General features: G+C 34.8%; 1 protein-coding gene and 1 pseudogene across 2 annotated transcripts; both read right to left on the reverse strand.

Moving 5' to 3' along the window:
- Positions 1-66,843: 66,843 nt before the first annotated feature.
- On the reverse strand, positions 66,844-191,048 carry BMP5 (bone morphogenetic protein 5). Of its 2 annotated transcripts, XM_518553.6 has the most exons (7): positions 189,819-191,048; positions 135,115-135,307; positions 107,298-107,446; positions 87,074-87,268; positions 73,481-73,557; positions 72,016-72,126; positions 66,844-68,690 (listed from the first exon to the last, which is right to left on the reverse strand). In XM_518553.6, exons 1-7 carry the CDS (start codon positions 190,306-190,308, stop codon positions 68,541-68,543), a joined length of 1,365 nt encoding a protein of 454 aa, XP_518553.2. In that variant the 5' UTR covers positions 190,309-191,048; the 3' UTR covers positions 66,844-68,540. The 2 variants fall into 2 exon arrangements, with proteins under 2 accessions (XP_518553.2, XP_024213008.1); XM_024357240.2 differs by lacking the exons at positions 72,016-72,126; positions 73,481-73,557.
- Positions 191,049-253,492: 62,444 nt separating this feature from the next.
- On the reverse strand, positions 253,493-254,330 carry LOC112209418 (nucleophosmin-like; annotated as a pseudogene).
- Between the last annotated feature and the right edge of the window lie 34,028 nt (positions 254,331-288,358).

Below are 288,358 nucleotides of genomic sequence, written 5' to 3' on the forward strand. Positions count from 1 at the left end.
TCATTCAAATGGCTCTCTCCATCCATGCAAAATAAAAAAGTCTCAAGCTCTCTAACCATGGCTGAGTGTCCAGGCTCCATAGGCACAGTACACAGCTATTCCTCTTTAACCCTGGGAGGGAGGAACTCAGGTTTGGCTTAAGTATTTTCACTTACTCAGTTCCTAGAGTGAGTTTCCCAATGGACTTCATCTTCTATGATACAATCTGTGTAGGGATTATTATCAAGACATTCCCAGAAATACATAGGAGTTCCTATTTTCCAATCCACTAAAACGGCACCTAGAATTCTGAACACAGATCTATACTTTTGAGCTCCTTTAAGAAGGCAAATGTACCTGCCATTTTTTACTGTCTCTGTGGCAACAAAGATGAACCACAAAATAACCTCTCAACATATTACCCCACCATAGAATTTTTAACCGGTTACATGGATGTTTATTTCTCTATCTAAAATGTCAGTGATCTTGTTTGAGATTTGTAATTCATTCATCTTGAGTTATATACTAAACTGCTTGGTTATGAGCACTGTGCTAAATGCTAGAGATAAGAGGGAAAATAGAAGCTACCAATCCTCACCCTCATGATGCATATAATCTGGTGAACAACTCAAGCAAGTAAACAGGCAATTACAATATAGGATCCTGTGATGTGTACTTGAAAAGTATAGGAGGCTATGGGGGTATATGAGAAGGGCTGTCTAACCAAGGTTTTCACCTTTAGAACATAGTGCCTGTAGATAATTGGTGATTAATGATTATTAACTGAATAATTTTAGAAAAAATTTAAAAATACATTATAAATGTCATCACTCATTTTTCAAGGTTGATAGGCCTCTATTGTGAAGGCAATACTTTTAAAATTTATGAAATGGAAAGATAATTCTTTCTCCACTATAATATTAAATTATACTGCTTTTAATATTTATCTTCAGAAAAGGGGAATGCTGTGGGGGTCTACTGCTATTATCTGGACTATGAGAGGAATAAATAATATAAAAAACCACACTGATGAAAAAAATGTCAATGGCATCAGAATTATGTTCAAGTCTCTTGCTAAGAATTAGGAAGACACAGCCTTATGTGCCCAGCACCATTCAGAAAGACTTGGGTTCTTAAGACCTGGAGTCATTCATCTCTAGATTAAGGTCTGATGGTGAGAGGATGTTGAATCCTGGGGCAAATCGATCCTGTGCAAGGTGAGGTGTCCTAAAAGGTGGTGAATATTTGCACAGTACAAATTAGAAGAAAAGCAAGATTAGGTAGAGTCGGGCAGGTAGTACTTGGTTGACAATGGAGAAATCTGACTTTAAAAAATGAGTGTTCCCAGGCCAGGCGCGGTGGCTTAGGCTTGTAAATCCAGCACTGTGGGAGGCGGAGGCGGGCGGATCACGAGGTCAGGAGATGGGGACCATCCTGGCTAACACGGTGAAACCCCGTGTTTTTCTGTCTCTACTAAAAATACAAAAAATTAGCCAAGCGTGGTGGCAGGTGCCTTTAGTCCCAGCTACTCAGGACGCTGAAGCAGGAGAATCGCTTGAACCAACCCGGGAGGCGGAGGTTGCAGTGAGCCGAGATCGCGCCACTGCACTCCAGCCTGGGCGACAGAGCAAGATTCCATCTCCAAAAAAGAAAAAAAAAATGGGTGTTCCCCAAAATAGACCCATGGGTGTACGGGGAAGCACAATTTAACAATGAAATTTTCAATTCGCTATAATTAGTACCAAACTTTGAGAAAAGTTTTATAAAATCATACCACGTTGAATGGTGGTGGTTTGAAGAACGAGACAAGGTAGCAGACTGAATGTGCTATGCCCCACAAAATATTCATGGCTGCTTCTCCTGTAGGACAGAAATATCTTTTTAGAAAATTGGGTCTGGAAACTTGAGGCTGCGACCAGTAATAAAGTGAAAGTTTTTCCATAATGAAGCTGTTAGCACCATGGAAGGCCCAGAGACTGAGGTATATTTTCACAATACACAACTCAGGAGATAAATGAAATAGCCTCCTTTCTCCTCCTAGTATTTCCTTGAACAAAGGAGAGGGAAGCAGGTGATTAATTATTCTGATTAACCTTAAGCAAAATTCACACTTCTCTCTCTCTGTTTTCTAATTAGAAACATGACGATATTTTGCCAGCTTCAGTGGACTGATGTGGAGAAGAAATAAATCAGTAAAAGAAGTATAAAAGTTCTATAAAGACAAAAAAAACTTTATCACTGTACATAGGCTAGATTATTCTCACGATATGTAGCAATGATTGGGATCAAGTTTTAAATTGTAAAAGTTCAAGTGCATCCTAAATCAACTTAACAAGAATGTGTTGACCTGTTAAGAATTTCATACATGTTGCTCTGATTAATAAATAACTAGAAAGAAAATTTATGGAATCTTGCCAAAAATGCTGTAGAAAGATGAGCATATTTGAAATTGTTTTCACCAAAAAAGTGTTCTGAGGCTCAAATGTGTATGCTTTTAAAAATATTATATTAAAAATATATGTTAAACTTACCTCCTAATATTGCATCCCTGCTTGTCTTTCATATTTATTGTTACAGAAGATTTTATGTCTGTTTAACTCCTAATTAGCCATGGTTGGTAGGTCATATGGACTTCTGGAAGAGGCTATTCATTAAGGATATTAAAGAATATGTATAATAGATATTTTTCTTAATATAGCAATAAATATCCTAAAATTTACTATTACAGACATAAGGTTTTTACTCCAGAATTCAAGTATTTCTTCAGAAATATTCTCTAGCTGACTAATTGAAAGTACTAGTGGAATTTCTTCACCTTATTCCTTGCAAATTGGAACCTCTATTATTTTATTTGCCCGTTTATATTAACATTTTTCAGATCAAATAAGAAGGTTGGTACTCAACTCTAATTAGGAATTTATTTTGCATGTTTAAAAATTTATTATGATTCAAAGTGTAATAAAAGTTGCCTCTACCAACTTAAATTGAAGAGTAGAAAAAAAACCTGATTTAAGCTGTGTAACAAAGGGGAAATAGTATCTTCTATTTTGTATACTTTTTCTTACTCTTTGTGGGGAAAGACAATCTTTCCAACACTCCCATCCTTGCTTTTCTCTAGTTTTTGTCTGAATCTATAGAAGGACTGAGGGGTTTGAGCCATCTCAACATGGTGGAGAAGTGAGCCTTATGGCCACAAGTTAGCTTCTGAATCCATGCTGGTTTCTGCTGCAGTCACAGGTCTGATCTGGCCCCTGCTCATTGTCCGTTTAGATACAGTTATGATACAGAAAGACAGGCAAATTTTATTGGAATAAAGTAATTGTCAGGGAAGAGCAAAGAAGAATAGTTTGAAGGGGAATTGTTCACACTTTAAGGAAATGTAATGTGACTTCAGAAAGAAGACCCATTTGAGGATGGTGATCATTAATTTATTGAGAAACTAGCGAACATAGCTGCATTTTTCCTCCATTGATTCTGGGGCAAACAATATAGAGTTGAATCCAAGCAGGGTTGGGTTTTTGCTAAACTAGCTAAAGGTAGAATAGCAGGGTTAAGAGAGTCTCAGTCTAAGGAGTTATTGTTTTGATGGGGTCTTTGCTGGGTTAAGGGAGAGATCAAGACTTGAAGGAGACAGAGAAGAGCAAAATGTAGTGGGGCCGATGAATAGGGAAGCATTACTAGAATTGCAGTGTAAGCTGGAAAGTGGAAAGGAGGCATGATCAAAATTAGATTTATACAGGTACTGCAGTTATAATAATATCTAAATATGACAATGGATGTTGGTGACTGTGGTAATTGATAATTTGACTACATATGAATCTGGAGTTATATATCAAAACAAATACAAAAATTTGCAGCATATATAATAAAGGGCTAATAAATGTACCAAATATCTTTTTCAAATCAATAAGGAAATGAAAAACATCCCAATAAAATTGGGAAATACAGGCTTAGGCAATTCTCAGAATAGAAATACAAATTAATAATAAATATATGAAGAACTATCCAAGCAAATTAAAGCATCTGTCAAACTGGCAACAATATTTGCAAATTGTAGTATCCAGTGTTAGCAGATTTATAGTTATAAAATCACTCTTGTACAATGCTGGTGTAAAGGGTAAATCAGAACAACTTTCTCAAAGTCACTTTGGCAATTATTTTTAAGAATCTAAAAATGTGCATAGCCTTTGACTCACTAATTCTGTATCTAGGAATTTTTTCTAGGACACAATAAGAAATGTGCTTCTGATTTTTATTTCAGCATTTATTTAGCATTATATTAGTGAAACATTGGAAATATCTTAAAGTTGAAACATCTTACAGGAAATGATTAATGATAGAATGAAATATTGCACAATCTTTGAATATCATTTTCAAATAAAATTTAATAACCAAAAAATTATTTAGAAAGTACTAGGTAACAAAAGCAGGCTACAAAATGCACACAGATATTGTTCCCTGAATAATTATGTGTTCCTGTGCTGTGTTCAGGGTGTTACGTGTGTGTACAGTAGCATGCATAAAGCCTGGAAAACAAACTCAGTTGTCCTTTTATCTGGATGCTGGATGACTTAAAAAATACTTTCAAGCTGGTCTCAAACATAGCAAAACCTCATCTCTACACAAAAAGAAAATTAAATAAAAATTAGGAAAATAATTTTAGTAGTATTCATGCCCAAGACCGTATGTGAACACCCAGCTACAGCTTGAGAGCAGTCAAGTAGAAGGAGAGGTGAGATAACAAAGTTAGGAAAAGGAAGTCTTGACATCATTTGGGTTTCTGAATCTAGTCATGCATAAACAGTTCCCTATTATCCTTCCCATGATTTTATTGAATATACAAATATGTTGCTCCCACTTTTTTGTTTTCTGTTTTTCCTTATGTAGATTTCAACTGGGTTTCTATCACTTGAATCAAAGAGTGGTAGACAAGATTAACATAATCACTATTATGAATTACATAACAGTGAATTCTTGGCACATATATCTTTGTCCAATTTTTACCCATTTTCTTATAAAAGATTCCTAGAAGGGACTGAATGTATCAAAATCTTACTGGCTGCTGTGGCAGTTAAAAGAACTGTAGCATAGAGATATCATCCCAGGGCCAGCCAGCCGTATAGGCAGGGGTTCAAAACACGACCATAGGTGAATGTATCCACCAGTTCTTTTTTTTTTTTTTTTTTTCCAGACAGAGTCTTGCTCTGTCACTCAGGCTGGAGTGCAGTGGCGTGATCTCAGCTCACTGCAATCTACGCCTCCTGGGTTCATGCTATTCTCCTGCCTCAGCCTCCTGAGTAGCTGGGACTATAGGCACCCACGATAGCGCCCAGCTAATTTCTTGTATTTTTAGTAGAGACAGGGGTTTGCCGTGTTAGCCAGGATGGTCTTGATCTCCTGACCTTGTGATCTGCCCGCCTCAGCCTCCCAAAATGCTGGGATTACAGGCATGAGCCACCACACCTGGCCAAATATGTCCACCATTTCTAATTTTAAAAGTCAAGAAATTGAATTTTCATTAGTGAAAACAAGTCTCAGAGATAACAGTATCAACCCTAATAGAAGTGCTAAATTATGGAGTCAGAACTATTACCATTATGCCAAGTAAAATATCCGTGGCCTTTGATCAGTGCACCTCTTTCTACAGGGAAGCAAAATCCCCCCACCCACTCTGGCAGCAATATCTGAAGACATGTTTTGTTGTCACAACAGAGAATTGCCACTAACATCTAACCAGCAGAGGCTAAGATGCTGCTAAACATCCTACAAGGCACAAAACATGGTCCCGATGACAAAGAATTATCCAGCCCTAAATGTCCATAGAGCCAAGACTGAGAAGCCTGCAATAGAGACATGTACTTGACAAGTCATTGTTTATCCTAACTGATCATTTTTATAAATGGGAAATGTTAGATACAAATTAATACTTTTTTGACCGTTATTTCTAGGATCTAATTGACCCTATTTCTAGGCTCCATTGATCACTTCCTAATACAAATGCCTCCAGTAAGGGTACAACACAGTTAAACACATTACAAATTTCTTGGTTCCAAACACATTCCACCTCTGCCTCCCTAGAATTACGACCAAGTCAACTTGATTGCAGTGCTTCATTCACATGGACAAATCTTTATCATAGTACATGCATATTTCGGTTTTTCCAGAAATAGTCATATTGGTTGTGTCAGTTTACACTTCTTCCAACAGATTTTTACCCCATAAACTAACCAATAGCTGGCACTTCTGGACTTTAAATATTTGTCAATCTGGATATAAAGTAGTATTTTATCATTATTTTAATAAGCATTTTTTCTGAATTCTAGGGCGATTGAGAGTCTTAGCAATAGTTTTATAACCATTCTGGTTTCTTTTATTAAAATTTATCTGTAATATTCATCTTTTTTTAGTTTTTTAATGTTTCTTATAACTTTATAGAAAACCTTATAATTTCCTGGTACCGAATTATTTTTTTCTGTTTAACATCTTGCAATACAATTTAGTAATGTTTATTTATTTATTTATTTATTTTGGTGTTTTTTGTTCATTAGTTTTTGGTTTTTGGTTTTTGAGACAGGGTCTCACTCGGGTTGTCCAAGCTGGAGTGCAGTGGTGCAATCTTGGCTTACTGCATCCTAAACATTCCGGGCTCAGGTGATTCTCCCATCTCAGCCTCCTGAGTAGCTGGGACTACAGGCACACAAACCATGTTCAGCTTTTTGTATTTTTAGTAGAGATGACGTTTCACTATGCTGGCCAGACTGGTCTCTAACTCCTGGACTCAAGCAATCTGCCTGCCTCAGCCAGACAAAGTGCTGGGATTATAGGCATGAACCACTATGCCCAGGCAGTAATGTTTCTTTATCATTGCAATACTTGGGATTGAAAAGACATTTCAGATTATCTTCATTTTTAGTCTAGGAAAATATATACCTGAGTGTTATCTCCAAAAACACTACTCCCTAATAGTTTACTAATTTCATAGAAGGAGGGGTAATCATCAAGTATTATGTTTGAATAAATTTTTCACTTTTAACAAATATGTTCCAATTGTAATATAATCTACTTTTATATATTTATACTTCAGGGAACTTTAATGAGTTCTTTTTTTAACCTTTTATTTCCTTTCAAATCACAGATCTTGTGTGATGTTTATCAATTATTACTTATATTTATGCCACTTAAGGTGGTCATAAATGTTTCATCTAATGATTTTTAAAAAGAATATGATGTAATTTACCGTTGTTCACTTTTTTTTTTTTTTTTTTTTGAGACAGAGTCTCACTCTGTCGCGCAGGCTGGAGTGCAGTGGCACGATCTCGGCTCACTGCAGTCTCCGCCTCCTGGGTTCAAGTGATTCTCCTGCCTCAGCCTCCTGAGTAGCTGGGATTACAAGCGTGCACCACCATGCCTGGCTAATTTTTGTATTTTTAGTAGAGACGGGGTTTCACCATGTTGGCCAGGATGGTCTCAATCTCCTGACCTTGTGATCCACCCAACTCAGCCTCCCAAAGTGCTAGGATTACAGGCACGAGCCACTGCGCCCGGCCCGTTGTTCACTTTAACAGAGGTTTATTTTATTTTGTACAGAACTGCATGGCACCTCTCTCATTTGCTGGCTCAAAAAAATATTTATTGCATGCACTCTGAGTGCCAAGTAGTGTTTTAAGTACAGGAAATACACCAGGATACAAAACAAATTTAATTCCTGCCCATATGGATCTAACTTAATGGAGAGGGAGGCAAACAATAAACAAGATAAATATATAAAATGTCAGCTAGTAATAGTACTAGTAAGGCCAAAAATGGAGTATCTGCATGGAACATAAGTGAAGGATGTGTGATTTTTCAATGGAATTGCCAGAAAAGCCTCACTGAAGTGATATCTGGGGGAAGAGAGAGGGCGGTGGATATAAGGAGAAAGGGCATTTCACCTAAAAGGTAAAATGAGAACAAAGCCCCTGAAACACGAGGCTTTAGACATGAGGCTTGGATAGCTAGAGATAGGAGAACTAGAGAGAGAAGAATGGGAGATAAGGTCAGAAAAATCATGCAGGAGCCAGATACAGATTTTTAGCTTATACCCTGAAAAAGATGGGAAAGCCCTGGAGAGTTTATAGTAGACAGTAACAACATCTGATTTAGATTTTAATTGGATCGCTAGAACTTCTGTCGCCAGGAAGTCTTCAGGAGGCAAGGGCAAAAGCAAGATCAATAAAAAGATGTTGCTTTCACTTTTCTCTCTACCCTTTATCTATCTATCTATCTATCATTTTAATAGAGACAGGATTTCACCATATTGGCCAGGCTGGTCTTGAACTCTTGGCCTCAAGTGATCCACCTGCCTTGTCCTCCCAAAGTGCTGAGATTACAGGTATGAACCAACCTCCATGCCCACCCACCCTTTCTCTTTTTAACACACTCCAGTGGTGTATTTGCTGTGACTCATTTTCCTATTAAGGACAATAATGATCTCCACCTAGGTAAATTCGGTTGTCCATTCTATTTCATCTTCACAGACCATCAGCACTTTGGCCTTGATACACTTTCTCACTTGGCTTCCAGGATAGCATAATCTCTCCCTTTATCTCCTAACTTACTGGCTTTTCCTTCTCAGTTTTCTTTGCTAGTTTCACCTCATGCCTCCAGACTCTTAATGTACAGAATCCAAGAGTTCATTTTTTGTTTTCTCATCTCCAACTAGACTGACTCCCTGCATGATCTCATCCAGTCTCCTGGCTTTAGATATCATGTAAATGATAGCAGTTCCCAAGATATATTTTTACGGAGACTTTTCTATTGAGCTATAACCTCGTATATCTGATTATCTGAATAAACTCTCCACCTAGATGTATACTAAACATGTCAAAATCACTCTGCCTAACCAAAATCCTGATGTTCATCCCTAGTCCTTCTCTATCTGCAGCCTTATTTATCTTAGTTATTCCAGTTTCATTCTCTAGGTGCTTAGGCTAGAAACCCTGGGTTCTGAAATTAGGGTTTGAAAAGTGAGCTACAAATATAAATTTAAGAATTATCAGTACATAGATTATTTTCAAAAAATTCCCTAAAAATATGTTTTGGCTGGTATTTAACAGGATAGTCATATAAAGTATTTTTGTTTCTATAAGGCACTCTTCAATACAAATGTATTTCTTACCTACATCTTATGTTAAATCTATAAACACTTAAACATTTAGTTAATTAGGCAAATAATTATTATAAATAACATTTATAAAGCATTAATTGATGAATGACTGAACTAATACAAAGTATTTATTATATGGCTAAACACAGATTTTCTGAAGAGGTTTGACTAGCTGGTCCGTTTGAAGCTAACTAAACTAACAACAGTTATTTATTTTCTTTTCTCCCCTCTTTCTTTCAGATCCTGTAATCAATCTCTTAATAATTTTTGTTTAAGGATGACTTTCCCAAAAAAAGTAAAATCATTACTCTCATACAGATAAAAAGTTAGCATCTGTAAGATATCTTATGTAATTCATTATTAATGAAATAAGTGAGCAAGCATTAAACTGCTCAAAGGAGAAGTCAAAGAACAGACACATTTATGGATAAGGAATATTAAAATGAATTTGCAAATAGACACGAAACTGACTTATTACATAGTGGAGCAGGGAAGTCTCTACTTGACAGAATTTATTTGCATGTCTATAGAGAAAAATTATTTTGGGTCACTAGTAAGTGCAATTTAAGGAGTTGTAAAATAGCTCCAAGAGAGTGAAGGGCACAGAGCCCCGCAGAATTAGAATCAGATAAGCCAGGGGAGGAGATTGTAAGTAATGCAGTTTTTCATTGGAGACACCCAGTATTCTTTTTTGCTTATTCCAAATTTTATTCTGTAAATACTTATACCCAGTATCTGTCATACAATAGAATAAAAATCCGAAAACTGGAGAGTAATAACATGAAAAGAGGAAGTTATTATTTTTCATTAATCCATATGTATTTAGCTTCTTCATAAGAAATGAAGTTATGTTAAACATAATAAACATACTTTAGTAACAACCATTCTTCAAAAATTTTTATGACATTAAAACATTGTATTTTTAGTTATCAAGTTTATATTCAAATCTTGTATTATCATAATTCAAACCACAATACCTCTAACAGACTATAACACTATTATTCTCTGTAAAAAATAAAAAATAGCACTTGAGAAAAAATTGGTCTCCATTATCTTAAAGATTATCAATTAAATAACTCCAGTTAAATTTATATATGTGTGATATAATAAAAGATTTCTACTCCTTGTTATCCATTTCTGTCTTAGAGCTTCAAAAAACTTGGAATTTCCTGAGTGGAAATTTTCTGAGTCAGAGTATTTGTTAGGTTAATTAGGTGACTCATTATGGGACCTTACGCAGATTCTGAATGGGAGTTGGTCACTGAAAACACCCACCACATGATTGTGACTAGAGGATTGAAACTTTGGAATAGCTTAGTCTCTGGCAAGAACCAGGGGTACTAGAATTTGAGCTCAATCACATGGCCAATGATTTAATAAATTATGTCTACATAATGAAACCCCAATAAAAACTCTGAACCTGGGATTCAGTGCAGCTTTTGGGTTGGTGAGCACATTGATTTGCTAGGAGGGCAATAGGCCAGATTCTACAGAAGTGCATGGAAGCTCTGTGCCCCTACCCCACCCCAATCTCAGACCTTGCCTATATGCCTCTTCCATTTGACTGTTCCTGATATGTATCATGCATAACAAAACTGTAATTGTAAATACAGTGATTTTGGTGAATTCTGAGTCATTCTAGCAAATTATCAAATCTGAAAGGAGTGGTGAGAACTCTTGATTTTATAACTGGTCAGTCAGGTGTGCCTGTGGCCCTGAGATTTGCAGTTGTATCCGAAGTGAGTGTAGTCTTGTCTTCACAACTGTTTGTACAAACTTGTAAGGTCTGTGCTAACTCTAGGTAGTTAGTGTCAGAATTAAATTGAATTAAAAGGCATCTAGCTGTCAGAGAATTGGTTTTAGAACATATGTAGATACTGAGCAGTGTAGAATATTAAGTCAGCAATAATGGGAAAGTATTATGTTGAAGTTTTATATTTAAGAAACACATAAGGAGTGACTGAACTTCTTACTGAGTCTGTCCATGTGCTATTCGATTATCTGCTCAATTCAGTTAAAATAAATCAAGCCACAAAACAAAGTAAGCTCTTCTATCTATGAGTATTGAGATCTACTGCATATAAGTTACAGTAACCTTTACTAAAGCAACTTTTCCAGAGGGTTTCCTTTTCTACCCACATAAAAACATAAAGAGGAAACTTGTGGGCCAGTTCTTCCTACTGCAAAAAGGAAAATGGCAAGTATCCAATGGTTGTGAATAGTGTAAGTGGTAAGCCTGGATGATGTCGGAAAAAAAACTACTTTTTAAGTCATCATATTTCATTACTTACACAATTTTCTGGCATCAGTGCATCTTGACTTCATCTAACCAATTTTTTCAGCCATCTACAAAATAAAAATGTAAGGCTTTTACAAAGAAATATTGGGTAAAATAAATCCAGACATAAACAGTATGTCTGCAGGATTGTTATAGCAGCTCCAATTATAATGAAAGCAATGTTTTTTAAGCTTTCTTGCATTATGAACAGAATGCTCCCAGTATTACAGAATCCAGGAGTCTATTTATAATAGTCTCAGCCTCCCTCACTATACCAAATCCTTAGCATGAGAACTGAAGCCAGAAAACCAAGGATCCAAATTACACCATGCAGAATGCCAAAGCAAGTTTCTTTTTCATTTCCTAAAGCGTTAAGACTAAGAATGTAAAAAAAAAAAAAAAAAAGCTAAAAATATGCTTATCCTTGAATCTTCAAATGTGTAAAATAAAAAGGATTCAATCTCTATTTCTTTATTTCTTGAATCACATATGCATAAAGCAGCACTGAAAGTATTTTAAGCTGATTTTGTGGCAAAGAGGAAGCTTTGCAAAGAACTGAAACAGCACAAAGGAGTTAAGTCCACATAACACATCATCTTTGTCTTGCAAGACACAGTAGAGAGATCTCACTGATTTCAAAAGAAAAAGAAGTGCTATTATGTTAAAAGGTCTAAGCATAAAACTGCTAGAAAACAAAGTACTACAATTATATCTGCTATATGTAAATCTCAGGTGGTGAAAGGAACAAAATGATTAGATGGTTGATGAAAATCACTGTAAAACTGTGCTCTTGATAATGAGTAAAATTGGTTCCTTGAAAACCTTCATTTCCACATAAGTCATAATGAGAACACTGGTTTCATACCTACATGTTGTTAGGCCATTTTACAAACTAAAACACCCAAACTTCAGAATTTGAGCTATTTTTCTTCTGTTTTCCATTTCAACTATTGAATTAGTAGCAAACCATCACAACTGTTTGTTATTACACAAGTTAAAAGCTATGAAGCTCGGAACATATCCATTATAAAAATGTGTTACTTCCTAAAAGTACTAAAACGTTCTTTAGCCTGGAGATGTCCATAGTTTTTCTAATCCAAAAATGAATTCTGAACTGTTTAATTTCATATTTTCAATTTAGAAACAATAAATCAGTAATATTTTAGCAGACATTGGCTTTTGTTTTTTAAACTCAAGATATACATGGATGGATGACCTTCTCCTGCTCAGTAGGCATAAAACTTATAACGTGTAACACCCAACTGGACTCACATAAGCCCTGACACCTCATGCCTACGAGCAGGAGAGATCCTAGGCAAAACTTCAAGGCAAATGAAATGTCTTCTCGTAACCCTTAAGGTCCTTTTCATAGCACTTCACAGCTTCAGAATCCCTTCTGTTCTATGATCCCATTCTTACCAAGGGCTCTTTTGAGACTTTTTATGTTTTAAAGGGTAGTTTCTGAAGAGGGCAATGCTTAACAAAAAGATATAAATTATGTTAGATACATTTCAAGTATTTCATACTACTTGATCAGCTTCCACATTAGGCTCTTTTCAGCCTCTGTATAGTGGTGGGGAAAACTGTCTTTATAATAGTGAAGCTAATGATTTAAGAATGCTTAGGATTGATCATTTAATCCAGAAATATTTTGATTAAAAAATGCTGTCTTTGGGTAGATGGCACTTATTCTTTATGAAAGCCTCTTTCTAAAGCTAGAACATTTAAATTATTTCCTTGTTCAACTTATCTATTATCTGTCTCTCTTGCTCTTGTTGTATTCCTTTCTCTGCAATTCCATCCTGATTTTAATACTTTATCCTAAACTTCTAACTTTTAAGTTATTTCTTGTAGTATTCATAAACCTAAGTAACCTTGTGAAATTATATTAGAAGACAGTAGGCATTCTTACTGAGAAAATATGAATCTCAAAGACCATTTATTTTAGAAGTAATCATAAACACTACTTTCAAAATTCTCAGTCTTTTTTTATTACAGCACTTGACCTGGGTTAGCCCCAATAAATTCAAAAGTCTTTTAATAGTGACCTAATATTTTCTATTCATTTAAACAATATTTTATTCCTGGTGAATTACTAAGCTTTTCGATCTCTTAAATAATCTCTTGTTTTTTAAACTAAATATTTTTTAAGCGTGTTCATAACACATTTCTGTGCAATTTATTTCTACATAAGTAAATAAAATTCAATTTAACAGTGTTACTTTGTTTTTATTATTTCAAATATTTTCAATGCGTTCCTGAATAAGAAAGCTTTTTAGTTTTTAAATATATTTTAAAAAGATAAGAAAATAAGTGCTATATTTTTCTTTTATGACTCTAGCAAGTCTGTAACCACGAATATTCATGTGTAATGATTATTTTATTTACCAAACTAATTTGGTAAATATGTGTTCTCTATGGGCATATATAAAGTTCCAATAAAAATTTCACTTATTTGGAGGAAACATTTATAGTAATCTCTAAGTATTTTTTTTTTTTTTTGAGACAAAGTCTCTCCCTGTCGCCTTGTCTGGAGTGCAATGGTGCAATCTCAGCTCACTGCAACCTCTGCCTCCCAGGTTCAAGTGATTCTCCTGCCTCAGCCTCCTGAGTACCTGGGATTACAGGCACTCACCACCAAGCCCAGCTAATTTTTTGTATTTTTAGTAGAAAGGGGGTTTCACCATGTTGGTCAGGCTGGTCTCGAACTCCTGATCTCATGATCTGCCCGTCTTGGCCTCCCAAAGTGCTGGGATTACAGGCATGAGCCACCACGCCTGACCAGTAATCTTTAAGTATGTTTTTAATTATGTTATTTGACAAATGAAAAAAGAAACCTATTCCTGTATATCTTAATGTCTACATTAACCTGGCTTCAGTGGTCTTTATGGAATTGTCTTTTTTGTTTACTACTGGAACTTTTGAAAAGACTTATCAACTTTTCAATAGAAGACATAAACAGACAGTTAACCTAACAAGATTCTTTGAACCCCTTGCCTAAAAATCTTGGCATTTCTGCTTGTACCAATTATAGCCTCTTATGTCATAAGAATTTCCCAAAGCTAATCAAGCTTCCTCCTACAACCCCTTCTTCCTGCCCCATTCCCTCCATTGCTTTCTTTAACCAAGTTTCAGAATCTCAATAAAATTCAATCTTGCGCTTCCTAGTCTGAGACATTCCCAAATCTCTGTTGAAGTGGTGTTCTCCCACACTACAGTGAGCAATAAACTTAACTTTGTCTTATCCACAGTTGGTGATATATGAGGAGCTGGCATTCAACATAAACGTAATTGAAAACATTTTTTCTCTCCCTCAAAATACAAATATTTCTAAATTAAACACAATTTTGGACCTATCATTTAAATTGGCTGGAAAACATACTTTTTTTGGAATCTCTTTGAGAAAATCTAAATAAGTGTGTATTATAGCTTTAAAGCTCTGAAATGGTTACCTGAGTAATATGGTAGTAAAAAGTTCACCGAAAAGACAAGGTTTTTCATGTTATAAACGTAGTAATAGAAAGGAATTTTTCTCTAAACTTTTTCCAAGTTATTTTAAAGGTCTGTTTACTGTGTTTTTTATAGAATTTATGAAGTTTTACCACAAAACGCAAAGCATTGAAAAGGTCATTCACTACTATGTTCAAAGCAGTTGGAAAAAATCACATTTGTGAATTGCCCATCTTCTTTTTAGAGAGAAGAAACATACATTAATTCCTTTAAAAATTGTCATGGTTAAAGTACTTGTGGCAAGACCTTTCTGAAATTTAGATATAGGTCTACATTCATGACTCATTCCACTGGACCGTTCCATATTCCCACAGTGTTGCCCTAATGTAGAACCTCATATACTACAGTTCTGTTCAACAGCAATGACAGAGCCAAACTCGTGCTTCTTATTTTGAAAGTCCTGTGTTTCTTAAGGGTAGGATCCCCGTCTTCTACCCATTAAGTAAGCAAGAAGTATTTTAATGAAGCCAGTTAAAGGAATGAGGTAAAGGCAGGCCAAGAAAGTGGAGAGATGTCCAAATGGGGGAAACAAGTGAGAAAGAGCTCCCAGGGTTTATGGACTTCTACTAGAGGGTGAGGAATATGTGGAAACACATGCACTGTTAAGTTCAGTTAAGATGAAACAGGAAGTCAGAGATACAAAGACACACAAGTGTATTTTTATTGTCTAGAATCTTGTAGATCCTTGTCAAGCTCACTTCTTAATTACACAAACACACACAATCATCATATGATGGTCAGTTCACTTATATGCTAATTGGTAAGATTTCTTAAGGATGGTTCTAGTATCCTTTGAAATTAGCTTTAAATTGATGCCAAGGTATGAAACATTAGTTTTTATAATGGCCCATTCTAAGGATGCTTTGCTATTGCTTATTTTGAACTGTGCCTTTATGCTTTATCCCAGGTACAAGTGCCTTTCTTTAAGAAGTATTCAACTTAAACTCCTGTGTGCACACAGGCTTCAGGATATCCTTAAGTGGGTAGATTCCTTCCTTTTTAATTAAAAAATGAGATATATCTCTTAGATCCCCTAAAACTTAACTGTACATCTTTTTCATGTGTGTAGGTAAACATTGGTCCAGAAAGTTTGAAATAAATTTTATTATATAGAGTGTGAAGATAATAGTGGGCTATCCATTTGAAAAGCACGTAACACATTTCTGGAGAGAAATTCTGGCAATTATTTGACAGCAGTTTTTCAATTGCCTGGCACCATCACTGATCTTGTTCTGATGTCTCTTCCGGGTCTGCAAGCCCATGATATTAAAACTTTTAGATTTTTATCTACCTTGAAAATATATGTCATTTTAAAAATTAGATAATGAAAAAAGTCAACTATTTTAATACCTGAAAATTTGATTAAAAAAAAAACAGTGCTACCAATTTTTGTTTGTTTCTGTTGTTTTGTTTCATTTGGAGTGGAAAAACTATAGGAGATTTTGCCAGTCACAGAGCTAGTAGAAGATGGAAAAATTGGATCAAGATTAAATGTAACAATTTATAGAATATGCAAAATTTCTAACACAGTCCATACATACCATAGGCTCTCAATAAGTTTAAAATACTCACTAGGCTCTCAATAGTTTAAAACACTTACTTCCTATTCTGTGTTAATGACTACGTACCTATTTAGTTGCACTGTATAATCCTCGCACTATGAGAAAAATTAGGATATCATTAATCCCATTTTCCAGCTAGGAAACTGAAGTTAGGCAACTTTCCTAAGGACAAAGAGCTGATAAATGATAAAGGGGCTTTTTAATCTGGCAGTCTGGCTCCAGAGTCCCGGCTTTTAACCACTGAATTATACTGCTGTTTCAATTGTTGTCATTAATACAGTTGCTTACAGTGGGAAATTCTTTAAATATTCATTATATTGACAGATGAAGTAAAGAAAAAGTGGAGATGCATAAAATCAAGATATGCCATTTAAGCATATATAATTTTCCTTGTTTGACTTATATTTTAAAATGCTATATGAATAGTACCTTTGAAGTTTGACACTTAGGTTTGAATTCCGACTTTCCTATTTACTAGTTTAAGTTATTGCATCAATATGAGATTTGTTTACTCACATTTGAAACCATTTACATGTAAGGGTTATTGCAAGGATTAAGTAAGTTTTAATGCACATAAAATGCCTAGTAGATAATGCACACTGAGTAAATGGTTGCTGTTGTAGCAGTCATAGGAGTTTTTATGTTCTTCCTACTCACTCTCTATTTTTTTTTTACTCCCTCTTCTCAAAGGAGAAAAGAAGAGGCACATAGGAAGATCCTGGAATGACCTAGTGGCCTTGGGCTATAACGTATTCAACTGTCTGAGGTGGGAAGACAGGCAGAAACTGTATGTGCAAGGGCCTGTGGCCAGAGGAATGATTACTAAAAGCAATGGATTGAAAAGGCAGATAATCTCAACTTTAGAAAGTGAAGAAGCAGATGAGACTGGAGAGGTATCAAGGTACCAGATCACAGGGGCTTGTCAGCAATTTAATGAAGTTAATCTTTATCCTAAGGACACTGGGAAGTCACTGAGAGATTTTTATGCAATAAGGTACATGAACAAATATGCCAGATTCTTATTTGACTGCAGTGTGGAAAACAGAATTAAGAGGCAAAAGTGGCAATCAAACAAATTAGGGTCTGGGTTTTTTTGTTTATTTTTGCAATGTCTAGTCTAAAGAAATACGATCTGGGTCTAGAAAGGTGCTGTGGGAGATGAGGTGCTTGGGGGATCTGCTTCACACTACGTAATAAATTATTACACTAGGAAATGAATTCCGTGGTAAGCATTGTTTTTTCTCATGGCAGCATCATTTCTATCTAAATCAATTATCCCCAATTGTCATCACCCCCACATTCTCTTTTCTCAAGCAATATACTTGCACACTTTTACAAAAGACTTTATATTTCGTTGGACTTAATAAAATAAAAAACCCTCATAAAGAAAAGTCTTTAAAAGAGAGACTAAAAATTATTAATTATAGAATGAACCATAGAGAAAATCTTGTGTCTATATGTACTTGTTCCAGACAAACAATTACAAACATTTGGTGAAAGAAGTCAAATGGCTTTCTACCTACTTGGTCTATTTTTAAAGTCAGCAGGTATTTTTATTTGTTGTATAAAAATTTATTGAATTTATGAAGTGCCTGTTTGGTGCAAATTTCTATGAGTGACACTATACAAACTAAACAAAATTTTTTTCAAAATAAGAAAGGTTCTTTTTGAGAAGATGCAATTCATTCGAAAGTTTATTTAAATAAATTATGTATTATAATGACTCCAGGAAAAAATATAGCCACCTCTAGAAGTCCTACCCTTCATGGATTTTACCCATTTGCAAAGCAACAATTACATCACAATAAGTAAAAACTAAAGATTCAAGGAAGAACAAATCAGGTTTTCTAACCTAGAATGACTACAGAAGTTAATATTAACTTAAAATTAAAAGCAACATTTTGTCTCACTAGAGACCATGTTATATAGCATATAAAGGACTTATTTTGAATTGTAGCAAATGTAAACTGTAATGTCATCCTTATTATTTAAGGGGTCTCAATTTACTTATCTGTAAGTGAGGATAAGCATATTCACTTTGAATTGTGGGGACTGGAGGAAATAATGTATGCTAAATGTCTAGCTTGGTGCCTAACACATAAATGGAATTAACCATAATTAACACACTGACAGGCAGATCCCAAACTAAATCTGCATTTGAGACCAATACCTTCTCTATCTCAAATATGGATTCATTAGAATAAGCAATGTAGCACATTATTGAATGCAGGATTTGGGGTATATATGCCAGAAATGATAAAGAAGCAGGGATGGATTGTTGTGGGGATAGGAATGGGCAGCATTTCTGAGTAGTGTGTCTCCTGACCTGAGATTTTTTTTTCCCTGGGTAGGAAGAAAAAATATAGAAAAAATTTACACATTTAAGATTTTGCATTAATTTAAAATTGTTACAACATCGTGGAGAATTAGACTAATCTCACCTATGAAAAACCTCATCTTTAGAATAAGAATTTCAGTGTAGAATGATTTAATCAAAATGTTAAAATAATGGCAAAGGATTCAGAGTCTTTCATAGAACAGCGCACTGTGTTTTAAAAGTGTGCTGCAGTTGCTGTAGATTTTCCTCTCATTTAGGGTCAGGATGTGAGGCTAGAAAAAAGGGTACAGATGATTCAAAACCACTAGATTAATTTACTTTTAACTAATGATAATTAATATCACTTCAAGACTGTTTACATTTCTGCTGTCATCCATATGCATTAGCACCAGGTTAATGTGATAACCATGAACCAAATAATGGCTTGCATAAATCTCCACTGTATTCAGATAGTAAAGTCCATTGCCCTGTTCTTACTTCCTGGAAACAACCTTTGATCTTCAGATCAACAGTAAAAATAATTACTGGCATTGGCCAAACCAGGATTAGTCATTTCTGTTCTGAGTAGCTGCACAGCTGGAGACAGATGTGCAGGTCTCTCTGCACAGATCTGAAAGGATCATCTCCAAGCATTTATATCATGCTTGTCATTCGTTTATCAGAGGCCAAATGTTTTTCTTTGTAAACGTGTGTAAAACATTCTCAGAATTTTAAACAATAACAAATCAGGGCTGAATGTGGCCAACATGCAAAGAGGAAATCTCCCATCTGTCCAAATCAAACAGTTGTATTATTAGAAACTGAGGGCTAAAAACTGTGCACATACACAGACACACATATTATTTTAATATAGATTTTCAATAATTGGTCTAGGATAAGGATAATATACAGAGAACATGCCAAAAGTTTAAGCAAGAAGAAAACAAAGACTGTTACTATGGAAAAATGAAAATAGATTTTAAAACATGTTAATTCACGTTACTTTTTGTTAAATTTACTTTTCTTCTTTCACTTCTTACCTGTCAATGTTATTAATATTTTTAGGAACAATAAATCACATTAATTCCTTATCTCGTGAAATTTCATATTTATGATTGATACCTTTAAATGTCATTTGTTGAAGGAAGGTTATTCATTTTTTCATTCAATAAATATTTTTTAGAATAATAAGTCCCAGGCACAAGACCAGTATTATGTTCTAGGCATTGGGGATACCATGTTCACAAGACAGACTATGATTTACAGGATCAGATGTGGACTCTCAAATTCGACTGAGAATAAAACAGACACTAAACAAGTAAATAAAGTTAATTTCAAGTTGTAATTGATGCTAGAAAGACAATGAAACAGAGCCATGTGACCAATGAGAGAGATGAGGGTGGCAGCAGCCTGTTTTAGATAAGGTACCTGATTGGTGGGATTGGAAGACCTCTCTGAGATTAGTGTCTTCAGATATGCCTTAATGATATGAAAGAACCATTCATGGGAAGGCCTAGCATTAAAAACCGTCTAGGCAGAATGAGCAGCAAGTGCAAGGGTCCTGGATAGGAATGAGCTGGATGTACTCAAGGAAGAAAGAGAAAACCAGCATAATGAGCAAATTTAGCTCAGGAAAATTTGGCAGGCACTGATTTTCACTGGGCCTTGTAGGCTATGGTTAGCAGCACCAATTTTATTTTAAAGATGATTTGGTGTTTCTAAGCATATTTTGGATCTTTTCCCCTAAAGAGCATTGACAGCATGGAAAAGCTAGAACTCTCTCTTTAATAAGTTAAAGAATAGGAAAGAAAAATAGATAGAATCAGGCCTATTCTAACATTTAAAAAATCACAGACTCCTCTTGTTTTGAAAAAGAAATATATAATCCAGCCAAATTGTTTTCTGCTCATCTCTTTAGGCTATTGTTAAACCCATGACGAAAAGGGAAATTTCAGGTTAGATTTCACACCCTTGGGGGCTGATTTTTACATTTTATTGAGTTTGGCTCCTGGATCATATGATTTGAAAGAGCTGATTTTACTCGGGTATTACACAGACACAGACTAAATAAATTTGCAGCATTTCAGGAAATCCATTGTTTTTATTCTAGTTGGTTGCCAGAGTTGAGCCCCTTTCTTGCTCACTTGAGAAATCGCCATTCAGAGGCCTTACCTCACTTGAAATTAGCTCATGATTGACATTCTCAAAGCTAAGCAATAAGTTCCCAAAGAAATTAATAGCACTTTAAAGAATCATTAACTAAATAGTATTTTAATTTATCTTCCTAAAGTCAATAATTTTATTCTGATTACTGAATAAAATTGCTCCTGCTGTGGATCTGTGCTTTAAGAAGTGTTTCCAAGAAAATGCACTGTTTAAGTAGAATGTAAATACAGGATTACTGATGAACGCACAAGCAGAAAAAAAAGTTTGAGAAGGTAAAATCCTACCCTAAAAACGGCATAACCAACATTGGAAAGTGGGAAGAACAATTAAATAAAATAGGCGATATTACAGGTGAAAAAGGTGGGCTTGCTATAGATTTAAATTGTATAGAAGAGAGTAGAAATACATTGAAATAAAGATATAGAGCAAACTTGTTCAAGCCATGGCCCATGGGCCACATGCAAACCAGGACATCTTTGAATGTGGCCCAACACAAATTTGTAAACTTTCTTAAAACATTGAGATTTTGAATTTTTTTTTTTTTTTTAGCTCATCAGCAATGGTTAGTGTTAGTGTACTTCATGTGTGGCCCATGACAATTCTTCTTCCTGTGTGGTCCAAAAAAGCCAAAAGATTGGACAACCCTGAAGTGAAATATATTCCCTTTTATTTTAGACCAGTTAACTAAATTGCCTGAGCCTGCATTTTCTCATATGTAAAACTAAGGTAATAAAAGCGATACGAGTCTGACTCTATCATAGGAAAGAAAGGAAGTCAACTCTATTTTATGAAAAATTTACGGTACAATCCTGATCTGTCCTGAATAAGAGGAGAGCTAAGCTGTAAGTACATCTAAAACAAGCCACGTGTTTATCAGACTTCCCACTCTTCTTCCCTCCTGCTCCAGTACGTCTTCCATTCATTTTTTTAAAATAAGAGTTTTCTTGAGATACAATTATATATCATAAGGTTGACCGTTTTAAAGTGTTTAATTCAGTGACTTTTTAGCATATTCTCAAACTTGTGCAACCATCACCAATAATTTCAGAACACTTCCATCACTCCCCAAAAAACTTCATACCTATTAGCAATCACTCCCCATTCTCCCTCCCTCCAGCACTAGGCATCTGCTAATCTACTTTCTGTCTCTTTGGATTTACCTATTCTGGATATTTCATATAAATGGAATCATATATAGCCATTTGTATCTGACTTTTCTCACTTAACCTAAAGTATTCAAGGTTCATTCATATTTACCATGTATCATAACTTTGTTTCTTTAATCTCTGCTTCATTCTTCTTTTCTCTGTCAATGGAAGGCCTTAGCTGCAATGGCCCACATGAAGGAAAACATGGCTGCCAATACATCCAGAGCTTAACTTCTTACAGATTCACACAATGAAGAGAATGGTTATACTCTCTGGGATCCAAATGCAGAGAGAAGAGCTCAGGATGGATAAACTTTGATAAGGTTCATCTTTAGATCAATCCATGAGACTAATGTACAAGTAGCTTAGTTTTGGTTCTTCCTTGGTATCAACCAACTGTAACCAGGGAAAAATTTACCAGGTTATAAAATTGTCAGATTTGAGGAAGCCTTGTGAAATAGAGGTGGAATTGGATCTGGGAGGTACATTTTTCAGAATATTTGGGGATAGTTGGTGAGTAGATGAAATAATGTGCTTAGTATAATACATATCTGTCAAACTAGTGAAGAATAATAAAAAATAATAAATTAAATACATACCAGTATAAAACTGTCAATTGGCATATCCAAGAAAAGCTTAGATATTAAAAAGAAATCATGGAAGGATAGTGGGAAAAAAAAACAGTTGCCAGGATTTTGATGAGTGAAGATTATAAACATTTTCCTTTAATGAGCACTGGTAACAACATTTAACTCTTTATCTAGGAAAATGTAGAGTTTTGTGAGATGGAGTCAAAATTTCTAATTTTCTTTGAATCAAAAGAAAGGATGTATTAAATATTGATTAAGGCAGCTTTTTATTTTATTTCAATAACTCAGTTCCTTATTTACCATAAGCATCCTAAAAACAGAGGTGTTTTTAAACACCTTATGATACCATCACTAATAATATTGATCAATTTATAGCACAGATTGTTGACTCACTTAAATATTGTGCTGCAGCATTTTTTTCTCCATAGCCTATAAAATATTTGAAAAAATCCTTGCATATTATAAAATTAGCATCTTTTTATCAGTAGTTTTTCTGGTTGCAAAGGAGGTTATAATTGGAGCTTGCAAATACTGACATTTTAAAACTAAATTTGTTCCATTAAAACTATTCAAATGTAAACATCATAGCTATTTGGTACCTATCATTATAAATTTTAAAAATATATGAGAAGATAATCAGAAATTTTGCATTACTTATTTTGAAATTATACTTCCAATCTAATTCTACCAAAAAATATTATTCATATGTTATAATCTTACCTAAATAGGTTACATATGGAGCACCTTGTCATAACTATAACAAAAGGATATATATATATTTGGAATTAAATAACAGTATTTTCTGTAACTCTAACTGTAAAATTTTTCAAGGTTCAGTTATTCAGATTATTATTGAATAAATATGTTTAATATATTAAACATAAAAATAAAATGTATTTGAAAGTGTGTGTGTGAAAATTGGTGTGATTCTAAAATTAGTTGGTGTATACGTAGATGAATATTTCCATCGCTGGAATGAGACAGGACTCAACATAAATTATACAGTTAGTTTTCACGTTGGGAATATAAATTGTATGAACTTCAGTTACCTATAAATAGTTACATAGAAAAAAAGAAGTCTATCTCTGGATTTATCACTTAATTTTTTTAATACCCCTTCAAAGTTTTGTATTAAAGTTACAATAAAACTTACCTTAAATATATATATGTGTGTGTATGAGTGTGTGCACGTGTGTGTCACCCAGACTGGAGTGCAGTGGTGCAATTATGACTCACCGCAGCCTTGGCCTCCTGGGCTCAAGCAATCCTCCTGCCTCAGCCTCCCACGTAGCTGGAATCAAGCGCAGATAATTTTTCTATTTTTTTTTCTTAAGAGATGAAGTCTCACTTTGTTGACCAGCTTATCTTGCACTCCTGAGCTCAAGTGATCCTTCCACCTTGGCCTCCCAAAGTGCTGAGATGACAAGTGTGAGCCACTGCGCCCGGCCAAAAACATTTTAAATAATATACCAGATTATATCTTATTTAAATTATTTCTAATTTTGTTGCATGAAAACAAGTTGTGTGAATTGCAAAAAGTTTTATTATACAGTCATAAGAGTAATGATCTTTTTAGTTACCCTAAGAATAAGTGTCCCTCAGTTTTGTGCCTGGATGGGGGGTTTTTACCCTTAAAAAAGTAAGAATCAGGATGGGTGAGTGAGATGTGTTTATTTCACAACTTGGGTAAAGAAACGACAATAGTGAAAGGGGTAATAGGGAAAGGAGTAATAGAAAACTATGTTCTCCAGGTAGATCAGTTTTACAATAGTACAGATGGAAGTTGAGGATATGGATCCTGATTCCTTTAAGAATTCTGGGTCTGCTTAAGTCCAGACCCAAAGGTCTGAGTGCCTCGGTTTTAAGACAGCTTGTCTTGAATGGTGGTCTCCAAATGAGGTGCACGAATCCAAAAGGATGCAGAAGACCATCCACAACAACGCACAGGAATAAACCGGCGCTATATTTATATTTTGACCCAAATTAAAAAAAATTTTTTTTTACATTATAAAATATATGCATTCACACTGATATCCCTTGTATCTGGCATTATAGTAAGTCCTGGGGAGAGTGAGTGCCACATGATCACTCATTTGTTTTCAGCATATTGCCACAGATTGAACGCCATTGTTTGCTTATGTGAATTTTGGGCTCTTATTATTATAAGTAACAGAATCTTTATAACTCTGATATGAAATGGAAAACGATCATGAAAAATTTTGTGTATCCCACATAGATTCACCAGTTACTGCATGACAAAATATTTAAAGAAGTTGTTGAATATAAAACTTGACCCAAAAAAGAATTTTAAAAAACATAAAATACTATAATACATTTTACTATGTGAAAAATTAAGAAGGTATACTCATCAAAAATACCATAAAAAGTATATAAAAGCAAGCAACAATTCAAGAACATATATTTCTAACTCATATTGCATATTCTGAATGTACATTTAACTTCTACAGATCAGTAAGAAAGCATAAAATACCCTGCTACCACCATTTTACATAAAAGGAATTAATAGGAATTTAACAGAGTAGGATACAAAAATGGCTCTAATCTTAAAAGATGTCCAATCCTAGTAGTAATTAGGAAAATGAGAATTAAAACCAAAATGAAATACCCTTTCATATCCACAATTTGTCAATACCATGTGCCCATGAGAACGTGAAACAACAAGAATCATTTTACTATTGCTGGCATAAGTAAAGAAGTGGGCAACATATTTGGAATATGGTATGTATCACACAGTAAGGTTGAACATGCATGTAGCATGTATCCAAGAAAGCCTACTTCTCAAGAGTTAGGTGTTAGAAGCTTTTACACGTTTTCCCAAAGGTATGCATAATAAACTTCATAACAACCTTGTTAATAATAACAAAACAAACAACATCCGGCCAACCAAACAAAATACTTTTGAACAATCCTAAAGTCCATCAGCAGTAGAAATAGACAAATAAGTGGTGGTGTATTTATACAGTGGAGTATGATTTGATAGTGAAAATGGGTTAATGAGAATCATAGGCATCAGTACATTAAAATCATGGAGATGTACTATTGGGCAAAAGAAGTCACGAATAAATATATGGTATGATTCTATTTATATAAAGTTCAAAGCCAAATAAGCTACTGTTTACGATTTTCTACATATATGTATGTATAAAATCTGTGAGGAAAGCCAGTAAATTCAATATTATGGTTAACTGGTTGCAGGAGGAGGCATTGGAAGTGGGCAAGTAAAGTAAAGGAGCTTTTAGAGTACAAGGTTTTATTTATTAACTTGGTAGTGGCCATATGGATATACACATTTTTTATTGTTTTAAAATTGTACTTGTAAATTTTCATTCGCTTTTGCATATGTGGCTTATTTTACAATTACAAAAATTATTATTGCCCTCAGGGAGGGAAAGAATATGAGTTATGGATATTTCTTTTACAAAAAGACAAATGTTTCAAATGTGCTGCCCTTTTCTGCAAAAGATGACTGACCAACATTTATATGTTGCCAAAGACATATTTGGGGATGGGGAGTGAGAAACACATTTTATGTAACCTTCAAAGTAAAAATAGTGTTTGTAAAAAGGACATAAGAGAGGATTTTTCAAATTATTTTAGAAAATTTTTATCATTACAAGATTTGTGGTAAAAAATAATGTGCCTCACCTATGAAAATTATGTGTACACATAAAATTAATTTGAGAAAAGAGTATTGTTAACTACTTTTCAAACATTCCAAATGAAATTTTCAATGGGTTTTAAACAAGTTTATTAACATTATTAAAATAGTACAACTTCCCGGTGATGGATGCACCAAAATCTCACAAATCACCACTAAAGAATTTACTCATGTAACCAATACCACCTGTTCCCCAATAACCTATGGATATAGAAAATAAAAATAAAATGGTACAACTTCAAAAGAATATTCAGGAAAAATCAATTGAAATCAAGGAAGACGAAAATTTTCTAGCCAAATTGCAAAAATTTTTGATCTATGTATCATTGTGAATTTTCTAGTTATAATGGCAGCAAAACCAAGCTTGAAAGCCAAAAAAACCCTCAAAATCATAAAATACTCCCTCTGAATGAAGTTAAAAGAAAATAAATCATAAGATATGTTTAAATTGGTGTATCATACATTACTAAACAAATATTCTAAAATTCATGAAGCAAATTTAGTTATGTTGCACTTACTACAATGTTGGTATTTAAAATGGTTTCTACCATTAATCGAAAAATTAAAAATTCCTTAAATATTATATTTCAAAAATACTGATTTCAATTTTATCAATTTATTTCAAAATCATATTTCAAAGCTAACAGTTTAGCTCACCTTTTGAGTGTATATTTAGGGTATGCATAATGAACAATAATTTTCTGCCATTCCAGTGGTTTATGCATGTAATTTATATATGAATAAATATATGCATATTGTATGTTCATGCTACAAAACTATAGTGATAAGAGTGCATGATTCTAAAAAGTTTGGAGACCAATGGTCTAAAAATCTTTCAGCAAATGAAATATTAAATTTGGGTTTCTTGCCGTTCACCATAGACATGCGGCCAGAGGACCAGATTAGCCATCAGATTAAACAGGTATTAAAATTCCAAGTCCTTTGCCATACGAATCTGTATTCTTATACAGGTATCAACTTTGCAACGTAATTGTTTTAAATATTAATATAGTTTGTTTCATTCTTCAGCATGAGTTGCTAATGAGTTGCATAGAGTTTGCAAGTGTTTTCTGGTTTTTCAATATTCAACGTACCAGTAGTTAAATAGTATGTTATATAGACTATATGAGTGATTGAATTTTTAAACAAGCAGGACATGATTCAGAAGGATGAATAATTTCTAATACATGAACTGTATAACTATGATTTTAGGTCCTTTGTAGTTCCAAACATTACAAAAACATTTTATATTTCCCCATGTGAAATGTCTTCTCTATTTCTTCTGGAAAATACTTTGAAAGCGGCAGTGGCTCACGCCTGTAATCCCAGCACTTTAGGAGGCTGAGGTGGGCGGATCACTTGAGGTCGCGAGTTCAAGACCAGCCTGGCCAACATGATGAAACCCCGTCTCTACTAAAAATACAAAAATTAGCTGAACATGGCGATGCACGGCTGTGATCCCAGCTGCTCGGGAGGCTGAGGCAGGAGAATCGCTTGAACCTGGGAGCTGGGAGGCGGAGGTTGCTGAGATAGCGCCACTGCACTCCAGCCTGGGCAACAGATGGAGACTCTGTCAAAAAAGAAAAAAAAAAGAAAGTCAGTCAGCAGACGCACCAACTAATGGAGGAATTTTCCCCTGTTTTCCTCAGCCAGATTCAGTCCTTTTTTCTTTGCTTTTCTCCCTCCTTCTTGTATGTTTCATTAGATTTTTAATCATTCTTATTACTTTTACCATAATGAATTGTAATTGTACGTAGCCAGTTGTTGTCATTTGCATGTGTTTGAATTCATTTATGAATTGTAAATTATTTGAGGACAGACTTTGTCTTATTTAAACTTGTAAGAGATGATTCAAGAATTATTTCTGAATAAATAAAATAGGCATATCTTCAGTATTCCTTAAATCAGTGTTTCATAAAAAAATTCAGAAGAACAGTACTATCTTGATAGTCTCTAGGTAAAAGAGTTCCATTGTCAAATAATCTTGTTTGGTACATAATAAATATTACACTTCCCTTCTGAAAATCAAAAATGCACAATAGTCAGAATTCCTACCATAAATAAACCTGTTTAAATTTCTTAATTCAGTATTTTTCAAATAAATATTGCAAATCTCTTTTTTTTTTTTCCTGGAACACACATTAATGTCCTGTGGAAGTGGTTTTTCTATGTAATAATACTCTGGGAAATGCAAAAATGCTACATTTCAACATTTATATTGTTCAATGTGCATGCAGAGAAAGTAATTAAGGGGGACAACTATAATTATACTTATGTTATTCAGGGGGCCATGCTGCAGCTAAAGGAAAGGAAATGAATTCTAAATAGTTAAATTATCCACGTAGAACTGTGTCTTTTGTTTATATTAAAAACATATGTTGTAAATTGAGAGATAAATTTTATTCCATGTACATTTTTAAAGGAGAAAGATATGACTTTGTCTAAGAATGACTATCATATGAAAATGAAAAAATTAAGCTTTAAATTAACTAAATCAACAGAACTCATAAATTCAGCACAACAAATTTATGCTGCCCTCCATAGTGTTAGCCATCAGAATTGCCATATTTAAAACCATGATGTTAAATATCTCTGAGGAAAGTTCACCAATCACAAAAGGAAATCATTCTTATCTATTAATTTTTGGCATCAAAGAGCATTATGAATTTGATCACCAATTTTATTCTTCAAATTTAGATTTTAATTCTTAGTCTATCTTTCTTAAAGAAATTCTTAAATGGTATAAATTGTTACTGCTGAAGTTTCTCAAAAGGACTTTATTGAGCATATGAAAGTAATTTTAGTCGATAAGATTGATTCCAAAATAAAAATTGACATTTAAATATCAGTTTCATTCCTTCAAATAGCTGCCATGGTAGGAGTGCTTCTAAATGAATTTAGTAATGAACATGTTAAACGTTTGAGATACTCTTAGGATTACATATGTTATTAACTAAAAGAGACTATTTAAAGGAAATATCTTTTAGACAATTGAAATGCTAAAAATTGCAAATATAGGCCGGCGCGGTGGCTCATGCCTGTAATCCCAGCACTTTGGGAGGCCGAGTCGGGCAGATCACGAGGTCAGGAGATCAAGACCATCCTGGCTAACACGGTGAAACCCCGTCTCTACTAAAAATACAAAAAAAAAAAAAAAAAAAAAAATTAGCTGGGTGTGGTGGATGGCACCTGTAGTCCCAGCTACTCAGGAGGCTGAGGCAGGAGAATGGCGTGAACCCCGGAGGCGGAGCTTTAAGTGAGCCCAGATCGCGCCACTGCACTCCAGCCTGGGCAACAGAGCGAGACTCCATCTCAAAAAAAAAAAGAAAAGAAAAGAAAAAATTGCAAATTTAAATCATCTTTATTCATTCTTTCAAAAAGTATTAGTTACCTATGTAACTAAAATGAGTTAATACCACTGAAAGATTAGTTTTAGAATATCTGTGTGGATAGTAAACCAGCATAATGTTTCACTTTTTTTTTAGTATCAGAAAATGCTATTTGATGAACGTTTTTTCACATGGAAAAAAATGAGTTGTTTTATTCAATCTCAAACATGTGATTTACAAGGCAAAAGGGCTGGAATAAACATAAAAACACAAGAATCTGACCCATAAGGCTTTGAAGCTCTTTATACTGCTGATTGGGATCCAGTCCTAGTGTATTAATATACATTCTGCAAACTCTTACTCTTTACATTTGTAGAAATCTTCAACACTAATGAAAGAAGGAAGTAATTTTCAATATCCTAAATATATTATTGTGTTCTTTTGGAGAAGAGGCCAAAGGATAAAAGTCTACTTTCTTCCAAAGAAGCATCAGAATTAAGGGGAATGTATCTTAATAATGAGGAAGCATAACATTTTCTACGCTTTTACATGATTAAATTGTCTAAAGTCAGTACAGGTGTACCATATGAAAGACTGTGAAATCACCAAGATTTAGGAGAAAGCACTGGGCTAATTTTTACCCTTGAACCAAATATCTCTAAGGGATTTTCTGTCATAGAGAAAAAGAAGGAGAAAAAACGAAAGATGGGACAAAAAAGAGAAAACTAACTTTGTACAGACTTTTGGAACACATACTTTTGCTTTTTAGAAACTTCTTTGCATGGAGTTCTCTTTCCTGTGCAAACGTTATTAGTAACACATACGTATTATTAATATAAATATAGACTGGAACTGAGAAGGATATTTAACAAAGAAAAGCTTATGAGTAGTGAGAGGAAGGGATGAAGTTGTTTATAAAAGCTGGAAGATGCAACGTTCTTTCCATACATAGTGGAGTCTTGCATGTTTATTTTAATACTTGAGTTTGTTAGCTTTTTTGAAGTATTTATTAATGGCGCTTACTCTGGTTTTCAATAAAATCCATAGCTGCTTCCTATTTCTATATATACAGCACTGTCATTGTGTGAATTTTCAACAATTTACATATTTTTGCTTAAGTCAAACAAATTAGTTTTATGTTTTTAAATTTGAAAGACTGATGACTTGAAATCACACATTCATTTCTACACATTTACATGCACAGTCACAGTACTAATATGTAGACATGTCTATAAATCATGCCAAAATAGAATGCACTGAAGCATATATACTGCAGTACCTGCAGTCTATATAGTGTGACCCTTGTTTAAAAAATGCCAGTTTCACAAAGGAAAATGTTAACTTGTCTGAGAAATATTCTATTGACTTAAAATTTAATTCTATAATCTAGCCTTTTCTTGCTTTTAAGAATGTCAGCCATAATTGCTAAAGATGAAGTTTTAATCAAACTTGGTGCTTGGGCCAAATAGTCACAATTGGGAAGGGGAGTGGGTCATTCAGTGAATTCCAGAGAATAGGCAGATAGAACAAGTGTTTACCAAAAGATATGGGGGCTACTGAAATAAGAGAAGTTTAAGGAATCAAGAATTGAGCTAGAAACAGAGTTTAGTGAGCTTTAGAGATAAGTCCAAATCAGGAGTCCAGAAAACATATCAGAAAGTAGAGGCATAGAAACTGGCAGGGCAAATTACATGGCTGCAAAGCAGGGAAGGCTTCTGAACAGTCATCTAATATGCAAACTATTGTCTGAGGCTGGTGTTAAGAAATTTATTGAGGGTGGCCTATAGAACATCTGTCAAATAAAGGACTGCCACTTTGGATTGCCTTTGATATTTTCTTTTCAGGGCACATTTTTTCCCCAAGCAAATTAACTTATAAACAATTTGAGAGAAGAAAAACAATCTCTTTTAGCTTTTGTCCATTTAAAGGAGAACAAAACAAGGTGTCAGAAGACCTTGATTTTGGTTTTAGTGTTTGTATGAGTTTTCTATTGCCATAATAAATAACCACAAACTCTGGCTTAAAACAACACAAAATGCTTATCTCTAAGTTCATAAATCAGAAGTCTAAGTTGGCCCAACTCGTTTCTCTGAGTTTTACAAGGCTGCAGTCAAAGTGCCCGCAGGATAGGCTTTTACCAGGAGGCTCTAGGAAATAATCTGCTTCCAGGTTCATTCAGGTTGTTGGCAGAATACATTTCCTTGTGGTTGTAGAACTGAAGTTCTTATGTCTTGCTGGTTGTTGGCTGACGGTTGTTCTCAGTTACTAGTGGCTGCCCACATTTTCTGGCTTGTGCCCCTCTTCCTCCATTTTTCACAGTTCAGTCTCCCCTCCTGCCTCAAGTCTCCAGCCTTCCTTTTCTGCTGCATCTCTGTCTGGCTCTGCTATTTTCATTTCCTGCTTTTAAGAGTTCATGTGTGTATTAGTCTGTTCTCATGATGCTAATAAAGACATAGTTGAGACTGGGTAATTTATGAAGAAAAAGATGTTTTATGGACTCAGAGTGTCACATGGCTGGGGAGGCCTCACAATCATGGCAGAAGGTGAAAGAGGAAGGCACGTCTTACACGGTGACAAGAAAGAGAGCTTGTGCAGCAGAACTCCTTTTTATAAAACCATCAGATTTTCTGAGACTTATTCACTATCATGAGAACAGCATGGGACAGACCCACTCCCATGATTCAGCTACCTCCCACTTGGTCCCTCCCACTATATGTAGAAGCTGTGGAAGCTACAAATCAAGATGAGATTTGGGTGGGGACACAGCCAAACCATATCGATGTGATTGCTTCGGGTGTACTCAGATATTCCATGATAATCTCTCTATTTTAAAGTCACCTGACTAGCAAGCAGAATTCCATCTTAACAACAATATCTACATTAGTGTGTGATTAAGTAACCCAGGATGGGACTCTTGTGGGGACATCTTTAGAATTCTGCCTGCAATTGTTTTTTTTTTTTTTTTTGGTTCCAAGCATTTAATAAAATTATTCAATCATTACACATTAAGCTAACAAAATTGTCAATTCAGTGAACACAAATGCCAAAAAAATACATAATTTACAAAATCAAATCAGAGAAGTTATTAAACAAACAAACATCAAAAATTAAAAGTAGCAAGAACACTCTACAGAGAAGAAAAAACCTGATATCCAGATTTCGCACATCATAACGTTCAAACTGTTCCAAATTCAGCAATACGTATGAGATCTGCAAAGAAACAAGAAAGTATGGCCCATACACAAAAAAGTGATCAAAACTAATTTAATAACCAGACAATTAATTTACTAGACAAATACTTTAAATAATTCCAATATGTTCAAAGATCTAAAAGAAATCTTATCTAAATTACTAAAGAAAAACATTAAAATGTATCACCAAATACAGAATAATAATAAAGGAATATAAACTTTTAAAAGGAGTCAAACAGAAATTATGGAGTCAAAAAGTACAACTAAAATTAAAAAAAATATTTTAGAGGGGCTACACATCAGATCTCCACATACAGAAGGAAGACTCATTAAAGTTGATCAATTGAGATTTTCCATTTGAGAAAAATAGAGAAAAAAATGATGAGAAGATAAAGAACAAATCCTCAAAGACCTATGAAACTCCATCAAGCACACTATTATGTGTGCAATAGGAGTTTCAGAAGGTGTGGAAAAAGGGCAGAAACAAATATTTAAAGACATAATGGGAGAAAACCCAAATTTAATGAAAAATATTAATCTACACATCCAAGATTCTCAACGAGCTCCAAGTAGAATAAACTAACAGAGAGCCATGCCTATACATATTATAATCAAACTGATAAAAGCAGAAACACAAATAGGAACTTGAAAGCAGCAAGAAAGTAGTGACTCCTCACATACAAGGGATTAATACATATAGTAAGATTAACATCTGATTGTGCATAATAAATTATGGAGGCCAGAAATCAATAGTATGCCATATTTAAACTGCAGAAAGAAAAGAAAAATCTGTGAAACATAAATTTTATATTTGTCAAAATGATCTTTCAGAAATAAAGAATAAATTAATACATTCTCAGATTAAAAAAATAAAAACAAAACTGAGTTTGTTGTTAACATACCTGCAGTGTAAAAAAATGCTAAAGTCCTTCAGGGTAAATTTAGAGAAAACTAAACAATAACTTGAAACCATGTGAAGGGTAAAGATAACTACATAGGTAAAAATAAAGAGCAGTATTAATTTTTTGTTTCTATCTCTTCTTGTTTTCTATATATTATTTTCTATTTGCATAACATAATATTTATAAATATGTGTTAATGGGCACACAATTTATAAAAATGTAATTTGTCATAATAATAGAATGAACAGGAGTAAAATTATATAAAAGATTGTTTTATGACCAAAAAAATTGTGTGAAGCTGGCAAAGCAGGCATCTGTTTTGTAACTCCTCTTAGATAGTCTCCCATTGAAAAACTCAGAAATTAGGCCAAATAAATGTTAACTTTCACTTCCGGCTGTCTATACCTAAAATCACTTGACTTGACTTTAATATAATGTCATGTAATCAGTTGCTGCCCAGTGAATATTTGTTTTTTGAGATGAAATAAATAACCTCAATTGTTGAATACTTGAACTTATACTTTTTGGCTTTGTTTTACAAAATTGTATTATATTAATAAAAGTCCACATAATTTGTTATTAATATATTCTATTATATATCTAAGTAAAAGTTCATATGACATTCTTACAGAGAAATACTGGCACAGAGCTTTTTAAAAAAATAGCTCCACTACCAAATTCTCTAACTTCAGGACTGGTAAATCTTGCCTATTATTACATCTTCCAATGCTAGACTTATGACTTCCAAAAATATGCTTTTACTTCTCTATTTTGATGTAGAATGTACCTATTGCTTAGCTACTATAAAAGATGAGAAATTTACCAAAACTGCATTTCTCCACTTACTCACATACTTCATATTGGTGACTGTGGCAGATTGTATTTTCCAAGATAGCCTCATTAAGATCTCCCACCTCTCATCTTACAGCATGATGCTGACTTTCCACTCATCAAGATGTGGGATGTTTTTTCCCTCACCTTGACTCTCACAGACTTGTGAAAACAGTAGAGGTGTTGCTACTTGACTTCCAAGGGTAGGTCATATAAGACAACCAGCTTTCTCCTGGTTCTCTGGGGATGCTTATTCTTGGAATACAGCCAGCATGCTCTGAGGAAACCCAGATCACAAGTATAGGCTATGTTTAGGTGTTCTAGCCAATGGACCTAGTTGAGGTTCCTCCTGACAGCCAGATCCAGCACCAGACTCACCAGAAAGCTTTGGAGATGATTATTGTCCCCATCATCATCTGGCTGTAATGACGAGAGACCCAGCTTGAGAACACCTAGCAGAACCTGGTCAACCCAGAAACATGAGAGACAATAACATGATTATTGTTGTTTTAAGTTATCAGGCTTTGGGTCAGCAATAGGTAACTGGAACAGCTACAGCTGTATTTTATATTCTTAAGTTTTATTGACTCAGCATTCTGTCAGAAGTTCAATTTTAATTTGTTGAATGATTTTAAATATTTTAAAATAAAAATAGGATTTAGTTTATTATGGTTATATATTAATGAATGCAACGTAATAAAGAATAAAGAAATGAGACTAAGTACCTAGGGGAGGAAATGCATGCTTGTCACTAAGTTCCTGAAACCCAAAAATGAATGTCTCAAACACAAAGGTCTGGTAAATTCTCTGCTAATATTTTTATAGTTGTAATCAGCTATCATTCTTCTTGTACCTGAAGACTTCCTCTTTTTATGGCCCTTTTTTATTTTCCATTTTTCTTCCTTACTGTCCTTACTTTTTTTAAGTAACTTTTTTTAGAAATTAAATTACTTAAGGAACTTACTTTTCTTATGTAACTTTTTTATTAGGAATAAATGAGTGGAAATATTCTGGGTTATATACTTTTAAATGTTTTTATTTTATACTCTTGCTTTCTTGATAGAGTGGCTTGATATGAAAATTTAAGTTTAAAATATGTTTTTAATTGGAGACATTGTATTTTTTCTCATGTCCTCTATTAGTCATTAATTGATCTTAATTTCTTTGTATGTAAGCTATTTCTTGATCTCTAATGGGTGTTGGAAATTTTTTTCTTTTCTGTAGATTTTAATTTTTCACCTAAAAGCATTCAGATGTAGGTATCTCTTAGTCTATCCCTTTTGGCAATTGGGAGTCCTTTCAATTTGAAGAACTATGTCTTACGGCAGCTTGGAAAAATATATATATATGTATACTTGATTGATTTCTACCATCTCTTTTCTCTGCTTCTGGATATTTTATAAAATGATCTCCAAGATCTATCATTTCTCTTTTACTTTCTCTCATGCTTTAATATCTCTCTTTAGCTTTGCATTTGGGGAGTTCTTTGTGTTTATGTTGTAGATCACTAGTTTGGTTTTTTAGCCTAACCCATTGTATTATTTAGTTTATTCATTTGTTTTGTCTCATTTTTGGAGATAATATTTGTCATTTTTGTCTTGATATCTAATTGTTTATTTTTAGGAACAAGTTGTTTTTAATTTATTGATATAATATCTCAAATCTCTTTAAAAATACCCTGTGTTTCTTAAGAGAATTCCCCCCAATCCCAAGATATTTGGCAACATCTGGAGACATTTTTGCTCGTCACAATTGTGAGGGTTGCTACTGTTATCTAGTGGGTAGAGGCCACGAAAGCTACTAAATAGCTAATAATTAATTCCTAGGACAGCCCCCTGTAAAAAAGAATTATCTGGCCCTGAAAGTCAACAGTGGCAAAGTTGGGAAGCCCTGGAATATAACTATTAGAAATATGAAAAATTCTCTTTATTCCATATATCACTTTTGATTCCTCTGGATTTGATGGATATATTTTCTTCTTTCTTTTATTTTGTGGTTTTTCTTCCACCAAATATGTGTTGATCTTAGCTCCTAGTTCTCAACATGTACAAAGTTGAGTCATAGAATTTTCTTTCTGGTTGTGTTTACCTGTTTTCCCAAGAGCTTCTCCTTTAAATGAGAGGGCCAACCACTGATTTCTCTTAGAGAGCAGGGTCATGTCAACAAATCAATACCACTGCAGGGTGCTTAGGTATGGAGCAGGTAGGCTAGAGATCCCTTCAATTATCAAATTAAGAAGAGTTTTACTCTGGAGATAAAGTATTTTACTGTATTTCACTACTAGATGAAATTTTTGTTTTCTTCTTTTACTTGATATTTTCTTGGTGTCTGAAGTAAATGTCTGGAGCTATTTCAAATCCTTCTCTACTCTCTCAGGCCAAAACTCATTCTAGAATACCTCTCCAGACAAGTGTTAGGTTCTAGCTTGGAGGCAAATACTACTGCTGTCAGCCATATCATCTGCATATATTCCAGAGGAGGAGAAAGAAAAAGGTCTCTCTAGGTCCAGCTATTAATAAAGCAGTTGTTTAATTAATTAATTTCCATGATGATTCCCAGGACCCTCTCCTATTCTTTGTGTTGATGTCATTGAGTTTAGAATTTCTCATGGGCTCCATCAGGATTGATTGCTCTCACTTCTGGAATCTTGGCTTGAATTCTTCTGCTCTGTTTTTTCCATTAATCCCATTCCACTTACTTTTTGGTTTCCAGGGTTTGTTAAAACTTTCTGGTCCACTGGTAGCACTTTTTTCTGTTTCCCAACACCATTATTGTATTTTAAAATGCTGATCCTAACCATTTTGATGAAACAGTGTGCAAGAGGAGAAATAAACATGGAAACGAGAAGCTACCCTGAATCAATTATAGATCCCAACTTTCATAGATGTTTGTCACTTTTTCATTGTCAGTCCCCCTGTATTAGATCATGTTCCCTGGTAGCACATCTTGAGCATGTCTTGTGCAAGTGATTTATTGACAAATGCTCCTAGGGAAATGGTATGGCAATACAGGGAGCAGGATGGGCGAGGAGGAGGAAAAATGTCAAGTCTGAAAGGCAGAAAACTGCCACACCCAAAGACGTCCAAGTCCTAATCTCTGGAACTTGTAAATACATTACCTTACATGGCAAAATGTACCTTACAGCTGTGAATAAATTAAAGATCTTGAGATAGTGAGATAATCCTGGATTAGCCAGGTAGCCCAAATATAATCACAAGGGCCCTTAAAAGTGAAAGAAGGAAGCAGGAGTATCAGAGACTGAGAAAGAGTTGAAGATACTATGTTGCTGGCCTTGAAGATGAAGCAAAGAGCCACAACACAGAAAGCATATGGCTTCTAGAAGATGGAAGGCAAGGATGGCAAGGATGTGATTCTTTCTGAGAACCTTCAAAAGGAATCCAGCACTATCAACACTTTGATTTTAGCCCAAAGGAACTAATTTTGGACTTCTCAGGCAAAGTCCATGGGAGAACATCTTTGACCTGATCCCACACGAGAGTCCTATGGTGTAAGTACTGCCTCAGAGTTGTCCCACAGATGACAAGGGGTTCAGACTTTAATACTGACACACCTATATATTTTCTGGTTATAGTTAAATTCCCAGGTATTTCTGGCTCTCCACCTGAAATTGGGAGAGCACACGATTGTCAAAAGGGATTCAGAGCTCTGAAATGAGCAGTGACATTATTTGCTAGGCCTCTCTTCACCTAATCTTCCTTTTAGATACTCAGCTATTATATATTCAGAATCATAGAGAGGCGATGCATCTCTAAATGTCCATTTCCAAGCCTAGATCCCCAGCAATCAACTGATTCTCTATAACCCTACTTTCCAGTTTTCTATCCAAAAGAGATTTATCTTGACTAAAATACAATCCATTTCTATTCCTTGCACCATAAAATATGAACAACAAAGAAAATGTGGGGTGGGAAATCATTCTTCAGAGAAATGAAATGAAGTAGAAGGCAGCAAAAGTCTTATTCCAAGGTGGGAATCAAACAGCTTATACCATGAAGTGATGACACCTGATTAAAGATATAATCAAAGGTCATGAGTAATAGAGTGTCCTAGAGAGGAAAACATCTGGGCTATTGTGAATCTGGTGCCAGAAAACAGTATAAATGGTATTAAAAAATCAAAGGCTAAGAGATGGGTAATTAATTCTGGATTTGAAAAGTTAACAACAAAAAAAGATACTCATTTAAATACTAAGTATTAAGCTCAAGGCAAAATTCCAATAACACCCATTTTGATGTCTGAATCTCTGCTCTTAACCTAATAAATGAGACAACCTAAATGAAGTTATTTAACTAATACATCCTTTTGCCTACTAATGCGTTTATAATTTGATTATGTCTATAAAATGTTGGCACCAGTCTAGATGCTAGAAATAAAGAAAAATAGTACTGTACGTATTCACAAACAATCTTTGCCTTCAGATAGCTTATAGTCTCATAGTGTAGGACACTTATAAGAACCTAAATATAAAATATACATATATCTTTGTAAACATAAGATATTAAATATATTATTTGAGTTCTTTGATTTCATTATAAGTCTTATAATAACATAATTCTTGCAATTAGATTATTAGAGATAAGCAGGTTCAACAGGTGCTATGGTTGATTAAATAGTTATCCTGAAAATTTAGGACCGACAAAATGCCCAATCTAACTCACAAATTTCTTCCTACCAACACACTCTTCCTGATTTTGCAAAGACGTTTCCTTCAGTTTTTGTTTGAGAAACTAGATTACATATCATCTTCACCATTAAAAAAGTAATCAGATCAATGTGGTAGTTAAATACATAAACATTTAACCAGCTGTTTATTATTTCACCTATCTTTCATTTTACTCATATTAATATAAAATTCAGACAATTGTGTAATGAGAATTCAAGACTCTCATTGGTATAAGAAATGAGCTTGAAATTTAATTTTCATATTGACACTTTATATAATCTTAGATTTGGAATTGTTGGTTTGAAAATAAGATTCCATTGACAAAATAAAACTATTTTGCCATCCTAGAAACTATTCTAACTTATATTATAATTAAATAACACAATCAAGTTGTATCTATTTATGGTAATTGAGTAATTAAGTTATATTTTTTTGTTAAGAATTTCCCCCGAAGATACTCAAATTTAAATCTTTAAGATATTTATGCTTAATTTTCCTAGGTTTGAAATTGTATCCACAGATTTTGTGGTAAAATGAAAGTTTTAGCAGCCTAACAGAATGCTGATAAATTGGCTCCATGTCTCTGGTTTGTCAATCTAGTTGCTGAAATCTAGAAGACAGCAATCATGATTCAACTAGATTGACCCTTTTCGTAAGCCAAAAATACTTTAGTCAATATTTTAAAATGTTAATATATGATTTTTAAAAGATCCTCATCAACATTCAAGACTAATTGAAATGATTAATATGATCCAATGACCGATATTTTATAGGTCTTTCTCTATTGCTTTTGAAATACTTCTCTTAAGCATTTGTAGTATTCTTCCTCTGCTAACAAAAAAACCTGCTGTGGCATTTATTTGTTTTTGTTTTTGTTTTCACAGGGAGTCTCACTCTGTCACCCAGGCTGGAGTGCAGTGGTGCGATCTCAGCTCACTGCAACCTCCGCCTCCCAGGTTCAAGCAATTCTCCTGCTTCAGCCTCCCAAGTAGCTAGGATTACAGACATATGCCACCATGCCCGGCTAATTTTTGTATTTTTTAGTAGAGATGGGGTTTCACCACGTTGGCCAAGCTGGTCTCGAACTCCTGACCTCAGATGATCTGCTGGCCTAGGCCTCCCAAAGTGCTGGGATTACAGGCATGAGCCATTGTGCCGGCCTATGGCACTTATTAACTCACTTTTCATTGGTTTTATGTGGCATACAGAACTTTTAGCCAATTATCAATAGTTTATTAGTTTATCGTTGCTGCTCCTGTTTCAGAAGTTTGTTGTAATTTTTTTTTTTTTTTTTTTTTAGCAGCAAATGTTGTTTTTGCCATGGAGCTACAGACACAATGCCATTGGTTGGACTTTTATAAGGAAGAACATAGCTAGGGGTTCAAACTCAATATTACAGAAAGTAAATCCTTCAGGATCAAGTCTTGGCCAAGGAAAGTCCAGTAACTGACCCCATTTGTATTTTGCCATGGAGCTACAGACACAATGCCATTGGTTGGACTTTTATAAGGAAGAACATAGGTAGGGGTTCAAACTCAATATTACAGAAAGTAAATCCTTCAGGATCAAGTCTTGGCCAAGAAAAGTCCAGTAACTGACCCCATTTGTATCTCCATGTGACCCAACTGTACAAAAGTCTCTTTCCACTGAATAGCTTCCAAATTTCCTGTTATCAAATGAACCACTTTCAAATTGTATCTGAAATTTGTAACTTCATATTTAGTCTTCATTTTATTGACACCGAAATCTATTACTTGAGGTAAGGTAAAACATTGAACTAATGATCTCACGCTTACAACTTCCCAGACATAAACATACTGAGAGCAGAACCAATCAAGAATGACACCTAGTGATACATGGTATTTGGTTTTTTAAGGAGAATATAGAAGAGACAAAAGGAATTTCTGGCCTCAGAGACCCATGCAGACATTCCTAAACTGGACTAATAAGAAATATGAGCCTTCCAATTACCTGAGAGGGAAGGAATCTGAATTGGTATGCTGTTCTAAGAAAAAATTATTATCTTAGCAAGAGGGCTAGGGGCAGACAAAGAGGAACGTAGTCTTTCTATTCTACATATTTTCCAGGATGAGCCCTTGAAGGATGTCACAAAGTGAATACTTTCCTAATGGATTTCTTTCACTATAGTATACTCTTCCAGAAAAATTTCCAGTTATAAGTGTTTTGAGTTTGTAAATGAAGTTTTAATCTTACATCTCTCACCCAAAAAATAATCAGTCATGTCAAAAATAACCTTATGTTACTTAAAACATAAACAGCCAACAAACAGTCAAATAACTGTATAATACACCTATACAGATAAGAAACAGATACCTGTATATATGAATATATAGTTGTATACAGGTACACAAATTATAAAACAAAATATATTAGCTAGTAAGAGACAATATCTAAGTCTCAGGATTTTTCTACCATGTAATTAAATTATAAACTCTCCTTTTTCCCCCAAGATCTTTACTAAGTATTTACTTAAAAAGAAATTTTAAAAATATTCTTGGGAAATAACTTAATCTTTAGGTCCCCCAAAGTGACATTTTGAGAACTTTCAACAGAAACACATTAGTTGTTCTTAATTGCCATCAGTACTCATGGAAGATAAAGTACATGATATAGGACTATATGTTTACTTTCTGCAAAATTAAAGAATAAGAGATAATGTGAAAGTAGTTTCAACTGTAAGTAAATGTTGTTTGTTTAAAGAATATTATAATAATCACTTGTGATTTGACAACCATAATGAAATTTACTTGATATGAACAGCAAAATTAACTTTAGTTTCTTCCTCTTTTATTATAAATGTAATATGGACTGTCATCTTAAAAGTAGATCTTGAGTTTCATTCCTATGGAAAAATAAACATATATTTATTCTAGAAATAAGCTGTAAAATACATTGATCTCTGTGCTTGCCCAGAGGTAACATTGCTGAGAAATGAGAGCATAGTAATATTTACATTAAGAGCCTTTCTTATATCAACAAAGTGTCAGTCGGTGGAGCCAAGATGGCCGAATAGGAACAGCTCCAGTCTACAGCTCCCAGCGTGAGTGACGCAGAAGACAGGTGATTTCTGCATTTCCAACTGGGGTACTGGGTTCATCTTACTGGGGAGTGCCAGAAAGTGGGTGCAGGACATTGGGTGCAGCGCACTGTGTATGAGTTGGAGCAGGGCAAGGCATTGCCTCACCCAGGAAGTGCAAGGGGTCAGGGAATTCCCTTTCACAGCACCTGGAAAATCGGGTCACTCCCACCTGAATACTGCGCTTTTCCAAAGGGCTTAACAAATGGTACACTGGGAGATTATATCCCGCACCTGGCTCAGAGGGTCCTACGCCCACAGAGCCTCACTCATTGCTAGCACAGGAGTCTGAGATCAAACTGTAAGGCAGCAGAGAGGCTGGGGGAGGGGTGCCCGCCATTGCTGAGGCTTGAGTAGGTAAACAAAGCGGCCAGGAAGCTTAAACTGGGTGAAGCCCACCACAGCTCAAGGAGGCCTGCCTGCCTCTGTAGGCTCCACCTCTGGGGGCAGGGCATAGGCAAACAAAAGGCAGCAGTAACCTCTGCAGACTTAAATGTCCCTGTCTGACAGCTTTGAAGAAAGTAGTGGTTCTCCCAGCATGCAGCTTGAGATCTGAGAACAGACAGACTGCCACCTCAAGTGGGTCCCTGACCCCCGAGCAGCCTAACTGGGAGGCAACCCCCAGTAGGGGCAGACTGACACCTCACACAACTGGGTACTCCTCTGAGACAAAACTTCCAGAGGAATGATCAGGCAGCAGCATTTGCAGTTTACCAATATCCGCTGTTCTGCAGCCACCGCTGCTGATACCCAGGCAAACAGTCTCTGGAGTGGACCTCCAGCAAACTCTAACAGACCTGCAGCTGAGGGTACTGACTGTTAGGAGGAAAACTAACAAACAGAAAGGACATCCACACCAAAAACCCATCTGTACATCACCATCACCAAAGACCAAAGGTAGATAAAACCACCAAGATGGGGAAAAAACAGAGCAGAAAAACCGGAAACTCTAAAAATCAGAGCGCCTCTCCTCCTCCAAAGGAACGCAGCTCCTCACCAGCGATGGAACAAAGCTGGATGGAGAATGACTTTGACGCGTTGAGAGAAGAAGGCTTCAGAAGATCAAACTACACCGAGCTAAAGGAGTAAGTTTGAACCAATGGCAAAGAAGTTAAAAACCTTGAAAAAAAATTAGATGAAGAGCTAACTAGAATAACCAATGCAGAGAAGCCCTTAAAGGACCTGAAGGAGCTGAAAACCATGGCATGAGAACTACGTGATGAATGCACAAGCCTCAGTAGCTGATGCGATCAACTGGAAGAAAGGGTATCGGTGATGGAAGATTAAATGAATGAAATGAAGCATGAAGAGAAGTTTAGAGAAAAAAGAATAAAAAGAAATGAACAAAGCCTCCAAGAAATAAGGGACTAGTGAAAAGACCAAATCTACATCTGATTGGTGTACCTGAAAGTGACGGGGAGAATGGAACCAAGTTGGAAAACACTCTGCAGGATATTATTCAGGAGAACTTCCCCAATCTAGCAAGGCAGGCCAACATTCAGATTCAGGAAATACAGAGAATGCCACAAAGATACTCCTCAAGAAGAGCAACTCCAAGATACATAATTGTCAGATTCACCAAAGTTGAAATGAAGGAAAAAATGGTAAGGGTAGCCAGAGAGAAAGGTCAGGTTACCCACAAAGGGAAGCCCATCAGACTAACAGCTGGTCTCCCAGCAGAAACTCTACAAGCCAGAAGAGAGTGGGGGCCAATATTCAACATTCTTAAAGAAAAGAATTTTCAACCCAGAATTTCATATCCAGCCAAACTAAGCTTCATAAGTGAAGGAGAAATAAAATCCTTTACAGACAAGCAAATGCTGAGAGATTTTGTCACCACCAGGCCTGCCTTACAAGAGCTCCTGAAGGAAGCACAAAACATGGAAAGGAACAACTGGTACCAGCCACTGCAAAAACATGCCAAATTGTAAAGACCATCAAGGCTAGGAAGAAACAGCATCAACAAATGAGCAAAATAACCAACTAACATCATAACGACAGGATCAAATTCACACATAACAATATTAACCTTAAATGTAAATGTGCTAAATGCTCCATTTAAAAGACACAGACTGGCAAATTGGATAAACAGTCAAGACCTATTAGTGTGCTGTATTCAGGAAACCCATCTCACATGCAGAGACACAAATAGGCTCAAAATAAAGGGATGGAGGAAGATCTACCAAGCAAATTGAAAACAAAGGCAGGGGTTGCAATCCTAGTCTCTGATTAAACAGACTTTAAACCAACAAAGATCAAAAGAGACAAAGAAGGCCGTTACATAATGGTAGAGGGATCAATTCAACAAGAAGAGCTAACTATCCTAAATGTGTATGCACCCAATACACGAGAACCTAGATTCATAAAGCAAGTCATTAGAGACCTACAAAGAGACTTAGACTCCCACACAATAATAATGGGAGACTTTAACACTCCACTGTCTACATTAGGCAGATCAACGAGACAGAAAGTTAACAAGGATATCCAGGAATTTAACTAAGCTATGCACCAAGCAGACCTAATAGATATCTACAGAACTCTCCATGCCAAATCAACAGAATATACATTCTTCTCAGCAGCACACCACACTTATTCCAAAATTGACCACATAGTTGGAACTAAAGCTCTCCACAGCAAATGTAAAAGAACAGAAATTATAACTGTCTCTCAGACCACAGTGAAATCAAACTAGAACTCAGGATTAAGAAACTCACTCAAAACTGCTCAACTACATGGAAACTGAACAACCTGCTCATGAATGACTGCTGGGTACATAACGAAATGAAGACAGAAATAAAGATGTTCTTTGAAACCAACGAGAACAAGACACAACATACCAGAATCTCTGGGACACATTCAAAGCAGTGTGTAGAGGGAAATATATAGCGCTAAATGCCCATAAGAGAAAGCAGGAAAGACCTAAAATTGACACCCTAACATCGCAATTAAAAGAACTAGAGAAACAAGAGCAAACACCTTCAAAACCTAGCAGAAGGCAAGAAATAACTAAAATCAGAGCAGAACTGAAGGAAATAGAGACACAAAAAACCCTTCAAAAAAATCAATGAATCCAGAAGCTGGTTTTTTGAAAAGATCAACAAAATTGATAGACCGCTAGCAAGACTAATAAAGAAGAAAAGAGAGAAGAATCAAATAGATGCAATAAAAAATGACAAAGGAGATATCACCACTGATCTCACAGAGATACAAACTATTATCAGAGAATACTATAAACACCTCTATGCAAATAAACTAGAAAATCTAGAAGAAATGGAGAAATTCCTCGACACATACACCCTCCCAAGACTAAACCAGGAAGAAGTTGAATCTCTAAATAGACCAATAACAGGCTCTGAAATTGAGGCAATAATTAATAGCTTACCAACCAAAAAAAGTCCAGGACCAGATGGATTCACAGCCGAATTCTACCAGAGGTACAAGGAGGAGCTGGTACCATTCCTTCTGAAACTATTCCAATCAATAGAAAAAGAGGGAATCCTCCCTAACTCATTTTATGAGGCCAGCATCATCCTGATACCAAAGCCTGGCAGAGACACAACAAAAAAAGAGAATTTTAGACCAATATCCTTGATGAACATTGATGCAAAAATCCTCAATAAAATACTGGCAAAGTGAATCCAGCAACACATCCAGAAGCTTATCCACCATGATCAAGTGGGCTTCATCCCTGGGATGCAAGGCTGGTTCAACATATGCAAATCAATAAATGTAATCCAGCATATAAACAGAACCAAAGACAAAAACCACATGATTATCTCAATAGATGCAGAAAAGGCCTTTGACAAAATTCAACAACCTTCATGCTAAAAACTCTCAATAAATTAGGTATTGATGGGACACATCTCAAAATAATAAGAGCTATCTATGACAAACCCACAGCCAACATCATACTGAATGGACAAAAACTGGAAGCATTCCCTTTGAAAACTGGCACAAGACAGGGATGCCCTCTCTCACCACTCCTATTCAACATAGTGTTGGAAGTTCTGGCCAGGGCAATCAGGCAGGAGAAGGAAATAAAGGGCATTCAATTAGGAAAAGAGGAAGTCAAATTTTTCCTGTTTGCAGATGACATGATTGTGTATCTAGAAAACCCCATCGTCTCAGCCCAAAATCTCCTTAAGATGATAAGCAACTTCACCAAAGTCTCAGGATACAAAATCAAGGTGCAAAAATCACAAGCATTCTTATACACCAATAAAAGACAAACAGAGAGCCAAATCATGAGTGAACTCCCATTCACAATTGCTTCAAAGAGAATAAAATACCTAGGAATCCAACTTACAAGGGAGGTGAAGGACCTCTTCAAGGAGAAATACAAACCACTGCTCAACGAAATAAAAGAGGATACAAACAAATAGGAGAACATTCCATGCTCATGGGTAGGAAGAATCAATATTGTGAAAATGGCCATACTGCCCAAGGTAATTTATAGATTCAATGCCATCCCCATCAAACTACCAATGACTTTCTTCACAGAATTGGAAAAAAAACTACTTCAAAGTTCATATGGAATCAAAAAAGAGTGCGCATTGCCAAGTCAGTCCTAAGCCAAAAGAACAAAGCTGGAGGCATCACACTACCTGACTTCAAACTATACTGCAAGGCTACAGTAAACAAAACAGCATGGTACTGTTACCAAAACAGAGATATAGACCAATGGAACAGAAGAGAGCTCTCAGAAATAATGCCGTACGTCTACAACTATCTGATCTTTGACAAACCTGAGAAAAACAAGCAATGGGGAAAGGATTCCCTATTGAAGAACTGGTGCTGGGAAAACTGGCTAGCCATATGTAGAAAGCTGAAACTGGATCCCTTCCTTATACCTTATACAAAAATTAATTCAAGATGGATTAAAGACTTACATGTTAGACCTAAAACCATAAAAACCCTAGAAGAAAACCTAGGCAATACCATTCAGGACATAGGCATGGGCAAGGACTTCATGTCTAAAACACCAAAAACAATGGCAACAAAAGCCAAAATTGACAAATGGGATCTCATTAAACTAAAGAGCTTCTGCACAGCAAAAGAAACTACCATCAGAGTGAACAGGCAACCTACAAAATTGGAGAAAATTTTTGCAACCTACTCATCTGACAAAGGGCTAATATCCAGAATCTACAATGAACTCCAACAAATTTACAAGAAAAAAACAAACAACCCCATCAAAAAGTGGGCGAAGGATATCAACAGACACTTCTCAAAAGAAGACATTTATGCAGCTAAAAAACACATGAACAAATGCTCATCATCACTGGCCATCAGAGAAATGCAAGTCAAAACCACAATGAGATACCATCTCACACCAGTTAGAATGGCAATCATTAAAAAGTCAGGAAACAACAGGTGCTGGAGAGGATGTGGAGAAATAGGAAGACTCTTACACTGTTGGTGGGACTGTAAACTAGTTCAACCATTGTGGAAGTCAGTGTGGAGATTCCTCAGGGATCTAGAAGTAGAAATACCATTTGACCCAGCTATCCCAATACTGGGTATATACCCAAAGGATTATAAATCATGCTGCTATAAAGACACATGCACATGTATGTTTATTGCAGCACTATTCACAATAGCAAAGACTTGGAACCAACCCAAATGTCCAACAATGATAGACTGGATTCAGAAAATGTGGCACATATACACCATGGAATACTATGCAGCCATAAAAATGGATGAGATCATGTCCTTTGTAGGGACATGGATGAAACTGGAAACCATCATTCTCAGCAAACTATTGCAAGGACAAAAAACCAAACACCACATGTTCTCACTCATAGGTGGGAATTGAACAATGAGAACAAATGGACACAGGAAGGGGAACATCACACACCGGGGACTGTTGTGGGGTGGGGGGAGGGGGAAGGGATAGCATTAGGAGACATACCTAATGCTAAATGATGAGTTAATGGGTGCAGCACACCAACATGGCACATGTATACATATGTAACCAACCTGCACGTTGTGCACATGTACCCTAAAACTTAAAGTATAATATTAATAAAATTAAAAAAACAAAAACAAAAAAAGAAAAACAGTGTCTTTCACCACTGACAATGAGAACAAAGCTCATGAAGCAAAATAATAATTTATGTTTATAGCTCTGTAACAGTAAGCTAAGGCCACAATAAGTCTGTGTAACAACCAACCACAAAAATCACAGCAGAATACACAAACAATCACTTATTACTCACAATCATACAAGTGTTTTTCAAGGCTTTATTCATGTAACACCCTTCAACCTTCCATTGGATAAAGTAAGTCATGTGGTCCAGTACAAAGGCGAGGAGTGGAAAAACACACTTCACCTTTTTAGTGAGAGAAACTTCAAAGTTTCAATAGAAAAGGGTATAGATGCAGGGAATGATAAACAACTGGGTCTATTAATACAGTATACCGTAAGTCTCCCTGGAGCACATAGGAGTCTCCTCCAGCTTTACCTCTGGCTGCCTTTTCTAACTCTATGGGCCCCAAGAGACATCATACTTCCCATTGTTAATTTTTATTTGCTTTTGAACGCATGTAATATCATTTCTCACTTAACGATCTTATGCAAACATTCACAATTAATTTTAATATAATCAAACCTCTCTTGATTCACAAAGGCCTCATTCAGAAAATACGTCTTTCAATCTGCCTATTTGGGGAAGTATTTTAGGAGAATGTGATGTCTGAGGCTCATTCTTTCTAGGAATGTGTGCGGTACTGCAGGCCAACATTCGAGCATCACCTTTTAATGAGGTCCTTAGTAGACACCAGTGCACAACAGTATGAATGCAATAACCAAAGAGCAAAGAATAGCAGGAGGGAGGAGCCAAGATGGCCGAATAGGAACAGCTCCGGTCTACAGCTCCCAGTGTGAGCGACGCAGAAGATGGGTGATTTCTGCATTTCCATCTGAGGTACCGGGTTCATCTCACTAGGGAGTGCCAGACAGTGGGCACAGGCCAGTGGGTGCGCGCACGGTGCGCGAGCCGAAGCAGGGCGAGGCATTGCCTCACCTGGGAAGCGCAAGGGGTCAGGGAGTTCCCTTTCTGAGTCAAAGAAAGGGGTGATGGACGCACCTGGAAAACTCGGGTCACTCCCACCCGAATATTGCGCGTTTCAGACCGGCTTAAAAAACGGCGCACCACGAGACTATATCCCACACCTGGCTCGGAGGGTCCTACGCCCTTGGAATCTCGCTGATTGCTAGCACAGCAGTCTGAGATCAAACTGCAAGGCGGCAGCGAGGCTGGGGGAGGGGCGCCCGCCATTGCCCAGGCTTGCTTAGGTAAACAAAGCAGCCAGGAAGCTCGAACTGGGTGGAGCCCACCACAGCTCAAGGAGGCCTGCCTGCCTCTGTAGGCTCCACCTCTGGGGGCAGGGCACAGACAAACAAAAAGACAGCAGTAACCTCTGCAGACTTAAATGTCCCTGTCTGACAGCTTTGAAGAGAGCAGTGGTTCTCCCAGCACGCAGCTGGAGATCTGAGAACGGGCAGACTGCCTCCTCAAGTGGGTCCCTAACCCCTGACCCCCGAGCAGCCTAACTGGGAGGCACCCCCCAGCAGGGGCACACTGACACCTCACAGGGCAGGGTATTCCAACAGACCTGCAGCTGAGGGTCCTGTCTGTTAGAAGGAAAACTAACAAACAGAAAGGACATCCACACCGAAAACCCATCTGTACATCACCATCATCAAAGACCAAAAGTGGATAAAACCACAAAGATGGGGAGAAAACAGAACAGAAAAACAGGAAACTCTAAAATGCAGAGCGCCTCTCCTCCTCCAAAGGAACGCAGTTCCTCACCAGCAACGGAACAAAGCTGGATGGAGAATGATTCTGACGAGCTGAGAGAAGAAGGCTTCAGACGATCAAATTACTCTGAGGTACGGGAGGACATTCAAACCAAAGGCAAAGAAGTTGAAAACTTTGAAAAAAATTTAGAAGAATGTATAACTAGAATAACCAATACAGAGAAGTGCTTAAAGGAGCTGATGGAGCTGAAAAAAAAGGCTCGAGAACTACGTGAAGAATGCAGAAGCCTCAGGAGCCGATGCGATCAACTGGAAGAAAGGGTATCAGCAATGGAAGACGAAATGAATGAAACGAAGCGAGAAGGGAAGTCTAGAGAAAAAAGAATAAAAAGAAATGAGCAAAGCCTCCAAGAAATATGGGACTATGTGAAAAGACCAAATCTATGTCTGATTGGTGTACCTGAAAGTGATGCGGAGAATGAAACCAAGTTGGAAAACACTCTGCAGGATATTATCCAGGAGAACTTCCCCAATCTAGCAAGGCAGGCCAACATTCAGATTCAGGAAATACAGAGAATGCCACAAAGATACTCCTCGAGAAGAGCAACTCCAAGACACATAATTGTCAGATTCACCAAAGTTGAAATGAAGGAAAAAATGTTAAGGGCAGCCAGACAGAAAGGTCGGGTTACCCTCAAAGGGAAGCCCATCAGACTAACAGCGGATCTCTCGGCAGAAACCCTACAAGCCAGAAGAGAGTGGGGGCCAATATTCAACATTCTTAAAGAAAAGAATTTTCAACCCAGAATTTCATATCCAGCCAAACTAAGCTTCATAAGTGAAGGAGAAATAAAATACTTTACAGACAAGCAAATGCTGACCGATTTTGTCACCACCAGGCCTGCCCTAAAAGAGCTCCTGAAGGAAGCGTTAAATATGGAAAGGAACAACCGGTACCAGCCGCTGCAAAATCATGCCAAAATGTAAAGACCATCAAGACTAGGAAGAAACTGCATCAACTAACGAGCAAAATCACCAGCTAACATCATAATGACAGGATCAAATTCACACATAACAATATTAACTTTAAATGTAAATGGACTAAATTCTCCAATTAAAAGACACAGACTGGCAAGTTGGATAAAGAGTCAAGACCCATCAGTGTGCTGTATTCAGGAAACCCATCTCACGTGCAGAGACACACATAGGCTCAAAATAAAAGGATGGAGGAAGATCTACCAAGCAAATGGAAAACAAAAAAAGGCAGGGGTTGCAATCCTAGTCTCTGATAAAACAGACTTTAAACCAACAAAGATCAAAAGAGACAAAGAAGGCCATTACATAATGGTAAAGGGATCAATTCAACAAGAGGAGCTAACTATCCTAAATATTTATGCACCCAATACAGGAGCACCCAGATTCATAAAGCAAGTCCTGAGTGACCTACAAAGAGACTTAGACTCCCACACATTAATAATGGGAGACTTTAACACCCCACTGTCAACATTAGACAGATCAACGAGACAGAAAGTCAACAAGGATACCCAGGAATTGAACTCAGCTCTGCACCAAACGGACCTAATAGACATCTACAGAACTCTCCACCCCAAATCAACAGAATATACATTTTTTTCAGCACCACACCACACCCATTCCAAAATTGACCACATAGTTGGAAGTAAAGCTCTCCTCAGCAAATGTAAAAGAACAGAAATTATAACAAACTATCTCTCAGACCACAGTGCAATCAAACTAGAACTCAGGATTAAGAATCTCACTCAAAGCCGCTCAACTACATGGAAACTGAACAACCTGCTCCTGAATGACTGCTGGGTACATAACGAAATGAAGGCAGAAATAAAGATGTTCTTTGAAACCAACGAGAACAAAGACACAACATACCAGAATCTCTGGGACGCATTCAAAGCAGTGTGCAGAGGGAAATTTATAGCACTAAATGCCCACAAGAGAAAGCAGGAAAGATCTAAAATTGACACCCTAACATCACAATTAAAAGAACTAGAAAAGCAAGAGCAAACACATTCAAAAGTTAGCAGAAGGCAAGAAATAACTAAAATCAGAGCAGAACTGAAGGAAATAGAGACACAAAAAACCCTTCAAAAAATTAATGAATCCAGGAGCTGGTTTTTTGAAAGGATCAACAAAATTGATAGACCGCTAGCAAGACTAATAAAGAAAAAAAGAGAGAAGAATCAAATAGACACAATAAAAAATGATAAAGGGGATATCACCACCGATCCCACAGAAATACAAACTACCATCAGAGAATACTACAAACACCTCTACGCAAATAAACTAGAAAATCTAGAAGAAATGGATACATTCCTCGACACCTACACTCTCCCAAGACTAAACCAGGAAGAAGTTGAATCTCTGAATAGACCAATAACAGGAGCTGAAATTGTGGCAATAATCAATAGTTTACCAACCAAAAAGAGTCCAGGACCAGATGGATTCACAGCCGAATTCTACCAGAGGTACAAGGAGGAACTGGTACCATTCCTTCTGAAACTATTCCAATCAATAGAAAAAGAGGGAATCCTCCCTAACTCATTTTATGAGGCCAGCATCCTTCTGATACCAAAGCCTGGCAGAGACACAACCAAAAAAGAGAATTTTAGACCAATATCCTTGATGAACATTGATGCAAAAATCCTCAATAAAATACTGGCAAACCGAATCCAGCAGCACATCAAAAAGCTTATCCACCATGATCAAGTGGGCTTCATCCCTGGGATGCAAGGCTGGTTCAACATATGCAAATCAATAAATGTAATCCAGCATATAAACAGAGCCAAAGACAAAAACCATATGATTATCTCAATAGATGCAGAAAAAGCCTTTGACAAAATTCAACAACCCTTCATGCTAAAAACTCTCAATAAATTAGGTATTGATGGGACATATTTCAAAATAATAAGAGCTATCTATGACAAACCCACAGCCAATATCATACTGAATGGGCAAAAACTGGAAGCATTCCCTTTGAAAACTGGCACAAGACAGGGATGCCCTCTCTCACCGCTCCTATTCAACATAGTGTTGGAAGTTCTGGCCAGGGCAATCAGGCAGGAGAAGGAAATAAAGGGTATTCAATTAGGAAAAGAGGAAGTCAAATTGTCCCTGTTTGCAGACGACATGATTGTTTATCTAGAAAACCCCATGGTCTCAGCCCAAAATCTCCTTAAGCTGATAAGCAACTTCAGCAAAGTCTCAGGATACAAAATCAATGTACAAAAATCACAAGCATTCTTATACACCAACAACAGACAAACAGAGAGCCAAATCATGAGTGAACTCCCATTCACAATTGCTTCAAAGAGAATAAAATACCTAGGAATCCAACTTACAAGGGATGTGAAGCACCTCTTCAAGGAGAACTACAAACCACTGCTCAAGGAAATAAAAGAGGATACAAACAAATGGAAGAACATTCCTTGCTCATGGGTAGGAAGAATCAATATCGTGAAAATGGCCATACTGCCCAAGGTAATTTACAGATTCAATGCCATCCCCATCAAGCTTCCAATGACTTTCTTCACAGAATTGGAAAAAACTACTTTAAAGTTCATATGGAACCAAAAGAGAGCCCCCATCGCCAAGTCAATCCTAAGCCAAAAGAACAAAGCTGGAGGCATCACACTACCTGACTTCAAACTATACTACAAGGCTACAATAACCAAAACAGCATGGTACTGGTACCAAAACAGAAATATAGATCAATGGAACAGAACAGAGCCCTCAGAAATAACGCCGCTTACCTACAACTATCTGATCTTTGACAAACCTGAGAAAAACAAGCAATGGGGAAAGGATTCCCTATTTAATAAATGGTGCTGGGAAAACTGGCTAGCCATATGTAGAAAGCTGAAACTGGATCCCTTCCTTACACCTTATACAAAAATCAATTCAAGATGGATTAAAGATTTAAACGTTAGACCTAAAACCATAAAAACCCTAGAAGAAAACCTAGGCATTACCATTCAGGACATAGGCGTGGGCAAGGACTTCATGTCCAAAACACCAAAAGCAATGGCAACAAAAGCCAAAATTGACAAATGGGATCTAATTAAACTAAAGAGCTTCTGCACAGCAAAAGAAACTACCATCAGAGTGAATAGGCAACCTACAACATGGGAGAAAATTTTTGCAACCTACTCATCTGACAAAGGGCTAATATCCAGAATCTACAGTGAACTCAAACAAATTTACAAGAAAAAAACAAACAACCCCATCAAAAAGTGGGCGAAGGACATGAACAGGCACTTCTCAAAAGAAGACATTTATGCAGCCAAAAAACACATGAAAAAATGCTCATCATCACTGGCCATCAGAGAAATGCAAATCAAAACCACTATGAGATATCATCTCACACCAGTTAGAATGGCAATCATTCAAAAGTCAGGAAACAACAGGTGCTGGAGAGGATGTGGAGAAATAGGAACACTTTTACACTGTTGTTGGGACTGTAAACTAGTTCAACCATTGTGGAAGTCAGTGTGGCGATTCCTCAGGGATCTAGAACTAGAAATACCATTTGACCCAGCCATCCCATTACTGGGTATATACCCAAAGGACTATAAATCATGCTGCTATAAAGACACATGCACACGTATGTTTATTGCGGCATTATTCACAATAGCAAAGACTTGGAACCAACCCAAATGTCCAACAATGATAGACTGGATTAAGAAAATGTGGCACATATACACCATGGAATACTATGCAGCCATAAAAAATGATGAGTTCATATCCTTTGTAGGGACATGGATGAAATTGGAAACCATCATTCTCAGTAAACTATCGCAAGAACAAAAAACCAAACACCGCATATTCTCACTCATAGTTGGGAATTGAACAATGAGATCACATGGACACAGGAAGGGGAATATCACACTCTGGGGACTGTGGTGGGGAGGGGGGAGTGGGGAGGGATAGCATTGGGAGATATACCTAATGCTAGATGACGAGTTAGTGGGTGCAGCGCACCAGCATGGCACATGTATACATATGTAACCAACCTGCACAATGTGCGCATGTACCCTAAAACTTAAAGTATAATTAAAAAAAAAAAAAAAAAAAAAGTTTTCAGTATACAGAAAAAAAAAAAAAAAAAGAAATGGAAGGGAGAAAGATATCAAGGTTTGTTCACAGTGATAGACTATGTAAAGCTAATAAATTCAGGAAAAATATTGGAAATAATCAAGATCCTGTGAAAAAAATAAAGAGAATGTAGAATTGGGTAAAAAAAAAAAAAGAATAGCAAAGTGTGTTGGGAATGCATATTCTCCTACCTGGCTTCCTGTCTCCCATCCATTCTCTAATTAAAGCTAGGGTAGTATTTACACTATTTCTTTCTTTCTACATTTTCGGCTGTATTACATCTCCTCATTTTTAAAAATTCTTCCTTACAGGCTATATACATGCAATGTGACAGAAGGTAAACAATGAAGATGAACAAATCTCAATAGTTTTAGCAATTACTTTGAACACATTTAGATGTTTATCCACAATTATCTAAACAATTTCTCCTCCCTGAAATTGTTTAGATTCCAATTCCAGAGTTTCTATAATGAGCTTATTACTTTCACAAGGATCCTAAGAAGAATCAAGAATAATCTTACACTATTAGGGTTTCTGACTTCCCATCTCATGCATTACCAAATAGCGAATAACCAATGTTTGGCTAAGAAAATGTTCAGTTTCTTTAAAATAAGTAATCTATATTTTTAAAGAGTCAAGTAGCTTCATTTGAAGGTAATAAAGTACCATCTCCGTGTTCTTTTCACTGGCCTGATTAATATGGACTTGAACTGTCAGGAATTCAGGAGGAAAGTTGTGCAAACATGTTCAGGATGCTACAGAAAGACTTATCTTCAGAATATCATTATACCCTGATAAATTCAGAAACTCAGGAAACTTGATCAGTTATTCAAAAAATCATCTCAAAGATATTGTACTATTAATTCCATTATTAAAATGGCTTTCTTCAAGGCTGGTTTGTATGCAGTGAACTCTGTTAGCCAATTTGTTTGCCTTAATAACTTCTTGCTTCCTACAGTCATACTCCATGGTAAATTTTAATGGAGTTTGCACAAGATTCTCATGCCATCAGAATTATAGCTACCATTCACTAATTTTCCTCTTTGTGCCAAGAACTATATTTGAAAATATTATTATAAATATTCACAAGAACAATCAGGTAGTTTTTGTTATTATTCACAGTTAAAAATGAGAAAACACACTCCAGGACACTGAGTCTTGTATGTTAGAAATCTAGGATTTTGTTTTTAAATAGGTGATAGGAAGTAACAAGAATTTTAAGCAAGAGAATGACATAATCCGAGTCACATTTTGGATAAATTATTCTGGTGGCAGAACTTAACTAATTCTTGGGTGATCTGCCATGGACAAGAATGAAAATGGATGCTTGTTAGGAGGTCATCATACTGTAGTAAGGGTGATGAGAAACACTACAGGCTAGAATTAAGGTAGTGACATTGTTAGTGAACTTCAGCTTTTTAATTAGTTTTAATGTGTAAACTTACCCTAAGACCTTTCTCAACAGTCTTTCATGCAGCCTTTACAAATATATAATAATTGACATGCATATAAATCATTTTTGTTATTCTTGCCAAGATTTGTGGTTCCCTACTATACACATATGTTTTCACACTGCAGCCTGATTACTTGTATTAGCTACAATGGCTAATGCCCTAATGAAGAGAAGCCAAAGTAAGAAAAAAACTCTCTCACTCTATGTATTTCTCTCTTTCTTTCTCTTTCTCTGTCTCTCTCTCTCTCTCTCTCTGTCTCTATCTCCCTCCCCCCGCTTTCTCTCTTTCTCTCTCTCCACTGACTGAAATATCCCACATTTCAGTAGGAGGGTAGGGAAACAGAAACAATCAACTTTTTTTATCCAAATGAAAAAAATATAGCACACAACACTTCCTCTCCCATTCTTTAGTGAGAACTTAGTTACGGCACCAGAACTAGCTGCCAGGTAAGCAGCTAGTTTCCAATAGGGCAGCTATATGTCTATAATGAAGAGAAAAAAGGGATCTGAAATGACAACTGAAAGTGTACAACAAAATTCTTCCTTAACGTTTTTCTGTGTCATTCTCATAAATACAATTCTTCAATTATTTTAATTGTCGCCCAAACTTTAAACCCTTTCTCCTATTATCCATGTCCTGTTTTATCCGACTCTTTCCTACATACAGGGTATTATTTCCTGTTGCTGTCATTTAAACCTTGTTGTTTTAGTAAAAAAAATAAATAAATAAACAAATCCCCCCTTACTCCTTTCCCTTTTTTGCTTTATCCTTATATTTTCTATTAGATTGCAATTCATTCTGACTTCCAAAAACCCTAAGCCTGCATATCTTCTAATCCCATATTTAATGTTTTCTCTGCTACCAAGCCTGACTTGATCCCACCAACCAGAATAACCCTTCTTCCATTGAACATCTTGAGATCTTGACATATATCACTTCATAGGTGTTAATCATTAGATTTTTAAAAAATTTAAGCACTTTTATTATTGAATATTGCACATATGCAAAGTAATATATAAAAATAAATGTGATAGATTGTTGCAGTAATAACCCTCAATTTGTTCGAGCCTCTTGTAGCTGTGTTTTTGTGTAATTATCTCCCTCTGAGGTAAAAATCGCATATACATTTTTAAAAATTTATAAGATCAGATTTTTAACTGTCATTTATACTAAGAAGTAGCATTATAAATATCTCCCTCACCTATTAAATACTGTGCCATAATTTTGGGATAACCATTATGAATTTTAAAATTTTTAAATCATTCCCTTGCTATCCCTTAATGTACATACATATATGACTAAAATATTGAGTTTTGCTTTATTTTGAGTTTATAAAAAGTATATCATACTATATGTAATCTTCTATGATATACTTTATTTCTAAAACATTATGCTGTGGGATTCATCTATAGAATTGTGACTAATTTATTTTCACTGATATATAATGTGATATATTTGTCCATTTTCTACAGATCAATATCTGTGTGACATCCGTATTTTTAGTTATAACATACATGCATGTATTTATTATTCTCCAAGATAAAGAGTTTTGTCATAAACCTTCTCCCATAATTTCCAGGTTCAGATCTCCAGAATTGTTCCAAGGTAAAAATTTAGGAGAGGAATCTCTAGGTGGTAGGTATGTGAATGTTCTTCTTAACATTATTATATTAATGGCTTTCAAAATTATTTTACCAATTTATACTCCCACCAGCAACATAATAATGCATAATAATATTCTCTTCAACCATGTTAAAACATTCTTTAAAAATTATTTGCCAATCCAGTGTGTATTGTGATATTACTTTGGTCTTTATTTGTCTTTTCATAAATGTTAGTGGAGTTGAACATTGTTTTATATATTATTTGGCCATAACTGGCTTGATAACAATTATTTCAAAACAGATAAAGTATTTTTCTTTCTAATTGACGGTTTGGCACTCTTTATGTCCTTATGAGGAGATGCTTGAAAGAAAAAGTAAGAAAACAGACTTCTTCAATGTGTTCATTCTAGTTTAACACACAGCCATGAAAGAGGATAAGCTCTTTCAAATCAACTCCTACAATATTATTTAGGATGTAGCATTTCCTATGAGAGTTGTTAGAAACCTTGAATAATAAAACAGATAAAATACGAAGCATTTTAGAAGACTTCTTCAGGCTCTAGAGACAAAGTTTGAGGTACTAATGTTTAAAATTAGTGAAGTTGAAATAAGAGAAAGCAGCACAGATTTTAAAAAGTCATCCAAAAATTCTACATATTTTATTAAATTAGTATTGTCAAAGAATACATTATTTGTCTAATAATAACATATTTGTCTAATAATAACATAAACCCAATAATATGTTCCACTTACAGAATGATCACACTAATACTACAACATCTAGAAGTGTTTGGATTAATATTAACATTGTTTCCCCACGACACAAATTCTTCTGGACTAGTACTAACTGTTCTTGGAAAACCAACTTTCTTGATAACTAGGTCTTAATGCAAAAAATATAGCAAGTTTACAAAAAGAAAGCAGATGTAATTTTAGCACAAAGTGAAGCTGTGTAAATCAAGTAAATCTTAAGAATATATAAAGGAACTTAATCGAAAGTAAGGCGAACTATCTTGTCAATGGTGAGAGATGAGGATGATCAAATATTAACATCTCTTCTGCAAAGGGTTTTTCAAAGCCTTTTCTTGGAGAGCCATTTTAATGTTCAGTGATATTTTAAATCAGAGAAACCTTCTTTATGTCTCTCCTAAACCTTTTATGCTACAATTTAAGCTCTTTTTTCTCACCACATATACAGTATTGGTGAAAAATACATATTACTTTTTTTTGTTTGTTTTTCATTAAAAACTCATCTTCATGTAGCATTTACATCAATGAAATGTTATACAAATGTTCCCAGATGTTTAGCTTCATTTTTTTTTCTCACTGCCCTATTCATTTTCCCAAAAGCTCCTTGGACTATCTAAAAGTTTCAGCAAGTGAAGACATTTAGTAACTAGTACCTAGATTTTATTTTCTGAAAAACATATAGAGATTTCCAAATGATCCTTCTTATTAAACAGAGATAATGTGATTCCATAAGAAACATCCCCAGCACTATGCTGATGGACTCCACCTCAATACCTGTTTTCCACAGGTAGACCCTGGTGTGATTTAGCTGAGTAGTAAAAGTTGGAGAAGGGTTCTTATTTACTTCCAGTACTTCGCACCTACAGTAGTAATCTTGCTGAGTGTATGGTTTTAAATGCCATTACTTGCTGATGACTTACAGATTTATATCTCTGGCGCATATGTCTCCTGCAACATCAGGACTTACATTTCTAACTGCTTTCCGGGCATCTCACTCCAACATTAACATGCCCATAACCAAGGTCTCAACTCCTTGGAACAATTCCTTTCTGTCCTATGCTGAACCTAATAAATGATTCCTTCTTCTTTCTAGTTACTTGAGCCTTATTAACAGGAGTTCTTAACTCACTTTGGATGTTTGTCCCCCCAAATCTCATGTTGAAATGTGATCCCCAGTGTTAGAGGTAGAACCTGGGGGGGGGGCGGTTTGTGTCATGAGGGCAGATGCCTCATGAATGGCATGATGTCTTCCAGGTGGTTCTGATTTCAAGCAAGATCTGGTTGTTTGAAATGGTCTGGGACCTTTCTCTCCTCTCTCTTGCTCCCTCTCTTGCCATGTAACACGCTGGGTCCCCTTTATGCCTTCTGCCATAAGTAAAAGCTTCCCAAGCCCTCACCATAAGCCAAGCAGATGGTGCCATGTTTGTATAGCCTAAAGAACCATGAGCCAAATAAACCTCTTTTCTTTAGAATTCACCGAGTCTCAGGTACTTCTTTAGAGCCATGCAGAATGGAATAACACATTCGCTCTCTTCTCACACCCCATTAACTCACCTTATCAACTCTGCCTGTGAAATATTTCCAGATTCCAATTACCTCTCATCACCTCTACCATTACCACACTAGTCCAAGTTACCCTATTCTCTAGGCCTGGGTTATTTCAGTGTCTTCTAACCTGCCCTCCTTTCTTTCTGCCTTTACTGTAACACCAAGTAGTCTCCTCACATGGCCAGATTCCTTTTAAAATACAACTCATGGCCTCTTCTGCTCAAAAACTCCAAATGGCTATGCATCGCTGAGTAAAAATTCAAAGTCCTTCCAGTGGCCTTCAAGATCCTATACAACCTGGCTGCCTACTATCAGCCTACACTTATGTTCTTCCTCTTTTCCCATCAATCACTCTGCATGGCCACACTGGCCTCCTTGCTGTGTCTCTAATATGCCAACCATACTTCTGCAGTTGTTGCTGTCTTTGCCTGAAACGCCCTTCTCATGGATATGTACATAAATCATTCATTTTGTCTCTATGCCCAATTCTGTATCACCACTATGTGAATTAGGCAACACTTTCTACGTTGGTGGGAAGCTTTTTTCCCCTCTTATAATTTAGAAAAACGAAATCATCCTGTGGGTTTCATATTGTGTTTCTTGTTTTATCTAGATTAGCATACTCTAAAAGTGAAAGATACTTGGGATATATTGGTTTTAAAATAAGGAAATTACTCCCCTCACTTTCTCAATTTTGATGATGTTCCTTTTAGATGTGCTATTTGTTTCCCATTAAACAGTAAATTAGACCATTTTCCAGTTATTTCTAAATCATTTATTGAGCATCAACTCTGAGAATATCTTTGTGATAATTTTTTAAGGAATTGATAAATTCATGAACGTGCTAAGATTTCCCTATCTTTCAATGTAGAGGGAGTATATTTCCAAATAACTGTAGTAACTGACATAATGGGATGATGTGAAGCATGTATCAAAATAAGAGTGCTATAGTTATTTATTAGAGGGATTAAATACACATGGTTTTGTGTATTTGGTCATTTTGAAGGAATTCACAAATGAGAAAAGTCTCTAGGAATCAATAGAATATCAGCAGGCAAAACTTAGAAAGGACATTACTGGTGAATAAAAAAATGTTTTCAAGGTGCATTGGGCGATACAGAGTAGTTAAACTTATTTTCACTTAATAACAGCCCTCAATAATAGAAGGTTAGTGTGAGATGAGATTCACTGGACCCCTATGTTCAATAGCCAAGATTTTTCAAATATTTCCTCTTTCTATCATGACATCCTTGGAGAAATGCTTGCCATCTCAAATAAACTAAAGTTCTAAGTAGAACACCTTAGAAAGTCTTATTGCCCTCAAGATGTATTGTTTGGTACAATATTGTTGACTTTCACCTTTAAAACAAGTAATTGTCAAATAACCAGCCACTATGTGACACGTGTCTTTGCTCCTCCATCTTCCTCCATGATAGTGAAGCCTCCCCAGCCATGTGGGACTGTGAGTCCATTAAACTTCTTTCCTTTATAAATTACCCATTCCTGGGTATGTGCTTATAGCAACGTGAGAACGGACTAATACACCTGTCATATTTGCTTGAAAATAATGTATATTCTGCCGTGTTCTACATATGTCCATTAAGTCATATTTGTTAATAAGGCATCTGCTGTATTCTCAGTAATCTTTTTTCTGTTAATCTATCAATTAATAATAGAGTTTGCTAAAAATCCTTCACTAAAATTGTACACTTTTGATTTATTCTTATAGTTCTAACAATTTATAATTTATTCACTTCTAAAACATAGTATTAGGTACACTTAAGCTTATTAAGCTTAAAATAATAATGATGATTGAAAACCTTATCAATATGTGTTGATCTTCATTGTCTCTGGTAATGATTGTTTTGTGTTAAAGTGTAAACACACTTTACACATATGATTAAGTCAGAGTTTTTGTTTCTGTTGTTGACTATTGTTGTCCTGATATATATTTCCCTTCATTTTACTTTAAACTTTTCTGTGGTTTTGGGTCTTTAAATAGCATGTAGCTACTGGTTGAAGTTATTATTTTTAAATCTAATATGGTAAAAGTGACTTTTCAATACACTTAAACATTTAAAATTTCATGAGTTTATCTGGATGTGTGTGGGGGCGGATGCGGTCGGGGGGGCAGTCAGGGTCTTACTCTGTCACCCAGGGAGGAGTGGCATGATCATAGTGCATTGCAGTCTCCATCTCCTAGGCTCACGTCATTCTCCCACCTTAGCCTCCCATGTATCTAGGACTACAGGCACATGCCACAATGCCAGGCTGATTTTATTTTTTTTAAGTAGAGATGGGGTCTCACTATGTTGCCCAGGCTGGTCTCGAACTCCTGAGCCCAAACCATCCTCTCTCCTTGGTCTCCCAAATGCTGGAATTACAGATGCGAGCCACCACACTCAGCCTAGATTTATTTCTATCATACTACTCTATGCAACATTTCTCCCTTTTAATGTGTCTCTTTTATCTTTTCCTCCTTTTTTTTATTTTGTTGAAATAATTGCATTTTATCACATTGCAATTACCGGTTTAGAACAGGGGTCAAAAGTTTACAATTCAAGGACCCAAATCCAATCCAACACATCTTTGTAAATAAAGTTTTATTGTAATAGACCTACACTCGTTCATTTAGGTATTGTTTATGGTTGCTTTCACACTACAGACGCAGAGTAAAGTAGTTGGAACAAAACTACGAAGCCTAAAATATTTACTCTTAGGTCTCTACAGAAAAAGTGTGCTGACCCTGATTTAGAAGATATATATTGTTTTTCTGGTATTTTGTCTTTGCACTTAAAACTTTACCATGAATTCTGAGGCCAAATCAAATTTAATCATCATCATCGAGTAAAATGCAAAACATGTATTTTCAGTTATCTACCTTCTTGCATACATTCCATAGTTTCACTGTATTTTAAACTCTATCTTAACTCTTTTAACACTATTCTAACTCTACCCTGCTTTTTTTAACCATGGTTTTTAGACAATACTATTTATTTTAATCTATCCCCCATGTTTACTATTTTTTCTTATCAGTTTTGCATATATTTCCTTTTGCAGTTTATTTTCTTTCTTCCTGAGGTATAGCCATTAGCAGTGGCTTTGCTATTAATGATAAATTCTTTTTCAATTTTCATTTTATTGTCTCAAAAACATTTTAATTTGCCCTAATTATTGAAGATAGTTTTGCTGGATATAGAATTCTAAATGGCAGTTATTTTTCCTTATCAATTTAAAGACAGTAATTACAAGTTGACTGACTTTTAAGTTGAGAAAAGAGTTTGATTGAGAAGCCAACTGTTAGCCCAAAAATTGTCCCCAATTTTCTGGAAGACTGATTAGATGGATGTTAGAGCTCCTTTAATCCCCATGTACTTTTAGTTCTCTGTTAGATTTTCCATCTTTTTATCTGGCTTAATGCTGCCTTCTGGATAGTTTCTTCAGATCTGTCTGCCAGCTCACTATTTCTCTTGTTCCTGATATCAAAACCACTATTTATCACATCCAATAAAGCTTAAAGATTTTTCTTCTTAGATGTTCGATATGTTCATTTAAAATATGTTTATACTTACATTCTTATTCTTTCTTTTTGAAAAATCACATAAAATATACTTACTTATATTCTATATCCAATAATTCAGTAAACAGGACACTTATGAGTTTGGTGTTACCCTTTTTTATTTCTTATAGCTCTTATGGTGCCTTGTTTGTACATTTATTGTGATAGTTTTTGTTTTGTTTGTTTGTTCCTTTGGTTGTTTTGATGTGAGCTTATATTCCTTGGCATATTTTCAGTGGGATTTCCTTGAGTCCTAGATTGAACGTCAAGTTCCAAAAGATAAATTTCACGTTTGCTTCTCTCAAATGCTTTTTCAGCTTCACTAATCAGATCTGAGACTTTTAAAACTTACATTTATGCCATAACTGCACACGAGTATATGTGTATGTGTAGATGCCATACATAGTGTGACTTCTAGTCTGAAATCTGAGCTCTGATCTGAGCTCCTGCCCTGCACAGACCTAAGGCTTTGGTTCTTGCCCCATGGAATGATCATTGACCAAAGCTCCAGGCTAATAGAAATCAGAAAATGCTACTAATACAGTACTCATTTCTCCCCCATACACACGTGTGTGTGTGTGTGTGTGTGTGTGTGTGTGTATTGGAGAAAGTGATATGTAGTCTAAGCTATCTTATTGGGCTTATGCTCAGGTTTGAGAATTTTTCTCCTACTCAGCTTTTTCTGTAGATACCTGAAAGAAAATAAATATAGTCCCGCTTTTTAAGTAAGTTCTACTAGATTTCACTATATAGTATTATGCACAATGAACTGAAAAATATATTGCTTATATCCCACTAAACTCTTGGGTTAGGTCCTGTTTCCAGACTGATTCTTGAGGCTGTTTATGCAGTATTATCTACTTTATTCTCTTCTCTATAATTTACAGAACTTGAGGCTCTACTGTATCTACCCATCCCCTACCTTGACCCTTCAGATTTGATTTGATTTGATTTGATTTGATTTTTGAGATGGAGTTTCGCTCTTGTTGCCCACGTTGGAGTGCAATGGTATGATCTCAACTCACTGCAACCTCTGCCTCCCAGGTTCAAGCAATTCTCCTGCCTCAACTTCCCAAGTAGCTGGGATTACAGGCATGTGCCACCACATTCAGCTAATTTTGTATTTTTAGCAGAGATGGAGTTTCACCATGTTGGTCAGTCTGGTCTCAAACTCCTGACCTCAGGTGATCCACCCACCTCGGCCTCCCAAAGTGCTGGGATTACAAATGTGAGCTACTACGCCTGGCCCAGAATTGATTTTAGGCTAGCTGCCTTAGTGAAGTTGAAACAAGGATGCAAAAGTTAACATACATGCTTTTAATTTTTGAAATTTCTTTGTAATTTTCAAAGGCTGTATCTGATGTGACTTTTCCTGTCTTTGAAATCTCTGTATTTAAAACAGCCTTTAACAAATATCACAATAGACTTTTAAAATTTTGCAGAGCCTTTGCTGTTTTTTTAAAATTGCTAACTTGGATATAGCATCATTTTCTACTTAAATAAGCATTGACATTGATTGTTACTTTTTGTACTTTCTCTTCAATTATGATCTTAAAGAAACTTGATAAAACACAGATGTATGCCTGTATACCAACAATTTTTATGCTTTATCAGCAAAGGCATCTTCACTTCTAAATTTAAAAAATTCCAGACCAAAAAAAAAATTGTGAAAGGAAAAATAGGTAATCTGAGATGGAAATTAGATAATAGATTGAGCACTGGACTGAATGGTTATGAGATGGTTACTTGTGTTTGGGAATGACGATTTCTTCTGCCTTGAATGGAACTGGAACATAAGCTAATTATTCATTGTAAATGTCTTGGGAGATGATATCTGCCAGCTTGTGAAGTACCCAGTAGACTCTGGCTTGGGTTTGATGATGATGATACTAGGATTATAAAATGACAGTTCTTAGTTGAGAAAAAAATAATTTTGGATTTTCTGCCTGTGTTTTCTTAATTTCTTTAGTTTAATGTAGACTATTTTTGCCTTAGTTTTAAAGAATTTGAATATTTATGATTTATGCCCTTCTATTTCCAAAAAGGATTATGGCCACTTTACAAAGTAAAAACAAGTATAAAACAGAAAAATTAAAAATAAACAATCAAAAAAGTGAGTACATCATTAACGAACTCAAAAGACCTGAATGAAGACCTGTTAAAATAGGTCAAATTATTCTGGTGTCTAGTAAGAGCTTGAGTATCACCAAGGTGATACTAAGAGTTTACTGTAATAGTTATTAGAAACTAATGTGACGAGTATATGTGCGTATTATACTACACATATGTAATTTTAGAAAATGCAAAAGCACTGATGCCAATTACCTCCCTTCTAATATGAAAAAGAACAAATGAGGTATTTCTCCATTCTAATTATTTTTTGCTATTTTTAAAATTTGTTGTTTGAACAGATTAAGAAAATCTTTAATTCATGGATTGTTGCTTTGCACATTTAATAGTGAGATAATTATTAACAACACAAAAAACAATTTTGGCAATTAAGAACAACATAAAGAATCATGTGATCCACAAACAGTTTACATTTGATAAATATTCTTATTGTCTCAATTTATGAAATACTTACATTTTGTATTCCTTTTAAATAAAGAACCAAATCAAGAACAGCAGAAATTAGCATCCGTTTAATATATTTTAAAATATGGAAATATATTTAAACAGCACATTTAAAGAATAAAACAATAGACTTCCATTTCTTATTCTCTCAATGGTACACCATTAATTAAAAATATATTACTTAATGTACCCGTTAATATAGTTACTGTCAAATTTTCTTTAAGATAAACTGTATTTCAAAACAACATTTTAATATACCCGAATTACAAACAAAGCCATAACATTTTTGAAGACATTTTTGGTATACGTTTGGTTTGAAAGATCCAAAAGGATGATTAATAAATGGTGCTTTATGAATACTTTAGATTAACTGTAAATAAGCCTAACCACAGAGTCACCATAAATAGCAAGTTGTCAATCTAAAGATCATTCTTCAAAAAGTCAGTGTGTGTTAAAGAAAGGCCTTAGAGGGCATTCTAATAGATAGAGAAAATAAATTAATTTTAGAGGGAAGAACACACATGCACACACAGACACACACACACACACACACACACACACACACAACAGAACCTTCCTGTTTGGAATTATTTGTGCTTGGAAGAAGGTTTACAAAATCCCTTTACAAAATAAGGTTTTCATTGAGCTCACTCTCAAAGATATGAAAAATGAATTTCAGCTGTTCTTTAGAAATGGCAATTCTGTCAAAGCCATTCTGGGACTTTTGGTAATTTCCTCCAGTTTAGTTTCAGTGCTTTTACTTCTAAATAAAATCCCTTACATCACATCAATCAGCAAACTCAGTTATAAAGGAGAGCTAAAGAAAATGGTTCTTTCGGCATCTTCTGCTCTTGTACATTTTATGCATGCAGTGACTCTTGCCGGTGGGGAGGAAAGTGGAGCACATGTAAATGTTTCTTTATTTTGGACTAGGTTTTTAAATCTGAAAAAAAAAATTCTGCAGCAGTAGTGTTCTAGATAATAGGCAGACATGATTTATTTGAGGTAAGAAGGTTGTACTACAATTAGTGTTAACTTGGAAAGCTATGGACACAGGCTCAAGCCTGTCTCCTGAAGCTTTGAGCTCTTTGCAAAATCTACAATCCACAAGCCAAAAAGGAACATGCTCCTACAGTTACACCACTTCTGTTAAAGCAAACAGTTAAAACAATTCTGTGCAATCTTTCAGCTTCTATGTTCTGCCTACCGTTTATTTATTCAAATCCAGTTCAACATTTCACTTTATCTAATAAAGCAGGAACTCTAAAAGAGAAATTGTGTTTATCCAAGAATTTTTGTTTGGGTTGTTATTTTTTTTAAGTCTTATTTCTAAATAAATATTCTATCATGGTTTTCATTGGCACAATATAACTAAATTATTCAATTTCCTTCCACAATATTAAACAGTCAAAGGAGTTCTGTCTAATCTCAGAAAATTATATAAAATTGTATTAGAAAAAAATGTTGAAATGGAATTGAATGGACTCAGCATAACCCATTGAAAATTAGACTAGATGATCTATTGTATAATGTAGTGGCCTATGAAATAGATTTTATTGATAAAGCCTCCACAAAAGAGAATATATACCTTTAAATAAATAAAAATGACTATATACATGATATTGTACATAGGAAAAGAGTCAAAATGAGCCAGACTAATTTTAGGAAATTCCCCGTTTGTCTGAAAGTATGCTTTTTATTGCAGCCATAAACCTTAATACAGATCTTTTTGTTATTATCAATATTATTTAATATTAGTGGCAGCCACATGAGCGTACTACCATATTTCTATATTTTTTCAAAATGACATTGGAGCTGTCATCAAAGTACAGAACAGAGATGGCATTTAATTTGGTTGGAGCACAACAAGGCTTTGGTACGTGGTCAGGAAACATCAGATGAACCTGGGAAAGAAAAAAGGTTTTGTTTTATTAAGAAATAAAATACACATTCTTTTGCAGTTTTAAAATGGTATGCTTATTTTATCACTCATAATCAGGCACACCATTAAGCTGATCGCCCTTCTCCCATTTATTCCATGACTGGGGTGGGGGACTGAAGGATGTATTTTTAAGCATTAACACCTGGAATCAACCCAGCCAATTCAATTATGTGTTTGAACCTTGAAAAATATCTCACCAAATAAAGAAAACTTCCTCTATAGAATATTCAGTGGAAGTTTTCCTAGGGAAAGAACACAGCAACTAGCACTTTGTTGCTTTTAGTTGAAATGACTGTTTCTATATATATCATGAGGAATATGGAAGTTACAAGAGCAAATCAATGAAAACACATAGTTGCAGAAAGATTTGGATCTAAGAATTATCTTTTAAAAGGAAAATTTAGCAATAAATCATACATTTTATGCCAACTCTTAATTTTCCATGGTAAAAGAAGCATAAAAATCATAATAAAATAAAATCCACATATAATCCAATACTTGCCTTAAAGCAATGATTTCAGCTCTTCATAGAATTTTTTTATCACGTTGGCTGGAGTTTAATATCCATTTACTTTTTTTCTCCCTTGCCTGCCCCCTAGACAAGTGCCAAAAAGCAGGCTAAGCTAAATCAGAAGCAAAGGGCCTAGAGACTTTACAAATGAACATCCACCTCCCCAAAAGCCTAAAAAGGTGTCTGTACATGAAAAGTGAAATGCTTAAGTAAAGGGTTGATAATAATTTTGATCAGACTGGCAGTCTGCCTATGATTTGAAATAATTGAGCAAAGAGCCAGAACACAGTTCCCCCATTTCCCACCCACCTATTCTGGCCCTTCCCCCAGAGGAGTTTATGGGAAATCCCACTGATGAGTCTTACGGGATCCACAAAAAGCAAATACAGCCTCTTACAGTTTTGGCTGTACAATGTCCTGGCTGAAATGATATAGGGGCCTTGCATGTGGACACAAACAGCAGGAAAAATGAGGTGATCTGACATGAACTTGAAATTTCCTAAGACCTCACAAAACTAAAAGTTGGATAGTTTCTACAAATTTCTGATGCTGCTTATGTCCTTCATCAGCTTTATCTTCCATAACCCACACATACATGATTGATAATCCTGCTGTTTCAATGGCCTTGGCAGCCTAATGGAAAAAAAAAAATGGATTGTTCTTGAATGGTTTCTCAATATATTAGTCACAAACATGCTTTCCTCCGTCTTTTTGTTTCATGTCCTTCACAGAACAAACATAAAGCGTGCACAACACCAGGGAAAAAAAATCAAACTTCCCGTGTATGCTCCAGTTTTGCAATGACTTATGTCCTACATCCCAGGGTAGAGATACAGAGCAGACTCTTGTTCCAAGTTTGTGTCAGATCTTTTTTATATTTGTTTTTTGATACTTTACTACAGCCATAAGAGCTGAAAATATGTATTTATTTATTTTAAAAGAGAAAAAATGAGAGAAGGGGGAGTATTTGACAAAGGATATTTTTCAATAAGTAGGCATTGCTTAGCCTGAGGGAATCTTTGATACATTAGATCCATATCTAAGGAAGCAAAAGTCTGCTTTCATAGTCATCAAAATGATGATAAAAAGAGGCAAAGAACTTTCTGAGAAATTAAGTAGTATTACTTCAACTGATAGGAGTTATTCTATGACCTTACAGAAAGACAGTGATCATGAAGTTCTCTTCATAGGATGAAACAATAGTATTCTTCTTTATCTGATATACTTTCATGTCAACATGAATTCTCATATACAAAGAGAAAAGTTAGCTTCTTAAAAATTCTTTTAGTGGTAGAAGTTTGAATGCAAAACATCCATCCTTGCAAAGCCTACCTACACTCCACACTCCTGGAAACACTATTCCATATAAAGAACAGCTTATATTTACAGATAGCAAAGGTGAAGTCATATCAGACTTTAAATCCCCCTAGAAATTTACTCTTTACCTTGTATATGGCACTAAAGTAGGCATTCTCACTGGTCATGAATCAATAAAAAGAAGAATATTTATAAATCATTATTATCAAAATGTATATTTGCTTTATCTTTCTGTTGCTCTCTAGCCCAAGGTTATTTCCAGTCTTTGATAACGTTCATGCTCTAGTTGTTATAGATTGCACTTTTTGGTGTCTAGATATTCTGTAGTATTTTATGAAGTCAATAAAGATGCCAGTAAATATCAAGTCATTCAAGTATTTGCTTTTGCCAGTTCACAGATATCATTGTTTATTCCTTAATTCAGCTTTAAGTTTTAAATTAATTGTGGGGGAAAATAGCAAACTTATGGAGAGTCGAATCTTCACAAATTCTAAGAGTAATTCTTTCTTTTTCCATAAATAAACCTCACTCACAAAGACAGGATTTTCTACTATCTACTTTTCTCTTACTGGCGTCCACCAAATAATTCCACTCCCATCAAGCCTTGATTCTAAAATAATGTGTTCTCTCCCATTCTTCTTAAATACAAAAGTTAAAATTTTTATATTAGCCCAAACATTGATTTAAAATTATGTCACATAGTCTGGTATGTTTTCTAGGAGCCTCTCATTTAGTCTTAGGGAGATTGTTCCTCTGCCAAATCGATAGGCCAGATGCTATGAGGTACATCAGACTCTCAATAGGTTTCATGAGCTCATTAGGTAGAAGGCAATCAGTTAATCACATCAACCCTTCAGTACATTGTTCATAAAAATAAGCCTAGATTATTAGAGATTTAATCACTGCTAAGTTTCTGAGATTGAGGAATAAAGAAAAGGAAGTATAATTTCTACTTTAAAGATTACAGGAGGAGGAGGAGAACAATAAGAAATAGAAATTAGCTTCCTATTTGTATACTACATTGAAGAACTTTTATAATACCAAAGTATGTTATAGAACATTCTTAAATAATTAAAAACCCTCAGACGAAATTTAGTACAGCTATTACTCAATGTTTTTGCAATGATTACTAATGAATTGCTAGGTTAGAAACAGCCCCAGGGAACCTGTGTGCTTAGTCATACTGTGTAATGAACAAACAGTTCAAGATGACCATTTCATGTTATTACTCCAGTTTTCCTAGCTGAATCCTTCTCCACTGTGTAACTGGGATTACTCTAAACCAGCCCGAGTTTCCTGACTATACCCACAGTTGTTACTTCAGCTCTAAAAAGAAACAAATGAGTTTGAGAAGATAAAATAATGCATTAAAAATTGTAAATAGATGCTTTCCTCTAAAACAACTTTATAATATGCTTGCATTCTAAGCTATTTTTAATCCTTCAAAAACAAAGCTTACCAGAGTCTGAACTATAGCATGGTTGGTGGCATTCATATGGGCGTTAAGTGGAAAAGAACATTCTCCATCACAATAAAATGCAGCGTATCCTTCTGGTGCTATAATCCAGTCCTGACACATACACACAAACACACACACACACACACAAAAAAAAAAAAAAAAAAAAAAAAACAAGAAAAAATATCACCAAAGTAAAAATTTAAAAAAACATCTTAAAAGTTATTGAAATATATTGTATCTGAATAGGTTTCTATTCTTGGTCCAACAATTATTCTAATGGAATTATTTTCCCCACACCCTTTAATTTTAAGCTGAAGTTTAGGACAAAAGTATAAATATTTTCACAAGAAATTGTCCTCTCTAATTACTCCCAAGAGGTAGTTATGTAAGATATTCATAGCATGTATTAAACATGTATTCATGAATAAAACTATTATAAGAAAATAGCATTCTAAATATTGTTTAAACAGGAAATGATGAACTCTGGAAAGTTCAAGTCAACCCGAAAGAAAAAGGAGAATCAAGTTAATTGAGATCATTCTCATTACTTCTTAAGAACTCATTCTTAGTTTTATAAGTCTGACAACATCCTAAAGCCTTAATATTTTTTCTGCATGCTGTTTTTCTTTCCATTCATGCATTAACTTTATGGTCTCTTTAGAAAAAATAAATTGGAGCAAATTCCTAAAAACTGAACATGATAAATTTCGGGAAGCTAAAGAATTGGTACATGAATGGTTGCCTTGATATTTTTCCCACAGAGAAATAAAACTTGGCACAAATGTAAGAATTATTGAGTTATTCATGTTGAAAGTTTATCATAAATTTTGAATATATTTACATTTTAATAGTATTTCTCAATACAGGAACTCATATATGAGAATCCATTGTAATAGAATATTAGGAGAAGTCTTAAAATTTCATTTTAAACTGTCACCACATACAGCCATTAAAAAATTACTTTGGTGAAATTTTCCTCCTCATCCTGTTTCTAAAGGCTATCCAAAAGATAGCAATACATTTTTAAGTGCAAGAAAAAAAAAGTCTGTCATCTTCCCCATGACAGGGACATTATAGTTGAGGGCTCTATTTCCTAGCCCAATAGTTGGAGACCCTCAGAGGCTTAGTGGAGTTACTTATACTAATATGAACAAATCTTCTATTTACAATAAAATTAAAAGTTTGGAATACTTAAACAACAGCACTCTTTTTTTCTTCCTAAATATCTTAGTGTTCTATGTCTCATTCAGCGTAGTTTTTTTGTTTGACTGTGACAAATACTAATCATGTTTCCATGGTAAAAGGTTAATTGAGAAATGAAAATAAAGTGAATAAGCCATATTCTAAATGGTCATGTCAAAAATCATTGGGTATTATATTGGAAAATTACTGCCAAAGACTATGACTTATTAAGGATTTATGATAATTCAGAAAAGAAGCACCAAAGTTGACTGAAAATTCCTACCTGCCATCCCAGATCCCGGAAGCTCACATAGAGTTCGTGCTTCTTACAGGCTTGTTTTTGCTCACTTGTGTTATAATCTGAAGATAAAAACCACATTTTGAATAAATGGTTGCTTACAGATATACTAATACTTCTTTTGTGAGGTCACTGGTAAGATTTTTTAAAGGGGTTTTATTTGAAGTTGTGGAAAATGAGTTTCAATCTTAAAGTTAGAACTACTTACTAACCATGTGAACTTCAGTCAGGTTACTTGTCCTGAGTTTCTTCTTCTGTGAGATGTAGACAATATCATTTACCTGATGAAGCTCTAACATGGATTCCGTTAGGCCATCTACTTGACAGGGCACAGCGTGGTGTCTGTCGTTCATTGAGTACCATCTGCTCAATGAATACTTATTCATTAATTCATTCATACTCTAGGGGTACTTAATATATTGAGAGAGATTATATATATATATATATATATATATATTTGTGCAATAACTTGTAACATCTTCCATGAGGCAGATACTGGGATCTTACTTAGCTGATTTTATTTTAATAAATATCTTAACCTCAGGATACCACAAGTTGAGCTTCTAATCATCCCCCAAAATCCTGTCCACCTGTAGACTTCATTCTTGACTAATGGTAGTTGCCTGGGTTAAAAAATAAAAACCAAAACAAAACAACAAGAATCAAAATAGTTCTCTTTTTTTTCTTTCATTTACACATCCAATCTGTCAGGAAATCTCACACACTATCTTCAATAAGCCCAAAATGCACCTGCTCTCACGCCCTTCATAATTGGTCTTGGTCCAAGACACCATCATCTCTGGCATGAATTACTGCAATATCCTCATTGCTAGTCTCCCTGCTTCTGCCCTTGCTCCTCTATAGCAAACTAGTCAAGTGGACCTTTTAACAAGTAAACTTAATTACATCACTTCCCTGCCAGTCCCTCTATGGTCCTCATATCATTAAGAGTGAAATATTCTCAGAGTGGTTACAAGGCTCTTTATATTTTGGTCTTATTATCCCTCTGACTCATTTGATCCTATTACCCCTCTGACTCTCTCTTCTTCTCCTTCACCTTGCTCCAGCCACCATACCTCCTTGCTGTTTCACTCACAGTCAACCTTGCTCCCACTTTAGAGCCTTTTCTCTCACTAGTCCCTCTCCTTGGATAGCTACATGGCTAATTCCTGAATCTTCATGTCCTTGCTTAAGCAACATCTCAACAAGGCCTTCACTACCCTTTTAATATTGCAACTCTCACCCTGATACACCTGATTTCTCTCACTTTGTTCTGATTTTTTTCCATCTCAATTATCACTTTTAGAAATGCTATGACATTTCCTTATTTATTTATGCATGGCTTCTTGTCTGTTTCCTCCCACTAAAATATAAGCTTCATAGGGGCAAGAATCTCGTTTGGCTCTGTTTTGCTCACTGATGTATCCCTAGTGCCAGGAACAGTGCCTGGCATACAATAAACATTCAAAAAAGTATCTGAGGAGTTAATGGACAAATTTCTCATAGTGTTCCATAAGTGATTTGAGGCAAGTGAAATACTAGCATTACGTATTTTGGAATGTAATCTGAATACCCATAACTTTTTATAATTGTTTTAAATTATTAAATACAAATGTAGAATTTCAATCTTGCATCTGGAATAAAGTAAAATACTGAAGAAACACAGAGATTTATGGAACATTTTTCATTCTTGTCTTGTGTTGGGTTTGCTCACATTTTGTACAAATAACATTCGAAAAACTAGTCCACTTTGATTATTTCTAAAATAAAATATTAAAGAAATAAAATTTAAAAATAATTTGTTTTACAGTTTTTGTAAAAGTGTCACCTTCCTGTTTAATTACTCTCAACCTCTAATGAAAGTGTAGGCAAGTTAGAGATCAAAGGAGCCCATCATAGAGGGCCTTGCTTCTCATGGTTACTTCAAGTAATTATTTGTTTAATGTTAATCTAAAAAACAAGCTAATGATTAAATTTTGAAATCAAGGTATTTTTCTTGTAGGTTATTTATTCCTACTATGCAATTAACTTCATTAAAACAGATTAAATAAGTAGATAATGGGAAATGGGGGAGAGAGGATTTATTTCAGACTCTACATTCTGGTTCTTCTTCAGGGAAATATCTCCCTTGCAGCTAACTTTGTTCAGGCAATGGACAAATAACACTTTAACACTAAACATGAAATGGTTAAATTTCCTCATTCGTGTTTAGAGAAAAGAAATAATTGATTCTACTATTGGTTTGTTTTCATAAACTCCTTGATATACAAAATGGGGAAAAACAAATGTTAGCTATGCATTGGACCAGGGGTCAGCAAACTTTTTAAAAGTTTTTTAAACTTATTTAAACTTTTTTTTAAAGAGACTGATAGTAAATATGTTGGGCTAAGTGGTCTCCTTGCAACTACTCAATTTTGCTGCTGTAGTATAAAAGTAACCATAGACAATATGTAAATGAATGGGTGTGGCTATATTCCAGTAAAACTACCTATGGATACTAAAATTTGAATTTCATATGATTCCCACATGCTGCAAAATATTGTCCTTCTTTTCCACGCAAACATTTTCAAATGTAAAGACCACTCTTAGTAGGTCATACAAAAACAAATGATAGGCTTAATTTGATTATTAGGCCTTACTTTTTCAAACTCTGCATTAGGTAATAATGGGAATATTTATCTATTCATCTTTGTCTTAATTAAAAATATTAAATATGAATAACAACATTGTAGCCAATATCACATACATGTTTATAAGAAAAGCCATAAACTACAAATATGGTTATTTGAATTATATGTATATAAAAAATAAAGAAAATAAAACTTAAAAGTCAAAATATATCTGTTCCATATATATGTCTTTTTATGCAGGCTAAGTGATGTATATAATGTAACATCACATAAATGTAACAAGCAATGAAATGTATAACAGAATCTGGTTCCAAGAGTCTGATTTCATAGAGCATTAGGACCATATGCTTATTCTGTCAGAAATAAAAATTAATGGATAGTGAGTGAAGTAAATGTTGTACCCAAACTAGAAAAACCTGCAGTTAGGTTTACTCTAAATGCTTGGCAGAATAAGCTGTGGGAGGAAGGGCAAGGAAGTTAGATTTATGTCTTTTAAAATACTGATGGGCAGCCTTTAGAAGATTAGTATGAAATGGATATAATTCTACTGTTAATGAGCCTGCCTACAAATGAAGAGTCATGGCAAAAATTATTAAAATGTTCTAAAATCAACACTAGAAAAAGTAAACCAACATGTCTTATCCATAGTGCAAGTGTTATCAATAATATTTCTCTGTTTTGTCTCTTAATAGTAATAATATTAGGAAGCCCATGCCAAAATAGTAAAAATATCGCTAAATACTTTAAGCAAATTTCTTTATGGTCAATTTCTAGATATTGTATAAATTTAATCTTTAGTTTGATTTTCTTTAGTTTGATTCTTTTTGTCTTAGAATAAAATCATGAAAAACAAAATAAATATGTGGAGGTAAAAGTTGGTAAAACACAAAAATTCCTGAATATGATAAGAAGAACACTAGTACACTGTTGGTGGAAATGTAAATTAATACAACCACTTTTTTGAGGTTCCTCCCAAAAGTAAAAGTAGAGCTACCATATCATCAAGCAATCTCACCACTGGGTATATATCCAAAACAAAGGAAATCAATAAGTTGAAGATATATCTGCACTCCCATATTGATTGCAGCACTATTCACAAGATACAGAAGCAACATAAGTGTCCATCAGTGTATGAATGGATAAAGAAAATGTGGTACATATACACAACAGCTTATTATTTAGCCATAAAAAGAATGAAATTGGCCTGGCGTGGTGTCTCACACCTGTAATCCCAGCACTTTGGGAGGCCAAGGCGGGCGGATCACCTGGTCAGAAGATCGACACCATTCTGGCTAACACGGTGAAACCCCGTCTCTACTAAAAATACGAAAAATTAGCCAGGCATAGTGGCGGACGCCTGTAGTCCCAGCTACTCAGGAGGCTGAGGCAGGCGAATGGCGTGAACCCGTGAGGCGGAGCTTGCAGTGAGCGAGATGGTGCCACTGCACTTCAGCCTGGGCAACAGAGCAAGATTCTGTCTCAAAAAAAAAAAAAAAAAAGAAAGAAAGAAAGAAAAGAAAAAAAAAGTCAATTAGAGCAAGATGGATGAAACAACTGGAAGATGTTAAGTGAGATAAGCCAGGCACAGAGAGACAAATAACCCCTGTTCTTAGTCATATGTGTAAGCTAAAAAAAAATGATCTCCTGAAGATAGGTAGAGAGTGGAATGGTGGTTACCAAAAGCTGGGAATGGTAGCAGAAAGAGGGGATGAAGAACAATTGGTTAATGAACACAAAAATACAGCTTTTTAAAAAACTTACAGAAGAAATCAGTTGTAGTGTTCGATAATATCACAGTATGGTTACAATGGTTAGCGATAATTAATTCTACATTTCAAAATAACTAGAAGACAAGATTAGGAATGTTCCCAATGTAAAGAAATGATAAATATTTGATGTGATGGATATCTTAATAACCCTGATTTGATCATTACACATTGTATACCTCTATCAAAATATCACATGTACCCCACGAATATGTATAATTATTATGTATCAATAAAAACAAATTCCAGAAATCTGCATGGACTGTCAAAGCTCTGCATACTAGCTCCTGAAAAAAACAAATAAATAAACATGGGATAGACTTGCTGTGAACTGGACAAAGACAATCCAGGCCAAAAACCTTCATATACCATTTTTTTTTTCTTCAGAACATAGTATTAGTTTATCAAAGGGATGAAACACAGATATAGCTATAAAAGCAAAGAAAAATCAGAAATAAAACTTAACATTTAACCATGACAACAGCTTCAATGAGCTAAATATGATGATATGCTGCTGTTTCAAAGCAAAAGAGGAGATGTTAGTTTTTTCACTCTTATTTCCCAAAGAGAAAAATGGAAAAAGGAAGTTGATACCTAAAGCATCAGGACAGAAGACCTTAATTTATTTATAAAAATTTAAAATGATAAATGAATGAAGGTACAAGAGTTGAAAAAGCAGGAATGGTGCTACCATAATGTGAATTTTGATATGACCTTGGGGGTAGAAAAATTCAGGATAAGCCCAAAAATAAATAACAATCCTACCCAAAGATAAGGGGCTTTAGAATGCTACTGTTGCTCTAGCTTAATCATTATCTTCTATACCCAGTGAATTATTCACTTGCATTTACACACAAGCCAGTAGTAAGTACTGTTGTTTATTTTGTAGATATATTAACACAATTTTGTGTTTGTGTGGGTACCAATGTGTGACGCAAGACACCACAAAATAACTCTGTAATGTGTTTGCATAACTCTGCTCAGCAAAGTATCCATGTGGATCATGTAATTAACATCCTCATTTTAGAGCTCCTTGATATAAAAATCTATCCACAAACCTGAATTTGCTAGACACCTCTAAAGGACAGTTCCCTGATGCTTCTTGCTCACTATTTCTACCTCTGACCTCACACTCAATGTTCACTATTTTTGTTAATAGGACCATCAGTCGTCTAGGCCAGAAAATTTAATAAGCTTCTTGATTTTCATTTTTTCCCCTCTGATCCTATATTAAATGGATCCACAAAGCCTCATTAGTTGATCAATTTCACTATTTAATCTAGGTATCCTGTTGGAAGCCCTTTGCACTCTTAGTTGCCTCATACTTCCTCAGTGTCCTCTTCTGCTAACCTTTTCTAAAATAACACTTCATCCCTGCTCCTCTTTGACATCTCTGATATTTTTTTGGCTTATTTTATGGAATTTCTTTTTCTCCTCTGCCTGTACTTACAGTGTTGATGTTCCCCAAGGAGGCTCCATCTTATATTTTTTCTTTCTTTGTTTCCTGTGGCATTTGGTCAGCCTCATCCTACATCTAACAATTTGGCTTATAGCTATGTCTTTTCCCTACACATTCCACTTACTCTCAACACTCCCCTCTCCAGAGTCCTGGGTTATCCACCCTCTTCAAACCCCTGCTGGCCTTGTCCAGTGTGTTTTGGTTCTTACATCTCTCTCTCCAATCTATGATCTTCATTGCTTGGAGTATTATACTAGACCCTAACCATTATTTGAGTTTTCTGTCTCCACCCTTGGCATTCCATTCTGCACTCCATGGCCAAAATTAACTTTTTAAAATGCATATCTGGTTATGATTCTTCTTTTTCCAATTGCCTATGCGAAGACATCACTGCTCCTTATCATCACATACCCTACTCTTTATGATTTGGCCCCTTAATAATTTCCTAGCTGATACCACATTCCTCTCACATAAAAATACATGCATACCCCAGCCATTTGACAATGGCCCATGGCTCTACAACTGTAGAGCCATTTCATTTCTACAACCTGAAATGGTTTCATCCATGTCTGTTAATTCTGGAAAATGTCTATTTATTCTCAGATAAGTCCCTCATGTAGTATTTTGGGCCATATAGTTAATATAGTGCATAGCATATAGTTATATAGCATATAATGCTGTGCCTGACATATAATGGGAGTTTATTTGATATTGAATAAATATTATTTATAAGAAATTATACCCAGATATATTCTTCCTGTGGATTTTTCCTAGAGAGAAATTTAACAACAGACACAATGCCTTAATGTCTACTGGCAAGTCTTTTTTAAAGTGTGTAGTTAATTGCTAATATAGATTAGCCAAATTAGGTTAAAGACTAAAATTTCTCTTGCTTCTAAAGTCTCAAAAGATAAGAAATCCTGTGACCATAGGTATGAGTACTTATAAGAGAGAGTGTGAACTTCTAGTTTTCTCTGATGTAAGAGTCTGAACTCCTTTTGTACCAGTTCTATAAAACCAATTATAATGTTCAACACTTAATGAGCATTTGCCATGTACCACTATTTTAAATTAGTTATATATAATAACTCATTTAATCCTCAGAATTCATGTAATCCTGCTCTGCAAGGCAGGTATAATTAACATTCCCACTTTATACATGAGGAAAAAGTCAGAGAGAGGTAATATATCTTGTGCAAGATTATACAACTAGTAAGTAGTGAAGTCAGTATTAGATATTAAGTGATGGATAGATGATAGATAAATGTATAGATACAGAGAGATAGCTAACGACATATTATATGCATCAACATACTTTTTTCAGGAGGGGTTTCCAGAATTTTTCATGATTCAGGGCACAGATAGCAACTTTTAATATTAGTTACTGTCATAATTATGTGGATTAGAAATATTCTCACTTGTGCAGCATTGCAGGATTTTCAGTACAGCATTTATTTTGAGAGTGCCAACTTGGAAAAAAAGTCTTTTTGGAGTGACATGATTAAATAAACTGATGCCAATACTAAGCTGCGACAGTTGAAAAGAATTAGCTCACATTATTTGAAATATGGCTAAACATTGTTTATAAAACCTGTAAAATATATAATTCATGTAATTAAAAGCATATAACAAAAATACATTCTCTCAAAAGAGATGAGAGAGAGGTTTGTACCCTGTTGATATCAGCATATTAAGGTAATCTATTATGTATGGATTAGGTAAACAAGGGAGAACTTTAGCTTTATTTATGATTTTATTATTTCTAAACACTAAAACACTGTATTAATTATATAATATAAAACATTCAATGGAAATAACTTCAATTAATTATTTTCTTGTTTTGACTAATATCTGTTGTTCCAAGAGGCATAAATTTACATTGTATTTATTAGGCAAGAGATAGTGCCTATCAAATTTGAGAACAAGAATAGAATGTTTCAATTTTAGTAACTATGCATTTTATCTGATTTACAATGCTTTGACTTAAGATTTTTTAAATTGATGATGGTTTGAAAGCAATACACATTCAGTAGAAATCATACTATGAGTACCCACACAACCATTCTGTTTTTCACTTTCAGTAGAGTGTCCAATAAATTACATAAGATATTCAAAACTTAATTATGAAATAGGCCTTGTTTTAGATGAGTTTGCCCAGCTGTAGGCTAACGTAAATGTTATGAGCATGTGTAAGGGAGGCTAGGCTAAGCTATGATATTTGAGCTTATGGTACTGCAAATTTTATTTGGGTTTATTGGGATATAACCCCATTGTAAGTCGAAGACCACCTGTATACCAAAGACTTGCCCTACGAAATCACCATGGATGTAGGCAAGGCCACTACATGATTGGATTATTTTTCAAAGATTCTCAGTATCCAGCATACAATAGCAATCTTTCTTAGCAGTTCTGTAATGATCCAGGACTTGCCATTTGCCCTGTTAATTCTTTTGGATTCTTCATACAGGCATATGTCAGAGACATTTACTGGGGAGATATTGTGAATTTAGTTCCAGACCACTGCAATGAAGTGAACGTCACAATAAAGTGAGTGTCACAATATTTTTTGGTTTCCCTGTGCATGTAAAAGTTATGGTTACATTATACTACAGTCAATTAAGTGTGTAATTGGATTATATCTTTAAAAATGTACATACCTTAGTTAAAAATAATCTGTTGATTAAAAAATGCTAGTGATCATCTGAGTCTTCAGCAAGTTGTAATCCTTTTGCTAGTAAAGGGTCTTGCCTCAATGTTGATACCTGCTGACTGATCAGGTTGGTGATTGCTGAAGTTTGATGTGGCTGTGGCAATTTCTTAAAAGACAACGATAAAATTTGTCACATTGATTGACTCTTCCTTTCACAAAAGATTCTTTGTGTAGAGTGCAAGGCTGTTTGATAGCACTTTACTTTGTGAAGGCCTTCTTTTAAAATTGGAGTCCATCTTCTCAAATCCTGCCTCTACTCTAGTAAATAAACTTATTTAAAATGCTAAATCCTTTGTTGTCATTACAATTGCATTCACAATATCTTCACCAGGAAGATTTTATATCTAGAAACCACTTTTTTTGCTCGACCATAAGAAGCAACTCCTCATTCATTCTAGTTTTATTATGAGATTGCAGCAATCCAGTCATATATTCAGGTTCCGCTTGTAATTCAAGTTCTCTTGCTATTTCTACCACAACTGCAATGATTTCCTCCACGGAACTCTTGAACCCATCAAAGTCATCCAGGAGGTAGGAATCAACTTCTTCCAAACCCTGGTTAATGTTGATATTTCAACCCCTCATAAATCATGGGTGTTCTTAAATGGAATCTAGAATGGTGAATCCTTTCCAGAAGGTTGCCTAGATCCTTCAGGGGAATCACTATTTATGGAAGCTGTAGCATTACAAAATAAATCTTTAAAATAATAAAACTTGGAAGTCAAAATTACTCTTTCATGCATGGGCAGCAGAATGGATGTTGTGCTAGCAAGCATGATAAAAACCATTAATCTACTCGTATATCTCCATCAGAGCTCTTGGGTGATCAAGTACATTGTCAATGGGCAGTAATATTTTGAAAGGAATCTTTTTTCTGGACAATAGGTCTCAACAGTGTGCCTAAAATAGTTAGTAAACCATGCTATCAACAGATGCACTGTTCATCCAGGTTTTGTTGTTCCATTTGCAGAGCCCAGGAAGAGTAGATTAAGCATGATACTTAGGGGTCCAAGGATTTTTGGAATGGTAAATGAGCATTGTCTTCAATTTAATCTCACCAGGTATATTAGCCCATAACAAGAGAGTCAGATTGTCAGAAGATTTGAAGCCAGCCATTGACTCCTCTCTAGCTATGAAAGTCCTACATAACATCTTCCAATAAGGCTTCTTAATCTCCATTAAAAATCTGTGGTTCAGTGTAGCTACCTTCATCAGTGATCTTAGATAGATCTCCTGGATAACTTGCTATAGCTTCTTCATCAATACTTGCTGTTTCACCTTGCACTTTTTTGCTATGGAGACAGCTTCTTTCCTTAAACCTCATGAACCAATATCTGCTACTTTCAGACTTTTCTTCTGCAGCTTCCTCAGCTCTCTCAGCCTTCATAGAATTGAGGAGAATCAGGGCTTTGCTCTGAATAAGGCTTTGGTATAAAGGAATGTTGTGGCTGGTTTGATCTTCCATCCAGACCACTCAAACGTTCTCCACATCAGCAAGAAAACGATTTTGCTTTCTTATCATTATTGTGTTGATGAAGTCATACTTCTAATTTTCTTCAAGTACTTTTCCTTTGCAGTCACAACTTGACAACTGTTTGTTTGGCACAAGAGGCCTAGCTTTCAATCTATCTGGACTTTCAACATACCTTCCTCAATAAGCGTAATCATTACTAGCTTTTGATTTAAAGTGAGAGATGTGCAAATCTTCCTTTCATTTGAACACTTTTAGGCCATTGTCGGGTACTAACTGAACTTATTTCAATATTGTGTCTCAGGGAATAGGGAACCCAAGAAAAGGGAAAGAGATGGGGTAATGACCGATCGTTGGAGCAATCAGAACACACACAACGTTTACTTCCCATCGTATATGGGTAAAGTTTGTGGTGCCACAAAACAATTACCAATAAATATCAAAGATCACTGATAACATAAACCATAACAAATATAATAATAACAGTGAAATTTTGAAATATTGCAAAAATTACCAAAATGTGACACAGAGAAACCAAGTAAGCAAATGCTGTTGGAAAAAATGTCACCAATAGACTTGCTTAATGCAGGACTGCCACAAAACTTCAGTTTGTGAAAAACACATTATCTTTGAAACACAATAAAGCAAAATACAATAAAACATGGTATGCCTGTACTCTATTCTTTTCAACACTGAATATACTCCTTCAAGCAGTATCACGTTCTGGAGGTTTTTTAAAAAATCTTATCCACTTAGTGCCTTTATATCTTCAAGGATAGCTAGCTTAGAATTTAGCTATTGGCTCCATTTTCTTTCCTCTCATACACAAATTCAAAGAAATACCCTTTGCACTGCCTCAACATGAAACAGGAAATATCTTCCACAATGTGTCTGTTCAACCATCTTGCCAAAAACCTGAAGAGGAACAAGCAGTGCCGGGCAGTTTCTGCAGGAAACCTGGAAGTAATGGTTCTATATACCTTTACCTGAAAAACGAAGTTAGTTTTTCCTATGCTGTCAACACGTTAATTTACTCAACAAGTATTTTGGGGACTCCTATTCTGTGCTGGTTTCTGTTCTAAGCTCTCCCACAGGAATATGGAAGAAAAAAAGAACATCGGGAAGTCAGAAGGAAGAATCGTTGAAGTAGAAAAGAAATGTGATAAAGATAGCAGAAATGACTTGGGTTTTAATTCTTCTGTACTAATGGAGATTTTCAACATTTGATAATATGCTTTGCAAAAAACCCAGCAATCAGGCAAACAGGCAATACAACTTTCCTCCCTAACTCCATCCCCATCCCACCCCTTCTTATCCATAGAGCCTTTGCACAATATCTTATTGTAAAATCTTGTTACTATTACAACTTTGTTATTTATATTTGGATAATTTTTAAATTTCACTGGCATTTCAAGTCTCTGAAGTATCAAATTTTCTGTTTATATTAGCATTCCCTTTCCTTAAAGCCTTGTCTTTTAGACCAAATCCTATGAGGATTTTCCCAGACTGCTTTATTACTACCTATTGAAAGGTTAAGTCTTATAGACACAAACCAGCTACTTTCTTTCTTCTTCTTATCAAAATATGAACACACTCCAAAACCATCTACCACATATTTCACAGAAATGGTTGCCAATGACAAAATTTCAAAAAGAAAATATTGGTCTATATTAGAATAATTTTGTACTCTAAATGGTGTTAGGAAACTGGTGAAAAGTTACGTGATTTCTGCTCCATGTGTTTTATTCATCTCTGCTTATAGATGTACATTTGTTCCTTGTGGTTAGGAAGAGAAGATAAATAGAGTTAACCAATAGGGAAAAGGACTTTGATGATTTCAGTCACCGGAACACCTCTGCCAGAGTCATTATGAGCTCAAATAATAAGTATGTGACTTATACTTTTCCCTTTGTAATTTCCTCCAAAATTATTTACTATTCTATTCAAGGTTTAGCAAAACTTTTTCTTAATAAAGTCTGCTACATTAAATTAAAAACATTTCAACCAAACTTAGAACCATTCTACATGAAAAGAAAAATATACAAGTTTGACAGCCTAGTATTTACCAGGAAGAAAAGGTCTTAGAAAGTTATTTTTCTCCATCTTTCATATTAAGTAATTACAGCTTTTTGCCAAACTAAATATCTTGTGAAGATCTTTAAAAAATAGCGTTGTAATAAGGCACTAGTGTCATGCTTTACTAAAAGTGGTTAAATTTCTTTGTTGGAAAATTATTTTAAAACATCACCTTATAAGCAGCATTTAATTCAGTATAATGCAATTCCATACAGAAATCTTCCCTCCTGCTTCTGTTGCTTGCCACACAAATAGGACTTCTAACATGATTCTCCTGGTGCCTACCCTTTAGGAAAAGTCCAATGAATTCCACCTAGTAGTTTTATGGAGCGTCTCTGAGCAAATAAAAACAAACAAATAAAGGTCGTCATCTATTTCTTATCTAAACACTCATGCATGTTTGAGTAATAAATAGCTGCTGTATGACCTGTCATTTTCAAGTAACCTGAGAAAAATGAAGATTTTAGGAATAATGACAAAGACTGTTTGAAGTTAGAATTTCAATTTGCTAAAATAATATATATAGGAATCATGTATCTTTTGCTTATTAGTTCATCCATCATGCCTGGCAGAGTGCTATGCATAAATTGGCCATTATCACAGAAGAATGCATATTTGACAAATAGATAAGTATGTGATACTACATTGAGATGTTCCAGGATGAGTTCCCCCTTCAAATTTATTTTTATACATGAAATCAATTTTTGGACTAAAATAGCCACCATTTTCATCTAACAGCTTACTGTTTGCATCCTGGACTAAACAAGGTACTTCTTGGTATAAATAATACGATTAAGCCACTACAAATTTTGGCAGTTAGATGCTTTCTGATCAATTGAAATTTGATCCCTCTATAATTAACAGATTAATTTGCAAAGACTGACATGAATTGTGCATTCGTAATATTTTGTTGAAAGACTGTGTGTGTGTGTGTGTGTGTGTAGACACACCTGAAGAAAATTATCTAGATAATAGTCCTCCAAATAATGAAAAGATAAATATTTTAATCATTGTCTTCTTATGTCTTTCTCCTGCTAATCTCAGAAAAATAAAACTGAGTAGCATAATTCACATGTATTGACTTAAGTACGAAAGAAAGGATTTTACATTTAATTTACCTGGTTGACCGTCCATTTTTGAAAGGCCCTGAGGAAGTTAAATCAGCAAGTCGTGTAGCTCAGTTCTGGCTAGATTTTGTTGATTAGCCATTTCATAATTTTATTACTGTCATCTTGACTTTAATTTGAACTGAATCTTTCAACATATGAAGGCAACTCATATGTATTTTAAAATGAATTACTGAGTGATTCACTGATGAAACATTCTGGGATGCTAGAAACATCACTGGAAGATTTAATGTACCATCCGAAGGTATACATAGAGGGTAAATTTATTGTGGCTACTTGATTTGCAGCATACGACCCCATAACTCTCTGTGCATAACTGCTGCTCAGGTTTATTCTTACCTCCAACACTGGACATTCTGGAGGAGTCCTGATGAGAGCTGGATTTATTGCGGTTTTGATTTTTTCGTTTGTTGGCTGCTCTCACGGATCGAAGAAGTACCTCACTCGCCTTGAAGAAGGCCACCATGAATGGTTGTTTTGACTGAGGTCCCTGTCTTCCCACGAGACCAGCAGATTTTACGTTGATACTGCGTCCTAGAACGTAATACAAAAGCACTTGGTTTATGAAAAAGAAAGAACAATTACCGATGTGAATGAATTCTGAGGGTACTTTGAAAAGGGGAAAAGTTTTAAAACATTATCAGAATGCCTTCCTTACAGGCCAAGATTCTTATAAATATTGAGGCTTACTATTACAGACAATTATCCATCTATGGTGTTACATCTTGCATCATTCTTCCACCACAGAACACCCTCCAGCTGCTTTCACTCACTGAGAGCTTCTCAGACCTTGAAGTCAGGAATACTATAAATTGGAAGATTTGACTACTCATTCGCCTGGAAATGTCCACATTAAATAACAATTTTAAAAAATATTAGCTATGGGCTCTTCGGCACTAAATGCCCTGTAATTTTCCTTTAAGTTATAAAAGCCGAATACTTGGCAGGGTGTTTCTACTTTCTCCAGCCTATTCGAAGCCTTTCAAGTGTTAATTAGTGCTGATAGCCTTTCCACCTTCACTTCTGGCCAGTGCCCAGCAACCTTTACTAAGCTGCACTACACTTAAAGTTCTTCACAAGTCATTCTGGAAGCCTAGTCTGGGGATGGAGGTCTGCTTTAAGCCGCAGTTATTAAAAGTAGCAGCAAAAACTGCAATTACCTTTGCACCAACCTGATAATTATCACTATGAAGTATTGTGAAATACTTCATAAACATAGAAATTTTGGAATTCCTCCCCTTCTGAGTTTTGACACACCTAAATGTTTACTGAAAGGAATTCAGAAGAGGCAAACCAAGCCTGGAGACTCTCAGAAAGAAGAATAAACAATCCAAGTGAGCTTCAAGACTCAAATTTGCCTATAACTAGCCTGTGTCTCAGACCCTTATGTGTTCTTTGATGTGGTTATATATCAGTGAAAAGGGACACAACAAGTACCAATATAGGAGTGAGTTAAAAGTCAAGGTGCCCTAGAGATAAAGTTAATAAAGTACCTCTCCCATGTGGGTAGTAATAATAATACTTGAAACTATGTCAAATCACTTTGGAGTGGTTGCTGTGCTAGGCATCTTTCTAAGTAGTTTCCATGCATTATTTAATTGGATTCCACAAATGCCCTAGAGTTAGGTATTAATAGTATCCTCTTTTAGTAGTTTTTATTAGGCTCTTCTAATTTAAAATAATCACTGAAAATTATATTTTATATATATGTGAAAAAGAAAACCATTGATATCTGGTTCAATGAAAATCATTCAAAGATGATATTTAACCTTAAATTGTAAATTTGGTTAAGAATTACGTATATCTTATGCAAAGTTGCTACTCTAGATACAGAAGTTAACAATCTTTTAAGAGTAATATATAATGTGGTTTGAAATATGTGCATGATTGACTCTGGCTTGCCCCATGAGAGATGTGCATGTTTTCTTAAAATATTTATTCAGTAAAGACTGTGGAGCAACCTCAGTCCATTATAAAACCTCACCCACCTTAGAAGAAAGGAAAGGAAAGCAAGTCCCCAAAATGGCATCAATGGCATTTTAGCAAATAAACCCTTGCTCTTAACAAAATTTATTTTGGCAGCATAAAAACTTTTGTGTATACTTCCATTGTGCAGAGAACAAGACTGTCAGAAAATGAGACCATGTCGTATAAGGCTGTGCAGCTGTTGAGAGGGACGGACACAGGGGTTCTTCAAATGTGGAGGTATTGGTTAAAAAAAAAAAAGGCTGCATCAATTTAGACAGCATAGGTATCCTCCACAGTTGTCTTACAACCTACTGGGAAAAGTTGTCCAACTCCTACAAGTATTAAAATGGCCATCTGCCTCACAAATGCCACTATACTCAGTTCTACAAGAGAAGGGACTTACAAATAATCAAAGCAGTAAACCTTAAACAAATAAGCGTATAGATTTCTCTTTTAAATGCAAACTTACAGTGGCTCTATGCCAGAGTCTATATTTTTTAGAAAAACTCTATCACTGGCATAAATGAAAGAGGCAGTTTGATTTGTGGTCCGAGCAGTTTCCATTCTACTTCCACTGTAACAAATGTATTAATTCAGCTCAGACTTCCTCCTTCTGGCAGCCCTTTCACTGTAAAAAGAGAAATTAGAAGTTCCAGCCAAATACCATACCTTGAACTGACCCACTTCAATACATAAACACTTTTACAACATGTTTATTCAGGTGTAGCACTTGAAATTGGTTTAAGATGTTTCCAGTGACAGAGAGCTTAGCAAAGAAAAAAAAAAGAACTGAGAAACTTAACTGTTATAGAATAGAATAACTAGCAATCTGTTCTTTAAATTTTTTCTTTTTTTTTTCTGTCTTGGAGTACGACATAAAAAAGTATTTGTCGAAGCTTTTATTTTGATATTTTAATGAAGTGTTAATTTAACAGGAGCTAAATTTTAACTTGTATACATTGATGACTGCAGAAATCATTTTTAATGTATGATCTTTCTAATACTGAAATAGGTTGCTGAGAGATGTTCATAAATGGAATACAATAAAATCAATTTTCCATTCATTACAACACACACTGACTCTTTTATAGTTAAATAAGCACTTAACAAGAAGTTCCAAGTTTCCTTTGGGTTGCCAGGGGGTTTCTTTTGTTATTATTCCAAAGACTTTCAATATTTTAATTTTTATCTGTGGAGAAATAATACGGGTCTGAAGATTTATGTTCTAAAAACTGAAAAGATGTGTGTATGTTACAAATACGGGTTTCTTGGGTTTTACAAAGGTGGATATTGTATGTGAAGCAAAGTAGCCTCCAAACCAATGTGAACTCCCTTTAAAATAACTTTTAATATTATTAAGTTTCCTCTTGGTTTCCTTTTTACTTCAGCAATGGAGTGACTATTAAGATTTCATAAGTTAATGCTTGCTCAGTTACCCTTGGTCTTGAGCTACACCATAGATGCATTAACTATTTGACCTAGTCTTTCAGAAACAATACACTTATATTGATTATGTTGACTAAACCTTTTCAAAGACTGAATAGTTGTTTTAGTAGAAGTACTGAGAGAAACCCAGATTACACCGCATGTATTAAAAAAAAAAAGTAAATTCTTTATAAAACTTTATTTGAACTTTTTAAATGGTATTATTAAACATACAGTATGTTTTAGATATTGCAAATATATAACTGAAGAAGCCTACCTAAAGCATTTTGATTTAGAAACACATTACCTTTACATGTGTGTATCACCATGGATTTAATTTTCAAAGCTGATTCTTGTTTTAGAGTAGTTTCTAGTTGAAAAACATACATAAAGATGAAGCACTGAATATACAGTGGAAATGAAAATGGGGGTGAGGTAACAAAAAGGACATTAAAATAAAGTATGGTAAGGATACCAGCTTGAGCCCAAGCTTAGTCACCTTAGGATTCAGAAACATCCAGGCATAGCTAGAACAGTGATAGATTTGATATCCCAAGGATATATTTAAAGAAGATTGAGCAATTTTGTGGGCAAGAAGTCATCTTAAGAAAAAGATGATCTGCAGTGATTTTTTTTTTAAGTCTATAACTCAGAGTTACTTCTGGCACAGCTTCAATAGATGCATGTTTAACTCCTAGAAAGAAAGGGAATCAAAGAAAATCTAATACATCCCTTTTACCCAAAGTCTCTAAAATACTGGGAAGACAAGGCAGCACTACTTTGGAACTTAGTTAACAGACTGTGACACAAGTGGTGAACAAAGATTCTCTCTATATGAGAAGAATGGCTTCTGAGCAGTTCCACATTGGGTCAGGATGGCAGCAACAGAATGAGCTCCAAAATTATCTTCTGTATTAGTCATCAGCATTGACTTCAAAGAGTAGTACCAGCTCAAAGCTGAGCGGAGCAGCAATCTGACAACACTGGGAGTTTTAATGTGCATCAATAACTATACCAAAGCAAAGCAAGAGACAATGCCAGTGATGGGATAAAGTGGCTCCAATTGCAAGAGAAAAATTCCCTTGTATGATATCCATGTCTTGATGTGGACACTGGAAAGAGGGTAGGGATGTGATCTGCTAAATGGATAGGGTGGTAATAGGAGGTAAAAAGCTTGGTTGCTGGAAGCTGTTCAAGCTTAAACACACAAATGGGAGGGAAGAAGAGACAGCAGAGAGGAGATTGAAAGGGTTCTTGAAGGATGTGCCAACATTTCAGTGATCTTGCTGGTGGCAGTTAGACCCAAAGAAACATTGTTTATTCCTAATTATTTCAGGTTTGGGTATCATATAACACTTGGATTATGAAATGAAAGTGGTAATGACTATAATTGTAGGCATCCAGAGTTTGTTATTGGCATAGATATTGTCTTTTTGGATTTACAAAAACAAAACAAAACAAAAAACAAAAACATTAAATATTTGCTCATGAAAAGTTTTTTTAAGAAATATTTATACCTTGTCCATCTTATTTTCTCCTCAAAATTATTGTACCGGAATCATAAAGAAATAATTTGAGCAGCAAATATATGGGTATATTATTTTACAGTTTTATTAACTCAGTGAACAAAGATAGGATTGGACTGATATCTTCTAAGAAATTATTATTCTATTCATAAAGAGATCAAGAAGGATGTAGATGAGGCTGGAGTGCTGAACTACTAAATTTTGTCATAATTGGGGCTGGAGATTCAATCCTTCTAGATCTGCTACTCTAACCCAAATGACTTCATATAAGTACTGAGGTCAGGGTATTGTGGTCACATTTGCCTAAGAACACAACTGAAACTATTTCAAATTTATAGTCACAGGGAAGGTAGACTGGCAAACCAAAGCTCTATCCCAGACTCACCGGTTTTGTATTTCAGACCACTCCTTTTGGAAAATATGATTTTCAAAATGTTTATTTCTTTCAAAACAGAGTTATTAAAGGAGATTCTGACATAAAACAGCTCTTCAGACACATGTTGATGTTATAAGGATAAGTGGTTCCAAATATGATCATTGAGTTTCCCTCTAGGATACACAGTTTGAAAAACATTCATTTGAGGATTTATCAGAGTCTAAACGTTGATATCACTTTGAGATGTTAGCATGCATTCCAGTTTGTTTTTTTCTCCTCTAAACCCACGGTAATTGACTGCTTAACCCAAAACACCTGTGATGGACCTTGTGCACAAATTATCTTTTCTTCATTTCAAAAAAGGCTCTTGCAGTATCTGTTATGGACTCCTTAGCAGTAGTCAAATCAGTGCATTGTCTCACATCCACACATCTATCTGATCTTCACTTATTTTCAACCTGTGATTAACTTTGATTCTGGTACTGTGAAATTATGGATTATATGACTCTAAATTATACTAGAATTCTACCCTTTTTAGAAACTGATCATTTAAAACGTACAGAATTCACCACCCAGCATACAGAATAAATCATTTTTATATGAGATTTTAAGGAATGTGAGGAAGATAGAATCTTGTCTACTTAAATTCTATATATACTTAAATTTACTATAATCTTAAATTAAGTATATTGTAATCTAGCTACAAATTTCAACTTTGTTATACTTTGATGAAAAATTTGCATCTTTTGTAGTTTTATTGTAAAAGCGCAGACCTGTTGCCAGAGTTAAGTACACAGACTTGAAGTATCACAAACAGAAATTTAGCGTTCCTCCTTATTACTTTCTTGTTTTTCAAATGGTTTACATTGCTTTATAAATTCAAACAAAAATAAGGAAAAGTTGGGATTTTAAACTATTTTTTAAGTATTAAAATTTTCTTTTAACTGTAGAGAACAGGATAAGATTTTTGAGTGATTCTTCACAGTAATTCTGGGGTTCTGTTTAACAAATGAGGTTTGGCGTACAATACCTTGGCTGGACTTTTCTTGTCTCTTCTTTTTACTGACATTTAAAAGAGTAATCTAAAAAAGAAGCCACTTTGCCAGTATTATATATTGATAATTATATATTATTGGTAATGTGTGAAAATCAAAGGAAGGGACAAATGTAATAATATGTACAAACAAGCATAGGATTCTGTGGCTCATAAGTAAAGGGGAAAAAAAAGACGGACTGGAAAAATGAAATCCAGGAAGGGCTATTATTAGTAGAAGTACCCTGACACACTGATATGAACTATGAGTTGAGAGTTTTCTGTGGATAAGAAATGTGCTTATGGCCAGGAATAGTGGCTCACGCCTGTAATCCCAGCACTTTGGGAGGCCGAGGTGGGCCAATCACGAGGTCAGAAGATCGAGACCATTCTGGTTAACACAGTGAAACCCCGTCACTACTAAAACAAAAAAAAAAAAAGAAAGAAACGTGGTTACAACTCCTGGTAACATATAGCAGTAGAAGAAATCCATTTTTCTATATGATTTGGGTATGTTAGGGATAAAGAAGTTTAAAGGGGATAGAGATTTTTTAAAGTGTTGACATTCTTTCTAAAAATTTTGCAGAAGATACTGTCGTGCCCCACAGTTTGATAAAGTAACGGGGCTTAGAAAAGAAACGGGATATTTGGTCAGAAACATTGGCAGGATAACTAAAGTCATGCAGGGGGAGAAACACAAACCCTTGAGAACCCAAGATCATGAGGCTCCAGGAAGTAGGGCCTGAGGACAGAGAAGCTGAGAACTGCAAAGCAGCATGGCCAGAGGTTTGTGCCCAGTTGTGGAAGCTGTCCAGAATGCTGAAATGTTTTATTGCATGGAGGGCAGGACTGAGGTGATGGAAAATGATTAGTTTCCTTCCATGGGACATCACTCTGAAATGAGGGGCTTGCTGTCTCGGGCATGACAAGCCCAACAAATGTGTTTTACTTGGTCCCTATTTTCAGCTGCTAGAAATATGAATCTCACGCTAGGGATTGTAGTTTACCTCCACAAAAGCACTTACTTTTTAATAGCTCTTGTCTTTATATATAGCACCTTTCCCCTGAGGTCCTATGAACTTTACAGACATCATCTGTCACATGCCCCAAAAAGATTGGTTAGCCGTTGGTCTTATAGCCCTCATTTATTTTAAGAAAGTAGAAACATTCTTTTCACAAAATCATGAGAACAGTGAATTATTTTTCTTCTTCTTCTCCAGTTATTATGTGACTTTTTAAAATAAAAATTATACATATCTTAAATGAAAGAATCTTTTCCTTCAGAAGCCTGGGGGATTTTAGTAAAACTATAGGGAAGCAGAATTTCAGCAGAAATCAACCAAAAACTTTAAAAACTCTTTCTTTGTGTTACAACATCAACGACAAAAAGCTTTTAGATGTCAAACACATTTGAGTTTGTTTCACAGCAGTGAAATTTTAGTATTCTGCATTTTACCTATAGTAATTAAAGTGGTCTTTGAAACTTAGTTACTTGGGAAACTTACTGAGTATCTAAAGGAGATATTCTTTTACCAGCTACTATATTATTCCAAATTTTTTTTTTTTTTTTTTTTTTTTTGAGATGGAGTCTCGTTCTGTCGCCCAGGCTGGAGCGCAGTGATGTGATTTCGGCTCACTGCAACCTTAGCCTCCCAAGTTCAAGTGATTCTCCTCTTTCAGACTCCTGAGTAGCTAGGACTAGAGGCATGTGCCACCACACCTGGTGAAGTTTTTGTATTTCTTTAGTAGAGACAGGGTTTCACCATGTTGACCAGGCTGGTCTCAAACTCCTGACCACAGGTAATTCACCCACCTCGGCCTATCATACAGAAAATCGTATTTGTTAAATATTTGACCTTCCCTTTTGATTTGTACATGAACCTATCAAATGATCATAGGCTACTTCCAGGATCTTTGGATCAGTCTAGTACCAGCAAAATAGAAGAAAAATAAATTATTCGGCACCTAATAAAGAAAGTGAAAAAAAAAGTGAACTATATTTTCTAAAATATGCAGTAGAGAACTGATACTGAGATACCTAATGTAATATGCCATAGTAACTACTTCTGCAGGAACACATTTTGAATGCTGCTACCACAAAGAAATAATAAATGTTTAAAATGATGGATATGATAATCACTTTGATTTGGTCATTACACTTTGTACACATGCATTGATACACCACATTGTACCGCAAAAATATGTGCAATATTGTTTCAATTATAAATAAAAAGTAAATTTAAAAATGTGGAGTTTTAGTATTTGGGGCTTATTTTCTTCACATATGAAGGCTGATCATAAAGCATTCTTCTGAGTAGAAGCAAGCAGAATTTTTCTTCACCATTTTTTCATGTATCTGGCTATGGCCAGAAGGCCATCTAGCCTGCCCCACATAAGGGACGAGTTACAAGGTGAAATCTTACACCACCATGATTCCTTGCTGGCCCCCAGAACAAAAGCATCCTGAACCATTTGCATGCAAAATAATAGCTGGTTTCCAAGAGTGTTTTCTTGTGCTCAATCTAGGTCAGCAGTGTCATCTGACCTCATAGCATAAGTACAACTTCCATATTTCTATCAGTTGTGTTACTTCAGAGAAAAATAACGTGAAGAATACTTCTACATATAAACATAACTGGTACCTGAGAGTAATAAGAAGCGTGTCTCAAAGGATCAGGGACATTGGGAATTGAAAAAGCCAATTCAACATTTCTGAAATTAAGAGAGAAGCAACAGCTGCCATGTACTGAAGACAACTATTTTACCAGTTGATTTGTATACATCTTATTTACTCCTCACAGCAAAGCAACTGTTATCCTCTTAAAATAAGCCTCAAAAAAGAGTCAGATTTTTAACTCAGCCTTGTCACACTACTAAAGTAGTATGCTTTTCCTCTAAGTACACAGTAGTCCACTTTTTAGAGATTGGTGGATACTTTCATCTTGGGTTCCTGTATAAATATTTTCACCTTGAGAAGAATGGAGGAAAAATAGCATGTCAGTGGCATACGTATTGTAGTTTCCAAGAATAATGTTATAGCTGCTTCTTTCGTTAAGTTCAGGATCAGACTTTCCTTAGTAAGTAAGTAGGAAGATGAAGACTCAATACTTCTTATTAGCCACAAGAAGGCAGGTGGCTTCCCCAGTTCCTATTCCACTCTAATTGAAACTTAGATTCAATTACTGTCACACTACAGAGAAATTAGCATACATTTTTAAGGAGTGGGGATATATAATTTAATTGTCAAAGTAGTATTAGTCTAATCCAAATTTTGATTGCCACTTCCAATATATACTACTGGATTTGATGGTTAGATGCCTTTGTTTTTTGTTTGTTTGTTTCTGCTTTGGTTTTCCTCTCTCTCTTATAATCTTATTACCGGCATGGCAAAATTTAACTCTCAGCAGTATAGATACACTGTGGTTGCTCATGCCTTATAAGGATTAAAGGTACTCTTTTCTTCTCACTTGTGCTCTCTGCTCAGGATACAAATACCAGCACTACTGCTAGTTTTGCAATATATCTTTGAGAGATATGTCAACAATAAGTTAAACTTAAGTAGAAAGAAAAGAAAAGAAAGAGTCAACTCTAGTGTATGATGACAATAAGTAGTATTTTATATTTTTCATGATCCTAAATTGATATTACCATGAAAATATTTACCCCACAGATCATCAGTTTAGCTAGAGTCTAGAAGAGAAAATATGACAAACAACAAAAACTAAAAAATATTTCTGACTTTGGTATTTGTTTGGTAAGACTGGTGCTCTATAGTTACTGTTCTGAATTAGGGAAAATCAAAAACAGAAATACAGATGTAGCCAAGCACTTCTGAACCCCTTTTCATTAAAAGAAACCTTAAAAATTAGTAAAATATATATTTTGCCAGATAGTGAACCACAACTAACTCCTGTTTGTAACTGCTTACTTTAAATCAATAATTTTAAAACCTTTTTTCATATATGTTTTTTAGTTGCGATGCTGAACTTTGGATAAGCAAACTATGTTAACCATATGGCTCTCATTCAAATATAAATAAACTAAATTAAAACAAAAGCTAAGGCTTCCGAATTAAGTTATTGTGATCTGCCAGTGTAAGATGTTCTTAAGTATGATCAAACCTGCAATTCTCCCCTTACAAATGTTACCTGCTTTGGGACTTGAAGAAGAGAACTGTTGTTTCTTAGTAACTAGACTATGCCAAACGTTTCAGATATTATTCTTTTTAAAATGTTTACTGCTATGTAATTATCCTAAGAGGACATAACAAAGAGATGCAAGTCTTCAAAAGAAAAAAAGACTATTTTTAAAATATTGTTTATACAATGTACATGATAAAACAGCAAAATTTAGTCTTTCAATTTATTATTGAATATATTCTATAATCAATAACTATAAAGAGAAATTATTTTCTACCTAAGAATCATCATACAAGACTAAATTAAGAAGAGGGGGTTTGTTATCAAGTTCTAAATAAAAAGATTAAATTTGACTAAATTACATGTTGAAGTGAATCATCAGCAGATGAAAAGTTTCTTTTTCTCCTTTCCTATTTATTAATTTATCAAATTATAATTACACAAAGAGACAAAAAACATTGAAAAGGTTGATTTAGAAAATAAAAAATGTGACAGAATTACTGTTACATATTGTGGACCACATCACAATTAAACTCCAGGCAGAAAATATAAAAACCCAAAAATAATTCCCAACAGATACAGCAAAAATTCAATTCTCTCCCTTATAATCATTTTTAATGGCATTGTTTTATTTGGAAATTATAACAATACAATTATTTTTCAGTTCAGAATTTATAAAAGACTAATTTAATTTGTAAGAGTCAGCATATAAGAGGGTGGCTCTGAAAACAAATCATTTTCAGATTTATTCTTAAGCTACATTTACTCGTGTACAAAATGGGTTAAGAAGAAGTAGATATTTCATTTAAAGAGCTTAGCAAAATGGTTAACACTGAGTAAGCTCTCAGCAATATTAGTTTCCACTAATGTTATTTATTTGATTTCAGTTGTCCATCACAGGAAATGCATGGTTTAAATTCTTACTGAAAATGAATTAAAGATATACCTAGAAAGTTAAACCTGGATTAACTATGTAGAATTTAAAAATACTAAATATTAGCATGAAAGAACAAATTGATATTGGCAAAAGGTATTGCTGAAATCAGCGTATAAAAAAGAGGATATTTGTGTAGACAGAAAATAAGTTGATAAGAAGAATGTTTGAAAATACATGGAGTATATTTTATGAAAATTCTATATGGCTAATAAGAGAATTAACGAGATCTCTGGTTGAACCAAGTAGAAATTTAACAGTGATCTGTTATTTATGTTCAGTTACTCCTGCCATGAAAGACATTTTGCTCATTTGTATGCAGTGGGCAAATGACAAAAAACTAAAGCATACAGGGAAGATTTATGTTCTCCGATGTGCTTTAAGACATTACGCGAGTTAGAAAACCCATGGGTCACAGCATTTGTGGGTTTGGAAAATTAACAAATACTGATTTCAGACCCCAAGGGAAATCTATGTCATATTTATTTTCAGTAGAAATCTAGTCATGTTTACCATAAATGTACAGGAATTCTCAATGACACTTTTGCTAAACATTCACATTAAAATGACCAACATAGTTGTTTCTCTTAGCCACATCTTTTAAATATTTCTCCAAGGCTTGATTTCTTGAAAAAAAAAAAAATTCAGAAAGTAACACATGGCCATAGATAATTTATGTTTTGATGTTTTTGAAATTTGATGAAAAAATTTGATAAAAGTAGAAGGCACTCTAAAATGTTATGGAAAAATTTAGATTGAGTTTTATGTTTTGCTATGATACTAAAGCATTTAGTATGGCACTTAAAAAGAAAATACAATCCTGCTAAATGCTGTAAAAAGAACTCTCTAGAAATCTTATTATAGATTTTCAACTATGAATTTATATTTGATCCCTAACACAATTACTTGAGAATGTGTATATGCCTGGGTATTCCATGTCTACACACCCATGCATGCGCACAGAAAAACATGTCTAACTTTCTCGCTTCTCTTTACCAGTTTCTCCATCACTATTTTTATACCATATCTTAAGTTGGGGTTTGAATGTAACTGTTTAATACCAGCCTCCTCTAAGACAATGCATTTCCATTCACTGTACCCTCTCTACATATAGTGTTTTTTTATACATGAATATAATGCTTAAAGTATACATATATGCTTAAAGATTACAATTGGCGTACCATTCCATGATGCAGCAAGGTTGTAAGTGACTGTAGAAATTACCTGAAAATTTATATTATGCTGTATAATTCCTAGACAAGAAGTCAACTAAATAGTGAATTCCTCAAGTCACATAGAGCTTATTCCTCACAGAACAAACAATTCTAAGGCCATTGGCTTCCATTATTCAGGCTTTTTTTTTCTTTTGTAAAGAGCCCTCAGTTTGCCTTTTATGCACATTGATTTAACTTGTGGACTGTAGAGAAAAAGTTCAATTTTATTTATTAATTTCATTTCTTCAGGTACTGGAAGATAACTATTCTTCTGCTGTCCTCCTAATTTATTCTTAAATATTAATCCAGAAGTCAAAGCTAATTATCCTTAAACATTAGACAATACATAAAGAACTACTTATTTATAACAATATTTATCTAGAGCAAATCATAAGTGTATATCTTCTTTTTTCCTTTCAGAACCTCCAGCAAGATATGTGATTCTTTCAGTTTCTTGGATATAGATACTCTCTCATTTGTTTATTTAAAACCAATTGTCATCACCATAAATTCAGCAAAAGGGGAGCCATATGGTTTTATGAACAAAAATGACTTAATTACTTCAAAAGATAAGATTCAGATAAGAGAAGGAAATATTATCAAATCTTAGAATGTTTAAAAGATCCTCAGATAAATGGACATAATTCAACTTTTTGAACTTAAATAAATAATAATGAGAAACTGTAGTCAAAACAGCAGGAGAAAAAGAAAAATATCACCCTTGATCTTTGAATTTCTTCTGCTACTTATTAGCACTGTCAGCTGATATTCAGATTACCCAGCCATATAGATCATCTAACCTTTGACACAGATAAATTAAACCTCTGACAACACAGAGGCTTAATTTGGAGCTCTTTCCCTGAGGTAAAAACGACTCTCTTAGGGATACGAAGAATAACACAACAAACTTAGGCAGATACTTCCATTTAAAAATAGCAGATTCTAGGACTTACTAAATTTAAGTAGATATTATATTAAGAACTCTGCATTTCTCACACAAATACACTTAAATTTTATAAACATAAAAGAATATTCAGTTGTAAATTATATCTTTGTTTAATATATAATCACATGTGGACTTTAGATACTGGAATATATGTTTCTAATTAGGAATATACTGCAATTCAAAAGATGTGGCAATTTTGGAAAAACTGAGTTTAACAGAATACATTTAGGAAATATTACTGGATATTTTAATTTGGAAAAGAAATGTTATCAGTACGTTAAATTACTGTGCAGGTAGGAATGAAAAACAACCCAATGTTGAAGAAAAAGATGAATCCTGTTCTTTGTTAACATAGCTGTAACAGTTGTCAATTACTGGGAATGAACAACAACAACAAAAATTATCACAGGTTGAAAAGGAGAGAACACAGAAGCATCCTGGGTAATGAAATGCAAAATTACCCACTTTCAAGATAATTGTCCTGATAACAAAAGACTTTATTTGAAGTTTGCAGAATAATATTGGTGAAAATAAAAGAAGATTAAACTGTTGGTACTTTTAGAAAATCTCTGATTTTCTAAAATCTAAATCTCAAAATCTAAAATCTCAGCTTTCCCAGCATTTTTTGGGAAATACCATTTACATGGTGGCGATTTTATGTGGTTTGCTATAAACATCAGCACAACATGTATTAGGGACCATTGGACCCTACTCTTTATCAAAGACTACTAATATTTATTTGATCTTGTGTTCTATGAACATTAAAATCCTGCTTGTAATTCAATTATCTTTGTAAGAATCCATTCTACTGTTTAACGCTTACTAATAGGTTTACTAACTCAAATACTAGTAATTTGTCCTGAGGCATTTTAAACAGGAGTTTTTTTATGCTAATGTTGGCCAGCCTTTAATAAATTAGCCCCATATATAATCCTATTGCATTACGAAAAGCTTGTTTCCCTTATTTTCATTGATTAAATTAGTAATCTCCAAAAATATGTTGTTTTTCTAAGAACAAAATGGGTTCATTTCTGTTGACTTCACACCGTAGATTGAAACAGGTTAAAACTTTCTTATTAGTAATTATTTTATCAATCAATGTTATTAAACATGAGCTTAATAACATAACTGCCTATATACTCTGCTGTCAACTCAAAGTTTCAGAATATATATCAATCTGACCTTTTCCCTGTGGACTATCACTTGTGAATTTATCTAAAATGTATTTAAATCATCTGCAAAACCTCCACAATAAAAGAACTAGTCCCAAGTTAAAGGAGTGATAACCAGAGCTAATGTAAGTGAAAAGTCTGTGCAATCTCTAGTCCAATTTATCATACAGAACTTTATTTGTGCCCTACCATGTGCCAGCTACTATCATCTAATACAACTTCACATACCTTGTGAGGTAATTACTATCACACTCATTTTATTGATGCAATGGCTAGAATGGTAAGTATTTTATCAGAGCCCAGATTTTAATCTAATTTTCCTAATGATTTCTTTTTAAAATGTTTATTTCCAGAATGTAGCTATCTGTTCATTTATCCTCCTCATTTAAATATCAAAACTTTAAATTCTAAGTTACTGTAAGCAATGTTTCTTTATTTTACATTTAAGTATCAGTGATCATATAATTTAATTTGACAGTTTAATACCTCTGAAATCTTTTTTTTTCTTGATTTGGGTACAAAATTTAGTGAAACTTTAAACTTTCTGACTTTAAACCTGAAGTTTTACCTTGATGTGGTTGAAAATTATGCTGACTTTGTTTTCAAAATGGCTCTTAAGTCCTACTTCTGAAAAATAACCTTATAATGTTTCTTGGACATTAAACAACTCTGACAAAACAACATTTTGATGACTTGAATACAAATGAATCAGAAACATACGGATTGAATTTTTCTTGATGTATAAGCAAGTTTGAATAGAAAGAAAAAAAGTCACTGGCAAAATTCATTCTGAGTATTGCCAAACCGAAAATGTCTGAAAACATAGGGCTTTTTAAAAGACATTCTAATGAACCCCAAAATGCTATCTTTGTTTTTCAATCTCTAAATTATTCTATAAACCCAAGTTTGAAAAAAAGAATTAATCTACTTGGAAGGCTTAAGCTATATAAAGCATCAAATAACGGAAAATTATAGTGTTTGGGGGGAAAACTCAAGTCTTTAAAGTTAGATTAAATTGCTATCTGTGTAATAAACTATGTGCATATGTGTATAGGAAAAATCATTACTGTAGATTTATTAGCAATGTTAATAAACACCTAGTATGTCAGTTAATTAATGTATCATTATAATGTAGGGAACTAGAAATCTTACAATAATTTAGGACAGATTTAAGCCTACTCATTTGCTATTAAAAACAAAAATAGAATTTATTTTATCATAGAGGTTTATTAACCACCATGAGAAAGTGCTTGAGAACTTTAAAACCAATTTTGTAAAATTGGATATAACATCTTGTCTGGAATGTCTAAATTTTGCCATTAAGAAGCGGCAATATATTTTTTCATTTGCTTGCTCATATGTTTGTATTATTTTGCTGAAACAAACATATGGAGCTCTGAGAATTATCTATTCAGCATGAAAAAATAATAAAATATTCTTGAACTCTCTTGCCAAATCCATTGCAGTTCATTTGTCAAATTTCTAAAAAGAGTATTTCATAAACTGACATAATTTCCACAGGCTCTCTGAGGAATCAAAATGCTACTTTTGATTTCAGCAGCCTTTTGATTCCCAAAATATATTTAGACCTTTTTGGTATTTTTTCTTCACAGGGGCAGGCTAAACAAAATTTAATAATACACATCACTGACTTTCTCCTTTCCTTATGATTTAAACTATTTAATTTCTGTATTGTGGTTTGCTCTACAAAATTCTGATCCTATGTTACATTAAACTGGTTTAGTTACTAATTCCAAAACTCACAGTTTGGAATGTCTTCTTAAGAGGAACATGTTCAGTGGCAAGTGAACTACAAGACCTTTTTAATTACAAACTCACTCAATTACCATTCAAGACATTTTCAATACCTACGACCTGCATTGTGCCACGCACTGAGGGTACAAGTGCGAATCAGTGATACAAGTCCCATGACCTCATGAAACTGACATTCATTCAAACCTGTAATCACAGTGGTGTTACTGTGATTGATTAAAGTAGTAAGTTTAGTTCTTTTTTATGGCTCACGATCAAGCTACAAGAGAATATTACATTTAATTTAGATTTCATATTCCTTACATGATTTGTTTACAGATCACTTGCCTAATAGCATCTGCAATCACATTTTATACATGAAAGTTGTTCTAGCCAATCCTGGACTGTTAAATTTTTCCAGAATATACCACGCCATTTTGACATAGTGTGCATTTACTTACTGTTTCTTCATCCAGGAATGAATTATCCTGCCCTCACCATCACTTCGCATACTTCCATGACTTCCCTTCCTCTTCATCTGTATTTCTTAGGAATCTAACTGCTGACCCAGTTTCAAGGCCACCGCTACCATGGCTCTTTTGGCTCCATCCCAGGTGTCTTTAGCCATGTATGTTCTGCTTTCCCATGGTGTCTTTGTTGTATCACTATTTTTCAGTATTAGGGCACTTTGTTATTTCTAAAATTAGCTACCTATATCTGTCTCTTAGGTGATATGCTTTTGTAACCTGCCACCTTGCATGCACAGATACTTAATAATTATATGTTGGACAAATGGATAAATGAATAGTAGTTTACAAATGAATTTGAAAGCAGACTTTCCTATCATCCTTTCATGATTTTCAACTCCTCTTGCTTAGAAGAAAACGTTAGGAATATATTACTGAAAATAAAAGATGGTCTGTCTGCTCTGAAGCAATGTCACATTGAGAACACAAGCAGTGGTAATGAGTGAAGCTGTAATAAGCTGAAGCATCTGGTTATTCATATTTATAAGGAAATGTCACATGTATATTCTCCATGAAGTTGCAGTTAATAAAACTAAGGTGCCCAGAGAATCAGTTGCTTTCCTAAGGCCCTATCTCTTCCACCTCTGGTTAAAATCTGTTTTAAGTATTGCCTAAAAGCAAAAAGCCAGCTAGCCTAGCATGTTTAACCATTTGAAAATTCTTCAAATTAGACAATATCAAAGAGATAAGGAAAAGCAACAAAAGGCTGTATATTTCAAACCGAACTCTCAAATATAGAATTTGGAAACCTTTTAAAGGAGTAAAACATTAGTTTACTCTAGGCTAAAAAATAACATACTAGTAATTTAAAGTAAAATTACCCATGTAATATAAGAGAAAATTAATCATAGAGAAAGGGAAAGTCAAAATATAGACTAGTTCTCAGAGAGAAAAAGATAAATTGAAAACAACATAGAAGTTAAATTATGGAAATAGTAAAAGAGAGAACCAATACAAGATAAGAGTGGGGGGAAAAACAAAAAGAGAAACTTTAGAAGGTCCACGTGGAGCATGAGGGAAGATGGAAATTAAAAGGAAACAGGCTGATCATATTTCATAGATTTCTTGATTTGTTTAGTTAGACATTTCAAGCATATCCCCAAAGAGGAGAGTGGGAGAAGCACATATCACTAATTTCATTTTTCTTGTTTGGGCCACATACCAGGGAAGGAACGATTGGCTTACCTCCCCAGTGCCAATTTCCCAGTCACATTTCTGACGATAAATGTACAGTAGCTTAACATTGTAAGAATTCTTGGAAGATTATTTAAATTTGTGCTTTACTCAGTCTACATTTATAATGCTTGAACTCTGAGGATCCTTTAATGATAATCTTAAAGCCATAATTTTACTCTAACCTATAATCCAGAATATTTGAATTGTTTATGAAAATTCAACATTGTAATTAAAAGCTATGGAAAAATCTGGATTTGAGAGCATAGGGAAGGTCGAAACGTTGCCTATAATACTTTCAGTGAGAACTTTCTTTTTCTAGGTCAAGATTTGAGACCCGGCCGGGCGCGGTGGCTCACGCCTGTAATCCCAGCACTTTGGGAGGCCAAGGCGGGCGGATCACGAGGTCAGGAGATCGAGACCATCCTGGCTAACACGGTGAAACCCCGTCTCTACTAAAAATACAAAAAAATTAGCCAGGCATGGTGGCAGGCGCCTGTAGTCCCGGCTACTCGGGAGGCTGAGGCGAGAGAATGGCTTGAATCGGAGAGGTGGAGCTTGCAGTGAGCCGAGATTGCGCCACTGCACTCCAGCCTGGGCAAAAAACAGAGCAAGACTCCGTCTCAAAAAAAAAAAAAAATATATATATATATATATATATATATATATATATATTTGAGACACATAAAACACGCACTAGACTAACCCTTTAATATATTCAATTTGTGTGTGAAATTCATTCCATATATACAATCTTTGCAGTCACAGCATCGGTAATGGTATTATCCATAGGCTGTGAAACTGGCTGCAGGTAAAACAACGACATAGTGAAGTCTTAAGCATTTATAGCAATAAATCTCCTTGAAAAAGGTCCAAGACAGACACAACTTTTACTTACCTCTGTGGTTTATTAAACAAGACTTTTGTGTAACACCGCAATGAAAAATGAGGGGGGTAGACTGTAGGCCTAATGTTTTTCTTGCCTGATTCTGTGACAACAAGAAGCAGTGAACCTTAAATAAGATACGTTCTCTTATTAATGATCTTTTTAAAAATTATCCTCCCTGTCCCTGGTGATAACATTTTTAGGGTAGAGAATAAGAGCACAATGTAGATCTCCATGATGTTTTTTATAAATATTTAAAATTAAATATTAAGTATTTAAAGGTAGGACACCATTAAATTATGTCTTATCCTCCTATCATGACAAATATAATTTTAAATGACCTGCAAGTCTAGATTTGAGTTTAGAGTGTTTGAACTTTGAGTGATCAAAGGGCAACAAAGATCTGAATATATTGGCCTTGGCTTCCTGAGCCTTCTGAGCAAATATGCCAGTATCACCATCACCACAGTCTGCAAATTCTGTTCCATATGTCTGAATTGCCTGCCCCCCAACTTCTTCCCCTAATCACATCTTCGTGTTTCAGACTATAGCTCAAATCTAGTCACCATCCTATGTTCACAGATCCATTGAACACCTCAGTGTGCTGTGATATGCATTCACTAATACTATTGTGTTATTACTACCTCGTGCATCACTCAAATGCAAGTCTCATAAAGCCATCTGCATTGGCTCACTTTTATATCTCCAGAATCTCACCAAGTGGCTCTTTTGGCTCCATCCCAGGTGTCTTTAGCCATGTATGTTCTGCTTTCCCATGGTGTCTTTGATGTGTCACTATTTTTCAGTATTAGGGCATATAGTAGGTGAGCATAAGAATTACTTCTGGACCTTCTTAAAAGTGAAGATTTCCCACAGACCCTTCCACAAGTAATTCTGGAGCAGTAGTCTTTGATCAAACATTGCAATACGTAAAGAACTAACTTGGTATTATTTTTCTGCAGTTTTTTGTGAGTCATTCCATCCCCATCTCCTCTCTCCCACTTTGTATTATTGGTAGCTCCTTTACTTCCCTAGTGTCTTTTTTGATACATATTTATCATTGTTTTAGTCAAGCTTTAAGACATAATTTGCATATAGTAATATTTATTCTTATTTGATGTACAGTTCCATAAATTTTTACAAATTGTATAGTTGTGTAACCACCACAACTATATTATTTTGGTATTGTTGTATTAGAGTAGTGCTACTTACTTACATATACAGGTCTTCAACACTAGACTAAAAATTCCTTGAGAACAGTAGCAGTACCTACGTCTTCTTTACCTCCCACCCCAGAGCCTGACAATAAATGTATTGGATAAATGTGTTCTAAATTGATTAACTAACTAATATAGTTTTGCACTACCCTATGGAATGTGTTGCCTTGGACATCATAAATATAAAACATATATTGGTTATATCACATAAAAAACGATAACTCTCAATGTGTCAAACAAGCTTCACAAAAAAATATATAAAATTCAGTGCTTACCATCCCCTGTTTCTGCACAGAGCTGTAAGCCCAAATTATTCTGGGGATTAATCACCCAATGATTGCTGGTCACAGTGATATCAAAGACAAGCCAACCCACATCTAAAGCTTGGGCCTTTCTTGTGTCTAACAAGAACAGATCTGCATCCCTAAAAAGAAAAGGAACAACAAAAAAAGTTAAAGGTTTAAATGAACATGATTATTTCCTAGACTTAAGTGAAAACATTACAAAAGCAGTTTGTAAAATAACAGCAGTTAGTTAAAGAACAAGAGGAACAAGTGACTCAAGTGATGAGTAATAAGATACAAAACCTTTGTTACTAGGCTCCCAACCAAACCTGGTACAAATTAGTAATCTCTATCTGAAAGTAATTTCCATTTTCCTGCTTTTCATTGGCCTTTATAAACTGACTTAGTGCTCTTAATTTGATCCCTGGTCATCAGTGTTCCCGGTAACCACCATCTGTAAGTAGTCCTCAAAACAAAGGATTAAACTGAATAGAGTCAAATGAAAGTAGCTGTTCCAGTTTGGATGAATGTGAATTCTCAAATGAATGGAACACAGGCAGGATGTAATCTGTTTTAGAAGGAGTTTTCTAATATTTTTTCTATTTTTATTATATAATTATTTTATGGATACCAAACACCAAGAGAGTATTACAGAGTAATACCACTGGTTTAAGGATAAATCCCATGAGTTGAGTGGCACAATCTATGAGAACTTTTGTTAATATCTTCTGCAAGCTTAAGTCCCCTTGGGACAGTAATGACTGTGAATATGAACTTACTTATATATTTTAGAATAATCTGCACAGTGTTACTGTTATTAACATTTATACTTGTATTGCTGAATCTTAATTTTAGCATTATATTTATAAATGTATAAACATTTGTTGAATTATAATGAATAATTTATTATTCTCTTACTACAGGCAGTTTCTGAGCTAAAATTACCTATTTCTGACATTTAATCTTTACAACAGCTCCTTAGTATTGAAAACATTCAGGCTTAAATAGGTTAACTGTAAAACACTGTATCTCCCTCAAGATAGAGTAGAAATAACACGATTATGCATTTTATGACCTTTGATATTGTATTGAATCTATTTAAGAGCATATTATTTATATAGAAAACAATAGAGCTATTCATTGTTTAATATTATTATACTAGGTTAAATATCAACATACTGTGTTAAATACTATTTTACTGCATTTTCTGTCTGTATACATCATAGAAGTCACTTTAAGGGTGGCTTACAAAATGTGAAAACACATTTTTAATAAATCATACTTTTTTAATGAAAAATACTCTAAAATTTAAAAGTGAACCATTTTAACAAAAACGAAGTTAAAAAATGTGTATCTTAGAAACTACATCTTCGTTTCTTAACTAGATTTTTTTCTATTAATCTAGAGAAATTCAAATAAATGTAATATGATAATGAAATAATCTAAATATCCTAATACAAACTATGAATGTTTTATTGTCTTTTCACAATTACAGTCATAGCGTTTACCAAAGGAAGGTTTGAAACGCTTGCTTTTTTCACATCTGATATAGGATTCAGTTTTAGATACTGCAGACTTATAACAAGCATATCATACAAAGCAGTAAAATGATTCCTTTAGTTCTCACTAGAATTTGTAGAACCCTTTATAGTCCCAGTGTGATAGCAGGTCAGTTAAATTCTTCCTCTTCCTCCTAAATTGAAAAATCCTCCAAATAAGCAGACAAGAAAATAAGAATTGTCTTAAAGTTTTGAGATATTTGGTAAATATCTCTGAGACCTTAATCTTGGAATTAACTCATTTATACTGTTCACTTCTTAAAGAGGAGCAGTCACCCTGTACCTTGGGAAATACTTGAGTGCTACACTGATTTCAGGTCTGCTTTCATCTGAAATATGGCAAAAATGTCCTAATCAATTCTGCAAGGCTCATAATGTCATCCCTTGGCATAATATTAATAAAGACATGAAAAACAAAAAAGAACAAGGAGGTAAACTTTCAGAAGCAAAATTAACAAATTTCTTTTGGTAGTCATTTCAATGATATTTTCTATTATTTTTAAATTGTGCCATCTCTTCAGGAAAAAAAAATTCTCCAAACTCTCCATGTTCAAATCCCAAAACTTTCCAGCATGTCTATGAAGGAGACAGTTCCAGTTTAAATGTATATATATATATTTTTTTTCTTATGGAATTTGTATTTTTTTTTCCTTTTTTTATTATTATACTTTAAGTTTTAGGGTCCATGTGCACAATGTGCAGGTTAGTTACATATGTATATATGTGCCATGCTGGTGCACTGCACCTACCAACTCGTCATCTAGCATTAGGTATATCTCCCAGTGCTATCCCTCCCCCCTCCCCCCACCCCACAACAGTCCCCAGAGTGTGATGTTCCCCTTCCTGTGTCCATATGTTCTCACTGTTCAATTCCCACCTATGAGTGAGAATATGCGGTGTTTGGTTCTTTGTTCTTGCGATAGTTTACTGAGAATGATGATGTATATATTTAGAAAAAGCATCAAGAATGGCCTAAATATCTGAATTTCAGTGATGCAAATTGCAATTCATTGGAAAGTAAATCTGGGAAGATGAAGTGGTATGGTCTAAAAAGAGCCATATATTTCTAGTTCACCTCTGAAAAGTTATGAAAGTTCAATTGATTTCATAAGTGCACAGTTTTCTATTAATGGTCAAAGCTATTTTACTTTTGACTGACAAATTATTTAATTTCTCCTTTCTCCTTTCATATACGAAGCTCTTCTGCATTACCTATAAACAACAGAATATGCTTGAGGAGAATCAAGACTATGAGTAATAAACACAGTGGTAATAATTCTGTAATTTTTACTCATATGGCCCCTTTCATAGAAGGTTCTTAAAAACAAGTCCCCCCCAACCCCATTCTGTAGAATGTTAGAGGGGATTTATTTTGAAGTATAAAATTTCTCCACTAAAATATGGCACTTATACTACCGGGAATAGTAAAATATCCTAAGTATTTCCCATGAACAGTATAAAATAAACTTGTTAAAGTTGTCCTGCCTCACCAGTTTTACTTCACTTTTTAAAAGAAATTCTTACAATATCCAATAAAAGAACATTTTAAATAGTAATGCATTTAATAACAGTGCAATAGAGAAAATACATGTATAAAGAAAAAACATATTTATTTGTAGCAAAAATAATTCCATAAATCCTTTAAATAAGGTGCAGTTACAATACTTGAAATTAAAGCCTACATTGTAGCAAAGAAAAAGCCCATTTACATGAATGTGCATAAGCAAATATTTCAGAATGGTGTTTGTGATTATTTTCTTTCTTTCTTTTTTTTTTTTTTTTTTGAGACGGAGTCTAGCTCTGTCGCCCAGGCTGGAGTGCAGTGGCGCGATCTCAGCTCACTGCAAGATCCACCTCCCGGGTTCGTGCCATTCTCCTGCCTCAGCCTCCCGAGTAGCTGGGACTACAGGCGCCTGCCACCACGCCCGGCTAATTTTTTATATTTTTAGTAGAGACGGGGTTTCATCATGCTAGCCAGGATGGTCTCGATCTCCTGACCTCGTCATCCACCCACCTCGGCCTCCCAAAGTGCTGGGATTACAGGCGTGAGCCACCGCGTGTGATTGTTTTCTAAGGCTGTCATAACAAAATACCAGACTAGAGTTTGCAATTGATTTTCTCTCATTTCTGGAGGCTAGAATTCCAAAATCAAGGTGTCAGCAGGGTCGGTTCTTTCTGAAACCGGAGGAAAAGATCTGTTCCAGGCTCTCTCCTTGGCTCGTAGATTGTTGTCTTCTCCCTGTATCCCTTCTCATCATCTTTTCTCCTATGCATGTCTTTGTGTCTAAATTTCCTCTTTTCATAAGGACACCAGTCGTATTGGGTTAGGATTCATTCTACTGACCTCACTTTAGGTCAACTGCCTTTGCAAAGACCCTATGTCCAAAAAAGGTCACATTCTGAGTTACTGGAGGCTAGGACTTCAACATCGGGGGAGAGGGCACAATTCAACCCATAATACTAATACTAATACATAATACTAATAAAGCGGGTTTTTTTAAGGTGGGAATGTAAATATTCCTGGATGTGAATAGTCTGTCTTTATTGACAACATAGCACTTATCAAGACTGAGAGGTTTTCAAAAACAAATATGTGAAAGTAAATTTATATTAATAGAAATCATAATGACTAAAATTTGCATTTTCTTTTTCAGGTAAAATTTCATTGTTCATCTTGATTATGATATAGATCAGTATAATAATTTCCCCTATGGTTAATAAAGTCATCATGCCATTGTTAAATACAGAGTCAGGTTTAACAGATAAAGTTAGATTTGTAGTATCAAATAAGCTTATCAGATATGAAATATTTTGGAATATTAAGTTTATCTGCTCAAAGGTGAATAGTAATATATAATATATACATACATTTATTGTCAATACAAATACATTTGAGCAGGTCTGACTCATCATGACCAGAAGTTTAAACATGTCTAGTTATACATGGGCGATTGGTATGTTTGTGTATATTTACTTGCATGAGTGCCTTTTACTTTAGTGAAAGAAGAAAGAGTTTTGCATACATACCTTGAGAATCTTAAAATACCAGAAGGACACTACACTAAAGACTAAACAGCAGGAACCAAAATTCAGCAGAATTTAAGTTACTACCATTAGCATAACTCAACCAAAAATGCTAATTGGTGGAATGAGAATATAGAAGCTATATAGCCAAGAAATTAATATTTATCATCTTTTTATCAATATCAATCTAGTGCTATAAAGATTTGGAGATCAGACAGATCTTGAACAATTAAGGAATTCCTCAACCTCAATTTCCCTGTGTATTAAAAATGGTATGATAATCCCTGCCTTAAAAGGTTTGATCAAGACCAAGTGCAATACTTTGAATATCTATCTGGTTAAGAGGTAAATTACACTTAAATCTGCAATCTTTTATAGGGTCTGCCATAATACAAATGTCTCTAAATTGCTTCATTTTGACCTATGAGTTTTGGGAAACTATTATTTAGAGAAGCACATTACCTTCAAATAACCTCGATCAGTGTTAATTTTGTATTTACAAAAAGGGGGAAGAAGAAAAAGAGAGGAGCAGAAAGAGGAGAAAAGGAGAAGGAGGAGGTAGAGAAAACAAGGCACAAAAAGTTTAGAAAGTATTTCTGGGAGTGTTGTTTCAAAACTTCAACTATTGACTGTCTTTAGAAGTTTACCTGTGGAGGCCAAAGCAACTCCATCTTGAAAGCTAATCCACTCTATTGGCTTCTGATTAACTTCTGTTCTGGGAAGCCCTCTAATATTTTCAGTTTATCTATCTTCCTTGTGTAAGAGCAGGTACTTACGCAAATTCTGCCTTTAGGTCAAACAACCTTTATGTTATCATACTTCAATTGTCCTACAGCTCCCTTCTGAACCATCTCTCCTCCCTGGGTGATGGTGTGGGAATCCACCATCTCAACTTGCTGCTGCCCGAGATACAGACATGGCTTCTGTTCCTAAGTCCCTATTAAATATTTCTTCCAAGGAAACTGGTTTTGTCAGCCTGTCTCTTCAGCCTCTCAGATTCCTGGGACTTTGGGGTAGGTTTGCACAGACCTCCCCACAGTGAAACATCACCTTTTTAAAAAGCACTTTAAAAAGCACTTATATAAGTACCCTTTCCTTATATAAGAATAGAGTTAGAGGTTGTATTGTGGATATAACATTTATGCATTTAAATAAATGCTAAAAAACAACAACAAACACACACGTATACACACACACACAACCTGTGGATTCCTGCACTTTCGATAGCATAGTATTTCCAATGACAGTATCATACACAAATATACAAAAATGCTACTTTTCAAACAACATAGATGGATCTGAAGACGATATACTTATTAACACTGTGATATATGATTAAAAATGTGATTCTAGTGATAAAGGCATAATGTCAAAGATGCATGAGACAAGTTTGAAGAAAAAGCCATCATATATATGTTTTGAGAGTGAGACAAGGAATACTATATTAATCATTTCAGACAACATGTGAGTTAAAATATGTATGCGAAATATTAACAAACTATTATAGTTTTGTCTATTTTAAGTGTATTCATTATCTACCTACGCTTATACAAAAAATCAAGTGTATAAACATTCAACTTCTTGCTCTAATTTGTTTGATCTTTTACTTGAGTAAAGGGAATATCATTGGATATGATTATATTATGATAATGTGTTCTCCTTATAATTCGATATATAAGGGATGTGAACAGGCCTAGTAGCACACCAGGCATGTAGTATTGGAAATGTTAACTTCCTCTATTTTTCTAGAGTATTCTCATTATAAGACAAAAAAAATTGACCAAGAATATTTGATGTGAAATCAATGAGTCTGGGATTTTAACTCTGAAAGTGACCAAAATAAATCACAGAATACTAGAACTGAGTGAGATATAAATTACTTAGCCAAACTATTTTTTCATAAGGAAATTTAAAGAGAAATCAAATAATTTTCCATGTTCACTTAGCCAATGGGGGGATCAGAACCCAGTTTTCCATTTTCAGAACACTTTCTCTTATAAAATATCAGCTCCCTTTACTCCCAAACCATAATTCAATTGCTTTCCTTATCTTGAAGAAAAGCATTGATATTTGGACTGGACCACTGAAAGGTTGATCTGAGCCATTAGCCTAAAACAAGATGGGTAGAAACAGCTAAGAAGTGACTTTGGCTGTCATTTCACAAATCCATCTATCTATTAATTCATTTATTCACTTTTTCAATTTAACATATTTTCACACTCCATGGTGGTTTTATACTATATCAATTCAACTAAGCTGGAACTACTGTGTATCGTTTGGGATTAGGGTTGGCTGCAAAGGAAATTTGGGTAACATTTAGAAGGTGGCAGCGAAGCAGTAGCCATATTTATGCTTAGAAGACTACCTTGTGATCAAGTGTTATTGCAACTTAGACATATTGTGGAGATCTGCTCGTTCATCTTATTGGTGTTGAGCATGCAGCTCCTTCAGATCCCACTAATTCTCCCTATTTAGTTCCTCTGAATCTAGGGCAAGGCATCCACTTCTAAAGGAAAGGACTTGGCGGCTAGAAAGTCAACTGCATCATTGAAGTTGGAGACTTGGAGGTAGGTTCCACTTTGTCCTCATGGGTTCCAGATTATCTTCACAGGTTCTGTTTTGTCCTTGTTTCCCCCAATGCATCTTTCCTTTCTGACTCTGTCCTGTGGACCTTAAGCCCAGCTTCAGATGCAGAGCAACAGACTTAAATAGATTGGTTAGCTCTAGGAATGCATAAGGTCAAATCTCTACCATAAATCCTTGCAGAAGCATTTCCCAGGAGGATAAATCTCCACTTTGCTCTTGGCTAATTATACTGGAACACTTACTTCAGTACTGGAAGGGCAGTACTTCGTTCTCTCTGGAAAGGGTGCTCTGGATATGAATCTGTCTTCTTTGTCCATGATGCTTCTCCCCAAAATTACCACACATGAACTTCCAGAATGCCTTATTCACTTATCCATAGAATTCCATACTGCATCGCTTCTGATAAAAAATGGGCTCATGCTTACGGAAGTCACTGGTCTTCCCATGCTTCCCATCAAAAGGATGGCCTTTTGAAGACTCAGTTATGCCACAAGTTGGGTACCAATATTTTACAAGAATGAACTGATATCCTTCAGGGAAGCTTTATATGATCTAAATCAGTAACCAATATAGCAAGGATGACTGTTTCTCTCATAGCCAGATGTCTCATGGTCTGGAAATCAAGGGGTGGAAATGGAAGTGGTTCCTCTCAACTCACTATATATGATTCAACTAGCAAAATCTGTGCTTCTGACTCCCAAGACATTGGGCTATGTTGGTCCAGAGCTCTTAGTTCCCAATAGTACAATGCTAACTCTAGTGTCCATGGCAATAGTTCTGTTAAATTGGAAGTTGAAACAGCTACCCGGCCACTTTGACTCCTCATGCCAGTGAATCAAGAAGCCAGTAAGTGGTTACTATATCATGTGAATCAATGATTCTAAATATCAAAGGGAAATTGGACTACTACTACCACAATATGGGTAATGAGGAGTATGCATAGAGTACAAGAGATCACCTGGAACACCACTTCGTACTCCCTTGTCATATGACAAAAGTAAATGGAAAATCACAGTTCATTGCAGGCATTATCGCTAATGGCCCAGACACTTCAACAATAAATATTTGATTTACCTTACTAGATAAGGAAAAGTGACCAGCCATGGTGCTTGTCAAAATAAACAGAAAATTGATAGCATAGTAAAAGAAGGAAATTATAAATACCAACTGCAACCATGTGACTAGCTGCAGAAATGAATATTGTAATATGGTATTTCTTCCTTATTTTGAAATTAATATATTTATGTTTTTGTATTAAATATATATGTATTTTTGCCATTACTTTTAATGGCAAAAACCACAAGTACTTTTGCACCTACCTAATATATATTAAATAATTCTTTTTTTCCCCTTTTCTTCCCCATCTACCTCCCATCTAGTATAAGCAGTGTTGATAGTAGCTAATCACATATTTCAGTATTGAAGTTACAATACTTCAAAGGGGGAGTATGGCTCAGCTAGAAAAGGAATGAACAACATCCAAAGATGGATTAAAAGGCAGAATTACTTTGCTATTACATTTTTTATAAGTTATGAATGGTGCCGGGTGTGGTGGCTCATGCCTGTAATCCCAGCACTTTGGGAGGCCGAGGTGAGCAGATTACCCGAGGTCAGGAGTTCGAGACCAGCCTGGCTAACATGGCAAAGCCCCGTCTCCACTAAAAATACAAAAATTAGCTGGGGTGGGGGGGGTGGGGGAGGGCAGGCACCTGTAATCCCAGCTACTCAGGAGGCTGAGGCAGGAGAATCGCTTAAACCCAGGAGGCAGAGGTTGCAGTGAGCTGAGATCACGCCATTGCACTCCAGCCTACGTGACAAGAGCGAAGCTCTGCCTCAAACAAAACAAAATAAAACAAAAAAAAAAAAACAAAAAAAAACAGGAAGAAGTTATGAATGGGTATAAGAGATGTATATTAGTGCCAAATTGACAAGGATGGACTGTTGTGGCTATGTACATTGTCATATTACCTAAACAGAAATGACAAATTCCAGAATTCCCTTGGGAATTTGTTAGGGGCTGCTTTGAAGTTAGCCATCAGAGAAATCTGCACAGGAGTTGGGTAGTGGAATGGAAGCAGCACCCAAGTTTATGATTGGATAATTGGTAAAGTGCCAGGCTTTTCTGCTGCTCGCATACATTGTCACTGATCTGCTAGCTCACCTTACTGTTGGGAGCACCTGGGCTCTTTCAGCTTCCACTGAGTAACAGCTCTGTCAGCTTCTCCAAATTCTGGCCCACAATTCCTTCTGCAAGATCACCTCCTTCAGCTTCTCTACATCCTAAGCAAAGGAGTTTTTGGAATTCATGGTGAAGCATACCAATCTCCCCTGCAGGCCACGCACATCATTAAAGTTGGAACTCCAAAGGCATGAGAAAGACATGGGTTCTAATTTGTCCTTGGGGCTCCAGCATATCCTGAAAAGTTCTAGTTCTTTTTCTCTCCAATTCTGTATCTGTTTTTCTTCCCAGCTGCCTATGGGAAGATAACTTTAGACCCATCACAAGATAGAGAAGCAACAGCCTTACAAGAACTATTTAACCAGGTCCCATGATTGCAGAAAGTAAAATCCCTATAATAAATCTCTTATTCCTTATGACTCACAATAATTTTATTTTTCTTATCAATCACAATCTAGCTTACTCCCTGTTATGGGTTAAATTGTGTCTTTCAAAAACATATGTTGAAGTACTAGTCCCTCACACTTGTGAATGTGATCTTATTTGGAAATATGCTTGCAAATGTAATCAAGTTAAGATGAGGTAAGCCATATTTCAATATAACCAGTATCCTTATAAGAAGAAGAGGAGAGACACAAAGATAGAGACACACAGAAGGAAGAGAGCCACATGAAGATAGAAGAGGAAATTGGAATTACAGTATCTTCACACAGCCAAGGAACTTCTAGGGCTACCAGAAGATGAAAACAGCAAGGAAGCATCATCCTCTAGAGGTTTTGGAGGGTGCGTGGCCTTACCAATTCCTTGATTTGGGAAACCTAGCCTTCAGAACTGTAAGAAAACAACTTCCTATTGTATTAAGCCATCATAGTTTTTAGTCATCTGTTATGGCAATTCTAGGAAACTAATATATTCCCCTGATTAGGATATTTCACATATTAAATAGGGAATGATCAACAATATCAAATACTGAGGAGAATAAGAAGAAAGAAAAAGTATAAGATCTGGTAAAGAGGAGGCTGATGGTAGATGACTAGTTGAGTGGAGTTATGAAAATCAAATTACAGTGCATTGAGGGGTGAATTAAATATGAGAAAGAGAAGGAATTGAAAGTAAAGTTTTATATCTGTGAATATGGTTATGATGTGGAAAGGACAAATACTGTGGAATTTGGGGAAATAGGTGCAAACAGTCATGTAAAGGGATTTTTAATGTGATAATCATGAGGCTACTTATAGGATGCATTTAAGTTTGTATGTGGAAGATAGAACTTCTTGCACTATTTCAATGTAAGAAGAGATGTATGTACAGTACAGAAAATCTTCTGGAATAAGCAAATGTTTATTTACCTCTCTACAACACTATCCTTAGAGTTCAAATGCAAAATTTCATTATAAATGAAATCACCTCTTAGCAAGAGACATTGGGTAAACTAATATGCACTGGATGGGATGCCCATTCATCTTTTGCTGAAATCTCTTTTATCAAGAGTACTATATTATAGACACATGGCAAAAGTGTTTGCTTGTTTTAAAAATATAGTTGAACATTTCTCATTGGTATCAGGTGCCAATAAGCTGTAAGACTCACAGATACTTGATTTTATTTATTTAATTATTTTACTTTAGGTTCCGGGATACTAGTGCATAACCTGTAGGTTTGTTACATAGGTATATATGTGCCATGGTAGTTTGCTGCACCTATCAACCCATCATCAAAGTTTTAAGCCCCACATGATTAGCTATTTGTTCTCATGCTCTCCCTCCCCTTGACCAGATTCATCCATGTCCCTGCAAAGGACATGATCTCATTCCTTTTTATGGCTTTATAGTATTCCATGGTGTATATGTAGCACATTTTCTTTAACCAGTTTATCATTGATGGGCATTTGAGTTAGTTCCACGTCTTTGCTTTATAGCAGAATGATTTATATTCCCTTGGGTATATATCCAGTAATGGGATTGCTGGGTCAGATGGTATTTCTGGTTCTAGATCCTTGAGGAATCGCCACATTGTCTTCCACAAGGTTGAACTAATTTACATTCCCACCAACAGTGTAAAAGCATTCCTATCTCTCCACATCCTCACCAGCATCTATTGTTTCTTGACTTTTTAATAATCGCCATTCTGACTGGTGTGAGAGATGGTAGCTCACTGTGGTTTTGATTTGCATTTCTCTAATGATTAGTGACGTTGAGCTTTTTTTCATATGTTTGTTGGCCGCATAAATGTCTTCTTTTGAGAAGTGTCTGTTCATATCCTTTGCCCACTTTTTGATGGGGTTATTTTTTTTTCCTTGTAAACTTGTTTAAGTTCCTTGTAGATTCTGGGTATCAGACCTTCATCAGATGAGTAGAATACAAACATTTTCTCCCCTTCTGTAGGTTGTCTGTTCACTCTGATGATAGTTTCTTTTGCTGTGCAGAAGCTCTTTAGTTTAATTAGATCTCATTTATTACTTTTGGCTTTTGTTGCAATTGCTTTTGGCATTTTCATCATAAAGTATTTGCCCATGCCTATGTCCTGAATGGTATTGCCTAGGTTTTCTTCTAGGGTTTTTATGATTTGGGGCTTTACATTTAAGTCTTTAGTCCATCTTGAGTTAATTTTTCTATAAGGTGTAAGAAAGGTGTCCAGTTTCAGCTTTCTGCATGTGGCTAGCCAGTTTTCTCAACACCATTTATTAAATAGGGAATCCTTTCCCCATTGCTTGTTTTTGTCTGGTTTGTTGACAATCAGATGGTTGTAGATGTGTGGTGTTATTTCTGAGGTCTCTGTTCTTTTTCATTGGTCTATCTGTCCGTTTTGGTAGCAGTGCCATGCCGTTTTGGTTAGTGCATCCTTGATGTATAGTTTGAAGTTAGGTAGCACGATGCCTCCAGCTTTGTTCTTTTTGCTTAGGAATGTCTTGGCTCTACACGCTCCTTTTTGATTCCATATGAAATTTAAAGTAGTTTTTTCTAATTCTGTGGGGAATGTCAATGGTAATTTGATGGGAATAGCACTGAATCTATAAGTTACTTTGGGCAGTATGGCCATTTTCATTATATTGATTCTTCCTATCCACAAGAATAGAATGTTTTTCCATTTGTTTGTGTTCTGTCTTATTTCCTTGAGTAGTAGTTTGTAGTTTTCCTTGAAGAGGTCCTTCACATCCCTTGTTATCTGTATTCCTAGGTATTTTATTCTCTTTGCAGCAATTGTGAATGGGATTTCATTCATGATTTGGCTCTCTGCTTGTCTATTATTGGTGTATAGGAATGCTTGTGATTTTTGCACATTGATTTTGTATCCTGAGACTTTTCGGAAGCTGCTTATCACCTTAAGGAGTTTGGGGGCTGAGACAATGGGGTTTTCTAAATGTAGAATCATGCCATCTGCAAACAGAGACAATTTGACCTCCTCTCTTCCTATTTGAATACCCTTTATTTCTTTCTCTTGCCTGATTGCCCTGGCCAGAACTTCCAGTACTATGTTGAATAGGAATGGTGAGAGGGGGCATCCTTGTCTTGTGTCGGTTTTTAAAGGGAATGCTTCCAGCTTTTGCCCATTCAGTATGAATTGGCTGTGGGTTTGTCATAAATAGCTCTTATTATTTTGAGATATTTTTCATCAATATCTAATTTATTGAGAGTTTTTAACATGAAGGGGTGTTGAACTTTATCAAAGGCCTGCATCTATTGAGATGACCATGTGATTTTTGTCATTGTTTCTGTTTATGTGATGGATTACATTTATTGATTTGCATATGTTGAACCAGCCTTCATCCCAGGGATGAAGTCAACTTGATCGTGGTGGATAAGCTTTTTGATGTGCTGCTGGAATCGGTTTGCCAGTATTTTATTGAGGATTTTCACATCGATGTTCATTAGGGATATTGGCCTGAAGTTTTCTTTCTTCATTGTGTCTCTGGAAGTTTTTGGTATCAGGATGATGCTGGCCCCATAAAAGGGAGGAAGGACTCCTCCCTTTTCAATTGTTTGAAATAGTAGCTAAAGGAATGGTACCAGCTCCTCTTTGCACTTCTGGTAGAATCCGGCTGTTAATCCATCTGGTCCTGGTATTTTTTCGGTTGGTAGGCTATTTATTACTGGCTCAATTTCAGAACTTGTTATTGGTCTATTCAAGGATTCAAATTCTTCCTGGTTAAGTCTTGGGAGGGTGCATGTGTCTAGGAATTTATCCATTTCTTCTAAATTTTATAGTTTATTTGAATAGAGGTGTTTATAGTATTTTCTGATGGTAGTTTGTATTTCTATGGGTCCAGTGGTGATATCCTCTTTATCATTTTTTATTGTGTCTATTTGATTCTTCTCTTTTTTCTTCTTTATTAGTCTAGCTGGTTGTCTATCTAGTTTGTTAATTTTTTCAGTAAACCAACTCCTGGATTCATTGATTTTTGGAAGGGTTTTTCATGTCTCCATCTCCTTCAGTTCTGCTCTGATCTTAGTTATTTTTTGTATTCTGCTAGTTTTTGGATTTGTCTGTTCTTGCTTCTCTAGCTCTTTTAAATTTGATATTAGGGTGTCAAAGTGAGATCTTTCTAGCTTTCTGATATAGGCATTCAGTGCTATATATTTCTTTTAACACTGCTTTGGCTGTGTTCCCCAAGATTCTGGTGCATTGTCTGTTTTCTCAATGGTTTCAAGGAACTTCTTGAATTCTGCCTTAATTTCATTATTTACCTAGGAGTCATTCAGGAGCAGGTTGTTCAATTTCCATGTAGTTGTGTGGTTTTGAGTGAGTTTCTTAGTCCTGAGTTCTAATTTGATTGCACTGTGTTCTGAAAGACTATTTGTTATGATTTCAGTTTTTTTTGCATTTGCTGCTGAGGAGTGTTTTACTTCCAATTATGTGGTCGATTTTAGAATAAGTGCCACGTGGCACTGAGAAGAATGTATATTCTATTGATTTGGTGTGGAGAGTCCTGTAGATGTCTATTTGGTCCACTTGATCCAGAGCTGAATTTAAGTTCTGAATATCCTTGTTAATTTTCTGACTTGCTGATCTGCCTAATATTGACAGTGTGGTCATTATTATTGCGTGGGAGTCTAAGTCTCTTTGTAGGTCTCTAAGAACTTGTTTTATAAATTGTAATGCTTCTGTATTGGGTGCATATATATTTAGGATAGTTAGCTCTTCTCGTTGAATTGATCCCTTTACCATTATGTAATACCATTCTTTGTCTTTTTTGATCTTTGTTGTTTTGAAATCGGTTTTGTCAGAGACTAGGAATGCAACCCTTGCATTTTTTTTTCTTTCCATTTGCTTGGTAAATTTTCCTCCATCCCTTTATTTTGAGCCTATGTGTGTCTTTGCACATAGGAAGGGTCTCCTGAATACAGCACACCGATGGGTCTTGACCCTTTATCCAATTTGCCAGTCTGTGTCTTTTAATTGGGGTGTTTAACCCATTTACATTTAAGGTTAATATTGTTATGCATGAATTTGATACTGCCATCATGATGCTATCTGGTTATTTTGCAAAATAGTTGTTGCAGTTTCTTCATAGTGTCATTGGTCTTTATATTTTGGATTGTTTTTGCAGTAGCTGGTACCAGTTTTTCCTTTCCATATTTAGTGCTTCCTTCATGAGGCAGGCCTGGTGGTGATGAAATGCCCCAGCATTTGCTTGTCTGGAAAGGATTTTATTTCCCCTCACTTATGAAGCTTAGTTTGGTTTGATATGAAATTCTGGGTTGAAAATTCTTTTCTTTAAGAATGTTGAATATTGCCCCCCACCCCTCTTCTAGCTTGTAGGGTTTCTACTGAGAGGTCCACTGTTAGTCTGATAGGCTTCTCTTTTTAGGTTACCTGGCCTATCTCTCTGGCTGTCCTTACCATTTTTTCCTTCATTTCAACCTTGGTGATTCTGATTATTATGTCTTGGGGTCATTCTTTTCATGGTATATCTTAGTGGTGTTCTCCGTATTTCCTGAATTTAAATGTTGGCCTGTCTTGCTAGGTTGAGGAAGTTCTGGATAATATCCTGAAGTGTGTTTTCCAACCTGGTTCCATTCTCCCCATCTCTTTCAGGTACTCCAATCAGTCCTAGGTTCAGTCTTTTTACATAGTCCCATTTTTCTCGGAGGTTTTGTTCATTCATTTTCATTCTTTTTTCTCTAATCTTGTATGCATGCCTTATTTCGGCAAGATGATCTTCGAACCCTCATATCCTTCCTTTTGCTTGGTCGATTCGTCTATTGATCCTTGTATGTGCCTCATGAAATTCTCATGCTGTATTTTTCAGCTCCATCAGGTCCTTTATGTTTCTCTCTAAACTGGTTATTCTAGTTAGCAGCTCCTGTAACCTTTTATCAAGGTTCTTAACCTCTTTGCTTTGGGTTACAACATGCTCCTTTAGCTCAGCAGAGTTTGTTACTACCCACCTTCTTCTGAAGGCTACTTCTGTCAATTTGTCCATCTCATCCTCTGTCCAGTTCTGCACCCTTGCTGGAAAGGCACTGCAATCATTTGGAGGTGAAGAGGCACTCTGGCCTTTTGGGTTTTCAGTGTTTATTCGTTGATTCTTTCACATCTTCATGAGTTTCTCTGGTATTGATATTTGAGGCTGCTGACCCTTGGATGGGGTTCTTGAGGGGACTTTTTTTGTTGTTGATGCTATTGTTTCTTTCTGTTCATTTGTTTTTCTCGGAATGGTCAGGTCCCTCTTCTGTAGGGCTGCTGTGGTTTGCTGGGACTTCACTTCAGGCCCTATTAATCTGGTTCACTCCATCACCCACTGGAGATATCACTCAAGGAGGCTGGAGAAGAGCAAAGATGGGTGCCTGCTCCTTCCTCTGGTACCTCTGACCTCAAGGGGCACCGACATGATGCCAGTAGGAACACTCCTGTATATGGTGTCTGATGATCCCTGTTGGAGGGTCTTACCCAGGTGGATGGCATGGGGAGCAGGAGCAGTTTAACAAAGCACTTTGACTGTTCCTTGATGGAGGAGGTGTACTTCAGTGGGGGGAGAAACCCACTCTTCTGGGCTGCCTGACTTCCTCAGAACTAGCCGGAGGAAAGACTAAGTCTGCCGGTCTTTGGAGACTGTGACCACCCCTCCCACTAGGGGATCAGGTCCAGGGAGATCAGAGTTCTGTCCCTGAGCACCTGGTTGGAGTTTTAGAAGCTCCTGCAGGAAGGCCCTGCCCAGTGAGGAGGGATGGGTCAAGGTCAGGCCTGAAGAGGCACTCTGTCCACAGTATGCCACAGCTGATGTGTTTGGCTGTGAGGGATACTTCTTGGGACCAAGCCATCCAGCCTCCCTGGGTCCAGCTAAGGAAAAGTGCAGCCTGGAGCTATAGAGACAGCTGCTGCCCTTCTCCCGCCGTAGGAGGTTAATGTATTAGGCAGTTATCTGTCCCCGGTGTTGGCTCTCACCCTCCTCCAAGGACCTCAAATGGCTTTGACAGCAGTCAACCATAGCTGTGGTTCTGGTCACTCCTCCCTCTGTGAGCTCAGCAGGCTTAAGCAGATTCTAGCTTAGTGGCTGTTGAGAACCTGCACAGGTCCATGGCTGGGACCCTAGGCACTGGTGGCGTGGGCTTACACGTGGGATCTTCCAATCTGTGGGCTGCACAGTTCCATGGAAAAAGCATGTTTTCCCAGGTTGGATAGCATGCTCACTCACCACCTCCCTTGGCTGGGGGGTGGCGGCCCCTCTGCCCCATGAGGCCCTCAGGTGGGCCACTGCACCCCACTGCTCTTCCTTCCTCTCCGTGGGTCATACCAGCTGCCCAGTCAGTTCTGATGACAGAACCTGGATACCTCGGTTGCTGGTGTAGGATTTGCATGCTGTTGTGGTTCTTCTCAATGGGAGCCTCCTATCGCTACTGCTTCTAGTCAACCATCTTGACCCGCCCCACAGATACTTTAAAGAGCCACACTATCCATGTACCTTCATGAATCTAGGAACCACAATCATAGATGGAGTTGGTGCCTGCTTAATTTCAACGCTGACTTGCTATACTCAGGCTTTGCTTAATATTAGAAAAAAATCATTATGTTCTTTAAAGTCACCTTTCTTAAGTTATCTTCCTTCTTCTTTAAATGAAGATTAAAAGAAGATTAAATGAATATTCTCTAAATGAAAATTAAAGTAATGTCTACTTCAAAAATCTATTGCAAGGATAAAAGAATACACAAATAAAAATGATATACAAATTACTATAATTGCTACTTTCTTAACAAACTACATGTATAGTGTGTAAATGTATATGAGTTGTATGCATTATTCTTGCATCCAACTCATAGTCAGAAGTGATTTATGCAATTATTAATGTAAAAGTTATTTAACAACCTGTACTTAGAAACTCTGGAAATAGAAATTTATTCGTCTTCTTTAACTTTAGGAATATTTTTGATACATAATCCATAATAAAACCACCTCTCAGTTCTACTGGAGAAAAAATGGGTTGAAAACTTATAAAAAATAAGTAAAATCATTTATATAATCAAGAAGAAGAGATAAGAAAAGGAATATTAACCCTGGTTGTGGTTGTGGTTTCAATTACGTGAATATATGTATATGTGTGTATCCATGCATATATTATATACATATATATATGGAGAGAGAGAGAGAAAAAGGATACTTAACCAAGAGGATAGCCACATATTTTTTTATATACAAAGAGAAACAAAAAGGAGAAACCAATAGGATAGCCACTCTACTATCTAATCATGAAGCACTTAAACCTGGTCCAGAAAAGCTTTAAGAAATTATCTAGAAGCTACACAGACAAATTTTAGAGTAAAGGATGCCACACTACTTTATTTTCATAAAGTACGAAACTTGTAGTCCACAACTACATCTCCACTTTTCCCAAAGCTTCTATTATTATAACTATTTCACTTTCTTCCATCTCCTTTTTTCCTTGAATAGCTTATCAAGTCCAGTAAAAATATAATGATGGCCACCCAAGGAGAAAGCATACATCTCTCTCTGGGTATTTGTCATAAATACCATCATATTATTCAAGAGACTACACATTAATAATGGTAAATTCTAGAGTTTATAAGGTTCAAAGTTTCTCTCATGAGCAGCTTTTAGCTTATATGGGCTAGAATTTGAATTGGGTGTCTGATCGATGTTTTCAAATGGTAAATCGCTTTTTTCCCCCAAAATAAATGTGGGATTATACAATTCTATAAATCTTACTAACCATTAATTTTCAGAATATCTGATTCCATGCTGCATTTAAAAGGTACAGATGAAAACTGGTAAAATAGTAATATTAGATGCAATTGAATGAAAAGCATGGCAGAAATGAAAAAAAGTTGGAATCTCACTAAGAAAATTTAATCACTTTTCACTGAGCAGAATTTTTTTAATTGCCAAGACATTTTTAATATTTAGTAGGTTTCCTGGCATTACATCATCTCATATTTTTCCCCTGCAGAGAAATTTAAACATGTGCTACCAGGTATACACCCAGGAGGTCCCCTCATTCAACAAGCAAAAAGGACATGAGGCTATTACACAGACAGTTCAACCATTTTTCATGCAGTGAATGAGCAATGTACCCAGTACAAACTCCTAAGAGCTCTTTCATCTTATGAGTCTTATGATCCAAAATATTAAATGGTCAAAGCAAAATTCACTGATATATTAGTTTATGGCACAAACTATTTCCACTTTAGGTTTATATCTTAAATCTTCAAATAGAGCAAGATTTCTCAACCTTGGTACCAAGGACATTTTGGATCAAAGCACTCTTTGTGAGGCAGAGGAGCTGTCCTGTCCATTTTAGAAGGTTTAGCAGCATTCCTACCCACATTACTACTCCAGCATATCTACGCACTAAATGCTAGTAACAATACACACACATACCTGCCCCCTATCAATTGTGGATGACAAAATAAAGTGTTTCCATACATTGCTAAATGTCTCCTAGGGACCAAAATCACCCCAGGTAAGAACCTCTAAAATAGAGCATGATCCCCACACACTGAAGATATGCAAGCTATGCTTGTGTACCGTTCTAGACACTTTAGAAACAACATAATCTCCCATCTGAGTGTCTTGTTCTGGCACCCTGCTCTCAAGAGCCCAGGAAATCTTCCTGAGTGGAAAATGTCAGAGTACCTTCTGAAGTATGTCCGCAGAAGAATCACAAATCTTAGAAAAGAAGGAGGCAGGGGGAGATGATGTAAATATGAAGCTGACTGTGAACTGGAATGATGACAGCTTAACTATATATATCCAAGTACTGAAGGTGGCTAATGACATCGAGCAGGCTAGCTTAAAATGTTTTCACAATGGAGTACAGAAATTTATATTCATAGCAGAGCATTAGGAAAAGGTTGATTCTACATAGCACATTTTCTTTAGGGAATACATTAATATATATATTTGTGAAAAAATTAATTCAAGTAAAGCACTTAGCACAGCGCCAGACACATGGTGAGTGTCCATTAAATGTGTAAGTGCTGGCTGCTATTCTTATTAGTAGTAACACTGGCATTGATCATTTTATTGTATTAATTTAATTCATTATACGCTTAAACATTTTTATACACTTAAACATTTTAGTGCTTAGGAACATTTCTTCTGGCATACACCTCTGCCCTCTCTCTCTGTCTCTCTCTCTCTCTCTCTCTCTCTCCCTCCTTCCCTCTCTCTTTCTCTTTCTCTCGCTCTTTCTCTCTCTCTCTCCCTATTCTTTCCCCATTTGTTGTTTTGCCTATGGAAAGTGCCTACTCTTCTTGAAAAGTTCAGCTCAAAAGTGAACTCCTCTCAGAGGCTTTCCCTAAGGTCCCTTACCCTTCCAAGTAAAAAATTAACTAACTTTCTCTTCATTTCTATTTCCACAACACTTAGTGCATATTTACATCATCGTTCTTAGCACATTGTATTATAGTTATTAAAGTCTGTGTGTGGTAGCCCCACCACAGTCCCTGGCCTCCAGGCTATGAGCTTCTGAGGCCCTATTTACTTGGCCTTATGTCCTCTGTGCTTGCCACATGGTAGACGCTCAACAAAAGCACTCCAAGCTCAGCTGAATTATCTGGAAAATTCAATCACGTGGAAACCTCCTTTCCCAATAATGCCAGATATATGAGGTGTGACTATAGAGCAATGCCTTCTATATAGAATTTGGGGCTGTCAGCCTTATATGAAAAGATTAAATAAGTGAAATGATGCAAAGTGTGTTAACTTTTTACCAAGTAAAATATAGATTTGGATAAGTATCAGAACACTCCTTTAAATTACACACATTTAAATATGAGTAGGGATAAATTGGGAAGGTGGGAGAAATGGTAGGAATAAAATATATAATTTTAAGAGCTATAAGTCTCACTAAGATAAATAAATAAGAAAAGAGGTGACATAATGGATCTACCATATTTTAAATTTGATTGCATAACACCGTCAAATAATTCATAGATTAGATGGTTAATAGATCAGACTGTGTCTTGAATATAAAACATATCCATAAAACATCAGTCTAAATTACTGTACAGATCTCCCTTACCCAGCCACTCCTAGGCAGTATCTTAGGGAAAGGAAACTTTACATATGTGAAAACATATATGCATTGTCAAATAAATTACATTAAAGAGTACAGTCTGCCCTGACTTTTCAATTGTTTCTGAGTTTAACTGAAAATACGAAGTAGATAAAATCCACAACTTTGACACGGAAGTTTTGAGAGGTGACTCTGCTTTAAAAATAGCCAGAGGTACTAGTTCCTTTTTCTACTTCCACTTTAGTTCTTTAAGAAATATATGAAGCCACAAATAATCAATAGTTAAAACAATTAATAGGATTTTTAAATTACTTTTCAAATTGAAATTCCATTTTAACTGTGATCATGTGATATGTAAATAAAGTATTTTTAATGCAATACTTGTCTCAGAGAATTAAAGTCAAAGTTCCAAAGTTGTGGTAACTATTTTCCAAAAAATATTTACTCTTCTCAGAGAATTCTCAGAGAATTAAAGTCAAAGTTCCAAAGCAGTGGTAAATTTTTTCGAAAACTAAAAAAGATACTATTTATCTTCATTTCCTATGAGAAAAAAATACCTTCCATGGCTTAAGAAAAAATGAGAGCAACTGATTTTTAAATCCTAGTGTTTTTTATTTTGTTTTGTTTTGATTTTTTACTCTCTATACCTGGCAGAAGTTGGGAATGCTATTTTGTAAAGATGTGTGTAGCATAAAATCGTTTCATTACCTTTTTTCTCTCAACTATAATTATTCACATTGCTGTTTATACCAATAATGTTCATCACAAAAATTTTAAAAACACAGAAAATGTTGAAGAATTAAAATGTAAATTACCCACAGCCTGCAATGAATATTTGATGGGTTCCTTCAATCTGTTTTATATATAAATTTATTTAAAATAGTATAATAAAGTATATAATAATGTTTCTTGGTTTGGGTCAATTAACATTATTATTTGAGCATTTTTCAGTGTTAGTAAATAGTTTTCAAAAATGTAATTTGGCCGGGCGCGGTGGCTCACACCTGTAATCCCAGCACTTTGGGAGGCCGAGGCGGGCGGATCACGAGGTCAGGAGACTGAAACCATCCTGGCTAACGGTGAAACCCCGTCTCTACTAAAAATACAAAAAATTAGCCAGGCGTGGTGGCAGGCGCCTGTAATCCCAGCTACTAGGGAGGCTGAGGCAGGAGAACAGCGTGAACCAGGGAGACGGAGCTTGCAGTGAGCAGAGATTGCGCCACTGCACTCCAGCCTGGATGACAGAGCGAGAGACACCGTCTCAAAAAAAATAGAAAGGTAATATGTGTTTTCTCTGTGCTATTTTTCCAAAAATTATACCTTAACTTTTTTCTTGTTCAATTATGTTCAATTTGTGAATTGTAAGCAACAATACAGCGATAAACACTTTTACATGAATCCGTCTACATCTGTCTATATCTGCAATGTTTCTGTAAGATAAATTCATAAATAAGAGCTCTCTCATCCCACACTACCCTTTCCCCATACTTCTCAAATGTATTTTAAAGAGTTCGACTATTTATCTAAAACTTGTGTTTTCAGCTATTATTCACAGAAAGATTCAATGATATTGCTATTAAATTGGGTGGCATTTATTTTATTATTACACTTCAAAACCTACCGATTTATTTTGCATATATTAAATTATGTAATAAAACTAATTATTTATTAAATAAAGACACCTAGAACATTTTACTTACTTTATCTTTACATAAAGGTAGGTGTCAGAAAACTGTACCTACTGTTATTATAATAAAAAACAATTTTTTGCCATTATGTATATAGTTCTGTAAACTAACATAGATGCTCATATGAAGTTATATGAAAATATATTGATGAATGTATTTATTATCAACTATGATCTTTGCATTGGGATATGCATTAGCCCTTCCCACATCATCTGAAATTATTTTTCTCGATCTGAAATACTTTTTCATTTGTTTTTTATTTTTTCAGATTTGTAAACTGAGACTCCAAGAAATATAGAAATTTCCCTATTTGGGAATTTCAAGTCTATGCTCTTATGGCACTATATTATTATTTTCTGTGGTGACTTTAAAGTCCTTCATAGAAACCTGAAATATTCTATAAGACATATCGCTATTTCTATATGTTCTTTCCCTTAAACATCTTTCTTTGGAAGAAAAGGGGGAGTACAGAAAGTGAATCCTGCATCTATAGGTAATAACAGGGCACAGAATTGCATTTTCTTACAATGCAGAATAATGAACTTCTGTCAATGAACCAATGCTTATTTTAAAATAAAAAAAGTGTTTTGCTAGAGATTGTCATACCTGATCAACAGTATATAAAATTGAAATATGGCCAAGCGTGGTGGCTCACGCCTGTAATCCCAACACTTTGGGAGGCTGAGGCGGGTGGATCACCTGAGGTCAGGAGTTCAAGACCACCAGCCTGATCAACATGGTGAAATCCCCTCTCTACTAAAAATACAAAAATTAGCCGGGTGTGGTGGTGGGTGCCTGTAGTCCCAGCTACTCAGGAGTCTGAGGCAGGAGTATCGCTTGAAACCTGAAGGCAGAGGTTGCAGTGGGCTGAGATAGTGCCATTGCACTCCAGCTTGGGCAACAAGAGTGAAACTCCATCTCAAAAAAAAAAAAAAAAAAAAAAAAAAAAGAATTGAAATACAAAGTATGAGTCTCTGTGAATATTTCAGGATTGAAAAAATAGTTAGTAAAAAATTCCAAATACATTAGCAAAAACAAATATCACAGAGGACAATAAATATACTATAACCCTAGAAGATAAAGTAACAATCATAATTCAGTAACACTACTCAATAGCAGATGTTCAAAAATGTGAACTTGGTAGAACTGAATTAAGATTGAATTGAATTTTTAAAAATACTATTTGGCAAATTAAATAGAAACCTATCAAATCTATATCATCCCAGAGTTTAAAATGGCAATGGAAGAGGATGCCAGGTAAAGATATACATGCACTTTAGATTTTACAAATTAAGTCAAAGGAATTAGGAAAAATATCAGTGAAATCCTAAATCTGAGAGTAGATTTAAACACATGTTAAAATAAAGTCTTAGCCAAATTATACCAAAGAATACTGAAACAATACGTAGCTATAGTAGCAGAAACATTAAGAGTAATATTTTTTAAATCAGGTATAATTAGAAAAATATCAGAGGTGCTAGATAAACAAACATTTCATTTTTGTAAAGATAATTAAAATTTCCCAAAACTATGAAGTCACGTGAACTAAGCATCAATATCCATAAATATTCCAAAATGGACTGTTAATAAAAATAAGCATTAGTTTATTTAGAAATAGACTATAAAGTATTAATAGACTCTTAGTTCTTTATTTTTATCATTTTTGTCATGTGTTAAATTATACCATTCACATCCTTAGAAAATAGAAAGGTGAAAGTAAGCTCAAAGGGAGCTTCATTAGATGACATTAAGAAACATACTGAGCAGACAGAACAGTGGGCATACAGAAAAGATAGGAATTTTAATTGTGATCAATGTAAAATTCTGCAATTAAATACAATTAATAAATATATTCTAGAGGATAGAAAACTGGTATGCCAATCATTCCTGAAAAAAATGCTTAGGATATAAATAACCAACTATAAACTCAACATACATAAAATATATATAACTGACAAAAAATAAACATAATTCAAGGATATGTATATGGAAGTAGTATTCCAATTTTGAGTAATAATGATGTCAAAGCATTGAATCATACCGAGGAAAATGGTAGTGCTGAGGATAAAAATAAATAACTTATCCTTATCTCTTCTTTAAAAAACTCATAATCCAAGTGTGAAAACAGACATAGAAAAAGATAACTATGAATAAAACAATTTGTTAGTTTTGGCAATATTATTAACTAACATTCAGAATATTATTTTCAATTCTTCTCACTAATTTTGAGATATTATTATTATGTAACATAAAAATAACATATTATAGTATTCACTATATATGCCTGGCCCTATAAGAAAATAATATTAGTATCTTAATTTTATAAATGGAACCATTAGATTGAGATTTTTTAAAAAATAGTACTACACACCCAATGAATCCATAGCCTGATAATTTTGAGGAAGACTAGTTAAAATAGAATTGAGAGGACATGTGCACATACGTGTGTGTGTGTTTGTGTGTGTGTGTTGTCACTGTAAAGGCTTTGTAAGACTTTAATATCCAGAATCTACAAAGAACGCAAACAAATTTACAAGAAAAAAACAAACAACTCTATCAACAAGTGGGCGAAGGATATGAACAGACACTTCTCAAAAGAAGACATTTATGCAGCCAACAGACACATGAAAAAAATGCTCATCATCACTGGCCATCAGAGAAATGCAAATCAAAACCACAATGAGATACCATCTCACACCAGTTAGAATGGCAATCATTAAAAAGTCAGGAAACAACAGATGCTGGAGAGGATGTGGAGAAATAGGAACACTTTTACACTGTTGGTGGGACTGTAAACTAGTTCAACCATTGTGGAAGATACTGTGGCGATTCCTCAAGGATCTAGAACTAGAAATACCATTTGACCCAGCCATCCCATTACTGGGCATATACCCAAAGGATTATAAATCATGCTGCTATAAAGACACATGCACATGTATGTTTATTGCAGCACTATTCACAATAGCAAAGACTTGGAGCCAACCCAAATGTCCATCAATGATAGACTGGATTAAGAAAATATGGCACATATACACCACAGAATACTATGCAGCCATAAAAAAGGATGAGTTCATGTCCTTTGCAGGGACACAGATGAAGCTAGAAACCATCATTCCCAGCAAACTATCGCAAGGACAAAAAACCAAACACCTCATGTTCTCACTCATAGGTGGGAATTGAACAATGAGAACACATGGACACAGGAAGGGGAACATCACACACTGGGGACTGTTGTGGGGTGGGAGGAGGGGGGAGGGATAGCATTAGGAGATATACCTAATGCTGAATGACGAGTTAATGGGTGCAGCGCACCAACATGGCACATGTATACATATGTAACGAACCTGCACATTGTGCACATGTCCCTAAAACTTAAAGTATAATAATAATAAAATAAAATAAAATAAAAAAGAAATCTGCCTCAGAACTGTCCACAATGACAAACACTCCTACAATCCAGAAGCCAAGGTGTAGCCTAATTGAATGTTAAGCAGCTGAAATAGCTTAAAACCAGAAAAACAATGTACATAATGGAAACCCTGATGAGTCCATCATATTGGTGGTCTTCTGTGGTTGCAATGATAATAATAATAATTTATTTAAAATAGCCAAGGTAGAGACAAAAGTCTTTGTGTATTCAAGCCAAACAACTCAGATGAATGGCACCCCCAGACTAACTTCTGAGTAAACCATACTGTGATAACATAAAGCCCTTTTGTGTGTCAGGAATATCGGGAGGTGCCATTAGGCTGGAAGACCTGCATATATTCATATATTGTCCACAGCCTCCTTTTGGGTTCTGGTTGTCTACATGGGATGACTTTAGATGACATGTATACAGGGTGGATTCTAAACCAGAGGTAGAGCAACATTAGTGTCTGGCTTTTTTTTTTTTTAATCTTTTGGTACCTAATTTGCAAAGCCACTCAAAATGACAAACATAAGTGATCTGATTATTATACCAGACGCATATAAAAAGTTTCTATTTCCTTACAAAGTTTTTCTGGCTCTCAAATATAATCACTGTTTTGTTTTTCTGTTGCTGTTTGTTTTTCTAAAGAATCAGAACAAGAACTTCCCTTATTTTAAAATAAACTATTAGTCTCAAACTTTGGGCACATCACAATGTCCCAAATTAGATTGTATTTAATTCAAGACCAAAATTAAATTGATTTAAAATAAAAAATTTAAAAAAAGACTTTAATATTCTGATATGCATTGTGAATCTCCGAGAGGATAGTCTAACAGGAAGACTTTACCAATAGACATGACCTCAGAAGCTTTTTAACTTTTTCTTCATTGAGTATTGCAAGGCACTATTGTGAAATTCTGCCAAACTGGAAGACCAAGACAAATCTAAACATCAAGAACTGCAAATATTGTCAACAAGGAGAGAACAGCACCTTACAGGAGACAGGATAGCAATCTTTAAATATTTTTCTCATCAAAAAAGGATATATTATTTCATCAAAAGGAAGACCTAGATGTGAGGAATGAAAGCTACTGGGAGAGAGATATCACCTCAATATAGGATTTCAAATAGATTTAGATACATGATTGATAGATAGATAGATAGATAGATAGATAGATAGATAGATAGATGATAGATAGATGATAGATAGATAGATAGATCTGAGCTGTCTGACAAAGGTGATTCATCACCTGAAAAAATGTGTTATCCAAGTGATTTCTGCATTTTGTTAAATATCAGAGAAAATGACTAAGGTCCCTTTTTAACACTTATTTTCAATGGTTCATTTGCAGTCATTATCAACTGAGGTTTTTATGCATTTAGTATTTCAGACTACCTGTCCATTTTTGTATCATTCCGAATTAACCAACTTATAGACAGAGGACATCAAAATACACATAAAAATGAACATACAATTTTTACACTCATGTCAGTGAAAAGTAAAGCAGTGCTTCTCTAACTTCCAGAACACCAAGTAATTTCATTATCTTAATTATACATTTCATGTGGGCAGAACAAAGTGGAAGTTTTCTGGGATGAAGGACAACTTTACAAAATAAGACAACAGACCTAGAAAGCACATTTTTAGAAGCATGAGACTATTTAGTATACGAATTGGTGTCAGGAGTAGGGAGCAGCTCTGGAATGTAGGAGAAAATTTTCAGATCGATTACTGTTACCTTTCAATATCTCTACCTGGCTCTAAATGTTACTACATTGCCACCAAAAAAAATAATTTGTTTGATAGATCACATGAGTTATCAATGGCTTTTACTAAAATTTTACATATATTTGCCGGGATAATAAGTTAAATAAAAAGATTATACCTATTTGTGTATTCCTTGATGATTTGATATATGCTAATCTTAATTGTTTCATTTTCAAATCGGTTGTTGCTCCGGTCCTTGTATATCCGGAATTCAGCTGCTGTCACTGCCTCTCCATGAGGAATTTGGGTAAGATCAAATCGAAATTCTTTGTAATGCCTTCGCTGGTGAGAAAAATCCTTGTCTCTTTCAACTGAAAAAATAAAGGGGGTTGAGGGGAAAAAAGTTAGTCTTTTATAAAATATGGAAATTAATGATAAATTCTCCAGCTTTGAAAGAAAACAAACAAGCAGGATAGTATAAAACTGGAAAAACACTAAAACCACAAACTGAAACGTGTTTCCAGTTAAAGGAAATTCCACAAACCAACAGCCTTTAGTTCAAAAGCAACATAACCTCTGCGGTTTTATACAAATTCCTGGATCCTAAATGGAAAGGTTATCCAAAAATGTTTTTAAAAGTGAAGGTTGTAAAATGATTACTACTATGTATCAAGTATCAGACCATAGAAAATTTTATACAGAAATTCTGAATATGTCACTGTAACCTCCAGAGTTCCAGGTGAAATGACTGGAGAGACAGCACAGCCGTGGGAGGGAAATGGGAAAGAGGACTGAGTGGCAAGTATACAAGGACTGTGTTTATGGCCTTTCAAAATTCAAGTAAATAAAGCAAACTAATTTTTACAAGAAAGATTCCTTCTAAAATGTCTTCCCCAGAAAATTTTTTCTCTTTTTAAAATATTCTTTTCCTTAAAAACATTTTTTTTTTCTTGAGAAAGGTCTCACTCCGTTGCCCAAGCTGGAGTGCAGTGGTATGATCACCGCTTACTGACGCCTGGACCTCCCAGGCTCAAGTGATCCTCCCACCTCAACCTCTAGAGTAGCTAGGACTACAGGCATGCACCACCACACCCAGCCAATTTTTTTATTTTTTGTAGGGGCAGGGTCTCACTGTGTTACCTAGACTGCTCTCGAAATCCTGGGCTCAAGCAATCCTCCCAATTTGGCATCCCAAAGTTCTGGGATTACTTGCATGAGCTACCCCGCCCCGTGTTTGTTTGTTTGTTTGTTTGTTTGTTTGTTTGCTTTTAAAGCATTTTTATAAATTCTTACCCCTGGTCTAGTACAAAGTCTCTCAAAAACCTCTGTCATTATTCAGAATTGAGAGGGGAACATATTTTCCCTCTTTAGTAACCTTCCAAACAAATGAAGTCAAAGAACTGTTCCTTTTGGGAATATTAAGAAATGCTGAAGAATTTAGGACAGCAAGTGTCAGACATATTATTATATAATCTGGCTGTGTAAGATAGTGTATTGTACAAGTGGTATTAATTGATTCACAAAGCTCGAAACTTGGAAATCTTTAGAAGATTAATTAAAATTTATAACACTGCTATACATATATGAAACTTAGGATCCTAAGCTAGAAGCATTAAGATTATGGAAGGGAAAAGATGATAATGACCATCAGGAACAATGCCACGGAGCCCAGGCTGCTAGAACATCATGTTCCAAGGCCAGATGGGTGGCCACATTTGAAGCTCCTGACAAAGGAACCCACAATTCTTTGCCTTCATCCTCCATAGTAATCTCTGGTTTATTTTCCCCAGAAGAGCGGAAGGTGGTTCAGGAGAGAGCAAGAAGCTGATCCTCACCTCCATCTCAGACTCTAAAGCAGGCATACAGAAAAATGTAGCTACATTTGGGGGCATATTTTTTTTAATTTTATTTTACAGAAACCCTGGACTCAAGCCATCCTCCTGCCATAGCCTCCCAAGTAGCTGGGACTACTATAGGTGTTCCCCACTGCACCCAGTTGGAAGCATTTTTGTCCTGTGGATCTTGGCAAGGATGATGCTCTTTGGCTGTCTGACTACAGTAACACCACCTCACATGATTCATAAAATTATTCTCTTAAAATATCATTATCTTGGTCCTAAGAAAGGTCCATTTCCAGAGAGATTATTAATCAACTTTTCCTAAATAAGGACAAAAAACCCATTTGTAAGATGTTATTTTGGTCCATAATTTAAATCTCGTCTCTGGTGATGGTGCAGACTGCCATGATAGTGCAGACTGCACACTCCTCCTTCCTCTCCCTTTTGTCCATTTGACTGGGCTGTGTGAGAGTGGAAGTCTAGGGGAAGAAAATGCCTGCTACCTAAGTAGCTAGTAACTGATGTGCATGTAAGAATGCTAAAACTAGCCACAACTTTTGCTTTCAGGGAACTAAATCTAACTCACTGTATTCTTATTTTCTTATCCTAAATTTAAATGAAGTAGATGACATCATGTGACCATATCTAAATAGCATTTATATGCCAGACTATATTCTCAGTATTTTATCATCTTGTTAATATTAACATATTCTGCCTCATAACAGCCTACAAGGTAGGTTCTCTTATTATCCTCATTTTAGAAATGAAGCAACTGTGGAAGCATGGGGAATAAATACCTTACCAAAAACTTTGAACCCAGGCATTTGGTGTCACCAATCCATGGTTGTTAAATGTCAGGATATGCTGCGTCTGCTTACACACTATGGCTTTGTCCTATTTTATTAACACAGACCTAAAATCTTGTATTTACAAGTCCAAAATCCAAAACATTCTGAAAACTACGAGTTTGTTTTCAAGCTCTTTTGACAGAAGAACCAGAAGTTAACTGACATGAAGTGATTTAAAGTCTCTTTTTATCCCAGTTTCTATAAATATTTATTGCTTTGCTGCAGAAATTGTCATGTGTTGGCCTAGGTGGCACTGTCCCAGACCCTGCTTGACAAATACTATATTCATGATATATGCACCAACCAGCCATTTGAAAATATATTTTCTCCATTCTGAAGGACAATATTCATAATTCTAAGTGATAACAACCATTATTCATTTTTCATTAATATTAAATTGTAAATTTAAAATTTTAACCAAAAAGCCACAAGTATAGTCCTAAAAATAAAGGCTAAGACATGAGTTTGCTAGGATCCAACCTAAAGTGTGCACCTGCTTAATGCAGATGAGTATTGAATTCATGTTATGTAAAGTAATCTACCGTTCTGGAATCCCCTGTGAGATGTTAGTGTAATAAAGTAGAAAGCTAGAATTTCAGCCATTATTATAAAATTTCAGTTTTCTAATCCAAGCTATTTAACTTAAACCCTTAAGGGGACTCATTTTCAAAGAGTTTAATAAAATTTTATATTAAATATACCACACAGAACGAAGTTGCATTGCAGACTTGTCTGGTGACTCAAATCCTTATATCCTACTGCTTTGAATCATAATTGCAACAATAAATTCCATGGGACATATTGGAATGAGTAATGGAATAAGACTTACAGCCTAATGATGCCCACAAATATTCAACAATGTAATCTCAGTTACCTCAAACAGTAACACTAGGGAGGTGGCAAATATTAATATCCCTGACTTAAGAATAAGAAATTGGGTGATGACAGCTACATAGTAACAGATGTCTGTCTCCTAAAGTTTATTATAAATCTTCGTTCAATACCTATACCACCTACATAATGACATCCTACTATTCTGCACTTAGAGGCTAGTTCATTGTTAGTTTAAACAATGTCTTTCAGCAGTACACAAAAAAGTGAAGAACAGAATAAGGAATTTGATCACCAAAAAGTATGTAGCATCTAACACATCACAATACATAATCCAGAGAAATCTTTTAATAAATATTAATTGAATGAAAAATTGCATGAATGGGTCAAAATCTAGTCATCTCTTTCCACTCAGCAACTCCTGCTGCATTCCCCCTTGGCTGAAGCCATGGTAACTTATTTAAGTATCATTTGCGTGGTACATATTTCATGTAATCCCCATGACCCTACTTATGTCCACTAGTTTTATAACTTGTCAAAGAGCCCAAAACTTGTAATCGGAAGATAACAGATTTCATCCCAGGATTTCAATTTCCAAGCCCTCATTAACACAGCCGGAGTGTGTTTTTCTGAATATTGTTTTGTTTTGTTATGTTTTCAATCTAATTCTTTCTTGGGAAAGTTGACCTTGTTTCAGTGCTTTCATTATCTTCTCTCCAAAGAACCCTTCCCCTTCCCTTTATGATGCTCCCATAATAAAGACATGCCATTCTTTCTGGACTCAGTTCATTCTTTTAGAACACACCTCCTCCTATCTTTATCTTAGCATATGTGTTTTTATTCACTTATTTAATATTGATTACATTTCTTATCTAAGGAATATTTTATGAATAAACAAATTATTATATAATTTGAGTATTATATACTATATATGTTAATGTAACATCATACTTTCACTACAACCATATGTTGAAATTTAATTATAGCTTTTAATTTTGACATAATTGTGATTCACCGGCAGAATTCCTTCATACCCAACCTTTTATTTACCAGAGCTGCTACCAAAATCAAAACTCCCAAAGTAGATGAAAAAGAACAAACACACACATTTAACACTCCTTAAAAGTCAGCTTTTTAAGAAAGATCTTTGTCTTATTCACATTGTGACAAATTTGGTAAATATTAAGCATTCTGTCTTTCTGTATATTACAGTATGCTATAACCTACTGCAGTGGTAAATGACTTGGGAAGGTTAAAAGATACACAAGTAAATGAGAAGAAAAAAAACAGAGAAGTGTATACTATTATTGGCTTTGAGATTCATGTATTCGGCCCTTTTAATTCATTCCTTAATGTGTATTTTACATCAACCAAATACCATGAATTTCCAGAATCTTTACCAGTATTTCCAGTAAAATCTGTTTTATCAGATATAGATACGCAAGACTCCATAAAAGCCCTAAACACATTCCCTCTTTGGTGGTGAAAAAGCATCTCTTAATTACCATATAAAAACAAATAAAACAAGACAAAGAAAAAGGCAGAAGGTTTGGCTCATTTAAGCCAGACCCAGACTTGTTAAAGGGGATAGAAGGACACAGAGTAAAGACACACTGAGATCAGGGGTTAATGCTTTTTTTCCTAGTACCATCCCTTATCTCAGACCAAAAATGACATTTCTCTCGTGTGAGAATAGAAAGAGTGTTTAGTAACAAACACTTGTGTCAATCAATTTGCTTCTAATAATTGTATTTAAAAGGAGACCACAGCAGCCTGTCCAAATTCTTACATGTGCTGACCTGTCTAACAAGACCAAGAGGGGGGTACATTTTGCAATCAGCCATACATAGACTTCACTAATCCCAGACTCTTCTCTCGTTTGTCATTTATGACACACACACGTTTTGAAGATTTCCAGGTGTAAGCCATTTAATATCACCATAAAAATGAAAAAAGGAAACTTTACAGTGATACACTTCATGGATGGAGGTGTAGATCATCCCAAATATTATCATGTAAAATTATTCCATTCAAATAAGTCCATCAACATAGGGTTGTTTATTTATTAGAGCTGATGTTTGCCAACAGCGCTCTCTAAAAAAATTAAAACAAGTTGCTTTCCTATACCCACACACACATACACAAACTCACAGAAAATAAAACATCAAAACTTCAGCAAAACATATACATTTTACCACCCAAATTACAAACACAACATTGATGGTAAACACACTTCCTTCTGCTTCTAGGGAGCAGGTTTCTTTGTGTGTACTCCAAACTATGTGAAATTACAGAGCTATCTAGAGAAATAGAAAACTCAACTGCACTGCTAGAAGAAGAGAAATAATTTATTGTTATATTTTGGTTTAAAAAGTGGTAACATCAAAGCATACAAGATGTAAAATATGAATCAAATTATTCACATCCCATGATTAATGGACTGATAGTGAAAAGAAGCAGAATTGCCTTTATATAAGCACCAAACTATGTCCTAAGTGCTCTGAATTGTCAAAGTTCTGCAAAGGTTAAACTCTGTTTAAGACACACACTGAAGACTTTTATTGTTGAGATACAAGTTAACAGAAGTTAATGACTGATAGAAGTTGTTTTTTTTTTTTCCTCCCAAGCAGATATCTCTCTGAATGACTTTATCACTAATAGAAACTGGATGAAATTGTCCTGGGCTAAATATTTTCATGTCTACATTATCTGAAGAGTAGAATTAATTAACAGAGGATTACAGTTTTATCTATGTAGTGATTTATCTGCAGTTTTAAGGAGATGCATTCATGGGCAATCAGTCTTAATCTCCCACACAAGAGCTGTAACTTGGAAGACACAAATAGCAGCAGTAGCTGTAAGTCAAAGATAGCATTCTCCCAGAAGCCTAGCCAGCTGTTGAAAGAATACAGATCATTGTTTGCTGCTGAGTGCAAAAAATCATTAAGAGATTACTCATAGAATTATTACTAATCTGTGTTGCATTGTAAAAGTGAAAAAAAAGCAATGATATCATGTGACTACTAAGATGCATCACTTTCCAAGATATCCTTCGCTAACTAGTCCACAAAAAAACATAAACCTAGTTCTATAAAGACTTATTTATTGGTCAGTGAAATAATATGTACATGTTTTCCATGAATGGATAACCATTCCAGAGAGTGTGGCAAACTCCAGATTCCAGAAGTCTTAAGAGCCTGTTAATACACAGTAATATGTGACCTGAATGAAAGAAAATTGTCCCCCTGAATGTTTTGTTTCAAAGAATAATTTCAATTTACTTTCAAATTTTCTACAGTTATTATCCTCTTACTCATAAATACTTCATGAATACAATTTTATAAAGAAGCAAAATCTCAAAGAATTATTAGATAGTTAAACAATTGTAATACTCTACTATAACTAAACAAATTGATTTTCAAAATCAATTTAAATATAATGCATATAATTTTGAAAATTAAGAAATTTAATTGTTGATTGAATATTAGTTTACTTTAAAAATATAATAGTTTAGAAACAAGAATTAAGCCTTACATAAAGCTCTAAAATTAGAATGAAGTTGGTCTCAAGGTGTTCCTGTTTTCTTTAAATTAGGCCAAGCAATGAGATTTCAGTGATTATTTAGAATACTGTAATGATAACAGCTATGCATACCAAGCATTGGTATGAAAGTTATATATTTAATAATTAAATTAATAACAAATAAACAATTGTAACAATAAATTAACTAATGATGGAGTTAATATAATTCATAAATTTTAATTTTTTGTTTCTTCCCTAATTTGATCCAACAAGGTGGAGCTTCCATTATCTCCCTCATGGTACAGATAAACAATATTAACTTTCTCACTGTCACAGAGTTAGTTATCACAAAGCCAGAGATAATATCTAGATCTTATTACTCCTAATATTCTTTGCATGAAAGTTTCAACTAATAACAACTGCTACATCTGTCTCAGGGCAAAGTTTTCCTATTCCATTCCAGAACAATGTTTCTGCTTTAGCCTTACTCCCAAGCTCCTATGCTCATTCTTAGCGTGCTCTCTCCTCCTGTGCATTTAGTTTCTTCCTTTTTCCTCTACCTTAAATCAGTGTTGTGGAGACAATAGAACACTGGGAACACACTTGCAGATGAACAAAGTTAGGTGTATTGACTTGTTTCAACTTGTATTATGGGATGGATGCCACAGCAAATCTCAGTAAAAGGCTGTTAGAAAGGACTCATTAGGACTGTTAAGTAATATAGTAGAAAATTCTAAGAGGAAGGGTTTTCCTCTGACCTGAGTGCTCTTAGGAAGTAGAGGTAAATTAATCATTTGGTATCTTAATAAAATTTTCTAGAAGCTAGATGTCATTGTGGTTTTTTAAAAAATGTTTGTTATTATGGAGTTAAAAAAAACTGCAGGCTAGGTTCCTACAAGAGTGGATAGACAAAAAATATTTGTATTTACTTGACATCTTGTTTATATATTGGTGGAACACATAGTAGCACATATTTGAAGGTTCAATTGCCAAGAAATATCAGTGTAATCAAATTTACTGGTTCTTACAAATTTTTTTTAAGTCTTAAAGTCATTAAGTTATTTTTATCACTGAGGATAACAATGCATTCCAAAGTATACACATAGTTTACTATTGTTTTTATTATGAGCATTTTAGAAAGGAAAAATTATTAAGTGAATGTTAGAAGCAAATACACATCTTTTTGGGTTAAATGTTAACATTAAATGTCAAAAATTAGCTTAGAATACCCACAAAGGGTGGTACTTGACTGATTCATTCTGTATAATGAAAAATGGTTAATGATGAATGAGTATATTTACTACACAAATAACAGATTTCAATGACACTATGTACAAATATTTGAGAATGTTTTGTGTTTACCTGTAACAACTTAAAATAAAGGCATAACTGTCTGATAGCCATCTTTTGGTCAACATTTAGCTCTTACATTTTCTTTAGTGGAAAAAATCTGTTCCTTTTACAGATTGTCTGGCAGCTAGAGGTCAACCATTCTAATCTCACCAGATTTCACTAAATGATCTTGTGAATTCTTCTGCTCCATCAGTAAAATAAAACAGTTTTTAACCACCTTTAGGTGATAGAGGTTACAGTAAGTCTATGTACACAAAAGACTTTCCTTTACATCTTGAAATCAGTGAGTTGATAGTTTATCTACAGTGAATATTTGTGGTTACATGACAAAAACAGGTCAAAGGTCTTGTGAGTTTTCTTCTGAAATTGCTCAGTGCCTTCTCTAATGACTGATAATTGAAAACAGAGATTGGGACTATCAAATGTGGTGGGTGACAGATAAGTAGTAGATTAATGCCAATACTTGGTTACAAGACACTAAAAGGTCAGAAGTCACATGAATTAGCTATTGTGCTACTGTGAAAAGACAGACATCAAAAGTCTATTATCCTCTTTAATAGCTCTTAGCCTAGCTTGAAATCCATTCTCACTTCCTTAGATTATAATTTACAAGTAATCTCCATGCCATTTTACATATGATGTCAAAGTGAAGCCACTCACCCTAAGTATATCAATAGTTGGAGTTTGCATATTTTATTTACATAATAAAGAAAGTTTGTTTTTAAAAAATCACATTTTTAGTGTATTCAATGTTTATCTTGGTATATTTTAGGAACATGTTATTTAGAAAAAAGTAATTATACTCAATGAAAAAAACACTTGAAAAAATAAAGAACCTGACAAGTATATTACATTTGCTCAATATTTCTCTATGGGGGAAATGGAGTGGGTTTAAGACACAGTTTGTATAGTTTAAAGGATATGAGGATTTTTGTAGCTGAACAAACAAATAAATATCTGAAATCAACCACTTTTAATTTTAAATTGGTATAATATAATAGAGTTCACTCAAGTTCAATTTGTGGTTCAATCTGTCATTTTGCAAAAAGACAAACTATGAATTTTTCTGCCAAATGGGTTGCATCAGTGAAGTTTGGTACATGGACGTGTAATCACAAAGAAATGTGATTATCATATGGAATAATATAAAATTAATAGAGACACATTAGTTTTACAGGTTTCTAAGATTAGGAATAAAAATATAAGAATATATTACATATACACTCTAAAATTAATATAGGAGTAGCTGATGTTCTGTTCTGTTTAGGCAAGAACTGCAAGTGGCCCACGTTTGTTTCCTAAGGAGTGATTATTTGCTTTATGTCTCCCCCAGTAGATTTTAAGCTTGATAACAGCAGCACTTTTGTTTTGCTTACTACCGTACACTCTTCCTTACCTCAATCCCTAGCACACAGCAGGTATTCATATACATGTATAATAAATAAATATAGGAATATATGTTGGTTTTATTGTTTTTTCCAGATTTTTTTTATTGTTTCATAAGGGAGGCTAAATCCAGACTCTGCCATTCCAGTGAATTCAAAAGCAGAACCCCTCAACCATCTACTGTGGCACAGCCCTGCTCATGCCACAAAATAGTATTAATATTAGTTCTAATAGTATATATATATTTTACTTTCTTCTTCAAAGGAAATTCAAATAAATAGTGATAGCTAGACAGAATCCTAATGTCACACATTTATTTTCAGTTTCACACTACCTGTGTTGGTACTTAAAAACATATGCTAGTGTAATAGAATCTCTATAATTCTTTAATGAATATATTAGTCTTGAGGAAGAAAAAAATGTAATTCAAAAAATACATAACCATGCAAAAAAAATAACATTTATCTTATGGTTATTATCAGAAATGTATTAAAGTAATCCACAGAATGAATTACACATTGTGAAACACCATATGTGATGTTTTTGAACATAATATGATAATTTCTATATTCTCATTGATTTTTTTCTTATGCATATAAAAATATTCCACCAAACTGTGTATATGTAATATAACCAAATCTTTGGTAACATATTTATAATTTTTAAGCTTCTTTTTAAGGTATTAAAAACATTTGGTCCCTTCAAAAGTATGGTTGTTTTGTGTGTTTCTTTTATATTTGGTTGTTAGGAATGCTATTATATGTCATAAGTTTCCCTAATATCATCCTTACAAATTAAACTTTATCAGTCTTTACATTTACAGTTAGAAACTGGAATACATAATACATGACTTGCTTAACATCTCGTTATAGCACATTATTAAAATTGTGAGTTATATGAATCAATGTATTGTATTTAAAGATGTATTGTATAATTGGAGAGTTACTTCAGAACATATGTGTATTTAATAAAGATTTAACAGGTGCCAGAATCAATAAAGAAATCACATGATCTTCCTACATTTTATTGAATGAGACCACACTGTAATTAGAGTCAAGGGATCCTTAGTGGTCTCAGTTCACAGATTATTCACATGAACAGTCTCATATTTGGGTTGATATGGTTTCACACTCTTGGACTTTTCCTTTGTATTGGGATTTCAGGTCAACCACAAAACTCAGAGCAAAATTCAGCTACGCATCTTTGAGCAGTATCTGGTTTTGAGTTCAAATATACAAACCCTTCAAGTTTCTTAAGATGCACACCTGGAAACAACAATAAGTCTTTTGAGATTTATGTTAGACCATCTTATTTTAGATTCAAATTTAATAATTTCCTGAGTCTCCAACCCAATGTTATGTTAGTTATCAGATGATCTGTTTTCTGATGCTTTTGCTGTTAAGTTTGACTTGTTCTTAATGTTATTTAGTAATCCATCTAACTAACTCATATGTACTGTTACATAAAACCTAAATTTACAATAGAAAAGGCTGAATTAAAACAATTTAAGTCACATATTCTCCAAAATGGTCAGGAATTGATGATATCTACTATCTCCAGAAATGATTGTGTAAAGCAGATACAAGTTTGAGGTTAAAATAAGCATGTTTGAGTATTAGAAGTTTACAAAGCAGGTAGATTCTTAGGTTTCTCTTCACATTCTGTGCTTTTGAGTGACTGTTCTTTCCTACATGAGAAGTTTAGACGTTTTTTTTTTCCTAAAGAAGGGAAAACAGAGGGTTCTTCACTGGCAACACCAGGCACAGTTAGAGTGTGTTAGCATACTCAAGACAGAGGAACTAGACAAGAATATTCACCCTGAATGCTAAATTCCCGGCTTCTTTCCCCACTTGGTTGCCAGGATGTCGACAGCTAGGGTTATATCTTCTAGGCAAGAGAATGAGAATCCTCTTTTTGAAATCTGACACATCCAAGAGGAAAAGACCAAGTTTCCACAAAATAGCAAAGAAACAGCATCCTAAAGGGAAAATAATACTGACAAGTCCCACCAATATGCTAAGTTGCTAATCAGCATTTTAATATCTCACTATTAAATAAGCACAGACAACCAATTATTACCAGATAGCTGAGAAAATTCTCCACCTTGAGATATAAACATAAAAATTGATTTTTTTAAGGAAAGGAACTTGAAGGAACCTACTAAAAAAACTACTATATTATCCTTTAAGGGCTAAAAGAAATTATTGCATCCATGGAACAAGTACTTATACAAATCCTATAAAATAGAAATAGAAACAGTCAATGCTAAAACATCTCTTGGAAGTAAAGCAGAAAGTTAATCTCAGTTTGAAAGATTGAATTGAGCAAATTCTCAAAAAAGAGAGCAATTAGAAGTGGAAAATTAGAAAAGAAGACTTTAAAAAATAAAAAAAAAAATGTCCAGAATTAGCCAAATAATAGTTTCTGGAAAGAGAGATGAAGAAAAAAAGAAAAAGGAAATCATCAAAGAAATAGTTCAATTCACTTATCTGAAGTACAAAAAATTTCAAGATTAAAAACCAGTGTTCCCAGCTCAGTGGACACACATCGTTGTGAACATTTAGAACACTGGAGGCAAACAGAAGATTTTACAGGCTTCCAGAGACAAAATACAAATCACATACATATAAGAAATAAATAAACCAGAAAGAAGACAAAGACATGGGTAACAGGAGAGAGAAGGTCTAACACAGAGAGAGACAAAAATAATGCTTAAGAAGGGAGATTTCAGGACAACAGCTGTGCTCCAAGTATAGGAGGCAAATAGTCTGTATTGGAAAGCTATATTAAGGGCTAACATCACAAATATCCCATTTACCATTTGTACCATCTTTTGGACCTGACAAAGTCTAGGTGAGCCAAGACTTGAACTGTACCTACAGGTAGCTCTCCTGACATGTCTTCATGAAGTTCTTGCTCTCTCTTCAAAGCCATGCTGCCTCTTGGGTCATTTGAGAACACTCACTTCTCCCCAGTGAATTTTTGTTTTCTTTTTTTCCCTACTCCTGAGAGCTGTCTGTTGATCACAATGAGCCTGGAAACTGAGATTGCAGAAAAGCTCACCTCCCCTCACCATGTTTCAGTTGGCTGGACTGTACTTGGGCTTGCCACTTGGCAGATCCCCCAAATCCCCAGGACAATACCTCCCCAGAAAAGAGTCTTTAAAAACTGTTAGGCAAATTAAGCCAGGATTTTACTCAGAGGCTGTGTTTATCTCATCCTCTGAAAGAATCCACTAAGCACCTGTATTTAAATATCTAGCTTTGTGCTTCTCATCTGTTTTAATAGTAATTGGTTTTACATGTACTTATATGTGAAATATATTTGATAAAACATGACATATCTAATTGAAGAAAAATTAACTTATCCAAGTTCATAAGTATAGTAATCTATGGAGCATGCATTCAAATCGGCACCTAACCACATCAATGCCTCCTATTAAACGTGCCAGGAGGTTACTGAATTTCTTTTTGAGCTTTATCTTTTTGCTCTGTCACAGTGTTAATGCAAATTCCAAAATTCTGTGTCTCACTTTTCCTTTGGGTTTTGTTCCTTTAAAAATAAATCATATTACAGGTGCAGTGGTCTATGCCTATAATCCCAGCACTTTGGGAGACTAAGGCAGGAGGATCACTTGAGGGCAGGAGTTTGAGACCAGCTTGTGCAACATAGCAAGACCCTGTCTCTACAAAAATTTAAAAAAAAAAAAATTAGTTGGGAATGGTGGCACATGCCTGTAGTTCTAGATACTCCAGAGACTCAAGCAGGAAGATGACTTGAGCCCAGGAGTTCAAGGTTAAAGTGAGCTATGATCATGCCACTGCACTCCAGCCTGTGCGACAGAGCAAGATCCTGTCTCTAAGAAATAAAAAATAAATAAATCAGAGATATTATGAATATCTAACACTAGGGAGCATTTTCAGTAATCTGCATGGCATTGACCACAGTACAGGATGTTTAGACTCTGCAAAATGCAAGTGTTATTCCTACAATCACAACTAAGTACAACAAAAATTGCTTTTGTATAGAAACAGCAAATGTACTTAAAGTTCTGCTTCATTTTCTCGCCCCTTGATGTGTGTTCACAGCCTCAAATAAGGCATGACTTTGAAAACATATCAACATCACTAACCAGCCTATGCCACATTGGTTTTAACACATAATGAAAACAAAAATTATCTCAAACCTAAGTTGTGCTTTACATGTTTCCAGTTATGACAGGCTTTATTCTTTTTCTGCTTTTGAAGGAAACCAGCAAAACTTAAAATAACTCTAGGAAGCCATGTAAATAATCATTACACAGAACAGAGCTGACAAGGGTAATGGAAAGGATTAGGTGAACTCATTTGAAAGAGAAACTGAATGCATCTGAAAGAATGAAGGGCTAAAAAAGCTCATTAATATGTATTACCTAGTAAATTCAAGCAATATGTAAACAGGACAGCAATCTCTGAAGGATAAAAGTCTGTGTCGTTAACTATGTTAATAGTGGCACAGAAACTAAAGGATATAGTGTCTCTTTTCTTCTTACCCAAAATCATGCAGGATATCCCATATTCAATCATGGAATCCTAATGAATTTATAAAGCTTTGGTGTATATTCAGAAGTCCTACAATGTCCAGAGAGAACCACTAACAATAATGATGATGATTATAAAAATTTTAATAACAGTTATGAGACATTATGCAAAAATCTATAATTTCATTTAATACAATATGTATTTAGTAAAAGAAAAAAGAGGAAAACAGTTTTCATGTCTATTGAATGATTATCATTTAGCCACCATTTTGGGCACACGATTGGGGAACAAAAGAAGGTGGGAAAATGGGGAACAAAGGGTAACTTCCTGCAAGCAATCACCTAATTACCCTCTGAGGTGGCTTGATTCTAGATGAAATATAGGTCATGGAACTAGCATTAGTCAAATTGAGCATTTTTTCATCTGTGATTAATGTGTTGCTTGTTGAAATTTTAAATTGTCTTGTTCTCTTGAAGTCACTTTAGGGTAGACTTTACTAACAGAAACTTCCTTTCCTCGCTCCTTTAATCCTGCTTTTCATTACCCCTAGTTATATTCTGAGAAAAGAATTCAATAATAAAAGTAAATATTACTAATATTATCTGCATTTGATTGATAAGCAAAACTAGATATTCATGTATGTAATGTGCCTTGCCTCTTATCTCTGACATAGAAGGCCATATTTATTGTTTCTGAGGATTCTGAACTGACTCAAAGGGAACCTTGCACTCAGCTGCTTTCATGTTTGTTTGTCTTTTCAGGCCAATATACATTCATTTAGATTATGGCTATAAAAATTTAACTATCATTTTATTAAACTTTTTCATATGGCAGATACTATACTAGCTGTCAAGGGAATACACACCATCCTTTCCCCCAAAAAAGTAAAACTCATAATTTACAAACCCTCATTGACTTAACTATAAAAATAAATAAAATAACATGTTTAAATGGACAGAAACAGATTCTATATGTGCTTACATACCAAACAAATAACATAAAATTCCATATGGAGGCCAGGTGCAGCGAGCGGCTCACGCCTGTAATCCCAGCACTTTGGGAAGTTGAGGCAGGTGGACCACTTGAGGTCAGAAGTTCGAGACCAGCCTGGCTAACATGGCGAATCCATGTCTGTACTAAAAATTAAAACAAAAAAATAGCTGGGCATGGTGGCAGGTGCCTATAATCCCAGCTAGTCAGGAGACTGAGGCAGGAGAATCATTTGAACCCAGGAGGCAGAGGCTGAAGTGAGACGAAGTTGTGCCATTGCTCTCCAGCCTGAGCAACAAGAGTGAAACTCCATCTCAAAAAAAAAAAAAAAAAAATTATATGTGGAGTGAGTCTGAGAAAAATTCATTGTGAATAGCAATTCTTATTTGGTCTTTTGACACAGCTTCATTAGCAGAAAAATATTTACCTTATTTTTCAAGATATTATCGAAAAATACTTTTATGAGAACCAAGACCCTGTCCCCAATTTTTCCCACCAAATTCTCAACAATGAAAAAATAAGAAAACCCAAGATTGGATCAAAAGCATATAAAAACAGATGCAAATGTGTAACATGGGTGGGGCAAAACTTCCTAACTGAGCAGAAATTATTTCCTGGATTTCAAATGCACATGTACAGGAACACTTTGACTTGGTTAAGCAATACTGTTTAACATTTAGCATTACATACTAACTTGCAAATCAACTCAAACTGCAAATCTAGCTCTATTCATATTTACTGAGCACCTATTAGGTACAAGCTGCTCAGCTTGAAATTGTGAATGAAAAGCAGCTTTCATTGTTAACAATGCATGTTGTAGACAGTACTGTTGTGTTTAATGCTAAGCTATGTCGTTCTTTTCTCAGGAGTACATGGTCCTACTTTTCCTTCTCCCAATGTCTGAGGCTTGGATTATGTTCAATTTCTAGAAATCCATTTTTCCTTTCTAAAATGCCAACTATAGCCTACATTGTGTTCAAGAGGGAAAGATAACAGAGCAAATTTGCAACACTTGAAAATCGCTTCAGTGGCAAGAGACTAAGAAAAGAATTTTCTGTCAGAAACAATTTGGGGAAAAGAATTACAAACAGTTTTCAATTTAAATGTGAAACTAAAGTAAGAGATGAATTTAAAGTTAAACAGCATTAGTTTGGAACTAAACAATAGGGATGTAATCTATACCACTGATGGTATGTTTTCAATACATTTTGATTTAACACAATACGGTATTTTCTTTCTTAAATATTAAATAAAATCATAACATCATCTATATGTTTATTTAAATGTAGGCTACCTAGCTCAATTTTCCCAATCAAAAAATTAACAAATTTGTAAAGTTGATTAAGATATCCAAAAGACTCACAAAATATCACAGGATAAACAATTATTTTAATTGTAGATGATGTTTATTGAGTGCGTAAAGTATTTCATGAAATAAATTGAGAACTAAAAACACATTGTTTTATTAAGTACTATATAAAAATCAATAACTACTGTTCAGACTAAGCTTGAAAGTGATTATTATTGGATTTTTGCAACAAAATTGTTAGCATTAAGTAGCAAATATTAACCAAATTATATAACGTGTGTATGTAACTATTTTGCAAAGACTAGAGAGCATATTTTAAAAGTAAAAACAAACAAACAGAAACCTTTTTCTATTACTCTAGAGAGGTTTAAATCTAGAAGTCCAGCATGAGAAGTCTAAATTGACAAAACTTGGTTAGCCAAGTTATGTGATAAATCAGTAGTCAGAATGAGATTTTTGTCTACTGACTTTGTAGATTGCCAGTTGACAATATCTGGGCTGTAAAGATCTTAACTGCCTAACCTCACCCCACCAACACACACACAAACACATACATACACACACACACACACACACACACACACACACACACGTAGGCATTACTGGAAGACCTCCCAGGTTATCTTGTTTACCCTCCCAGCCTTTAGACTGGTGCCAACTAACATATTCCAGAGAGTGCTGTCAACTCTACGTTCACACAGCTGTACTTTCATGATTTTTTATTCCAGTGCAAAGAATCAGTGTTAGGAAGTTCCTTGAATCTATCTCAAATGTTGTTTCACACTAAAATCTAAAATGCTTCTTAAAGTTAACTACAGGGATATAAAAATTTTAAATCAGGCAAAATATGTAGAAAAATAAAATAACTGTAAGCAAACTTCTTCAAATTTATAAGAAGTAGTGCTGTCAAATGTGCTTTTTGGTATTGAAAGTATGGGAAGAATTGCTGAAAATTATGTAACTAGAAAAAGTTTTAAAGTAACTTTTTTTTTTTTTTCTGAGAAAGAGTCTGCTTTTGTTTTCTAGGCTGGAGTGCAGTGGCGCAATCACTGCTCACTGCAACCTCTGCCTCCTGGGCTCAAGCCATCCTTCCCACTCAGTCTCCCGAGTAGCTGGAACTACAGGTGTGGGCGACCACAGATCATTTTTTCTTTAACTAATCATGATAATTAACACAGTATGTTTAAGAAGATTGACTTAACTTTATGCTTTCAATAAAACAGTGAAAGAAAAAAAATGACTCTTTATATCCTTATAAAACTAATTTAGATAGATTAGATAGATAGATGGTAGATAGATGATAGATAGATAGATAGATAGATAGATAGATAGATAGATAGATAGATGATAGACAGACAGATAGAAGAGATAGGCAGGCAGACAGACAGACAGACAGATAGATATTTACTTTGGTATACTTTGGCTAAATCAGCCAAGTCTTTTAAATCTGTTTCATTAAGTACTCCTTTATTTTTTAAATTTTTTTATTTTGAAGTTTTGTGGATACATAGTAGGTGTATATATTTATGGGATACATGAGATGTTTCAATACTGGCAGGTAATGTGAAATAAGCACATCATGAAGAATAGGGTATCCATCCCATCAAGCATTTATTCTTTGAGTTACAAGTAGTCCAGTTATACTCTTTCAGTTATTTGAAAATGTGCAATTAAGTTATTATTGACTATAGTCATTCTGTTGTGCTACCAAAGAGTAGGTTTTATTCATTCTTTCTATTTTTTTGTACCCATTAACCAAACCATCCCCATCTCCCTGCCAGCCTCCCACTACCCTTCCCAGCCTCTGGTAACCATCTTTCTACTATCTATGCCCATGAGTTCAATTGTTTGGATTATTAGATCCCACAAATGTGAGAACATGCGTTGCTTGTCTTTCTGTGCCCGGATCATTTTACTTAACCTAATGATACCTAGTTTCATCCATATTGTTGCAAATGACTGGGTCTCATTCTTTTTCGTGGCTGAATAATACTCCATTGAGTACATGTTTCACAATTTCTTCATCCATTCATCTGTTGATGGACACTTAGGCTGCTTCCAAATCTTAGCTATTGTAAACAGTGCTTTAGCAAACACAGGAGTGCAGTTATCTCTTTGATATACTGATTTTCCCAGCAGTGGGATTGCCAAATCATTGGATAGCTCAATTTGCAGTTTTTCAAGGAACCTCCAAACTGTTCTCCATAGTGGTTATACTAATTTAGATCTCCAGCAACAGTGTACCAGGGTTCCCTTTTCTCCACACCCTCACAAGCGTTTGTTATTGCCTGTCTTTTGGATATAAGCCGTATTAACTGGGGTGAGCTGATATCTCATTGCAGTTTTGATTTGCACTTCTCTGATGATCAATGATGTTGAGCACCTTTTCATATACCTGTTTGCCATTTGTATGTCTTCTTTTGAGAAATATCTATCCAAATCTTTTGCCTATTTTTTTATTAAATTATTAGATTTTTTCCTATAGAGTTGTTTGAGCTCCTTATATATTCTGGGCATTAATCCCTTGCCAGGTGGGTAGTTTGCAAATATTTTCTCCCACTCCATGTGATGTCTCCTCACTTTGTCAATTTTTTCCTTTGCTGTGCAGAAGGTTTTTAATTTGATGTGATCCCAAACCCCTGGGGATGTTTTTGACATCTGGACTTCTCCAGGTTATTTATATCATTTAAAAAATCCTTATCATTTAAAAAATCTATCCTATTATTCCCCCTTGGAAACATCTATAGAATCATTTATTTTCATGATGCTTTTGCTGCCATGCTTATCTAGAACAATTATAAACTGTAAATAACATGTTCCACATGGTGTTTTCATTCTAATTCTGTTTTGCTCAAATTCATATATTTGTTTTTTAACAGAGCTCTTTCTTGAGACATAGTGAAATGCACAGATCTTAAGTGTACAATTGTATAATTTGATGAGTTTGACTAGATGAATACACTTATCTAACTGAATTCCCAATCAAGATATAATTTGCATCTCCATAGAAAATGTTTTGGAGATTCATTCGTGTTCTCAGGTCTATCAATGTTCATTTTCTTTTTAATGCTAAGTATTAATATTATATCATCTTGTGAGCATGCCATAACATACCTAGATTGCATAAGTCTATTGATGAATCATTGTGTCATTTCAAATTTAGGGCTATATGAATAAATCTCCAATAAATATTCTACTTATTTATTTTTATTTTATTTCTTATTTAATTTTTATTTATTTAGGGGTTTTATTTATTTACTTTTATTTGTAAGGTTTTTATTTTTTATTTATTCATCATTTATTATTAATTTATTTCAAGGCAGGATCTCACTCTGTCACCCAGGCTGGAGTACAGTGGTACAATCATAGCTCACTGCAGCCTCCTGAGCTCAAGCAATCCTCTCACCTCAGCCTCCCAAGTAGGGAGGACTACAGGCATGCACAACCACCAGGCTAATTTTTTAATGTTTTGTAAAGACAGGCTCTCAATATGTTGCCCAGGCTAGTCTTGAACTCCTCGTCTCAAGCCATCCTCCCACCTTGGCTTCCCAAAGTGCTGGAATTATAGGCATGAGCCACCATGCTTGGTCTGTGAACAAAGGTGTCTATTGTCTCTTGAATAACATTAATTAATACATAGGAGCACAATTGGTGTACCATAGGTTATATGTACATTTTCTTTACCAATATTGTTGCTGTTATCCTTTTTAAATTTTGCCATTGTAGACAGTGTTATTTTAATTTACTTTTCCCTAGTGAATAATGATATTAAATACCTTTTCAGACTTTTTTTTGCCATTCATATACCTGTAACAGGAGCTCTGCCTCCTCCTAAGTGTCTGTTCAATTTTTTGTCTGTATACTACTAGGTTATTTATCTTATAATTACTTATTTGTAGAAATCAATATATATTTTAGACACATGTGCTTGGTTCTGCATGTATATTGATAATATTTTGTCTGAAGCTCTGACTTTACTTTTCTTAATGGTGTCTTATAAACAGAAGTTTTTTATTTTGATGAAATCACAGTTCGCCTCTTTATTTCAGCTATGTTTTACAGTTTTTAATATAGAAATCTTAAACACGTTTTGTTAAATTTATTTTGATGCTACAGTAAATATTTCTTAATTTTATTTTCTAATTGTTTTATGTCAGTATACAGAAATACAATTTTTTATATTAACTTTGTATTCTGTGACCTTGCTGAATCCACTAACTATTTTTCTTTTATTAATTGTGTAGGTTTTTCTTAGGACTTTAAAAATACTTATGTTGTCAGTAAATAAAGAGTATTTTATTTTTTCTTTTTAAATCTTTATGCCTTCTATTTCTCCTGACTTATTTTCCTGGTGAAGACCTCCAATTCAATGTTGAATAGACATGGTGAGCATAGATAACCTTACTTTATTCTTTATCTGAGAGGGAATCCACTCAGTATTTTACTTTCCAATATAATGTTAACTGTAAATTTTGTATAGATTTCCTTTATGATACTGATACTATTTTTCTGGTACTCTGACGTTTTTCTTCCAGCATTTCTTATCATATAGATTGTGTTGCTTTGAAATATTTGTACTTCCATTCATTTAAAATACATCCTTATCTACTTTAGTCATGTTTTCCTACAAAAGTATGGATTTTTATCTTTTTGAAGTATTATTGCTTTGTCATCTGATTTCCAATGTTTCAAATGAGAAATGAGCCATCAGTTATATCATTGATTTACTACTCCATGTAACGTGTCTTTTTTCCTTTGGCTGCATTTAAGATTTTTCTTTGTGATTTTCAACTGCTTAAAGATGATGTAACTAGCTGTACATTTCATAGTATAGTTCTCCTTAGGCTTCACTAAGCTTTTTAGAAAAGGGGTCTCCAACCCCCAGGCCCCAGACTGGTACTGGTTGGTGGCCTGTAGGAACCGGGCCGCACAGCAGAAGGAGGTAAGCAGTGGGTGAGGGAGCATTATGGCCTGAGCCCTGCCTCCTGTCAAACCAGCGGAGCCATTAGGTTGTCATAGGAGTGAGAACCCTATTTTCAACTGTGCATGCAAGGGATCTTCATTGCATGTTCCTTATGAGAATCTAATGGCTGATGGTCTGAGATGGAACAACAGTTTCATAGTGAAACCATCCCCCACCCTGCATCCATGGAAAAACTGTCTTCCTCAAAACCAATCCCTGGTGCCACAAAGGTTAGGGGCTGCTGTTTTAGATCATTAGGTTGATGTTGATGTTTTTCACCAAATTTTCAGTTATTTTTTTCTACTTATTTATTTTCTCTTCTCTCCTTCTAGAACTTCTTAAAAGTTATTTTAATACACTGAACAGAATCTCATTGGTCACTGGAGCTATGTTTCTCTCCAAAAAAACATTTTGATTCTCTTTTCTTCGGTTTAAATTTTTTCTATTGATTTGTTTTCAAGTATAATGGCCCAGAGTCCATTATTGTGTTACTTTGCTAAGGCTGCCACAACAAAATGCCACAGACTGGTTAGCTTAAACCACAAAAATGTATTTCCTCATAGTACTAAAGACCACAAGACCAAACTCAAGGTGTCACAGGTCTGGTGGTGGTGTTTGTTGGTTTGTTTGTTTGTTTGTTTGTTTGTAGTCCTTTTCTTGGCATGCAGATGGTCACCCTCTTGCTGCCTCTTCACATGGCTGTCTCTCTGTGCATACACACCCCCTGGGGCCTTTCTGTGGGTCCAAATGTCCTCTTTTTATAAAGACATTAGCTCAGTTGAATTCCGTTTCACCCTAAAGGCTTTATGTTAACTTAATCTCATTTTAAATGGCCTTATCTCCAAATATAGTCACATTCTGAAGTACTGGGAGTTACAGCATCAACATATGAATTTGGAGAGAACAAAGTTCAGCCCATAACAGAGAGAGAGAGACAGAGAGAGAGAGAGAGAGAGAGATTTTTCCATCCTTAAACATATTTATGCATTTCCAAATCCTTGTCTGCTAATTCAAATATCTGTATCATCTTGCAGTCGATTTCTATTAACTGCTATTGATCGTGACTTTACAACACTTTTTAAAAAAATTTAGTTGGACATTATGAATGATATGTTGCAGAGAGTTTGCATGTTTTCATTTTCTAGTCTGTTGAGGTTTGTTCTGGAAGACAGCTAAATGTCTGGTGAATCCTCTTAGTCCCGTCAAAATTCATTTTGTGATTTCTTAGAGTGGATCTATTTCAGTTTGTTCTTAGTTCTAAGGCATGGTCCTATCTTAGGTATCTTTACTCCTAAGATGTGGCCTTTCTGGGGCCCTAACCGAATGTTCAAGAAGTCAGCAAGTTCTCTCCACCCTGATTGGACAAGAATGTCCATGTTTACATGACTTGGCTTCTGGTGTGCCTGTTCAAGTCACCTCTGTAGCAGCTGCTCTCTGCTAGGCCCTGCAGAGTCTCAGCCTACACATACAGAATGCACCACTCCCCCAGGTTTACAAGGAAAGCTCAGTGCCTCCACATAGCACCTTTATTTATAGTGTCTTTCCTAGAAAATTCGAACTGCCTCAGGAACCCCAGACTGCAATCACTGCCTCCTCAATTCACTGGCTGCTGCTCTCAGCTGAGGTTTCACCTTCTTGTATTACGCCGGCCCCTCAAAAAAAAAAAAGGCCCCGACACAAAAAACCTGGGCAAATTGGGGTCTTCTTTTGTGTGTACACATTCTGTTGAAGATTATAATCTTCCACTGTCTGCTGTCTGATACCTAGAAAAGTTGCCTTATTTTTTTTTTTTACAATTTCATTGGAATTATTTGTTTTGTTGTGTTATACTTCTTAGCTTTGAAGGTATAAGTCTAAAATTAATCTGCCACAGCCAAAAGAGCAAATCACATTTATATATTTCTTAAATATTTCAGCTAAAATTACATATATCAACTGTAAAATATTATTTCAATTCACCCATTTAATTGCTTCATCTTTGCTGTGAGACTGAAAAGAATCTGATTGCTTGTTTACACCAGATGTAGCCTCCTAAGAATAAACATCACTAAATTTCCCTATAATTGAAACAGATTCTTATGAAAACTTTACAGCAAAAAAAGTAAATAAAATAAAGCATTAAGATTTTTTCTAGTTTGCTTAATTTTTTTACAAGAGTAATTTGCACAGCTATATTACACCATGCAAAACACGTTTTTCTCTAATATCATAAGTTAGGATATATATATTTATAAACTTACTGATAAGTAATTAGCTTTTAAAGCAGCCTGGCTATTTCATTAAATTGTTTCATAGAGGCATACAATTTTTTAAAGTTTCCTTTAAATATTTAAGCATTTTATAAACTAGATAATTAAGACATTTCTGAAGTCAATAAAAACTACTTTAAGATTAAGAATACATCTTCATAATGACATTTGGGATCTCAGTTTTCAAATACTTGCATACCATCTTAACCATCTGATCATACTTACTGTAGTTTTTTTTTCTCCAATTCATAGTTACATTGTTTTCTGCTGTAATGTAACACATTGAGGCTGTGTGTGTTTCATATAGATTAAGCTGCCTTTATTGTTAAAGAACTAAACGGTTTTTCTATAAGCACATTCATTTAGGAATAGAGAAAAAGCAACTATAGATCTATTATTATTCCAATTTTATGGTGGAGTAATCTGAGATTAAGGGAAAAAATAATCTGAAATAGGAGAAACTTTCTGGTATACTATCATATCAAATGCAATCTTTGACACAAAGTATTAATAAATTTGTGCTGAATAAGTTAATAAGGCTTTTTAATAGTGCCTGAGCCAAGATTTAAATGCAGGTTTGCCTGACTTCAAAATTCATACTTTTATTATCCTGCCTTGAACAAAAAAAGATGATTTATTTAAATAATTTTAAAATATAAATTATGACATTCTTGTTTTTTCAAAGAGAAATTGTCCTTAAATTTTACTAGGTATCAGTCATGATTTTTCATGAAAAGTTGAACTTAGCTCCATTCACATCTCTATGAACATATACACTAAAGGTGAAAGATCTAGGGAGAAGCTTGAATATGAATCTGTATTTATAATACAGGAAGGGTTGTTTTCAGTTTAATAAACTTTCCACCCACCCTTTCAACAAAGTATGATATTATTTATCCTAACATAGCATGAGCCTAAGAGTTGATTGTTCTGTCTTCTAGATTAAGCCACCTCCCCCACTAAGATTTTATATTCAGAAGAGCAAAAGCAAGTAAAGTTTGAAGCTGGTCCACTGATGATTTATCCGTTCTTTTAACTGTGCTGCTGTCATCATGCCTCATTAATCTAATTTTTATTTGGATAATCAAATAAAAACATTGGCAGATTCTCTTTCCTAACACATCAATCTAAAGATAGCAAGCTTTTTAAATTAAAACCAAAAACTATCAATATAGGGAAGATATAGTATCATAAAGCTATACAATTTTATAGCTACAACAGATTACACATATTTGTGAACTCATTTTTAATGTTATATATTTAACTTAGAAGTGATTTCCTTTCTTATAATGGATTTTTTTTCTCAAGAGTGATTTTATGAGTTCTACAAATTAACAGATTACTTTCTTTTCCAAACTTGAGATGCCAAAATAGTTTACAGCTGATTGTTAAAACTCAATGTGAATTCAATAATAGGAATACCAATGCTTTTTATTAAAATTTTTATAAATTACATTATCTTCTGAAAATTTTTTTCTTGACCTTTAAAATATGGTAAATACACAGTTTAACTCTTGCCATAAGTAGTTTTGAAACTCTAAGAATACTTATAATTTCATATAAATGAAATATACAAGAAATAAAACTTATCTAGAAAAAAAGTAATAATGTTGTTTAGAACCAACCAAAATGTTTTCCAAAAGACCTAAATGTTTAGCTAAAAATGTATATTTTGAAATATTGACTTTGACATGTTTAATTCATTTTAAGTTCATTTCAAAAACAAAAAGACAACTTGTTTGTATCATATAGCTTTAGTTTAATTCACCATGTACGTGACTATCAATTATATTTATTATTGTCTATACACATGAAAAACCATAAACAAATGCTGTTCTTTAAGTTATTTGAAACATACTAAAATTTGAAGTCCCCTAAAGGACATTCAGCAAATTTTATGGCTAATATCTTAACATGGCACATGTGCATAATAAGAAACAGAGCTGTCATACTTACTTCAATGGACATTTATAATGAGATTTATATTTTTTGCCAAGAAATTTCAGTTTCATAACTAATCAGTTGTGCTGAGACAATGAAAAATAAACATGGAACTTTATTCTGAATTATTCTGAGATATGATTTTACCATACAAATTACTTGACATCTGAAGGAACTAAATCACTCTGCAGCATATTCACCTGGAACCTACAATGGGTCTATGGAGCAACTCTTGAAAAAAAAAATGATCTGGATGCTTTGATGTAGTGACATAACCAGAAGGTGACGGGATTTCCGTGGATTGTGTGAATATGTAACACTTCCCTTACTGTTAAGGTGAGTGTCTCCTACTACCTTAAGATGTTTCTTATTTACCATGCAGATCTCTGGGTTATAGCAACATTGTACTGACACTTTAAAATTACTTTAATATCCAATATATGGACCTTGATTAAAATATGAAGTTGAACCACCATAGAAGAAGCCTTTGAAGGAAACACAGTGGATTGAGAATTGGTTCCTCGTATACAGGGAGAGAGGTTGTGATGCTTCTCCCCTTCTATGATTTGGAGGTTACACCATGAACCCCCTGGACTCAAGTTTATCAAATGCCTTCATGTCAGTCGTCTTGAAAAAACATATATTGGTCAATTAGGCAGGTATTCTTAACTCCTTATTCCCATACTTTTATAGAAGGTATTTGGGAACAAGAACACCAAATCCAATTTCTTCTCCATCCTGATCCTACTCCTACTCCCGGTCCTCTTTCTAAGGCACAGAAGACCTTGGAGGCAGCAACGCTGTCTCCTAGAGAGAGTTTGGAACTATGTAGAGACTTGGAATTTAGCTGGAAGAGCAAGTGCTATTTTCTAATGAGTCCCTCATGGTGAAAAATTTATTTTCTCGGGCCCCACACAGTCTTTGAATGACCCACTAGACTAAACTCCCATAAATATAAATTGTTCATTCTTTAGTTGCTAATAATAATGAAGAGTTTTCACAAGAATGTACATGAAAATACCAGTAATTCAGTGAATGTTCAACTTGGAGAGCAAAGCATAAGTGGAGCCAAGACATTGTCTTGAAATGTACAACTCGAATACTACATGCAGATAGGAAATAAAATAGAAAGGGAAATATAAATATTGATTTGATAATTTTCATTTGGTTAATATTTTATTTGGTGTTATTGAAGACACATGGTAGTTGTTCAGGATGGTTCTTACTTACATTATTAGACAGAAATACCACCCAAAGTAGTTTAGAAAAGATGGCAACCTGAAGTGCTCATGGTAGCGTTACTTAATACCCTCATTTGAAAAACTATAATAGTCTCTCATATTCTCAACTTCTCTAGTAGACCATTTCTCTTGTCATGTACTTTTTCTTCAATTAAACTTGCACTCATATTCACACACAAATTAGTATCCTCTTTCATGTGCAACAGACCCAGTTTCTTATTTATCCAGACACTAATTTATATGCTCAAATCTCCCTGAATGTCTGCTCTTTCATTTTGATGTATTTCTTGAATGGAATGGGTTCTAACATCATGTCTCTTAAATTTGAATATCTTCATTACTGGTAGGTGCAAACATCTGATATTTTTATTGTTTTATCCACCAAAGTAATACCCAAGTTTTATATATTCAAATATATAATATTTAATAATTTTTTATTCTTTTTATTTTTATGTATATGCCTCAGCTGATATTTTATAACCATATGTAGGTAGATTATATTTTTCAATGGTTTTCATTTCAGGGAAGCAAATATTTATAATTAAAAAGTAGCTTCAATATGAAATTATTGCTCTAAAATTCCAAAAAAAAAAGGAAAATAACCAGCAAGGGTAACCAGCAAGGGGCGCAGACCAGTCCCAAACATTGTATACCCTCTATTCCATTATCTCATAGACTAGGCACTGCAGTTCCTATTTTATCGATGTAAAATATAATATTCCAAGAGATTTGTTTGCCCAAGTTAGCACAGCTTAGAAAGTGGTGGAACTGAAATTCAAAGTCATTGCATTCCATAATACATTAAAGCCCCTGTGGTCATCTTTGCCAGACCCAGGATAAATATCCATGACTTCTCATCTTGTCCTGTCATTCTCAACCAGGGCAGTCCCAGCACTTCATTTTATGCTGTTTGTAACGTGTCCTTTTCCTATGCTGAGACAAAACTTATATGTAATGTGTCCTACTTACCCTCACTGTCTTGAAGACAGCAATACAAAATTAATCTTACAAAGTAATATAGGCATACAACAGAAGTGATCATAGTTTTACACCACCAGGAATGCAACGGCCTTAAAAGTAGACTGATAGAATTGCATTACCGTTAGTCATATTGTTTATCAAAACTGAAAATGATGCTTATTAAATTCCTGGGCCAAAAAAAAAAGTGCTATTATTCATTGACTTCAATGACAAATATATTAATGGAAAAAAATCAATGTATATAAAAATGCAATAATATTTTTTTACTTTTATGTTAAGTGAGTTTAGTATCTAGGTTTTGATTTTTTCATCTACAGGAATGTCCAAAACGTGGTCAGAAATATTATAAAATGTAGTCAATTCTCCACTGTGTAGAATATCCATTACTGTAGAGTAACTTAGCCATCAAAATATCAGTGATGTATCTCAATATTGTAAAAATAAAAATTGCACTCTAAAATTTTTAAAAGGACTACTAGGGAAAATAGTATCACTTCTACTCCTATGGCTTTTTCATATAGATCACCAATATTGTTAAGGATGCTTTTAACTCTACTTCAATTAATTTTCCTTAAAAGGATAATTAATTGGATTTTAATTTGTACAGTTAATCTTTTAAGCCATTATTTTAAAAACAACTTTTTAAAAACTTCTATTTACTTTCCTAGTCAAAACTGGTGGTGTAGCCTAAGTTACATTTAGACTTCCCTGTGTGAGGTCAAAAGTTTCTACTTTCAACCAGAATGCTTCTTTGTGTATATTTCTATAACACTGCCTGTAAAATATTCTGTTTGTTGTTCTGTTTCCTGGAAGACCACCCTAATGTACGAATAAATATCCTGCAAAAATTCAGCTGACTCCTGGTTTCTGGTTGACCAACAGCTGTCACTTTGGTATAATCATTCAAAAGCCAAAAGAATGCAAATTTGTAAACAAAGAAAACACTGTTTCCCAGTCACTACACTTGATTCCCTATCTTTTCCATTTAGTAATAACACAAAAAATTTAGATGAGTGATATACTACTTATAATTCAATATATTCATATTATTCATATATTCAATATATACATACATTTATACACATACATGTAAGTCTAGCTACGATATGATAAATGGTATCACAATGTAAAGAAAGTTCTTGTTTATCTCATTTGCTGCTGTAACCTCAGGGTTGCAAACATTGCCTAGCAAGTAGTTAGAGGTTAATAAATATTTATTGATGACTGAGGAGTTGGGAGTTTACACTGTGGTCCGTGGATGATCATAGTTGGTTTTGTTGCAGAAAGATAACATCATCTCCTGGTTTTCAACTTCAGTCTCTATGTGATCTTTAGTCTCTGTCAGCCCTAAAATGCTATGATTCTAAATATGAGCCAGGTATCAGGTGGGACAAAGGATGCAGCAGGAATCATTTTTCCCTTATCTCCAGTCATAAAATCAAAGACTGCAGGATTAGACCAGCTCTTACAATTCATTTAGTCCAAATATGATCCTCTCTAAATCTTACCTAAGAAATTAGACTGTCACTGGTTGAACATATTCAGTAACAGAGAATAAACACACTTCATCTCTGAACCACTGTGACTGTTATTAAAAATGGGATTACCATTAATTTAGCTCTATTTTAGATTATGTCTAATCACACTTCTATGCAAAAGCAATTCAAATATTTGAAGATAACAATTAGCCTCATTGCATTTTTTTCTTCTTGAAGCTAAATGGTCCATCATTTATTCTTTCAATCAATATTTGTTGTGACCCTTCTGTGTTTCAGGCACACTGCTGTGGTCTGGGGCTATAGGAGTGAAGAAAAGAGGCAAAGTCCCTATCCTTATAGAGTTCATATTCTACCGGAGAAAACTGTAAAAGCAAGAACTAAGAATTGTTGAATATATAAATAATATCAGGTGCTGATAAAGGCCTTCTTATGTATGTGCTTACCTACACATGAACATACATATATGCAGACATGTGCACACATATACCAGGATAAGTGAATAGAGAGTAATATGAATGCTATTTTACATAAGATGATTGAGGAAGAAATCTCTGAAAAACTGGCAATTTACTAACATGAGAGTAAGCAACACACATAGATTGGAGAGGAATATTTAGGCAGTGTGAATGGCAGGTGCAAAGGCCCTGTGGAAGGACACTGTCTTATTTAAGGAAGAGCAAAAGGAGCAAACTAAAGCAGAGTGAGCTGCAGGAAGAGTTAGGAAAAATGTAAAAGGGCTAGCCAAAATAGATATTATTTAGGGATATGTAGAACAGAGTAAGGAGTTTGAATTTTATTATATGTAAGATGAAAAGCATTTAAAATATTTCCTTCAAGCATTCCTAATATATGATTTAGAACACCCTCACACCCTGCATTCACCTCCTATGAACATGTTAAACTTTCTCTATATATTTATTAAATTATGGAGACCAGAAGTGAATGAAAATCATCCTAGATTTCTCTGATCAACATGTAGATGAGGACTATTTCTATCCTACCCTTGATAATCTATTCTACTAATAAAACCTAAACTTACAGTACATTTTCTGGTGGACCTATCAATTTGTTTCCTCTGAAACTTGCGCTTAAACAGCATTTTGAAGTCCTTTGCATACATAGTATTTGTCAAGGTCAGTCAGGGCCATACTTTTTTAGTTTTTGACCAAGAACAGCACTTCATGTTTATCTCTAATACATCACCTTTCCTTGAAAAATCTGGATTCAAATCTCAGGTGTCATCTACAAGTTGCACAACCTTTACCAAGTTACTTGACTTTTAGCTTTTATTCATCTGTAAAATAGGGATTAATCATAGTATTTATATTGTAATTTTGTTGTTGAGGATTATATGAGCTAATACATATAAATCGCTTAGACATGCCTGGCAAATGTCAAGTAGAACATAAATATTTACCTGATAGAAAAGTTTATGTGTGTATTTATAGATAGGTAGTTAGGTAAGTAGGTAGATAGATAGATAGATAGATAGATAGATAGATAGATAGATAGATAGATAGAGATAGATAGATTAGAGGTAGATAGATAAATCCCTACCTAGGATATATTTAATATCCTTAATCAGGGATGCTGGGCCCCAGTGATATATACATACCTTATATATTCACACCACTGCTCAAGTTATTACTTTATCCCACAAAGTTCCTCTGTCACAAATTTTATCCAGTGTAAGCCTTATTTTGTGCACATTTTCTACCTTCTGCCTCCTCACAGTAATCCTTTCCTCTTCTGGCAAAGCATTCACAGTAATGCTTATTTGATAAAGGCACTGCCATTCATCATAAGCCATGTCTGTCTTTTATTAGAAATTCTTTCATCAAATATTTATTTAGCATCAACTAAATGTGTATCTGCAGGCTGTTTAGCATAGTGATTAAGAAAGTAGGTTCCAGTCCCATCTTCTTAAGTCATTAGTTGTGTAAATGTGGGCCTCTCCAAACCTCAATTTCCTCATTGCAAACAGGAGATAATAAACAGTTTACCTTACAAGATGTAGAATGCTTTAAATGATGAAATGTTTGTATACCATCTAGCATTTTCTGCACTGCATAGCAGCTGAATGGTAAAAGATAGCTACTACCAAAGTTACTGTTTTGATCTAACAGACTGAATTTCTTAAAAGCAGTTTTGTGTATCCTTCTTTATATTCCTTAGAGCAAAGAGCATAGTGGCACAAAATATTAGTGTTGTGGGTTTTTTGTTTTTGTTTTGTTTTGCTTTTTTTTTTACTTTAATAGAATAAGGAAAAGAACAGCTATTTATAATTTTTTTCTCTTAATTTTCTTCTCCCCATTCTAAGCAGCTAGACAGGTCTCTGTGCTATTTTTTCTTTCAGAGGATGATTGCGCTTTAAAACAGAAAACAGAGCTTACTTGTACACAACTTCCCTTCCTGGCTTCTTTCAGTCCTATGACAATGTCATGGAGTGAGGAATATGCTGTGTATGTCACAGGAGAAGGGAGAGAAGCTAATGCTTTTAAGGGAGATAGGCAGGAGCAGTAGACAAAGCAAGACTAGAGCGGTTGTCCAGAGCCAGTTCTCCCATGGAGGCAGGTGGTAGTACCTCTGGAAGAAGTGTGGAAAGCTGGCTTCCACCCCAGGGAATATTACTAGAACATTTCTGGAGAGAGGAATAGGCAGTAGAACCACTGAACTGCAAAGGAATCTGTGGACTTGGAAAATAAAGTGAACTTCTGTTTTTCTTAACAAAACTTTATAGCATGATTTAGGCCACGTGCAAGTATAACTTCGGTAAAAATAAAAATCAACTTAAGAGGATTAAGTATTACAAAAGTACTTTTAAATTTTAAACACTTGTCATGGCCACAGTGTTAATACTCTGATTAGATGTCACAGAAAGCACCTGATAATAAAAAAATCTACATTCCCTCTAGTAAATCACAGAAAAGATTCCTTAATAGGTATGAAAAGCATCCTTTTAAGTATAGGCCATGTCAGATGTTGGGAAGTTTATTTTATTGCGAAGGTATCTTCAGTGAATGACTCTGCAAGAAAGTTGAAGATCCTTCTCATTTTTCAGTAAATTTAGAAGGAAATCGCATTAGCCCAAATTTTCATGCCTCCTATTCTATCCCCCCAAAATATTGTTTTTATATGCCAAGCGCTTATTAGTAAAATGAATTTATTTCTGTTAGTATATCTATCTACTCTCATGATATTAAAATCTATCCAATTCAGGAAGCATGCTATATACAATTTGTTCTATTATAGCAATATATAAAATATTAAAATATTTAGTAGGGCTTTACAATGTACATTAAAATTTGGTAGGAAAATTACTAAACTTGCTGTTCCACTAGTTCTTAGCTGATTTTTATTTTAAGATGAGTTTTTTTTGTATATTTTTGTGACGATCCAAGAAAGATTCAGTTAAGACTTTCAGATTGATAGTAAATCTATATGCAAATAGAAAGACAATATTTCGTCTCTCTTTTCTCATTCAGAAAATTGTGTCACAACTTATTTATACAAGTTTTTATTTATATAAAATTTAGTCATGAAAATCTTATATGTTCTTGTTAAGAATTCCAATTAAACTTTTCACACTATTATTTTGGTGCTTTTTTCTACTTCTACTGTCATTGGTATGTAATATGTTCATCATAGTCTCTGAGTGCTCTTTATATAGAAGAAATCCATTGTGTTTTTATTTTTAGTCTTATTTCTGCTCTCTTAGTCATACCAATTAATTTTAGTATGTTTTCAGTTGATTCCTAAAGAAAGCAATATTATCAACTGTATACAGTTAAAACTTGTAGCATTTCAAACTTCCAGACCTCTGTTAATTATTGATAGTGATAACCAGTACACTAGTTTGGTTTGCTGTCATTCTTCTGTTGTTTATTTTGCCTTAATTTGGAATTTCATTAGACATAATTTTATTATTAAAATATTTGTTGCTGGCCAGGCGCGGAGGCTCACGCCTGTAATTGCAGCACTTTGGGAGGCCGAGGTGGGTGGATCACGAGGTCAGGAGATCGAGACCATCCTGGCTAACGCGGTGAAGCCCCGTCTCTACTAAAAATACAAAAATTAGCTGGGCATGGTGGTGCCCGCCTGTAGTCCCAGCTACTCAGGAGACTGAGGCAGGAGAATCACTTGAAACTGGGAAGCGGAGATTGCAGTGAGCCGAGATCGCACCACTGCACTCCAGCCTGGGTTACAGAGGAAGACTACATCTCAAATAAAATAAAATAAAATAAAATAAAATAAAATAAAATAAAATAAAATAAAATAAAAATAAATTTGTTGCTAATTTGTGATAGATATTATTTATCATATGAGTAAATTATCTTTCTATTCCTAGCTCTCTCTCTGTCTCTCTCCCCCTCCCCCTCCCCCGCTTTCTCTTTCTCTCTCTGACTCTCTTTCCTTAATAGGAAACAGAATCAAGTTTTATTGCATGCCATTAATCTCCTATTAACATCATTGCTGTACCAAGGTTAGGTGTTTAGAGCAAGCCCCTCTGGGTTCAGGAAAGAAAAAGATTCACTTTCTGTAGAGGATTTAAAAACAGTAATACAACCAACTATTAGTCATTCTGCTTTTTATTATCACCATGCCTCCAGCAATTCTAAACAGTGTCAATGACAAAATACTCCTCCCAGAAAAAATTTGTGTTGAGCAAAGTTTTAAAAATTGCTGTTGTAACTGCTGTATTTTCATAATATGTATGTAAGTTTCGAATTAGCACATTTTTATTATTTATCCTTTAATAAACATTGTATTCCATGGAAGCTAATGTAGAGAACTGCTGGTTATACAGTCAAACCCGATACACACGGGGTGAGTAAGAACTGAAGTACGGTTATATTTTTTCTTTACGATCACTGTGCTATCATTGTTTATATCAAATCTACTGTTTGCTTGCAGGAATATGTAGTACCTCATGACTTACAGACACAAATACTACCCTAAGTAAGCTCAACCGATTTCAAAACCATTATATACTTCAGAATTTTTTACCAAATATAATATAGCTTTATTTTATTTTTTGTAAGGATATTTTAGCAAACATTTTCAAATGTGAGAACTCTGGAAAACCACAACAAATCCAAAGAAACAATGACAGACTGCATCATAATTTCTGAAATTGATGGAGAAAAAGGTTTCTATGAATTTCTAACAAATTTCTTTGTGTTTAAGACATTTTCTACTTTTATATATGTTGTGTGCATGAAAAAACTTTCAAAAATAAGATTTATATAAATTATGATTTTATCAAGTAGGAGTGAAGACAGATTAGCAGATCTGGACATCCTGATACCAAACACAAATATATAAAGATCATTTTGATAAAGTCATTGACAAATTTGCAGAAACCTTGGAAATGAAAACTATTTCTCATATAATTGACCAAGATGTTGATATTGATCAATATTTTTTCATTTCAAAAAAATTAATGCAATTTAAGAGGGTTAATCTAATGTCTCTTTTTTATACTGTATTTTTTTCTTCTTTTATTGGCATTCATACACATATATGTATATGTGTGTATATATGCATATATATTTATCATTCAATAAAGATAATTTTCACTGTATTTTCTTTTTAGCCTTATTTTACTAGACTCATTTCACAATTATTGTTGAAGATAATTTTGTCACATAGAGGAGCAAGGTGTTGAAATGATTGGCTCTAAATATCAAATATTTTAGGTATGCCATAAATTCAGATTAGTTTCCTAATTTTACCTCATATGCTTCATTGAATTGATAGATTCCCTAAAATTAAATCATCCTTTCATTTCTAGAATTAAAATCAATTGATAAAGACAAATGACTCTTTTAAAAGTACTCAATTTCAATTTACAAGTATTTTAATTAAGATTTTTCCACAGTATTTTTGATTTTGATTTGCAAATAATTTTAAGTAAGATTTCTATGCAAAAGACTCTCTTTTTTATATTTTTGTATACATGTTATGCTAATTTATTAAAAAATACTATGCAGTTTTTCATATTTTTAAAATAGTCTGGACCAATTTATGTAGCATTTGATGTGTTTCTTTTTTTCTCTCCTCCCTAAAATGACAAATTTCCTCTTCTCCTTTAGAAAACAGAAAAAAACTTTTGATCATATTTTCAGCAACTACCAATATTGTTTACCTATTTATGTTTCTCATTCCTGGGACATCTTGATAAGATTTTTAATGAGGTGGGTGGGGCATGCTGGCTCATACCTGTAATTTCAACACTTCCTTTTTTAATTTTTATTTATTTGTTTTTATTTTTATTCAATTAGTTATTTTTATTTATTTATTTTGGGGGAGAGTGTGGAAGGTCGAGGTGGAAGCATCACTTGAGCCCAGATGGTCAAAGCTGCAGTGAGTTAGGATGCTGCCACTGCATTCCAGCCTAGGTGACAGAGCAAGATCCTCTCTCAAAAGAAAAAAAAAGGGGGGGATTTTTAATATATTAGATATTAGCATAGAGTTAATGTAGTAATCATTAAAGTGCTAGTGAATATTTATACTATGTTATTTCTCTTTTTATTTGTTTGGGATTTTTCTATTTTTATTAAGTTTACCAGAAGTTTGTTGATTACTTGGTCTTGCAAATTAACAACCCTTAGATGAATTAATCCTATTGTTTTTGTTTTCTAACTCAGCACATTTTGCTTTCACTCCTGCATGTAGTCCTTTTAGGATTTCATGGAGTATGTTTAATCAGATGCTTAATTTATTAATATACATTTATTCTGATATTTTTCTTTTGGTACCAAACTTCCAAACACATTAATTTATCATACAGCTCTTTGGCTGCTACTTTTCTGTTTTGATAAATTTTTAAGTATTTTTTAAATGTTATTCCTTAAACATGTAATTTCCTCTCTTAATATAGCTATTTATTTTAAATAGCTCTTTTACATATTTTATGAATACTTGATTGTAAATACGGCATAATCTGCCTCTGTAATTTGCTTTTACCAATGAAATCTACCATTAGCTCTATGGCTTTTGACAAATGCAGAATCAGTGATCACCACCACAGTCAAGATACAGAATAGTTCCATTACCTGTTCATGGCTCTTTTGTAGTCAGTCTTTCACCCCACCTTTAATCCCTGGAAAATACTAATCTGTTCCTACATCTACAATTTTGCTTATTCTAGAATTTCATACAAATGAAATTAGACAATATATAGCCCTTTGGGTCTGGTATTTTTCACTTAGCTAGATGTATTTTAGGTTTATATTTTAGCATTATCAATTGTTCTCCCCTTTTAATGTTGCCAAGAAGTCTAATTCAATGGATGTGTCACTGTTTATTCAGTCACTGAAGGATGTTTAAGTTGTTTCCAGTTTTGGAGAATTGTGAATACAATCACTGTAAACATTCATGTACAGGCTTTTGTGTGAACCCAAGGTTCCATTTCTCTAGGTAAATACCTGGAACTGAGATTTGTGTCATAATGGCAAGCATAAGTTTAATGTTATCAAAAAATTGTAAGATATTTTCTACGTGGTTGTATTATTTTGCATACCTACCAGCAATTTATACGCGTTTTAGTTGGTCTGCATCATTGACGCACTTGGTTTTCTGAGTTCAGGGTTTTTTATTTCTTTTTCTATTTTAGCCATTTTTATGATGTGTAGTGGTATCTCATTTTAGTTTTAATTAGCAATTCTCTAATAATTGATAGTGTTGAACATTTTCTTACATGTTTATTAATTATCTATACTTTTTATATTTTTACACTTATATACCACCCGATTAGTGATTGATTTAACTGTTCCATGGAATCTCAAAAATCATGATTTCATACATATCAATATATTTCAAAGCACAATCTTCATTATGTACCATTTAATTTAATATTATTAATTGTATTATTTAAGTATAAAATTATTTTACATTTGTATGTGTGTGTGTAGGCTATTATGCAGTATTAATTTTATGGAAAGATTTCACACTACAGTTTTGCTTCTACCAATTTTTACTTACATTTCTAATCATCTTTACCTTAAACATTTTAATTTATTACTTTCCATATACAGAGTTGACACTGACGAAGCTTTGTAAAGTTTTATGTGGTTCATGATCATAGTGACTTGTTCAATGTCATTCAATTTTTTGAATCCTAGACTTACTAATATAAAATTTTGAACCCTGTTTTCTTCTCCTCATGCAGTCCTGATATACCTTATTATTTGATTTAGAGTTTATCGATCACTCAACTGCTTCTTCAGTGGCATTATTTTTGCAGCTAACACAATATGTTACTTGAATTTACATTAGTAATTGTTGCTTAAATGACATTTTAAAAACTATGCTATGATACAGTATTGAGACTCAAAAAGTTATTATGTATGATTATAAAATGTTTAAAGCTAAGAAAGGTTGATAAGATGATAAATATGTATAACGAAAACCTTACATTTAGAGACCAGGTTTAGCCAAAACAAAAATGCAGCTATACTTTCGCACTCTTTCATATCCCTTAGAAGTAACTATCAATCTAGAAGATACTAAAGAGATCAAGGTGCTAAAAGTGGGTTATGAATATCCTATGTCATTGTGATCATTTAAATAATTGCCGATGGCAAAAAGTTCCAAAACATCTTGAGATTCCGTGAAAAGAAATGCTTTGACTCAAAAATCAAACTTGATACTAAACTATAAAGTATATAATTTGTGGGTAAATGCATGCAATTACTACTCAATTGAAAAATAATGTATACATTTATTTAGTAATCCTTCTCTGCAATCCCAAAATGACAGCTTTATTTATTTATTTTTGGTTTTTTTGAGACAGAGTTTCACTTTTCTTGTCCAGGCTGGAGTACAATGGTGAGATCTCGGCTCACTGCAACCTCCACCTCCCAGGCTCAAGCGATTCTCCTGCCTCAGCCTCTCAAGAGCTGGGATTACAGGCATGCGCCACCAGGCCTGGCTAATTTTTGTATTTTCAGTAGAGACGGGGTTTCACCATGCTGGCCAGGCTGATTTTGAACCCCTGACCTCAGGTGATCCACCCACCTCGGCCTCCCAAAGTGCTGGGATGACAGGCATGCACCACCACACTTGGCCAACACCTTTAAACAGTGTTATAAATGAGGTATTACATCTCTGCCATCCAAATTATTCTTCGCTCATATATACTTGAGCGTTTTATAATTAAGTTATAGAAGGTTATTTGAACATCAAGTTATTTAGACCAAATCTATTTGCTCACCTCATTTAATTCTAAAACTCTAACTCCTTGAATATTATAAACACCTCATTCTTCTCAATTTTTTTTCAGCAATTACCTATAGGATGACTTTGAGCAATTATTTTCAAAATAGAATGTTGACGGTATGTTTTTAAAATTCTTAAATATCTGGAAATGTCTTCACATGACTGCTATTTAAAAATAATGAGTTTGCTGAAAAGAGATCAAAGCAAACAACAGAAAAAAAAGTAAATAATTATTAACACCTAGTCACAGGAGGAATTTCTAAGCATAAGCTGCAAACTTAAAACTCCCCAAAGAGAAAATATAAAAGATTAATAAATCTCAGAAGAAACACAAATAAAAGAGTATATTTTAGATTATCAAGAATGTAAATACATAATATTAATTCAGGTTTCATTCTGGTAAAATAATACTAACGTTTACACTCATACAAACAGAAATTGAAACAAATTTACTGAAAAGCAATTTAGTGTATTTTTCAGGAGGCTTAAACGTGTATTTATTGCAGCACTATTTACAATGGCAAAAACTTGGGTCCAACCCAAATGCCCATCATTGATAGACTGGATAAAGAAAATGTGGCACATATACACCATGGAATACTATGCAGCCATAAAAAAGAATGAGTTCACATCCTTTGCAGGGACATGGATGAAGCTGGAAACTAACACAGGAATAGAAAACCAAGCACTGCATGTTTTCACTCATAAGTGGGAATTGAACAATGAGAACATATGGACACAAGGAGGGGAACATCACACACTGGGGCCTGTCGGCGGGTAGGGGGCAAAGGGAGGGAGAGCATTAGGATAAATGCATGCAGGGCTTAAAACCTACATGATAAGTTGATAGGTGCAGCAAACCACCATGGCACATGTATATCTAGGTAACAAACCTGCACGTTCTGCACATGACGTGTATCCCACAACTTAAAGTAAAATTTAAAAAAAAAAGTTTAAAAAGGTATAGGATAGCAAGTGATTTAGCAGTGATATTGAAACACTGGTTAGTTTCAATTATCAGTGTTCCTGGGTTCATTTTCCTCAGGAACTCCTCAATGTAATTCTGTGTAAATGCATTAAAAAAGGTCACACCTTTTGCTCTAATAATTCGTTTTTCTAAGAACAGACTCTAAAAAACTGGTCAGGAATGTTTAAGAACATATGAGTAAAAATAGCTATTGCAACACAGCACACAATAGTAAAAACTAAAAAAATTGCATGCCCAATAATAAAATACTGTTTATGCAAATATGACAATGAATTGTCTAGCTGATATTATTCAGTCATCAAAAATATATTCATAAGGAGAAAATGAACAAATGAGAAAACTCAAAAACTTAAAAATCAAGAATTAAGTAAGGGTACAACCTTACATAAACAGTTCAACTATACAAAAAGGTATATTTTTAAAGTATAAGAGGAAATGTACAAAAACATCAACAATAATTGGCTCTAGATAATGGAATTGTAACTTTTTTCCTGCTCCTTTTTAATTTGACATAAAAGTGACTACAATGTCAACAAATTAAAGTATCATAACCTTCTGTTTGCTGTATTTCCAGAATGGCTTTTATAAACAGTGCTTCTCCATAAAGGAAAGTTTCTCCCAAATACCAACGATCAATCATGTTAAACACTGTAACTTATATCCTCCTTGCAGAGATTCATAATGCTCATTAGCATAATAAACACACTGAGGAATCCTGTCCTGAAAACATAAGAACCTATTGAATTAGTTTCTTTGCATAGTTCAAATTTATTTGGCCACAAAATTTCAGACAACACCTCTGAAAAGGACAGAGAAATGTTTTGGTGGCTCATGCCTATAATCCCAGCACTTTGGGAAGCTGAGACAGGCAAATCTCACAAGCACAGGATTTGAGACCAGCCTGGGCAATATAGGGAGACTTCATCTCCAAAACAATTTTAAAAATTAGCCATGTGCAGTGGCATGGGCCTGTAGTCCCAGGTGCTTGGGAGCCTGAGGTGGGAGGACTGCTTGAGCCCAGGAGGTGAGGCTGCAGTGAGCCGAGATCACACCACTGACCTCCAGCCTGGGTAACAGAGCAAGATCCTGTCTCAAAAAATTTTTTTAAAAAGTAATGTTTTCAACGAAATTCATTTCAGGAAACCCTGACAAAGAACTCTGATTAAAAAGAGTAAATGATTGAAAGTGGCCAAGAGATTTGAATATAATTATAGTCAAGCACATGTTTTATCATATGTCAATGAAATTAGTCTAATAAAAATTAAATAAAATGTTTGACTTATTCATAAGTTCATCTGACTTCCTAAGCATGTCTCAGACTAAATAATTAGAAATCAGATATTAAGATCCTTCACACTTCTAGCATTACAATTGGGCTATTGGTAGATTGGGTACGAGTGGCTAAAGGTAAAGAGAGAGAGAGAGAGAGAGAGAGAAATAAAATAGAATTTTTAAGAAGCAGCGGGTGATGTCTTAAATGCTCATTTTTACTCTTAGCTACTTCTTGCCTTGCTTTTCAAAGCAGAGATTAGTTTTCAGTGTTTTAGCTAAACGTCAGTATGTTAACAACTGTACCTGCTTTTCATAATTCATTGTTTGGTTCCCTCTGTTTGGTATTGAGAGCTGAGGATAGCCGGGTCTGAACTGTCCTCATGTACTTCTGCATTTTGCTTTGAGAAATTTTGTAGCTCCAGAAATATTTTCTTTTGGAAAACAAATATATCCCAAGTCCTTACCCTTTAATTCATAAAATACATAAGGAGCAGAAATAATATATTCAGCTTTTGTGTGATACAGGGGCAATGAGTGAGCTATGGAAAGAAACTCACTTTACACATGCAAGAGATTAGGGCTGTAACTGCTACAAATCAAAGGATGTGTACTAAATATGGCATGTTATTAAATATTATCTAGAACACAGAGGAGTTTCAGTCATGACTAGCAAGATGAAGCAGAAGTTATCTGTCAGTTTCTAGCTGCAGCAAGCAGTAGGAGATTCCTAACTTGTCAGCTGTAGATGTTCCTGCAGCCCAAACTTCCACTTTAGTAGGTTTCTACTAATTTGCTGGCCAATCCCCAGTGGGGTCAGAGAAGCTGAGGCAAGGCACTCATACTTAGCAGCATGGCAGCCCTGCTTATATGGCCTTCTAGACCGGCCAGCAGGTTGGAAATCACCCAGCATACAAATAAACTCACTAATACTTTATTCCAATCTCCAACCCTTCTTTCAAGGCCTATTACTATTTGCAACTTTGATATTTTACCTCTTTTCTATTTTGCCAAATGTTAATCTTGTTTATGCCAAATCTGTCTTTTAAAAGTGGGAATCAATAACACAGATCAATCTTTCCACTCCTCATTACTGACCAATTAGATTGCATGTCACAAATGTCAGTATCTTTGGTGTCTGCAAAGTGCTTCTTTTCCTCTGTTTCATGAGTATTTCCCTCCTTTGGAAGGCCAGCAACACAACTCATCTATCAAAAGCCCGTAACAGTTGAACTCCAGGGAGTAGACTCTCGGTAAACTCATTATTACAGACTTTCTTCTAAAATATTTTTATTTCATTTTATGCCATTTTATGTCCCTTACTGATGAAGTGAAAATAGTGCAAATTCAATATATAATATGTTGGAAAGTATATAGAACTTTACAAAGAATTCAACACAGCAGCCTTCTCAATAGCATTGACAAAGGCAGCACAGCATATCAGTGAATAGCTTGAGCTCTGAATCCAGTTCTTCCTATTACAGGAAGTAGGACTTCGGACAAAGGACTTCAGGGTCTCAATTTCTTCATCTATAAAATTGAGTGACTTTATGAAAAATTAAAATGTTAGCACTTGAAATGCTATTTGCATGCTCTCTTGCACATCATAAGCACTACGCTAGCTGTAGCAAACAGAATATCCACTAGAGAAGAAATCATTAAGGTCTTAACTTCTTCCACTTCTATTATTTCACTTTTATGATAGAATGCTTTGTTGATGTGAATTGATAGATGAACGCTAACAACTATGATGGTGTACCAGTACACTTATATCCATATTTTGATGCAATTTTTACTTCACGATCACAGTAAACTACCAGGAAAGAATAAGGAAGTCATAGAATATTGGTCGATTTTTCTCGACAATCAACTTAAAGTAATCATTGCCCAATTCCCAATACCGTAAGTAGATTCAAGGAAATGTATGAAAGTGGTCCTTATACCAATTCTCAGAATCCCCTTTTATTTCAATTTATAATTGTATCTCCATTGACTATTATATCCTGAAACTATATTATGTTCAATGTATACAGTAGCAAAGTAAACATTGTATACAGTCTTGTTAGCAGTAAAATATGGGTGAAAATCTTTATCCACCACAATTGAAGAAGTAAGATAGGGCCAGAGGTAAGATTTAGACAGCTCCAACAACTTAATTTTGAAAAATTGAATGCTCTTGTATCCTTATTTCCTGAATACAACACAAACAATGAATGTTTGAGACACACTTATATTTTGGAATGTACAATTAGCATCCAGTGTAAAATATAAAACCTTCTTTTCGGATATTTCCTTGAAAGTCACTGGAGCCTCCATACTAATAATTTCCCAGAGCTATACAAGCAGGCTTCTAACAGACTCTCCAAGCTTTGCTGCGACTTGGTTTTACCTTTGCTCCAGTCTTTTTGGACTAAAAGGCTTCCATAGGTTCTGTCAACTGGTAACAGACTTTAAAAAAAAATTCTTTAAAGGGATTTTTGTTGGTGTTTTTAATTTTACTTGGTGCTAGATTTTGGGTGTGATTTATTTAAAGTATGTGACATTGAGCAAAGAAAAAAAAAAAAATCCTGGCACAAGAATGAAGGATTCTGGGCCTGGACCTGGCTCCTTTGCCCTGTGATCTTGGCAGTAAAACAGGCACAGTCTTTCGCACAGTGTCTGGCCCAATAGTAGGTAATCAGCTTATATTTGTTAAATGACTGAATGAATGACCTTTCAGAACTCCAGTTTCCATAGATGTGTGTTGTGGGATTATATCTACTTCCTTGAGGGCTATATACTGTGGTAATTTAGATCAAACCACATAACGTATATAAAGATGCTTTTAAAAAATATAAGCCATTATTATTGTTGTTGTTAAAAGTTGTATACTTTTTAACTTCTTCAAAATTTTGTTACAAAGCAAAGCATAATGGTGAAGAATATAAAAACTGTCGCCAGAGCATGGCTCCAGTAATGATTCTGCCATTCACTAGCTGGGTGACTTTTATAAGTTATTTACCCTCAGAACACCCTCAATTTTTACATCAATACATTAGCAGAAATATATTTACCTATGGAATTAAGATGTGGATAAATTGAAATAACGCATAAAAATCACAGAGTCCAGTCTCTGCCATGGGAACTACATTTATTGTTGTTATTATTCCTTTAATTATCATTGCTACAACTATACTAAGACCTGAAAATTTTATATATGATAAGCAGCCACATAATGACAATGTTTAGGTCAACATGGATTGTATATATAACACTGGTCTCATAAGATTATAATGGAGCTCAAAAATTCCTATCATCTAGTGACATCATAGCCATCATAATGTAGCACAACCAATTACGTGTTTTCAGATATGTTTCAATAAACAAATACTTACCATGGTGTTACAATTTCCTACAGTTTTCAGTGCAGTAACATGCTATAGAGGTGTGTAGCTTAGGAGCAATAGGCTTTACCATCTAGCTGAGGTGTTTAGTAGGATATGCCATCTAGGTTTGTGTAAGTACACTCTATAATATTGGTACAGTGATGAAATCACCTAAAGAAACGTTTCTCAGAAGGTACACCCCCATTTTTAAAGATGATTAACCGTGAATGCATCACACATATAAAAAAAAGCTCACTTAATTCTGATAAATAAAATTATTCCTCAATGTAAATTACTGAAGAATGATAACTTTTAATGTAAAGTGTAAAGAGAAAAACCTTAAATGGTGGTTCGAATATATCAATAAATATGTAGTTGGAATCTGTACTTATTTTAATAACTACCCATCACAATTAAAAATCTAGCAGTAATTATCACTACAATTTGAGTATGTCCTCTCCTAAGCTCATGTTGAAAGTTGATTCCCAATATGGCAGCGTTTGGAATTGGAACCTTGTGAAAGGTGCTTGGATTATGAAGGCACTGCCGTTATGAATAGATAAATGTCATCTTGTGGGAGGGAGGGAGTTATTGGTCGCCTGGGAATGGATTAGTTCCCTTGAGAGCAGGCTGTAATAAGTCCAGTCTCTCTTGTGTGTCTCTGCACATACTCACGTTCCCTTCTACTTTCCACCAAGAGTTAAAACAGCATGAGACCCTCATCGAATGGGCTGCCTGATCTTAGATTTCTCAGCCTCCTGAATCATGAGCCAAACAAACTTTTCCTTATAAATTACTCAGTCTCAGGTATTGTGTTACATCAACACAAACAGACTGAGACATCATATTAATGACTTATCTTCCAGCATTTTATCAAATAATGAGAAAACAATAAATCTATGTTTTCCCACTCAATATATAATGAAATATCAAAAATAAAATGATTTTACAATGTGCGTCCTGTAATAGAAGATGTCCACAGTTTATGTATGGCCTTTTGTGTGGCTTTGGAGACCAAACAAATACATTTTCATCCTGTTTAAAAAATTATAAGTTATTATAACAACTCAAGATAATTAACAAAAATATTTAATAGCCGCATCTGAAAAAAAAAACCCAAACAAATCGTCGAGGAAAGTCACAATACTTAAGGCTGAATGGTATTAAGTAGAAACAAAATTATAATAATGATTTAAGTAGTAACGAGAATAGCTGCAAATTATAAATCATAAATTCAGACATGATTTGAGTTACAGACAATACTGAAAGCTCCAGGATTGAAAGATTATTTGAACAGAGTGACTTTCCTGCTTCGAGTTTAAAAGTTTATACACCTAAATTTTCATCATGAATCAACTTCTTAAAAATTAAAACCCTCAAAGTGAGTTGACTTCCGAAAATAAGCATTAAAAACTTTTCATTTTTTTTTTACATTCTTTCAAAGGGTTCTTTATAGACTGTCCATGTCTTTACAGTCAAATATCTTCTAATTGTATATTACTACCTTGGCTTCTAATTAGTTTCCCCTCCTTAACAAGCAAGGAAATGGAACAGGTAATATCTAAAATTAAAGTAAAACCATGGAATAGTTCTAGGACTCTGACCAAAGGTAATATGAAAAGCACCTTTCAGCAGCTAATCACAGAAAATGTTGCTTCTGGGTCCTCAGAGGAAAGCACCACAGTCCGTCTCATGAAGGCTCTGACATAGACTGACCTTTTCCAAAGCACTCTAGTGGGGGAACAGAGTCCATCAGCTGTCCAGCTTGAAGAAAGAGTCAATGAAATTCAAGGTTTTTCTTTTAGACAGAGGAAAAATTATGTGCATAATGTTTCAGAATTTCAGCAAGGCATTTATTTGACAAAGTCTTGTAGGCTGAATGTAGATTTCCTCTAACATTAGATCTCCATAGTATATTCTAGTAGAAATAGTTGTAATAGCAGTTGAGACCATTAATTTAGTATTTGTCTCATGTAGGCTCAAAAGTCTAGGACCTTACATTATACAGTCTTAACTCCAATTCTGTATTATGAGCTCCACTTAGATGAGGAAATAGTTTCAACGAAGTGAAATGGTTTGCTCAAGGATACGCAGCTGGAATTCAAACCAGTCTGGCTCCAAAACCCTAACACTGAAACCCTACTAAAACAGTTAAGGGAGAACCAAATGACCCTTCTTCACCCAGAGCAAAGAATACATCTACAAAAATTTTGACATAAAGCATATTTAATTAATAACCTTCATTGCTTCCCCACTAGATAAATAAGTCTTTTGTGTGTCTGCATCAAGGTTATTTGCAGAAGAGCCTACACAGTTTCTGAGTTGCACCCTCTCTTCCTCTTTTAATAATTATATGAGTGAAATTTCCAACTGTAGCAAATTTGATGGAAAACACAAACTGCACTGGAAAGGAGTTGTTCTATTCAGTGTTCCTCTGTGATTGAAGGGCAGGGAGTGGCTCTGGCCTCAAGGTTTAGTGCTTGATTATTTATGAGAACTAAATAGCTGACATACCTGCTCCACTACTAAATTCTGCCTCTCTGAGTCACAGATGGTCTGCCAGAGGAGAATAAAGGTAGCAAAGAAGAAAGACAATAATCCCTATCTAGCTCATTCTAACATTATTTTTGCCTGCAACATTAACTATGGAATGCGAATGCTGCATGTGAGAATATCATATGATTCCACTCAGAATTCAAAAAAGCTTTAACACACAGTCATGGATCATCTCAGGAGGTATGGCATACAATTGAGAATACACAGGGATTTGAAAAATATATTGCTCTTCATTTTGCTCTACATACTTGCATATATTCTTCTCGTTCCCATACTGAATTTTTTCATTGGCAATTGTAGTCTGCAGTTCATATTGTGATCTGAAAGTGCTGCTTTTTCTTGTTTTAGGGGCTTTTGTTTTCTGGGTAATTTTTGTTTCTTAATTTCAATTTTCTCTAAAATGGTTTTAATATATCACCTGAAATTATTGACCCATGTACAATTTAAGGATTTTTTCTTTCAGCATGCCATGCTTATATTTACCACTTTATTTCACCAACTCCTGAAGTAATTATCTCTCACACTAAATTATTATTCTCTCGTGAATTTTACTATAAATTAACTAAATAATACAAAGATTAACATATATATCAGTAACTTGCACTGAAATTGAAGTAATTCTAGAACACTTGCTGACTAAACAACCAATGTTTATTTATCTACATGTGCCAAATATCTTCCATTTGTACCTCAAGATCCACTCTCCACATTTCCCTATTCTGCTATTCTCACCAAGAGACTAACTTTTAGGAACTGCACCAATGGGTTCTGTGGCTCTCTGGCTTTCAGTGAGGGTGAACCAATGGAAGACCAAAGCATATGGTCTGGGTATTTATCCCTTGGTATCTGTATCCCCCCCGCTGAGTATCTAAGGATTAGATGCATGGCATCTTTCTCCCAATGCCACAGTTTCTGTCAGGGCACCTTCCCCACATATCTCTCCTCTGAGCTTTCTGGTAACTATGCCCCCTGCCCAGGAGTAGTGAAGGCTACCCTGCCATCCCAAGATACTATATGATCCCTTGTTTTGCTGCAACAAAACAAAACAAAACCTCTGCCCACAACACTATAAACATTATAACATTATTTAAACTCTCCTAAATAATTCAGTTTGCACATTCTGTCTCTTTTCTTCTGGAAATGCTGATACATCTCAGTGGGTGGGGCAGGCGGGAAGGGATGAATGGGACATGGTTTCTGTTGCCACAACATGTAATCAAACATGTAGGACTAGCATCACGGGCAAGTGACCTGCGCAGTTGCACAGGGTCCCGGGCTTAGAAGGGCCCTGCTCTTGGTGTAATACTCTGCTGCCACCATCTTGAAATTCTTAATAATTTTTGAATAAGGGGCTTGCATTTTCATTTGCATCAGGGTCCACAGATTATGTAGCTGCTCATGCAGATTATCTCAACATTCATCGAGGAAGGTGATCTTATTATCTGCACTTTTTAGATAAGCAACCAGACGCACAAATAATTTAAATAACTTGCTCAAGTTCACGCTGCTAGTAAGCGTGGAATATGGGATTCCAATCCAAGCATTCTGGCTTCCTGTATACTACTCTATTTCTGCCATGGAAGCACAGAAAAGAAAGCAACTAAATTTACTTTATAATTGAACTTTAAAGTCATGTGAGCAGTAATATGCCATAAACTGAAGATTCTGGAGATGGCTGTGTCTCCTATATAGAAAGGGTAATCACAGAGTCAGAACAACAAATAACATTGAACTTTTCATGTCATTATAGCATTAAAATAGCTGAAGGATTTTGTACATGTTAATAAATCTTTTCTTGATTTAGACATGTGTTATAGCCCTGAATAAAATCTAAATAGGATTTACATCTGTTGATCCTGACATTTTAAAACTATTTTCTTTATTCCTAACAACTCCAGGAAACCTGTTTAACAAGAACAATAAAAGTTGCTATTTTTTTTTCTAGAAAGAAATTGAACAAACACAATATTGAAGACAAGGATCTTCATTGTCTTAGAAGTCATAAAACAGCACAATCTCCAGTTTAATTTCAACATCCAACTATTCAGAATTATACAAGGTTTTAGTTTCTCAGAGTTATGTAATATGTATTTAATTCACTGCCTTCCAAGCCGAGGTTAATGCATTCTTTTTGATTTATGGGGTTTTTTGTTTGTTTGTTTTTGTTGTTGTTTTCTCCCCAAACCACTAAAGACCTTTCTTACTAATCTACAAATAGTCATTTTTTTCTCTTTTTAAACATTGTACATTTTAATAGATTTTGTTTCTGCCTTTTAAAATTATCATTTATCCACAACTTCTTGGTCAAGACTCATACAAACTAGGTGTTACTACTACTTGGTTATGCAGATTGTTTTAAACATCTCTGAAAAAGTCAGGTGAATACTCCACCATTATTTTTATCTTACTGTCAGACTTTGTGAGCTGAATCTTAAACATCCCAATCTGACATCAAAATCAAAACAGATCCCTTTTTCCTCTAAATAAATGAGCTGTTTGTCAGGGCTGACTAGTGTGTTTTAAAGGATATCTTAGCCAAGGGCATTATTTTAAGAGATGAGCAAATGGGGAAACCCCACAGCCCAGCCAATAAAATATGAACTTAAGGTGCAAAGAAGCACTCATAAATATTACTTAGAACAAGGGATTCATTGTTTCTCTCCAACCCTTTCAGTGGTTCCTCTGATCTCAGCGCCTCTCCTGTGCGTCAGGGAAGCCTCTTCCTTTAACCTGTGGTTTTTTAAAGCTGAGCTACTACATTATTTATGACTGTAAATGTGAGTAGCTTGTCTGTATGCTCCTTGTACACACATACTGAGATAACCCCCTCCTTCCCCACTTCGGTATTTTAGTGTGTAAGGATGAAAGGGTTTTCCCCTCGAGCTGATGTGGTTGGGGATGTTGAATTAGCTGCTGTTTGGTATGAGGTAGACTGAGGATTTCCCAGCACCTCCTCCACCTGTACAACTGAAAAGCCAGCCTTTAATGACTCATTTCATTCCTTTTCTTTCTTTCAGGCTCTTTTTCAAAAATATTTTCTTTCTTTCTCTGTCTCATCCTTATTCCTGTATGCCTCTATATCTCACTCTTCATCTCTTTATTCTTTCTCATTATCTCTTTTCAAAAAAAATAATTTCTTCATGGAAGTGACAGAATATTAAATAAGGATAATAAACACAAAAGCTTTTTATAAACTAAACTGGAATGGCATGTTTGATGAGTGTTATTTTTGTTCATTGTTGATTTCTTTTTCTTTCTTTTACTTTTCTTGAAATTTTCCCTTTTAAATGTTATAAAATAAAGGCAAAACACAATTAAATTCTGTCAATGGGATCCTTAGGGAGAGATGAGGAGGCAAAGAAGAATGGGATGATGGAGAAACAATTACAGGGGATGGCAAGAGCCAGGGCAGCTCTGATGCCCTGGGGAGCTTTTCTCCCAGTGGGTGGAGGCTGCAATTGGCACATCATAACCTTTTCCTTCTCAACTGGAGAGAAAACAGGAGAGTGTACCTCAATTCTCAAACTGTAACTAATTGATTTTCAACTAATTTAAGCCTCTAGCAAACCAGGACGAAAGGCAGACCCCAGGAAGGGTGGGAGTGGTAAGGAGAGGGGTGCCAAGAGAGCCTGGGGCTACAGAGACCAAGAACAAGGAGGAAAGGCCAAAAAATACTGGGATGAGAAGGGAGGAGGGAGAGTGGTGATATTACAGAAAATGGAAGAATGAAAGGGAAGGAGAGGTGGCAGCTGAGGCAGTCCCAAGTTCTTCTTAGTTCCAGCTAATACGTCTCATTAAACTTTTAAAATTTGATATTTGTGAGTAACCACTACAATTTGAAAAAAAAAAGCATTTAATTAAACTATGATTATAACTATCTCTGGCAACCCAGAGTTTGTCTGTCATGCCAATCACTTGATAATCAACCATCTTTAAAGGAGAAAAAGAATCCCGTTGGTCGTGATTATGAATGTGAAGTGTTGTTGAAGAAGAGAGAAAAAGGTCTCCTCCCTCACTCAGCAATATTTTTCTCTTCAAAAGTTAAAACTTTTACAGAATGATTGTTGCTTTACCCATTATTAGCATTAATTACTCCAGGCATAATTTATGAATATATACTATAATGGCTTTATATTATCTTTCCTTCCAACCCATCCCCCTTCAAAAAAAACTTCCATGTGTTTATGGGTGTGTTTATGTTACACAAGTGTTAATAACTCTGATGGAGAGACTACATAGATAGGCATCTTTAGGTAGATTTGTATATAAATTACTTTCCACTGGGCACTTGATTCAGCCAAAAACAATAATAAATTATCAATGATGTCTTTCAAATCTGTCAACTGAGAACATAAGCATTTTTTCCTTCCAGTACCAAGAGAACTTAATGATTAGGGTAAGTAGGCAAAAAAGGTTTAGTTTTTGAAAGCGTTTTTCTTTCATGATAACAGACTAAATATGTTTTTATATTTAAAAAATTTAACAACACATTTAAATACTTTTGTGCTTGGAATTAAAACGTATTCTTGAAATACATCTAAGAGAAAAACCATTAATAAACTCAAAGTTCAACTTTTTCCAGAGGAATATGTAGATACAAAGAATAATATAAAAGTAATTTTCCTGTTTTTACTTCCTCTAAAACATCTAGTGTTATGTCATTATGGTGATAATGTCACCAAGTAATCAAATAAAATTGGCTTCTAACTAAAAGATCTTAGAAATACACTACATGTTTTATTTGTGTAAACAAGAGATAAATATTGTAAGCAAATTATCTAATCATGTCTTTAACTTGTACTGGTATTTAATACATACACTAACACTTAGCACTTTTGACAAAGAGATGGTTAAAAAAGAAAATAAAACTAAACAGAAAAACATTTTTATTACTAACAAAATAATATTATATTGACCAAGGAAAAATTCCACTGATATTCAACAGTTTTAGGGAAAAAGCAAAGAATTCAATCTGTAAAATTTAATATTATGAGACTGATAAAAGTGGCCTAAGAATAATGAATATGATCGAAGGAATATTTCTCTTCACACAGTTAATAATTTATATTTGTTTCTTCAAAATAAACAAGTCACTAAAATAAAGGTTAAAATGATATGTTTGGTTTCATATTCAGATGTCTGCATGCCTTAGGCAATTTATTTACATTTTATTTTGCTTTTAGTAAATTCAAATCTATTTTTCACTTATGAATATAAAGCTAACCTCATCTGAATTTTAAACAGTAGGTATTCTGTTAAACATGATTCTGAGTTTGGATTAAGTTTAATTGTTCTTCGTGACCAAAACTATGTTGAAAAAAGAATTTCTGAATAGCAAGGTACCTGTGGAAAATCCATTATTTGACTTGAAAAGGACAACACACAAGCATTTTTTAAAAGGATGCTACTAGATCCTTTTTATATAATTCTTCTAATTATAGGAAATGTCAACAGATTCTTTTCACATATTTAAATATCCAGGTGACTTCCTCAATACAAATCCCTTGCCTACTACTAATGTGACTCATTTGTACTTAGTCTCAACTATATGCATGTCTTTTAAGACAGTGAAAAAATAAAATCTAATCCTTTTTAGTCTTATAAGAACATGAAATAAACTACAGGTAATATTTGCTAACGGATATTACATTTAAAAAGCACTGACACTCTTATTGCAGCTAACAATGTTATTACACTTTCACCTTTTCTCAGTATGCTTATTTGTTTATTTGATTATAAAAGAAATGCAAAAGTTGAAGCTTTTTACTAAGCAGTGATCAACTATAAATCTTGAATGTATTTGAAGGCATGATCAAAGGATAATTAAACTGTGGTTTAATTTTCCTTAAAGTCTACCAAGAAAAACTCACCTAGTATCAGAATCAGTTTGTCAGTAATTTCATGTAAGACATTTAGTTTGGAATTATTAAATAAAGAAGAAACAACATAGTTTGTTATTGAATATAAAGCACTACTCAGAAGTTCAAGCATGATAAAAATAAATACACAGTTTCTCTAAAGCTTATAGCTAATATTGTTTCTCTAGAGTCAAATGAATAATTGAATTTCTTCATATAGGCAATAAACTAATAAACTGCTATGTTATTATAATCTGAACAATGTAACCAAAATGTCATTTATTTTTAAATGTGTTTCCCAATAATAAAAATGTTATAGGAATCAATGAATAAAACTATTATTGGTTTTGACTTTCTTACTCTATGTAGATTTATAAAAAGTAAACACATAAATCCAAAAATCATGCTTATACTTCTCTTGTGAATGATCAGAACAATTCTAATAAAATATATTATGACATTCATGACTGAGCTATCATTTATTAAAATATGTAACATATATATGCTTCTTTGTCAGATTTTAGATGATATGACCTGATTTTCTCAATGGTTTATGAATATATAAATTTTGCTAGGTTGAAATTTTTCTATTAAAATATTTAAACTACTTTAAATTCTTGAATAATACTTTAGAAATGTTACAAAGCAAAATGTACCACAAGCTACATTTGCATATCCCTTATACTAGTAAAAGCAATCACATTAATTTGAAATTAAGCTATATTTTAATGACTAAAAAGTTCCATGTGAAGTCTGTTAATTATACGTAGAAGAAAAGGCCTCCAGGACACCTGATTAGTGCAACAAATTATGACTTACTCACTTAATAATGAGACCTTTGTCTCTAGCAACATAAAACGTACGATTTATTAAGTACCTTATCCTACATGCTAGGATTGCTAAGAGCAAATGAGCAGAGTATATTAAGCAACATATATTATAAAAGCATCCATGTGTTATTAAGATTTGTTGATAATCTGACTTTTCAAAGAATATTTCCTTTGAGATGTTACATGAGGAAGTTTTTAATTAAGTGTTTAATAAAACATGTTAATTTTAAGTCAAAGCAGATTGCATTTTTAAAACAAAGTTCTAAAAGCCATAACATCATAAAGTTCTCAATTCTTCCCAGTGGATTAAATTTGTTGATAGAGTTTTTAATCTTCAAAAATAAAATATATTCGACGTTATTTTCCTTTGACTGCCAGAAGATAGTAAATTTCACCTTCAATTTTTACTAAAACATTTAAAGAAAACAACAGCCCTTATAAAATAATTTGAAATTGGTAATCCATAATATTATTGTGAGAGGGAATATTGGGAACTAAATTATCATTTGACATTATCAGTATTTAAAAACCACCATGAAGTACCAGCTACAACTAAAACATAATTTTAAAATTTTCTCATTAATATTGTTGTGGTTTACAGAAAATTTCAAATATTTTATCTCATGTAGAAGGAAAATTTTGTATAGATAAAGACCACTAAAGCATGTTTTACATTTTTCTTGCCTGTGAAAAAAATCAAGTAGCTATAACATACTTTACTCATTACAGTTAAGAACTGTTAGATTGAAACTTTATTTCTGAAATATTTACTATAGAATTTCAGAATCCCTTCCTTGATTCCTTGATAGTAATCTTTTATGATGCTATTCAATCTTGGTTAATTTTACCTCTATATTTTTACAGTAGTTGCCTCCCCTAGATGAGAGATTTTTAAGTAGTATGTGAATATATACTTACATGTGCTTTAAATCACTTAAAAAAAAAGTGCTTCCGAATGTCACTTTTACTTTCCCATCTGTAAGTGCTTCTTTTTTTTATTGTTGCCCATAGCATAGCTATCCTCATAAATTTCCCTGTTTTTAGACTATTGCCTTTGTATTCGTATATTTAAGCGAGGTTGAAATTTTAACAAGATCTGAAAAGACCCACACTATAAGTGTTTAAATTTAACTATTCATATTAAATACATATATATGACTTTTTGCCTAAGGCATCAATGAAAGAAAGAAAACAGAAGCTAAACAGGAGAGTTAGAGAAAATGTCTTTATATAAACATGACCACCTACCAAGCAGCTCCTTTACCATTAGGGAAAACTTCCACTTTGTAATAACATAGATTAACAAACAAATGAACAACATACCTAAGTTGACAAAGCTCATGACCATGTCAGCATCATTCAGAAAGTTGGTATCATGGAGGCTGGCTAGAGGAGGACTCTGGGTGGTCAGAGGAGTCGTCCGAGATAACTGTATGCGACGAGGATACCCATTGGGAGAGGCTGGGTATCCCTTTCTTGCCCCTCTGGTCTCTTCTGCCAAGGATGCCCTTACTGAGTACTCCGACTCTTCAGGATTTTCTTCATTGGTCATGGCATTGTAGAGATCCAGCATAAAGAGAGGTGCAGAGGACGCTTGTTTTCCAGGTGAAAATGGTCTGGGTCTGTGAGGCAAACCCAAGATAGAGAGAATTTCCCTTTGTATTTCCCGTCTTTCGTGGTTCCGTAGTCTTCTATAAATAAAACTGGAGTGAACATGATTGTCTCCCAAACCTCCTTTTGCATAACCCACTAGAACCCAGCAGCTCCAGAGGAAACCCACAATACCCTTAAGTAAAAATACAGTCAGATGCATTTTTGTCCAAAAGCAAAAGTTGATATTTTTAGTCCTTCTTGTCCTCTTTAAAAAAAAAAAAAAAAAAAAAAAAAACCTAAGGTTCTAGGAGGTACAGTTTCCCAGTAGCTGAAAAAGCAAATTTACCTATTTTTCATGACAGTGACATTTCTGAGCACAACATCCTCACCAATTTTCCTGTCCTATTTTAAATATTTTGGAATATGTCAAGAGTAGTTATTTCTAAGAAAGCTGAAACTCAGATTTCCAATTATCCACAGTTGTTAAGAGTTTTTGCTGCATTGATGTAGCAGAAGACGGCTAATATTATTTGATCAGATGACCTATGCATTCCTATATGAATTTATGATAATCAGGCCTTTGGTATTTGAATTAGCAAAAGTTGATCTTCTGATAAACTGTAGTTCCCAAAGTAATCTTCACTTGCTCTTGAGTTCTTCTCAACCCTTGAGCTCTTTCCAAAACAAATCCTGATTTCTGAATCACAGATCTATGCTGATCTGCACCTTGGTGTTGGAATATATAACTGTCCGGCAGCCTGGTGATAACTTTAACATCTTTTGTGTCGTCTTAGTGTAAAATAATACTCTAGGTTGTACTATTCAAGTAAATGTGTTTCCCTGAATTTACTTGAAATCCTTCCTGTAAGTCCATTCAATCCCTTTCTCCTTCTTACTGTTAATTCCACCTCCAGCAGGCACAAATATACCAGCCCTCTTCAAGAGAGATCTAAAGAGTAATGTAAGCACAACCCTGCTGGGAAAGAAGAGGCTTCTCATTGTAATTTGAAACTGGTAAAGCAAAAAGAACTTAACCCTTTTGCTACCAGAAAAGTCTCCATTTTCACAATTTTATAACCACGCATCTAACATGAAACAGTGATGCATGGGACATACAAATTCTAGGGGAAATAAAAGGCAGTTTTCAAGTAGTACACTGAAAATTTTGCCATCCATTTTACATAGTACTTCTTTAGATCTTTTTTCAATGACATGTACTTAATACACTTCTGTATTAAGTCTCAGGTTGTGCCTAAGTTAGCTTGATGAATCTCGGTTCTGTATTTGAGATTATTTCTAGTTTTTGTAAGTCATTAAAATGCACTTCTTAAAAAATAAAAGGATGAGTTGTAAATTGAGGTTAATTCACTGTTTCTTAATGACAGCCAGATCCTTTTAAAATAAAATACAGCAGACAATTAATCACTAATAAATATATTCTAGCTGCCAAAATAGTAGTTGTAATAATTCAATAGCAGTAATTAGATAACCTAGCTTTAAGTGTCTTTAAGTATTAAAATTTTAAGCAGAAAGTTGAAATACAAATATCCTAAGATGTAGTGTCATGATTCATAACTTTTAAGTTATTTCAGTTGAAATATACACAGACTTACAAATTAGATATTTCCCATAAATTGTACTCAATACTTTGACTTGTTTTAACCCATGCAAATAAACACAAATCAAATCGTCATGACTACATGCAGATTGAAATTTGAGTTTTTAAAATTTGATGGGTAAAATGGGGAAAGTGCACACCTTTCTAAAATACCATACTTAATCCAAGGAAATGAGCAAAGTATGTGTTTATCCTTAATGTTTAATGCCTTTAAAATTTGGAAGTCTACAATGTTTTTGTGCAGCTATAATTTTCCTTACAGGCTCTCATTTAACCTTAGGGCTCACAGTACTTTCATTGTCTGGGATAGTATTCTGATACCAATGTAAATTTATCGAGCAAATTCTAGAGCTGTTATGAAATTTTAATGTTTTTCCTTTACTCTACCTAGAGGCGCCTGGTTTCTTGTTTCTTTTTAAATATTTCCTCTGAATGTATAAAGAAAAGTTATATTTCTTAGAAGTCTTCAGTTATTGGTGAATGCAGAATACTGAAAGGGTTTGCAGAATCTTATTGTACGCATCATTTTCTTATACAAAGTTATTGCACGAAAACTTGATGTTGTTATTTAATATTTGCTTTACTGAAATTTAATTATTAATAGTCATGTAGGATGCCACAGTAGCAGATGCAAATGCTGACATACATGCAACACCCTTGTAAAATAGATATCACAAAGAATAGCAATAGTGCAGGTTGAAAGTAAGTTAAGAAATACCACTTCAAAAAGAAATAGTTTAAATGGCTAAAATTCTTGACATTGCTTATTTAACATCCAAACCAAACTAAGAAACAAAGTCAAATCAATTACTTCAAGACAAAAAGTTTCTCTGCATTTATAAAACATCCTAGATAAAGCAGGCTACAGTTCTCAATATTTTAAAATATATCATCAAAGTTATGAATTTGCTTCATTTGTCTCTAGAGCACAGCATAGAGTTACAAAGTAAAAATTTACCACACTAGAGGAAGAAACAACTCTTATTATCTTCCATATGTGCGGATTTTTGTTCTAAGATACATGTGAAAAATAAAAATGAGACTAGGCATCACAAGTCTTAAAAACTCATTTTCCCAAAGCATGATTTATAATATCAATCAGTGTAATTATAATTTAATTGTTTCACCAGGCATATAGCCTACCTCTATATTGGAAATCAGTTGCTAGTATTCTTAGTCAGAATATTAAGTAATCACCCTCCCCGCCGACCTTCCCTTCCAACTCAGACTAGATTTGGCAAACACTCATTTTTCAAAAAGATCAACTTGTGCAGTGAGAGAAAGAAAATAAAGAAAAAGCCTTCCAGGAATAAGGAGGAAATAGTAATCGCCAGACAAAAAGTCAGATTCATTTTCAATTAAAAGTACATGTATTTTACTCCATCATTTGAATTCTCAGGTAGACTTGTATGTGAGAGCAATTTGAAGGATAAAGTATTTTGCAACTGAAAAGTATAAACATTCCAAATTTCAGAGTATGTATTTAAAGTTGTATAATTGAACATACGGAATAAGCATATGCTGAGAAAGAAGACATGGGGACAGGAAAAACACCCAGGGCATCACAAAAATTGTGTCTAAAGATAAGCACATTTCAAAGAAAAAAAAAAGGAGCCTTGTAAAAATCTACCTTTCACAGTGTAGTATTTCCCTGGGTATATCCTAATGTTAGGAACCTTGTGGTAAGGAACAGAGACAATGCAATTCATGTAAGAAGTATTTCTCCACTGTCATTCTTTCTGATCATTTTTCTCTTTCCCTCATTAAAATCTGACACATTTCGTTCATTGATATATAAACCAACTATGTCCAATCAACCAATTTTTTTTTTTTTGGCTTTTTAAAAGAAACTTGCTCTGAAAAAATTTGAAGCGTTTAAGTCTGTTTTGCTCACAAGGACCTTTCTATTTCACTTTTGGCTTTTTGTTTTTGTGTTGTTTTCTCCTTGAAAACATTTCTCCTTTCTCTCTATTAGGAGAAAAATCTCCTAATATAAAGATATGACTGCAGCGAAAGACAAATACCCAATATAAATGGCATCTGCTTTCTAAATTGTCTCTCAAATTAAAACAAAATTCAAAATCCTTTGAATGTAATTATAAATCTTAAGCAAAAGCTGTCTTAGATTGTATTGGAGGGAGTAAGAGGAAAGGGTGGCGATAAGGCCACTTAGAATGTTGAAGAGGCTGGAAGCAGTGGGATAATTTAGGGAAGGTATCACGTTCTAGAATCTTTTTGGTGACTACATGGACAAATGCATAACAAAGCAGCATCTATAGTATTAAATTGCTTCAGTTCACCCTCTTTGAGTGAAAAACATATAAATAGAGAATATGGTGTGGTCCAAAGGAAGGCAGAGCAGTGCCACACCACTACCATCTGACTTAGATTTGCTTGTTATAACCTGAAAGGGAACTGTAATCACGGGCAGCATAGGCTTTTTGTCCATCTTGATTTCTAGTTGTTAAGGAAGTCTTGGAAATGCATAATAAAATACAGTCACCAAAAACTTTTGAAATGTTTGGTATTATTTTTCATGGATGGTGACATTGCCGAATAGTTTTAAATGAACAGAAGATTTTTCAATATGCTTCATATTATTACATGTTCCTAAGATTGTTTTATATTATTTCTTGAGAGCAAATGTTATCCTATCAATAGATTTAAGGACATAAAATTATTATTTCAATGTAGTTATTAATCAAGGGAGATTTCTACTTTTTTTCTTGAGATTTTAACTGCAATGCAAACTGCATGAAAATAAGGGCAGAATTTATTTTGGTCACCGGTGTAAAGCAGTACATATTAGTGGCTCAGTTAATATTTGTATAACAGTCTATTTTCTTAACAAAGATGAACAATATTCCAGGGAATTTTTTAAGGGCAGGTCTCTCTGAAGTGATAGTTATAAGGATTCCTTAAGCTGATGAGTTGATGAATTGCTGCATCTCTTAGTATGCAGCCCCCCTAACCTTCTAAAGTTTCCTTTCATAAAGAAACTTGCCAGTTACACATCTTACCCCAGAGTTTTGAATCTAACTACAAACTTCTGTCAATACTAGGCAATTGTAATAACTCAGAAGAGAAAGCATTATATAAAGAATTACATTAGAACTTGCAAAATACCTTGGTCTATCATTACAAGGACAGCATATTGAATTAAAGTAGCCCTTGGCCCAAATGAGCAACTTCTACTCCTGTCAGTTAACACCTCATTCCTTTGCACTGTAATCGCTTATTGTATGTGTTTTGTTTTGTTTTGTTTTGTTGGTGCTGTTTTTATGACCCATATTACAATGCAAGAAGCCCTGAAAATGACCATTTTTAAGGAACATTAACAATTAACAGCACACCTGCTAAGGCTCAGTAGGTACATGCAGACTTGAAACACATAGTAGACCCTGGGATGAGGTGGGGTCTGGAGCATGGAAGAATACACTAAAGGCATGTTTGTGAGTATCAAAGTAAATGCTTATAAGCCCACACTATTTATACTTTTGTAGATGGCTGACTCTAACTACAAGTATTTTACCAATAAGTTGACCAATTCAAAACCCGTGATAGTTCATGAAAGGCATGACTGCCAAGTTACCCCAAAATTCCCATTAACAGCAACTTGATCCTCAGAAGGAAGTAAAATCTACAAATGTCACTAGTCATGATATGTTCACAATGAGACAATTTAAAGAAAACTTAAAAATTATCTAATGCAAAATGGCCTTGATGGCAGACTTACTATTATCTGTAATGCTTTAATGAAATGGCCCTACTATTCCATAGCATTCTTTTTTCCTAGGAAGCAGATAATATTTTATAGGGTCTTCTTCAAAACCTTTAAGATAAATTTACAGCCTAACAAATTGGCCCAAGATATATGACAGAAATTGTCCATCAGGAATGTAAAGAACTTGTGTATACATCATCCAAGATCCATTAATATTCTGTGATATGAGAGGATATGTACTATCTGCTTCCTAAGACATAATACCCTAAAGAAATATAATAATGGGGAACATAACAATAATTATTAATATTCAAGCTGTACATGTAAATATCCCTCTAACACGAAGGCTCTCAAACAAGGCTGCACATTAGAATCACAAACCGGGGACAGGAGGACATTTTAAGAAATACTAAGAGTAGGGCCACACCCAAGACCAATTATATCACAACTCTTGAGAATGATCCCAAGCATTAGTATTTTTCAGTACTGATTAATATGTAGCCAAAGTTGAGAATGACTAACAAATAATCTTGGCAACATATAGATCACTGCACATATAATAAGCTATATATTTCAGTATCATAACAACTTCAAATTAGAGCAAGATTTTTTTATTTTTTCCCTGATCGCTAAGTTTCTATGATATGTAAATAAATTATTCTTTAAACAGATACACAATGCTTGCATCAAGAAAAACGTTTCCATCCATTTAGAGACTAAATACTAGGCTATTCTGTACCTACTATAGCAGTAATTAAAACAGTTCCTACTCTTCCCAAAATTAGAGGTCAGTTGTTTCTAGAACAATTTCCTTAAGTGTTTGTATTTCGAATACTAAGCTTAAAATGCAGTTTCTTAGACACAAAGTGCTACTATTTCACAGAGGGAATAAGAATATATTTTTCAAAATGGTATCTACTTATTACACAGTCCTCTGCTCTTATTTGTAGTTTTTTTCTTAGATTATAATATAATGTGAATTATAAAGCCTCCTCTACTACAAAGCTTTAAAATCTAATTTTAAAAAATTCAGTCATTATTTGAACTCATATAAAAAAAACTCTTCATATCTGTACTGGATATGTTCAGTTCTGAAGTTTTCTCATTTTCTTGGTTTTTGGAGAGAGCCGTGTGCATGGGTGTGCATGCACATGCATCTTCCTCAGAGGTGCATGTTTATTTCTGAAGTTTCCTCTTACACTGGATCTCCTTTCCGTCTTCATTTCCCAGTTACTTCCTACATTTAAAATGTATTGATTTTATCTCCTTATACTTTGCATTCTGTTTATATCTTTTGTTCCTCTATTTTACAATAAACTTTTTATCTTGAGTCTCCATTTTTAAAAGGCTTATCCCTCCTAGTTTTCTTATCTAGAACTCTCTTTCAAGTGTGTAACTGTTTTCTTTATCTCTCACCTTTCACCACCCCTTTCTTCCTACAGAGAGGGATTTAATCCTACCATCTCTTCTCCTAATCTCCAGTTCTTTCTTCTTTCTTCTAGAACAGTTGTATTTTTATAGCTGCACGTTCACCAGCAAGACAGTGATGACATCGATCTGCAGTATAATAATATTCTTCCCATCTTATAACTTCATTTTACTTTTAAACTGCTTTTGCGGAAACAGATGCAAATATTGTACCCTATTTACCCAACCCAAGAAGATCAGTGTTTTCAGATGTAGATATAAATTATTTTGAAATATTCACAACTTTTTCACTATTTCTGGCCAAAACAATGATAATAATAATAATAATAGCAATAACAGTAATAATAACTCTAAATTTGTTTTTTAGAGATGCGTCTCACTATGTGTCCCATCCTGGAGTGCAATGGTTATTCACAGGCATGATCACAGCACACTACAAACTATAACTCCTGGGCTCAGGCAATGCCCCTACCTTTTCCTCTTGAGTAGCTAACACTTATAAGCATGTGCCACTGAATCCAGCAATAACTCTGAATTTTAACGAGATATGCAGCCTCATAGTAAGAATACAAGAAAATAACCTAAGTAGCTGTGGAAATTATATCCTGTCAGTTCTCACTTACAATGAATAATTATCTTTGACTCTAAGGAATTATCTTCTTACCATCCAATAATTTTATATTCTGGCATGAGATATTTTCTTTTAATAGTAGGCTCTAATCCAATATGCAATCTCACTTAATACTGTGTCTTCTAAAAAGTCTTCTAAGATTTGTGTTTTCCTCCAATCACTTCTAGGGAAATAAAGTTAAGCAAAATTGTCTACAATTTCTACAATAATCCAGAAACTCCACATATGTAAATATACTACATACTACGTATATATTTTAAGCATGCTTCTTAAATCAGTGATAAAGGCACATTAGAAAAAGATCAATCTAATAACATCCCTTAAACAGAGTCAGAAAAGTGTCAACACTCACAATTAGTCAAGCTTTTCAAGAGCTCTCTAGATGCCCAAAGTTATTTCCATGGAAATCTAGAGCAGTTCAAATATTCTCAGCTTAGTCTATAAATCTAAATATACAGATTTCAATGGGTGCTTGCCTCTACAATTGTAAGCCCAAGAACAGGCTAGCATGATCTTCCTACCAAACTGAAATATAAATCATCCATATATGATAGAATCAGAATCTCTTAGATGGATAAAATCAATAACTACAGGGCATAAGCTTAAAACTCATTACTCTATGATATGAATACTATATCTTTGCAACTATCCAAATGTCATTTGGATGCTTGAAACTTTTTAGTAGAAAGTTTCTATTCCTTATCACTTATCATGTAATCAAAGAATGTTGTAAAAATTCTTCAGTTCTCATTGCTTATGGTTTTTCCACTTCCATGACTAATGCCAGGGATATTTAAGAAGCATGGTGCTTGCCAAGGAAAGTGCATAGGGCTTGAAGCCAGGAAACAAGATTTATATCTTGTTTTTGCCACTTACTGTCTGAATGACCTTGGAAAAGTCACAATGGAATCACACAACTACAGAGTAACAGCAAAGAGTCACTTTTCTGAATCTAAGTTTCTTCATCTGTGAAATGGAGAAAAAAAGAGTCCCTTATCATGAGGCTGTTGAGCCCATTAAATGAGAACATGTATGAGAAAATGCTTCATAAAAGTCAACATGTTTCATAACTTATTATCATGGGCACTTCCCCCAGTAAAATTGAGATTCTTGTGAGCTTTTCCATTGGTTACTTCACACTGACAACCTGGGATTCAATGTTTGTATTTCTGTTTCATCACTTGAAGAAGAGAAAAAGACTTAAGAATTACTATGAAAAGATCATTTCACCAAATAAAATTGTTATGTCTACAGATAGACAAAGTTAGACAAAGCCAGGGATTTCATGCTGTTATCTTTCTGTACAATCTCCTAATATCCTGGAGGACATACAGCATTTCTCTCCTTGGTGATATTTCCTCATTGTTTTAACAGCACATCTCAAATCTGTTCTCATGGTATCCTACTGCAGTAGCAATAGAGACAAATAGGCTTGATTCACTAACTGCTCTTCCACTGCACAAGGAAATAAAATTAAAATGCACATCTACCCTGAGGTTTTTCATTAGTGTTAAGGGAGGCTGTCAACTTCTGAATATGATGAGTGAAAAGAGGAAAAGTTAGCTTGTTCATCCTTGAAGCAAGCAATACACAACCAACTAACAGCTTGGTAAAAGAATCATCTAAAGCATATAGATAATTGCCTACAAGGATGTGGTATTTGACAGTGGAGACGTTTACTTTACATAATTGGGGGCATTGGGTTTTGAATTAGAACTGATTCAAGCACTGGTTTTGCTACTGTCTGCTTTGTTACATGTGAAATGTCACTTAACACATCTGCCTCGGTTTCTTTACCTTAAAAAAGGGATATTAATAAGAAATATTTCAGAAGATTTTTATAATCATTAAAGGATGCAGTATGTGAATATTCTTTCATAAATGTAATCACTATCTTAGCATTTGTCACATTATTCAGATCACTGTGGAGAAGTGTATAATTTTCATACCTTTACAAAGAGATCGCCCAAAACATTTAGCATGCTACTGCACATTTAGATTTTTAAAAATATGGTAGTGAAGGGGAGGTGTAGTATACAGCATTTTCCAAAAAAATTTTACTATGGAATCACAGTATCTAAGGAGCTAAGAAGGTGATTATCCAAGGAGCTGATTGCCATCATGCAAAACATATCCTAAGACTGATTTTCAACCAGAACATCTGGAAAAGAGTACGTCTGTCTTGTTATAAATGGAGAAGCAAAATAACACAACAATTGAAAGCCTCTGCTCAGGAACTAGACTAAATTTGTATCTCACTCCACCATTTCATAATTGTATAAGCACTATCTGCCTCAGTTTCCTGATCTGTAAAATGGAGATAATGGCAGGTGCTATCACTTAGGGTTTTATGAAGATTAAATAAGTTAATAAACATAAAAAGACTTGGCATGGGTCCTGACACAAAATAAATAATAAGTGTCAAGTGTTATAATATTTTACTACTTCGTGAAGGATAGAAATTTCTTCTTATGCATTATTGTTGCCTCAGTGTTATAGGAACAGTGTTTGATATATAGATGTCCAACAGAATGAATATTCATAGAGTGAAATTTATAAATTTGCTTAAAAATATTTACAAACCATCTATAAACAATGACAACTATTAAATTAACATTATAATTATTCATATATTTTATTACTTTACTAATATTGTATCAAAGTCTAAGAAATGTATGTCACAATTGTGACTGGTCCATATAAACTTTTACACAGTTTATATGACAACACAGCTTAAAAAAATGCATTCTCCAGTTTAATACATAGCAGTCAAAATGCTTATCTACTAAAGGATATTTTCTTATGCCAATATGACCTATAACAACACTAAATTCCTTGAGAAACACACATAGAAGTAAGCAAACATAGTATGAATCCAAGGTATAAAAATCAGTTCACGGTTTTTGCTCTCTCTCTTCCCAAGTCTCACTGACCAGCCGTAGACAATTTGACTGTCATTTCCGTTCTTTCCATTGAGAAGCAAGTGAGTAGAAGAAAGATAAAATTATAACTAGTGTAACCTATTCTGTCCTAGAAGTCTTTCTTAAGTTAGCTGGTTAAGGAGTCTTACATGAATAAATAAGTCATTTAAAAAGACTTTGTCACTAACATTGATAACTGAAAAATAAATGCATTTTATTCATTTTGATAAAATCAATTATAAAAACTTATTTGGGCTTACCAAATAAAAATAGCTATCATTCAAATATGTAAAGGCTTTGTTTTAAACTTGTTTCAAATTTGCTATGAGTGGTTCATTAATTTATATTTAGTATTATTTGCCAAATATACCCAATTCATAACTTTTATATACACATTTAAAGATAAAATTCTCAAGTTCAAAAATGTAATTATAATAAATGGTAGAATTTACTTTTTCCACGTTTATGAGAGTAAAAATGAAAGTCTTTTGGTGTTCAGACCAAACTCAAAAAAAATCCCTAAACTTCTGTTTTAGAATTTTGATGCCAAGCCTTTGCTAAGGAAGTAACAATCCACAGCACTGTTGCAAACCTCTAAAGAAATTAGTTTTTATACAAACACTGACAGGCTCTGACCATCAGTGGCATTAGAAGGCGCCACCATAATTGCAGTCTCCTTAAGACATAACTTATTTCAGGCTAAGTAGGAGAGCCAATATTTTGTATTTTAATTAAGAAACCTGGATTTTGTTTGTAATAATTGACTGTTAAGTCAATTCTTGCCAGGATATACTTGTAAAAGAGAATTTGTGCCTCCAATAAGCTTTCATTTAAGATTTTCTGGAACAGATTTGGAATTTGGGATTGAAATCTGTTTCAATTATTTATGTTAGCTGCTTTCATTGTAATACTAATAGCTGAAGATTGTATTTGTATGTATTTTCAATAGATGAAAATATTCATAAATGTTTATTATTTTCTTCTTGAAGAAAATGTTGAAAGATAATGATGAAATTATGTTGTCTGTTACGAACTCTCAATCCAAACTATTCTCCTTATTAACTAGTTAGACCTGAAGATAAATCACTGTTTTCATAGTGTTACAAAATAAATTAATTAATATTAAAGACAGAGTAGAACACCAAAGAGACAATCTAGTAACAAAGTATTTTAGATGTAAAACACCCATATGATGATGTTGAAAATGTCTAATTTTTGGCTGTTCAGATCAAACTATTCTATACAGTAATGCTTTAATGTTCTTATACTCAAAAAATGCTACTCAATTATAATTATTTTAAGTACATGTGATAGTAGTATTTATTAATTTAATAAAAGTTAATTGTTTTAAAAGTTAATTAGAATACATCTGAAAATTTTACCTCTGGAGAATGAGTTTCCAAAGGAAACTAGATGGAACACTGCCACCTCTTGGTTATATAAATTGTAAAGTTGCAGAAATTTACTGTAACCTTTTTGAATGGAAATGTTTAGACACACTTTAAGCTTTTAGAAATAATAATCCTATCTCTATTGCTATGAAAATATGCATCTTTAAATTTTTGCTTTTCAGTTACAGTTCTTTAAGTATTTCACTTACCATTTTACTAAGTTTGTCCAAAAACTCTTGAACTTTAGAACCTGGAAACAATTCTTCATGTTTATTTTGTAAAGAATGGCAAGTAATGACCTTGTAATGAAAAACACAAAGGGACTTTTATATCCTGGGTCTCTGTTGTGAACATTTCTATTACTTCTTTTATACCAAACCACACCACTAACCTACAGAACAGTATTTTGCAACGACACACTCAAATATGCCAAAACACTAATTACATTTCTTTCTGCTAGAAGGATTTATACCTTCTCACCCCATAAGTATTTTATGTACACAGTTTTAAATTATAGGGTAAAAAATTATACAGTAAGTACCTAGGCACATCTAGAGACTAATTTGGTGGGTGAAAAGAAATGAAAGGTTCTACATAGACATAGATTTCACGTAGGACAGGATCTGAAATTATGAGGTTGTCTCTACATGGGGTCAATGTAAAATAAAGGAAATCAAGGATGGGAAGGAAGATATACATTGATAAATAAAGTAAATAAAGGAATTGGTTCAACAACAAATTTCAAAAGTAAATAAAGGAATTGGTTCAATAACAAATTCTATTATTATTTTTCAGTACAGTTCTTACAACCTGACTGTAGTAAAAAAGCACATCTCTTGCTACATAAGTAAACAGTAAATCACATGTAATCAAAATAATGAAGTGAAATATACAGATGAGCTTAAAGGAAAATAAGAGAAATTCCTAGGCACCAACAACAAAGAAGAAATGTAAAACCAGATAATTTACAAAATGACTCAATAGATGTTTAGGGGGTTATCAGGCTCAGGAAAAGCCACATTTCTAGGGGATGCAGATTAACTGTCCATATAGAGACATGAATATTACCTTGGACTTACATGAAGATAGATGTTGAACTTGAGATCCTTATAGAGAGCTAGGAAAATAAAGGGGGGACCTCTGAGCAATTGAAGAGAGAGATAAAATAATAACCCCTAGTGAAGTAATATTTTATTTGGCCTAAGGATATAAGTGAAAAAATAAATTAAAATTCTCCTTTAAAAATTAAAACAAGGCCGGGCGTGGTGGCTCACAACTGTAATCCCAGCACTTTGGGAGGCCGAAGCAGGTGGATCACGAGGTCAGGAGTTCAAGACCAGCCTGGGCAAGACAGTGAAACCATCTCTACTAAACATACAAAAATTAGCCTAGCAGGGTGGCGGGCATCTGTAATCCCAGTTACTCAGGAGGCTGAGGCAGAGAATTGCTTGCACCCAGGAGGCAGAGGTTGCAGTGAGCCAAGATCGTGCCACTGCACTCCAGCCTGGGCAACAGAGCAAGACTCCGTCTCAAAAAATACAATACGATACGATACGATACGATACGATACGATACAATAAATAAATAAAACAAAATAGTTCATGGTACTCTGCTGTCCTTAAGGTTAGTGGTAGAATTCCCAAGTCTCAATATTAAAAACTTGTTTTAAACCAATTGAACAAACATAGCATAGATACATATTAATAGCTTCCCTTTAAGCACTAGAGTCCACAGTATTCTGCACAGGGAGAAAATACTTATTAAAGAAAAGTTTAAAATCAAAAACTACAAACCATATAAGGAAGCAATCTAAACTGAGCAGGAGCTGTCAAGTAAGACAGCAGGAAGTACTGCACATCCCCAAACTGGAGGGAATAAAACCATCCAAAGTAAACTTTTAAAACTATGTTTAAAATGGTAAAGCCACAACAGAAGAAATAGAAATCATAATTTTTTAAAGCAGGACATTGATAAAAGAACAGGAGGATTTGAAAATTAATAAAAATTTAATAGAAATAAAATTATGAACACCAATTTTTTAAAAAATCAATCAATAAATGGTCAGATTTCACACAGCTGAAGGGAAAAATTTAATGAAGATAGAGCTGGGAAATGTATCCACATATATTACAAAAAAAGTTACAGAAAGAAATATAAAAAAGATAGTTGGATATCTATCTTTTCAATACATGGCAGGTTTCTCTTAAACAGTGTCTTTGTCTCAATATAATATTTACAAAGAGATTTCAATAACAACTACCCTAATAGTCACTACTATTAATACTCTCAAGTATTGCTTGAAACAACCATAGAAAAAGTTTCCATGGTGCAGGTAGCCAAATAGTAAGAATGTCTTCAAAATTGTTAAAGAATATTCATATGTTCTTCAGTGTAAAAATGTGAATACCTCAAGAAAATGTTTTGGTTTAGGTCCTGATACAGATAATGGCAGCCTCTAAAATGGCCCCTGGTCCTCCTGCCCTAGTGTAATCCCCTCCCCTGAAGTGTGGGCTGAATTTATTGACTGCTCGTAATGAATAAAATACATAAGAAGTAATGGAACGTTACTTCTACTATTAGATTATAAAATGACTAACTTCCAACTTGCGTGTTCTCTCTTTCTCACTCTCAGGCCTTCTGTCTCTTGGATCACCAGCTGTCCTGTGGTGACGACTTTCAGAGGGCCTCTGAAGAGGCCCACATGGTGAGGAACTAAGGCCTACTAGCAACCACATGAGTGAGCTTCGAAGCAGATCTGAGGCCTGCCAAAAGCCACATGAATAAACTTGGAAGCAAATCCCTCTACCCACCCACCCCCATTGAACCATCAGAGGATACCACAGCTACATTCAATAACTTAACCACAGTCTCAAAAGAGACCTTAAGCCAGAGGTATCTATTTATGTTGTCACCAGATTCTTGATGCACAGAAAATGTAACATAATAAATGTTCATTGCTTTCACTTTCTATGTATAGGAATGTCTTAGTCTATTTTGCTGCTATAACAAAATACCTGAGATTGAATCATTTATAAAGAGCAGAAATTTATTTCTTATAGTTCTGGAGGCTGAGAAGTTCAAGATCAAGATGGCAGCAGTCTGTGTCTGGTGAGGGCCTTCTTGCTGAGTACTTAATATGGCAGAAAGGACACATTATTTCCTCATGCAGCAGGAAAAAGAAGGGCAAAAAGGGTCTAACTTAGTTCTCTCTGGCCCTTTTATAAGACACTGATCCGTTCATAAGATCATGACTTCCCCCAAGGCCACATCTCTTTACACCACCACAATGGAGATTAAGTTTTCAACATGAATTTTGGAGGCAATAGACACATTCAAACCACAGCAGGGAGTAATTTGTTATACAGCATTAGTAGTTTCTTTACCTAAAATATCCTTTGATTTAGAAAAATGATTAATATTAATATCTCAATATGTATAATGAAATGTTAAACAATATCACCTGATAATCCACTGTCTACAGAATATGAACCTGTCATAAATCAATCTTACAGATATTAACATTTTTATACTCATCAAAGAAAATAAATACAAAAACCTGTTTTATGATTTTCTTTAACATGAGCTAAGAAACAAGTTACTTAGAAAAGATAACTTAATGAGCAAGCCATTAATACACCCCTTGAGAAAATCTGATTTTAGGGATAAAGTATAATATAAGTCATATTACTTTAGTACATCTATAACACTGATGCTGAGAACATTGTTCATCTCTACATAAACTCCTATATGAGCATCACATGAATTTTTCTTTTAAAATTTAGTACCTGGGAAATGTGTTTCTTTTCTAATTTTATCATTCATTTACACATTCATTGAATACATACTTTATTGCCTTACCATAAGTTAGGCATTTAAGATGGTACCAGGAATACATTTATTAGAAGTAAAATATCTCTGCTTTCATGGAAGTAACTTTATTATTCTAAGGAAGAAGCAAACATTAAACAACTGACTACATATAAAAAGATGATAAAGTAGGAGTTTTATCCAATACCTTAAAATGGCAGATTCAGAAATCAAGGAGAGGTGCTAGACAAAAGTATTTTCAAAGGACGTTTATATAAAACCCAGCTAAACAACCAGTAAGTTCCTCACTTCCAGAGCAGAAACGGGTCAGAAGTAGAAAACCGGTGGGTTGTGAATTCCTCTTCTTTTTCAGGGGAAAGAGCTGAGGATGGGGATCTGCCTCTAACTTCAAACTTAATTACAGAAGCTTCAAGGAGTCTCCTCAGAGAACTTGATATGTGCACCTTAAAGTTGGAAGTTGCCGTGCCTCACATCTGGGAAGTGTTAAGACAAGAAACAACAGGCGAATGGCTCTGATGGTGAAGCAAAAGGGGGGAGCTGAGTTGGAATGAGCCTGTATTCCCAGAATTCAATAAAGCAAAACAAACTTAAAGGTTTCTATGGACCAGATGGGGGCCACAGGTAGGGGTGACTCAGTATGTTGAGTTATATTAGGGCCCATCCCATGAAGGCTACCTAAAGAATGAACTGGTTACAGTAGAGAGAAGTTAAAAGCCACCCTGGATTCCTAGAGACTACAAAAAAAAAAAAAAAAAAAAAAGAACCATAGGTCAAAACATCACTTACATCAAGAAATAGTCAGTGAGAAAGCTATCCTACTGGAGGGCAGCAGTGGGTCATAAGAATCCACATAAGCAACTTTTCATAAATCCGCCAGCCATTTCTATGCTTTCTTTGGAAAAATGTCTATTCAGGTCCTTTGACCATTTTTTAATTATTTTTGATTTTTTTGCCATTAAATTATGCAAGTTCCTCATATATTTTCTATAGTAACCCCTTATCAGATATATAGTTTGCAATTATTTTCTCTTATTCCACAGGTTGCCTTTTCATTTAACTGATTGTTCCTTTGCTGTGCAAAAGCTTTTCAGTTTTATGTAGATATCTCTTAACTTAATTTTACTTTTGTTGCCTGTGCTTTTGATGTAATATTCAAAAAAAAATATTGCCAAGATCAATGTCAAGGGGCTTTTCCCCTAGGTTTTCTTCTAAAACTTTTGTAATTTCAGGTCTTATGTTTTTCTTTAATCTATGTTGAGTTAACTTTTGAATATGGTGTAAGACAAAGGTACAAAAGTATGAGATACTGTTTTCCTAACACCATTTATTGAAGAGATTTTTCTTTCTCATTGTGTATTTGTAATGCTCTTGTCAAAGATTCGTTGACCATATATGCATGGAGTTTTTTTTCTATACTCTATTCTGTCCTCCCTTGGTCTATGTGTCTGTTTTAGTGACAATACTATACTGTTTTGATTAACACAGCTTTGAAATATTGTTTGAAATAAGGGAGCATGATGCATCCAACTTTGTTTCTTTCTCAAGATTGCTTTGGATATTTGAGGTCTTTGTGGTTCTATACAAATTTTATGGGTTTTCTTCTACTTCTGTGAAAATGCCATTGAAATTTTGATAGGGATTGTACTGACATACAAATGGCCAACAAGTATATCAAAATGTGTCCAACATCATTAATCATCAGAGAAATGCAGGTCAAAGACAAAACAAGCTTTCACTTCGTACCTGTTAGGATGGCTATTATCAAAAAGATAGGCAGTAAGTGTTGGTGAGGATATAGAGGAAAAGGAACCCTTGTACGCTGTTGGTGGGGTTGTAAATAGAGACAGCCACATGGTAAACAGTATGGAGATTCCTCAAAAAATTAAAATAGAACTATCATATAATCCAGCAATCCTATTTCTCAGGCTATATCCAAAGAAAATAAAACAGTATCTCAAAGACATATTTGCACCCCCCTGTTGAGTGTGCATTACTCATAATGACCAAGATATGAAAACAACCTGTGCCCATCAGTGGATGAATGGATAAAGAAAATGATATATGTGTGTGGAATATTACTCAGTCAAAAAAGAAAGAAATCTTGCTATGTGACAACATGGATAAACTTAGAGGACATTATTCTCAGTGAACTAAACCAGATACAGAAAGACAAATATTATATAATCTCATTCATATGTGGAGTCTAAAAATGTTGCACTCACAGAAACAGAGTAGAATAGTGGTTTCCAGGGGCTCGGGGATGGGGGAAAGGGAAAGATATTGCTCAAAGAGTAAAAAATTTCAGTTATAAGATGACAAGTTCTGGGTATCTAATGTATAGCATGAGTAATGATGAATGTATTAATTAATTTGATTGTGATAATCATTACAATACAATACATATATGTATATACATATATACACTGAATCATCACATTCTATACATTGAACATATACAATTTTTATTTGTTAGTTAAATATTTTTAAAATAAAAAATAATTCACATGAGTACTTTACAAAAGAAAGGGGTCAATGTTGAATACCTGCAGGCCCAGAGAATATAAAACAAGCATGGGAAATTTTGCAAATAAGAAATAATCTGTTGCTTTCATCTTTCTGTTTTAGTTTCCTATGGCTTCCATAACAAATTACCACAAACTCGGTGGTTTATAACAACAGAAATGTATTATCTCACAGTTTTGGGGACTAGAAGTCCAAAATCAAGGTGTAAACAAGGTGTGAACAAGGTGTGAACAAGGCGTGCTCTCTCTGAGGGCTCCAGGGGAGGGCTCCTCCTTTGCCTCTATTAGCTGCTGGTGGCTGGCTGGAATCTTCAGTGTTCCTTGATTTACAGATGCATCACTGTAATCTCTGCCTCCCTCTTCACATGACCTTCCCTATGTGTCTGTCTCTCCTCTTCTTACAAGGACACCAGTTATACTGGAGTTAGGACTCACCCTACTTCAGTATGACCTCATCCTAATTAATAACATCTGCAAATAGCCTATTCCCAAATGAGAATGATGTTGTGGTTTTGTGTGGACATGCATTTTTGAGGACTCTATTCAACTCAGTACAGTTCCCTACCTGCCCATGGTTTAAATTCCCAAAGTGCTCAGAAAAGGAAGCAAGTGGTAGAGGAGGTGAGCAGTCAGCGAGGGGAAAAAAACAAAACAAAACAAAACAAAATTAAAAACTTACCATTTCACCTTCAGCCCCCACTCTTACCTCTTTCCAGCTAGATTATACATCTTCATTTTATGGCAGCCTCCACCTTTCAGTCACATTCACATTTAAGTTCCTCAAACTTGCCACAATCTCCCTTGCTATGAGGCTTTTACACTGCTGTACCTTCCATCTGGAATACTCTTCTCTGTAATACCTACTTGCCTAAATTATGCCTATTCCTTCAGCATTCAAAAGAAATATCACTTCTTCAGGACCCAAAGTCTAGTCATCAGTGTCTTACCAGATCATGGCAAAGCTTTCATGACCAAATAAACCAAAAAATAAGTTATGGCAATAATGATACAATAAGGATATATATATATATATATATATATATATATATATATACACATACATATATATACACACACACACATATTTTACTGTATTATAATATCATATGTATATGCATATATATATGAGTATATAAATTTAAACTCAGGTATTAACATAATTGCAAAATGTGCTGTTTTGGAAAATCCATTTTTTAAATTCTTATATTTTGTCTTTCTTGCTTTTTTTCATAGAGCAGATGGAAGTTCTTTTTTATTGCCCTTAATTGTCAAAAATAAATTTAAAAATTCCAAAGGTGGCAATTTTGTGCATCAAAATTTGAAATTGTGTTTGGGAATCACAGAGACTCTAATAATAAGACTTTCACATGGGCCACTAGAGGAGGAAAAACTTGAAAAAAATACCCACCAACTAAAAAAAAAGGATTCTCCTTTCACTAACTAAAAGTGCCTGTTATCCTGTGGTTTTGACTCAGTTACTCTCAGAGCTTCTAAACCTGTTTTTTTTTTTTTCCTATATTTCCTTGGATCTCTACACCATATTTCTCAATCCATTCATTCACTGTAGCCTTAACCTACTACAGTCCAAATGGTCACTTAATTCGGTGTTGCTCTTCGTAAGATCTCCACATTTCTCGTCTCCTTAAATTTTTAGCATCCTCATCTGTATTAATATATTCACAGTAGCTCCTCAGGCTTGCTTAGTTGCCTCAGACTTTGACACTAATTCTATACTTTATGTATCTTCAGCTAATGCTATAATTTCTTGGGAAGTTTTTGTTTTTGTTTTCTTTGGTTTTGTTTTGTTTTGTTTTGTTTTGTTTTGTTTTGTTTTGTTTTGTTTGAGACGGCGTCTCTCTCTGTCGCCCAGGCTGGAGTGCAGTGGCATGATCTCAGCTCACTGCAAGCTCTGCCTCCCAGGTTCACGCCATTCTCCTGCCTCAGCCTCCCGAGTAGCTGGGACTACAGGCACCCTCCACCGTGCCTGGCTACTTTTTTGTATTTTTAGTAGAGACAGGGTTTCACCATGTTAGCCAGGATGGTCTCTATCTCCTGACCTCGTGATCTGCCCACCTCAGCCTCCCAAAGTGCTGGGATTACAGGCGCGAGCCACTGTGCCCGGCCCTGGGAAGTTTTAATAAACCTAAAATTAATTCCCTTTCAACCTCAAAATGATTCTGTATCTATTTTCTTTTTCTCTTCTATGTCATGCAAAGAGGTGCCTCCCGAATCGTCACAATGTCCCTCTGTGGTTGCAACGCCATACCATACTGCCTTGCCAAAGTTTATCCTTCACCAGTCATTCCTTTTTCAATATTTTCTACCATCCCACCTTTATCAGTCATTTGCTCCTTCTTTTCCAATATTTCAATATAATGCAAACTTTTATGTTCACCTGTCAGTCCATCAAGTTATCATGTAATTTCTCACCTGTCCAAAATTCCACCATTTTATCACTACGTATTTGGTTATCTACTAGTATTAAGTTATTGTCCCCACAACTTAGCTGAAACTATTTCCTTACATGTCAACTCTCATCTTCTAGTTATAATATAAAATGGATGTTCTCTATCCTTAACTTTTCTTGTGTATCCCAACCACAGTTTTAAAAAATGTTTTGTAGAGAAAGGGTATCACTGTGTTGTCCAGGTTGGTCTCAAACTCCTAGTCTCAAGCAATCCTCCTACCTCATCTTCCCAAAGCACTGGGATTACAGGCATGAGCCACCACACCCCACCCTCAATAGCACTTGATACTGTAGTTATAATATTTAACAATGTTGACCCATTATTCACTGTGAATTTTTTTCTTCTCTTGAGTTATGTGGCACTGATTCTCCTTATTTCCTTTGTATATTTAGAAAAGCCTTTGATGTGTCTTTTTTATTAATTCTTTATCCTCCTATGCTTAGATAGATAGATAGATACATACTTTTCATAACTTCAGCTAATACTGTGTTGAAGATTATTAGCAAACCAGCATCTCTAGTCCTGACTTATTTCTGAACTTCAAGTCCCACATTTCTAGTTGCTCACTGGGTATTCAAAACTAAATAAACCAATGGCACCTTAGACTCAATATGAACAAAATAGAATTTATTGGTCCCTCTTTAAAACCTGAGTCCCCTATATTCCATAATGCATATCCCCTACATTATAGTCAATGTCAATTAAGCATTTTCTATGCTTCTGGTACTACGCTGTGTCTTGTCAATGCCAATATAAAAGATATAGTTTCTATCCTCAGGTCTAATGGAGAAGACAGAAATATAGAATTTAGTGTATTTTAATAGAGCTAAACCCAGATTTCCGCAGGTGTTTATCCCAGACTTACGACAATACAAAACAAATTTCTGAAAGGATGCTATCTAAGCTAAGTCCTGAACAAACGTAAATCACTAGCAGAGTTCTTGTTTGTTTTTTCTTTGTGTGCTCGCCAGCTATTATTTAACAACAGTATTCAACCTTGCATGTGTATCACAGTGATCTCCAGAACTGTTTTTCAAAGATGAAGTGCCTGACCTCACCTGAAAATCCTGTTTTGGCAGGGTTAGGGTATGAGCAAAACCATTTTATCATTCCAAAGCTCCTCACTTTAAACTTTGGCACTGATTTAGGATATCATTAATTTGTCCCCTAATGGAAAGAACTAAAATCAACTACAGAGAAAGATTTATTTTAAACATAGGAAAGCACTCCTTAATCATTAAAAACTTGGGAAAGTACATGGCTGCTCTCATAGTCTTAGTCCATTTGTGCTGCTATGACAAAATACTTGAAGCTGAGTAATTGACAAATAATAGAGATTTATTTCTCACAGTTCTGGAGGCTGGAAGTCCAAGATCAAGGTGCTGGCAGTTTCTGTCTGGTGAGGGCTACTTTCAGTTTCCAAGAATAACATCTTATTGCATTCTCGGACAGGGAGGAATACTGTGTCCTCACATGGTGAAAGGGATAGAAAGGACAAATTTGCCCTCTCAGGTCCTTTTAGAGGGCACTAATTCATTTATGAGGGCAAGGCCCTCATTACCTAATTATCGCCTAAAGGCCCTACCTTTTAATATTGTAGCATTGGGGGTTATGTTTCAATAAAAATTTTGGAGGGAACACAAACATTCAAACCATAGCACATAAGTTCACTTCTTTCATGAAGTCTTTCAAGACCTTTCCCTCAATTCCAGAGACACCATCTGTGATACATCTCTATCGATGTCCTATCAATAAACTTATCTCTTGTGTCTGCCTCTTCCAACAGATAATGAGTTCCTTGAGAGCAAGGATTTTGGCTTTTTCATCTTTGGGATTCAGAACTAAACAATACTAGGCACATTGTTAGATGTTCTGTAATGTTTATGGATGAACTAATGAATAAGAATTACTCAAGTGAATATTGGCTAACAAATATGCTAAGAAAATGTAAGAGCAAATATAGAGGTCAGAAAAACCATGCTTATTCAAAGGTAGAATGCAAGGATGGTTGTAGCCAGAGATGAGGCTGGAGAGGCAAGCATAAATCTGATTGTAAAGAGCTTTAGATCCAGTGCTATAGTTTTTGGACTTTATCCTAAAAGTTATAAGGAACTTCTGAAAAACGTTTAGAAGTATACTGTCATTGAACAAATTTAAGTCATATTTTTAAGCTGTGCATTCAGGTGAGCAAAATTTTAACATACTTTTTCTGAAATGCACTTCAACCTCAATTTTGAATCTCCATTATAATTCTTTAGCCAATTCTATGGAAAAACAGATATTTCAAATTCAAATGCTTTCTATGCAAGATTTTCTGTCCTTCTACTCCTGTTTCTCTTCAGGGGGTAATTCATGAAAGAAAGACATCTGGTCTCTGGCCATTGGCAACTGTCCATGCTGTCATCTACTGAAATGCAGAGTCAAGCAGAGCTCTTGGGATTCTAATTGGGTCAACTGGATAAATGTTATTACAGTTCACTAAGAAAAAAGATAGAAGAGTAAGACTTAGTCTGAGGAGGGGTCAGGACAGAGAATGTTATCTTTGCAGGGCTTCGATTACAGTCAGGAGATTAACTCAAGTAGGCAGATGGACATCTGGGATCTAGAGCTCAGGAGGAAAAGGTGAAATAGAGATGATGATTTTGGGATTCACCAACAAAATGTCTGGTAAAGACAGATACTCAATAAATATTTGTTTAAAAAACATTAGAAATTAAGGTTGAAACTATGGGAATGCATGTGTAGAATTATAAGATGTAAAGGCTGAAAATAGAAAGTTAGGAAACTCCAACATATATGAAATGGGTTAAGGAAGCATTGTTCTTTAAATAACCAAATATGTAGGAAAAGAAACTAAGAGATAATGGTGTCACAGAAACCAAGATAGGAGAGAGTTGAAAATGATTAATTAATTACCATTATCAAATAGTTAGTGAAGTAAAGATAAGGAATAGAAATCTAGCCTATTAAGCCACAAAGAGATCATCATCAAAGACCTTTGCCTAAAAAGTTTTGGTGGAGGGGTGTACATGGAAGCCAGATTTCAAAGGGTATGGAAAGCAAAATAATGAAAATAATGAAAATAATAAAGAAATATTTTATAAAAAATTAGAAGAGTGAAAGGAAAGGGAGAGATAGGTTTGCTACTAAAGACAAAATTAGAGTGAAATTCTGAATAGTTGGTTGCATTTAAAATCGAAAAACATAACTTTTTCACTAGTCGGTTTGTTAGTCTCAAACAGATATTTGGTTATACTCTTCTCTTCAATACATAACCTATATCAACATCAGTTGCTAAATGCTTTGAATTTCTTCCCTGTAGAAGTTTACATTTCTTTCATTCTTCTATTATGACTCCCATGAAGTATAATGTCTTTTGATTCTTCCTTAAGTCACCTTGCACAACACTCTTAATTACTAAAGTACTGCTTGGATCATGTCACACATCTTCATTGTTTTTGGTACTTTCCTATTTCCTATCAGATAAACCAAACACTACTCTTATTTATGGAGAGAAAGCAAAAAAGAATCTCAAATTGTTGCTCAGCTCAACAGCCATAAACCTCATTTTTAGAAGACTCTACCATTGTTCATGCCATTTCTTATGCCTAGAGATAATGCCCTCTTCACCTTTTCCACTATCCAAATTCCACTTATCATCTAAGACTCACTCTGGAAGTCATCTCAACAATGATATTTGCTTTAATCTCCTCAGGTGACAGAGATCCCTCTTTCCTGGTCAATGTGACAGTCCTGAATTTTTAGAGCTCCATCACCCTCTTATGCTGTTTGTGTTAAAGTTACTGGTGTCTTTAAATCTTCTGTGAGACAGTAAACAACTTGAAGATAGAGAATATGTCTTGTGTATCTTTTAGCCATCACAAAACTTTACATAGTAGATGTTCAACAACACCAGTAAATATATGAATCTGTTTGTTAGTAATGTTAGTGCAAGAAAGGTCCAAAAAAAAAAAAAGCAGGTGCAAAAGAGTGAGACAGAATTATTTTACTGTCTATTCAGTAAACTGAGACATTCATAGATCATATATTAAGACTTCTTAATCAGGGTTATAAAAATCCATTTAAAAATGAATTCATGACCAGGCACGGTGGCTTATGCCTGTAATCCCAGCACTTTGGGAGGCCAAGGCAGGTGGATCATGAGGTCAGGAGATCGAGACCATCCTGGCCAACGTGGTAAAACCCCATCTTTACCAAAAATACAAAAATTAGCCAGGCGTGGTGGCACATGCCTGTAGTCCCAGCTACTCGGGAGGCTGAGGCAGGAGAATCGCTTGAACCAGGGAGTCGGAGGTTGCAGTGAGTTGAGACTGTGCCACTGCACTCCAGCCTGGTGACAAAGTGAGACTCCATCTCAAAAAAAAAAACATTATACACAAATGATAATGATACTAATAGTAGAGTCTCCAACATACTTTAAAAATACTATGAAGCTATGCACCTTGAAACAATTCTTTACCTTCTGGCCAGTGCTAGAGAGGTAACAGGTCCTGCGTGCTTATTACCCTGAAGGGGTCTAGTAGTGAATGAAGTTAAGAATAATGGTCCCATGGAAAGCTTTTGAACTAAGAAATAATTCCCGTTTGAATTAACAAGTAAGTCTGGAGCTTGTTTTCTATTCAAAACAGTTTGTTGTTATATAGTAAGAGATAGGAAAAAGGTAAGCCACAGGACCTCCTCAAGAATCTTGAAGTCTAACAGGAGAGGCAGAAAAATTGATGATAGCCTGAGATTATCACCCAGCCTCAAAGATCCAGCCCTAACATGTCCAGGGAAGCCAGCAGAAATCACTCATGGCCCCACTGCCATTATGGACTGACTGTTGTCTCAGAGAGCCATCTCTGCAGCGCCTCTGCCTCTACAGACCAGAGATGGAAATCTTCTCTGGGATAACTCCAAGGTCTTCAGCTCTGGCTCCTCAGCCTGTGGAGCTTGAGTCTCCCAAGCATGATGGCTATGGCCTAGTGCACAGGAAGAGCCAGGTCATCTCCTCCTCCTCCTCCTTCTCCTCCACCCTGCCAGCATTTATGCTGTCTCCACCCCTTACACCCTGCACTAATGCTCTTCAGCTCAGATTTACCACAAATCAGAGCTGTTCAGTAGAAATAATAATTCCACTCATCAGAGCCACAAATGTAATTTTAAATTTTCTGGTAGCCACATTTTTTTAATGTACAATGAAACCAGTAAAACTAATTTTCATTTTAGTAATATTTAAGCCCATATATCCAACATATTAGCATGTAAACATGTTATCAAAAGTTATTTATATAGTTTGCATTTTTATACTGTCTTTCAAATCCGGTGTTGTATTTTATGCTTATAGTGCATTTCAATCCAGAGTAGCCATATTTGAATTCAGACTTGTAACACAGAGATTATCATAATGCACAGCAAAGTTCTAGATATTTGACACCCATGTGGAGACTGAGAAAAGAAAAGATACTCAACACAGTAAAGTTGGGCATGTCCACCTTGCCTACTCTACAATACCCTAGTTACCAGATTCTGGAAGGAACATGTGGTCCTCTGAGCCCTTCCAGTGGTAATTATCAAGTATACTTAAGTACCCTTAGGACCTGGAGGTCCCAAATAATGTCAAATATGAAGAGTAATATTGAATATTCTCCTTATTCTTGATTCAAAAAAAAGCGTATCTGACATTTTTCTATTAAGTATAACATTTGCTCTAGATTGTTAGTATGTGCTGTCTATTATCCTTAACTTGTAATGTTTTTTCATCAACAATGAATTTTTATTCTTATCAAATGATGTATGTACTTCTATTAAGAACATCTGAAATTTTTTCATTCCTTAATCTGTTAATGTAGCAAATTTATTAATATACTTTCTAATGTCAATCCAAACTTGAAACTAGAATACAAGAATTTAATATTTGGTATATTATCTAAATTCAGTTTGCTACTATTTTGCTTAAGTGTTTTTCCCTCTATGTTCATGAGTAGACGGGCCTGTTATTTTTATTTTACTCCATCTATCTAATTTTGATATGAAGTTACTTTAGTATTGCAAAAAAAAAATCTATTCTGTAGTTTTCTACTGCCTAGGAATTTTTTTACGACCAAACTCATCTATACCTTTAAAAGTTTGTAGAACTCATTTATAAAATTGCCTAGATCTGATGTTTTCTTTGTGTAAAGATTAACTAATGATTCAATGTCTTTAAATGTTATTTAACAACCCAAGTTTTCTATTTTAAAAAGTCATAAGAAAAGACGGACTAAAAGAAATGCTATACTACAGATACAGATATAATTGCTGTCAAAATATTAAAAATTAAGATAGCTAAAGAGAAACAGAAAAGAAGAGGTTGTAGGCCCTAAGTTAAGATTTGAAAGATGATAGATAATAGGCCCGTGCTGGCCGGGAGGTGGAAATCCTGACACAATGCATCATAGGAGCATAATTTCAAAAGCATCAGCTGTGTAATATGTTCATGGAGGAGCAAATGTTCAAGTCTGGGTGCACTTCATAAAAAAAAAATAGAAGAAAATGAAAAGCAGACTGGAACTTGAATTCAGTGCTTAGGTGTTTGGACCTGACCTTAGTTATTTATAAGTTGTCAAAAATAATGGAACTGTTTCCTTGTCTTTGTTTATTGACAGATTAGAGCTGCCTAATATTGTTATGAATCAACATGTGTTGTACTCTTCTTGTTTACTTTTGTCAACATTTTCTAAGTTTACAAATTATTCTGTAGTGTTCTGAGAAAACTAGTGCTAGTAATGGTTACATCACATCTTGAGTGTCTTTCCCTTTAAAATTTTATCTGAAAGGAGAGAATCAGGCTCATGGTTAATCAGTTACTTCCTGGATGAAATAACGATTTTCACCCTACATAAAAAATAAAATGGAAAAAGTGTAAAACTTTAACTAGGAGTTACTTTATGATGGACTTACGTTATTTCTGTCCTAGCCAGTTTAATGCTAGAAATTGTTATAAAATACTGTGATACATAAAGAATAAGATACTGGTCCTGGCCCAGGAATTTAGCAGCTTGATAACTCTGAGAGAGGAGAACTGTAGGAGAGCTATAATTTATTGACTCCTGTTATGTGCCAAGCACTAAGTCAAGTGTTTTGCATATATAACTTCATTTCTCCTCGCTATAATTCTATTAGTTAGATATCATTTCTTTTGATTTAATAATGTAACCCAGGTTCTAAAATGTATACAGTCAATACAATTTTAAATTTTAATATTAATTTAAAAATAAAAGGCATAATTTTTTTCAAAAATACTTGTTAGATAAAACAACGTTTAATAACTTATACAAGGTCATACACATATTACTTGGCAGACACAGAACTGAACCCAGGTCTCTGATCCATTGACCATGCTCCAAAACATGTTTTATTGACTGTCTGCAACATGGTTCATAAAATACAATGTTGACTAGAAGAAAGAGGTGATTGTTATTTAATAAATCTAGATTTCTTATAAAACTGTGTAAACTACTTAAGTCAGCACAAGGTACATAAAAAAACAGTTAATAACAGTCATTATTGCTAATATAATTAATACTATTTATTAATAAGTCTAGCCAAAATATTAAGCAGTAAAATTTCCAGTACAAAAATTGAATTACTGTGCTGGAATCACCAGATGACTATAAATTCTTCGCTTTGCTTAGGAATAAAAGAGCTCTGGGGAGAAGGATCTATGTGAAATGGATATGGAGGCTTTGTGTCTGCTGCAGAGACACAGAAAGGGTAAGAGCCAAGGCATTCTTAGGAAGAAAAGTTTAGAGTATTTGTTTTTCTTTCCCTAGGTTCAGATTTCCAGAGGCCCCAAACATAAGCAAAAGAAGGAAAAAAAAATACAGAGTTGAAAGGTAAGGTTTAGATAAACGTGACTCATTTGTTCAGAGAAAGAGTTCGAGTTCCAAGAGATAATGGGAAGGAGCACCCTTGAGGACTGGGGCAGTCAGAGAAGAGGCCCAGGCTGGGTCATTTTTTTTTAAGAGACATGTCTATTAGGTTAAATAAGCCAAATAGAGATTTTGAGGGCAGAGAAAGTTTGTAAACCAAGAAATAACTCAGAATTGGTCAGGAAGCTGGTGATAGCAACACAAGCAGAGAAGGGTATGGTCTCATCTCCTCACCAAATAGCAGTCAAACTCGAGTATTCGATGTTCTGCCAAATAATATCAAGGTAGAGGTGCTCAAACTAAAATAAACATTTAAGATAAAAATTATTGTGGTTTTATCAGGTGGCGTTTAAAAACAAAGGACAAAAGCAAAGCTATAGCTTGGCCCTGTTCTCTATGTGTCTGTCAGCAGAGAAGCAAGCAAATGAGAAGGAAAAAAATAAACACAATTAATGAAGAAGAAATAATACCCATACCTCTGATTTCAGGAAAAGTTACTATAATGCCTAATTCAAAAGAAAAATTAAAAGTGCAAACAGTGAAAATATTTTATCCAAAAGAAAATTATTACTTTTTAAAGCATTTAGTAGTAAGAAACTATTATGTAACAAAGCATCTAAAGAAAATTAATTTTTAAAGCAATTTATTAAGGGAGCCAAGAAAGAGGATCGCTTATTTAGTGCAATCTTGTTCCAACTGAAAATTGAAACAGAACATTTCCCACAGATTTAGAAACAATCTATTGAAAAAAATTTAAGCATCTTACCAATGCAAGAAAATTGATTCATTCCCTTCCCATTTCAAAAAAAAAACTCCCAGTTATTACATGCACTAATGAAGGGCAATGATCTTGAGTAGAGCCCAAGCCTGCGAGGTTATAGCCAGCTAATATGAGGAAGCAAGTTCATATAAATTTTTCTCTAAGCACTCTTTAATTTTTTTCTATTTTGCACTTTTTTCAAGGTGGGGGGGGGGTCCAGTGGAATTTGGATGGGTGACACTTTCTTTTATGCACGTGTTAATTTAATAAGGCCAACAGCACACTGTCAAAGTCAGTTTAGGCTGTTATAAAGGAATACCATAGACAGGGTGACTTAAACAACAGAAATTTAATTCTCACAGTTCTCACAGTTCTGGAAGCATGAAGTCCAAGATTGAGGTACTCAAAGATGAGGAGTCTGGTGAGTGCTGTCCTCCTGGTTTGCAAAGGGTCATCTTCTCCTTGTATCCTCACATAGTAGAGAGAGATCATCTCTCTCCTGTTTGATCTAAGGGCACTAATTCTATTAATGGGGGCTCCATTCTCACGACTTAATTATCTCCCAAAGGCCCATCTCACAAAACCATCATACTGGGTATTTAAGCTTCCATATATGAATTTTGAGGGTACACAAACATTCAGTGCATGGAACACACCAATAACTGTTAGAACTGTATCATTAAGAATATCTTCTAGTCTCAGGATGACAGAGGGGTAAATAAAGAGATGTCACTCTACTTTCTATGTCTTGACTTAAAATCTTCATCTCCACCACCCCAAGGAGCTCAGAAATTTAAATTTTTCTCATTAATTATACTCTTAAAGTTATTGTCCTCCCTTGAATGGGCACTAAAATGCACAGAAAGAATCCTCCCCAGACCAAAGACAGGGATGAAATTTATGAATAGTACAAACAAATAATGGCATTGACATGAATGGAAGGAAATACACATGGGCAAGAACAGAAATGTTCATGGGGCCAAGGGATAAAGGAATAAACTCATGACCATTCCAGACATGGTGCTATTTCATCTGAGTCCTCAACGAAGACCATTCTTTATTACAGAATTCTTTATTACAGAATGGTCTTCCTTTAGCTAAAAAGGATACCCATTTCAATCAACTCTGTGCTGTTTTAAGAGGCTTGGGCCAGAATTGGCACAGGAAGGAAAACAGAGAAATCTATATAGTCATTAGATGAATGAGTTGCCACAACAGATTTTGCAACTAATTTTCCTCCCTGTCAAAAATGGATCAATATACCATACTTTCTTTACCCACTTATCTATTGATAAGCACTTAGGTTGATTTAATAGTTTGGCTATTGTGAATACTGCTGCAATAAACATGGAAGTGCAAATCTCTCTTTGATGTACTGATTTTCTTTCCTTTGGATATATATCCGGAATTACTGGATCATATGGTAATTCTATTTTTAGGATTTTTTGTATGCTAAGTGAAATAAGCCAGGCACAGAAAGACAAATGCAACATGTTCTCATTCATATGTGGGAGCTAAAAAAAAAAATATCTCAAAGAAGGAGAGAGTAGAATAGTGGTTATCAGAGTCTAGGAAGGGTAGCAGGGAGGGAAGAATAGGAAGAGCTTGGTTAATGGGTAAAATATTGCATTTAGATAGGAAGAATAAGTTCTAGGGTTCTATAGCACAGCAGGATGACTATACTTAATAATGTATTGTATAGTTCAAAATAGTTAGAAGAGAGGATTTTTAATGTTACCAACACAAAGAAATGATAGATATTTGAGGATAGAGAGTTTGATCAAAGTATCAAACTACACTTTGTAGTTTGATAATTTGATAATGACACTTTGTATACATGTATCAACATATCACATATGCCCCATGAATATGTGCAATTATTATGTCAATTAATTTTTTAAAACAAAATAAATCTATAGCAGCTGAAAAGAAAACACAGATCAATAGGATTTTCAGAAGATATGGGAAAGAAATTCTCTGTACTTTACAAAAGCAGAAAACAAAATAATTCAATTTGTGCCCCCAGGAACTTTGAGCAGCTAAAGTGCAGAGTGCATTTTGAAGAAGAGCAGAGGAAAATGAAATCAGGAAAACAGCACAGAACCAAAATGCAGACATTGCTTATGAAAGTTTTTAGCCCATCAGGAGTGGGGAGTGAAAAATTTATTAATCAGGTATTTTACACAATCAACTACCTATAGTGGTAACGTGGAGAAGACATAAAATGAGGAGATGTTGAGAGCAGGGAGAACAAGTGGAGGCAATAACACACAGGGCAAAAAGGGGTTGAACTAGAAGAAATGGAGAGAGTGGATCATTTTCAACTGTGTCACACAGATAGATTCAGTTTTAGAAATAAACTTTATTTTTTATCTGCATTTTGGTTAGCTAGGATTTGTGAAGAATTTTCCGACCTGTGAAATTAAAAAACCTTGGTCAATAAAGATTTACCTGAACCATAAAGACATGCAATGACTTCTCATAATAAATAAAAATACTTTTTATTCTTTAAAAAACGATCAAATCTTGATCATTTTAAAAGATCAAAACTTCAAATTGGCAAAATAATCATAGAAAAAATGTGTCATTCGGAGATTTCCTGGAAAAGTGAGATGCTCAGAAGTGATAGCTATAGGATTTTTATTCAATTGTAGAAATTAATTAAAGTGACCTCTCAGTTGCCTTGTCCTGAATAATGACCAGTAGAATCATTAGTTAATTATACACTATATGTTTTTAAACTATATAGACCATCAATCTATAAAAGATTTCAAATAACTGATAAAGGCAATTGTATATAATAGGACTGAGAATAAGCAGGGAGAAGAGAGTTAAGCTCTGTAAAAGAAAAGGGCTGATAAATGCAACCAAAATATGGGCTTACATAATTCTTCAAACTTAGCATTTAAAAATAAGCACTAGACTTCCTGGAAGCCAGTTATTATTTTTTAATATAAAAATTCTGGTCAGGCATGGTGGCTGACTCCTGAAATTCCAGCACTCTGGGAGGCCAAGGCGGGCTGATCACCTGAGGTCAGGAGCTCAGGGCCAGCCTGGCTAACATGGTGAAGCCCCGTCTCTACTGAAAATACAAAAATCAGCCAGGCATGATGATGGGTGCCTGTAATCCCAGTGACTCGAGAGGCTGAGGTGGAAAAATCGCTTGAACCTGGGAGGCAGAGGTTGCAGTGGGCCGAGATTGCACACAGTTGCACTGCAGCCTGGGTGACAGAGATGCCATCTCAAAAAAAAAAAAAAATCTTTTTAAATTTCATCTTAAATTTCATCTTAAATTTTCTAAAATTTTGTCATTAGCCATTTCTTTTTTTTATTTTTAATTATTATGGATACATAATGGTTGTACATATATCTGGGGTGCATGTGAAATTTTGATATAAGCATATGAAGATCAAATCAAGGTAATTAGGATATTCATCACTTCAAGTATTTATCATTTATTTATATTAGGAACTTTCTAATTCCACTATTGTAGATATTTTGATATACACAATTAATTATTATTAACCATAGTTGGCCCTATTGTGTTACTGAACACTAAACCTTATTTCTTCTATCTAACTGAATTTTGGTACCCATTAACCATCCCTTTATCATACCCAATGCCCCTGTCCTTCCCAGCCTCTGGTAACCATTATCAGCTATTTCATTTTAAATTCTTTATAGTCTCTTCCAAACTGATAATCAGACATATCCAATTGGATTTTCAGCCAGAGCTTTAAATGACATCTAAATTCATTATATTTTCCACTAAATCAATATCCTATGCTGGCTTCTTTGAAGTACCTATTAATGGCATCACCATTTTCCCAAAACACAGTAATTCACATACATTATCAAAAAAGAAAAGACTATAGAAAAAAGTAATAGAAGCACTCTTAGAATTATAGCTATAGCTATAGATATACTTTCAAACCTTTTCTATACATGCCTGCATATTATTTTAATGATGTATTTTACATACTACTCAGTGATCCATTTTTATCATTTAGCAATAGATTGTGAATATTTATGACCAAATATACAGATTTATATCTTCAGTTTTGTGACTGTATTATATAGATTGGTTCTAATTTGCTGCTTCAAAAACAAAGATTCAAGGCCAGATGTGGTGGCTCACACTTGTGATCACAGCACTTTGGGAAGCCAAGGCAGGAGGATCACTTAAGAACAGTTCAAAATCAATCTGAGCAACAAAGCCAGACCTTGCCTCTACAAAAAATTTAAAATATTAGCTGGGCATGGTGGCATGTATCTGCAGTCCCAGCTCCTTGGGAGGCTGAGGCAGGAGAATTTCTTGAGCCCATGAGTTCGAGGGTACAGTGAGCTACAATTATGCCACTGCACCCCAGCCTGGGTGACAGAGAGAGACCCTGCCTCTAAGAAAAAAAAATAATAATCAAAAAAACAAAGCTTCAGGAAAAGGTTTTGTTCATACATATTCACATGTTTGCCTGAATAATTTATTGCTTCTGAAGGTGGAATTGCTGGTGAAAGGTATACTGTATACTTCTATTTTTATAGTTTCTGGCATGCATTCCCAAATTCCCTATCTGGAGATTTGGCTAATTTATATTTCCACTAGCAGTGAATGAATGCACCTGTTTATAGAGATTTTGGTCTTTGATCCATGGTATTTTTTATTCCTTTTGTTTCTATCACTGTTAATTGTAAATTCACATTGTCTCAATGAGTCACAATCATGTACTCATCTACCCTACATCTTAGCAGGATGATTGCAATAATGTCCTGACTGGTCCCCAACTTCCAGTAATTTGCTCAGCATTATGGTGATACCAAATAACCAGATTGTCCATATGGGTGGCTGAGATAGTGAACCCATTGCTTTCTTTTGGTTCAATGTACACAAGCTTTGCTTCATGCACAAATTATTGAAAACATTGAATAAAATTATCTTCAGGCTATGTGCATAAGGTGTGTATGAAACAAATAATTTTCATGTTGAGGCTTGAGTCCTATTCTAAGACAGTGATAATATGTATACAAATATTTCAAAATACAAAAAAAAAATTAATCTGAAACACTTCTGGTTCCAAGCATTTTGGAAAAGGGATACTCAACCTGTTTATCCAAATAAGCCTATTGCTTAAGGAATAAAAATATAAAAGATTGAACTAATAGTACATATTAACAGCATGTGAGCTGGGAATATGCTAAAGACAGTTAAAGTAGTCTCCAAATAAGAGTAAAAATATTGATTACATCATTTTAGAATTCATTAAATTTAAGTTGCATGTTTCAATTTCTAAGATACCAATTAAAATAAATGTGGGCAAATCATCTCTAAACCAGAGAGAAAAAAGGTGAACTAAAGAAAAACTTGATCTGAAGGTAAGCAAGAAAAAAAGAAAAGAAACATGGAAACCCAAAATATAACATTAGAAATAAATTCAAATACAGCTGTAATTACAATACATTTAAATGGATTGAGTTCACCAGTGGAAACAAATTTTAAAAATGCCATATTGGTTGGACTTTAAAATCAAGCTATGTATTATTGGTAAGATATATCCTAAAATTTAATGAACCTTAAAGCTATTATAAAAGCATGATTTGTCATAAAGAGATTTACAACCTAATAAAAGTTTTAATTAACAAGGAAAATAAAATACCTAAAAATTTTATGCACTTAATAAGATAGCTACAAAACAGATAAGGTAAAAAAAAAATTGAGAACATCACAAAAAGAAATGGAACAATCACCAACCACCAACATGGTGGGAGCATTTACATATATCTCTCAATAATGGATAAGTCAATCAAACCAGAAAGGACATGGAGCATTTAAAGAGCACAATTAACAAGCTTGATCTAATGGGATTATATAGAACTTTAAACTGGTAATTAAGGAATACACATTCTGTTAAGTTAAATGCAGACAACTGATCATGTAATAGGCCATAATCTAGTCTCAACAAATTTTAAAAATATGTAATTTAATACAGAATATATCCTCAGATCAGAATGTAAGTAAATTAGAAATCATTGTGGATAAGATAAAATGTTGTATAATTTTATTTAAAAAATTATAAGACACATGTTAACTCATAAGTCAATTAAAAATACAATGGAAATAAATATGCATCTAAAATTGATATATACATACTATATACAAAAGTTGTTAAATATAAGTAAAAGAGAATTTAAAGGGAAACATACAGTATAAATGCTTATATAAGAAGAAAGGTAGATAACTAATGTACTAATTGTGCAACTTAAGGAATTAGATTAAAGAACAGCAAAACTTTCTTTTTTAAGCCGTCACACAAGGTGAAGTGCTGTGGCACTATCATGGCTCAGTGCAGCCTCGACCTCCCGAGCTCAGTGGATCTTCTTACTTCAACCTCTGGAGTAGCTGGGACTACAGGCACACACCACCATGATCGGCTAATTTTTGTATTTTTTGTAGACACAGGTTTCACTGTGTTACCAAGGTTGGTCTCGAACTCCTGAGCCCAAGGGATCCTCCCACTTTGGCCTCCCAAAGTGCTAGGATTACAGACGTGAGCCACCATGCCCAGCCTAGTTTCTGAATATCTTCTCCCATTCTATAGGCTCTCTGTTTACTCTGTTGATAGTTTCTTTTGCTGTGCAGAAGCTGTTTTTTTGTTTTTGTTTTTGTTTTAAGAGCAATGATCTATATTCATGTTCTGCTATCTGTTTTTTACAGTTTTTGAAATTAATCCTCAACCTCTAGACTTTTTATGAGAATTTAACTTTCTTGCATCAGAGTGATACCAGACTGTACTCTTGATAACTTTTAATGCAGGTTTTAATTATGTTATTGCATGCTTAATTTTCTTAGCTCACACAGCCAACTACTTTTGTGTTTTTAACGGTTTCTGAATCAGGTTCTCATTTATTCTCTATCCATTCTCTTAACCTTCTATCTTTCATTACTTTTAGAAGGATCTTGTAAGCGTGGAGCTGCCAAATAATGTTCCCACCTTACTGTCAAGTATCTGGGGCCCTTGGATCCTTGGATGCAGGTTATTTTAAATGTCTGAAATTACAACAGTGAAAATGAATCCAAGTGGAAGGTTTCTCCTCTCCCAGTGGTGCTCTTGCCTTCTGTGGAAGTCTTCCAGAATTCTCTGTGCTAACCTACTTCACCAAAAGGGAAAATTTCAAATTTGGCTCTCAGAGTTCTCATCAATCTATACCATCACGCACAAATTCCTGAAATGTTATGGCAAATTTACAGTATTTTCCCCTCATTCTATTATTTTTGTCATTACAGATGAGAATAAAAGAGGAGGAACTAGAAGTCAGTGTTTAGGTAATCATTTTATCTGACAGTCCCTCAAATAGATTTTTTCAACTAAACATTTTAAAAATCAGGGAAGTGGTCAGGCACAGTATCTCACACCTATAATCCCAGCATTTTGAGAGGTCAAGGCGGGCGGATCACTTGAGACCAGGGGTTCCAGATCAGCCTGGGAAACAGAGTGAGACCCTATTTCTGAAAAAAAAAAAAAAAACTGGACATGGTGGCACATGCCTGTAGTCCCAGAGGTACTTGGGAGGCTGAGCAGGAGGATCACTTGAACCTAGGAAGTCCAGGCCGCAGTGAGCCTTGATCGCACCACTGCACTCCAGCTGGAATGACAGAGCGAAATCCCCATCGCAATCAATCAATCAATCAATAAAAATAAAAAGAAGGAAAGTAACGCTAACTTTTCAGGGATTTCATGTGGCTAACACTGGTTTGTGTATCCTTGTAACACTAGCATCAAAAAGCCAATGTCACTAGGAATTGGTTATTTTTAAGTACATCAGCCCTCCTTGGCTCAAGTCCTTACTCAGAAAATGTGGGAAATCAGCCCATCTAAACAAGCTGACTCTCTCCCATTTGTCATGATGCTAACAAAAATGAGCCAAGCAAATATTTAGTAATAGTTGACAGGCAAGACTCCCTGATTTCACAGAGACAAGGGAGGTAACCTCCCCAAAGTCAAGTACAGACCTTGGCTATAGACTCTCCTCTTACAGGGCTCACTTTACTTTCTGTTACAAAGTTTTCAGGGGTAAGCCCCTTCTCACAGGATCAGCTCACCACCCTGCACTCAGCAGGACAGACAGCTGTGCTTGAGTTGTTTACAGTCCCATCAGGTAGGCTGACCTTACAACTAACTGACAGCCAGTGTTCTCTCCTGCAGAGTTGAGATTATCCTCATTCTTTACTTGAGTAATTATCCATGATTCCTTTCATTCAAACATTTTCCTCAAAATTCACAGAAGTTGCCCTTACCTGAGAGAAGCTCCAATTATTGGTTGTGTCAATCAATTTTAGGACCCAAAAAATACAAAAGGACAACTGTAAACTGCTCAAAATTATGTGACTTTTTCATCTCTAGGGTCAAGTACAGTGTCAGACTCTTTCTAAGTGCTCAATAAATATCAAGAGCTCACGTGATGACAGATGCTTTCTGTCATTATTTCTACATGACACAGTTAATTCCATTCTTAAAAGTTTTATCTCCTCAGTGCCCTTAATTGCAGTTTATGAGAGGATAGAATGTCCTTTCCATACAAAACAACCAAGCCATTTTAACTTTTCTTCAGTTTATTTCCATAAGGCACTCAAGAACATTTTGAAATTTAAGAGAAAAAAAAAAAAAAGATTATTTTGGCTCGAATGAAAATGCATTTAATTATTATTAACTAATTATAAAGAAAAAGTCAAAGGCTAATTGAAATCCTTTCTCCTAGCTTACATACAAGTTCTTTTAAAGCTAATATTAGAATTTTCATTGTAATGTAAACTGATAATGTTTATTTTCATGCAAATAAACTGCCTCACTATTAATGATGTTTTAAATTTCAACTTAAGATACTATCAGTGATGTTTGGATGGTAGAAAAAATTAGTTGCTGCATCATATTCCATGTATACAATATTTATTTCGTGCCAGCTTCAAACTGTAAAACTGGGTCAAGACAGAGACATAGGTTGTTAATAAATGTGGTATTTTTTAACAGGAACATATATTTACATGTTTACATATATTTATAAACATGTATATTTATATATAAACATGTATATTTATAATAAACATGTATACATATTAGTTCCTTAATATATCACAGCAGAGTGGCTTAAGTCCAGTGCCTTCATTCATAAGATTATTTACAAAAATTAACAAAAGGAATAGCTTCATATTTGTCAACACCAAATAATTCATCAAAATTCTAATCTTATAATATTCTAATTGTATTGTATATTTTATTTACATATTATATATACTGCGCAAAATATGGAAGATAATATGGATTGAGGGATGTACTAATAAATGTTTAAAAATCGGCTGGCTCTTAGTGGTGGTGGGGGGTCTGATGTGTATTATTTGTCAATTTTCATGGTGTAAATATTACTATATATTATATATATTATATATTATATTATTAATATATTATTAAATTATATATAACTGTTATATATTATTATTTAACTGTATGTAAATATATTTATTTCATGGTATAATTTTTCCATATCTATCTTTCAGGTACGATTCTGAATACAAACACAATACCAACAGTTAGATGTATCTCACAATATTTAAAATGGGACAAGTGAGCCTGAGGTCAACTTCCTCTGCTAGGAGGCAAAGTTGTCGGATGTGAGATGTTCCTGCAAATCATTCCACTGTCCCCTCTTCAGGTTCCTGAGTACTGGCAGGTACAGCTTTCTAATCCTAGGAAATCAGCTCCCTTCGAGTCTTAAACTTAGTAGTGCCCATAGCAACCATACGGAAGCATGAGGAAATTTTGATGAATCGATTATCTCATGCTCTGGAAATTTTCCCTGGAAGGCCGGGATGGGATCCCCTCCTTTAGCCCTCCACACATTTTGTAGGCCTTTAATTTAAACCTTTTCTGCTTAAAATTTGCTACACAACTGGCTTTGTTGGCACCCATTTACAACTTTAATTTTTTTTTAATTTCTGCATATCTGGTCGTGTTCTTTTCTCAATTCTCTTAAATATCAGCTCAAATATTACATTGTTATGAAATCTTCTTAGACAAATTTTTTTTTTCTTAAGCCGTATACCTCCTTGTCTGCGAACTCTTATAGGGGGCCCAGGTACGTACAAAGTGGTCTCACTTTAAAATGTAGACAAGTTCCATCAGGTTGGCAGGACAGGTTAGGTGTGCACAGGTTAGGTGTTGCACAAGTAACATATCTGCAAGAAGACAATAAGCACTTGGAAAGAAATTAACCAAAGATAAATACATATAGAAAAACAAAACTGGTTCAATAGCAATGCTCTCATTATCAGAGGGTCCAGGTGATTTTGATACAGTTTTCCTTTCCTATTCCTGAGGATTTATTTATGTCTGAATCCCAGGGAGATAGGGAGCTAATATTGGCAAGCAACAATAAATGACTGCTTCACTAAAATTCTGAATATTATTGGTATACACACCATAAAAGTAGAAACAATTTTCCATATTTGAGGTTGCATACCATAGCTATAGAGCCTGAAGACCACCAGCTTTCCCAGCTCACAAAGGGTCTTCACACAGCTAGCAGTTTCAGCTACAACGTCTCTTTGACACCACATTTTCAGTAGTTGGTCCAACAGCAAGTTTGGCAGACTCAGATAAACCCTGTGGTTATCAATCACTTTGCTACTTATAAGTTTGGAGGCACAGGATAAAAATTCCCATGGGGCCTATGAGAATGAAAAGAGACAACAAGTGGGAGGCACAAAATTAAAGCTTTTGATAACTACTAGTAGCCCAGATGAGTCACCTACCAGGATTTTTGAGCATGCATAATCAAATTGTTTCAGAGGAAAAAGAAAAAATGGCACATGGCTACTGTGGCTAAATCACCTTACTCTAAACATCTATGAGCACCATCTATGGACTCCTAGAAATAGCTGAAAAATAGTTTTCGTGATGGGGACTATAATAGAAATAATGTTCGTTATTAAAAATATGATTCTATATTTACTTATGGGTATGCAATGATATGTATACATGTTATTTTCCTTACCTGATCTGGACTGTAAACTTCTTAAAGCTAATTTATGAATCCCACACAACACCTAGCACATTGCCTCATACGTAAGTGAACAATATATGTGTTAGATAAATGAGTGCACTTTTCTTCTACATATTTTTCTTCACTACAAAACACATACGTACATACACAAACCCTGTGAACATTGTAAATCAAATTAATTCAAATTTCACTAATGTATAATTTACAATAATAGGTATACATAAAAATATTCTCCTGAAAAACACCCAAGTACTTTCAAACGTTTTTTCTTATTTATGAATCACAAGGCTTTTTGTAGATATTAAAAGTAGTCATAGTAATTTTACATTCAAATGAAAATTTAGTATCAATAATTTAAATTAATTTTTCACTTTGTGTAGTTACTTCACTCGAAATAAAAGTAGAGAAAAAAATTAAATCCCACTTCATGGTAAGTTTTACGCTAATTTCTCTAAAATATGCTATATTTTTGAATGTCTACAATAACTCTGATTATGTTTTAAAAAACATTTAGAAGGGGTTAAATCTGCAATTTTTAAGTGTTTATATATGGATGTAGCAGGTCATTTTTCCTTTGGTAGAGGCAATTGGAGTTCCCTTTTCAAATATCAAAGTGAGTAAATACATAGGCAATTCCAATGAGTGTCTTTCAATATTCTGCTGATTTCAAAAGAAGCCAAGTGATGCCATATTATACCTTTATTTTCTCTAGAGAGAGCAGTCTGGTATAAAATATGTCTATCTTAAAGACAACATAATATTTTACAACTACAATTTCTAAAGGAAAACATGACAAAAATATGGCCTAAGGCAATACCATTATATGAACAATGTTTTAAGTCACAATAAAAACCCTATACTTCACCAAATTTGCATGCACTTCATATTTGCCAGTAACAGTAGCCATTTAATACTATGGGAAAATGTATACACCTACACACCCACACATACATTTCTCCTTAAAATTATATCCTGAGAAGTTCTTAAAAATAACACTCTCCAAAGAGGGAGTTTTGATGAGGTTTGAGTCAGAGTGACAGGAAAATCTGCTAATCTCCTATCAGGCAGAGTTAAATAGAAGTGTTATTAGAGATTTTGATGATTTTGGAGGCAAATTTAATAATGATATAAATCAAATGTTAAAATAATCCTCTGAGGAAATTTACTTCATTTGGGAGAAAAATAAAGTTTCACCAGTAACCATAGTGAGTTGATATTATTGCAGTTGTTTTTATAAGTTGTTGCCATGACTTTTTTGACTTTTGGGCTAGATTTTACTCAAATACAACAGATGGCAACGATTACTCTTCTGTAACTTTTTTTCCCTTGAATAACTAAACAGAGCACAATAAAATAAACAGGCTTATACCCCAGAGAGTTTTGTCTTGTTTCACATTTTATTAAAACTAAAAGTGAACAAAGCAACTAAAAACAAATAATAAAGTAAGCCCTTCATGTATCTCAAACTTCACCCAGATTTTAAAAATATTAAAATGTTCTCTTTTTCACTTTTTTCCTGGCTTCAACGGACTAAAACAAAATAGAACAAAGATATTGTAAGAAAGAAAGCTGCAACACTGACAGAATGTTGCTCAAATCAGAAGCAAATGTTTAACATTTATAAAGCTTCTCCACATGATACTTCTCCCTTGCTTCAAAATTTGAGTCATCAATTTAAATATAATTAAAATTTGGAAGAAAAATTCTTATCACAGAATTTTTATTTCAAACATTTTCAGATGTATTCCTTAGTATATGATATCTCTCCATATCCTATCTCTTCTCCTTTATAAAGATCTGAGTAATTTTCAGAATCCAAACTAACAGGTACAAGGAAAGTCAAGTTTTGATTACTCATCACAAGCCTATTTCAAATAAATTAATTCTATAAGATTATTTAATGAAAATCACAAGCTTAATAGGAATATATGCTAATAAATAGAGCACTTAATTAGATGTTAGAGATTAGAGTCCCATTTCCCGGTGTTTAAAATAACATGTGTCCTTGGGTGAATCATTTAAATTTTATCTATATTTTTTCATTCTGGTAAATGAAGGTAATACATCCTCTGACAAAATAGATTTATATATCATGCTGAGATGCTGATATAATTAGACAGGGACTTTAATGCATCATAATAATATAAATGTTAAAACTATTAGTCATCGTAATTTCATTGGCATAGATAATAGTCTTTCTTAAATAGTGTGTGGAATGGTTTCTAAAGTGCCAGGTTGCCTTTTGAGTGATCTCATCATGATTTCATTCTTTGGTTAAAACCTTGAGAATTTGATGGAATAAAGTGTTCTGATTGAGCAATACCCAAAGTATTTGCCTATAAAATTTTTATTTTTAAAACAAATCCTGCAAAAATTTAGTAAAATGACCATTTAAAGAAGATCAGAAAAACAATTCTTAGTGAGGGTTAAAAATCAAATCCTAATAATAATTATCTACACTAAACTATCAATTAATTGCTAGGTATTGCAAATTAGAGGCCACTGATCCTAACACAAAAAGACTAAAGTTTCTTAGTCATGATATGTTTCCTATGTGACTATGAGTGGGGAGGGCACAGAAGTGGGATAGGAAATACGTAGGTAATATTTGATGATTATTTTTAAAATTTGGAAAACTATAAAGACCAAAACAGAGACAATAATAAGCATGCATAATGCTTAGAAACAAACTGTTATATTTTTATTATATTCTTTCAAGGCATTTCATTATATGCATGTACAGAAAGTCCTCTATTTACATGTGTTTGCTTTCCTGGAAATGTATTTAAAAGTTAGAGGCCTAAAGTAATTGAATGTTTATATATTGCACTTAAATATATCAAGTTATGTTCCCAAAGAATGAAATTCACACACATACACTCACACCGCACACCTAATACAAAGCCTGTTTGATATGGTTCAAATGTGCCCAGGTTTGTCTGGCAGGCAGACAAGAAGATCACAGTCAGAGTCCTCCACCAGGAAGACCCTAATAGAACCCTACTGGCTGTGCCCACTTGACGAAAGCTGGCCTCATCTCTCCGCCAACCTTTCTGCAAGAGACACAGAATCAGAAGTTCCTCAGCCCCTCCCTGCCCAGATAACCTGAGTGCCTGCACAGGGCATCAGGGAACAAAGGCTGTTCCTCCCTTTGCACACGTGCAGTAGTCATGGGCTCCATGGAGATTCCTTAGCAAACCAGAAAGAAATCAGAAGAGCAGGGCACGGTAGTAAACTGAGCAGACAATTTGTCTGTTACACAGACATAGGACCTGCAGCACATGGACCAGCTGAAACACACTGTCAAGGCTGTAGCAACCTGCCCTTTCCTGTACTCTGCTATGTGATGTCTCTAAAGCATTCTGCAAAAGATATACATCTGTATACCTGTATGTGTGTGTGTGTGTGTGTGTGCAGTTATGTGTCGCTTAACAAAGTAGATATGTTCTGAGAGATGCGTCATGCTTAGGCAATCTCATCATTGTGTACTCACACAAACCTGGATGGTTTAGCCTATTCCACACCTATGCTACATTGCTCCTAGGTTACAAACCTGTACAGCATGTTACTGTATTGAATAATATAGGGAACAGCAACACAATGGTAAGTACTTGTGTGCCTAAACATAGCTAAACATGGAAAACATACCATGAAAAATGGTTTTGTAATCTTATGGGACCACCATCTTATATGCAGTTCATTGTTGAACAAAAAATCCTTATGTGGTGCATGACTGTATATACATGCATAAGTTTTCTTGTACCATTGAACTATATAAGCTTATTCTAAAAAAAAATTTGTTACCTTATGTTGCACATTGCATTGTTTTAAGTTACTCTCACTTACATTAAGAATTGTATCCTTGAATTACCATAGCATCCAGGGGAAGTTTTATTCCTACAGGTAATTTTTTTAAATCACATTAAAAGGAAACAAAGAGTCATTGGAGGAGGATGAAAGCACCCATTCAAATATTCCTGATGTAACATCCTAGTGCATGGAGGAATAGGATGGTTCCAGAATTATTTTTGGACGAATTGCATGGAAATATCTGGATGAGATTTGGGGTAGGAAATCCAGGTCGAGTTCAGGATTTTTCTAGTGCTTACTGGACATTAGATACTGGAAATGATACAAGTTCTCCTTTACTCAGTTTGCTTAGGATTTCCGGTGGATTAAAGCAATTATAAATCCATTCCTCACTAAATACTATTAAAATACATATGGGAGTAGAAGTTGTAGATGAAGACAAAAATAGGCCAGGAAAAAATATGAAAAAAGATCAGGACACAAAGACTGAGGACAAGAAGTTCATAAATGAGGTCGGGAAAAAGGCAGCGTTGGGGGTGGGGGTGCAGGGGGCATCATTGCAACCTTAAATTGGAGGGAGAAAGGGTTTTAGGAAAGAGAGAGATAGTCAAATATCAGATGTCTCAGAGAGGCCAAGAGAGACAAAAAATATAGAAAACTGTCTGTTGTGCTTTTATCGAAGTAAAAAGAGAAGAAGCTGGCTCTCCATGGATGTGACAATCATATTCTTTTCAGAATCTTGATGGAGAAGGAAAAAGCAGCAATGGCATTTGTTAGCCAACTGACATCCATAGTTCCCCTCTGCATATTTGAACAAGGTCTAGTATCTTCACTTAATTAATTAGTCATTTCCTCCTTTATTCAAGGATTTCCTTGTAGAATTTACAGCTGTTCATACCCGAATGAATCTCCACTGTAAGAGTTATGTCGGCCGGGCGCGGTAGCTCACGCCTGTAATCCCAGCACTTTGGGAGGCCAGAGGCGGGCGGATCACGAGGTCAGGAAATCGAGACCATCCTGGCTAACACAGTGAAACCCCGTCTCTACTAAAAATACAAAAAATTAGCCGGGCATGGTGGCGGGCGCCTGTAGTCCCAGCTACTCAGGAGGCTGAGGCAGGAGAATGGCGTGAACCCAGGAGGCGGAGCTTGCAGTAAGCCGAGATCGCGCCACTGCACTCCAGCCTGGGTAGACAGAGCGAGACTCCATCTCAAAAAAAAAAAAAAAAAAAAAAAAAAAAAAAGAGTTCTGTCAATCGCACCCAAAGCCCTAAGTACACAAAGGACAATGGTAAAGTCCTCAAAGGTGTGTAACTTATTCATCTATGTAGCTCTAGAAACTGGTGTAGTACCAGACTCTTTTTGAGTGCTCAGTAAATGCTTGGAGAACAACAGGATCATAAATCTTTTGTGTCACTAGCTGTGTTAGGAAACCTCAAGGAGGGACTTGGGTTTTGCACTGGGGAGTGGGTTTGTTTTGTTTTTATTTTAGTCAGATGGAAATTTAACTTGCTTATATACAAAGAAAAGAAAAGCAACAAAGAGGAGCATACAGAAGAACTAGGGTGATTACCAATGGATTGAAGTTCACTAAAGAGATGGCAGGGAATGGGATCCAGGACACAGGTGGAAGGGCAATTCTCTCCACCAAAGTGCATGTGATGGAGATAGGGACATATATATAGACATAGATAAATGTCCATGTGACTGTGAGTGGGGAGGGCACAGAAGTGGGATAGGAAGGAATTTGAAAGAGTTTCAGTCTCTGAAGAAATAAGTCAGGTTACCTGATGACTGTGAGAACAGGGAACGGCACTTTTGACTTGAGTTGGGCTGTGATGGTTTGGAATAGTTGTTGTGGGCTGTTTGTGATAAGTGCAAGAAAATGCTTTCTACATTATGAAGACTTACACAAAGTTAGATTTGTATTGCTATGTATGCACATCTGGTCAGATGATGAAATTTAAATTTGATTGTAATAAGAAACCAAGTTGTATTGCTGTAAATATATAAAGACCTCTAAATTCTACAAGAAAGAAAAAAACTACTAATAAAAAATTTGTAAAAAAAATGTGAGAATACAAATCACAAAAGAAAAACAAGGAAATAAGTACTGGGCAAAATTCAACTTCAAGAGGATTCAAATAATATAAGTTAATGATGTCACCATTTTGCCATTCAAATAAAGTTGGGTTCTGTAAAAATTATTATACACCTAATATATGTTCAGCTAATAAAAGAAAGATTAAAAATAAAAATGCCCCAAAGAAAAAAAATTATATAATATCACTTAAAATTCCAACATCCAGGGATATTCACTGTTTATATTTTCCTGTATCTGCATTCTGATGTTTCCCATGTACATACATATGTAAATTTGTATACGCATTTGAAATACATATAATATATATTGTTCTAAAACTTGCTTATTTCACTTACTGTTCCATGAATATCTTTTCATGTTAATAAATATCCACACAATTATTGTTAATAGCTGTTTATCATCCCACACTATAAAAATAACAAAATTTATTTAAACAAACTTTTTCTTGATGTTCTGTTTACAGTTTGTTTCTGTAGCAAAGGATTCATCAAGGAATAGTTTTCTACATGACATTTTTGTGCATCTGTACAATTAATTTCCTGAGGGAAAAATTCTTTAAAATGAAATTTCTGAGTCAAAGACTTCACCCATTAAACCTTTTGAAACCATTTTCCTCTAGAAAGACTGTGCCAATATTTGCTCCTAAGAGCTATGTCTGTGGTTCTTCATATCTCTCCACTCATGCCAACACTTGGTTTCATCCTTTAATCTTTGCCAAACTAATAAACAAAATATGCTGCTGCTTAATTCGCAATTTACATTTCTTTACATACAAGTGAGACTGTGATTTTTTTACTTTGTTAATGATGATGTGTATTTCTTCTTTTTAAAAATCAATATCCTTTCCCTACATAGAGTAAATACATTTAATAGTAATATTCAGTGCTGACATCATCTACTATTGGTAAAATTATAAGCTGATACAACTATTCTGGAAACATATTTGATAATACAATAAATGTAAACCAATAAAGTGACTTTTAATATGACAATGACAAATAAAAACAAACAAGCCCTTTAAAAAGCAGGCAAAAAACATGACCAGACACTTTTCACACATGCAGCCAAAAATCATATGAAAAAAAAGCTCAGCATCACTGATTATTAGAGAAATGCAAATCAAAACCACAATGAGATACCATCTCACACCAGTCAGAATGTCTATCACTTAAAAGTCAAAAAATAACCAATGCTGGCAAGGTTGTGGAGAAAAAGGAATACTTATACACTATTGGTGAAGGTGTAAATTAGTTCAACCATTGTGGAAGACAATGTAGCAATTCCTCAAAGACCTAAAAACAAAAATTCCATTCCACCCAGCAATCCCATTACTGGGTATATACACAAAAGAATATACGTTGTTCTATTATAAAGACACATGCACACGTATGTTCACTGCAGCACTATTCACAATAAAAGCAACATAGAATCACCCTAAATGCCCATCAATGATAGACTGGATAAAGAAAATGTGGTACATATACACCATGGAATACTATGCATCTATAAAAAAAGAATGAGATCATGTCTTTTGCAGGAAGATGAATGGAGCTGGAGGCCATTCTCCTTAGCAAACCAATGCAGAAACAGAAAACCAAATACCACATGTTCTCACTTAAAATTGAGAGCTAAATAGTAAGAACACATGGACACATGGAGGGGAACACCACACACTGTGGCCTATTGGAGGGTGAAGGGTAGAGGGTGGGACGAGGGAGAGGGTATGAAAAAATAACCAACGGTTACTAGGCTTAATACCTGGGTGACAAAATAATCTGTACAACAAACCCCCATGACACAAGTTTACCTGTAAAACAAACCTGAACTTGTACCCCTGAACTTAAAGTTTAAAATAAATAAATAAATATGACAATGTTTAGGGATATTTCTGTAAAGCATCATATTTCTACAAATAAATGATTTGTGTTACAAAATGGTACATTGTTAGCAGCGTTCCTGACACATAGTAGACATTCAATAAATATTTGTTAAAGAAATAAATGAAAAAAATCAATGTTTAATCTTATTATTTAATTGGCTTCATAAAACAATAACTACTAGACAAAAAGTGTGAAGGAATATATTATATCATCTTACTTTGCAACAGTTCTTCTGCCGCTTAGTAAACACAAGAACCAAGAGTTCGTGAAAAATGACCTTTTATTGTGGTATTAATTTTAATTTCTCTGACTAGTGAGCAGCTTATACATATTTTTATGTGTTTCTTAGTCTTACATATTTTGCATTTGATGAAATATCTGTCTTTAGCCCAGGTTTCTATTCATTTGTTTTTTCTTATTGATTTGTAGCACCATTTTATATGTTCCAGATACTAATAATTTATTATCAATATGTATTAAAAATATCATTTCCCAGTTAGTGGTTTATTTGTCTTATATTATGTCATGAGGAATTTTTAATTTTAATAAATCAAGATATATCAATAATTTTCTTTATGATTAGCAATTTTTGTATCGTTTTTAGGAAATCCTTTTCTATTCTCAGGCCAGAAAGATGTTTTCCTACACCTTATTCTAAAAGTTTAAGGTTTTTGTGTCAAATTTAAGTATTTAAGTAACCTGGATATGATATTTTAGTATGTTGTAGGCAGGGATCTAATTTTATTTGTTTTTCCATCTGTATACAAATAATCCCAGAACTCCTACTGACCCTACTGTTTCGAAATGTCACATTTGTGAATATATCAAACTTTCACATGTGCTTTAGAACTCTCGATGCTGTTTCTTTTGTCATTATCATTCAGTTCAAAATATTTTTAGATTTCTATTAGAATTTCCCATAAGCTACTTATAAGGTGTTTTAATTTCCAAACTCATGCATTTTGAATTTTGCTTTTTGCTTCTTGGATTTAAACTAAATTGCATTGTGATCAGAGAACATGCTATGTATGACTCAATTTCTCCTACATTCATTCCATTAGTCAGAATTACTCACACAGTTTTACCTAGATACAAGAGGTCTGGGAAAGTATTCTTCCTGTGTGCTGATGGGGAAATTTTAATGGATTAGTGGGCATATGGCACTATTCTGCCATATTCTAGGGCCCTGTTCTTAGATCAACCCCCTCAACTCCTTCAAATCTTTGCTCAAATTATTACCCTTTCAATGATACCCTGTTAAACCTATTTAAAATTCTTCTTCCTTTTTACTTTTTTATACCTAATACTTTTTACACATACCTATTTTTTTCTTTTTATAGAATTTTCTACCTTTAAAAATATTATACATTGTATCTATTTCTCCTGTCTTTTGTCTTTCACTTCCCATAAGACTGCAAATTCCCTAACGGATTTGTTCACTGATATATTCCAAAGGACTAAAACATGCACATAGCAGGTGCTCAGTGAATATTTGTTGAATTAATGAATGTAACCTCTAGTTTACTAGTTATTTCCTTACCTGTGCCTCATATGTTATTCAACCTATTAATTCTTCAGCTTCAACATTTCATTATTGATTTCTAGATGCTTTCCTTGATTCTTTTTGAATTCTGTTGGCTATTTTATCATCTTTTTTCTCGGCATGTTTTTCTAGTGTATCTTTATTTCTTCAAAAAAATTTATAAATAGTCATTTTAGATTATTAAGCCTTTGAGGATCTTAATTATTGTTTTTGCTTACTCTCAATCATGGTAGTTTGTTTCATTTTATATTAAATGATTTTTAAATGTGAGCTTCTCTTGAGTAGAGTAGCTACACAGTCACATAACTGTAAAAAGACTGAATTTAGGGTTGAGAAAAGGATAATTGCCATTTGGAACCCACAAGGATAATGCTCCTACTTCTTGTTAGGAATTTTCCTAGGCCTGAAAGCTTGACAATTAAAGAATATAGTCATTGCCCTACCTTTGTTTCAACTGGAGAATCAACCTCAGCAGATATGTGAACTGACGTTATTATTGATGCTTATACCCTGGACTGTGTACAGGGTCCTCATGAGTTTTAGTACCCCGCCCATGTATTCTTCAAACTGCATACAATTCTTCCTCCACTTTGGAACTGCATACAATTCTTAGGCCTGGTTTCTCTTGGTGAAGCCAATGCCTGCACGTCAACCTGCAATAATCACATTTTTCTTAAGTCTGTGAACAAGCCATATGAATTCAGGGTTTATGTCTCCAAATTTTCTCCCTGACTCTTAATTAAATTTGGGACATTTGACCTAGCACTGCCTGTTTAATCATTGCATTAAGGATATTTGAAAGTAGAGCTTTACAAGTGTTAGGATCTTTCCAGTTTAAAGAAAGCAAATTTTGTTCAATGCACCATGCCTCAAAGACTTGTAAGGATTCTCTTTTGTATAGGTATTCTAGTTTGTACCCACAAAACCTGGTTGCTTTCCTGTTGCACTTTCAATGACTCCTTGCCTTTTCTTAAGCTTGAAAAATCCCATTGCTATAAAAATCCACTAACCTACAGACACCAACCAAAGTAAAACTGTGTGCTACCTAGGATTTAAAGCCTTTTGCCCAAGACTTAGCAGTAATAAATGCTCTATAACCACCAATGTTTTAAAAGCCTTGCTTATACATTGAAGTTCAAGACTCCAAATATTGGTTCTATGACAAAGCTTTATCACTCCATGTGTAATATATAACCCCAGTTTGGGAGAAGGGGAAGCTCAAAATGAATGGGTCCTCTTGCAGGGACACTTGCTCCCAAAGAGGGAAGTGAGAGGAGCTGAACTGAGCATGCCGAGGTTACTCCTTCCCAAATTTACCAGTCAGTTCAATAATTCACGTCTTCTGAACAGAATGAGGAAAAGGAAAGAGAAGGTGAAAATGTGTAGAGTAACTACATTCCTTTAATAGGAAAGAAAACTTTAGAAGATAATGAAGATGTACCAATTTAGTCTAGGAAAAGAGGTTCAAGGTAGGGAGGAAGAGATAATTTGGTATATTTTGTCATTCATATTATTATCCAACCCAGCTTCAAAGGAAAATCATTTTATTCAGCAAAGTGAGCTGTAGAAAGTGATAATTGAGTCAAATGCAAATTTTATAACATTGGAGACATTTTTTATTCTTTTTTTATTTTACTTTAAGTTCTGGGATACATGTGCTGAATGTGCTTTTATTACATAGGTGTGCATGTGCCATGGTGGTTTGCTGCACTTATCAACCCGTCATCTAGGTTTTAAGCTCCGTATTTGTCCTAATGCTCTCACTCCCCTTTCCCCACCCCCATCCCCTGACAGGCCCTGGTGTGTGATGTTCCCCTCCCTGTGTGCATGTGTTCTCATTGTTCAACTCCCACTTATGAATGAGAACATGCAGTGTTTGGTTTTCTGTTCCTGTATTAGTTTGCTGAGGATGATGGTTTCCAGCTTCATCCATGTCCCTGCAAAGGACATGAACTCATCCTTTTTTATGGCTGCATAGTATTCCATGGTGTATATATGCCGCATTTTCTTTATCCAGCCTATCATTGATGGGCATTTGCGTTGGTTCCAAGTCTTTGCTATTGTAAATAGTGCTGCAATAAACATACGTGTGCATGTGTCTTTATAGTAGAATGATTTATAATCCACTGGGTATATACCCAGTAATGGAATTGCTGGGTCAAATGGTATTTCTGGTTCTAGATCCCTGAGGAATCATCACACTGTCTTCCACAATGGTTGAACTAATTTACACTCCCACCAACAGTGTAAAAGCATTCCTATTTCTCCACGTCCTCGCCAGCATCTGTTGTTTCCAGACTTTTTAATGATCGCCGTTCTAACTGACATTTTTAAAAATAGTCTCTGATTTATAGAAAGAGGACTTTCTTTTACCTCAGCAAAATCAGTATAGATAGAAAATTAGGTTAATATTTCTGTGACCTACATTATATTTTATCCAAGATGATTAAATTATAATGTGCCTGACCACTATTAGTTGAAAGTCATGATTAGGGTAGTAAAAGCTTCCTTTGTCCCTGTGTCAAAGGACATCACATTTCCTAATTTCTCTTGCAGTTGTGTGTGCCTTGTGGCTGAATTCTAGAATATGAGTGGAAGTGACTTGCATCACTTTCAGGCCTGGGCCACAAAACCTCCCATACATATCCTCCCTCCCCCAGTGTTCTTTTTCCTTGTGCTAGAAAAATGCCAAGGCAGGGGCTGCTGAGTTCAGGATACTGAAGGACTTGAAGGGATGCATTAGAGGTTCTCTAGGAGGAATTGGAACCATAATATGACCACACTAAGGTACGAGTAGAAATTTTCAGAGGCATGAAAATAAAGAAGAGTTGTGGAAATTCTGAGAGTCTCCTCTTGTGAAAGTGGTTTGTGATTTAAAAACTAGAAATTAATCAGTTTGGACTCATGACAGCATGCACACATTATGATAAGTCTTTTATTGTGCAGTATTGTGTAGTATGCCAAATTTACTAATACAGCAAGAGTTTAAATTTGCACACTATAACCCAGATGTAAAAAAAATGCACTTTTAAAATCTAAAAAGGATGTCATCCTGTTTCAAATTTAAATTTTTACTCAGTAGATAAAACAATCTTTCAAATACTTTCAAGGTAGCTTAGTTCTTTTAAGTTCAACAGTCTCTTCTGGGTATTTGTAATTCAGATACTGTATTACATAAACTCATTGAGTTTTTAATTATTCCTGTTTTCATTCTTCCTGCTTCCCTCTCAAGGAAATCTATGGTCTCAGGAGTTTAAGCTATGCTTCCCTACAATGAAGCTTCATTCAATTAGTCACTGAGAAATTATCTGCCCCTATCTGCTGAGATGTGCTTGGTCCCACCTGGTTCATTTGATCTTTGTGCTAGCATCAGCTGCTAAAGTCTACTGCCCCTCCGTGGCACCAAGACACACTCTTCTACAGCCTTCTCAGACAATCTGGCTCCTTTAATCACTTGTATGTCAGGCAGCAGGGCACAGGGACCTTCTAGGTTACCTACACACAATGCCCAGGCTAATAAATATATACATATATATACACACACACACATATTCTGCCATATATATATTTATATGTATATATATACTGCCATATATATATACACACACACACATATACTCTGCCTTAACAATATTTTCCTAACCTACAATCCTCTCCAACCATATGGACCTTCTGATTTTTCTTGAAGACACCTGTCTTGGGGACTTTGCACATGCTTAGAGTTCACACTCTCACTTTAGTCAGGTTTCCGCTCAAATGTTAGCCCATCGGAGAACCACTTCCTGACCACACCTCATAAAATACAGCATTCCTTCACTCTCTACCTTGTCTCCTTTACCTTTCTTTACCTATCGTTACCTAACGTGGTAACTATTGATGTATCTGCATGCCACTTTACATGCTAGCATGTAAGCTCCATGAAGGCAGAAACATGATCTGTCTTTTCTTCTGAATTTCTAGTACCTAGGAAATTATAGGCACACACAAAATATTTGTTGAATACATGAACTAGAGTATATCTTCCTGTATATACTATATATCATATACACATATAGTCAAAGACTTCAAGAGCAATAAAATATATGGAAATAGTTGTAATGTGGTGAGATTATAGGTGGATTTTCTTCCTTTTTTTTTTTTTTTTTTGAGAAGGAGTCTCAGTCTGTCACCAGGCTGGAGTGCAGTGGCATGATCTGGGCTCACTGCAACCTCCTCCTCCTGGGTTCAAGTGATTCTCCTGCCTCAGTCTCCCGAGTAGCTGAGATTGCCAGTGCAGACTACCACGCCCAGCTAATTTTTGTATTTTTAGAGATGGGGTTTCACCATGTTGGCCAGGATGGTCTTGATCTCTTGACTTTGTGATCTGCCCGCTTCGGCCTCCCAAAGTGCTGGGATTACAGGTGTGAACCACCATGCCCAACCTCCATTACTTTTTAAACTATAAAGTTTAGAATTATTAATAATGATAATAGTATGCATTATAACTTGGGACTAACAGTACTTTCTCAGTCTTCAGAAGTGTTTTGTGAGGATAAAATAAGATAATACACATGAAGTTGTTCTGTAAGTTGTAAAGATTTTGATTAAGGGAAGATCCTGCATAAATGTAGTTATTTGGGCTAAGGACATATGGTAAATGTGAATTTTTAAGATAATTAAAAGCTAATAAAGACATAAATTAAACTGAGTTGATAGGTCTCTGAGTAGTCCATATTATCTACCTGTTGGATTATCTTTCATTTTACTTTACTTATTAAGATATAAGCTTCATTAACATCTCCTTCCCTCCAAGTTTCTTCTGTTTCTTAATATGTCAGATAAACTTTTGAATTATTTCCTGGGTTATATATTCTCCAAACTACTTCTTTAAAATATGTTTCATATATAAAAGCAAGCCAGAAACAAATTTTGCTAAATATTATGAACTCCAAATTTAATTAAATTATACTGGAGAAGATAAGAAATCTCTTCAGATTATATGTAGGAGAAAAAAAACCCACCTTTACAATTAATGACAAAGTAATCCTCAAAATATTAGTAATGATATTGACCTATAGCACACTGAAAAATGTAATAGATGAAAATATCAGATATTACAATACATTAGAGTGACAAAACACCTTACTTGGCTTCATATGTGGCTACCCAGGGAAGAAGCTATCCCTAAAGTTTGAATAACTTTTCTAAAATTTTCTGCAGTGTCACATCACCTTCACACTTCTTATTTTACATTAGATAAATATTTTTCTTTCTCCAGTTTTTCTATCTTTGAACACACTGGCCTCTTCCAAGAATACTTAACTAACAGCTGTAAAGTTCATTATAGTATCATTTATGGCTATGAATTCGAGCCCATAAAGCCAAGAAGCTTAAAAGTAGACTGTTATTCCGTAGAGATACAGGATTGTTCCTACAAAAAGGTGGATGAGTAGCACAGTCTCACAGGCAGATAATTTACGCAATGATCTGAGAAATTAACAGTGAATTTTTTTAGTATTACTTTTATAACAAATACCTAGTATTCCAGCTAGAGGCAATTAGACTAATCAACAATGGGCTTAGCAAAATGCCAATTAGTGTGATAAAACGCACTTGGTGGAAAAGCACACTTCCCACCACTTCTCCAGAACCTCTTCCTCCAAGCCAAACAGCAAACCTTGATTTCGTGTATTTGGATCTAACATTATTCACTAAATGATTGATTTACTTTTTTACGTATATTTTCTCTTTATGAAGTTAATAATGTCTATTTTACAAAATGTAAACAATACAAAAGTATCTAGGAGAAAACAACAACCACCTACCAAAGCATCACTATTCGAAGACATTCACCAACATTTTGGTACACATTCTTCCAGAATTCTATGTGTACAAATAATTATAGACGTATATCATTTCACATAAACAATTTTATTTTATACATGTTATTTTTATTCTGCTTTTTCAATTCAATATGTTATATGTGTATGAATACGGATATACATCATACTAAGAGTTACATAGTACTCCATTATATAAACCAGCAGGGGTGAAAAATTCATATGCCTACATTACTTAGAAAGGCAAGTACCCCATTACTACATTTTTTTCAATAATTTTCTTGAGTCTTGTATTTTTTTCTTTCAAATGAACTATGGAAACATTTTATCAAATGGAAACATTAGCATTTTGATGGAATTATGTTGAATTATAGACTAATTTAGGAAGTGTTCATATCATAGAGGCTTTCCATCCAAGCACAAGATATATCTTCCCATTTATTAAGTCATCCTTTACACACTTCCATATAACATTTTTTGGTAAATTATCCTAAGGGATTTTATTGCCATTGTTTTGTTTTACTTTGTTTTATAATTTTGTTGTTGCTATTGTAAAAAGTGATACTTTTCCTGTTACACTTCCCAAGATATTATAGATATAGATGTAGATATTATATATGAGCTAGACCATATGCATTTGTCCCTTGCTAACCATCTTACAGAACTCTCTTGTTCCAACAGTAGAGCACTGATGTGAAGACATTGTTCTGAGTCAGACAAGAAACCATGGGCTTGAGATTGGCTCTGACAGAATGCCTTGTGTTCTCCGTGAAGCCTCAAGTATATATTCAAGTTCCAATTCTCTTAGCTATAAAATTATGATTTTAATGGAATCTACCTCATAAGGATATTAGGAGGATTAAATTTGATAAAATATGCAGTGTAATTTTCACAGTGATTTTAAGTGCTCAATAAAAGTATAATAAGTAGTGATTCTAATAATTTTTTATGATTCTTATGGAATATAGTCACAAAATGAAACCTGGTATATCATTTGCAATTTATAATCTGCTATTTTTGTTTAAATACATTTGAGTAATATTAACTGATAGTAGTGAAAATGAGCATTTTAACTTGTTCCTGATAGTATTGGAACAGCTTCAAGTTTTTCACCATCATACACAGTGCTGCTGATTGTTTTAAGATTTATATTTTTAAAATCATATAAATAATGTATATATACTTTCACAAATTTTTTTTCTTTGTCGGGAATGTATATTTATTTTATAATCCTTTAATATATATTAACTTGATCATTTTTTCCTCCAGATTATAATTATGGCAAATTATAATTAGTATTGTTATATGTTTTGATTTGCTTAATATTTCACATTTTGAAATAAATAGTAATAAATACCGATAATTGCAATTAGTCTGTGGTTTTATTTTTCTGTGCTGTGTTACAAATGTTGGATTTGTAAAAAAAAAAAAAAAAATACGTATATTTGACAAATTTTGTACGGGGTGGCTCTGGAACAGTTGAAACCATATAGAAATGTTTCATGCTTCTAGGTTTTCCTGTTAAAACTATCCAAACCTGGCACTAGTTTCTGTGATGATTATTTAACAATATTTCTAGTTTCTTCCATGGTTCTTTATTTAGATTTTATATTTCTACTCTAGTAAACTTAGTTTTACCTGTGTTGTCTGTATTTTCCTAGAAGAGTGCCCATTTCTTCTAAATTTTCAAGTTTGTTAGCATGAAATTTTACTTACTATTCTTTAATTATCTTAATTTCCTCTTTATCAGTGATTGCTTCTCTTTTCTCATCTCTAATTTGCTTAGTGTTTTTTTCTTCCCCTATCCTATCTGTCTTTACATACAGAGCACTGAATAACCTAATGAACAAAGACTTCAACAAATGCAACTTTTTCAAGTGCCAATGCTCTAAAAAAGCCAACAGACAACATATGACATTAGACTTCAATAAAAATACTTCTATGCAGTACTAAATTCAGAACCACTTTTTCAAAGAACAGGCTTCAAAGTTGAAGGGCTCTGATTCAAGTTCTTGGCTCTGGCAGTTATTGTTATATAACACAGGGTAAGTTAAGTAACCTCTCTAAGCCTCAATTTTCTTTTTTTTTGTAAGTTTAGGATAGCAATATACTTATCTAATACAGCTGCTTTTCGATTTAACCTAAAAAATTCATAAAAGGTGATTAGTACATTGCCTGAACATAACAGGCAGGGAATGAAATTTAACTTCTATTTTTATAATAACTGTGATTATTTTTTCTTCTGATGATAACTAACTTGCAACAGTGGTAGGAGTGGAGAGGACTTTTCTTCCCAAATGCCAATTTTTTAACTAAAAGAATCAAGTGTGAACCATAATAACATGGTAGAAAATTACAAAAGCTCCTTTATGAGAGAACTGCTATGTAACCTCATACCTATGTGGCTCTGAGTAAGTTACTTATACCTGATGAATTTAATTCCTTATATGTAAAATAATGGAGGTAATATAAGAGGTTCAAAATTCTGGAAATATAGTAGATTCTCAAGAAAGGTTAATTTCCTTCTTTTAGGTGCACCATATAAATGAAAACACTCCCATCCTTAAAGAATTGGGGACCACCGGGGCCGGGCGCAGACCGGGCGCGGTGGCTCATGCCTGTAATCCCAGCACTTTGGGAGGCCGAGGCAGGCAGATCACGAGGTCAGGAGATCGAGACCATCCTGGCTAAAACGGTGAAACCCCGTCTGTACTAAAAATACAAAAAAAAAATTAGCTAGGCGTGGTGGCAGGTGCCTGTAGTCCCACGTACTCGGGAGGCTGAGGCAGAAGAATGGCGTGAATCCAGGAGGCGGAGCTTGCAGTGAGCTGAGATTGTTCCACTGCACTCCAGCCTGGGTGACAGAGCAAGACTATCTCAAAAAAAAAAAAAAAAAAATGAGTTGGGGACCGGGCAGAAGCAGAATGGGCTTGTTCAGAATTACCTTCTGCTAAGTTTCTCAACTGTGAATCAAAGGAAAGTGTCTAGTTCAATCCAGTCACAAGAACATTTGATAAAACCAAGTTTCTGATGCTAGGAAGGAAGTCTGCAGTGGCAAGACACCAAGGCTCACACTGCAAATGTCGAAAGGCACTCACTCCATTTCAGCCTGGACCTGCTAGAAGCATCTATACATCAGACTTCTACTAACATCCTTGGTCACTGTCACACTCTCACCTCTCTGACCATGTTTCATCTTCTGGTACTATCACGTCTACACTGCTATGCTACTTCAAAAATCCATTTTCCCACTGTTACCTTCACAATCAATGATTTCTGTTGACCTGAGATCTTCATTCTATTTATTTAAACCAAACTCAACTTCATTCACCTTTCCCTGCATGCTCTCTGCACCTGCATTCTTTAAGTAAAACCTGGCTCTCCTCAGAGATCAACTTTCTGCCAGAGCCTTCTCAGTTGGTGACTTCTCTTTGGCACCCTAGTTCTTTGCCCCTACATGTTCATGTACAAAATTGCTCTTCTGAATTTTATGGCTGTTATCCTGACTTGACTATGTTCATTCCCATATTCACTGAATGTCTTGACAGAAGCTCACAGTATCCCTCCTCATCTGCCAAATGGAAAGTGTAGCTACACTGTAGATGTAGACGCTCCAAAGCCCTTTGTCTTCAGCTTGTTATCATCTCACTCCACACCATTTACCTGCATGCTACATGTAATCCCATGTCTCCAACTATAATCTATATCCTCATGGTCCCTTAATCTATTTCTATATTCCACATAGTTTGGGCTCCAGACTCTATAGATATATTCTACAGGCAGCTCACATTTAAAGTCTGAGATATGAATTTAAGCCATCTCCATACCTTTATCCACTTATCTCAGTGACTGGGTTTACTACCTGTAGTTTCCCCAGTCTAATCAGCAAATGTCATCCTGATGGATTCCCTCTTTCTTCACTTTCCAAATCTAAGCAGCCACCAAGTTCTGAGAACTGCACTTCTCAATTCTATCCACGTCACTCACCCCACTGACACTGCCTTAGCCTAGGCTTCAATTTCTCATAAACATTGCTAAAATGTCCTTTCAACTAGCCTCCTTACTTCCAATCTTAGATCCTTCAAATCTATTCCCCACAGTGCTAGGAAGATGCAATCTAGAACTCAAATCAAGTGATGCCATTTTTCTGCCTTAAATTTTAATGACTCTTCAAAGTTTCTGAAAAAATTTCAAGCTCCTTAGCATGGACTAAAAAGGCCTTTACTAACTGGCCCTCCTTCATATCTCACCAGACTCATTCACTTCATTGATCTGTTTATGTCTTCCCAATATGTCAAGCGCCTCACCTCTAGATTATTCAATATGCCAACTAACATTGCTCTAGACCATGTCTTCCAACTCCTCCATCCCTTAACAGTCTATCTCTCCCACCCAAATCTGGCCAATTCATCTTTCAGTCTGCAGGATGAATCAGTTTTTATCCTTCTCAGGAAGCTTTGCCCAAGGCTCTCCACATGCTCATCTAGAATGTTGCCCCAGTTTGGGTTAAATGCCTCTCATGATAGCTCACCTAAAACTCTGTGCCACATCCTGGGATGGCAGTAACCAGGCTCTATTGAAATTGATTGTTTACTTAACTGTGCCACAAACTCAGTCCCCTCAGTCAGCCTAAACTGTCAGTTGATTGAAGTTAGAAGCTTTGGCTTTACTCATGTCTAAAACCCTAGTGTAATGCTTTAAATTGGGTACATAAACATTTGACAAATAAAAGGAAAAAGAGAAGAAAATGGGAGGACGAGGGAAGGAAGGAGGAGGGGCAAAGGAGGGAAGGAAGCTGGCTCTCTGGAGCAACTGAGGTATGGAGATAATCCCCATAGTTCCTACAAACATATCATACTTATACAGGTCTTGATCAAAATTATCAGGAAAGATCAGGCACACCATAAATATTTACAATAGAACAAAAAAATCTAGCAGGATTTTTTGGTAGGTTTTTAAATTTGATACATTTTTGATAAATTACCAGGATGGTTAATTATAGGTGGGAACTTTATCTGGTAAACAAGGCTGGCTGTCACTTTTCCCATATGATAAATGGTTCAATATATGATAAATATGACTCCAATATGATTTCTTATGTATATCATAGTATTCAGACTGAATTCTTACAACCACACAAGGCAGACACACTATATTTATACCCATTTTATAGAGGAGAAACCTGAGGCAAGATAAGATGACATAACCTGCCCAAGATCACACTGACAGGACAAGAGTTTGAACCTAGATAGTCTGATTCTTTTTTTTTTTTCTGAGACATGATCTCACTCTGTCACCCAGGCTGAAGTGCAGTAGTGCTATCACAACTCACTAGAGTCTCAACCGCCCATGCTCAAGCAATCCTCCCATTTTAGCCTCCTAAGTAGCTGGTGAGATCAACAGGCATATGCTGCCACAGCCAGTTAATTTTTTGGATTTATAGTAGAGACAGTGTCTCACTATGTTGCCCAGATTGGTCTCAAACTCTTGGGCCCAAGATATCCTCCCACCTCGATGTCCCAAAGTGCTGGGAATACAGGCATGAGCCACCATGCCCAGCCAACAGTCTGATGCTTCAGCTCATCCTCCTATTATGCAACACTGCCTCTATGTCTCTTTTTAAATTACATTCATCCATGTTGCATCACTTTCCATTACTGAATTTAGCAACTCTTTGTAGAAGAAACAAAAAATGACATACACACACACAATTAGCTTACAATTCAGAGGGTGGTATAGGCATTTTTAATGTTTAGAGCAGCTAGGAGTTAAGATAAGGAATGTCCAAGAATTATGGCCGAAGTATTCAACTGAGAGTTGGGGTTGGGCCTCTTACTTTCCTACCAGGTAACATCCTAAATATGTATTATTATTTAGAGCTACTCAAGAGCTGGACTCAAATGAATGCTTCCCTCCTTGCTCTTCCCTGGTTATGAGCCAAGGCATAAGACATCATTACTCTTGGAAAGCCAACAACCATAGACAGTTTTTTCTAACAGCTACTCCAGCTTCTAAGATTCTACATTAATTTTACTTTAGTTTGTCTCTTTCTGTACTGCTACAGATGATCAAGAGGTACTATTTCAAAGAAATGGCACTTGACCAATTTTTTCCCTCTGAATACAAGAAGGCTCATCCAATTTTTCCAGACCCATATTTAATAGCTGATTAAATGGAAGATGATCCATTTTTATAGCTGATTTGTAAAATCTGTATTGCATTAATAAGTTGCCTTTAAATAGTCTTTCTATAGTTAATGGAAGATACTGTATTCCTCAAACATTTGCTGATGTGCTACAGATTTTGGAGATCATAAAGCACTTACAGTTTCCCAGAATCTTCTTACTCAACCCAGTGGCTCAGTCAGTATAAACTCTACCAACTCCCTGACCTCCTAAAAATTCTAGTAGCATCATACATAGTTTACTGCATAGAATAATTATTTGGGAAAACATTGAAAAGCTGAAAACAGATATTTAAAAATAACCACACAGTTAAGTAAACATTAAACATACGAACAGATTAACAACAAAATCAATTTTAACTTTAAATGTCATATGGTAAGCATTAAATAATTTTGTTAGCCTTCTTTTCAGTACACTATTTTTCTTTTTTCTAATGTACCCTTTGGTTTTCTGAAGATTTGGACTTCTTTCCCTCCTTGTATATGTACTCTTGTAAGGAGCCTGTGGAGACTCATAAAAACGTTTTCTTGTATCCCAGATGGCTCTCTTCTTTTGATTTTCATTTTTTTTTAGAGGCAGTACTACTTAATAGCTGATGGTTAGCAGCTCTTCTACTGAGTGGGCTGTTTTTGGTGCTTAGCAGGGAATGCAACTCTCCACGGAACCATGCTTAAAGAAAAACACAATAGCTACCTATTCATATTATAGAAGCCAACTCCCTATTAGCAAAAGTTGGAAGAGTTCTTATTAATGAACATCCACAAAACGTTTAAATTGAGTACACATACAGCTATATACACACACATACTTTAATTCATGACATTGATTAGGTTTGTCAATACTTTTTTTATACATGGAAAATTTAAGAAATAAATTTGAAACTGTGAATTAAAACGGGACCAGATTTTAGAAAAAAAACAAAAACAAAAACAAAAACGGTATTTCCAAGCACCTGAATCCAGGCCTGGGCAACCACAGTTGCAATGGTCCAAATCCCCTTTAACATAGCAACAGGACAGGTCTGGTTGACAAGATTCCTCTCCCAGGACACATCACACAACCAGTCTCATTAACCTGTGTGTGTATTTTTTTTACTTTATTAAAATTATGAGTTTATTTCATATGTGCATTTCCGTGTCCCACCATTTCCATGTCTGACCTCTATTACTGCCCTATCCTCATATTCCACGCATACTTAAAACCAAAGGATGGAGTTCCATCTTTAAAAACTAAACAGGCATTTTGGACAACATATTCTTAGCAGCAGAACCTGGACAACATTTAACAAACATGGTGGGGAATGTTCTTATTTTGCATTACAAAAATGACAGCCAGATATCAACTGTTACAAAAATGAAATAAGAGAGAAAATTTTTAATAGCCCATCAATGATAGACAGGATAAAGAAAATGTGGTTCATGTACATAATGGAATACTATGCACCCATAAAAAACAAGAGTATGTCCTTTGCAGGGACATAGATGGAGCTGGGGACCATTATCCCTAGCAAACTAATGCAGGAACAGAAAACCAAATACCGCATATTCTCACTTATAATGGGGAGCTAAATGATGAGAGCACATGGACACATGGAGGGGAACATACACTGGGGCCTATTGGAATGGAAGGTGGGAGGAGGGAGAGGATCAAGAGAAGTAATTAATGGGTACTAGACTTAATACCTGGTGGCGAAATAATCTGTACAACAAATCCCCATGACACCAATTTACCAATGTAACAAAACTGCACATCCTGTACATGTACCCCTAAACTTAAAGAAAAGTTTTTAGAAAACTGTTTAAACTGCTTTCTTAAAGAGACTTCCTCCACTGCCAGAGATCTTGAATAGTCTTCTGATCAGTCACCTGGAAGCAATTTTTCACATAATTGATGAACTTGCCTTCCAGTTTGGGAAGAAAACCATCTTTTCCTATTCTTGCTTGCATTTTTGCTTTAATATCTTCTACAGAACTAGGTCTTTCTGGTGTTTTACAAGTTTTTTCCTGGTTTTTTGAACGATTCTTGACCTTTTGATCTTAGCTTTGATGGTTTTGAGTCCTTCCATTCTGATTTGACTTTCGTGCATTTTTGGCTGGAATATCTTCTACAGATTTCTTCACTGAATTTTTTTCTTCAGTTTCCTCATCATCAAAATCATCGTCTTCATTATCATCACCATCATCTTCAGCAGCATCAAGTTTTACATTTTTCTGTGGAAGGCTGCTACCACCTCCAGGGGAAGATCGCTTTCCGGATATAGTTAGGAGTTTTACATTGTCCTCCACTTCCTGATTCTGCATCTTCCTCCACAGCTACTAATATGCACGGGCCCTGAACCACACTTCAACTGTAAGACCATGGGTGGTGTTATTTCAAAGCCCCCAAGGGAAACTGTTGGCTGTACAGACATTTTCAAAGTTGCCAGTGTTACTTAATTCGACTGCCTTCATAATTCTCTGCCTCTACTTCAACAATGCACAATTCATCTTTTCCACAGGGCCCTAAACTGACCATTCTTAAAGATAACTGGTAATCATTTTCACCATTATCCACCTTAAAGTGATCATCTTTGCCGGCCTTTAGTTCACAACCAAAAAGATAATTCTGAGGCCTCACGGGGCTCATTGCCATGTCCATTGAATCTTCCATGGGGTGGTGGCACTCACTTAGGTGGGAGAGAAGGTGGACAGAGATAAACAACTACTGCTCCAGAGAACAGCTCCTCAGGACAGAATCACACCAGGGCTTAACCTGTTTTTTTCAATAAGCTACCCACTAATCATCTGTAGATGGCAATATAGTTAAGCTGTCTGTTATGGTTATGGACTGAGCTGTATCCCTCCAAAATTCATATGCTAAGGTCCTAACCCCAGAACATCAGAACGTTACCGCTTTTGGAGCTAGAATCTTTAAAAAGGTAATTTAGGTAAAATGATGTCATATGAGTGGGTCCTAATCTGATTGGTGTCCCTGTAGGAAGACGTTAGGACACAAATACCAAACATGCACAGAGGGAAGACCATGTGAAGCTATAGGGAAAAAGGCCATCTATAAGCTAAGGAGAGAGGCCTCAGAAGACATCAAAAGAATTAACACCTTGATCTCACACTTATAGCCTCCAAAACTATGAAAAAAATAAATTTCTGTTGTTTAAGCCACCCAATCTATTGTATTTTCTTATGGCAGCCCTGGCGAACTAATACAGACACATGTCTGGTTCACCAGATTCCTATCTCAGGGGACATCACGTAACCAGTCTCATTAACTTATTTTCCTTAATCACCTAGATGGCTAATCATCTATACTTGACAATACATTTAAGCTGACCTTGAACACATAGCATACTTGCAGCTTCAGACAAAGGGACTAATTGTATAAGAGGAATCAGCAAAATATTTTTAAGGTCAAGAACTAATCTCTGTTCACCAGTTAAAAATTTCTTAACATAACCCTAGTTACTCAAACGAGGGATAAAGAAAAAGCCATTCATTCTACTTTCAATGAGAATATTGTCAATATTGTCAACAGGAATATGGGCAACATTTTCATTTTAATCTAGGTTTTTCTATTTCTTACAGATTAATTGTCCTTTAGTCTTGGTATATACACAAGTGCCTTGTGTGGGAATCTCTTGTCTTACAGCCTTCTAATATTGCATGGGTATACTGCAGTCCCCTCAGTAACAACTAATACAATCGTTCAAATGATGATTCTATATTTGAAATGGAAAGTTCAACTCTTATATTATGGAGAAGATATTTTCAGCATCTCAGAAGATGGCAAATGTTTTGGCACTGTAAAGCAAAATCCACCTCACTCACTCCCATATAATTGCTTAGTGTAACCTATTATGAAAAGAAAATGTATAAGCTCATAAATACTTTGGAAATTCATTGTGAAAAGTGGTTCAGTGAATCTTGAGAGACCCCTATTGACTTTTTTAGGTATTATGAGAAATTCACCAGTGTTTAAGATATGCTGTCTGCATTCCCTTGTGCTTGCGAGCATTTGGGTAAGTTAAGGGTGCTTGCAATCGGGGTAATGTCTTATTTATCTTTGTTTCCCAGAGCCTACTACATAGCCCATTACCATTAGAAATTCAGTAACATTCATTTAATAAAATTAAATTATGTTGGTTAGAAGTGAATTACTTACAATTAAGAGGCTCCACATTGAGGCTAGGTTCAATGTACGCGAATTTATAGAAAAGAAACGGAGACTTTTCACAGTTCCAACAGCAGAAATAGAGTGGGCTGTCAGGTTCAACTGAAACCTGGGAACCGAATGCTGCCAAGGTTCTTCCTCCATCTCTCTTCTTGTCACATTTCTTTCATTTATACACTCTCTGTCCATTTCTCTAGTTCATACAAAAGAATACATGACTGCTAGCAGAAACCAAGTTTTAAATGCAGCAGTTTTTCACCATGTATAGAAAGCCTGCTTCGATTAGTCCCCAGTCCAGATTCTTTATTGGGTTTTAAGCAGAGGAGACAGCTGCAAGTCTTAGAAGAAAACAATAAACAGATATTTCCTTTAGAGTCTACATTATAAACGAGAGAATGAATAAATGAAGGAATGAACAAACACATTAATAGTTCTCTGGCACCAGAATATTAAAAGAGCACTGAGAAGACAAGAGTATATGAAAGGACTAATTTATAAATTACTCTGCTGATTCTGTAAGTCAGATGACCGTGAGGTGTTAATATATTCAATTAATATGACAAATATATATTTTCAATATGGTAAAAAAAGGTTGTTAGCAAGGGAAAATGAAAGAAAGATTAAATAAACCAAAATCCTATTCATAAATAGAAATATTTTATGATGAAGCTGGATTTTATAAAAATCCTTAAAGTGTGAACATGACTTTTGCCTTTTAAAAACTAAGTGACAATTCAAAATTTATATAAAATATGAGTAAGTTTGAATACAATATTGGAATACTGGAAAACAGAGCAAAAATTTCTTTAAAAGGTTCAAAAATTGATTTTTAAAAATTTGTTGTTGTTGTTTTGGGGCATCTGGTAAATTTACTTTTGTTTCAGATGCATTGTCACTGTTTTCCCAAAAGCAGACTTAGCCAGATTGGATATGGATTTAATGTTTTGTTTTTGTTTTTGTTTTTGTTTTTGTTTTTCACAGGATTCTTTCCTCTGTCACAAAACTTTGAAGCATACATTCTGGAGGTTTTATGAAGAATTAAAATAATATTTAAACACCATCCTATACTCTTGCCACATAGTAGTTTCTCAGTAAATATTTGTTAAAGGCATAACTCTCCTCTGCTTATTTTTTTTAATTCTCTGGCAGAAGACAGCACAGTTTTTGGACAATTTCTGAAGTGGATGAAGTGGATGACTAGTGAAGTTTAAAGAATGGAGAATGAAAGGATTTATATGATTTTAGAATTTCTCTGTTAACATTCTTAATGGTTATGTGGGAGATATTTGGTTTGTACTTTAGATAAAATTAGGTGTTCTGGGAAGTGTTGGCCTCATAGAATTGAGATCTTCCAAGCTTGAATGTTTCTAGAGCAATTTAGCGACTCACTGACATTCTTGTGCACCACCGAGAACTAACAAATGTTCAAGTCATAGAATTGTGTTAACAGAGAAGAAATCATCAGAAAATTTCAGAAAATAGTTCAGTTCTTCAAAATATCAGATAGCGTGATAATTTTCAGGAGTTTCTAGAAAAGTATGTAAATATAAATTATATATATATATATATATATATACCTAAGATAGTGAAATAACTACTGGGAAACTTCCAAACACCAATGTGCAAACTCATCCTAATGAAATGTAAATGAGATTCTGTCAGATTGACAAGGAGACTACCATCGCTTAGTCTGCTTTCCCCATTGTCCCTGTATATTCCTAGAGTTGAAGGTGACAAGTTGAAAATAACATCCCCACTGCCTCTTCATGTCTCTTGGAGTTCTTATTTGGAACTTTTATTTCTCTTCCTCATCTTCCACACAACAGTCCTTTCAACCAAATAATCTCTCATTTATCCTAGTAAAATCCTGGATTATGATTTGCATTTTTCTTGTTTTTACTGAATACTAGGATTCACGTATTACAAATCTTCCTAGTTTATCCTGTATAGTGGAAGTATTGTTAATAAAAAGCATGATGTGTTTATGTAGAGATAGATTTCATTCTGTTTCCTTTCTCAATTTCATCTAGAAACTGCAGGTTTAATCACCCTTCTCTGACCAAAACTTACATTTACGTGGTTCTACCAACACAATTCAATGCAGGAATTAGGTTTAAAGAGCCTACATTATAAATTTCAGTTCTCAGTTTCCAAATCCCATGAACCATCCAAATAAACTTTAGATGATTTGTTTAACTATTCTCTTTCAGCATTTATTTAAAATACACAATAACTGTTGTGCTATACTTGATTAATGGCCAATTATATGTTCTAAATTATAAATCTGGCATAGTTATTGAGCAGTTGATTTTACTTATAAAATGGAGTATATTTTTTTTATTTTGTTCAACGCTTTCTAGGGGGTTTACGTTTGAGTTATATTATCCAACTGCACATTACTACTGAGAATGCTACTAACCTGTTAAATTCCTATTAAGCAATCAAAGATGAACTTGCTATTGAAACTCATCTTAAACTTTGAGTTTCAACAGACATTACTAATTATTCTTTTCAATTTTGCAGTCTCTAAATATGTCATTGATTGATTTTTATTCAAAGGGGATTTTGAACTATTTTCATTCCACTCACCATGTCCATTCAATACCTACAATATTGTAATGATACTTCAATAGGCCTAGGATGTTATTTTTACTTACACTGCTTTTCTATCTAAGCATAAGAATTCAGAGACTTGATTTATTTCATACTATATTTTAAGCGCTTTAATAAATCAGCCTTATTTAATTTTTTTACTTCATTTAGAACTAATCTCAAATAAATTAGACCAACATTCAAACATTCATACTGTATGTTAGGAATCAGGAAAGGTATTATTTAAGAGCAACAGTACCTCTTATGGTGATAACAAAAGAAAAGCCAGATGATATTCTCAAATAATTTAATTAAAGATTTCAAATTTAGGATTAAGTGAAAATTTCCTAAGATATCTTCTGTATCCTTGAATGTATCTATTATTGGTTTTATATGTCATCTAAATATCAAAATTACAGCTAAGCTAGTGAATCTATAAAGTCATACAACTTACTCAATTAGACACTTTAATATGTAAAATGTCATACCAAAATAGTTTCTAATATTCTTACTCTTTATTCAACTGTAGATTCCTGAAAAACTAATTTCTAATGTAAAAAAAGTTGCATCAATTTAATAAACTTATGGTGTAGAATTGGCTTCTGAGCTAGTTTTTGTAGTTCGAGTCTAGCCTGTTTCAGTTTTTACATAGTCTACTTACATGTTTTAATCAAAATATTTCACAATGGGCAGTATGAAAAGAAGAGCATTAAAAAAGTGTATTTATTTGGATACAGCTGAAAATAAAGAAGAGGAAATGGGACCAATTGCCTCACTCCCTAATATTTTACTTCTGGACCCAACAGATGAAATTTCCTAAACACTTGTATTTCTCAGATTGAGTGTTGCTAACCTACCTTGGGCTAGCTCTTTTCTAGAACCCTGAGAGGTCACAGGAAAGTCATTGTACATACGATAAGATGTGGGTTAGGGACTTGGGTACATTTTACTCACGTTTTCAAGTACAGGTCTTTCCACACAAAAATTAAAACACACACACACAATGACAACAACAAAAAACTTCTATTAAACAACATTAGGTGAAAATAACGACAATGACAATGTAAACAGTACATACCAGAATCCATGGGATATATTTAAAGTGGTGATTAAAGAAAAACTTATAATACTAAATACTTTTGTCAGTAAAAATAAAATAACTGAAATAAATGAATTTATTTCCCATTTCAAAAAACTAAAAAATGAACAGCAGAGTAACAAAGTAGCCAAAAGAAAACATAAGGAAATAATAAAGGAAAAAAGAAAATAATGAGGCAGAGTATGTAATAATAGTACATCCAGAAAATTAATCAAAAATATGGATTTTTTAAAAAATTAAAAATGTAGATACCACTACCTAAATTGATCAACAGAAACAAAAGAAATCATAAGAAACAAGAAATGTCAACGGAAAAGTAAACAAGAAAAAATTGTTAATCAGAAAAGAATAACTTACCGACATCTACGCAAATACATTTTAAAACTTGGATAAAATAGATAATTTTCTAGGGAAATGCCGACTACTACAATTCACCTCATTAGAATTAGAAATCTTTAAAAGACCAATCTCCAAACAATTAATACAGTTATTAAGAAACTGTATAAGTTTTCCAAGGCTGCTGTCAGAAATTTTCACAAACTTGATAATTTCAAACAAAAATTTTTTATCTCACTCTGTAGACATAAATCTACTATCAAAGGTTGGCAAGGCCACACTCCTTTTGAAGTTTCTAGGCAAGAATCCTTCCTTGCTTCTTCTAGCTTCTGGAGGCTCTGGGCAGTCCTTGGGTTGTGGTAGCCTAACTTTAATCTTTACCTGCATCTTCACATGGCCTTTTTCTCTGTCTGTGTTTTCTATCATTTTCTGTCTCTTATAAGGACACCTGCCATTGGATTTAGGGCCCACTCTAATCCAAGATCCTGTCTTAAGATCCTTACCTTAATCATATCTGCAAAGACCCAAAGACTCTTTTTACAAATAAGGTCATCTTCATAGATTCTAGAAATTAGGACTTGAACATATCCTTTTGGGGGTCACTATTCAATTGACAACAAGAACTACTACACACACACACACACACACACACACACACGCAAAAACCTTAAATGGTTTTAGAGGATAATTCTGCCAAACCTTCAAAGACCAGAAATGTCCAATGCTCTATAAATTATTCCAGAGAACAGGAAGGGAAAATTTCAAAGTCCTTTTATGAAACAAATTTTACACTGATACCTAAACCTGATAAAGACTGAAAAAGAAAATTACAGGCCAATATTTCTCATATAGTCATATGTAAAAATTACTAAGTAAAACACTAGCAAACATAATCCAACACCAGATATTGAAAATAGTACACAATGACAAAGTAGATTTATTCTAAGAATGCAAGGTGGTCCAATATTAGAAAATCCATTAATATCATACACCACATTAATAAATCTATGGAAAAAATCATATGACTGTCACCACAGAGGCTAAGAAAGTCTTTGACAAAATCCAATGCCCATTAATGATAAAAAATAAAACTCAAAAACAGGAATTGAGCAATATTTCTTAATATTGTAAAATGTGTATATCTTAGTTTTAAAGCTAGTGTCTGGTTTAGTAGAGAAACATAGGAGATATTTCCCCAATATCAGTAACAAGGCAAATATGCCTACAAATATGCCTACTCTCTCCACTACTATTCTACATTGTAACAGAGATATTAGCTAATGCAATTAGACAAAAGAAATAGAGGCATATGACGGGTTTAGAAAGAAGTAAAACTATTTGCAAATGAGATAAGAGTACACCTAGAAAATCTAAGAATCAAGCATAAAACTAACTCAAAACAAAAATAATTAATTGAGGTAACAGGATATAAAATTGATGTAAAAATTAAATAAATAATAACCAAGTTGAGCTATACAGGTAGAGAAACTTTCATTTGTAATAGCAACAGAGAATATCAAATACTTAGAAAACACTTAAGAAATTGCAAAACCTGAAAGAAGAAAATTTAACGTGCCGAAAGGACACAAAGTAAGATTTGTACAAATGGGATATAATTCCCTATTCTTAGATAGGAAAATGAAGCATTATAAAGATGTTAATTCTCCTTTTATTAATTTATAAATGTAATGCAATGGCAATAAAAATACTAATAAGCATATTACGGAGTTAGAGATGTTAATACTAAAATTTATAGAGAAAAATAGCATGCAGAAATATTCATGAAAACGTGGACAAAGAACTATGAGTGGGGACTAGGAGACTGCCCAATCAAATAATAAAACATAATATAGAGTCTCTATAATTAAAACAGCATAGTACCTAGTATTGGCTCATGAAGAAAAATAGACCAGTGAAACACCAGAGAAAGCCCAAACTAGACCCAAATACATATGGAAGCTTAGAAGATGATGAAGATGGCATCTTAAATCACCAGCAAAAATATGAACATTTTAATAAATTGTGCAGGGACAATTTGGCAGTCATTTAGAAAAAGGGAAAAATACATCCATACTTTGCACCACACATAAGAATAAACTCCAAATGGATTAGCAATCTAAATATAAAAATTGAAATAACACAAATACTATAAGAAAATATGGAAGAGTTCCTCTTTAACCTCAAGGTAATAAAAGGTTATCCAACCTTAACTCCAAATTCAGAGATAATAAAAGAAAAGATTGATAAATTTGACTGTATAAAAATTTTAAAAGAAAATACATGTTTTCATGGTAAAGAACACAATAAATAAATTCGAAAAGCAATGAACAAACTGGTAGAAAATATTTGCAACTTATACCACAAACAAAGGGATAAAATCCCCAATATATAAAGAACTCTTAGTAATTGAGGGACAAAGATCCAAAAAAATGGTAGAAAAATGAGAAATAGATATAAATAGAAAATTTACATGAGCTACATAAAGATAACCTTCAATGTATGAAAAAAGTTTAAACTCAGTTATAATTAGAGAAATGTAGATTTAAAAAACACTGAGATACCATTTTTAAAGGGCAAAGTTTTAAAAATATGAGGACACGTCCTGTTGGCAAGGCTATGGAGTAAACAGGCACATTCATACATTGCTGGGGTAATACATCTCTGAACTCTTTTTGCAAATTTTCTGAGGCTAAAGATATTTTCAGATAATAATTGAAAAAAATCAACAATAAAATCTCAAAATTTCTATAAGAAGTACAGGGTGACCTAAGCTGAAAAAATAGATTACATAGAAATAATTATTTTGTCATGAAGCTGAAAAAGAGATAACATATGTGAAACTGCACTGAAAAATCATAAAGTGTTATATAAATACAAGATATTTTGTAGAAATTCTGAGACAGAAGCTTAAAGGAGAGATAGACACTGTCAATGATACGAGAGATCTACAAATCCAACTTTGGGATGGGTAGTAAACCTTTAGTATAATTATTTTAGGAGCTAGTTAATTTGCTATTGTCTTTTACCAAAATTCAAACCTTCTGTATTCTACTCTGTTATGTTGTAGCTAAAACTCTGCCAACTACTTTTCCCACACTCCCTTGCCAGTTAGCTTCCTGTTAAGATCTTCCAATGGTAGGCAATGGGGGAAAACTGGAAGGCTCTGAGGAAGGGAGAAAGGTCTGTCTTCCTGTTCTCCACTTCCTGCCAGCATTGCCTCTGTAGCTGCGGACTTGTCCCATTCCCTGTTCCCTGCCACAATCCTAGCACCAGCTTCACCACACCCGCTCAGAGACACCAGCAGTAACCAGAAGCACTACTTTGGCAGTCCAAGAATCAGCTAAGCCATATGCCCACCAACTGAGTCTTAGCCTGGGACCATCCAAGCACCCACTTGTAAACTGCCTCAGCATTCTCAGTCCCACCAGGTCTCAACCCCTTCAGAAAGAGGTCTGACACCCACCAGGACCCCTACCCCCTCAACACACCTTCTTCAGAATCCCACTGCAAATTGAATAGAGCTCCCCTCAGAGCTCCAAAGCACCAGCTTCACAGAGTCCTTTAGGCAAACTCATCATTTCTGTAACCTGCCTCTTCCCTGTTTTATCCTAGCTTCTTCTTGTAGTCATTCAACTTAAATACCTTAGTATTGCCTTTACATTCTTTAAGCATTCCTACACCTATGTCACCAATTCCCATAATCTATTCTGAAATTCCTAGAGAGGTTTCTGCTTTCTGATATCTGATAAACTGTTTTAGAAGGCATTTCTGGATTTTGGGTGGAATTTTGTTTACGTTCTATTTATTTATTAATTTAACATTTATTAGGCAAATACTTGGTTACTGTGACAAACAATAAATATCTAAAGATAAAAAGGCATAGTTCCTGCCTTCAAATGTCACAATAAGTGGAGGAGGTATTTAAAGGAGCAACTACCAAGGGGATGAGCTCTATTACAGAGGAATACTGTGCTGTGAGTGCACATGATGCACGGTGTGCAAGAGAAGGCTTTCCTCAGGCCTGACATGAGAGCCTTGTGAGAGGTGACAACGTGCTGGCAGCCCTCACTCACTCTCAGTGCCTCCTCGGCCTTGGCATCTGCTCCGGCCACGCTTGAGGAGCCCTTCAGCCTGCCGCTGCACTGTGGGATCCCCTCTCTGGGCTGGCCGAGGCTGGAGCCAGCTCCCTCTGCTTGTGGGGAGGTGTGGAGGGAGAGGTGCAGGTGGGAACCGGGGCTACATGCAGCGCTCACAGGCCAGTGCGAGTTCCGGGTGGGCATGGGCCCAGCAGGCCCCGCACTCTGAACGGCTCGCTGGTACCACCTGCCCTGGGCAGTGAGGGTCTTAGAACCTGGGCCAGCAGCTGTGGAGGGGGTGCCAGGTCCCCCAGCACTGCTGGCCCACCCGCGCCACGCTCAAATTCTCAGTGGGCCTCAGCTGCCTCCCTGCAGGGCAGGGCACAGGACCTGCAGCCCACCATGCCTGAGCTCCCCCCTGCAGTGGGCTCCTGCGCAGCCTGAGCCTCCCCGACAGGCACTGACCCCTGCTCCACAGCACCCAGTCCCATTGACTGCCCAAGGACTGAGGAGGGCAGGCACGTGGCGTGGGACTGGCGGGCAGCTCCACCCACGGCCCTGGCATGGGATCCACTAGGCGAAGCCAGCTGGGCTCCTGAGTTGGGTGGGAACTCGGAGAACTTTTATGTCTAACTAAAGGATTGTAAACACACCAGTCAGCACTCTGTGTCTAGCTCAAGTTTCTTAAACACACCAATCAGCACTCTGTGTCTAGCTCAAGGTTTGTAAAAAACGCACCAATCAGTGCTCTGTGTCTAGCTAATCTAGTGCGGACTTAGAGAACTTTTATGTCTAGCTAAAGAATTGTAAACACACCAATCAGTACTCTGTGTCTAGCTCAAGGTGCGGCTCAAGGTTTGTAAACGCACCAATCAGCACCCTGTATCTAGCTCAAGGTTTGTAAACGCACCAATCAGTGCTCTGTGTCTAGTTAATCTGGTGAGGACTTGGAGAACTTTTATGTATAGCTAGAGGATTGTAAATGCACCAATCAGCACTCTGTGTCTAGCTCAGGGATTGTAAATGCACCAATCAGCACTCTGTGTCTAGCTCAGGGATTGTAAATGCACCAATCAGCACCCTGTCAAAATGGACCAATCAGCTCTCTGTAAAACGGACCAATCAGCTCTCTGTAAAATGGACCAATCAGTTCTCTGTAAAATGGACCAATCAGCAGGATGTGGGTGGGGTCAGATAAGGGAATAAAAGCAGGCTGCCTGAGCCAGCAGCAGCAATCTGCTCTGTTTGCCTTCCACGCTGTGGAAGCTTTGTTCTTTTGCTCTTTGCAATAAATCCTGGTGCTGCTCGCTTTTTCAGTTTGCACTGCTTTTATGAGCTATAACCCTCACTGCGAAAGTCTGCAGTTTCACTCCTGAGGCCAGGAGATCACAAACCTACCAAGAGGAGTGAACAATTCCAGACAGCAGTAACGAGCACTCCAGATGCACCGCCTTAAGAGCTGTAACATTCACTGCGAAGGTCTGCAGCTTCGCTCCTGAAGCCAGAGAGACCATGAACCCACCAGAAGGAAGAAACTGTGAACACATCCGAACATCAGAAGGAACAAACTCCGGACGCGCTATCTTTAAGAACTGTAACACTCACCGTGAGGGTCTGTGGCTTCATCCTTGAAGTGGGTGAGACGAAGAACCCACCAATTCTGGACACACTTGCACGTCACTCAGAAGTCTGAAGGAGGGAGAGGCATGTTGTCAGAATGTCTGAAGAACATCATAGATTCAAACAATGTTGAATAAGTCGTGTGATTATAGCATAGGGGAGTGACAAGCTGAAGCTGAACAAGGAGACAACTATGGTCATGAAAGGCATTTCACGATATGCCCATTAATAGAAATTCTTCCTGAAGCATTGGAGAACCACTGAAGGCTTTAAAAAAGCTACCCCTTTTTATTATTATTAAAATAGTATTTTTGCATTATTTTTAATGAAAAGATTAATTAGCCCTTTGACTTACCTTCCAGAAACAAGTTGATTAATGTACAAATTTATAGAAAACAGTAATACAGATCTTAGTGTATGCTAAATAGTGTATGCTAAATGCTGTTCAAAGTAAGTTATATTTATTAACCCGTTTAATCTTCACAGCAGCCCTATTACGTAGTTATGATTATAGTTTTCATTTAACAAAGAGAAAACGGAAGCTCAGAAAGACTAACTGGCACGGGGTCCTAGAGTTTGTTAAAGTGGTGGAGTTAGGCTTTCAACCTAGCAATTATGGCTCCATGACCTATATTCTTAACAACTTGGCTACAGTGCTTCATATATCTACATATGTTGTATGCGTATGTGGGAAAATGACCTATGCTGTTGAAAACTGTGCTACAGTGCTACATATATTTACATGTGTTTGTATGTCTGTAAAAAAATGAAACAAATATTCTAATACAAATTACATACTCTACATTTTATTCTGCACCCTTTCCTTCCAATTAGTCATATACCTTGAAGATATTTTCTTAACAACACAACTTGATTCTTAGGGACTGCAAAGTATTCCATTATGTGAACATTCCAAACTGGAAGGAGGTATTTGTATATTTCTATATTGATAAATGTTTAGGTTATTTACAGGTTTGGGTCTTTGAAATAATGCTGCAACAAAACCAGTACCAGTGGAATTGTTCAAAGGAAACATTTCTAATATTGAAAAATAACACAAAAGTGCTCATCATAAATAAAAATGTTTAATAGCTTTACCATCACGAGAGTGTCTATTACCTGCACATTCTTGGCGACGTCAAGTTTTCATCAAATTTTGTTTTTAAATGTTTTGCCCATCTGACGAGTAAAAAGTGAACCCTGTAGCATTTTTTAAATAGATCGATGTGATGAAAATGGGGTTTTGGAAAGCTCATGCTGAGACAATATGGAGTTTAGCTTGGTCACACCAAGACTCAATGCAGAAGAGATGGAGAGGAGACAATTACAATAGACTGTGTAACAGATGAAGACAGCTTAACTGGGGCAGTACCTGGAATGTATTAGGGGAAATAGATATGATAGAGGCACTATCAAAAAGTCCAGCTGTTGAGGAGGTACAGCAATAGACCTTTGTTCCTGATACTTAATATTGTGTTAAGGGTGGGAGAGACGGAGGAAGGATTCAAGAATACCTCCTAGGTTTATGAGTTGGGAAGCCAGGATGATTGTAATGAAAATAACTGTCCTAGAAAACACAGAAAAAAGCAAAGATTTGGGAGCATGCCAGATAAAACGGGAATGATTTTAAAGGTCGCGTACAAATCTAAGATGCTATAGTTTATTTATGGAAACTACCTTCATCTGTGTCAGAGGCTATTTCAAAATACTCACATCTATTTAATGTCACTTAATGAATCACGGAATTTTGCAGTGCTATGAAATCCCTTAAATCAAACTAACTAGCACACTTATGAAACCAGAGTACTATCTTACTATGCCAGAGTATTCTTTTCGTATTCTGCCATCTAGTGAACAACAATCATTTGTACAACCTGGCTTGTAAATTGCTTCTTCCAAATTTAAAATAAACACACGCACACACACACGCACACGCACCCCTTCATTTTATGCTTTCTCATTATATATACCGGCAAAATATTCTTTCATGATATTTTACAAACAAAATTCCTAAACATAGAGGAAAAAATAGAGTTCATCAGCTGAATCTGCACATTTCACCTTGGGCTCATTTTGAAATTTATATTTTTAAAGAAGGGAAATTCACAAGTTTCCTTTACATTATGCCATCTCCTTTTATCATTAAAAACAACAAAAACAAAACATTTACTTGTCAGCAACTTTCTTCTCTGTAATAAAATACCTTTATATAAATTATCTTTCTCCTCCAATGAGCATTGTTTAATATTATCAAAAGTTTTTTATCTCAAAAATTATTGTACATGATACACTAGAGATATTATTTGAATGTTGTGGAAGTACCTTGTACAAATTTATTTTCTTGATATTTAGTTCTATAAAAGCTTCCCTGATTTCTCCCAAGGTGGTCACTCATTTTGTGCTGTTAGCGTACCTTTGTGTCACTAGTATTGTGGTAGTATACTATATTTTAAATATTCATTTTCAAGCCTATCTTTGCAAAGGGCTCATGAATTTCCTGATTAAAGGGACTATGTAATATTCAGTTTTATGTCTCCAATAACTCTCATGATGCATGGTATCTATTAGTTTTCAATAAATGTTAACAAATGAATGATTTAAAATGATTGAACTGAATTATTGACAGATGTTTGAGACTTCACTAATTTTTATTCAAGTTGAAATAATATGTAAAGTAAGCAATCACAACATTCAGCTTCCTTCATGAAGCCCAGAAGAGAACTGAACATATTGCCCAAGTGCCCAGAGGGCCCTAAAATATAGATGTGTGTTCATTAGGCTAATTGGAGACAGGTAGACAAAAATCCTCCTTTGAAATTTGTCCTCATAGGCAATGGCATTATTCCCAGGCTTATCAAGTTCTTTCCCTTGGCAGATCTCTGTGGTCCATCTGCTGAACATAAATGCTGAAATGCTCTCAATGTGAACATGCCTTATGGACATCTTTATTCTGAGTGGCCATACCAGCAGAATACATAAATCTGAGCTATTTCAGATTGCAAATGGAATTGTTCTCCACAGTGTTCCATTGCCTTATAGATAATAATTTTGGATGAAAGCCCAAACTCATGAAATTAGCTCTAAGAGTTCAATTGATATTAGCAATGTACATTGCTTGCAAGTCCTCTTAATTCATCTATATATCTGAACTCATTCATTTTACTATTTCCAAGCTAATTCTATGGAGTTCAAGTAAAGACTCCATCTACTTTGTGGTTTTTGAAAATCCTGTTAGCAAATTCTGTTCTTTTAGGTAACTGTTTTCATTTTTCTTACAGTTTTAGCAACTCCAAGTTTTAAGAACTAATCATCAAGCATTAAGTTTCTCGTGGCACACACTGTGAGGAAGCTGGGGTGGGTGAGGAATGAAGCTGTAGTCATCCCAGTCTATGATTAGATAGTAATTTAAACTTAGAAGGGGAAATTAGAAATTTTCATTTGGCCCCCTGTTCCCATCCACAGTTCCTATTAAATTTATCTGTAATAAGACTGATATCTTGACAGGCCTGACACTTGTGTCTTAGTTATCAATTAATTCTGAACTTTGGAGATGAAGAAAGTAGCATAAGTTATTATTAGCCTCCTTAGATATCAACATATAACATTAATTATGTTTTCTTCTTTTCAGCTATTGCTACTGAGCTGGCTTTGATTTTCTCAATTATCATGAGGCACATGATCTGTGAAATATACTGCTTCTATTATCATCTTTACAATGAAAAGCTTGAAAAGTTACAAACAGAACCAATCAGTATGAAATAGAAAAATTAGACTCAAGCATTTTTTAAAAGGCAGAAAATTTTAAATAATTATATAAAATAATTAAAAGGAACTTTTAAAAAGATTCAACACTTAGGTAATGAGATTCATAATAATGTGAAAGAGGACAGACATGTTAAAAAGAAAAGGAGCTTTGTCTTGCAGAAAAAAAACTGGGATAATAGAACTCCCCCAAGAGAACCATGGGAAGTTGGAGGAATTCGTGGTTTTAAAGAATCAACAGGTTCTCAAGACAATAAAATACACCTGGCAATTGAGACTTCACAAGGAATGACAGTCAAGCCATTGCCTAAAGGCTTCCTGGATGACAAAGGGCCAGTAGAGCCTTGCAAGGACAGCTTCTGGTGTCCAATTTTTCTCTAGAGAGAAGACAGTCCACATGTCACACAGTCAAATTGGACACTGACTCACTAGGTAAGGCCAAAGTCTTCTGCTCTTTCAAAACAGATATTTGTTTATAGCTATTGCTTTGAATCTGTAGGATTATCTTTGTTTATAAGTATACTTATGGCCAAACCTTCCTCAACTCAGCTCCTGGGTGACTTCCTGGATTTCTAGGCACTAATGTTCAAATTGCCCAGCAACTTCAAACATGCCATTATTCTATTTAGGCATTTTTATTCTAACAACTACTTTGGTATTTATCCTTTGTTGTCCTCTTTTATTCCCAAGTATTAGAGTTTTTGATACTGCAGTTCTTTCAGATACCAATTGTTGCCCTAGATGATAAAAAACCAGCCTGATCTAATGTTCATCAGGAGTTCTGAGGGTAGAAAATGTTTGTTTCTGGGAAAAGGAATTGGAATATGTAAAGAGGATCAGGAACACGTCTTAGTGTATGTATGTGTTGTAAAGAGCTTTAATATATAGCATTACATATAAAACATCAGATTCTAGAACTTAGGAAATGGAGTATGTTGGTGAAATTTTAAAACTAAGTGAAATAAAGATGCAAACAAAAATGTTAGTAAAATTCTTACATGAATGTAGATCAGTCTGATCCTCAGACCAGCCGCATCAGCATCACCTGAATCTATTTGAAATGCAAATTCTTCTGCCCCCTCCCCTGATCTACCAGATAGAAACTCTGTGGGTGGGATCCAGCAGTCAGGGTTAGAACAAGGCCTTCAGGTGATTCTGATAAATAGTAAAGTTTGCAAACCACTGGCATAGGCTATAAATAAGTTAAAAATTCATCCCAAGTTATTTCTTAAGAATCTCATTCACACTTTATATAATAAATGAATGCTGGGAATTTGAAATGAAAGAAATAACAAGTTTAAACAGCCACATGGTAACGACTGACAACATTTGATATTAATTACAAGTTGGAATTGACAAGTGAATTATTTGTAATTGACATACATTAAGTTTGAAGGAAGCTAGAGTATTTTTAAACATCTCTTAAGTGTATAGAGACTGTCTTCTAAATAGCAGATAATAGAACTAGTATTATATTACATTTTATTTCTGCTCAGCTACTCTTATAAGGAAGTCAGTAAAATTTTCAAAGGCAACAAATTCCTCTAATGAAGCCAAGCTAACAAAGAGAAAATCAAATAAAAATCCTTTGCTTGAGAAGAAAATATCAGATGTAAGAAGAACACAGAAGAGAAATCAACATCTGGGCTGAGCAACATACTGATAAGGCTCCGATGACTGGAAGAACACCAGGGTCCTTTGCCTCACGCCGATTTAGATAAAAGAATATGGGACACACATGGAGTGGTTTTAAGGTGCAGAGAGTTAAATAGGCAAAAAATAAAGAAGGAAGAAGCTCCCCCATACAGAGACAGATGGAGGGGGCTCCAAGCCCAGAGAAGAAACCTCGAGTGCTGGGGTGGTAGGGGGCAGGCAGGGGCAGGCAGGAACAGGCGGTTATATTAGGATACTAGGAGGCTGGAGAAGGTGATGTCTGATTTGCATAGGGCCCAGGGGATTGGTTTGACCAGGTATGTCATTCACATAGCCAGCCAAAAAATTGGCCCTCTCACCCTAGCCTTTAAATATGCAAATGCAGGGTGCCATGATGTCCTGCATATGTGGGGTTATCTGGGGACAGCCATGATGGTTGCCACAGGAGGTGACAAGGAGAAGAGGGCGGAATCGCCGTATTGGATGGACCCAGTTTCTAATGGCCTGCATTCGCCTATCAAAGCTTGCCAGCCTGGCCCTTCAAGCTGCTTTTCTGCTAGACAAGAAATGTTTCTGGAGCTGCTTTAAAAGAAAAAAAAACCTTACCAAGGGAACCCTTATCCTTTCTATCTGCCTAAAATAATTTCTTAATAATTCCTATAATAATACTCAGGTCAGTGAGCAAACCAAATTAAGCCAGAAGTCTCAGACATAGAAGTTTTCACTTACAAAATGATTGAAATTAAAGTTCTGAATAATTGCAGTGTACTGATGATGGGGGTTGCTACTGACTCTGAATCTAGGGGCATGTGTAATAAGGAAGGAAACTGATGGAGATGGAATAAATTCAGCCAATGGAGTACTAGCCACTGGTGTGAGAAAATGGAAAATGATGTCTATCTCACAGATAAAAACTTAATAAAAAGAGTTTAAGATACAGACTGTTGACAATCCACGCTGAATCATGACCCGCCATCTAAGGATGAATTAAAAGACAGATAAATAGTTTGGCAAATGTCACTTTTTCCTTTCAGTTGACCAAAGCTTGATGAAAAACATCTGCACAACTTTGCCTCAGGAAGTTGAGATCCTTAAGAAAATCCACGAGCAAACAGGCATGACTCTGAAATCAGCTGAATCATGGAGCCTATATACTGGAAGAGGAGGGAAGGCTGTAAGGTGCAGAGAAGAGCAGACTTAAAGGCAGAGGATTTAAGAGATAGAGGATGAGTTGCACGAAATGGAGAGATCCTACTGAAACCAGATTGCTCGTCTTCTGAAGACAATCTTTGCCAAGGTCTTGCTGTTTTTCACAGCTCTTAAGGTGCGTAGCACAGGAAACCTGCATGTTTTCATTCCAGTTCATGTAACTTGGTTAATTGACAAATGCTGTAAAATTAAGCCCCATAAAAATATATTGCTTCTCTAAAAATTTTAAACAAAAAGATCTATCCCCATACATTTTTTACCTATATGTTGGTTTAGAGAAAGACCCTTTGAGTACATTTGATGTCTTTTAATATAAACGTTTGGTCCTGGAGACAAGGGGCACAAATGATTGCATTTTTAAAAAACAACTCCATGATAATGGTAGAAAAGCCCCAAATAGGAAGCAATGGATTAAAAGAGAGAGAGGGAGAGGAAACAAATTTAGATTTGGTGAAAGAGAGAAAATACCTACACAAAGGAATACAGGGAGGCTGATAGTAGCTCTTCCTTTATCACCAAACCTAAATGACCTAAATAAACTGGAACCAGTTTATTCTGCTGCAATGAAGATGGTAATTTGCATCAAGTGAGTGATTAGATCTGTTCTGATTTCATTAAGTCGCTCTCAGCCAGAAACACACTTGTGAATATTTCTGGACTCTGTTCTCTTTCCTGATCCATCTGCTTATTCATACTCCAGTAAAGCACAGTTTTAGTTTCTCCCACATTATAAAATATTGTAACACTGAGTTGGGACTACTGTACCTTTATTATTCATCTTCTTAGAAATTGTTCTGTATATTTTAATGTTAGTTTATTTTCAAATTAATATCACTTTGCTTTCACTAAAAATAACCTTGTTTTTATTGAGATTGCATTATAAAAATTTATTAAGGAAGTATAAATTAAGACAGTGTTAATAACTTAATACTACTGAGTCTTCTTGTCCAGGAGCAAAGTATGTCTTCATCTTTACTTTCACTTCAGTCTCTTTCATGCCTTTCATTAAAGTTTTTTTATAGCTATCTTGATATTGGTAGTGCACAATTATTTTTGTTTCTACAATATATTATTCCATTTTATATTTTTATCCAGTAATTATTTGGATGAAGATTTATATTTCTTTTTGTTTTCTGAATAACTTACTCACTTTTGTAATCACGTTTAGTATTTTTTTTTTTAGTTCAGAAAACATGTTCTCATGTTTTCCAGTTGTGTAATTTTAACATCTGCAAAGGCTGAAGTCTGCCTTCCTACCATTTATTTTGTGCACCTTCCTAATTGCATAAGCCAATATTTCTGGAACAGCCTGGCTAATAATGATAATAATGGCAGTTTTTATACCATTCATTACAACTGAAGAGAAAGATGCTGACTTTTAATTTGAAACATAAATTTTACTATCAAATTTTAAATTACTACTTCTATTTTGTTAAGATTGTTGACTTTTATTAAAAATTTCTGGCCAGGTGCGGTGGTGCCTGTAATCCCGCACTTTGGGAAGCTGAGGCAGGCAGATCACTTGAGCCTAGGTGTTTGACACCAACCTGAGCAACATGGCGAAACCCAGTCTCTAGCAAAAATATAAAAATTAGCCGGGCATGGTGATGCACACCTGTAATCCCAGCTACTTAGGAGGCTGAGGCAGGAGGATTGCTTGAACCTGCGAAGTGGAGGTTGCAGTGACCTGAGATCACACCACTGGACTCTGGCCTGGATGACAGAGCAAGACCCTGTCTCAAAAAAAAAAAAAAAAAAAATTCATATGCTTTTTCTTCTTTATAGATCTTAAGAGTCTCACAAGTAAGGATGTAAACTTCAAGTTATGAAATATTCAATGCCAGATACAAACCAGTGACAACACATTGGTCAGCTTCTAGTTCTAAATCAAAACTACCATGCAGAACCCACTACTATCATCCCGAATTCTCTAAGTTCTGCCGTGCCAAAGAATACTCAACCTTGCTTCCTTAGAGGACAGGGAGCAGAGCTCTGAAATTGAGCTGCGTCTTTTTCACAATTAGGCTGCAAAAGAATCCATGACTTGCTCCATGTCATGATAAATAGCTATTTTTTAACAAAATAATTGATTAAATTATTCTTACCAAGCATATTGGTCATACCTGATTTATACCCAGAAGAAACGGGTCTTGAAGTTTTACCAGTGACAGGGAAACAAAAGTCAGGAATCTGGACTAATAACATGAGTAATTTCCATTAATTTCAGTCCCACAGATTCTCCCATAAATTTAGATTAGGAAAAGAAAGATATTGAAGGCAGAAATTTCCCATGACAGGTCACATATTCATTTTGCAAATATCACAGAAGAGGGGTAAATATAAATATAAATCAAGTGCCTATTATGACAAGACCTTGTGCTCAATAAGCACGGCTCTAAGGCAAACACAATAATTGCATCTCTGGTAAGAGATATTCTTCATTCTGAGACACCTTTTTCAATAAACAGAACTCAACAGTCCTAAGGCTGAGTAATGTCAAACTAAGTAAACAGAGGAACCATTTTACTTCAAAGCACATTTCATCCAAGAACTCCACATGCTAGAGGGGTTTTAACTTTCATTCTAAAGAATAGAAAAGGCCGAAGAAGTTAAGTGACTTTCCCTGTTTATTGTACAACATAATAATTATTTAGACGCTACATGTCAAGTCATCAAGTTTTAGAGATACAGCATTACTGTTAAGCCATATATGATGAGAAATGAGAAAAAAAGTATAATTTCATAATTAAATGATCTATTTTTATAATATATATAAAATTATATTATTTTTATAATATATATATAAAAATATGATTTTATATATAAAAAGATCTATTTTTATAATATACATAAAAATAGATTATTTTATCACATGATATATAAAATAGATGGTTTTGTCCTCTCTAATATAATTCGTACTTACACAGGCTCTATAGTTCTTCTAGGCTGTAAAATATCCTTTGTAGAAAGAGCTAAATATTAGTACACGGAAATATTTTCAGCTCCTTATTAAAATATGAGACTGCTGAAAAACAATAATTAGACTTCAATATTTAGGAGCTTTTGCATACTTTAAATGCTATGGTTTATTTTTAATATTTTCAAGATTTTATTTTTGAAGATCATAAACCTTAATTATAATTGCAAATAATAAAAAAGCAGTGGCCAGGCATGGTGGCTCACACCTGTAATCCCAGTACTTTGGGAGGCTGAGGCAGGCATATCACCTGAGGTCAGGAGTTCAAGACCAGCCTGACTAACATGGAGAAAACCCGTCTCTACTCAAAATACAAAATGAGCTGGGTGTAGTAGCACGTGCCTGTCATCCCAGCTGCTTGGTAGGCTTAGGCAGGAGAATCACTTGAACCCGGGAGGCGGAGGTTGCAGTGAGCTGAGATCGCGCCATTGCACTCCAGCTTGGGCAACAAGAGTGAAATTTCGTCTCAAAAAAAAAAAAAAAAAGGCAGTAAAATGTGCCAGTAGAAGGAAACTAATCACTGATAGCATGCTTTTAATAGGCCAAATTAAATCAGACTTTCTAGGAACAAGAAGTGAAAGTGTCACTTTTTTGGCATGATGCTAATAAGAATATAGATATCATAAATCTTTGTAAAGACTTTTCCAGAACAATACATAATACTTCATTGGTTGTGTTTAACATTTCCATCTGCATTTGAAACATCTCACTCAAACTGATACCTTTCCCAATTATAATTAACGCAGAACCTGTGACAGTAGGATCTTGATTTATTTTAATTATTTTCTAAAACTTTTTCAAATTACTTTGTCTTTTATAATGTTGTTTCATAGCTAGATGGTACAAGAGCAGACATGCCCTTCAATCAATATTTTAATTGAATTCATTGAGTTCACTAGAAACTTGATCATACCTGAGTAAAATGATAAAATTTAGATTCTAAGCCACCCAGGCCAAGAAATGGATCCTATGGAGACTCATCAACAGACAGCCAGCCCAGGAAGTCCACATCAAACAGCAGGCTGGACATAGCCATTTCTTCACCAGAATACTAAAGCCCTATACACACACAACACTTTAATTAGAGGATCTTCCACATTCTTTAAAGAAATAAAGAATGTTTTGTCACTCTTATTTTTTTTATCCTTCCTGCCTGCCTACCTGCCTCTTTTTTTTTTTTTTACTTCTTTGCTTCTCTTTTTTAAATGTTCTTTCTTTTCTTTTCTTTCTCTCTATGTCTCTCTCTCTCTCTCTCCCCTCCACTCCCTTCCATTCCTTTCTCCTTTCTCTCTGGAAAATGACATATGTTAACAAAAATCGATGATAAAGTGACTATTTTCCAGTTCAAACTGAAAAATGAGTTGTCTTGTAGGAGAAACAAACAAACACAATGCAACATGACACTTCTTAACCAAAACTGGCCAAAATTCCAATGGATATTCACAGAAAAACCCTAAGCTTAAAATTGAGAACCTTAAATAGCTCTGTCAGACAACTTATATTTCTACAACAGAAGTTTATTCAATAAAATTGTGAGCTGGAGGGAAACAAGCAGAAGTTGACAGACGTAGAAGTGAAGGATAACAGAGTATTCAATAAATGAACCATAAATTTCAGAATGAAGGGAGACTCTAAGTTATTGTTATTATTAATCAGAAAATCCATGTCAAATTACTATTTCTGCTGAAGAGATTTTGGCAACAAGAATATACAGGCTACCTTCTGAACCAGAACCCCAAAAATGCTTCAAGGATTAATAAATGCAAAGTTAATTCCAGAAATATCTGGTCATCAGATCCTCTCACAGAAAGACATCCAAAAGACAGCTTGGTTCTGCTGCCCTATGAAAGTTGTTAGAGTTTATATAGACTCACTTTTGGTGAAAAGAACCAAAAACAAAAAAAAAAGAAACCCTAACAAATAGAGCCAGGAAAAGTCAAGAATGGAAAGTTCTCGAGCACACATGACTGATAACAAGAACTATCACAAAAGACTGCAGAAAGCACAATTTTGCAAAAAGACCATCACAAACGTATACAAGAAATACTTCTGCAAGGACATCTGCCTTGCAACTGCCTGTCCAACCTCCAGCTGGCGCCACTCTTGTTATTGATCCTTGTAGCCAAGAATAATGACGTAATGCTCCTCATTTTTTCCTTTAAAAACCTTTGCCTGTCTTCACCTCTCTGAATATGCAGAGTTCACTATGGCATGCACATTCCCATTACAGTGCTCTATTCCCAAATAACTATCATTTTCTTTTAGAGAGCTTCTCTCTGTCATTTAGATTGACAGCCCGAGCTGACAGATTATACTACTTATGCCTGAAGATTAACACAACTTTCTCTTCTAAACTTTGCCAAAGGGAAATGCCTAAAATAAGTATATGCCTCTGGATAATCACCCACCTGGTTGTAGCGCATCAACTGAGGTTTCTGGAAACACATCTGCCTCTGATCTGAGCTGCACTGCAGATCATCACTGAAATGTGATCAAGATAACTGGGGGTTTTTGCTCATTCTCTGAGAGTGGTGAAAGATCTAATGACTCCGTGATCAAAGAGGTGTGGCAAGAAGTTATCTGAAGATTTCAGACCTGCCGCCTTCTGATTCTGAAGGATTAGCTGAGAGATAAAGAAAAATATCTGGCTCCCATCAGGACATTAAGGCCACTTCATTGATACTCAGTGGCCACAATGTTTCTTCACTCACTCTGTGTTAGTGGTAAAATGTCTAATCCTCTATTGAAAATGGAGGAGAGAGACCCCAGAGCAATCTGAGATTGCTCTGGTTTTAACACTGAAGGTCCCAAATCCCAGGAAACTCCCAGGTAAACTGGTATGGTTGGCCACTCTAGATATCTGAGATAGATGTCTTCCCTTCTGTGTAAAAAAGACCTGCAGAGATGCCAACATGAGACTGTGAATAGGCTTCCACACACGCGCAGGTGGCTCTCAGCATGGGTGGAACAGAATCACACTGTTCTGGGCCCAAATCCAGAGAGGCCCTTGTTATGACACCCTTTTATTCTGAAAACACCAAAAGTAAAAATTTGGCTCCCCAAAACAGTCACTTTAAGAATTCTAATTTTTCTTCTGAATATAACAGACAAACTTATTTTTCTCTACCCTAGCCCTGTACACGTTTAAACCGAACCATTCAATTCTGATCACTGATTTTTAGCTAAATGAGGAACACTATTTAAATAATACCCTGCAGTACCTGCATTGCACAGCACAAAAACCCTTGCACTCTGTAATAGCTAATGAATCTCAGGTAAGTAACAAATTATTTTAGATGTCACTAGAACAGCTTTATTTAAAAATCCATATCATAAAAGTAAAATCTTCCCTTCATTTTATAACTTAGTCTTTGCATTAGTTCATTCTCACATTGCTACAAAGTAACACCTGAGACTGGGTAATCTATAAGAAAAGAGGTTTAATTGGCTCACAGTTCTGCAGGCTGTAGAGGAAGCGTAGTGGCTTCTGCTTCTGGGGAGGCTTCAGGAAGCTTCCAATCATGGCAGAAGGCAAAGGGAGGTCACAGGCATCTCACATAGTGGGAGCAGGAGCAATAAAGCGGGGAGGAGGGGAAGGGGGCTACACACTTCTAAACAATCTACCATCTCTCCCAATTTCTTCACAAAGCCACTTCAGTCCTGAAACATTCACCAGGAAAAGTTTCTTTGTCTGCTTCTGAATATGATTTTCAATTTTCATGTTCGGTTAGCCTCCATCAAATTTTTCTTTCCAGCCAGCTCTTTTTTTTGTTGCCCCATATGAATAATGATTTTTCTTAAGAAGCGGTGGAAAAGAGAAGTTGAAAATAAAGAAAAAAATGATGTAGTAAAATAAACATGCTGAGAGAAAGGAAAAATATATATTTAAAGATGCATTTTATAGGGGAGGAATATTCATATGAAATCTAACTGGATCCATTAGAGGCAAAACACCAGATTAAAATATCGGAACACACCAGAAAGCTATATTTTATTAAATACTACCATAGGCATTTGCATTACATTTATCTCTTCTTTATTTCCATAGGGATGGCATCAGTTATGTATTTGGATATTAGAAATTAATATTTAATGACAGCTCAAAAGAGGAAGACCAAAAATGGAGAATCCCCCCAAATTAAGGAAGCATTCTGATTAAGAAGAAAGTATGCTTCCCAGAAGCACCCTCTAAAACTGATCTCTTTTAGTGTTGTATATAAAAATTATTTTGAAAATAAAAATGTGATTTTTAGTAATGGTTAGGAATTTATATATATATACAACAGGACTTCATGGAGTAAAGTCTATTATCCATTGCTATTTTCTGAAAATATCATACCCTCACTTATTTCTGATTTAATTTTTTCAGTTTGTTACAAGCAGGCATTAACAAGATGGAAATCATCATTGAGATCCACAATTCTCTATGTTCTATTAATTATTTCAACTGCAGAGCTCTTTTTGTTTTTTGGTCTATCTTGTATTTTTATACAAGATATTGTTAGTAACATAGAGAGTATTTCTATACTTGGTGATATAGAAAGTTTATATTTCTTTGAAGTTAACAAACTTTTCACAGAGTAAGGACCATCAATATTAGAGAATGTTCTGTGTAATGCTGTAGGGCCTCTGTTCCCTGAATCTTGAATCTTGGGAAATATTCATTCTCACAGTTTCTTGACAGTGCCTTCCCAATATTCTACAACCTTTGGGCAAAACAGTAAATACACCCTAGATGCGCTAGAAAAAGAAAGAAAAGGAAGAGGAAACACATTAAGGATAATAGAGAGACCAGAGTTTTCATTTTCAGCAACTTGTTCTAAACTATAATTGATACTTTCTCCTTCACCACTGATTCCCTATTTTCCTTACCTTCAGCCACCTTCAGCTGGTGAAGATTTTCCTCTGGCGGGGTGATTTAAACCTTTATCCTTTGTTCTGAAGAAGCCTGTGTAGGATGCAGTAGTATTGTGTTAATGTTTACTATTGGCTATAGCAGTAGAATGAAGTACCCCCGGGCATCCTTCCCTCCACCACCCACCTCCACCCTCCATCCCAGTCTTGGTTTCCACTCATCCATTTGGTTGCAACAATCCCCTTTCTTCTTCATGCTCAACATTACTTAACACAGAATTTTTTGCCTATTGCCCTAGTAAATTCATAATGACTAGGCAGCAATTCTTTTTTTTTTTTTTTTTTTTTTTTTCCTGAGACGGAGTCTGGCTCTGTCGCCCAGGTTGGAGTGCAGTGGCGTGATCTCCGCTCACTGCAAGCTCTGTCTCCCAGGTTCACGCCATTCTCCTGCCTCAGCCTCCCGAGTAGCTGGGACTACAGGTGCCCGCCACCACGCCTGGCTAACTTTTTGTCTTTTTAGTACAGACGGGATTTCACCGTATTAGCCAGGATGGTCTCCATCTCCTGACCTCGTGGTCCACCTGCCCCGGCCTCCCAAAGTGCTGGGATTACAGGCGTAAGCCACCGCACTGGCCGACTAGGCAGCAATTTCTCATGCAAATTTAGGGTTGAGAGAGAACACACATTTCCCACTCTTACCTTTGTCTTAGGGAGAAAGAAATTTATACTGTCTAGTAAGTGCATTCTTTGCTCATTCTCTTACTCTTCTTTTTGGATTGGGGAATTTGGGAAAAGGAGTTTTATGATACCCTGCTCAACTTTTGGAGCTCTCCATTACAGCAACGTATCTTCCAGTTACAGATGCCCTCTCCACTATCAGGAGAAACCAGTTTGCCCCTGTCAGGGGGGCCTGTGATTCCAACAACTGGGTGGACAGACCTATGTACTTCACCAATCAAGGTTAGAAGGTCCAGCGTGGCCACATGCCTGCACCACATCTGTCTCTCCAGGTTCGGTCTCCTCTGAAGCTGGTATTTTCCCCCTCTTACGTCTGACTTCTATACCTATCTTTCAATTAGTTCCAAATTTGGATTTGGGTATGTGGTCATGGTTAACCTCTCCTAAAACCCCACACTACTGATGAAAAGGGAAAGATCATGTCCAAAGCAGAGCTTTGATTTTTCTTCTAGGTGGTGAGATAGGAATCTTCCCAACTGTTCCTACTCTTGGATTCTTAAGTGGAACAAAAAATTAGGGAATTAGGAACAAAGTTCATGAGAGAAATTTACAGTCTTAGAATCTAGGCCATTCTATAAGAAAATATAACTGTAGTTTTGTTCTATTTAACATATGTCAATTCTCAAACCATCAAGGACACAACATAATATATATTGAGCTGTAAAGGGTTTTTTTTTAGTCTTATGTGATTTTGTAGGTTATATAGAGCATCTTTCTTTCTTACTGTTTAATAAGCCAACTAACTAAAAGAATACTTTTCACAGGGACTCTAGAAGATAATCACTTTAAGGCATTAGCCAAACATTTTGGGAACCTGGAGTAGTTTTTTGTTATTAATATTTTCTTAAATTGATTATGGTGCTGTGATGTGGATGTGTTAAGATTTATACTGTGTAAATGAATGACTGTAAACTGAAGGGCTACATTTAATTAAATTATCAAAACCTGTGCTGTAATCTCCCTTTTTAAGGAAAGAGCTATTTTCTAACTCATTTTACTGAATAACAAACTCACTGAACATATGTGAAAACTTACCTGTGAGAAAATTAGTATTTATTGTATTTGTTGCATCATGTTATAAGATTATTATTTAAGCATGAGCCATTAACATGGGTAATTTCATTTTGTGGCTTTAACGTAGGTTTCCCTATGTTTCAGATAAGAATGTTGACCCAAAGAAGTGCAGGCTTCAAATATATCACTTTGATTTGGAATGAGTTCTCTGAATATTTAAATAATATCCAAGTTGTATACATTTCTAAAGTAATTACTACATTAGATATATGGTTGTTAAACTTTAAAAATAAAAATCAATTATAATGGAAAGCCTCCTTAAGTACTTGAACTATTTATTTTGAATAAAATTGTTCAAATTATGGTTAAGCATATGTTATTAATAACTTCAGTCTTAGATAAACGGTTTTGAATTTATCATTATGTATGTTAGCCTTAACTTTTAGTTTTATGATGACATTTTTATTGATTTTCCTCTGATTTAAATTGTATTATCCTTTAACCATTTGCTGCCCTAAAAGAGGAGAAACAAATTCCATTCTGATCAAGTAATAGCTAGTTCTTTAATAATGAAAAGAATTCCACACACACCATTTGATCCCTTCTTCTGAAGCTGGTTGATAAGCTCAAAAGACCAGAGAAAGTTTTGCTGGCAGCCATAGTAGCTGTTGTAATAGAAATAGGGAAGATTTCAGGGTGAAGGAGAAATAAAGTAAACTACCTTTCTTCTTTATTTTTCTTGTAAAATAGGGTAATGGTAGGGGACGAGAACATGAGAAGATACATTAAATCCAAATTATATTCCTTTAGGATTCCCAATTGCTTACCTGTACCAGCATATCATATTTCTTTTTATCCTTCAAAAAGAGTTATTGTTTTTATTTTAACCACTTTTAAAATGTTGTATATTTGTTTGGGATATAATAAAATGTGATTGTAGTTCTGGGGCAAACAATAAGAATCATTTTAATGTGATCAATTCTTTCTCTGATTTACTATTGTAGTAGAAAATGTTTGTAATAGCAAGAAAGAATAACTTTATGCTCTGATGTCCTGTAGATGCAATTTTCCACGCACTGAGCCAAAATCTGAGTTAGAACACATGCAAAATGTTTTACAGGGCAGTAGTAGAGTGGGAAGTGGCCAAAAGGGAGTAGAAGGAAAATCAACTTGGTGTTGAGACAGACCTGCAATTGAATCCAGACTCTTCCACCTGGCATCTTGGTTTCCAGTTTACTCTGGGCAAGATACTTAACATCCATAATCCTCACATTCCTCATCTCTAAAATGGAAATAATAAGAACCATCCAATAAGGTTACTGTAAGCTCTAAGCACCTAACATATCTGGCACTTAGAAGGGATTCCATAGGTATTAAAACACTCCTCACTCCCTTTCTCTATAAAATATTTTCTATTAATAAGTATATTTTTAGTGAACAATTGATGCCAACAAAGACAGTAAATAGAAAGTATAGAGGATAACATTTCTTCCTACATAATTCATTTCAAAATAAGAAGCAAATAGATGACATATTCAAACCAAAGTCAATTTTTGCTGAATGTTTTTCCCATCTTGTAACACTTTACTTCTTGTAACACTTTACTTCATTAACCAACTTAACTGTATACAGCTTCCCTAATCCTCCTGCGATTGTTAAAATTCTTGGCAGCTGGATGTGCTAGAGATGAGAACAGATAAACTCAATTATAACCAGTGAGGCATGCTTTATTAGGATACTATCTTGCCTCTTACTACTTGAATTTAGCTTGTCAAAACTAAGACATGAAAGGCTTAACTTTCTATAACGTTTCCCTCTCATTTCACTTGTAACAGTCTTGAATATCCTCTGAAGTGCTTTTTATACCCCAGAAAAGAAATCCACATTTAGATATTTTTTAAATTTCAATGTCAAAATATCAGTAACATATTAACTTTACCAGCCAAAGTCAGAGCCAGATATAAATGATTCTTTAACTTTTTATCAGAAAGTAAGTTGAACCCAACAATTTTTAATTTGTTTATGAAGACATTCTGTTAGCAACACTAGACTCCCAGAGACACAAAGAAAACTCAAGTCAACCCTACTGCCCAACCCCTGCATCATTGCTGTTGCTTTTTAAAAATTCAGATAATATATACCATCCTTGGGCCTGGTATTTAGAATAAACTGATCTCTAAGTTCTCTTTTAATTCTAAAATATTGTATATACTATGATTGTCTTAAGTAATTATTAGGCACCATACATGAGTTTGCCCTATTAAGGTATAAAATAAGCACAAAATAAAACCTTTAATGTAGGAGATTAAAATCCATGTTTCCCTCCAACCTCAGTCCTTGACTAAAAATAACTGAGTTCACTTGCTTAAAGCACAAAGTAAGTAAATTTTCATTTGAGTTTTTACCTTAATATATACACTATGTACCAGGGAGTGAGGTTGCAAAAGTAAACACGATAACCATGATCTCTGTCCTATCAAAGCTTAAAACCTAGAGTGGGAGACAGGCAATTAATTAAAGACTTGAGATAAGAGCCTCCCTGGGACAAATCTTTGAATGTTTCAGGTTTCTGGCTTGGACAACAGAGTGAATGGCAATTATCATCAACCCTCAAGAGGGAGCACACAGAATTTTAAAAGATTAAAAGAAAAATGATGGGTTCAGTTTGTACTATATTGAGATTTTATTGTCTTTCTTAGAACTTTAAAAAATATACATTTATATGTTTTAAAGTATATAAATGTATATGTTTATAATTTATATAAAATATTTTTAATGTTATATAATTTATATAAACTCTATTAATATTTTTATATAATTTATATAAAATATATATTTTTAAAATATAGTTTATATTTTTTAAAATATAAGTATATTTAAAATATATAACCTTTCTTGAATCCTAATGTTTGTGCTAAATTGGAATCATTAAATACAGAATTAAGGAAAGTGGCATCTCCTATGGACATTTTTTTGAAATTCCAATAAGCCTTCAACCATATGAGAGAGAGAGAGACCATGTTCTAGCAATGGCCAAAGCAAGAAAAGTCTCAAATGCCAAGTTCCTTCTAAGACACTGGTAAGACACAGAAAGTAAAATCTAAGTGCAATTGGAAAGATGATTTTGGGGTTGGGGCCTATATCTTACTCCTTTAAAGATCAAAGTTGAAAATTACTTCTGTGATTGGAAAGAATCTAGTCATAGAACACTTAACCTCAGAGGACTGTGAGCTTGTCTCTTCATTTCATCTTTAGTCTCATGAGTTGGAAGAAATATTTGAGTCAGACACTAAAATGTGTGTCTTTCTAACTGTTCAGTAGTAGTGGGAGAGCAAATTAAAGGCCTCTTTTTGACTAGGTTGGACACAAGCTTTCTCAAAAGGACAGTAAAAATAGACATTGCTGTGGGAAAAGGAGTTCAAAACTTGGAACAGGGCTTTCAATTATCACCTAAAGTTTGAGTTGAATTAACACAGGAAAAGTTAAACATACTGTATTTTATTCATTCTAACTTCAAATTATTTCATAACAAAATAGTCAATGACCTCTGAAATTGGTATTTTAATCAGCCATCTTAAATTTACTGTCATTCTGGTGTCATTCTCAATACAACTGTTATGCCTAAGCATGTACCAACATCATAATAGCTATTTCTTTGGTCGCAATTTTAATAGTTTTGTGCATTTGGGGCATGTATCTTGAGTGTAATCACCACAAAATGCCCTCAAAAAGAGTGTTGTGTGATTCAACAATGAATAAAGTTACCATATACCCAGAAAAATGTGGAAACAGTCTAGTGTAATGTAAGGTAAATATCTATGTCTAATAATTATAAAATAACTTTTTCACTAAGTATAAAATAAAATTTCTAAGTGATAAGAAAGCATTGTATTACTGTTTAATTGGCAATGTATTTTCCTTCTTAGTCATACAAAAAAGAATATTGCCAGTTACAATGAAAGGCATCTATACTTGATGAACTGCAATAAGTTAACAAATTTCCAAAGCATGTCATTGTCTCTTCAAATATTTAATTGTGGATCTGTTTAATGTTATTTAGATCTAGTTGATTATTTCAGGTTATTTTGGAAGTAAGAGTCTAGATCTCAGTGAATCCTTTTTGTTTTCAAGGTAGTGTGCTTGTTAGTGCTACCTTGTGGCAGGAAATCCTAACTATTCTGAAAGCATTTAAAAGGGAAAACAGTTTCAAAAGTGCTGAAACTTTAAATTTTAAAGTAATACATTGTGGCAAATGTCCCAGACACTTTTATGGGCCTGGAAGAATAGTTGCGCTATACTGTACAGAAGAAGTGATATGATATATTTCGATTCTGATTAATTTTTTCCAGGGACTTTAGAGAAATATTTCTAAGTCAACATTTGTCACTTAGGAGAGATGTAAATTTCAGTAGTTCAAGTTTAGATTAGTAGCAGATTATTTATGCATGCTATAAATACAGAGCACCTATTTCTACAAGAACTACGCTGGATTTGTGGCAGATGCAAGAATAAAGAGGCAAAGCTCCTGTCATCAAGGAGCTTATAGTCTGGACAAGCTAAAATGTCTCTACAAATAACTATAACTTGAAATGATAAAGGGTTTCAAAGGACACGTGAGTCAAGGACTCTGGCAGCAAGATGCTGACATACCTTTCTATTTTGAATGAAAGTAGAAAGGGTAGAGAGATCAGACAACTAATACACTTGTGTAACATGAGGGGCTACTTTTAAAAAAGAATTTTTTTTCAAAAGCAACTTCAGTTTTCACTTTTAAATGACTTTTTAAACTAGAGGAATAAAAGAAAAATAGAAAGTATCAATATTGCTTTGACTTATGATGCCATAGCATTAAAATTTTTAAATATAATTTAAATTTGATTTGTTTTTAAATAAGATATCTCCTCTTACAATGCATTAACATCTTAAGATCCAAGTTGAAGTCATTTAAATTTTTTAATTTTTTATCTATGATTTCAAGATTCTTGCTGCAATAAATAATCAGTTTTGTACTAATATGTTAATAAAATTATTTCATTCCTTTTCTTTGTGTGTACTTCAATTAAATACATTTTTATGTTCAGATACTTCTTTGATGATTTCTTTGCTATCACCTTTGTATGGACCTCTCATTTCACTTTCTACCACTTTGCTTCTTACCATTATTATCATTTATCTTTCTAGAGAGACCATGAGTCCTTAAGGCAGAGACTATATCCTACTCACTTTCCCTTCCTCATTACCTAAAAGAGTGTGTGGAATTTAGCAACAGTTCAATAAATGTATCTCGAATAAATGCATGCATGGAAAATGCCTATACTAACAGAAATTTAAAAATATAAAGAAAGCATAATTTAAAAAATCTTGGTCTAGTGCTATGTATGTCAAACCTCAATTCCAAAAGATTATACATTTTCCCTATATCAGATATTTTTAATTTTGTAAAATACTATTACATTTTCAAATGTAACAACTTGATACATGGAAAATCACTAAACAGAGAAACAGGGTGATACATGAATTATTTGAATTCATCTGACTGAAGTGAACCTGATTAGAATTATAAACTGTAATTGAATTATTTTCCCAGCAAGCTACTGAAAAAAGGTATGAATACTACACACATACTCTTTATTTATTGCAAATTAAGCTTAACTGAAGTTTGTTCATTTTCATTATTTCAGAACTCTTACTGTTGCTATTGACAACCAACTATTGGTTCATTCTACAGATAAATACAGAGATAAAATAACTTATACAGATAAATAACTTTTATAATTCATTCTAAAAATGGGTGGAAAGTTAAAGGATAGGGAAATACTTATAGTATAGGGATGTAGAAGTAAATGCAGTATGCTAGGGTTTTGTTTTCATAATGTCCATGCATCCAAGAAAACACTGTAGTTGTTAATCTTATATAAAAGAGAAAGCAGATTTAAGGTTGATTTATTTAATGTTATAAAGAAAAGTGATTTTTAAATAGTGATATGGAAAAAATTATATTACTTTCCCACTTGATATAAAATAGTGTTATGAGAAATAGTGATTTTTTAAAAGAGAAACAGTGTTCAAGTTATAAATATGATTTGTTTTTATGGTTCTGTATCAACTAGATGTAAGTTCTTTGGAATCAGGAACTATATCATTCACCTTTTTATCTCCAGGACATAGTCTAGTGTCAATAATTAATTGACAAATGAATGAACAGATCCCATCATTAACAAGAGCTACATTCATGATGTATTATACTAATCTATTGAGTATGTATTTATGATAGACTTATTCCTTATAAGAAACACTAAATCAATTTGTGTTAAAACATATTAAAATAAATCAGAATTGAATAAAGTAGGGTTTGAATACTTCCCTCCCAATCCTCCTTCCTCCCTCCCTAGAGTCATTAACAATTTCCCGAATGTATATAGTCCCATCTTTTTCTATGCTTATTTAAATACATATACATATATTTAAGCAAATTATAGATATTTAAACACATAGACATATATGTACTTTTAAACAAAAATTGAATCTTGTTACACATAATGCTTTTTTAATTTTATTGAGAATAAATTCATATACCATAACA

The sequence above is a fragment of the Pan troglodytes genome, chromosome 5 (assembly GCF_028858775.2).
Source record: "Pan troglodytes isolate AG18354 chromosome 5, NHGRI_mPanTro3-v2.0_pri, whole genome shotgun sequence".
Lineage (NCBI taxonomy): Eukaryota > Metazoa > Chordata > Mammalia > Primates > Hominidae > Pan > Pan troglodytes.

Excerpts from the sequence above, each read along its gene's own strand:
- BMP5 (XM_518553.6), bottom strand. The coding sequence starts at position 190,308 with ATGCATCTGACTGTATTTTTACTTAAGGGTATTGTGGGTTTCCTCTGG. Across the intron at positions 87,269-107,297 it reads CTGTGCAGAAACAGGGGATG|GACGCAGTATCAACGTAAAA; the intron begins GTAAGCACTGAA and ends ATTACGTTCTAG. Across the intron at positions 73,558-87,073 it reads CAGAATGTCCAGTGTTGGAG|ATTATAACACAAGTGAGCAA; the intron begins GTAAGAATAAAC and ends TTTTATCTTCAG.